This window comes from Thermobia domestica, chromosome 17, assembly GCF_964235325.1.
Source record: "Thermobia domestica chromosome 17, izTheDome1.hap1.1, whole genome shotgun sequence".
Taxonomy (NCBI): Eukaryota; Metazoa; Arthropoda; class Insecta; order Zygentoma; family Lepismatidae; genus Thermobia; species Thermobia domestica.
The window spans coordinates 106,538,875-106,827,232 of NC_137470.1; the positions used below are offsets into that span (position 1 = coordinate 106,538,875).

The 288,358-nt window shown below is 36.6% G+C and overlaps 1 protein-coding gene across 2 annotated transcripts; it reads right to left on the reverse strand.

The window, feature by feature from the left end:
• Positions 1–202,869: 202,869 nt before the first annotated feature.
• Positions 202,870–215,079, reverse strand: LOC145674637 (uncharacterized). 2 transcript variants are annotated; one of them, XM_081744854.1, is made up of 2 exons: positions 214,755–215,079; positions 202,870–203,223 (listed from the first exon to the last, which is right to left on the reverse strand). In XM_081744854.1, the coding sequence occupies exons 1-2, from the start codon at positions 214,956–214,958 to the stop codon at positions 203,209–203,211; spliced, it is 219 nt and encodes a 72-aa protein (XP_081600980.1). In that variant the 5' UTR covers positions 214,959–215,079; the 3' UTR covers positions 202,870–203,208. The 2 variants fall into 2 exon arrangements, with proteins under 2 accessions (XP_081600980.1, XP_081600979.1); XM_081744853.1 differs by lacking the exon at positions 202,870–203,223 and adding an exon at positions 207,675–207,901.
• Positions 215,080–288,358: the final 73,279 nt, after the last annotated feature.

Below are 288,358 nucleotides of genomic sequence, written 5' to 3' on the forward strand. Positions count from 1 at the left end.
ACAGCGTATCACTACAGAACTTTCTTTTATTTTTTTTCAAATGTGAGTATGTGAAGAATGAAGAAAATCAACGACACGCGTATGGATAGATATTTCGATGGATATATTAAGAAGATGTAAGAAGATTGAAATCAAGATCGCAAGAACCATGCTCCATCCTTTAGATGTCCAGTATTCGATGCCCGAAGAGGACAAGATTCAAGAAGAAAGAAGATGAAGATAAGAATAATTTATATGTTAGTTAGGGTTGTAGGTTATATGTGGTGAATAGTTCTCTCATAGGAATAGGAAGCAAATCGTTTGCTTGGCGATGCCTGAGATCGTTATGTATTGAGGCAGTACACGTCATTCGAATCGTAGTGTGAAGTATCTGTCTATTGGAAATGAAGTGACTGTGTATTTGATATAAGGAAGCATGAACTTTTGGAAACTTATTGAAGAAAACTTTGACTAGAAGTGTACATTCTCAGACACCTGTTGTAAATGCATATTTGTTAAATAAACTCGACTAGCTTCCTTCTTTCCTTTCCGCATACCTTCGAGCACAGCCTGATACTTCCCGATTAAGTCATCATTCTTGAGTTGGACAAAACTAGGAGGAACAGAACAACAAGGGGTATTCGACACGCGATCAAGAGAGGTGCAGGATCATCATAGAGAAGCGGATCCCACCATTGGAGAACCACCGACTCCACAAGACAAAGAGTACCATTCTGACGGTTCATCGCCGCAGACACCTTCAAGTTTGTCATCAGAGTAGTAGAATGAAGATGTAGAAGGACATTATCGTAAGACGCTTATCGACGCCCCTTGCAGACCAAAAGGATTAAGACTCAGATGTTGACTGTCACCAGCTAATCCAGACTTCTCCAGATATTCATCATTCCAGATGACCAGGACGACACCAGCTTCGTTGGATATGTCAGGCTAGTGCTCATTCCTATTCTTTAATTACAACCTTTCTCTTTCTCTCACCCTTTCCCCCAACTAGTCATTTTCTAAATTGGAAGCATTTGAATTTTATTTAAATTCAACCACAATTTTACAGTTAAGTACCGTGTTGTGCATCAGTTCCATCCCCATTTGATTGCATTTATTTATTTCATATTCTGAGCTATAACTGATGACACAGCACCGGCACAGTAGCTCCTTAATTAAGGTAAGCCTTAAAAAGTGTGTGAGCTGATGTGTTTCAAGTGTAGGTTATGTTTTATATAGCTTTGGTATTGAAGTTTAATAATAATAATAATAATAATAATTGTAATAATAATAAAATAATAATAAACAATTATTTTTTAAAACTAAGAACAATTATTATTATTATTATTATTGAAAACATACTTCAAGTTATTTTATTCTTAAGAAATGTGATACGTGAGGACTGGGGTTTCTGGTTTATGAAGAATGAAGTATGAAGGAAAGGTGATCAGCTTATTTTTTGGTATGGGACCAACCATTAAAGAAATCCTTAGAGGATGGAACTTAAACTACAAAGAAATATTCGGGCTACACTATTAGTTCTATAGTCAACAATGAAATTTAAAATTGAGAAAATGTAATGCTGTATTATGATAAAGCTTATATATTTTTAATTTGCCACAATAGATTTCGAGACTATTAATACGGAATCGAAGCAAAAAAGGAAGAAGAAGATGATGATGATGCAGATGAAAGTGAAATGTTAAAATACAGGGTTTTATCCAAAGTATGATTCACCCTATGGGTATCGAACCTATGGACAAATCCATAGAAAACACGTTTGTTACCAACTTAGCTACAAAGAAATATTCGGACTACACTATTAGTTCTACAGTGAACAACAAACATTTTAAATAAGTTTGTGTTCCATGCAAGAGATTTTATAAATGTAATTTCCACTTGTGAGTTGAAATACTCCGATAGAAACGAAACCAAGTGTACAACTTTCTCCCATTCTGCCAAATTTAACTTCACTCCAAACACAAGTTCTTTATCAATAGGTATCACTGATTGAAATGTGTCACTATCCAGTCCAATACAAATTAATTTTGTTTTCACTGCGCTAAGATCATATTCAAAATTTTACAAATACTCTTCCTTAGTATCTATAATTGATGAACAAACACTTAAACGACAAGTTTCTCTCTCTCGAAGATATTATGTTCAATTTTTTTTTAAAAAAAAAAAGTCGTGTTTCATGTTACACATAAATCAACACTGAAGTCCATGTGAGATAGAAACGTAGGCACGTCAATTATTTACTGACTTTATAAAGATCTACGACTCGGTTAGGAGGGAAACAACGTATAACACTCTTACAGAAATTTGGAATACCGAAAAGTTAGTTAAACTAATTAAAATATGATTAAATGATTCCCAAAGTAAGGTTCTAGTAATAAATTATTGTTCACGAACATTCACGTCGAGAATGACCTGAAACAAGCTGATGAGTTGTCGTCAATATAATTCAACTTTGTTCTGGAGTGCACTATAAAGAAAATCAAAGACAGCAATCAGGTCCTAGAGTTGAATAGTATTTACAAGGATACGGCGTATACTGATAATGTAAATATATAATAAGCGATGAAACAATAGTAGTTAGAACTGCAGAAATTTTAATTAAAGTTTCCAGGAATATTGAATTAGAAGTAAATAGAGAGTAAACGAAATACATGGAAGTTAGTCTGGATCGTAGTACAGTATTTTTTTTTCGGAAGTACCAAAAGAGAAAACCCACTGACACAATGTTGACCACCACAAAATTACTTGCCCCTGGGCTCGAATCATGCACCAAAGGTAAGCGCTCTTTCACTTAGCCGCCATTTCCCCGGTGACAGTTGAAGTCACTAAACATCAGAATTCACTTAATACACTGTTATAAGAGTTTAAAGTAAAATTATTCTATTTAACTTCTGCAGAAAAAAGTTTTGAATACAGAAAAAAATGAAATGAAAGCTTTGAGTTTTACGTCCCATGGTTATGCCGGTTAGGTTAAAGGAGACGGTGATGATGAGTAGTGGGTGAAATGGTGGAATAAATAAAGTGGGAGGAAACGGGAGAACCTCGAGAAAACCCCCCACACGGTGTTTGTCCACCACAAAGTTCACTTGGCGGGGGCTGGGATCGAACCCGGGACCCCAAGAACCAGAGGTGAAGGCTCTACCACTTTTTTAAAAAACTTCCTGACTATTTTTTTCTATTTTAACCACTTCTCAGGACTACTAGACACGACAGGGACACGAACACAGAAACATCGAGGACAGTTAAAATTCCACCCTTGCCCTTCAGAAGAACTCGAACCCTCAATGGGCTTCACCTCACAATCATCAGCCTAACGCCTCAGACCGCTCGGCTACACCCACCGGCTACCACTGAGCCACCGCGGCCTCCGTATTGAATACAGACACACCACTAGTTATTGCTATCTTCAGTGAAATAACTATATATGAATTTGTTTTCAAGATTCCTCCGTTTCCTAACACCTTCTTGTTTTCACAATAATCAACCACCTTATGATCACCGTTTCTCTTTGTTCGGTCGCAGGATAATCATGACTAGATTAATGCAAACTATTAACTTTTTTCCGTAAGGTTTCTTCCTGAGTATACTATGTAATATTAGTGTAATATTTGGTGTATGAGTACATGCTGAGCACATTTAGCATCACGTTGACTGAAGTCAAATATATTGTACGGAATATTCCTTCATACATTGTTTACAGAGATAACACCTTTGAAACCTTTTTTTTCCTTGTCCATATTAATGATATATTGATGAATAACAATATCGTGTCCGTGGGGTTTCTGGAGATACTCCTGTTTCTTTCGGCATTTTCTTTGTATTTCTTCAATTATTTTATAATCACTTACGTTTAGTCTAAAGGATTTGTCCTCTTCTTCTTCTATCACCCTTGCTTCTTGTACATCTTTCTTATCCCCCTTCTTATTCAGGTAAACACCCCTGTCCCATTTAAGATCTAATCTATCTTCCTCTTTCATTTTCCTCTGATTCTCCCTCTTTTGTGAGTGGATATGTACGCATCGTTGTTTCATTTACACAATTTGCTTTATCATTAACCAGCACAAAATTAAATGAGAATAGAGTAATACAATAGATGACTTCGGACTAGAAGTTAATCAGAAATACAATGATGGCGTTAAAGCAAAGATGGTTATACCGTTGGATTTATGGTAAAATTTGCGATTAATAAGGTGTCAATGTTATGCGTTTTGTTTAAAACTTTTGTCTGATTCAAAATGGCGGATTTGAACATGGCCGCCATCAAGGCAACTCTTACCATAGACCTAATATTTATACACTTTCTTTTTATTTAATTATTATCATTAACACAAAATTTACAAGGTGGGGTAAAGGACTAATACATATGCTGCAACAATATTTAATTTCCCTGTAACTTTTTACCAATTGCGCGTAAATCAAAATTAACGTCACCATTGTTCTTCTGATTAAATTTGAGCCTTAAATCATGTATCACATGACCCTATTCCCATTTTAAAAACTTAACCTTTATTCAAAATGGCGGATTTCAAGATGGCCGCCGTCACGTATACCCTTACTATATAACTTCCCCCTAGTCATAGTATGTACCCATATATTTGTTATTCACCTTTTGTCGTTACAAGAGGTCTTGCAGGGCTTTTACCTCCAACTGTATGAAGACTATTCTGTACTTCTATGTGATGTTCTGGTAGCTGTATCTCCTAAGCCCCTGGAGCTTCGCACCTACAACTTCACTGAAATACTGCCCACATTTAGCACTACTTTCTCATATGTGTCTCAGTCAGCAACTCGATTCACCCAAACGTAAGGTTTACTTGTCAGTTTACCTGTTGTCAGCACCTAATAATTAATGCTGGACAAGGCATTCATCATTGTGAAATGTTTCTTATTGCCTTGTTATCGTTTCATTTATTTTGAAAAGGTGCGGCTTAACCACAGCCAAAAAACAAACAATACAAAACAAAAAATCAAACGGAAAACAAAATAAACCCAAGTGGAAACAAAAGAAACAAACAAAGAAAAGAAAAAAGAAAATTCCTTGTATATTAAATGCTTCCTGTCAGTGCTCGACTCTAGTCCTTCGTCTTTCGTCGTTCTGTTCTTGTCTGTTTTGTCAATGTCTCGTCATTTGGCTTCTTCTTCTTTTCTTCTATTCTGGGCGTTATTCTTCAGCTGTATCTTAATGGTTTTCCCTGTATGTTTTATATTATTTATTGTTTCACTTCACTGGTTATTCACATGCAATGTTAACACTATTTCACTATTTACACGTCTTTCCACTTATATTGCTCCTTATATTTTTCACCTGTATGACTATTTTAAATTTTCTTTTATGCTCAAACTTTCAAAAATTACTTTCATTTACCACTACACAACACCACACTATAATATACTACACAACACTGCACTAAGAATTCATCCACTAAGCACACATATTTCAAACACTGTTATTACACTTATTTTTCCATTTGCTCGTGGTACTAGGCTGGTCCATTGAACGATAATTGGGGCCCAAGATTCACTCGTAGAACTTAGTGTGTCTCTTGGTCCGAAGTATCCCACCTTATCGTCATATATATGTTCTCAGCACAACCACCTGGAGACGTTCCCCTCACCATCACACAATTTGGCGTGTTTCTTTTATTAATCCTGTATAAATATTCCGCATACGGTCCATGTCCTGTGGTGTAGTGTACTATGCCAGAATTTACTTCTATATGTTTCATGTTCAACCTTTCACGTACGTTTGGAAATATGTCTCTGGTCCGTGTTTTGTTGTCTTTTTTCACCCACTTATTGTTCCAATTACTTATTATTATTTGTTCTAATTCTTCGTTGTTAGTCGGTATTAATGTGCTTAGTTTCTGCATCTCCTCTACTTTACCCCTTTTAAGGTAATAGGTCATTGCTCTCTGATTGACACAAAGGTTCGTCGGTTTTTGGCCTAATACTATACACAATGCCATATGCGATGTAGTACTAAAAGCTCCTATCATTCTTAACATTAAACTCCTCTGTGGTCTATTAATCTGTGCTTTCAATTTCCTATGCGCCCATACACTTGCTCCATAACACATAATCGCATTTAGTATCATTTCGTGATATAATTTCATTGTTTTTATAGGTAATCTATATTTATTTGTTGCCAGTGTTACTAATTTATTTATGATTTTCTGCCCTTTTTCAGTCACGTAATCTATATGCGAACTAAATGCCAATTTATCATCTATTTCTATCCCTAGATATTTAAATGTTTTGACTCTTTCTATTTTGTTTTCCTGTGTTTTTATTATTGGGTCTCTTTTTAATATTCATCAAAAGATCATATACTTCGTCTTCTTTGCTGACAATTTTAACTTATTTTTAGTGCACCAGCTCTGTAGCTTTGCTAATATTTAATTAATCCTTGAGTCTAGTTCACTTCTCGAATTTCCCGTCGTAATAACTGCTAAGTCGTCCGCAAAAGCTACTACCTTTTCTACATGATGCACTTTTTCCAGTTCTTCCAAACACGGTTGTATTTGAATATCCCACATTAGTGGTCCAAGAATGGACCCCTGTGGGCATCCTTTTTCTACCTTTATGTTTATATCTTTCCCCTCTGTTACTGTTCTTACTATCCTATCCGTAAGGTATTTCTTTATAATATTGATGATATATCCGGGAATTTTGATCTTTCTTAAGTTTTCAATTAACGATGGCCCCCACAGATTATCAAATGCTCTTTCAATGTCTATAAATATTGCCGCTGCATAACTCTTTTCTGCTTTACTCATTATTACCTGATTCACAAATGTATCTAGAGCATCTTCTGTGCATTTTCCTTTCCTAAATCCAAATTGTAGATTGTCGTTCCTTATGTCTCTCGCTTCTTTTATCCTTTCCGCTAATATCTTTTCATATATTTTGCTTATATTTCTTAGTAGACATATTGGCCTATAAGAACTAACTTCTGTATTATCTCTGTCTGTGCTTTTCAGTAATATGATTAATCTTGATTCCTTCCACGAGTCTGGAAATTTCTCTCTCTTGAGCAACAGGTTAAACAATCTTGTAAGATAAGGTATCCATATTTCCTTGTTCTTTGAGTAGACTTCATTTTTTATCCCATCCCATCCTGGAGCTTTAGCAGTTTTTAGTTTTCGTAATATGCCCTCAACTTCGTCATTTGTAACTTGTTTATAATTGGTTTCTAAGTTCCCCTCTTCGTGCTGCATACTTTTCCTTCTTAACTCATGATGTTCTTCTGTATCATTCTCCTCTTTATCTTTTGGAAAAAATTTCCTCATGAGTACTTCTGTTTCCTCTCTCGTTTGTGTAAATGTTTCATCTTCCTTTTCAACCGTGCACAGGACTAATGGATTAGTTTTTTGTGTTGCTAATCTATACGGTAGACCCCACGGATCTAATTCTATCTGTTGTTTGAGGAACTTTTCCCAAATATTTTTCTTTGCGGTAAGAATCGCATCTTCGTATTCTTTCTTCACTGTTCTATATTGCTCTAGTCTTCTTTCCCTAATCTCCTGACTAATTGCCATTTGATAGCTTTTCCTCTCGACTCTCACTCTTTTTCTTATTTTTTCCAAGTCCTTGTTCCAGAAATAACCATATCCTCTATTCCGTTGAATTAGTTTCGTTGATCTTTCTATTGCTTGCTTCGTAGCCGTTTCTATATTATCAATTATTTCATTTATTTCACTTTTTTCATCTATTTCCGGCAATTTCAGTTCCGTTTTAAATTTCTCCCAGTTTGTGTTTTTGTAATTATAATTTTTGAGTAGATCATTACTTCCTTTTTCTATATGAATGTTGAAAGTAATAGTCTCATGATCACTCATTGTCACTTTATCCTGGACCTCCCAATTTTTTATCCTATTGGTTAGTCTTCGTGTTGCTAAGGTTATATCAATATATGATTGTCCTCTAGGCCCTACAAATGTTGGTTTATTGCCAGTGTTAATAACATATAGCCCATTCTGTTCTATAAAATCTCCCATTTTTTGACACTTCATCAGTATGCGGTGATCCCCATAGTACCGATTCCGAATTTCAGTCTACTGTCAAGATTATGTTTTTATCAGAATTGTTCCATATTATTACGTTTAATTTATCCAGAAATGTTTCTATATTCATACTGTATTGAAAGTATGCGTTTATATTCCAAAAGGTAAATGTTCCATATGTTATTTCCCTTACTATTATCCAATTATCACTAAATTACGATATTTTCAGGATTTCAGAGTCGTTATTTAAAATTATCGTGGCTGTTTTCGGTTCTTCTCCTCCTACTATTATTTTCGCTGTATGTGGAAAACCCATGACCCTTCCTTTTACTCCATATGGTTCTTGTACATTTAGGATGTCTGTTTCATTTACTTCAACGAATCTTCTTAATTCCATTATTGCCGCTTTCGAATGTTGTGCATTATTTTGTGCCATTCTAATTACCTTTATTGGTTCAGGCATATTTCGTATTTACATACATATCCGATCCACTCTTCGTGCCATCAAGGTATACTCTTCCGTATGCATTTACCATTTGCTTGTATACATTATCAGTCCCCCAATAAATTCCTCTTCTTTCAGACGCTTCATCAACAAGGTCAACCAGTTCCCATCGCTCGCAGGTACGTCGTACACTTTTAACTCCATTCTATCTACTTGTTCTAAGATTGGATATGTTATCGTTCTGCCTTTCGGATGCATATCTTTTATTATTTGCCTGAGAGCTATTATTAATATGCTTCTATCCTGTAGTTTTGCAATTCTATACATGTGATTTATATTATTATATAATGGTCTTGGGTCTGGTAAAATAGGATCATTTTCTTCCTTAGTGGAATCTTCTTTATTTACCTGTATTGGTTCTTCTTTGGGTGGAAATAAGAATTTTCCTCCCCTTGTGTGAAGGATCTGTCTATACAGGTATGTTTTCTAGTTTTTTATCTTTTGATCTTGACTTCTTGTTTTTTATGCTATTCTCTAAAAGTTGATGTAATTCTCCTTTCTTATTATCTTCATTTTCCTCCCATGTTATTGTTTAAACACATTTATCTTTCATTGATTTCACTTCAATCCTTTTCCGTTGTAAAAATCTCTCTAGTCTTTCCTTATCTCTTTTAATTTTGCTTGGTGTTTTTTTTTTCTTCTTTTCATCAATTTACTCTCTTCTCTATCCATAATTTATTCTACTAATTATCTTTTCTCTTGCATACCTATACGAAACACATTCCTCTGAGTTTGGTGTTTGGCACACAAATATTTTTATCCTTTTCATCACACTCTTGGCTTCTATGTTGTAGTGTACCACAGTATCTCTTTCTTTCTCTTTCTTTACCTGAACAATATTTTGTCACATTACCATAATCTTGTCAAATGTAACATTTTGGAACGACTATAAAGTACTTAATTTTATTTGCCTCATAGTCGATATACACCTTTTCTTTATTGAGCAAAATATTCCTTATTCTAGGTGTGACTTCTATCACCAGATGACACCTATTTTGGTTCTTCTTTCCAGCTCTAAATCTTGGTTTTATTCCTCTTGCCTCTTGTTGCTCATCATCTTCGAAATTTTGCTCTAACATTGCATCAATGATCTCTTCATCTTTCATATCTGCCGGAATGCAATATATTATCATAAGTGGGTTTTTCATTTTATTTTCTTCGAATCTAAAGTCCCTTTTTATTTCGTCTTTTTCCTTAATTTTCCTTAGGTCTTCTTTTGTGGCTGTCTCCAGTACAACGATATCTTTCGTTGTCTTAACACCTGTGATTCTTAATTTCCTTTCTTTCTCCTTTCTTGGGTGAATAATGCTGGTTAGTCGTTGTGCTGTTTGTCTTGTGGATTCACCCTGGTTCTGTTTAAATATTAAAGCTGGTTTTGTTTTGGCTGATATCTCCATTATTGTTTTCTCTCTTTCTCTTGTTTTTCTTGTTCCTTTTTTAACAACATCTGTCCATTGCTGCGTTGTTTTTTCTTCCGTATCCATGTGTTCTACCTTAGTTTCTGTTATTTTTCTTCCTATTTCTTGAAGCTCACTGAACACTGTCTCGGCATCTACTCTCTGTCCTTCTCTATGATGTTCAAGTTGTTGGTGCCGGATATCTAGTCGTTTATCATGGCCTATTTCCTGTTGTCCTAGTACTATTTGGTTTTCTACTAAATCGTCCCTGGCCTTGTTATATTCTTTTTTTCTAAAAACTGCAATTCTTCTTTTAATTTCCTAATTTTCCTATGTTTATCCCGTATCTTGTTTTCTATTTCTTTGTTATGTTCACTTAACTCTTGTATTTCCTTTTAAATTCATGAGTATTGTCTATCCCTGTTCTGCTTAATTTCTATTTTCTCCCTTTTTAGTTCTTACATTTCTTTTTCTAATCTAGTATTTCACTGACGAAGTTCTTTCCTTTGTTTCCTTTCATCAATCTTTCCTCCTCTTGGTCCCGACATGATTTCCATTTCCATCATTAGTTTTTCTTTCATCACTTCTTCGTATTTTTGTTGTGTTTTAATGTTTTGTTCATTTAAGGCTTCTATTTTCCCTAATAAAATTGCTCTATCATTTACCCACACTAATACCAGCTTTTTTAGCTTTTCTAAGTGTCCTCTTCCTATTTTTTTCCAGTCTAGTAGTCCCTCGAGATATACCATTTCTTTGTCTGCTTGGGAGATGCTGCCGAAGCTGGCCTCTTCCTTTGTTTGTCTTTTTGATTGCTGTTGCATCTCCGGTGTAGATTCTTCCCTAGTTATTTTCCTCTGTTCCATCTCATCCATCCTTGTTAGCTTGACCGTTGGATTTGCGGGGGATTGGTCTCTTGTTGGTGTGCTAGGTGGTGTTCACAAAACTCTTTGCATTTTGTACTTTAATAAGTCTTGTTTATTTATTAATTAGTGTTTATAAACTGGCGCCATGATGCTGCACCAAGGACGGGCGCCAAGAACCGCAGTGAAGACCGTTAGGTGAAAGGGATGGGGAGAGGGCGGTCGGGGTCAAAGACCCCGCCAAGCGTCCATAGACGAAGACTCGGGGGAGGCAAAGAAAAATTTTCGGGGTGTGGGTGTCGAGGTCAATGATCTCGCCAAACGTCCGGAGACGAGGACTGGGGGACTGAAGAAAAAATTTTCGGGTTGTCGAGGTTAAAGACCTCGCCAAACGTCCGAAGACGAGGACTCCGGTGGGCTGAAGAAAATTTTTTTCGGGGGTCGAGGTCAATGACCGCCAAACGTCCGGAGACGAGGACTCAGGGGGTGTGAAGAAAAATTTTGGGAGGTCGAGGTCAATGACTTCGCCAAACGTCCGGAGACGAGGACTAAGGGGCTGAAGAAAAATTTTCGGGGGGGGTCGAGGTCAATGATCCCGCCAAACGTCCGGAGACGAGGACTCAGGGTGGAGGGCTGAAGAAAAATTTTCGGGAGTCAATGACCCCGCCAAATGTGCGGAGACGAGTACTTGGGGGGCATGGGGGGAGGGAGGTCTGCGGTCCATCCCAGGCACCCTACTCGCACGGCCACAGCACCATGGCCACCTAAAGTTCTTAGCCCTCCATTATTATATGCATATGCACCAAATTGATAGAGAAAAGTTCTAACTTTTTTTACCTTGCAGCCGCCACTGTCACTTTCAGTACACTTGCACTACCTGAGAGTTCATTTACTCCTGTTGCTCGAACAAACCTGGAAATGCTGCGCTTGTAGTTTTTACTTTTTAGAAAAATTTTCTTCCACGTTCATATATTCCTATGTATTATATGGACAATAATGCACACAGTTTTTTGGTTATATTTCTTGAACCACTGTATGGATTTACATCGGGTCTTTTTTTCCTTATTCTGTGAACATTCACAAGTATTTTGATATAACTCACTCCTCAGTACACCCAATTTAACAACTCAAAACACCACTTATTACGGAGCACTAACACACACGTTTACAGTATATGACACGTATTACCGACCATGTAGCGGACCGTCATCGTCGGGAAGGGGTTGGGGCTGAGAGGGCGGCTTCATAAGTCATTCCTTTTATCACCCTTCATCCTCATATCATTGCATGACCTCTCAGGCGCGAATACCGCTACCGGACTCGCAGGTGGTTGCTGGGAGTCGGGAAGAGGAAGGTCTAGTGGACGTCTTCCTCCACTTGGGGTGGACGTGCACCCACCCGGCCTAATGTTGTCCTCGTCCAGTGTTTGTATTGTACGGCGTGTTGAGTCTTGGAAAATATATATATATAAAAAACAAAAAATCAAAAAGAAAACAAAAAAACAAAACTAAAAGAATATAAAAAACAACAAAAATTAAAAATACAAGAAAAATCCGCACCCTTTTGTTTTGTTTTGTTCTTCCTGGGCTGGTAGGGGTCTATCCTTTTGTTTGTCAGGTTTCTTTTGTTTTGTTTCACTTCTTTTTCCGGGGTCACGCGTTTTTGTCGACGGGAATGGTTTTTCTTTGCATTTCCATTCCCCTTCACCGCGTCGGCCACACGCTGATCCTAAAGTGTTGGGCGTGCTGAAGGGATTGCCTGGGGGTAGCGTTAGTTCTCCCCATTAAAGCCCCGGTGTGACCTCACACCCTTTTTTCCTTCGTAAATGTTTATATAAAACCATACTTTTATGGGTAAAAACAGTTTAAAATCTGATCCGGGCTCTCCCTCATGGAAGAAGCACAAACAAACTGATACGGAGATAGTGGAAAAGACAAGTATCGTGACCCCTGTTGTCCGATATCTTGTAATCAAAGATAAAGATGTTGACAGTGCCACCTCTGAGGAAAATCGTCCGAGTGGTATTAAGGGATTATCCCCTTTTGTTATTAATAAAGTTATTAATTATCAAGCCGGACAGGTTAAAGATAACAAGAAATTGCGTATGGCACTTTATTGGTGGAAACCATGGACGAGAAACAAACGGCGAAGCTCATGAAATTGACTTCTATTGGACCAGTGAACGTGTCAGTAGAACCCCATCGTCTACTGAACGTTTCTAAAGGGGTGATATCGTGTTGGGATCTTCTCAATGCTACCGAGGAGAAGATTAAAGCTGAGTTGGCGGACCAACATGTAATAGATGTCGCTCGCATCAAAAGTAAGAAGTCAGGTGAACTCGTAGCTACCCAGTCACTGATTCTTACTTTCAGTTTGCCCACACTTCCGGATTACGTCAAGGCTGGCTTCTATCGTTTAAAAGTTCGGCCATATATACCTAGTCCCTTGCCCTGTTTCAAATGTCAACATTTTGGGCACACAAGCAGGTCGTGTAATGCGAGTGCTGCTGTTTGTGCAATTTGTGGCCAGGTTAGTCATGGCGCGGAACCCTGTACAGCGACCAAACCATTCTGCGTCAACTGCAAGGGTGAGCATTCCGCTTGGTCTCGCGACTGTCCCGCCTTTCAACGCGAGAAACGTATCCGAGAGCTCATGGTCGTTGAGAAGATTTCAGCTGCTAACGCTAAGCGTCGTTTAAAGGACAACATTCCTCCCTCGCTTTCTGTCCCATTTCCTCGAGTGGCAGCCGCTTCTCGGAAATCTGTAGCGACACAAACGTCTACCGTTTCCACCCAGATGGATACTGTCCCTGAGACCCGTGGTGACCCCAAGACCCCAGTCGCATCCACAAGCGAACTTTCTAACACCCAACTTGTTTCAGTTAGTGGTGGTCTTCGGCATACTCCAGCCCATCGCCGATCACCTTATATCGCCGGACTGATACTTAGCCAGCATATACGAAGGCTCAATGAGACGGTTCTCTCTCCTAAGAGACCGAAATCTACTCCATTTCGTAAGCCACCTGCAGTTTCTCTGAAATCTGACATGGTGGAGGACGAACTGATGGACTTTGAGTGGGCTGTTATTGGACCCGTGGTAAATTTCGCCTCAAACGTTGATCTTATCCAGTATGGCGCTTCTTCAGTGGAACCTCAATGGCTTCTCTAGTCACAATGAGGAATTGACCCAACTGATCACTGACCACTCGCCTGTACTTATCTGCTTGCAGGAAAGCCATTTTAAGCCTACCCAGTCCTTCCTTCTTTCTGGGTATACTATGTATCGATGTGATAAGCCAGACCCAGACCACGCTGCTGGCGGCGTGGCAGTCTGTGCCTCCGATTGTGTCCATTCTCAGCAAATTCCCATCGTATGCAGACTGCAAGCCGTTGCGGTGCGAGTATACTTTTCTCGCCCGCTTACAGTTTGTTCATTGTACGTTCGTCACTCAGAAGCCTTTACAACCGCCGATCTGCTTCAGCTCTTCCATCAGCTTGAGCCACCAGTCTTGCTTGTAGGAGACCTTAATGCCTATCACCGTCTGTGGGGTTCTGTCCCTACTGACGGTCGTGGCCGACAGGTCACCGAATTTCTTGAGGAGAGTGGCTTGCTTATCCTTAATGATGGCACTCCTACTTATTTTTCCACTTCCCATGATCTTGTATTGACCTCTCCATGTGCAGTGCTGGTCTCGACCCCATTTAAATGGAGAGTGCATCCTGATCTTTGTGGCAGTGATCACTTCCCGTTATTTGTTGAAGGTCTCCCTGTTACTCCTCCTTGTCCTTTCCGCCGCTTCAATCTGGCGTCAATGAGCTCAGTGAGTTTCATTGTCGTGATGATCTCCCTGTAGATGTTGTGGCAGAGGCTTCTGAGCAGACTGTTCTTGATGCTGCTCATGGTTCCATTCCAGAATGCGGTGGCGACGTTTCCCGCCGGCGTGTTCCATGGTGGTCTGCGGCAATCCGTGAGGCTTTGCTGGTTCGTCGGCAGGCTTTTGCCACTTTTAATCGTCATCCCACTGCCGACAATCTGCATTCTATGTGCTCGAGCTAGAAATCTTATCAAGCTTTGAAGCGCCAAAGCTGGATGAATTACGTTTCGTACATCAATAGTCGAACAGCTATGTCCACAGTGTGACGTCGAGTCCGCTCTCTTACTGGCCATACTCCTCCTGTTGATGTTCCTGCCTTGACAGTGAATGGTGTCTTAGTTACTCACCCTTCGAAGATAGCTAACACTTTGGGCCAGTAGTTTGCTTCTATCTCTGAGTCTGCACATTATCCTCCTGTGTTCATTCCCCTTAGGGCCCGTTTAGAGTGGGCACAGTTAAACTTCCGTACCGCCAACAGCGAAGATTACAATGCTCCTTTTACCCTTGTTAAATTCGATTCTGCTCTTCGTGAATCATCCAATATTGTTCCAGGGCTTGATAGTATACCCTACGAAATGTTGCGCAACCTCCCCCGCGATACACAGCTTGCTCTTTTGCAAGAGTATAATCGCCTCTGGGTCGAGGAATTTTTTCCACCGGGTTGGCGTGAGGCTCTCGTTCTTCCTATCTTGAAGCCAGGCAAAGTGGCAACTAGCCCCACGAGCTATAGACCCATTGCCCTCACGAGCTGTCTGTAAGCTGTTTGAACGGATGGTCAACAAGCGCCTGGTGTGGTATTTGGAATCCAATTCACTTCTGAGCAAGCTTCAAAGTGGATTTCGCCGTTTCCGATCCACAACAGACAATCTCGCTTATCTTGAGGGTCAAGTTCAAGACGCCTTTCTCAACGAGAACACCTTGTGGCTATATTTTTTTACTTAGAGAAGGCGTATGACACCACCTGACGTTACGGTATATGAATCATATGAAAAAACAATTATATGAATGGGGTCTTCGTGGGCATATGGCCAAATTTATCACGAACTTTCTTCACGAGCGACACATTAGAGTGCGTGTGGGATCTAGTCTCTCAGAGCGCTTTGTACAAGAAAATGGTGTTCCACAAGGCAGTGTCCTTAGTGTCACGTTGTTTGCTGTCATTGTCAACAGTGTTCTTTCACAGATCCAGGCTCCTGTGTCTGGTCTGCTTTACGTTGACGACCTCATCATTTTCTGTCCTTACCGCCACCTTCGTGGCATTATTCGACAGCTTCAACTGACTCTCAATCGTCTTGTTCGCTGGTCGAATGAGACTGGACTTCGCTTTTTCACCGAGAAATCCCAATGTGTTCACTTCTGCTGGCAGCGTACCTGCATTGTTGACCCGGACTTGTACCTCGATGGCACCCGATTGTCATTCGTTGATACAGTCCGTTTCTTGGGTCTCGTGTTTGACCGTCGCTTGTCATGGGCACCACATATTCGGAACCTTAAGTACTCTTGCCTTCGAGCTCTGAATCTCCTTCGAGTCCTTTCCCACCGCACGTGAGGTGCTGATCGTACTGTTCTGCTTCGTTTGTACTATACTCTAATTCGGTCTAAGTTTTACTATGGCTGTATTGTCTGTGGTTTTGCTCGTCCTTCTCTGTTACGCCAACTTGACACAGTGCATCACCTGGGTATTCGTATTGCTACTGGCGCCTACCGAACAAGTCCCGTCGAAAGCCTGTATACTGAAGCCAATGAACCTTCGTTAGCATATACTACTTCGCAGTAGACTACTTCTTAATTATTCTGCGCATGTGCGTTGTATTCCCGACCACTCGTGTAGACCATGTCTCCGTGGTGGTCGGATATACGAGCGTCCATGGTACTTTCGTGCGCGTGAGAGTTTCCTTGCCGACGATTTCATGTGGCTCTCTTTTTCGTTTGTTCAGTTTTGTGCTATTCCACCCTGACTCCTTCGTCCATCTCGCCATGATTTACGTTTGTCTCTGCATTCGAAAAAGGCTACTAGTTCCCAGGTGTACCAGCAGGAGTTTACCTCACTGTTGGATCAGTACGCGGATTTTAATGTGTTTTTTTTTTCAACGGTTCTAAGAATGAGGATTCTGTAGGCTGTGCCTTTGTCACCGACGATGGCAGCTCAGAATGCAATTTCCATCGCCTGTGTTCAGTGTTTACTTCTGAATTGACTGCAGTTAAGCTTGCCTTAGACCACGCTCTCACGCTTCACTCCGTCGTGTGCTTATTTGCACCGATTCTCAGAGCGTGATTTTGAGTCTACAGAATGTCTTCAGTATGTACTCTGTCGTGCAGGACATTCTTTTGATATGCCATGAATTGCAGCAACAGGATTGTGTCGTCGTTGTCTGCTGGGTGCCGGGTTACGTATTCATCCGAGGAAACGAACGTGATGACACAGCTGCCAAAAACGCCGCCTTGGCCGAGGTTTCACTGGAGCATAGCCTTCCTTGCTCCGATATTCAGCGCCATTTCTATTCTTTGTTGCTCTCTCACTGGCAAGCAGATTGGGACCAGGCTCTTGAGAATAAGTTACATGCAGTCAAGCCACTCGTAGGAGAATGGCGTACGTCCTCGTGCCTTCGTCGTCGAGATGAAGTGCTCCTGGCGCGTCTGCGTATCGGACACTCTCATCTGACGCATGGCTACTTGCTGCGGAGATTGAACCGTCCATACTGTGAGGAGTGTATAGTCCCGCTGAGTATTCAGCACATTCTTGTTGAATGTCCTGAATACTCAGCTCTCAGAGAACGTTTCGGATTGCCTTCTGTTCTTACGCGCGCTTTGGGGGACTCAAGTGATATAGTTCGCCTGGTACTTGACTTCGTTCAAGCTTGTGGGGTTGCTCACGTTCTCTGAGCTGTTTTAATGTGTGGTCGCTTTTTATTGCTGCTAAAATTTACTTTCCGTTTGCTTTTATTGTTTTCTATATATTGTTATTGTTATCTGTTTTAGACTATTTATTCTTTTATTTTCTTTTTCATTTTCTGTTTTTATTTAGCAGCACTTTTGTTTATTGCGCTCTAGTATTTTAACCTTTTCTCTTTACATCTTTTAGTCCAGAGCAACCGTGTAAATCGTGACGGGGACATATAGCCTTGATGCTGACGTCCCCATTAAACCCCCTATTCAATCAATCAATCTCTCACTGCGTTTTGGTATTTTGTCTATAAAAAAGTCTCCACTCGTAAATAAATTTGAACAAGTTCTCGTTCGTTGAGCTTTTATTTTTATTATCACATAGATGTGATCTGTAAAGAAAAAAATTAGCAAATGTTACTTTACATGATGAACATGAATTTATTTTACCTGAAAGAAATAAGTAATTATTAATCTTATCACACATATTATAAAAATATGAAAAACAGTTATTGATCTTTCTTATCCGATATGAAGATTTAAAACTTTCCTATTAGTAGATGATGGATGTCCTTTGACCAGATCCTTTTCTGGCAGGTTTTAAACGCAGAAAACATTGCTTAAATTTCTTCTTCTTCTTTTGCTTCGGGTAGTTTCATCGCCTCTTGAAGACATATCCTCTCTTAATGTATACTGTAATTAATGGAGAAATAAACGTTATTTTACATGATGAACATGAATTTGTTTTCTGAAAGAAAAATAAGGAATTATTTATCTTATCATATATTTTAAAGAAGAAACGGTTATTCCTTTCTTTATCCGAAAGAAAGATATAAAACTTGCCTATTCGTAGAAGACAGATGCGTTACAGTCTTTTAATCAGTTCATCCTCTGGAAGTTTTAAATGCAAGGTTTAAATGCAAATGCCTCAGAGTAAAACAAACAAAAGAGTCCCAATAAACATAGGGCGAAAATTCCATCGTTTACGTTTTGTAGACAGCCGAAAACATGTAAAAATGAATTATAAAGGTCCAAAACTATGGGACCTACTGTAGGAGGGTCAAGACTTTACTAAGGAACTAATACCTGCCCTATCCAAAAATGCGTGTTCCAGAATCCTGATTTGCTTCCACAACAATTTTTATAGAAGGAGTTTGACTATGTGCCTATTGTTGCATATCCAAATAAGCTGGGTTATTTGGGTACCTTTGATTTCCAGAGAGAGAGGACCGATCTCAAGACCAGCTGCCTGGGACACTTACGGTTATTACCCTTACCGAGGACATCGTCTCTCCATAGGGCATTGCGCAGAGTCTCTTCATCATCAGAAAGACATTATTCTTCATAAAAATTGTAGTCTCAAGCATCAGTTGATGCATAATGGTAAAATCCTCTAGAAGACAATAAACTTAGAGCGTTAGCGACTTCTTTCTTTGCCTTTAGTTTCTTGTACTTTCTCATCACTTTTCAGTTTACCTTCCGTCTTGATTTCTTGCTATTTATTTCTGCTATGTTAAGTGGTCCTGTATTTATTTCATGTCACCAGGTTCAATATTCTTGGTTTTCTGCGACATTGTCACAGCGTCGAGGACAGCGTCCTGCCAGTCGATGACCAACTTGCAAGAAGCCGTCGTTAGTGCACTTGCACTAAGCACACTTTGTGCCGTCATTGAGCTGAATTTTGATTTTTATAAGGAAAATACCACGGAGATAGGGCAACAACCAGTTGCACTCGAAAGCAAAAAAAAAAAAAAAACTTGTCATTTTAGAAAATCTTGGGAGTTCCAGTCAGACAGAGAAGAAGAGAGCGTCGCAGCTCACGTCGAAAATCATTCTGTCGTGAGGATAAGCCTTGTCTTATCACTCACAAACAGGACAACTTAACGTTAATATCTTACATATCTTAGAATCATAGCTAGCTCTACTTTCATCCCCATGCTTTATTAGTCGGTCATGTCTCTTAAATTAAAATTGTGTTAGTTTTATTCCAGTTAACCTTATTGATGGAGAACACATTGGTTTGTTAGATGTTCACAGTTAGCATGAGTAAGGTATTATCTGTCAGGAAAGTAAATGTACACCTATTTTTCGAGTCTGGCATTCCTGCGCTCCATCCGTGGAGAGTATGAGAATTAAATCAATCAAATGTTTACTGAGGGGCAAAAAGAAAAGTTTAATCTGAATAAGACACTGCATTGGGGCACAAGCTGTGAATACGAATAGTGCATAGTGTAAATAAAGGACGACACCGAAAGAGAAAGCCAGAAACAGCTGTTAAACTTAGAAAAAAGAGTAAAAATTGTCGAAGTGGGAACATAAAACATAAATACAACAAATACACCGACAACTAAACGTTCACCACGCCGTGATTTTGGTGTAGTGGTTAAGGTGCTGGCTTACAAATGCAAAGGTTGCCAGTTCGAATCTTCGGTGAGGATATTTTTAAAAATTTGGTTAATAATACATGGAGCTCGTGAGAGATGCTAAAAGAGGTCGTATTTAGTTTTTCGTAGCAATTATTATTGGTAATGTTTCGTACTTATAATACTTTTTGTCTTTGCGTATTGCTTTTATTCTTGTCTTAATTTTGAAAGAGAAGAAAATCCGAACAAACGCCACCAAAATTCCGCATATTTTGAATGTAAACGCCATTTGCAATTAGTAAAGAATAAAATTTGAACGTTCCAATGTAGCTGCAAAAAGTAAAAAGAAAAACATGGAAGTGGAGTGTTCGAATCCATACTCATGGTTATTAAAAATACAATTTCTACATGTCTTACACCTCCCGACCACGTTTCTACGTTAGCAAGTAAGAGGTTTCTGTTTAGGTTAGGCTGGTCAATAAGTTTTGCAAAGGGGCCCGGTTTAGCTCTGACGCACCACAGGTGCGAGAAGGGAGCAAAACAATTTTTCTCTCTTCCTCTGTGTGTCTATTTATCTATCTATCTGTATATATATAACGCTATTTGTGAATGCATTAACCACCATAATTTTCAGCGGATTGAGACGAAACTTGGCACAAACATCAATTGTTGGAATATCTTGATGAGTTCGTTAACCAGAATAATCAGATGAAAATGTTCAAAATGGTGGCCCTTCAAACTCTTAAAAACTTCCAAGGGAACCAAATTTTGCCCATAACTAGGTATTCAGAAGGTTTGAATAACTTTTCCTTTTTTACGGAAATATTTGTGTGCAGGGAATTGCAATATTGCACCCGATTAATCGCATAAAGAAGGTTCACGCCCTTTCGCTACGGTAGGCTTTTTATTGGCAGGAGGAGGGTTATTTTCCTTTCGGAACAAGATGATTATTAGTGATAATATGGAATTACACATTGAGAGTGAAGTAACTTGTGAAACGTGTTATTTGAAAGAATAATATAATAAATGTGCTTTCCTCTAACACAGAGAACTGTAAATCATGTATTTCGAGTTCGGGAGCCTGAATGGCGAGAAGTGTTATTTGATTAGCTTTTTAGTAACACATTGCATTGCAAATAAAGGTAGGCAATATTAGTGGTAAGTAAAACAATAATAATAATAATAATAATAATAATAATAATAATAATAATAATAATAATAATAATAATAATAATAATAGGTGTTGTTTGTGGCAAGGCAATATCTTTTTCAATTCTTCTTCAAACGAAATGATTGTAACGCCATATCTCCCTTACAAAGAAAATATTAGCAATTTATATCGAGAGAACGGGAAATTGTAGAGTGATGGGAGCAACGTTGGAAATTGTGCACTCATAGTACTCAGAAAAATAAGCGATTTCAATGCAAAATGAACGAAGAGTTATTGTCATGGGTAGTTATGGAGCCACGGCACAGCCCCTCTTTAGGCAAAATGTCGATAACTTATATCGAGAGAACAGGAGGCGTTAGTGAGATTTGACCAACGTTGGACACCGTGGACCCATAAGGCGCATCGAAAAAAATTAGGGGGGGGGGAGCCAGCATTACTTATTTCCACATAATAATATAAAATTATATTGTCGAAATACACACACGAGTTAGCTAGTAATATTTCATATTATTATTATTATTATTATTATTATTATTATTACTATTATTATGGACAGCGTCTTTTCATCACGTGTGCATGTTTGTCATGAAGCGAAAGAGAAGATCCATCATTCGTAGGAAGAATAAGCATAGTCAGTTACTTTAACTGTGAACGGCAGCGAAAAATAGGAGTTATTACCTGTAGCGAAAACAAACAATACTTTCTCTCAAATAGAAAAAAATCAAGCCGAGATAGATTCGAACTCGCATGGACGACGCGAAATGTCAGTGCTTTGTCCACTTTTTTTTTTAACTGACTCACCGAACGTGTTTCAGTAACTTACTTATTGATAATTTTACTTGCTTCACTCGTTTAACTTGCTTTTTCTAATAACTTATAACGACAGGGACACGAACACAGAAACATCAAGGACAGTTAAAAATCAAAGATTCTCTACCACCGGGAATCGAACCCGGGACACCATACACCAAAGGTGCACGTGCTAGCCACTAGACCAGCGAGGAGGGCACTGCTCACTCCCTGTGTCGTTAGGGATTACGACCACTGTATAGCCAACTATCACTTCTGTGGGTTGTATACTATGATCACATGTTTCTTCTTTGCTGGAAGAGTTAAACCTACATTCTATGTAATACATGAGGTATTTAGACCTACATGCTCTTCATATAATGTAATAAAAAAGTCATGCTGGGAAAAAGAAAAAGAGCATTCCTTGGACAAAACGGAAACTATGGACATCAGAAATATTTATCTAGGAGGCATGCACAGTAGTATATTTCAGAATAGTTACTGTTTAGTTCAGTAAACGCAGAAAGGGGTATAAAAAAGCAAATATGTCGCGTCAACGAAATTGACCAATGAAATCGAAATTGACAGAGACGGAAGCAGATGTGTAGTAATACAACAACTTGGTTAAATTGATAATTGGTTCTTTATTCTGTAGTAAATCGTATCAGAACTTTACGGGAGAGCAGAGAAAGACTTTCTAACGCTGTCATATAGAAAGCTTTAGTAACACGATCATATAGACACAAATGGATGTAACTGTGAGTACTACAACTTGGATTTAACGAAAGCCGTTTAGATTTTCAGTGGTTTGCAGGGTTGTATAAGACACAAAAAGATAAGACACAATACAATTCTTCATACCTCAGCTTGCAGTACCTAGATACGTGCAATTTCTGGATAGATACTGAAACTGCTGTCGGATTTTAATACATGACGTTTTGCAGGATACAAAATGCTTTGCATTACTTGTTTGTTTGTAGACAGCTACTAGCTCAGTGTTCTGAAAGGTTGTGTATAAACTAGGGATAGCCAATTCCGGAATTATTACTTTCCGGACTGCCGAAGGTAAAACCGGACACATTCCGGAATTCGGAAAATTCCGATTTTGTAATAATTCCGGAATTCCGAAAAATCCGGCATTTAGAAATTTCTGATTTTGTTAACATTCCGGAATTCGGAAAAATGCGATTTTTTTCGAAATCCGGAGTTTTCTCAATTCCGGAATTTTCTAAATTCCGGATTGTTTCCGAGTTCCGAAATTCTTCTGAATTCTGGAGTTTAACTGAATTCCATAATTTTCCGAAATCCGGAAAGTGAAAGTCCCGCTTCCGAAAAATGAATGTATTTTGGTTAATATGAATGGTGGCGGGAATAAGTCTTCGACCAGGTATTGGCGACTGCTTTGAAAGAAATGGGGTGTATTCAATTCAATTCAATCTGTCATATTTGTAGTTTCGTGTGGAGAAAAAACAAACTTGTGAATCAGCGGTTTAAGAACAACTCAAGTTATTAATGTAAACTTTTCCGACTTCATAAAAGAAATACGAAAGACATTTTGAATCGAAGAAATATAACATACAAGTTTGCAAGCGGAGACAAAGAAACCTAAGGTAACCAGACTAAAAACGAATCTTTTACCGCGTAGCGATCGCGATTCAGTGATCATTGTGCTTGTGCGAATGCACATTGTATTTTTTTTTTTTACTTTAAGATTTATGATGGCGATTGATCGGCGATAACATACGTTTTATTATATTCAGATATTTGAATACTAGGATGTTTCAATACTTGAACTATCAAATCTTCAGGAATAATAATAGTAATAATAATAATTATTATTATCTCGTAGAAGATTAAAAGCTAGGAGCTAATTATCGCTCAAGTCATACCATTACAAGCAGAAACGTGACATTTGGAATGAATATTTTGGTTTGGTTTAATGTTGCTCACAAGAAGAGGAGTTTCTCATCTCGTTTCTAAAACAAATAAAATAACATGAGAATTAACATTTTACATTCGAGACGGGTCAAAGCTAACTCAAAATTTTCGTCTCTCTTTGGAGATGAGAATTGAGACGAGACGAAAAGTATGGTAAACATTTCCCGTCTTGTCTCGATTCTCGAAATAGTGTATGTCCATTCTTTAAGTAACAATTACTCTGTAGACTGAATCACGTAGGCTATTTCGTTACATTATATTTCAGAGCTCATTGAATTATGCTCTGTGTAGGTATTTTGTAGCAAAGCTTTTATATTTAACTCTGCATATCCTAAAAATTAGTTTATTATATGCCTTACTGTTGCGTGAGATTCAGTTATATTTATTACAGTTATTTCCTTGAAACATACAGTAGAATACTTTCTACATGAAACTTCAATGGAACGTTGCAGTTTAAAATGTTGGTAGTGTCTTGAAGGTACGGAACCCTTTCCCAGAAATCTCTACTTTTAAGTAAGATTTGCCAAATTTCATTGGCAAGTTTAATACTTTTATTATTATTATTATTATTATTATTATTATTATTATTATTATTATTATTATTATTATTATTATTATTATTATTATTATTATTATTATATCAACACCGTGTATAATCTTTAAAAGATATACGGTTTGTATCTGAATAGTAAAAACTAATTGACTGTAGATCTGAGTCGTCGAGAAGTCTTCAGGAGGGAAGGACAGCGGTCACGCTCTGGGTTTCAGTTCCGAAGGGGCAAGTATTCGGGCTCGAGCCAAAAGTTGTTAAAAGTTATAAGCTTCAGCCAAATATGTTCAAAACAGCTGGGACCGGGTTTAGGCTTCTCAACGGCTCGAGCGGCTCGGCTTACAGCTCATTCACTTCGAACTGAACCGAGAAGCGAGCCTAGCCAACAGCTCACCCAACCGAGCCGATTTGAGCCATCGGCTTAGTTGAGCTGAATCGAAACGTGCCGATGGACTAGTTTCAACTTAGCTAGCTTGAACCGGTTCACATGAGCCGAGTCGAGGACCCATCTCAACCGAGAAAGCTCGAGCCATTGGCTCAATTGAGCTGAGTCGATGGCTCGTTCCAACTGAGCCGGCTCGGGTCATCGGCTCATCCCAACCGAGCCGACTCGAGCTGTTCGCTCAGTAGATACGAGCCGAGCCGGTTGATATCACTACCCAAGTTGGTCTTCTGCTTGGGCTCAAGAATTCGACAGTGAAGGTCTCAGCCTTGATTTTAAGAACTACCGTATATACTTATATTGGTGACTACGACATTTGAGGCTGTCTCGTAATAATAATAATAATAATAAAACTCTTGTCTTCTCGTTATCTAGACGAGACGAGATACACCAAAAATTGCCCCACGAGATGCACTAAAATTACGAGACCAGACGCAAACCTGTCGTGAGCAACACTAAAAGTATTCCACATTACTGCTTACTAGAGATGCAAAAAAGACGGCGTTTTTGAATCGATGGTTTTTTTCACATAAAATGCCGGCTTTTTTTGAAAAAAAAAAAACGAGAGTTTTGGAAATTTTGGCTTTTTTCATTTTCATGATTTTTCTATCTAAATAGCTTTCTTATAGTATATTCTATACTTAGATAAGAATTCCATGACCTAAATGCCATATTTCGCTCTAAAATTCACCATCAAGATGGATGGAGCACATGTTTTACGAATTAAAGCTAACATGAAGAATGTAGTATTTGAGGGCAATTTTAGAGGCTATTTAACTTTATTTTAACTTTTGAGTTATCGATATTTTTTCTTCTCGATATCATTTCAGTTTGTCGTCTGTTTCATTTCTAAGAGCTTAGTACTCTAGCTTCTAACGCAGAAGTTAAACTTACGTTTTTCTATATATCCGTCAAAGCGTACGTTTTTCAATATATCCGTCTAACCGTGCTTCCACATTTCTGTTATACTGTAGCTGTGCAACGATTTAGCAATAATTTTCCGGATACAACCTTGAATACTAATTTATACAAATAATCAGTAGCGGATTTAGAAACGTACTTTGGGACGGGTTTCTCTGATTGTTTCATTTTCTAAAATCTCCTAATTTTATTTGGGAGGAGCTTGAAGTTTATGAGTACAGGCATAACTAATAATGTATTTCGTTTCGTTTATATATTTAGCGATAATCTTCCGGATACAACCCTGAAGATCATTTTATACTGAGAATCAGTGGAGGATTTAGAAAAGTATTTTGGGAGGGTTTTTTTCTTACTAATGTTTAGTTTTTCTAAACATTCGTAATTTTTATTTGACGGCAGTTTAAAGTTTATGAGTAAAGGCATAACTAAAAGATATTTCGTTTGTTTTAGACATTCCGTAATTTTCGGGAACAGGCTTCAGTCCGAAAGACCGCCCCCCCTAACCCTCGCAAAACCGTCACTGCTGGTAATTAGTAATAATTACGATTTAAAAACAATAAGAAATGAAGTCAGCCAACTCACAGTACATGCACTATTTCTACTTCATAGATGGAATTAAGAAAAGTTTTGTCACAATGGTCGAATGATGAGTTGAATTCCGGACTTCTCGATAGAAGCGCAAAAGCTCCGGTCAATCATGTTTGTTGTGCAGTTGTATTTATCTTAACTTAAATATATTCCGTAGTCCTTTTTTGTGTGTGTTTTGGTGGGGTGGGGAGAGTTCTATAATGATATGAAGGGTGTGAGCCAAGAACATGGTAACTAACAAATTTTCAATTCCTGAGTTACGCAGCATCAGATAAGCAGCAACGCATAGCGCTTCGTTTAATCTCTCATGTATATACTTATGTGAAAAATCAGCTTTCCGACTTTCAAAATGGATTGTGCAGCAGAAAATTTCTAATTTCTTAAAATAGTAAAATTATGGGTTACCATGTTCTTATCTCACACCCTTCATGTTCAATCCCTCTTGTTAAAAATAGAGAAAACTTGAGGACTGAATAAACCGTGATGGTGCTTATATAAAACTGTAGAATTTCAAGAATATACAAAACCAAAAGCTCTAGGTGTGCAGCCTTTAAGTATATCATATAAATCTAAGTATTTTTCTTATGTTTTATTTTAATTTTATTTTGTTCCAAAAAGATGGTATGGAATATTTTGAAGTAAAAATACTACATAGAATTTTGCTACTTATTTGAGTATTTTTTAAAAGAAGTATTTACTTTTAGGGTTGGCTGGTTTACACCAGCTGTTTTTCTTCTTTTTTTAAATAAACAACTGGTTTAAACCGAAAAAAATAAAAGGTGCGAAAAATGCGAATCGTGTGAACTTCATGGTGATGTTTCCATACATCAAACCATCTGCATTAGTTTTATTTCCTTTTCACCTTTTAATCATGGTGTCCCATGTTCAACTCTCGGTCGAACCACAACCCTTCTTTCATGCGTAAACAAAGTAGCGGTTCGGATGTCACTTTAAGCGAAAGTCTTCTCCTTGATAACATCGGTATTACGTAAGGATGTTAAGCCTGAACATACGAAACGAAACTAAATTGTATATTTCTGCATGCCTGAATGGCTGTTGTTTTATAAAGAAGCCAAGGTTACTTAAATATACTGATATAAATTGACAAAATTTATCGATTGCCTACGTAGCTTCCAACATTAGCTTGGATTGTACTTTCAATGATATGTACGCACTAAATTTGTAATTTAATATCTCAGTTTTAGCGTACTGATTATGATACGTTGACCTTTCAATTTTACATGCAAAGCAATAACAGGATTTTTTCCGTTATTGTTTTACATTTAGAGTAATGACGGGATTTTCCCGATGGCTAGGGCGGGAGTTTCTCAATTTAAGAAATGTACTGACCGGACTTCTTTAAGCTTATGTGACATCTTCCAGCATAACCCCGTTGTTGCATAATAACACCAAGGCGAAACAAACTTATTTCTGTCAACATGTAATATAAATACATAAAGCAAAATATCTAAACCCAAAAAAACCTTGTTTAAACCAAACAAGCCTAGTTTAAACTCCCCCCAAAAAACGGGTTTTTGGCATTTTCAAAAACAACCATGGCTCTTGCCAACCCTGCTTACTTTTCTATGTAGGAGGTTAAAAAAAATCTTATTATATACATTGGTTAATCCTTTGGAATTCATAATGTAAATATGTTGAGAAGTAAAACTGTTTGAAACATCTTTTCGAAATTCATGGTTTATTTTCGAGGTTTTATATTATTATCGGCATCAACCACTAATTAAATGACTTTTTGTGTTGTAGAGAAGCGAAACAAAATCTGGTTTATCAATTTAAAGCACAAGTTTCAAAAAAGCCCAAAATTTCCGAAGCAAAAAAGCGAAGCAGAAAAAACCGAGTTTTTTTTAAAAAAAGCCGTTTTTTTTCGAGCCCTTGCATCTCTACTGCTCACATTTCTCATGGCTTTTGCTTTCCAGTCTAATCAGGCCATTATTTCAAAACGAGTTAAAACGAGCTGAACGAGCGAGCGAGCCATTATCAAACTCGACTCAACTCGAAACTCGCCCTCGAAAACAGCTTGACCTTGATCGCTACGCGGTAAACGATTCGTCTTTAGTCTGGTTAAGTTAGTTTTGTCTCCGCTTGCAAACTTGTATGTTATATTTCTTCGATTCAAAATGTCTTTCGTGTTTCTTTTATGATGTCGGCAAAGTTTACATTAATAACTTGAGTTTTTCTTAAGCCGTTGGTTCACAGGTTTGTTTCTTTTCCACACGAAACAACAAATATGACAGATTGAATTGAATTGAATACACACCATTTCTTCCAAAGCAGTCGCCATTGCCTGGTCAAAGACTTATTTCCGCCACGATTCATATTCACAAAAAATAAATTCATTTTTCGGAAGAGGAACTTTCACTTTCCGGATTTCGGAAAATTATGGAATTCAGTTAAACTCCAGAATTCAGAAGAATTCCGGAACTCGGAAACAATCCGGAATTTAGAAAATTCCGGAATTGAGAAAAACTCCGAATTTCGAAAAAAATCCGGATTGTTCCGAATTCCGGAATGTTAACGAAATCAGAAATTTCTAAATTCCGCATTTTTCCGAATTCCGGAATTATTACAAAATCGGAATTTTCCGAATTCCGAAATTTATCCGCTTTTATCTTCGGCAGTCCGGAAAGTAATAATTCCGGAATTGGCTATCTAGTTTATACACAACCTTTCAGAACACTAAGCTAGTAGCTGTCTACAAACAAACAAGTAATGCAAAGCATTTTGTATCCTGCAATACGTCATGTATTAAAATCGGACAGCAGTTTCAGTACATAACCATAAATTGCATGTATCTAGTTACTGGATCTGAGGTATGAAGAATTGTATTGTGTCTTATCTTTTTGTGTCTTATACAACCCTGCAAACCACTGAATATCTAAACGGCTTTCGTTAAATCCAAGTTGTAGTACTCACAGTTACATCCATTTGTGTCTGTATGATCGTGTTACTGAAGCTAACTATATGACAGCGTTAGTAAGTCTTTCTCTGCTCTCCCGTAAAGTTGTGATACGATTTACTACAGAATAAAGAACCAATTATCAATTTAACCAAGTTGTTGTATTACTACACATCTGCTTCCGTCTCTGTCAATTTCGATTTCATTGGTCGATTTCGTTGACGCGACATATTTGCTTTTTTATACCCCTTTCTTCGTTTACTGAACTAAAGAGTAACTATTCTGAAATATACTACTGCGCATGCCTCGTAGATAAATATTTCTGATGCCAATAGTTTCCGTTTTGTCCAAGGAATGTTTTTTCCTTATTCCCAGCATGACCCTTTTATTACATTATTTGAAGATCATGTAGGCCTAAATACCTCATGTATTACATAGAATGTAGGTTTAACTCTTCCAGCAAAGAAGAAACATGTGATCATAGTATACAACCCACAGAAGTGATAGCTGGCAATACAGTGGTAGTAATCCCTAACGACACAGGGAAAAAGCGGTGTCCTCCCCGCTGGTCTAGTGGCTAGCGCGTGCGCCGGATGTATGGTGTATGGTGTCCCGGGTTCGATTCCCGGAGGGGGAGCATCTCTGATTTTTTAACTGTCCTTGATGTTTCTGTGTTCGTGTCCCTGTCGTTATAAGTTATTAGAAAAAGCAAGTTAAACGAGTGAAGCAAGTAAAATTAGCAATAAGTAAGTTACAGAAACTATTTCGGTGAGTCAGTTAAAAAAAAGAAAAACTGGACAGATCACTGGCTTTTTGCGCCGTCCATGCGAGTTCGAATCTATCTCGGCTTGATTTTTTATCCATTTGAGAGAAAGTATTGTTTTTTTTCGCTACAGGTAGCCACTCTTTTCGTATTTTTCTCCGTCGTTCACAGTTAAAGTAACTGACTATTCTTATTTTTTCTACGAATGATGGATCTTCTCTTTGGCTTCATGTCAAACATGCACACGTAATGAAAAGACGCTGTTGATAATAATAATAATATGAAATATTACTAGCTAACTCGTGTGTGTTTTTCGACAATATAATTTTATATTATTATGTGGAAGTAAGTAAGCCTGGCTGGCGCCCGCCCCACTAATTTGTTTTTATGTGCCTTATGGGTCCACGGTGTCCAACGTTGGTCCCATCTCACTAACGCCTCCTGTTCTCTCGATATAAGTTATTGACATTTTGCCTAAAGAGGGCTCTGCCGTGGCCCCATGACTACCCATGACAATGACTCTTCGTTCATTTTGCATTGAAATCGCTTATTTTTCTGAGTACTATGAGTGCATACTGTCCAACGTTGCTCCCATCACTCTACAATTTCCCGTTCTCTCGATATAAATTGCTAATATTTTCTTTGTAAGGGAGATATGGCGTTACAATCATTTCGTTTGAAGAAGAATTGAAAAAGATATTGCCTTGCCACAAACAACACCTATTATTATTATTATTATTATTATTATTATTATTATTATTATTATTATTATTGTTGTTTTACTTACCACTAATGTTGCCTACCTTTATTTGCAATGCAATGTGTTACTAAAAAGCTAATCAAATAACACTTCTCGCCATTCAGCCTCCCGAACTCGAAATACATGGTTTACAGTTCTCTGTGTTAGAGGAAAGCACATTTATTATATTATTCTTTCAAATAACACGTTTCACAAGTTACTTCACTCTCAATGTGTAATTCCATATTATCACTAATAATCATCTTGTTCCGAAAGGAAAATAACCCTCCTCCTCCCAAAAAAAAAAGCCTACCGTAGCAAAAGGGCGTGAACCTGCTTTAGGCGATTAATTGGGTCCAATATTTCAATAAGTCCCTGCACACAAACATTTCAGTAAAAGAGGAAAAGTTATTCAAACTTTCTGAATACCTATTTATTTGCGAAATTTGGTTCCCTTGGAAGTTATTAAGAGTTTGAAGGGCCACCATTTTGAACATTTTCATCTGATTATTCTGGTTAACGAACTCAAGATATTTCAACAATTAATGTTTGTGCCAAGTTTCGTCTCAATCCGCTGAAAATTATGGTGGTTAATGCATTCACAAATAGCGTTATATATATACAGATAGATAGATAAATAGTCACACAGAGGAAGAGAGAAAAAGTGTTTTGCTCCCTTCTCGCACCTGTGGTGCGTCAGAGCTAAACCGGGCCCCTTTTCAAAACTTATTGACCAGCCTAACCTAAACAGAAACCTCTTACTTGCTAACGTAGAAACGTGGTCGGGAGGTGTAAGGCATGTAGAAATTGTGCTTTTAATAACCATGAGTATGGATTCGAACATTCCACTTCCATGTTTTTCTTTTTACTTTTTGCAGCTACATCGGAACGTTCAAATTGTATTCTTTACTAATTGTAAATGGCGTTTACATTCAAAATATGCGGAATTTTGGTGGCTTTTGTTCGGATTTTCTTCTCTTTCAAAATTAAGACAAGAATAAAAGCAATACGCAAAGACAAAAAGTATTATCAGTACTAAACATTACCAATAATAATTGCTACGAAAAACTAAATACGACCTCTTTTAGCATCTCTCACGAGCTGCATGTATTATTAACAAAATTTTTTGAAAATATCCTCACCGAAGAATCGAACTAGCGACCTTTGCATTTGTAAGCCAGCACCTTAACCACTACACCAAAATCACGGCGTGGTGAACGTTTAGTTGTCGGCGTATTTGTTGTACTTATGTTTTATGTTCCCACTTCGATAATTTTAACTCTTTTTTCTAAGTTTAACGGCTGTTTCTGGCTTTCTCTTTCGGTGTCGTCCTTTATTTACACTATGCACTATTCGTATTCACAGCTTGTGCCCCTCTGCAGTGTCTTATTCAGATTAAATTTTTCGTTTTGCCCCTCAGTAAACATTTGATTGATTTAATTCTCATACTCTCCACGGATGGAGCGCAGGAATGCCAGACTCAAAAAATAGGTGTACATTTACTTTCCTGACAGATAATACAAGTACGACATTCATCTTATACTTGAGTATAAAACCATTCGTGCTATTTCGGACTTGAACCCGTTATTTATGTACTGTTACATGGTCGTAGATGCTTTTGGTGAGATCTCTGTAGTACCTATTTGTTTATTTTATGTGTAGCGACACCACCCACCGAAACTTCCTCCACCCAACCACCCTCTTGGTTGTGTATATTGCATTTATGTACTTTAGTGTATAAGTACAAATTGGTTTATATATATAATTTAGTATGATTTTGCTTTCTTGTGTGTGTTACAATGGCCGAAGTTTCTCATTTCCCTGTGGTACGACGTAATGGTCATCCTGCTTTCTGTAGGTCCACAGTAAGATATTTTCGTTGGATCGTTCGATACATCCACGTTTTATTGAGCACAATGCCCACTATAACTATGTTGTTGAGGATTATTGATGGATACGTATTTACTTAATAGTCGCTATAACAAATGGTTTATGGTAGAATTTGTTAAGAAAGACTTTGACTCAGAGAGTTTATCACAGGTGGACATTAAAACAGATTTTTTGTCTTTGGTTTCACGTATATCGGCACACAGTTCTCTTTTTCAAACAGCTACCTTTTTTGCCATGAGAACTAAGAGTAATCGTTACACCGTCACAGCTTGTTTTCGGTATGGAGGAACACAGGACAGGTTGGATGAGCTACTACAGTTTTGGAATCATGGGTTCAAGTTCAGGCCACGTATCCATACAGCAGATTTACTTGGTTTTTTTACCCGATGTGGAAAGCTGGACTCTTTGCGTGGAAAGCTGGACTTTTTGCGGTGTCTCCGGAAACCTATCTGTTGGATCTCGCAGTCTTTGGAGACATGGTGAGAAAGAATAACATATGTTTTTTTTCTTCATAATAAAGCTGAAAGTTCTTTGTACATAAGTTATACCGAGCTGATATCATTCTTGGGGTAGGATATTGTATAATCATGATATATTTTATTTTTGCAACGTTTTAGTTTTTGAAGGTGAAGATTACTCGTTGAGAGTTTGTTTCCTGGCCACGGATGTGAGTCCGCTTTTCTTATCTTCATATTACATTACATATTGCACTTGGTTTCGCTCTTATGATACGTATTTATGTCTATATATTCAGTTGTTAATAAAGGAATGTTTTTATAACTAAATTAATTAAATGATGTTGGGATAAAATATTTGGAGAATATAATGATATCAGGTCTCGATTGCTACGGTTTAAAAAAGAGAAAGATGATGAGAGATTGGTTTCCATATTGGTATTCGTGACGATATTATCTTTAGAGTTATTATATTTAAGACATGTTGTTTGGTATGTTTTGATTTTCCAGATTGTTTCTTGTGAGCCGTAAGTAAGTGAAATTGCCTTACCTTTCAGTTTTAAAAAAAATCTGTAAAATCTCTTAAACATGATTCAAACAATAGTCGCCATATTTTATTATTTATCTAAATTTTATAATCATGACCTAAATATTTTTTTTTTTGAATTATCTAAGCCTTTTTATTTTTGAACTAATCAAGTTATTTATGGGGATAACTACTTCAGTATTTTTTGTCATTGTGGATGTGTGTTTGTGTTTATTATTATTATTATTATTATTATTATTATTATTATTATTATTTGTAGGGACAGGCTAGAGAGATGCCTTTGTCTCGGGAGATAGTTATGGCAGTAGCGTAGCAAATGACAGTCGGAGTACCGTTTAAGCTTTTGGGCCCGTTAGGGTTGCCGCTCCTTTTTTTTTTTTTTTTTTTTTAGAGTAAAGCATAACATATTGAAGATATTTTAAGGTACCAAGTCAGACGATATATATGAATACTTGTAAGTGAAGTGATATTTTGAAGTAAGAATAAACGTACACAGCTCTGGGAGCTTTTAATTGTGTCAATTTGTCCAAGGAAAGTCCTCATATTAAATGTTTTTTTTTTAAATTTATTATTTAGTCAGTTGATTATTTAAAAAGAAAAGGTCATATGTAGTAGTAATCTCTTGTGACCTCGATTGTTATGAAATTGTCCAAATTTTATATATTATTTTCTTTTCCATTACTTATTGTTATTTTCTAAGACACCTACATAAAGTTAATTTCCTTCACTAGATTTTGAAGCAAAGGAGTAGTTTTTCTTAATTTTGATTTAGATATTTTTGAATGATTCTCTACGAGTACAACGTTTAATATATGCATACATTTGTGTGGTAGCTTTTGAAAGAAGTAAAAGATATAGTTATCGAATTGTTTAGCATTCGCTACTGCTTCGTTTTATTGTTGTTAATGTTGTTTTAGTGATTTCAGGTAGGATTAGAAACCTGTATGCCACTTTTGAGTCATTAGATAACTCGGTACCTATTGTTTCTTGTTAGGGAACATAGGATTACGTACATGCTATTTCAGTTGTTGAGGACGTTACTAGGTAATGATTCATTTTTTTTCTAATTCAGTTTTATTACTCCCCGAATCCCTTTAGTTTGAAGCACTTATAATGAGTAGGAATGGTCATATCCACGAGTGGGTTGCGCGGATCCAAGCAGCTTAACAACCCATCCAGAAGAGATGCAGAGGGCAAATGACTGCATCTTTATAAATGCTTCAAGGATCCTCCAATATTCCCCTTTAGTTTTAATTCTTATTTTTTTTATTTGTTGTTTGTCTTTATCAAGTGTAGTATGCGTAGTTCATTGTTTTGATAGTCAAATATTTAGTTTCTTTGATTAAGATAAAACTATATGAAAATACTTATCCTTATCATTACGTTATTAATTTTAGTAATTTTTATATGTACTTACGGTTTTTTATTTCTTTCCAAGTTGAGATTTATCCATGCACTTCCACTGATCTCACAAGTAAAAGATGATTGACAGCTGATGCCCTCGTTGTCTCCTGTTGCCGGATGATCTGCCTCTTTGCTCCAGTAAGCAGTTTCTGCCATCTGTTGGACGACTTGAAGGACTATTTGTTACTTTTATGAGATCCTGGGTTGGATGCCAATGGACCACCACGACATTTTTTCCCCATCAAGATTTTTTTCAGATTACGTAAATGTGTCATCGCGAACCTCCTGACGGATGCTCGCCTCAGGACACATCTTTGTGGAGCTGCGGGATATTGCATATCCAAATAAGCTGGGTTATTTGGATACCTTTGATTGCCACAGAGAGAGGACCGATCTCAAGACCAGCTACCTGGGACACATACGGTTATTACCCTTACCGAGGACATCGTCTCTCCATAGGACTTTGTGCAGAATCTCTTCATCATCAGAAAGACATTATTCTTCATAAAAAATGTAGTCTCAAGCATCAGTTGATGCATAATTGTAAAATTCTTTAGAAAACAATAAACTTAGAGCGTCAGCGACTTCTTTCTTTGCTTTTAGTTTCTTGTACTTTCTCATCACTTTTCAGTTTACCTTCCGTCTTGATTTCTTGCTATTTATTTCTGCTATGTTAAGTGGTCCTGTATTTACTTCATGTCATCAGGTTCAATATTCTTGGTTTTCTGCGACATCGTCACAGCGTCGAGGACAGCGTCCTGCCAGTCGATGACCAACTTGGAAGAAGCCGTCGTTAATGCACTTGTACTAAGCCCACTTTGTGCCGTCATTGAGCGGAATTTGGATTTTCATGAGGAAAATACCACGGAGTGAGGGCAACAACCAGTTGCACTCGAAAGCAAAAAATAAATAAATAAATAAATAAATAAATTGTCATTTTAGAAAATCTTGGGAGATCCAGTCAGGCAGAGGAGAAGAGAGCGTCGCAGCTCACCTCGAAAGTCGTTCTGTCGTGAGGATAAGCCTTGTCTTATCACTCACAAACAGGACAACTTAACGTTAATATCTTACATATCTTAGACTCATGACTAGCTCTACTTTTATCCCCATGCTTTATTAGTCGGTCATGTCTCTTAAATTAAAATTGTGTCAGTTTTATTCCAGTTAACCTTATTGGTTGAGAACACATTGGTGTGTTAGATGCTCACAGTCAGCATGAGTAAAGTACAAGTACGGCATTCATCCCGTACTTCAGTATAAAAAACCTGCTTTTTCGAACTAGAATCCATTGTTCTGTACTGTTTCACTAGTTTATCATTTTTCTTTGAAGATCAACCTGACTGCAGCGAGTAGCTTGAACATGTTGAAAAACTAGCTGATGCCACAGTCGAATGAACACAGTTATTCCTCAACAGATTTCTGTTGAGCTTAGTACCAGAAAATGTGCGAGGGTATCTTATTTGAAATTTACGACAAGGATAATGTAACACGCAGAACAAGATGGCTCGTTAATATGGTGGTCACTCCAGTCTCCGAATTTCACCTTACGTAAGTTCTTTTCTTATGGAAATTTGTGGAGTATCGTGTTCATGTGTTTCCATTCTCTATTAATCTTCAAGATCTTAACAATGTATTACCCCTGCAAAGGCTCTGGTAGACAGTGATATGGTGGCATGTATAGGACGTAATGGATTATTTATAAGCTGTATGTATGTATAATGTATTGACGTATGTATGCTGTATTACGGAAGATGACCACGTGGAACATCTGTGAAATATTTAATGAACTTGATAAGATATTTGCATTTGAACACCATGCCATATCTTATTCATTGTGTTGTTTGTCTACTGTGATTTCTTGAAGGTTTGACTGACTTGGGCTAAGTAGGAATTTTGCAAACTGCAGGTAATGTCTTTTTGATATATATGCAGTGCATAAATAAATATTCCGTTTCTGTAGAATACAACCTATTAATTGTTTCTTGCAGCAAACGACATACTTCTTAAGAAGTTACAGTCATCATGTTGTTTCGTTCAGTTTGAAGTGATCTATTGATTAATGCGATTCCCAACCTTTTTCGACTGATGACACAATCTACTGAGTTCCGACGATGTCGCGATACACTTTCTGGATTATTTTATTAATATAAATTATAATAGTGTAAAAATATGCTTTTACAGAGTACCGACTCTTTGTACTATTGAGCATTGTAGGCTTTGCTAGAGTCCTTGACTGGTATAGCCTGTCTCAAAATTGATTTTAACTAATTATTAAATGGTTGTTGATTGGTAAATTTCAAAGTTTTACAACACATCCTACTACATGGCACGATACATTAGTGTACTGAGGCGCATCGGTTGGGAACTACTGGAGAAATTTGTGTCTCATTTCTGCACAATTTTATAGTTATTTTGGGGTCATTTCATTAACCATCCTGGGTATTGTTATCTTCCTAATGCCCTAATGAAATGATTCATTGGGGTATCAGTTTAATCTTAATAAGTGGCGTGGTTTTTCTAGAGCATGATTTTTTTTTCTAAAAAAGTTTGTCTCATAAACTTCGCATGAGAATTTACACTCACTCATAGCATTTTGTTCAGCTCATCAACATCTAGTAATTTGTATGTGTCTCGTCTTTAGACATTGTTTATTTCGTTAATTACAAAATGTAGAATTTACACGTATGTGCACAATCTGGTAGTTAACAGTACGTTTTGCTGCATGTATAGTATGTAAATAAATAATTTCTTCCAGCAAAATACAAATTGTTAATTGTTACTAGCAACGAGCAGGATACTTTGTAGTGCTACAAAAGTTCGTTTAATCGCTATTATTATTTCCTGATAAATTGCGTATGAGAATTTGTCTGCGAGCTTGTTCTTTTTTTAAACTCAACGAGATATCTTGGTTAAGATATGTCTGATTTTTTGATAATATTTTAGACAAGCATAATTCAAAATTTAAGAGTTAAAGATAATTGTAGGCTATATTTCATTAACCTCCTTCTGTATTGCCATCTTGCTAGTACCGTTATAAAGAACTAAATGATAGATTTCAGTACGAGTTTCACCTCAGTAAGTTACGTGGTTCTCCTACTCCATCAATTTTTAAATTTACAAGCAAATTCATTTTTCCCCATTTTCTCACAAACTACACATGAGCTTTTGTACTTCGCAGTATGTGTATTATTTTGTTCAGCATAACAAAATCTGTTGATTGGTATGTCTCGTCTTTGAACACTTTTGTTCGTTAAGCAATAACATTGTGAACTTTATTAACATAAATATTTCATGTATCAAAAAATTCATCACTGACTGAGCACCAACCGCACTATTACAAATGTCTGACTTGTCATAGAGCGTACTGGGTACCGTAGTGGTTAATCGCCTGCTAAGATTAAAAAAAAAAAGTTTGATTCTCGGTCCAATTGTACTTCTTTCATTCTTCAAACCGGGGTTGCTGACATGGTCGTGCAATACAGCTTGGTTGGAGTAGAGGTGATGTGGTGAGGAACGACCGACAAAGTAAGAGCTGATCTTGCGTAATGGCCTATGCACTAGCCAGCTTTTCCAGATTCAAAACCCAGTCGTGCTTGTGAGCTCATTTTAATAACAGATCCAGTCCAGAGCCCTGCAAACCGAGGCCCGAAGACGGCCCGGCCCGGCCCGGATGGATCTGAATTTTGTGCCCGGCTCGAGCCGGCCCGGCCCGAATTTCGAACCGGGCTCTAACCCGAACGCTATGAAAGACGGATCAGAAACTAATGTTGGCAGCCTGTGTTAATCGTAACGTGTTTGGGAAATTAACTCTTTATTCAGGAGTGTAAAGTACTGTACTTCTACTACTCTTATTATTAGTACTACTGCTACTGCTATTAATAATAATAATAATAATAGTACAATTACAACTATTACTATTACTACAACTGCTACGACTTTGCGTCAGAGTTGACATGTCTGGTGGTACATACTTTACAATCTAAGTACAGAAAAAATCGAAGAAATACAAGTTATTATGGCCAGTCTGCGTAGAATGCGAACAGATGCTTGACGAGGGGCAATGGTGGCTCAGTAGGTAAAGCATTCACGTCTTGTGCTAGAGGTCGTCGGATCGATCCCTCCTCGTGTTATGTGAGCTTTGTGGTGGACAAACACGGTGAGCGTGGGAGTTTTTGGATTAGCCCGTTTTCGTCCACTGTCTTCATTCCACCAATTCATCCATCATCCATACGTCTTGAGCCGGAGTTGCCTAAAGAACATATAAGAAAGTCAAGGCCTTGACCTACTAATTAGAATTTGTTCCGCTACCATTAGACCACGGAGGCCGAAACCATGAACTGGCGTGTTCATAAGATTAGCGCAATTTGTAGTAATGTTCAATTAGCACGGCAGATTCCAAATCATATTACATGTTCCTGTATTCTTTATAATTCGATGCTACAATAATAATAACAAAAAACAATGATCAAATATATCACCCAAACCCCGGGATCGATGAAGTGTTCCTGGAACGGTTCGTAACAAGAAAATAACAAGAGCTATATGACGGAATGCGAGACAGTAAACCAAAACAAAATCCACATATATCATTGTTGAACGAAAAATACCTCAAAAGTCCCCTGAATGAAAAATGTATAGATATCAGCTATCAAAAATGCCTCTTAATATCACATATAATAGAAGGGATAGTTGATATTAAGAAAATGAAAATATAAGGTTTCCTAAGAAACCAATAGTGCAAAATGAACATCGCTTTACTGTATGTCTTTGTACGCATCGATTAGCACGGAAACAGAGTCAACAGTCTCAGGCTTTAGAGCATTTCTCCTTTCCTGAGTACTAAAAGCTCTTTCAGTAGACGCACTAGAAGCAGGGATGACGAGATACTGACGCGCTAATTTACACAATTTTGGTAATGTTTGTTCTTGTTGCTTCCACCACTGCAGTATATCTAGTTCTCTTACACATGATGACATGTTGAGGTAGATGTCTACTTCATCATCAAGTTCACCAGAGACTGAATGTCTATCTTCCCAATCCATTAGTTTATTCTTCTTGGTAGGTGGTTCCAAGTTATGCCAAGTAGCCTAAAGGAGACGATGATGATGAGAAATAAATGAAATAGTGGAATAAATAAAGTGGAAGGAGACAGGAGAACTCCGCGAACCCCCCATACGGTATTTGTCCACCACAAAGTTCACTTGGCTAGAGCTAGGATCAAACCAGGGACCCCATACACCAGAGGTCCACCGTTCCAGGAACACCTAATCGACCCTGGCGATTTGGTGATTTATTTGATCATTATATTTTGTTATATTTGTAGCATAATACTATAAACAATACACGAACATGTAACACCATTCGATATTTCCCTTGCTAATTGAATATTACTACAAATTGCACTGATCTTATGAGCACGCCAGTTTATGGTTTTGGCCTCCGTGGTCCAATGGTAGTGTACCAAATTCTACTTACTAGGTCAAGTACTTGATTTTATCATACGTTCTTTAGGTAACTATGGCTCAGGCTGTATGGATGATGATGGGATGAATTGGTGGAAAGAAAACAGTGAGAGGAAGCGGGACCACCCCAGAAGCTCCCAAGCACACGGTGTTTGTCCACCACAAAGCTCACATAGCATGAGCAGGGACTGATCCGACGACCTCTAGCACCAGATGTGAGTGTTTTTTTTTCTACTGAACCACTGTTCTCCCTCATAGATCAGCATCGGTTCACATTCTACGCAGACCGGCCATAATAACTAGCATTTCTCCATTTTATTCTGTACTTCGTAGGTAAATTCGGTACCACCAGACATGTGAACTCTGACGCGAAGTCGTAGCACTTGTAGCAGTATTAGCAGTGGTCGTAGTAGCAATAGTAGAAGTAGTAATAGTAGTAGTAGAAGTAATAATAGTAATAGTATTAGCAGTACATCGCAGTCTTGAATAAAGAGTCAGTTTTCCAAACACATTACGATTAACATAGGCTGACAGTAAGACCGTACAAACACGGCAAAAATAGAGGTAGTGGAGGACATTAAAAAAACAAATAGGCTGACAGCATTAGTTTCCGAACCGTTTTTCAGAAGAGCCGGGCCGGCCTGGTTCGGCCCGAAATGTGCCCGGCCCTGTTAGGGCCCGGTCCAGTTTGATATTACTTGAAACGGGTCGGGCCGAACCGGGCGCGCCGGCCCGTGCAGGGCTCTGGTCCCGTCCTTCATAAACTTTACAGCAAGGACGCAAAACTCACAGTCACCCTTCAAATTTAATTGAATTTTAAATTAAGGCTCAGGCAGAGAAGTGTAGCAAATTAAGGCTCAGGCTCAGCCGTAAAATTTGGCTGTGTGCGGACCCACACACATTTTATTTATCAAAGCGTATTTTCTACAAAAACATTAGGTTAACGATATAGTTCTTCAATATATTCATCGGATTAGTACAAGATTAATCTTGTTATGTGTTTTCTTCGTAGAGCATATGGAAATCGTTATAAATACCATGTTTACAGCTCTTTATGAAAGAACGATTGAAGAGCTGAACGTGAAGCAGTGTTTTGTGTGGCGTGATATTTTCTCAATATTGTAACCGGAAGTGGTAGCAAATTTCTACCACTTTCCGTCATAGTAGCGAGATTAGAGTGAATATTAAATATATTCTTGGGACACTTCATTGATTGCAGAAAACAACTTCTATCTAATGACCGCTTTTACTCTATAGCGACCACCGTTAAAACTGGTACTGCTCGATTTTCGGGCACAAATTTGTGTCAGGGAGAAAGCGCTAGCATCCCGCTGTCAATACACAAACTGTGAACCATAAACGCTTTAACTCATTTTAGTAACATTTTAATAGCATCTATGTATCCTTAAATACAAGAAAAAAAATGCTGAAATCATTCACTTCCTTAGTGTTTGGGTAATCGTCGAATAAAAACGGCAAAAACTTAGCGACTTTCTAGAACATGAATTCTTATGAAGAAAGGAAGGAGGGAAAAAATCATACAATCAGACACTGTAAACTAAGAACAGCGGAAAAGGTTTTCTTTTAACTATTATTATTATTCATAATGAAAGCAGCCAACTTGATTCGAACCAGGATCAAAAATTGTAAATTCCAACAGAAGGAAAGAACTAAACACGCATGGCTTTCGAAACACACTATGAAAACTACCTTTCAGTTGTGTTGAAAGCGAGGGAACTCTAAATCCTCTTTGTTTTTTACGATTTTCTTTGCGTTAAAAAGCTTATGTGTTTTTTTTTTAAAATAAACAAAGTTTTCTGCATTTACCAAGTACTATTTTGCTCTAAAACGTTGCATTAAGTAATGAAATAGAATCAGAATGTTTCAAACAGCATACAACAACGTATTTGGGAAGGTTTTAGTACCCTTTTCTATCTTATGATCCCCTCTCATTACCTCGAGTGTGTTGTTGCCAAACTTATAATTTTAAGGAACTTAGAAAAATTGAGGCGTACAATTATATTTTGAAGAAGTATACGTTGATACAGTATAGTTGTGCGGAAACTTCTACAAAACGAAACAAAAGAACAACAACAAAGTTCAACTAATTGTTTCCGGGCTTTTGAAACATATAATTCAAGTACATACGAAAATATTAAGAATTCTGTTAATTAAAATGCTCTTTTTAAAAAATGACGTCACTTGCGATAAAATGATTATTACCTGCCCTGTTTAAGGTGTAAAGTTATCATTTTCATGCTTTATGTTCTTAAACAACTGCATACTGATGAAAACCATTTTTTTTTAAAAAAAGATAACAAAAGGAACATAACTATGGAACTGATTATGTGATTCCTGAAAAAGTCATGTTGGTAAAAGTTGAACTTCTATTTCTTGAAACTTAAGAAATAAAACTTAATAATGTTATAATTCTTACATACAAGAATTAACATATTAGGCAAGCATTTCTCCATTAGTTTGAATTGATATATGTATAAATTTGTTTTCTATCGATGTGACTTCCCTCAGGAGCCACCACTGGAGGATTGCAACTCGGAAAGAGCAACGCATGGTTAGTGGATTTTACGACATCGTTACAGAGTAGGAAGGAAGCGATGGGAGGCACACGTGTAAAATCATGCGCTCTGTACTGAAACAGTGCCGAAGAACAGTGTCATCGTGTCACTATCTATTAGGGATGACCAGAATCGGTTCCTAGTGGAACCGGTTATCGGCTCTGAACGTATCTGGTTCCGGGACTGGTTTTTCGGATCCAGGTCGAACCGGTTCTGGAACCGGGTTTTCGGATCCAGGTGTGGAACCGGAACTTTGTGGCCATCCCTACGCTAAACCCGACCTGCTGGCAGCTGTGAACAGTATGCTAGATGGTGGAAGCAACTGGCAGGCTCCCAGGCGGCGGCCACTTGTCTCATTTGGCTAAACAAACTGGGTAACTTGAAGATGAACTTTGTGCCTCCTTTTCGAGTCTTTGGTGCTTTCGGAAACAGGTCTGGAACCGGTTCTGAAAACCGGATCTCCAAGAGAACCGGTTCTGCCAGAACCGGAACTTTGTGACCATCCCTTACATCTATGCCTGGAATAATTATACTTTGTAGGTATACGGTTCCTTTAAGAAACAATGTTGACATGAAATTTGTAGTTTATTGTCCCACGTTTATGTACCGAGGCTAAGGGAGACGGTGATGATGATACTGAATAACGGAAGTGAAAGGAAACGAGATAAACCGAGCGTGAAAACCACACGGTTCCTTTAGAAAGGAACAATGAATATTCATATGGTGAACTGTGATCACTAATAAACCAAACGATATAAAATTAAGAGATTGTATCAAGAAATTACAGGAGTTGTTATGTAATAAGCCACAACAGAACCCTACACTTTGCCAAAGCATGACGATTTATGATGCATTAGTCTTTATATAACTGCAGAAAAGTACTACCGTCAAGCTTTATGAAACGATTATTTACAATAAACAAACGAAACAATATCCAACATGTTCCCAAAAATGCATCGTTTCATGGCTTCGGATATTACATTGTTCTTTTGTTATTCACCTTGGAGCGTTTAAATTCAACATTAGTGCAACACACTCATTTATGTGCATATTTGCTGTCGTGCATGCTCCCTATAGAAGCATCCCTCGCAGGCCCACCTGCTACGCCTCTGCGTTGACTTAGTTAGATTTAATTCGTGCTTTTTAGTGGCAACCTAGGACAGATTTGTTGATATTCCTTGCGCTGTAGTTTTTGCTGCCTGCACACAAGGCTCCCAGGACATAACATAACGTATCTCTGTAAAGTACCAAAGGGTGTGGAATTATATTTTCAAGCTATTCGTTAAGTGAAATATTATGACCCACGTCTGTGGAGTATATTCACGAAACATTCTTGAACCGCTGTTTTTTACACTATTTTATTTTACCTTGTATATGGAATAACATCCCCAATTCTTCGTGTTGGTGGTTTTACAGGGCCTGCACACTTATGTTACTCCCTCGAACTCAGGTAGCTTAATTACAAACACGCGTAGAGACTATGCAAGTATAGAACAATCATCCGATCCTTATCCTTAGTCATGATGATAATGAATTTACTGGTAGCGTTAACTACAGAACCAATCGAAGGGTACTCATTGCCTGAAATGGCAGATATATAAAGTAAATTTTGCAGGTCTTATGGTATCAACACGTCGAAGTAGCAACCTAATTTCTAGTAAAACTCCTCCATGATTTTCATCTTGTGCGGTCTTGTAAAGTGACGGAGGAGATTATTATTATAGCTAAATACTTTGTGTGTAAAACTTTCATAGACATACTAAGCATATATTGAGGTCATACAACGCTTAACACTGAAAAGTGCTTTGTGCAGTTTTGTTTATTTTTTTTTTAATTCTTTAATTTTAGCTAAGTTTGAAGTATGACTTATAAACGCAATAAACAACACGGCATGGGAATCTATCCCACAGATCTTCCGAACTGCTATGCATGATAATCGCTCTTGTAATCGTTTCTTCACGAATTTCGGCCACCTAGATTTCTGTTCTTTTGTATGTAGCCAATATTATGGTATCTTTGCAATGACTCATTGTCGTGAAAGAACACAAAATGTTATGCACTTGTTTAATATGAACTATGTAAAGTTAGCAACTTTCACTCTATCCAAACTGCCATCTGCTGTGCTGCCTGTTAGTTGCCAGTTGTGACTGATTGGACAATAATTAAAACAAATAATGGTGCATATTTCTTAACGTTTTTCATCTACGCTTGTTTTTAATTTTTTTCTTCATATTGCTTTTCTCTGTGACACTATAGTATAAAATTTAGATTCAACACATACTATACTACAAGTATGTGTGTGCTCCACCTGTATTACGGTATTGCGTTCCCAACACAGACAATTGAAGATCGCTGAAGAGCAGCCATACGAATTCGACTGGCTGCAGCAGCGATAGAGATTATTTACAGGAGGAGACCAACTTCAATCTAATTTCTCAGCCGACAGTTGGATAGCAACCTGACATCGACAATAGTTTCTTTTCGGCCAACGGTCTTGACCGTTGTGGACCACAAGTAAACGTCACGTTTGGGTGAATCGAGTTGCTACCCGAGACATTTGTTATAGAGTAGTACTAAGTGTGCTCAATATGTCAGGGAAGTTTTAGATGCAAAGCTCAAAGGTTTTAGGAGATACGGCCATTAGAAAGACACATGGAGGTACATGTTATAGCCGTAATACATAGTCCAAAACATGAGAGATGTCTTATACCTATTATTTCCTCGGAGTATGTTTAACAGAAGGGGTCCAGAAGCATGTAAAAAACACAAAATGTGGATGATGCAAGTACTTAGACTTAACATAACGTAACCAAATCTAACCTAAGCTAACCTGAACTAACCTAATATTAGTAGAAATATGCGAAATTCTATCCTTTCTTTTTTTGCAAATTATGCTGGATCCCTATACTAGCATAATATAATATAAACTAACCTAATGGGGACAGAAATTACCAAACTCGTAACATGTTTTTAGAAAAAAAAAATAGCTGGACCTCTTCTGCTAAACATAGGCCATTTCCTCTAAACTAGATCATGTTCGTTTTTCCTGCATATTTAAGTGAAGAAACACAAGAAAAAGTTGTTTCTCTTGCAAATTCGAAGTGGTTTTGTTATTGTACACGAAAGTTACCAATTACTACAATCAATATGCAGTTGAGTAAATAGTACATGCCTCGCACAAATACTGTATACACAGTGAGCACACCTGTCAAATGCAGTCAAGTCGCACTTGTAACGTTTGTCGTTCATAATTCCGTCCAAAGCAGTAATCGTAAGGAACGATCCTACTTTCAGGCTCCTAATTCAAGTATCCAGCCTTACGGAAAGAGAATCGGATCATGTTGCGAAACCAAGGAGCACTGAACTGGTAAATTAAGAACGATTGAAGTTGCACGAACCTGTCACGATGCCAGATATTCACTTTACTTCCTGTTATAACTGTATCAGTGACGAAACGAACAAAGGTTTTGTATGGACCAAAGAAGTGAACATCCAGATGCTGAATCATGAAACTACATCCACCAGGTATCAGCCGTTTGATCAATATAAAGCCTTCTGGCACACACTGTGACGAAATACTGTCGTGTTAGTTTGCAGACCATGAATCAAATAACAGGAGGGCTTTCTTCCAATCACTTGGAATGCTACTCCACATTACGTCCGAATAGAAAGTCTTAAGATCCTGCTTGTTCATATTCGCTGTTGTACCAGCAGATGAAATTAAGATTATATTAGCCGTATTTACTGCAGGGAACCTACCATTTCGTTCAACCACCAAAACATACATGGAACGCAGAACTTCTTCTTCCATGGACACAACCGGCATTATCATGTTGAAATGAGATGTTGCACTCATATATTCCACTGTACGTGGCCGCGGTGGCTCAGTGGCAGAGCGTTCACCTCTGTTGCATGAGGTCCATGGTTCGATCCTAGCTCGCGCCAAGTAAAATTTGTGATGGACAAACACAGTGTGCGTGGGTTTCCTCGGTGTTCTTCCGTTTCCTCCAACTTTCTTCATCCACCATTTTATTTATTCCTCATCATCACCGTCTCATTTAGCCTAACCGGCATAACAGTGAAATGTAAAACTCAAAGATTTCATTTATATCCCACCGTTGTTCTGATCTTCATTGATCCTTTCTCCATCAACGTCCGGTATGAATGCAATTCCTTCTCGAAGTAACTTTGATCCGCATTGAGGACATTGGCAGCTGGAATGCCATCAATGATCATAAGATCACGTATAGAAATAGATTAACATGTACTTCCATGTGACGTTCTAGTGGCTGTATCTCCTAAATCCTTTACATTTTGCACCTAAAACTTCCCTGTCATACTGAGCACACCTAGTACCATTCTATCACATACCGTATCTGCGCGAATATAGGCCGCAATTCGCAATTTTTTCCCCCAAATTTTGGCTTGAGAAATCATGGTGCGGCCTATAATCGAGATTTTCGCCCTCAGATCATAAATCGTCAATTTCAAAATGACATGTACACGTACCTTGTGGGTTGAAATGAACACCATTACAAGTTACTACAGTTAATTTTGTAAAGCAGCAAAGACTTAAAGGTGAAAATAGCAGAAAAACATTTTTTCGCAAAAATTGCCACCTTCATTGGGTACCGCTAACCCATACACTGACACAAAAAACACTTGTACACTTAATACCTTTATTAACAGGAATACGTATCTTTGTTATACATTATACATAATTTATACGGTATATTTATATACAGTAGCTTTTCTTGAAAAAAGAAAAGCTATTTTGTTTCGCAGTACTGTGTGAGCTTGTTTGTACCCACCCAATTCAAGCACAATTGCTTCCCACCATCTCAGCATCAACAGCTCCTGATTCTTCACCCTCCCTCGACGATCCAGAATGCCACTCAGAGTCACTATCACAAAGATGGTCATCTTCATGACTCACCCTTAGTTATGTGGGAGTTAAAGAAGGCGAGGGAGAGATGCATTTCAACATACTGTCTAATTAAACTTGCACGTAAATTTAGTGCTGCGGCCTATATTCGAGATTTCCTTTTTCTATAATATCGTGTCAAAAGTAGGTGCGGGTTATATTCGGGCAAATACTGTGTGTCTCGGGCAGCAACTCGATTCACCCAAACGTGACGTTTTCTTGTCAGTGCGGCATCTGTCCCACCGTAAAGACGCCACGGTCGGCTAGTCCGTCCATGGGCCGACAAGCGGCATATATAAGAATGGCAGCCTATTCCTCAAGAGGTGTATTACCTATACAAGCAACATATTCCGTCTATTTAGAGACGAATTATTCTTTCTATCTGCATGATTTACTATGACTTGTGCGAAATCAGGAGACAAGAGGAAAAAAGGAAACTGGCGAGTCTTTATTCTCAAGCTTTACAGGAAAGTAGTTTCAGACGAACATCTGATGTGTTTCTTCCCCTGTATCTGTTTCCTTTCTCGATTTTCTTTCACCGTTATCAGGAACTTGTTAAATCTTTCATCATTTTTTTAATGTATGTAAATCTACACTAGAAGTGTGTATTATGGGATTTTTACTTCAGAATGCGAAAAATTGGATTTCATACATCCTTTCTCTGGACTTTTCACCTGAGGAGCTTTGCGTTATTTTCTCTGTTCATCCTTGTTTAGTTTCGTTCTGCAGGAAGTGTTTTGTTTAAGAAAACTGCAAGTTAGTCATCTTTTAATACACACTAATATTTAAAAACGTCAATACTACATTTTAAACAAATTTTCATGATCTTAGCCAGTAATTTCGATACGTAGCTTTCAATGAAACTTAAAATGTTACACCTTCGTTTTAATGATTACTTCGGATGGCAAAAGAAACCAATGTGATAACCAAGCTCGGGAATCAAACTTGGAATCCATTCAGCACCCGTGCATTGAGAGCTTTGCTAATATCAACCTGAACGCATTCTAAGATATCTATATGGAGATGCTGTTTTCCCGCAATCTGTGAGGCGATTCCGCAGGAAAACTACTATATTAGAAATTATGGATTAAGCAATTATAGTAAAAACATACTAAGACGAATTATTACGCACATAACACGCACGGAGAAGATGGATTATGTTTATAAGACCTTAATTAATTTTGGCATCAATCAATCTTGGGCATGGCATTGAAAAGGCTTCCTCACTGTCAGACACAGTATCTTCTGTGCTCTGGGGCTTTCCTGTTTGCATCAGCACAACTTCTTTTTCCGTATTGACCCGTCTTTTTCACTAACTGGCTTTCATGTACTTCCGGTACATTGAACCAGATGAGGAAACAGTTGGCTGTGAGGGGGTAAAGGATAACGTAAAAAATAGAAGGGTTATGACAGTCATTCTACGAGAAATAACAATCAGAAATATATATATATATATATATATATATATAATATGATTTTAACCCATTACTTTCTGTGCACTCATTTTATTAGAACATTGAAGAAGACTTTACTTTTTGAACATATTTACAGGCTATTTTAACATCAGAGCATACAAATGTATGTGGCATTCACTTTTGTTCGCAGTAGCGTACTATACTGGAAAATTATCGAGCAGAGCAGTGGAAATATCCCTAGTCAACTTGAGTAGGCACAATATTATCAGTTCTTATTATCCTAAATCTTACTGCGAATGTTTCAGCCAACAGTTCACCACAAATCTTTATATTGGCAGACGAATTGCATCACTTTTAATTATGCGATACTGTAAAAATAAAAATAAATACGCACTTCCAGAAGCTTTTTAATATTTCTTGTGCCAATCTTCTATACGAACTTGTTTCCTGTAAAGTTACCAATTAATAATTAACAAACATTCACTTGAAATAAAACTGTGCGTTAAAAAAATTGCTTATCTTCAGACCGAGAGATCTTAAACCTGTGAACTTAAAAATTTAAGTTTTACCATTATTTTTAATCCTGAGAAAAATGTTACTTGAATTCTGTTCCTTAATTAAATAACACCATGTGCTGTACGGACGCTCGAATTAACACATCACTATTTACAATTTCATACTAATTTTCCCAAATTTTGAATTTGAGTTGAAGTTTATGTTCAAAACTTCTGCTCCGTGAATATGATGGATATGACCAGATGTACAAAAAATAATAGTTGCAATTCGTTGTAAGAATTGAACCTTCTTTGTTTTATAGGATTTTTTTCATATTTCTTCTGCTTCGTTTTGTTTCATAGCAACTTTAATTTTCTGAAAGGATCCGTCCTGAAGAAGGCAATAGCTACTTGCTGAAATGTTAAGGGTGATAGTTACGATCTGGGCGCTTTTCTTAAGTATTGCTTTTGGTTAGTATTCTGCGTATTTCTTCATATGTTTGTAACGTAATAAGAATGCTATCCTCGATGTAATTAAGACTGATATTAAGTAAGGATAAAACTGGCTTGTGATTTTAAATCAGTGTTGCGGATATTTCTTGGTAAAGGCGGATATTTCTTGGTAAAGGATCTGAATCTCGATCTTGGAATTAATTTATTTCATGTCGTGGCTTCTATGCAGTACATCGAAACCCTTCTCATTATTGATGCGTTGTCGTATTTAATGATTCATCATTTTGTAATGTTTAGGTCGAGGTATTTCTTTCTCGCACTATTTTTTATTTTCGTTTGAACTTACTGTATCGTCACTTTAATGTAAATGATACGACTATGAAACATCAAACGTGAGATTTCATTTCTTAAGTTCTTTCTTACAAGGACTAATTTATTCTGAGATTTTTTCAGTTCTTTTCTGGGCAGCTCAGCATTAAATATACGATTGTTATTCCACGGGTGGTGTTTCGACTTCATTTCCAGTCCTGGGAGTGAGCTTTTCGTTAATTTTTACAACAGAGAGTAACATGATGATACATACACAGACACAGAAGCACATGAAAAAGAAGTAACTTTTCCAATATACAAACCATGTGTTTGTACTTGCACTTTTACTTATCAGATTATGGCATAGACATATGATTTTCATGTGCCGTCCTTACCGTACCATCTGTATTTATACCATCTTTCTTCGGTAAACGTGATAATACAGTCTATATTCTCAAAGTAGACCGAGAAAACCTGTCACGTTTTCCTATACACTTTAATTTCTCAGCATCCCTGTCATTTAAAAAAAAAAAAAAAAAAAAAAACTTGTTTTTCTGCTTCCACTCTTAATATTCCACTACATAATGTTAGTCAGATAAATATAAGTGTTTGTGCAATTTCATTCTTGGACACGTTATCCTAAAGTGTTTGCAGATCATTTCCTGTTTGTTGGACTGAGATAGGAAACACCTTCAATTCTACTTACTTTCGAAAACCTGGGTTCGATTTCCGGCAGGAACTCATGTGGTTCAGATCCAGTGACGACGCCAGCTTAAAGTTCTTAGGGGGTCAAAGGAGGGGCAGATACATTTTGAGGGGGGCGGCTATTTGCCATACCAAAAATGTCATATTTATTACGCTTGACTTATTTTGAAGCCTAAACATAAATTGAATTACTTTTGCGTCTGCTACAAGTAACACATTCGTCTAGTACTATATTCTACGTTTCTCTCTCTCTCTCTCTCTCTATATATATATATATATATATATATATATATATATATATATATATATAGAGAGAGAGAGAGAGAGAGAGAGAGAGAGAGAGAGAGAGAGAGAAAGAATTTACGAGGAGCTGCTGAAAATGTTGTAGTCCAATCCAAGAGTGTAGGTACTAGGTAGAAAAATGACACCGTAGTTTAGAAAAACATCTCTGTATGTACAAATACAAATTTTCATACTAATAATGAAATTCTTATTGTTTCTCAGGCCTCTGAAATGACTATGTGTGCCCAAACAGATAATTTCAAGAACATCTAGATCCTAATTGTTATAACATTTTTGTTCCACCAAAGAAAGTCACCGAAGTAAATTAATTAGGAAATCAGTGAAACACCACGGGACTCTCCAACGTTATATGAAGTGGTGAAGAAGTAAGTGGCTTAGTATGAACGTGGCTATTTCTCAACAAATTATGCTTTATATCCAGGATGATTAAAAGCAATGACTCTTCCCGAAATCATGGATGCAATTTGTGACATTATTCTTGAAAATTCTTGCAGCTTTCAGCCAGTGGCGGATATAGCCCGAGGCCAACCAATTTTTGAGTGACAAAAGTAATTTAAGCTATTATTGATAACAGTTTTTAAAGTGTATAGTAAATTCGCGATATACTTATTAGGTCTGAGGTCTGCCTGCACCCCGCTTTCTCAGTTTTTGCCTTCTCAGCAAAACTTGTGTCAGAGATTCTGGGCATTCCTTTGTAACTCATCGGTAACATAATTCAGAATGGCTTGGGTATGCGCAAGTTCTCGACATAATGGGTCCCCAAAAAATCTGTCAGGAGAATAAAAAAGTGACGGCATTAAGAGAAGCCTTCTTCCAATTTGACCGTAATGCTGATAAATTTCGCTCACGAATAGTAACCATAGATGAAATATGGTTGTACCACTAGGATCCTGAATCGAAACAACAGTCAATGGAGTAGTAGCACTCATTTCTCCCTCGCCCCAAGAAGTTCAAGACACAGAAGTAGGTTGAGAAACTGTTTGCAACATTCTTCTGGGATAAGTATGGAGTGGTACTCATAGACTACTTCCGCAACGGTCAGATATTTAATCCAGAATCTCTACATTACTTACAAAACTGAAAGAAAAATTCAAAGTTCAACGCCGCGGGAAATAAGAAGAAAGGAATTATGTTCCTTCAGGAGAATATACCTGTCCATCAAGCCCTTGCAAACACAACTGACATTGCATAATCTAGGATTTCAATCTTCAATGTCTAGATCATAATTCTTATTCCGCAGATTTAGCTCCGTCTAACTATTACGTGTACTTATTTCCCAAACTTAAATAACATTTGAAAGGACGCCATTTTAGATCTGAAAGGGGGTAGTGCTACGAACAGTAGTGCTAGGAAATCTTCAGATTTTTTTTTAACTTCTCTGCAGAAACTAGAGCACTGTACAAGGTAGTATATTAACTCTCAGGGGAAGTGTAAAAGAAGTAAAACTTCACCATTCCACTTGCACTTTTTCTGGGTTGGGCTAGGAATTTTTCAGCAGTTCCTAGTCAATATGGTCAACGTCACGTCAGTACTTTGAAACAAAATAAGTAAGGGAGCACTAGTATAAACCAATCACTAACTAAAGGTCAGCACTCTGGCAATACGTTTTATTGGGAATCAATTTAATTCCATAAATTTATTATCATTACTTGCAGGAAGGGAAAACACAACTCTTTTTATCCCCTTCAAAAAATTAAGCCCTGGTAGTTGCAAAGTAAGCTGTTATAAGCACATCCTCTGAATACTGAAAGCCGAGAATAATGTTTCAGAAAAATGAAGTATAGAAACTTTAAATAAAACAAAATATGAAACTGAAAACTTCAAACCTGGATAAATACAAACAAGTTATGTAACTGGTTTTACCTTTCTTTTGTTTCCAATCGAAGTTGATCCAATGAGAAGAAAGCAAGTCGACCAATCTGTTTTCTAATTTAGAGCCTTTTGAGGTAAATTTTAGTTATACTTCTTTCTTATGATTTTTAATTATTGTGCCTAGTGAAATGAAATGAAATGAAATGAAATAAAGACATTTTCATTTCATTTCATTTCACTAGGCACAATAATTAAAAATCATAAGAAAGAAGTATAACTAAAATTTACCTCAAAAGGCGCTAAATTAGAAAACAGAAATATGCGTGCATACCCAGACGCAAAAAGAAGAAACCTTAAGGACTAATCTGCCACATAGTAAATGCATGGAAAGTAGACTACAATTTGACATCGAGATTGGTTATGATACTGATATAAAATACTACATATAGAATGTTTAAAGATTGTAGGAGTCTGGGGGGGCAGTCAGGGGGGCAGAAGTAGCTACTAGGGGGCGCTCGCCCCCTTGCCCCTCCTCTGGCGTCGTCACTGTTCGGATCCCACGTTAATCTGTAGATTCACATCTCATATCCTTGCTTCTGAAAGGGACGCTAAACTTTAAGTCAAATAAAAATCAAATCGTCTATAAATTTTGCTTCAGATAATGGGAAATCGTATTAAGGAGGAAATCCTAACTCACAAACAATTGAAGCAAGAGGGAAATGAAACAGGCAAAAACAATTGCTACATTTCGCTTTTATTATTGTGATTGATTTGTGAAAATTAAATGTATTATTGTGTTTATTGCAGCCAGGAATATATAGAGTTTTCTGTTTAAGTCATGTGCTTGCAACGGATATACAGAGTGGACGGAATTACCTCTTTGTTGAAAATTGCTTATAACTTCTTTACTACTTAACCAATTTTCATGAAACAGAATATTTTATTCCTTATAATAGTTGAATTGTTATGCATTGCTAAAACTCCATATAAGCACCACCATTATACACCAGTTTTCGTAAACGGTTGGGAATATTTGCGACAGACTTCTGCAGATACTACAGCGGTACGTATGTGAAAACTTAGCAAATTCATTCCTACAATTCATGAAGTTTTGTGCGATAAACTTCCTCTGTCGCCCACCTTCAGAGGGAGAAGTCACATGGCATTAGGTCAGGACTTCTTAGTGGCCATTCAAAGAAGACCACGACGTCCCAACCAGCGTCCTGGTAAATTCATATCGATCCACGCACAGACAGGACGTGCGAAATAAGGCGTAGTCCCATCTTGCATAAAGATTAGGTTGTTGTAATTGTCCTACGTGGATACAATACCCTTAACATAATATTCAGGCTTAGCGAAGTACCATTCTGCAATCATTGTGTCGCAAATGATGCATGGATTCATACTTTCGTGGACGTTAGGCTGTACAGTTGTGTGACCTTTGGGTAATACTTTTTCAGCAACCATCTTCGGATCCCCTGCTGTCCAATAATGACAAATATGCCGATCAACAAAACCTCCAACATGAAAGACGGCTTCATCTGACCACATGATATTACCGGAAAGATCGGACCAGTCTTCATACCAATATAGTATCCTCTTACACACTCCAACCGATAATCACAGTCTTCCGGCTATAATTTATCGTACTAATTTAATTTCCATACACGAAAATTCAACTCTTCCTTCAGAATAATTGGATTTTGTGTTTGATTAAACTAGCTTCGCGAGAACCCTGTCTGTGATTTTTGAGGACTTCGAGTGAATATTTCTCGATCCAGTTCCACATTTTCCTCCATCCTGGATGTTAAGGGGCGACTGAGTTTCCTAATACGTGCTACAGAATTTGTGTTCATTTGCTTTGAATAACAGTTTGTTGTGGTCTTTGTTTCTACAAATGTACGAGGTCCTTCCACACTTCCCCACCATCTCTGTACTTGTTCGACGACATACTTCGTACCGGGATACCAGCTTAGCCCACTCAAGCAAAGTTTGGCTTTGCGCCATGATCCACCACTGATACCTACAATGGCATAAATTGGCCATCGTGTAGTAAATTCTACCATCGTAAGGAACTAAATGCTTCTTATTTCATGAAAATCGGTTAAGTATTAAAAAGCTATAAACAATTTTAGATAGGAAGTTAATTTTCGCACCGAGATAGGGAGTCGGTAAGTGCATCCATTTGTAAGGATCATGCATTTCCGGTTACCAGTACGGAATTTGGTCTGACAAGGGCAGTGGCGGCGATTGAACGTTAAAAGTGGGGGGCAAGACTTGACGGAAAGTTGTATAACTAATAGGATACTATCTTTTTGGTTAAAATACCGTATATCGTATTTCATATTTTATTAAGTAAATTGACAAGACCAACGCAAGTAGATACTAGCCCTTTGTACTCTTAAACAACAAATGTGTAAGAAGAGATTTGATTCCTTGCTCACGAACATCTTAAAATTCAAAGCGGCTGATTACTATATTGAATCCTTGTAAGAAGTGAAAGTATGCTGGAATTCTTGTATTCCAATAGGTTAATTTTGGGGTTATTTTCCGTGGCAATTAAAACGCAATTTCTGCAGCTTTCTTAACTCTACGGGAGGATAACCATCACGTAATCACGCAACGGTGAATGTTATATGGCACCATTTTTTTCTATGAACCAGTAATACATACAAAAAGCTTACATTTCCAAATGAAACTATATACATTAATTGGTTACAAAAAAGTGGGGGGCAACTGCCCCCTTTTGTCCCCCCCCCCCTAATCGCCGCCCATGGACAAGGGAACATCTTATATTGATAATAGCATTTCGCGCTCAAAGAGTGCGAAATCAATAGAGGACTGAAAAAAAGGGAGAAATCCAAATTTATATGTGCGGACACCAAAAAACATAGGAGATACAAAGGAAAGAAGGAGTAATAATAATGTGCAAATAGCAATGTAAAATAGACATTGACATAGAAATACCTGCAAAAGGAGTAAAGTCATCAAAAGGACAGTTGCACAACAGTATCGCAAGCATTGTACCCACAGATGTGCTCAATATCGTCAGAGATAATGCAGTGTAGCCAACTGAGCACAAAATAAATTTTGTGCAATGACACGAGGCACAAATGATAACGTATATAAAATCTAATTATAAGAAGTAACATACCTGTGAATTCCGGATGGGCAGTGTTGCCAACCGGTGAAGATAGCCATGTATGAAGTCCAAAAGTATAACATCGCAGATGTAGAAGAGTACATACGGTACACGAGTCTAACTAGTGAAAACTAAAATACGAGGCCACTAATAAAAATAGAAGCACTGAAGTACTAAAATAACGGACGAAGCACAGTGTCGAAGCAGTGTTGCCAAAGTGGAAAATCAGAAAAGCATCAAAACACAGCACAAATGCCGAAATGTTGCATGCTCTTGGCGGGCTCACTTCTCTAGTTCACGCAATATTAAGCACCCTAAACCTTATTGGTAGTCACTATGTCAGTGTTGCTGTTGATAAAGCAATCCTCATGACGTTGGCCTCTATGGGGAGAGGGTCGCGTGAAAATAGTAATAAACTGACAGAAACTACATTTGTACCTACCAGGAGGGTATCCCTGATATTATGTAATAATCACAAGAAAAGGCGTAAAATATAGCACACGCAGTTTGCTTGTGGCACAAGCAAATTGTTTTATTGGAAACCGTTGACATGTAGTTTTGTAATGAGGGTGTGAGATAAGCAAAAACACTTTGTGCAATGTGCACACCTGACGAAGCTCACATTGGTACATCTTTCTTCCTGGCATTCGTCTGAAAGTGTGGCATCAAAACAGTATTCAATTTTTTGTCAGAAAGTACGCTGGCACTTCATCAGTATAACCACATCTAAAGAAGGCAAACTTGATCATGTCCCGAAACCTGTCGGCAGAAAACTGGTAATAAGCAAAGTATTGCACACGTAGAAAACTATCTCTTCTCCAAATGTCGAACTCACCACTAGGCAAAACACTGTCCATAATGAAGCGGACGAAGTTTTTGTACTAGCGAAAGAGCCCAACATAAAGGGGCTGTATGAGTCCGGTGCATTTCTCGGGAATTAATCTTCGCTCAAAGTCGATGCGGTCAGGAACTGTGTCCTGAACAAGCGTCACATCCTTATTTGTACTCCATGAGTCCACAAGCAGAAGAACACAACTGGTAGAAGTTCCTAGGTTTAATGGCCAAACCACTTGTGCCATGAACGTTTGAAGATCGCCTTTTTTCATGTTTGCAGTAGTTCCGGCGAACGATCTAATGTTTGGGGGATTAACAGCTTTAGTTCTAGGAAAGCGACCAGCGGGTTCCGCCACGAGTACATAGAGAGGAGAAAGAAGACTACTAGACATGGAAATCAACGGCATGATCATATAACAATGTGTAGTAGCGGCAAGAGACCCCACCTCAATATTTATTCGTTTAGCTCTTTTCACAGCAAGAGTCCAGTGGGAATGCAGCTCCTTTTCGAAGCGACTTTCGATTAAATACCTGTTCAAGAGTGTATTTTGATGCGATTACGATTCTCTTATCAGAAATAAAGTGACCTGCACTTTCCTTTATCTTATTCTCATCCAGGTGGTAACCTCTTCCAACTCGATGGGTAGCTTTCCGAATACCTATATTATATTTTCGCTTAAAATTATGTAACCACGTCCGTGAAGCTGTGAAATTGCAGGTGCCAATATGACCACTAAATTTCGGTTCAACCATCAATTGGTGTTTTATGTGTAATACCCACACGCGAAGAGTTCGGTCATGAACGATGGCGTTGCTAGCTCGGGTTTCTTCGAACAATTTCCAGACTTCCTCGGTGATACGTCTTATGAATATTCCTTTCCGACTCTTCTCAAATCTAGAAAGTTGGTGCGCGTAACGCAGACGTCTAAATTTGCTCTGAACCGTTGTGAATTTTAATCTGTTGGAAGTCCCGTCAATTGCCTTGTGACGTGGTGCTAATTTCATCTTGCCTTATTTTTTCTGTCTGGTCCAATACTTGTACGCATTCTCCAGATATTCAGTTGGAAGATTTATATGATGTTTCTTTGGAGGTGATGGCAGATAATCGGAACTGCTACTTGTCGGTGATTGTGGTGATGTGCTGGGTTTCTTCTGTGATTGGAAACTTGTTTGTGCCTCTTCAATGTCACTATCGATCATGTTCACTAAGATCGATTCCGAATCAAGGACGTCGAGTGTGCTGAATTCCTCCACACCGATGGCATTCCTCGTCAGTTGTGCTATTCCACCATGGCTGCTTCGTCTCCCACGCCATGAGTTACGTTTGTCTATGCATTCGAAACAGCAGACTAGTTCCCAGGTGTACCAGCAGGAGTTTGCCGCACTGTTAGATCAGTACCCCGATTTTAGTGTGTTCTTTACGGACGGTTCTAAAGATGGGGATTCTGTAGGCTGTGCCTTTCTCACCGACGAGGGCAGCTCAGAATTTCATTTGCATCGCCTTAGTTCCGTGTTCACTGCTGAATTGACTGCAATTAAGCTTGCCTTCGACCATGCTCTCACGCTTTCATTAGGTTGTGTGCTTGTTTGCATCGATTCTCAGAGCGTGGTTCTGGGTATACAGAATGCCTTCAGTATGCACTCTCTCGTGCAGGACATTCTTGTGAGATGCCATCAATTGCAGCAACAGGGTTGTGTTGTGGTTGTCTGCTGGGTGCCGGTCATGTCGGCATCTGGGGAAACGAACGTGCTGACACAGCTGCCAAGAACGCCGCCTTGGCCGGGGTTGCACTGGAGCCTAGCCTTCCTTGCTCCGATCTTCATTCCTATTTTCACATATTGATGCGCTCTCACTGGAAAGCCGATTGGGACCAGGCCATTGAGAATAAATTACACGCAGTCAAACCACTCCTAGGAGAGTGGCGTACATCCTTGTCCCATCGTCGTCGAGATGAAGTACTCCTGGCGCGTTTGCGTATCGGACACTCTCATCTGACGCAGAGCTACTTGCTGCGGAGGCTGAACCGTCCGTATTGTGAGGAGTGTATAGTCCCCCTGAGTATTCAGCACATTCTTGTGGACTGTCCTGAATACTCAGATCTTAGAGAACGTTAAGGACTTTCTTGTCTCCTTACCCGTACTTTGGGGGACGATAGAGATGTTGTTGGCCGGGTGCTTGAGTTCGTGCATGATATTGGCGTTGCTCACGTTCTCTGAGCTGTTTTTAGTTTGTTGTCATTGTTTTATTGCTGCTAAATTTTTATATTTTCTCACATGTTTTAAGTTTTTTTTTTTGTATATTGTTATTGTTATTCTTTTTATCTTATTTATTCTCTTATCTTCCACTTTTGCTTTTATCCTTCTATTCATTTAGCAGCACTCTCGTTCCTTTGCACTGTCTTCGTTTTAGCCTGTAACTCCTTTTTAATCTTACAGTCCTGAGCAACGTTTTTGATCGTGACGGGGACGTATAGCCTCGTTGCTGACGTCCCCATTAACCCCAATTCATTCATTCATTCATTGATTTCGAGCTCTCAATAAACAAGCACCACTCGGTAGGGTTATGTTCATGTCCTAAAGACTGAAATAAGCCATCTACATCTTTGCAATAAACAATGCCTCTATTTTCAACAAAATAGTCCTCAAAATTACTTTGTCGTTTTCTAAACAAACTTATTGTAACATTTTGAGCTAAGAGATTCCAACGTTGAAGCCTGGAGCCCAATAATTCCAATAAGTCTCGAATAAGATCGTTAAGCTCTTTTTGTGTGATCAAATGAGGTAACGTTAACTGAGTTGTAGAAGTCTGAAAATCTACATCTTCTCTGCTGCTTGGAACGTCTGAGGTATCTTCTTCCGAATCAATATTGTAGTGTTCTGGAGGTTTAGGTACTGGAAGATCTTCACTGTGGGGAATTGGTCAGATAGCTGACTTTAAATTAGGGTACTGAATCATGTTAACAAAAAATTGGCTACTTACCAATGAATACTCCCTTGAAAAATTTAAAGATTTTCACGTTTCGGAACTCTCAGCTGGTTCCATCCTCAGTGGCAAGGTTAAAAGGATTAAAACGGAAAGGAGAAAAAAGGATTAAAACCAGGAATACATACCACTATATAAAAGTAACGTACAAAAACGATCATAAGATGAACAGAATGATAAAGGAATGAACTGAATAAAAAAGAACGTGGTGTCTATGTTAGGCCACTTTTGCCAGATCCAAAGTATGCATCAAAGGTAGGTACCCAAGTTCGATCAATGTTGCCAGTATCAAGGTTCAATGCAGGTTTGTATATATGAATAAAGAACGATTCTTTAATTTCAGGTTGTTTTCTTGATTTTGCTGAACCTATTACCCTAACCTGCCTTATATTATGTGAATGTTGTTTTAGATGAAGCGCCAAACCCGATATGCCTTCTTCTTGTGACTTTTTTGATTGTCTAATATGTTCCTTCACACGCGTGTTAATATTACATTTAGTTTGGCCAATGTATGAGGAACCACATTCGCAATAAATGCTTTAAATAGCTGCCTTATTTAATGGATCGACAAAATAGCTTTTAAATCCAGTGAGATATTTTTTGTAAACTTTTGGGGAGAATACTTGAAGCAGATATCTTATGCTTTGCAAGAATACGTTGAATTTTTGTTGAAATATGTGGAAAATAAGGAATTCCAATCCAAGTTTTAGCTTCTTTGGAAGTTACCGTTTTGGGGACTTGCAGCGATCTACGTGTTTGATTCCCCACGTAACAGGAATACATACGCATCGCTGCATGTCCCCAAAACGATTTATGAACGGCGAACATGTTCTGCGTCACAAACCAGGTATCTGGGATGCTGTATAGTCAGACATGTTCATTGAGAATACGTTTATGCGTTATGGCCATGGACCAGGAGGAATAATCGAACTTAGACTAAATCCATCAGCAGTGAAGCGATGGGCTTTCAACCTTCACCCCTGCAGTCGTTTAGTAAAATACGTTTATGTCATGAGAGATGCTGGACGAGATATGGAAATAACTAAGCATAAGGATAATAACTACGAAATGCCATCTCGAGTAAAAGAAGTTGCTGCAGACCGAATTAAGTTAAAAGAAAAGCTATCTCATTATATAGATCCTCTGAAGACCAATGATAACCCAAAAACTATTGTGAATATTGTGACAGAGAAAACTTGTTCCCAGAAAGTGAATGTTGATAATGCTGTTGAGAATGATGAGAAGGCGTTGTGTTCTTACGAAGAAAAACTACCAACTGGTCTTCACGATCCAATCTGAACAACGGTTCGTAATGTTTCCTGCGATGACGTCAAAAGAACAGCTAGTATTGGTGTCATTGGCGCCAGCTGTTGTACAGGCGTGCAATGTGTCTCACATCTACAAGAGTTATTGATACTAAAGGAGTGATTTCATATGAGCGTGCCGCTGTCCCCACATCTTTGTTTGATGAATATTTGACTCCCAGGTTCTGCAAAAGTAAGTCAAAACTGAAACAAATATTACAGGTAGAGAAGTCTATGAGATTGTACAAGCACGAAGATGCTGTCATACTTGATGGTTGTGCTGTTTTGTGGGTGATCAACTCGCCATCTAACTTAACTGTTCTTGACTTCATAAAATTGTATCGGTCATATGTGCTTGAAAAATTGAACAAATGCAACGTGTACCAGATATTTGCAAATACAAGGAGTACAGCACCAAAGGAGGAATAAGAAGTGTCAGAACAGGATCAACATGTAGCAGGTATCATAAATTGTCTTTCAATACGTCCTTGCCCTCCCAACAAGTTGTGCTGAATGTTACGAAGAATAAGGTGCAACTTGTACAGCTGATTTGCAAGTATCTAATGACAGAAGGGTTGACATCAGATTCCGCCAAAAGCCTATTCATCACTGGACCAGAAAATGTTGCAACAGAAATACCTGCTGATTGTATCAAGGAACGTCCAGATATGAAAAACGCTCACGAAGAGGCTGATGTCATAATTATCACACAAGTAGGGTAGCCATTCAGCTGGACAGAAATTGTGCAATAAATGTAATTAGTGATGACACGGATGTTCTTGTCCTTCTGATGCACCACTGCCACACACAAAAACTTACTTGTAACATTTTTATGGAGGCAACTCAAAGTCAGAGAGGAGTTATTGACATTGGATTGTCTGTGTCCAAACACCGTGATATTGTTTCAAACTTACTAGCACTTCATTTTCTTTCTGGCTGCGATACAGTTCGTACTCTTTATGGCATTGGAAAGCAGAAGGCAATGAAAGTACTACAAAGTGGAAAGGAGCTTCAAAAGCTTGGAAATAAGACGTCACTACTTGAAGATGTGATTCAGGAGGCATCTGAGTTTATAGCTTCTTGCCATGGTAGTAGGATAACTGGCCCTACAATGTCTGATGTCAGAAGAGATGTCTGCCTGAAGAAATTGTCAGACTGCCGTACATATGCCGAAATTGAAGAGCTTGCCACCAACTACGGAGGCACTCTCTGAGAATGTAAAAAGAGCTCATTCCCAGGCTTGTATTTGGAAATAAGCAGATAAACCAGACCCACCAAACATGAATCCGACACATTTTGGGTAGTATCGTGATGAGCTGAACAAAACATTGCAACCAGTTACTGTACCACCGGAAACTGTGATGGCACCGAAAGACATCTTGAAGATGGTGATTTGCGGCTGTTCTTTTCAAAACATGTGTAAAGAACGTTGTGGCTGTGTGGCAAATCATAATAGCTGCACTGACTTCTGCAATTGTGAAGCCTATAAACGATGCCAGAATATCTTCACACGTCAAAATACTAGGAATCTAGAAGACGAAAACATGGATACTTCTTCTGACGAAGACTGACAAGTGACTGATCTGTGATATTTATTATTTTGTTGCGGAATAACATAGAAACATTGGCATTTTGTATTGTAAATGTACATATTTTGCATTAATGTGGCCAGCAACATAATTCTTGATTAAGAAAACGTCCATGATAAAAATATAAGAAAATCTTCAAACCTAAGCTTGTGTCGTTGCCTTTGCACACAGAAATGAATGGTTTTGTAAATAAATATAGAGAAGCCCAAAATGTGGAAAAAATGTTCTGGAGCGCAAACAAGGCGAGTTGCGGTGACGGAGAAAGCATCAACACCCAATCCAAAATTTCAGTGTATCAGATATTGTTCTAAGTATGTACACCTTGTCTCAAAAAGGTTGAGCGCATTCTTTACTGGTGTTTTGAGGCAATAATTTTCTAAGTCCAGCTTCGGGTATCTTCGGGAAAAAGTAAGCCAGGTTCGAACCTCCAAGCCAGCCTTTGCAATCGGGAAAAAGTTTGCAGATTTGTTTTTCTTCTTTTAAATATAGTAAGACTTGTTACCAAGTGTTTAAAAAAGCAACATTGATTGAAATACTTAATGATACAATATTTCGAAACCTTTTTTTTTTTTTTTTTAATGTCAGCACATGCTTGTTTGTCATTTAGCTCTCCATACGTAATGGAACATTTAAATACGTTAAAGAATCTTTCCATATGTAAAAGAATGCTCAAAGTTAAGAAATAGAACATAATTATCGCCTGAGTACTAAAATAAAAGTCAAAGTAGAACAGAAACAGCGTTTGTAATGGATATGAATGTCATAATTATCTTGAGATCCGTTATACATCGCTAGAAGCATAGTTTTAGAAGTCCTTGTGTTAGCTCATTGGTAAGCTGTCGGATTTCAAATCTTAAGGTTGAGAGTTCGAATCCCGTCTAGGTTAGTCCTTTTTTTTAAATTATATTTTCCGCAATGCATGAAAAATTATATAAAATAATTACATTAGAATACATAAGTTGTGCATATATAACATAATCATTGCAGAACATAGTAATTATTATGTTTAAAATATAACATCTGAGATAATTTTCACAGTAGGTCGGTATTATATATGAGGATGTAAATACAACTTAAGAAACTCGTTCAATAGCAATAAATAAGTTATGTAGTGTATTTATTTGCAGCTATTTGTCATATAGAGGGTAATTCTCAACATTCATAATACAGAATGTCATTTATGTTCTTGAAAAGTTATTCGATGCATAAACAGAGGGTATAAACAGAGAATCCAAAGTCGGAACGCTCACAAAAAAATTCATGAACCCCAAAGGTCACGTGAGCAGACTGGAATTGTCCTTATGAAGCATGCCACAGCAGAAAGTCTTTACATAGATTTTCAATTCAATTGCTGATATATGCTTTTGCAATGTGGAAGTGGTGATGCCTTCAGTCGCCCTCTCTCGCTCGCTCGCTCGCTCACTCTCTATTTATACAGAATATAAAAGTGGATTTATGTGTGTATTTCAACATAATTCTGATATATCTAGAGCAATTTTAACTATATTTCTTACAGTCTGGAAAAAGAGTACTGTCGGGATACATATCAAAAATGCTAGAAACGGGTCGATATTAGTATCGAATCCATAGTTTCGTGGTCGCTTAGGTGAATGGTTCTACTTTCAATTCAAGTCCAACTAAGCTCCCATTAGCACCCAGGGTGGTTACGTAGCGACATAAAGATATCGAAATCATTCGATATTAGAATCGAATCGTAAGTTTACAGCGCCGCTAACAGTGCAGCATTTCCCATTAGTCCACAATAGTCCACATTTCACATTAGTCCCATTGCCTAGAGGGCAACATATTTGCAGAGTGCAAAGTTTAAAACTTGAATAATATTTTATTTTTTCCGTATGAAAAAGTTATAAATCAAGAGCAAATATACTATTTCACATACAATCCTCTTTTACTATTCTAATATGTTTAATAATAGCGTAAGAAATCTAATAGTAATTCAGAACATGTTTCACAGTTGTTATTTTTTGTTACATAGTTGTAGCTGTAGCATGTAGTGAGTGGAATTTAACTGTAATAAATTCACTAATTAACCATATTCGAATTAAGTTTTATTTTTAAGTTCGGGATGAAGGGGCGGAGAAATATGTAGTTATTGGGGGCACCGAGCTTTTCTACATTTTACTTTCAATATCTCCATTTTTCTTTTGTCATTTGTTCCTAATAAAAACAGTTCAGTCACTTTTGGATTGTCATAGGATAGTAGGAGTTGGATTTTGGGATGCAGCCTGTGAGATTCTAGAGGAGCTAACTGCTTGAAAATGTATTTTTGAATCGTCTGTAACATATGAAATAAGGATATGTATCATAAAAAATTAAAAGTAACTATGTCTCCGTAATCATCACGGTCAAATTGCAAAGTCAAATAAATTGACGTTTGGTATATAATCAGGCTCCAATCCCAACTGGGAAGTTATCATACGCGTGTCACTTTCATTATAATACATATCCTTAGGGGGAGTAGAAGTCCGAATTTTTGCGAAAAATTGAGTTGAGTTTAGTTTAGCGTCCCTTTCAGCAGCGAGGCTATATGAGACGTGGACCTACTGATTAACGTGGAATCCGAACCACATGAGCGAAAAATTGAGTATCTCACAAGCCGTTCAACTGAGAGCTGAAATTCAGCATATAACTCTTTATTAAAAATAAAGAGAATATGTCCTGGCATTTTTTTAAATTATCTTTTATGAGCGGGGGGACGGGGGTGCATTTTCTATATATTGGAAATTGGTAGTGGGTTGATTTGTAAAAATAATCGAAAACGATTGATATTAGTTGAGAAACAAATTGAGTAATGCAAATTAAAGTTCTTTTTGAATTTTATACCCACTGCTTTCTATTTATAATTGCTGAAGCTGGTGTTTAATATATGGAGCGTTCCGAGCATAAGGCAATCAAGCCATAAAGTTAGAGAAAAATGGCCATAAAATTTGTATTCTAAACTTAATTACATGGGCATTTTCAATTAGTACGGCATGCTTAATTACATAGAAAATTAGTTTCTCTCTCTCTCTCTGTTTTTTTTTTTTTTACGTTGGTCTACTTTTCCTTGATTTGAAACTTTCAAATTTCACCCTATTTTCTACTGAAATGTGTCTGTAAGGCAACAAAGAAATAATTATATATGATAAATTTAAATTCATTTTAATTTGGAAGATGAGAAACACTTTGCCATTATATATCGTAAAGGTCAGACCCACCAGTATTGTAACAGAGAGGTGCTTGAGCCATTAACGGTAGAAATTCAAACTCCGATAAGTGATAATTTCACAGTCTTGTTATATTACAAGTGTAACCTCTTTAGCCAATGGAGAGGAGGACGTGGGCCATCGGTCAGAGTTGATGTCGATGGGTTTTGGTGGGTCGGAGTTGGTCACAATGGTTCAGAGTGGTTCATAGTTGGTGGTGGGTAAGAATGGATCACGATGGTTGATGGATCAGAGTGGGCCAATGGGGCATTTGGGTGGTGGGTCATAGTGGGTCATGGTGGGTCGTGGATCAAATTTTCATTGACCCACACCATCTCTGGTTAAAATTGTACTAAAGATAAGAGGCACCGAAGATGCATGTCGGCTATTATGCTCAAATTTTGCTCATGGATAGTACTCCACCAGGAAGCAATAAATCTGAAACGGTTCACGGTATCACCTTCTAGAACTCGAGATGTAGGGGTTTGTCTGATTGGCTAAATTAAGACGTCAATGATTTATCCTTCAACAACCAAGCTTTTTATGATCGTTTCCGTGGGGAAGTCAGAAGAACACGTGCCTAGTAATCGTAATATTGATAGTTTGCGTCCACCCCGGGTATTTGTTTTGTGTTTTTTGATTCACCTAAATATAAACAAATCACACATATAGGCATTTTGACATATTTTGGGAGAGTAATTTTGTGGTTCGTTGGCGTTTCATCGCGTCTCTGCTGCTGGTAGTAAAGTTTTCAAAATGTAACTTGGGCCACCACGGATCGTCGCTGCGGGGCCACCAATTTCTGGCGGGAGGTCAATAGTTGACCATCTGTAGTCCACCGACGCTTACAGCTTAGAGTAATGAACGATGTGTTTGCCTTGTAGAGTGCATGACTACCGACGTCGGCAGTCAACTAGCTTTTAGTATTCCTTTACTAACCATCTATTGTTCATGTTTGTACACGGTGTTGTCATAATAATAATAATAATAATAATAATAATAATAATAATAATAATAATTATTATTATTATTATTATTATTTGTAGTAATAGTAGTATAATTATTGATGATAGAATAATTATTGTCTATGTATTGTCCAGGTAGGACTACACATGGATGTTGCTCGTTTTGGTTCGACTTGACTCTAATCCGAGTCGAGTTGGAAGATATTTTTCGCGCCGAGTCCAAGAGTAGACCTCAAAGATGTCTGTTTCGAGTCAAGTCGAGTTTCAAAGAAAAGTCGTTCGTGCCCATTCCTACTAATGAGAGCTTAATCGGAGTTAAGCGAAATTGAAAGTCTCACTATTTATCTAAGCGACCCCGAAAACTATGAATCTAATATCGATCACTTTCTACCAATCTTTTATATGTATCCCCCTCCCATTCACCATAGGTAACCCGACAGCACTCTTTTCGAAACTATAAGAAATGTGGTTAAAATTACTCTAGGCCAGTGGTTCTCAATCTAATTCCTATCACGATCCCCTTTTATCACACGCTATTGCCAGCGACCCTTTTATAATTTGTTTTATAATAAGCTTGTGTGGGATTTTTAACATACCTATTTCTATAATAGTAGAATCCATTTTTTTGTTTATAGTGAACAGTGCCATGGAAAATCAGCGCCCAGGGCGAGAGTATAGTACGATGTCACCATATATATGAGTGACGTCGACAAACTAGCTACGAAGCGCCACCATGGTTGGCACGAAGCTCAATAACATTTTCAAAATAAACCCTACCTTTCCTTAATTTTGAGCACATTTTATTACGTTTTTCCTTCTATTTTACACATGTGCACATGCACTTTCCTAACATGAGTAACACACTTCCTCCGAAATGTGTGGCCCCTTTTTCCGGCGCCCGGCACTGACAGTGGATACAGTAACTGTAATATCTATATTCCCAACGACGAAGGTGCTGGTTCAAGATGGATGTTAAACTCCTTCATTGAAGAGGCCATTAACGTATCCGATCTAAGCCCACAACTTCTTGACCAAATAATAGAATGATCATGCGACAAGTCTTTGCAACTGGTTTTTTGTAACGAAGACTTGGACAAGTTCTGCCTGATGAGGAGAGAAGAAAACCTTGTCTGGGGATTGCTGCTTTAAAAGTAATAATTCCATTTGCTATATCGTACTTGTGCGAAAGTGTGTTTTTTATGGTAAACATTAAAACAAAGATAAGAAATCGCTTATCAGTTGAAAATGGCTTGATAATGTTCGTCATGAAGATTGAACCGGACATTGCTGAACTAGTGAAATTACACCATGCTTAGGTGTCTCATTAGGTTTTAATTTTAATTGTATTTCAATGTGCTGGTTTTGTTGCATGTGTATTTTTCTAGTATTTCTATATACAGTTCTCATTAGTTTTATATCATACCTCTTTGATTTAAATTCATTTTTAAACAACTCTACTAACTAACTAACTCTATGGCCTATGGAACACGGAGGTTCAATGCCGCGTTCACAAAAGCTCTACACTGACTTCTATCCTTAGCCAATTGGATCCAGTTTCTACTTTGTATTCGTATCTCAAGGAAAACCATCTTAATATTGTCCTCCCATCTACGCCTAGGTCTTCCTAATGGTCGTTTTCCGATTGGTCTTCCAGTCAAGATTTTGAAAGCGTTTCTACTTTCTTCCATTCTAGCTACATGACCTGCCCACCTAAGCCTTCTAGACTTGACGACCCTAACAATGTTGGGTAAATCGTATAAATTATGTAGTTCATCGTTATGAAGTTTCCGCCATTCCCCATTCCCGTTCCTCTTGGGTCCGAATATTCGTCTAAGGATCTTGTTCTCAAATACTTTCAGTCTATGTTCTTCCCTCAAAGTAAGCGACCATGTTTCGCAACCATACAGAACAACAGGCATGATTATCGTTTTGTATATTTTAAGCTTCAATTTTCTCGACAGAATTCGCGACGATAAGACTTTGAACCGAATAGTAACACGAATTCTACACCCTTTGAAAATGTTCAGTAGACTTATTTTTTATTGTTCTTTACAGTGTGTATAAAAAACAAAAGTATGCCTATCAGAACAAAATTAAAAATAATATTTAAAAATAATTTCTGGTATTAGATTCTAACTATATTTATCTCTTCCGCCTATCTTCGCGATCCCCTAGGAGCCGCGACAGCCAGGTTCAGAAACCCTGCCCTAGGCATACATTAGTTATGTTGGAACATACATACATACACTTTTATGTGTATAAATGCAGATAAGAAAGAGTTGAGAGAGAGCGATTAAGGAATTACCGCTCTCAATCTCTTCACTTTACTTTTGCGTTTCGCGAATTTCTTACGTGACAGTTTGGGGCTAGCTAGTTTTTTGTCTTGGACCACGATCCGATTTTCGATATGCTCTACCTAAATGCTGTAATGCGAATATTGAGAAGTTATCTGCGATGAAAGTAGCTGCAAATAAATACATTACATAACTTATTTATTGCTATTACACGATTTTTTAAATTTGTATTCAATATTCACACATAACACACCGACGTTCTGTCAATACCTCAGATGTTATATTTTAAAGATAAGAATTACTTATGTCGTGAAATGATATGAATATATATATTCAACTGATATATACAACTGATGATATGAATATATATATATTCAACTGATATATACAACTGATGAATTGTAATGTAACTATTTTACATAATTTTCATGCATTGAGGAAAGTAGAATATCATAAAAGAATTTCACCTGAACGGGTATCGAACTCACGATTTAAACGCTCGGTGGTGTACCACTGAGCTAACATGACCGCTTTTCGGAAGCTGCTTCTGAAATATAACTGAGCTCATACGTAAATGCTCTTTCCGTATGGAAATCACAATGACGAAACGAGAGTGTGAATACATAGTCTCGAAATTGTATCATTAAGTATTTCAATGTTACTTTTTTCTACACTTAATACCATTTCAACATGTCTTATTATATTTAACAGAAGGAAAAACATATCTGTACATCGTTTCCCGATTACTAAGGTTGGCTTTGGAGGTTCGAACCAGCAGCTTTAGTTTACTGTTTTCCGAAGATACCCGAAGTTGGACTTCGAAAGAGTTTGTCTCAAAACAGCTATCATCATATCGCTCAATCTGTTTGGTATATGGTATATGTTTTTATACGTGTAAAGTCAGTATAACAATTCATTCTTTAAACAGCTTTTCGTATGTATTAATATTCCTTTATAAAAACTGTTTTTGATATTATTATTACGGCACACCATTTTCAGATTTCTTTCGCGAGTCGTTGACCAAGTCGTTCCCCACCAGCGTTGCCAGACTCACAGCTCGGAATTATTCCAAAACCTGATCGAACTTATGCTAGATTCGGTCAAATTATGCTAGATCCTCATAATTACTAATTCAGGAGTTTAAAAAAAGGAAGTTGAGATACGATAACGTAACTTAAAATACACAGAGAGCAAGAATGCAATACTTCACGCACCAAAATTTTAACTCAGCTAAATTAATGCAGTCGTTGCCAGACTCAATGGCGTATATATCGTATAAATGAATGCAAAATTTTTGTTTACATATTTTGAAAGAAAATTACTTCGCAGCATAAGGGGAGTTGGGAATCGTCTGCTGGGGGGGGGGGCAGATTTTTGGTCGGTCTCGGAGCTGTCATTTCAGGAATAAATATGATCATGAAGTCAGAAATAAAGATGGTGAAGTTGTCAAAAAGTTGGGGGGAGAATGGCCCCCATAGCTCCGCCCATGCCTCGGAGTTAAAGGATTAGAAAACTCTGGGTGGAGCCACAAAAAAGCCCAAAGACGTTTCGAACTTACTTCGGAAAATAAGACTGCCTGTATGGTTTACCGACTGTATGAATCAATGGAAGAGGATACATTTCTGCCGTTCTTTTTCTTCCCACGACCAACTTCTTTCTCATCTCCAGGTTTTACGGCTTTCTGATAAACTTGCTGAAATTGCGCTAGATTTGGGCAGGATGCTAAAAGCAAGATGCTAGATGCTAGAGACATGCAAATTATGCTAGATCTAGCATCATTATGCTAGATCTGGCAACGCTGTTCCCCATAATAGGCGTGTCGTGCAAGTAACCAATCACACGTCAGGTACTAGCTTTTACCTACCTATTGCTTCCTTCTCACAACTCAGAACATTGGTAACTATGGATAGACGTACAGCAGTAATTACTTTATGGGAGTTGGAAGGTTATTCTGCAACTGCAGCTAGCAGGCGAGTAGGTGTCCCGGCCTCTACAGGAAGGCGATGGATTCGGAAATATGGTGCTACAGGTCAGACTGATAATTTACGATCTCCTGGTCGTCCGCATGTGTCAAACGAAGCCCAAGATGCGAGATTAGTAAACGAAGCCCGGTTAGACCCACCAAGGACGTCTAGACAGCTAAGGGAAGTTTCTCTCTTTCCTGGTAGAAAGCATACAGCTCTGCGAAGGCTTCGTCATGCTGGGTTACGTGTCCGTGTTGCTGCCGTGAAGGAAAAACTCTCAGACGACCACAAAATTTACCGTCTCGCGTTTGCACAGGCGAATGTGGGTCTCAATTGGGAAAACGTAGTTTTCTCAGATGAATCCATATTCACAACATCAAAGGAGGGACGCCGTTTTGTGTATCGTCCGAGAGGCACCCGATATGACCATGGATATGTGGCTGCTTGCAATCGCAGTGGCCATGTATATATTTTATGTTGGGGTTGGATTTCCAGTCGCGGAGCAGGACAGCTTCATAGAATTGAAGGACATCTGGACAATGCTCAGTACTTAGACATTATCAGTAATATCATGGTGCCATCTGTACGAGTATTTCAGCCTGATGGTGTAATTCAGTTCCAGCAATACCAGTCGCCAATACATACTTCCCGTGTGATTCAGGAATGGTTCGCAGGGCACCCTGAGATTGATTTAATCGACTGGCCGCTCGTGGAGCAGACCTCAATATCATGGAAAATATGTGGGCAGAAGTGAAGCGTACTCTAAGGAAAAGTTGGCCTGAGGCAGATCCACCAAGAACTCAGGATGACCTGTGGCATCTTGTTTCCGAATCATGGCTGGAGGTAGGGGAAGGAGATAGATTTGTCACCCATGTAATAGATTCCATGCCCAGAAGAATGGAGCGTGTAATAAATTCAGAAGGGTCTTGGACACAATATTAATGTCCCCGCCTTAACTCCCGAAAACAGCCCTTTTCAAGGCTACCTAAACGCTTCTGAAAATATTTCTAGAAGTAAACCACTCCTTGTATCCGATTTCTGCGCAATCCTACTAACAAAAGAATGATAATTAGCTGTAGGTTTTGAACTCAAGACCTCTTTATTGGCAAGTCCGTACTCTACCAGTGAGCTAACATGAACACGCAAACCCAACCTGAAGAAACACGACTTTCAATTTCTGGTATTCGATGACAATGATGCTCATATACTTGGCAAATGTTGTATTCAACTTGGAATATTCCGCAACACACACACACACACACACACACACATAAACAAAGCGAAAGAGAGAGAGAGAGAGATATGAATATACAAAAGCATATTCAACGTATTCGAATGAGACTCTAAGTAACGACATTCCGTTCTAAAGAGAGTTTGTGTTTCTTCCCGTGACGTTAAGGGGATCGGGAAAAGTTATGTGTCTTGAAGCAGGATACGACTTTGGATACTCTGTTTATACACTTTCTATATCCGTAGGAATATATTGTATTTCACGAATGTAAATGACATGCTGTAATGAGAATAATGAGAAGTTACATCTGTATGACAAATAGATTCAAATAAATACACTACATAACTTATTTATTGCTATTGAACGAGTTTCTTAAGTTGTATTTACATCCTCATATATAATACCGACCTACTGTGAAAATTATCTCAGATGTTATATTTTAAACATAATAATTACTATGTTCTGCAATGATTATGTTATATATACACAACTTATGTATTCTAATGTAATTATTTTATATAATTTTTCATGCATTGCGGAAAATATAATTTAAAAAAAGGACTAACCTAGACGGGATTCGAACTCTCAACCTTAAGATTTGAAATCCGACAGCTTACCAATGAGCTAACACAAGGACTTCTAAAACTATGCTTCTAGCGATGTATAACGGATCTCAAGATAATTATGACATTCATATCCATTACAAACGCTGTTTCTGTTCTACTTTGACTTTTATTTTAGTACTCAGGCGATAATTATGTTCTATTTCTTAACTTTGAGCATTCTTTTACATATGGAAAGATTCTTTAACGTATTTAAATGTTCCATTACGTATGGAGAGCTAAATGACAAACAAGCATGTGCTGACATTAAAAAAAAAAAAGGTTTCGAAATATTGTATCATTAAGTATTTCAATCAATGTTGCTTTTTTAAACACTTGGTAACAAGTCTTATTATATTTAAAAGAAGAAAAACAAATCTGCAAACTTTTTCCCGATTGCAAAGGCTGGCTTGGAGGTTCGAACCTGGCTTACTTTTTCCCGAAGATACCCGAAGCTGGACTTAGAAAATTTTTGCCTCAAAACACCAATAAAGAATGCGCTCAACCTTTTTGAGACAAGGTGTACCTAGCTCGAGGGTCGCGAATCTGAATATTCCATATGGAATATATTGATTTCTATCAATTTCATAAGATTTTTGAAGTAACTATTGAAATCTGCAGCCCAAAAAACATATAATACGATACCCATGTCGATACAATACTCCAAAAATATTCTTGTCAATTTTACTGCCGACATATTGGGTGCCATATTGAATATCTCGATTGGTATCAATTTCACAACTTCTTTGACATTATTCGAATCTGCAACCCAAAAAACATATAATTTGGTACCCATCTTTATAAAATATACAAAAATATTTCTATTAATTTTACAGCAGCCATTTTGAGTTACTCAAAACGCTTAAGGTGTACATTTGTACACCCATCAGATTGAGATTCAGCACCCTCAAATTAGGTAAAAGCCACCGAGAAACATTAGACATACTGAAATTTGTAGTTTCGATGGATTTCCTCCAGACTAATTCCTCATACATTGGCCAAGCTAAACGTAATATTAACACGCGTGTGAAGGAACATGTTAGACAATCAAAAAGTCAGAAGAAGAAGGCATGTCGGGTTTAGCGCTTCATCTAAAACAACATTCACATAATATAAAACAGGTTAAGGTAATAGGTTCAGCAAAATCAAGAAAACAACCTGAAATTAAAGAATCGTTCTTTATTCATAAATGCAGACCTGCATTGAACCTTGATACTGGCAACATTGATCGAACTTGGGTACCTACCTTTGATGCATACTTTGGATCTGGCAATAGTGGCCTAACATAGACACCACGTTCTTTTTTTTTTCAGTTCATTCCTTTTTCACTCTGCTCTGTTCATCTTATGATCTTTTTTGTACGTTACTTTTATATAGTGGTATGTATTCCTGGTTTTAATCCTTTTTCTCCTTTCCGTTTTAATCCTATTTACCTTGCCACTGAGGATGGAACCAACTGTGAGTTCCGAAACGTCAAAATCTTTAAATTTTTCAAGGAAGGATTCATTGGTAAGTAGCCAATTTTTTGTTAATTTTGAATATCCCCCATACGTCCATGTAATTATACTGAATCTTATGTTTAGATTTAGAGGAAAAAATTCTTTACATCAGTCAAACAAAAACAACAGTCAGTTACATGATCTTTTTTTTCGCGCCAAATCATAGGAAGAGAAAATTTCATAGAAATACGTTTTCTTTGTAGCCAGCTTCTCAAATTCCTGGAACACGTAGTGGAACATATGTGGGGCCCAAGACTTATCCTGATGTCCAACCCTGCAATCAAAGTACAGTTCATAACACTTTTTCACTGGAGGTGTATGGCTACTTTCTCAGTTTCCATACAAACATATTTTCATGTGAAGGACAAATTTCGTGTTGCACAGTGTTATTTTTGCTGCTAGGGGTTCATGGTTTGAATTCCAGCCATGCAATTTCTGATAAACATTATGTCCATGGGTTTTCTTAGGGTTTACCTGTTTTCCCCCACATTCCCATTATATAAATTATATCATCATAATTGATTTTGATTAGTCATCTGTTTTCTCTAACCTACGGATAATAATAGTGGAAAGCGAAATTAGAAATTCTAGTTCCTAATTTTTAAGATGTGTCAAGTTTTGCTTCCACATGAATGCAAATACATTATTCTATTTCATCTAGTAATATTTTGAAGTGTGATATGAGCTACTCGCCGCTGCATTCGAAATTTTAGAATATTCATCCCTTATATTCTTAAAGATTGTTAAACTATATGAAACAGATCAGTTTTCACAAACATCTTGTAAACCACGGGTTTACTCACAGCTCACCAGTCGGCCATGAACTGTAGATCCCTGTTATATATACTAATTGAATCTGTTGTTTGAGAAACCCGATTTGTCCATGAAACTCTATCTTCGGTATAATGGGAAAACGTGTCATGTCCTGAACAAATCGTTTTTTTCTTGGTTCCTTATATTTACGTAGTCTTTAGAGTCACTTTCTATCTACCGCATAAGTCAGTTTTCTGCTGAAATCACTTTACTCTTGCAGATGCTATTTTAACCATGAAATCAAATGCACTTTTCTAAAAAATAATTTCCGGTGTCAGATGTTGCTGTCGTGGGAAGGTCCCGTCCAATTCCCCCTCTAATGTCGTCACTGTTGTGTTGGTATTAAAGTAATATTGATGACACCAGTGGCATAGAGATTTTCTAGTTTACGGTACGTACTTTATGATATTACGTAAAATATATTTCAACATTTAATAGTACGTACTAGACCCGTACGCAAGGGGTGAGTTCTGGGTGTCCGCACCCCTTACTTTGAAAGCCAGAATTTCTTGTAAATTTAGTTCCATTTTAGGGGTGATTTTACCAATTTTAATGTAATCAATCCTCATATTGAATTTGAACCACCTGAAGAAAATTCTGCTTACGTGCCTGACACTTACATATGTTTACAAAGGTGGCGATTTGCTTTTAGAATTCAACGTTGGAGATCAGCGACATGAATCTTGATATGTGCAGCAAAGGAAGGTTTGAAAGATTGAAGCACACAACATGTTACATCTCATATAGCTTGTCGCTGTGTATGCCACCGGAGGCAACTAGTTTCTGACAGAGAAACAACTAACTTCTCGACTTAATCCTCTTGTACTTTGTCATAACGTCGCTCAAAGAGATTAACTTACGTTTATCAGTCTTCCAGTAGTTGATAGCCATTCATTTCTGTTCCAAATTCATTGATTTCTTCCTTTCCCCACAGGTCCCGGAATCTTCCATTTCATTGTCATACTTATATTCTAGTTCGTAAAGATCTCCAGAGTTTTGAATCGTGGATGGATTTTGGATATCATCAGCTCCACCAACATGAACTGTGGTATCTGCTTCAGATGGTGGCAGATACCCTTTCATACCTAAGCTATATAATGTCTTGGATGCGAGTTTCCCGCGTGTACATCATACTGGAAATATACGCCGACACTTGCCCTATACAATTAGATAGATTGATGTCCATATTCCCTTGTGTGCACTTTGTCCACTGGAAATGTATGTGTTGTGGGCCGAGTCCAGATTCATATTGAATGTAACAACATGCAAGTTTATGTTTTTCCTTGGTCTGAAATCACTGATCAAAGGCACTACTTCAAATAATGAAACAATTGGTATGGATGTAAACATAATAAGCAACTCTGTAACACCAGTTACCATGTATTGTTTCTAATGATCGCTATTATTTAATTTAGAAGTGTCCATTTCTAATAAACAGAAGTGAATTTTCATGTTATGAACGTTAATATCGTCATTCATATTTATATAATGGTATAAAGTGATTCTTACGATATAAGAATTATTGACACTTTATCAATTGTTAACCAAACACATGTAACATGATGAAACCTCTTGTGCCACACGATCAATGTATAACTTTTATGTATACATTAATATCTTCAGCCTTGTCATAGGTATACATCTTGCAGTATTCATATCAGAAGTAATTATTGTAAGTGTTGTTTTCCTTTTCCTCCACACTTTTGCACCTTTAATCACACGGTTGCCGATATAACAAATTACGGGTCTCTTTATTTTGTCTCTAGTGTCCACTGTATAAGTTTCATTAAAATCGGGGTATGTCGCCTGGGTACCTTCCCTTGCAAGATATGACACACAATATGTTTCTTGTGTAAAACAGACCACTTAGTTTAAACTTCAGTGACACGTTTGACCTGAATAAAATAAGGGATAATACGAAATGTTTACAATCAAATAGGTAACTGCACTGACTAACCAAACGAAATAATTTTACTGTATGAAGTAATATGTAGACTGAATATAAAATCTGTGCTAAGTGCCTAAAATGAAGAAGTTCAGCTAATGTAAAATGTGGCCTATGTTCCTAACATTATTCAGTGAAAAACTAGCTGTTTAGTATTCAATGTGGAAGTAGTTCAAATAATCCCCAGAAGAATGCGCGTGCCAATATGTTCAATCATTTCTGAAGTAACATCTGGGCTGTCTAGTCAATATTATCGTTTTGCATTTAGCGCGGATTTTACATTCAGTCTACATATGTGGTAAGAAAAAGGCAGCCAGGCACTTGCAAATTTCATCTTTTCATCTATACGCATGACATATTACACATTTACATATTTTGCAAGAGAATTATGGAACCTTCTTACTGTAAAAAGTATTGAATTTTATGCATACCACCATGCCACTATAGTATTATCAAGATTTTCGTAAAATGAAAATTAAGCGTCTTAATTTTCAAAATGATTGCACTGCCTCACGAAATGTAATCTCATGATAATAAATATACATAGTAAAATTAAAATTCCGCTATGTATTACTATAAAGATGGATATAAACCTAGTTAGAATATTACAAATTATTTAAACTTAATATGAAGAAGAAGAAGAAGAAACAGTTCATGATGCTGGCAACCCGGGATATTTTCCTGAACTTTCGCTTTATTGCTCATATCACACGTTTCTATAGTAGTATAGTCATAGAAGTTCACACAGTTAATACTGTAATTGTACAAACTTGTAGTATTGAAGTTAAAGCATCAAGTTGTAGCCTAATTCTTTCATTGGCCACTGAACCTTCAACAGAGAAAATACCCTTTTCTCAATAACCATGAAGCACTAAACAGGTAGAGCAACAAAGTAATCTCGTGCAGACAAATTGACGATGAAGAGCACGTTTTACTAATTTATGTAAGGCAGTAGTGTCAGCAATGCTTTGTAAGAGTAAAAGTATGAAGATTCCTTAAATATTTAAATACTTTTCATAAAGGACAACAGAGAGGCACATAATAGTTCACAATTAAACAGTTTCGAGTCAAAATAGCGTCCCGGAAGCTTTCCTCGGAATTCCTCAATACAGAGTAAAAAGCCAAGTCATTTAGTCACCCTACATGATAGTAATAAACAATAATGTTCTGTATATGTCAGACAACTTTCTCTTTTGCGTTAGTTCTGTCATATAATTTCTGACGTACATATCTATACATACACCCTGTTACTAAAATATTGACAACACATCTTAATGTCAAGATGCAAGTATATACTTACGGAACATTTTTATCCATAAATTGATCACACATGTTTTATCAGTTGTTCATTCAATATTAGAGGCTTTTACTTATTCTTCCTACTGTCGTTTCGTGAACTTATGTGCCGCTGCTTAGTGTAGTTGCAAATATTTTCCCTTTTCACACGAGAGGCTCCGGGTTTGATTCTCAATTGGAATGCTCGGTCAAAAAGGTTATTACAGTTTTTGAGGTTATTACAGTTTTTGAGGCAAGCCATCCCGAGTGCGGTTTTTCCTGGCTTTTTCATTCGCAAGAGGAAATTTCTGGATGGTACTTATATGTTACTTTCTTCGTTTCAAACTCCTTTCATTCTTTCTCTCCCGAAGCTGGATAGTATGCTCGGCGAGGAACATAATCAATTACAGGTGACGTTCTTAGGCCATAAATGCCGGTAATACCCAGAACATGTATAAATACGTAAATAATCGCATCATTTGTGTACCTTCTAGGTCATAAATAACGATATTTTTATAAATGTTAAAATACTCATTAATTTGAATTTTATTATATACAAACTGAAAAGGTAAAGTTTGAAAATGTATTATTTAATTTTGCATATACATTGAGTAAGTAAAGTCCACATACAATGTATTTTAATTATTTGCATAAAATAAGAATAATATGTCACTTTACATTTCGTTCTCAATGAGCCGTCAGTTTCTTGTAGTCTTGTTTGCATGACAGTGTTGCATTTAATACACAAACTATTGATTACTTAGAGTAAATTTAAAATATATGATACTAACCTGCATTATCCATTGTACCACATTTTTCAATAAATATTTGCTGTAAATTATCTTTCATACGGGTCACGACCGAATCACGAACCAATCATTAGTCTGGATTTAAAATTATATACAACTTGTAATAAAGAAAGTTATTTAGTAAAATCACGAACACAAACTAGGTAGTATAATCAGGAAGGACACAGACACGTGTGTGTTTGCGTTTGTGATTGTCAAACTAATGAAATCATCTTTAAAAAAATGCCTAATTAATTCGCAATTGCACTACGTTTATTAGAGCTGCACCTTGTCACTTACTAAGGCATGCAAGTTACGAATAATTTCCAGAATAACACTAGACCATTTTCCACACAATGCAATGCAGAGCTACATTGCTCCTAGCTTACTATTCTAAAACTAACCTAGATGTTCAATTTACATCATACGCAGAAAGGAATATTTTACAAAGGATTCTAGAATGTTTGATCATTGTATCATGTTGTCCTTGTTTTTAATAATCAGAAGTACTGAATTTTAAGTTAAATGTCATGTCCACACGATATTTTTTAATAGCACAGAACAGTCGATTTTTTGTGTGTGTGTGTGTGTTTCATACCTTTAATAACTTGTTGCTTTAATAAAGATCATCACAAAAATACACGCCCGCTATTGAGTCCTACATGTAGCTTGTGCTAACTCAATCCAGGTAATGAGTGTTCCTGTCCAAATCTTTAATTACATTATCTTCGTAACCTACCTTACCCTTCATAAATGGAACTCTCTACGGGTATTTTCTATGTAAACTAAGCATTCAGTTCCCTTAAGTTATGTTATACTACCCGTATGCTGTTTGGCGACTTCAACTTACTATTTGAGTTTTATGTCCCATACTTATGCCAGCTAGACTAAAGGAGGTTTACCTACTGTTGTGTCTCCAGAATGTGTAGATAAATTTTTACTTTCTATTGCTTGCTGATCAATTTCCCACCTCCCTTTCTTTCTTTTTGTTTTCTCCAATTTAAAAGAAAGTAACTCATGACATTATGATGTCTCTCAAAAGTATAAAATCAAAGGGATTACTTAAATTTGTCCTGTTTTCAGCATGAAGCAGGCTTGTAATTAGGGTAATCCTACCATGATCATACGAGCACTGATCCAATGCCAGTGTCCTTGGATTCATGTGACACAAATGATAATATATAAACTTCGTATGATTCCAAATTTTAGGAAAACCTGTCTATACAACATAATAGGAGTATGTGCACTAGAAAGATTATAAATACTTATGAAGTTTAAAACTAATTATTTGGATTACTTATGCATACGGAATTGGTCAAATCGACTTAAGTCAATTTTTTCTTATAACAAGATGGATGAGTCAGTAATGCTCATTTTGATGTTAGAAAATTCAACTAGAACAGTTCATTTAGTTTGCCTTCTTAAAGTTAACTTATATAATGTGCTTACATTTTGTATATTATATACGTGAACGCTACAATTCCTTATTTTGATTTTTCTTCCTTACTTACACAGAAGTTTATTTCGGTATACGTATCAAACACACATAAGGAAGTATCACAGACAAAAACACACATATGCTAATATACTGAGTGCAATGGCAATTTTCTATTCATATGTATACACAAGAAATGACCATTAGAAAGTGCCATTTTGAGTACAGCTTACTATGATTATGTAGTGTTACTATCGTAAGTGCACGAATAATGACTTACTAGAATTAGTACATTCAATTCAGGTTTGGGCCCCTTTCAGCAACGAGGCTATATGAGATGTGAACCTACAGTTTAAAATCGAAAACGCGTATATGCTAACCATATAACCACAAGAGAGCTTCAATACGTTCTGAGTTATTCATAAGTAATAAGTACTTTACTGAGCAAGGTTAAACCAAGGATTAAGCAAGTAATACGACTCAATGTGAATCTCGATAGTACGATCAATGCTCTCTTATCGCTTATGGAACCTCTGCATCAAAAGAGCGCGCACTACTATGTAGTTCAACGAAGAGGGTCAAAGTGAGTGTAGAAAATCTAAGTGGGTGAGTGTAGATTGATATGTTATTTAAAATGAAGCCAGTCACATATTAAAAAACTTATTCACCGAAACAAATATAAGATAGCTATGGTTAATTACAGAAAACAGCTAAAGCCAATACATTCCACACACGCAATTTTAGTTCACTACGATTTCAATGTATGTAACTACACATATGAATACTGTGTACAGGTAACATAACATTTGTGAACACTTTACTCATTTCTAGCTGAACTATATTTTTAACGAAGTCGTTCTAATTAACTGTAAATGTACTATTACTTGACATAAACTGTGTACTACTTGGTGAACTTTTGCTCGCAGATAAATTAGAAGACAAGAGCATTTTCTTAATATTGATTTAAAGTAGAGTAAGTTATTAAGATTGAATTTATGTTTATGTTTTGTATATCTATATCTACATAAATACACTCAAATAATATTTATATAAACTTCTCTCAGCACTCAGTAAGTAACGTTACTCTGTTAACACTTTCCTTAAATTAAAACATCAAGTACTTTAAATAAGAAAGCGGGAAATCTATACAAAACACTTATGATTTAGTTGATTGCGTTATGCAAAATAGTTAAATTTGTGAAACAAGCACCAATCTCTGCTCTCACTCCTTAATTCTACTATACAAGCTAATAACATTAGTAGTAGTTGTTCTCATTTAGTAGACCTTTTGACCCAAATTTTGACAGTCTATTTAATGGTATACAAATGTATTTGTAGCGTATAACTTACGCAGTTGGCACACAACACCAATAAATACATACATAAACGAACTCATTATGTTATATCAAAACTTTAGAAACATGGTATTCATCAAATAGCTATACATCACAGATTTTAATAATTTATTAGTAATTTTATATTTAGCAATTATTATAAGAATTATCATAAAATATATTGAATATTATAGTATTAACAACAACAATGAAAAATAATATATACACTTATATATATTGTTATTAGGTATAAAATATACAAATGATAAACACATTTAAACACTAATAATATTAACTTTTTCGTATACATTTCAGCGACTCCTTGAGTCATCCTCGGTATATGTCCGCTAAGGAATTTTTCCTTTGATTTGGGGATTCACATTTGGTGGTTCTCAACAGTATTTATATGGTAGATGTCGTTTTGAAGTTTAGTTTAAATGGCGAGATTGTACTTTACAGAATTGTCAGCATCACTTAGTTCTAGAGAAAGAAAAGACAAAAGTCATTATCAGCAATTGATATATAGACTATAACATGAACTAAAGAGATTGTTAACAAGAAAGAAATGTATAACTTAAAAAGCAGAAGACAAAACTTACGCTTAGAAGTCTCATTTTGGCACTGTACAGCAATACCAGCCCTACTATGACTTCTCTTCCTAGTTTGGGGAAAAGTGCAACTCTTCTTGAATATTCCAAAGTGAAAGATTTATACTTATTTTCTAAAATATTATACGCTCTCAGTTTTATTCGAAATTTTATTTTGAATTTAATACAGGAAAACAATTACTAAAAGGCATTGCTAGGTCAATTGCTGAATAATTTTATTATTTCTCGCAAATCGATGTCCTTCCATCTCGCAAACTGAAGTGTTTCTAGTCCTACATGAAGGGTATACCGTTCACATCAGATATGAGTAATTAATACGACACATAAACGAGTATTAACAAATGTCTCAGTCATATAGTTTAAATAATGTAAGATAAAAATCATGCTATCTAATTTACCTTTCTTTCTTGTCTTATATCCCTTCTTTGCAATGGGACTGAGTACTAAGGGAACGGTTGTCGAAACCTTGAGCTCTATGGATAACGTTAATTTTAATGAAAGTGAAACTAGAAGAATGTCGCGCCCGTCCATGCCTACCTCCACACATGTCCATTGACCTTAATATGTACAAGTTTGTTGTAAAAATAAATGCATTATGAACAGTGATTTTTAGATTATAAAGCATGCAGTGAGAAAAAATGGTCATTCCATAGAGAGCATTCCAAACGGTAAATCTCAAATCGTGCGTACTGCCTGGAATAGGGACCTTGTTACTGCCTAAACATTTTTTATGGAACTTGGAGTAACGTTCGTCCAACAGGGAATATTTATTTAAATGCAGCCAATAAAGTATTCTACGATTACTAATATCACAAACGCTTACTTGCACCAATATGTTTGAAACGTTTTGCATTTATTACCATTTGAATTATTGTTTGTGAAAGGTTAATCTGAATTTAGCGCAGGGCACCCGTGTTGGATTCCCACGGAGCTCATGTGTTTCGGATCCCACATTAGTCTGTAGATCCACGTCTCATATAGCATCGCTGCTGAAAGGGTCATTAAACTCAACTAAATCAAATCAAATCATAAATGAAAGATTAATCGGAAAAATGATCTGGTCCCGCGCCCTATCGTAAGTTCTAAAACCGTTCATTTATATTTTAAAAGTGATTACGTCTATCCAAGGATTAAATCACATGCACAATTTTGTCTGTAACCCAGAAGCAAATGAAATAAATTAATTAATTAAATGAACTAAATTAAAATGATACAACTGAGAAGAGCATTGTTTACAGATTATCTGCTGTCTGTTCAATAAATTCGTTACAAACTTAGAGATAGATAAATGAGGTTTTGCTCACAATTACACTACCTAAGATAGCAGTTCCTTTACTACTTAAATAAGTTAAGAAAGCTTCAAACTAATACATTTGATCGTCACCTTACATGTTTACATTATATGTTTAATATAGGAAAATTGTCAGCTGAACTTTTTATTTACCCATTATTAAACCATTAAACCTAAACTCTTTGCTGCTGCTACTTACGAAATTCTATAACAGAACAACTGGCTTTTAGATACGTGAGTTGTAATCACAACATAGTTTCTTAACTTTCTCTTTCACGTTTCAACGACTTCTTGCAGTCATCCTCGGTACATGTTCCCTGAGGAATTTTTAGATTCATATGACTGTTGTTGATAAACATGTTTAACTCCTTCGGATTTTCTTCTGCAAAATTTCTCGAAGAAGATGCTGAAGAGATCAGTGAAATTTACAAACATAGTATCTAAAGCAGTCTGCTCTGGTTTTCTAAAATAGAGTTTATAAGATTTTAATTCAAGTATATTCCCAATTGTATAACAATGATCGGAAAATACTTTGATTGTAACGAACTGAACCCAGAGTCGTGCGCACTGACCAGTGGAATACATATGACAACGAGTTGTCTGAATATCGATAAAGATATGGGTAATTTAAGAAAGTTTAGACAGTGTTATTTCATGGTATTATAAAAATACCTATAGTAATATTCAGTTCATAATAATTTACTTCATTCACATTAACATTATAGTGTACTTAAGTACTATGTAAGAAATGTCCGTTTTTCTCACCGGAAAAATACGTTTATGGAAAATGAACTTTAACGAGATCGAAAGTTTGACTATTCGTCTCAGCAATATAGAAAACTGGATTCGAAATTAATGTAAGCTGTTTTAGGTTACTTTTACATATCATGTCTTCCTACTAGAAGGGATATTAAAAAGGAATAACGTGAACTTATTCATGTCAGAAGTCATGACAATTTTGGTTTCGACACCAATATAGGTAATTTTATTATTATTTTTAAACGTTCTCTATTTTCCACACCCCTTTGGGACTCTAGGATGCCTTACTCCCACTGGGGGCTGAACTTGAAATTAAAAAACATCGGAACTTAGAAACCTTTAAAACTGTGCATTCAACACTAATATTGGCCGTATTGAGGTTACTTTCACATGTCACCCCGCTCCCTAACCTAGAGTTTTAAATATGGCTAAACATGGACTTAAATTTACTATTTCTCTCACCGGCCACGGAAACTGGATTCGACAACAATATCGGTCGTTTTCGGTCATTTGTACATTTCAACCTATCCTACTCCCCTAAAAGCACTCTGAGGGACGCTGATCTTAAACTTTATCTGGACTGTCACCAATTACTTGGCGACCTTTGAAAGCTATTGATTCGACACTAATATCGATCATTATCAATTAATTTACACGTCACCGTTCTCCCCCCTTTCACATAGAGATTCTGAACTTGAACTTAAATTTCGTTGCGAGTGCCGCAATTCGTATCAGCGATTTCAGAAACTTTGAATTGTACAGTAATACTGCTAATTTTTAATCATTTTTGTATGTCACCGCCTCTTACTCCCCTTTTACTGTGCTAGGAACTCTTAATTCTACTGAAGGCTGAAGTTGGGCTTAAAGGACATCGGAATTGTCCCCAATCAACTTAACGACCCTTAAAAGTGTGAATTCCACAATAATATTGGTTGTTTTAGATTGTTTTTACAAGTCACTAATTCTCTCATCCTATAGGTGTTAATTAGGGCTAACCTTGGACTTTTAAACAGCATCGGGATGTCACATTCATCTCAGCAACCCCAAATACCATGGATTCGACATTGATATTGGTCATTTCCGATATCTCATCACCACTCTAACTCCCTCCATAGATGTGCTAGAGATGCCTTACCCGCGGATTACTCTTTTCGAGACTGTTAGTAATATGAGTACCAAGTTTGTTAAAATTGCTTCAGGTGTTTTACAGTTATGTGGAACACACACACACACACACACACATATATATATATATATATATATATATATATATATATATATATATATATATATATATATATATATAATTAAAATTTGCATTAAGATTGCACAAGTAACCGCAATTATTATTTCTATTTGTTTACTTATATTTCTCTCATTATCATTCCCCTGTTTCACATCAACACCGCCGTGGACATTGTAAGGAAATACTCTCCTCCACCACGATAGCAATTGCAAATAACGAAAAGGAAATTGAAATTTGAAGGAGGTTCCAGCCACACACATATTGAATGACGTATTCTGATGAATAGCATATCCACCAACGTTCAATGTAACGCTGTCTGTGCTCTGGACAGGTAAAGGGTAAAATCCCAGCTTCACACGCAATGATTGCTGATTAGAGTACACTGACTGGGACTGAATAGATTCCTTCATGGGAGAGGGTTGAACACATTTGAATGGTTCAGATCCGTGAACTTTAAATCCGTGTTTCTTTTAGCCTTGGTCGTGAAAACAAAAGCAAGAGTATATATATTTTTTTTAAAAAAAGTGACAAATACAATTGACAATAACAGACGCGTCTTTGATCTCTCACATTTATCACATTTACTGTAACTTTAGTCCTATCTAACGGTTCTTTCTACTTTACAGATTTTTATTTGATTTGCTCCCGAAGAAATCAATCAGAAAACCACTATATATATGGTAGAAGAGTATCTGAACTCACCCGATCTAGATGAAACTTCGCACGGTGGTTGGCCATACCTCGCTGCTCATGTTTATTAAATGCTGTAGTGTCGACCTTTCGTTCTTAAGCTACATGATCAATTTCATAAATCAATTCATTGAACACAAATACATTATAGGCTTCGGTTAGGTAAAGTTCATTTTGGCATTAATATAAATCTAGTTTAATGATTACGGGAAATATATATTTTTTATGACTATGAGTAATATTTGTGTCTCACGTTTTTCACTCAGAATTTTTGTCTATAGCCGTGCGCAGAGTGTTATGATTATTGTCGTTCAAATGCATTTCGTTAACATGTAACTTAAGTGTTAAACCTAAAGAAAATGATAATAACAAGAATCAGAAAATTAAGCTAATTCCAATGTATTTACCCTCCAATACATTGAATTGTGTTAGTCTCATTGAATAAACTGTAGTCTAAGCTTATATGAGCAACATTATGTAGATAATTTGTACATCATGAAAAAGATTATCGTACAAATTTATAAACCAAAACTTTTTTTTGCGGATAATACACATTTTGTCAGGATAAATCGTAGTCTATCCAATTCATAGTTGGATCCAAGAAGGGTAAAAGCTTTTTGGTCCCTTAGGGGCACAGGCACCAATGTTATAAAAGCCTGCTGAAGGAGAAAACTGAACCACTACACCCCTGATCGTCTACCCAGGAGTCCATACTGGATTAGATTCTGAGCTTCACATGTAATATATTAATATTTCGGAACTAAGATATATAAATACAGTAGTATAGACATGCAATTGAAAAAAATATTTTACGACCAAGTTTCTACCAAGTGAGTACCTGCTATCAAAAATATATTATTTTGTACTTAAAAATGTGGATTATGTACGAGAAGTACATGTATACAGTGAAACCTCTTAATAACGGACAACAACGCGACATAAATTTTAGTCTGTAAATGAAAAAAGGGCCTATGTTTAGCAGAAGGGGTCCAGCTCTTTTCTCTATTTTTTTTTTTTTTTTTTTACAATTTTGATAATTTCTGTTAACATTTGGTTAGGTAGTTTAGTTTGGGTTAGGTTAGTTTAGCTTATGTTATATTAGTGTAGAGGTCCTGCATAATTTTGCAAAAAAAAAATGATAGAATATCGCTTATTTCTACTAATATTAGGTTAGTTCATGTTAGCTTAGGTTAGTTTGTTAGGTTAGGTTAGATTTGGTTACGTTATGTTACGTCTAATTACTTGCATCATTCATTTCTCCTGTAAATTTTGTTTTTTACGTGCTTCTGGACCCCTTGTACTAAACATACTCCGAAAAGAGTCTATCAGAGAGAAGTTGTGTAACTTTAGATTGCTCACAGCTCATGTGGTGCCTGAATTCAGCAAACAATAACTGAACTAGTTGTTAATGTAAATGTAATCCTATATCTAAACAGGGGCGTCATTTAGGGGGTAGGTAGGGGCATGTGTCCCTCCCCTGAGTTTGAGATTTATATAGATTTTATCAATAGAATAGTAGTAAGTCAGTGAAAAACGCGAAATTTTACATCTATTAAGGGGTCTTGCCCCCTCAAGCCAAATCTGAAATGACGTTACTGTATCTAAATCCTCCAAATATTAAACAAATTACTGGAATGAATGATCTCCACTTCTGTTAAAAAAAGCAAAAGTCTAGCAGGGAGACTAGTTTGTGTTGTAGCAATAATATATATTGCATGTGGTGTAATTCTCTTCAGTATATGTTATAAATGTGTTAAAATCTTAATTAACGTAGTGGCTATATATAGAAGTAAAAATAAGTCAATGGAAAAATGCAACATTATTACTAAAGAACGAAAATTAATTGTGGCAAAGGAAAGAGTAATTTGAAGTGCGGGTTACGACTCTTCTGTGATGATTCACGAAGTCATTCACTTATTACAAATACATGTTTTTCCTCAGGAATGTTTTATTTATTGTATAATATTACCGGTTTATTTTCAAAATGCAGATAGTACTTTCTTGGGTTAGAAATGTATAAACTGAGAACAATCTCTGTTAAGAAGATATTGCTAAAACGTTAGGGTGAAATGAGGACTGCCATGTTCGTAAAAGAAGGAGTTCTGTCCCATATAAATACATTTTTTTAACGGGACATATAACTCAGTGCTTAGTATGGAGGTGTCCGTTGAGAGAGGTTTCACTGCATTACTTATGCATTTAAGTTAGTAAGGGTCATCAACCTTACCAAATTACACTAGGTCAGGACATGTCTTCACACATTCGAGATATAAATCCTCCAGATACCGTTGATAATCGTCTATTTCTTTAATAGTAGCCTCCATCTCCTGAAACTTTTCATAATAAATATGAAACTTTAAATATGACTCCTTTGCTTCTACCAAGTCAAGCGCGAAATGGAGTCGCATTGAAATATCACTTGCTTTTCGAAAATACCCCGTTTTCCTTTGAATAACACATTTTTTCAGATCATTCAACTCTCTTTTCTTTCCCTCATATTCGTCAATGTAACTTTTAATGATTTTCTCCAAAGGTTTCATAATGCAAACTTCCTTTTACGAATAGTCAAACCTAAGAGTAAAACTCGCTTTCTATAAGCGCTCAGGACTAAGCAAGACACAGCATATTAACTAGTACTTACCCAAAAATTTATCACTTTTCGCCAACCAAACTTTGGATTTAATGGGAGTCGTTTTGAAGCGCGATTAGAGCCATACTAAAGAGTTCGACTAACATAAAGGCGGATTTTCATGCCCGCGTTAGAACGGAAGCATCACATGTAGCGTATTCACCGTAAATTATTTTCGTTTTCATACATCCGTGCGTTTATTGCGCCAAATTACTACTCCCTAGCTAATGCGCATGCGTAAAATAGGAAGTTTGCGACTTCCGCCATGTTAGTCAGTGAATACAATAGTGTACGCGCGCTACTTCCGTCAGAATTGAACAAATTTCTACTCTGACGCGAGTGTAGCGCGCCATCTCCGATGCGTGATTTCATTGGCTGTTTAGCACAATCGCTCGCAACTCACGGAGGTAAAGGACACATGAAAATCCGCCTTAAGTCTCCTGCAGTAGTCAGTATTTTAGTTGATGCTAATCATACGGTCGAAACGACTCTCCATAAGGCGGAATAACTTGGACGTGGTATTTAGTTTTATTCCATATTTCCTAAACTTACGTTCATCATGAAAATTTTGCATTTCCACAGTTCGAGTTTGTTATTTCATAAACCCAATAGTTTTAAATCCCAATATCAAAATTGATTTCACTTTTGAAATATGGTTTGCATTCATTCGGGCAAATTACTCTAAGATGATGTTTGAAAAATAAAAGCTTCTTTCCACAGGCTATAATTAGCATTTTCTTCTTACAAATAATTTGCTCATTAAATAATGCATGTACTAGGTTTGACATACATTTTTAAATTGATTAAAAGAACCGTGCAGGTTTCGTTTTGGCGCACCGTTCAAAACAATTGTTCAAAAATTAGTTCTCTTTCACTAATTTCCTTCCCATTGTTTTCAAAATGATTTGCGCAGGGTGACATGTAAACACATCACGTGGCATAGATAAAATTCAAGGTGGTTATCAGAAGTACTTGCTAGAAAACTACAATTATTTTTCGATTTGTGTATAAATACAGCGTTGGGATGTATGCACAAAATATACCGTGCAAAAACGACAGAACGACCTGTGCTAGGTGGTAACAACAGCAAGAATCCTATCTAACAAAGTCAGGTGGGGCGAAGCTGGAGGGCTGAGCATTAGCAAGGGGGTGAGTTCGAAGTGAGCAGGCGTGTCAGCGAAGGCGGATATAAGCGTAAGCAAGGGTAGTGCAAAGTATTGAACTTTACCTGTAAATCTTACAAAATGTGGTACGCTGAATGTAAACCAGCACCAAAATACTTTTTTACTTTTAATTAAAAACCATCTAAACCATATTTTTTCTATTGGATACTATTACTTAACACAAGTAAAATGAGGTTGCGAATTACCGAGGGTAATTTTTCAATCACATTTTGTTCCCCCCGAAGAAATCAACTGAAGTATCCCCGCCGGGGATGTTCGCTTCTCCCCACAAACTATGCTTCGTAAGACACCAAATTTCACTAATTTTTTACATTTCTTGTAAGTTTAATCCGCTAGCTGTATTTCGAAATGAGCGATGTAAACTATTCAGTTTTGGTCATTTCTAATTTCCCCACTATTTTCACCGTTGTTTAGTTGAACTATATTACTATTACTACAGTTGTTACTTGCAACCGTATCCTCGTACCCTTCAGTTCTTTGTCGTATGTAAATTTGAATGTACTAATTGTGCATAACAACGATCACATATGGACTTATAAATGCTCTTAGCGGTAGGCCATGAAGAAGTAAACAAATAAGGCGTTATTCAGAGAGAATTCGTTAATCGAAGGTAAGCCACAGACTAGTTAGTAAGGATTCTTAAACTTTACTAAGGAAGGTGCACTTTTTTGTATTCAGAGTCTACTTTGAGTACAACTAAAATGATGATTTGGGTATGATTAACTTATAGAACCCCAATGCATCGGTGAGTAAAGTAAATGTGCCAACTATGGAAAAGTAGATGAGGGCATGCGTAGTCTGTAAAAATGAAAATACATGAATTACGAAATACGAAATGTTGTGTCGCACTATAAACCGTGGGTAAAATATTAGTCTCTGCTCTAGATTAATTAGTCACATGTGATTAACTTTGTCCTATACTACGTCCTAATCAGAGACTCTGAATACAATTTTGACAACCATCCGTTAGTCAACCCCGTAGTATGGTGTTAAGCAGACGTCAAAACGACTCTGCATAAAGCCCATAGCTTCTTTCACCATACTTGCCGAAGTTTGGACATGTCATATTCATCCTCTACATTTGTATCGATTATCATCTTAATTTAATTTTTGTTATATTTAATTTTCCACTGTGTTTTTTGTTAGCACTTAGTCCTAATTCCCTTGTGGTTTGCGTCAAGTTGCGTTTAATTTGTGGTAATTGGCATGGTAATTATAATAGCTATCCGCTATTTTTGTGTTGCGTTGCGATACATTAATTTTAGGCACACCGATATGGAATGTACCCGTATACCACAATTAACTTGTTCAGGCAATTCAGAGTCATATTTCTTTGCCGTTTTTCTTTGTTAAAAAAATCAGCGAACAGCTGTTTCTAAAAAATGGTTCTTGGTCAGGTGAAAAAAGGCTATGATTATCAAGCCCTTATGAAGGACCCTGATTAACTAGCTGTTTGCATAATATCCAATAAATAGAACAAGTGGAGCTAATAGAATATAAGTGGACTATTATTGTCTGGACATCACTACCTTTTACAGTTTACGGAAATAACTTTTGAAACTGTACTCAAAATCTGGGTTATATATTCTCTCGTGGCTATATATTAACGTATACGCTGGGGATGCGTTCGTAGTGAACAGACACGTTACTGAAATTGATCAAGCGCATAATTGAAGATTTGTTTAAGCCTTCGGCTACCAGGTGCGTACATTGGACCCATACGGATTTTTTAAATCTGTAATTATAATGATACTGTGCGTTTCCAGATATTGATATTCTTTGACTTTTTCGTGTTTGCATTCTTGTTTTAAATTACATAAGTATTATTTTATTTTTGTAACTCATGTGATAGGTTTAATAATTTAAAGCATTAAGTCCCAAGCGGGTCCATTGGACCCAGACCTTTATTGAGTGCAAACATATTTTTGAAACATCAGCTTCGGTTGAAATTGTGCATTGTAGATGGCAACATTAGCATTTTAATAATCTCCTAGCTATCATGATGAAGCTAGAAATAAATATGAGGGCTGGAAAGAAGACATAGCAACATTGTTTTATTCCTACGCAAGGAGTTTTGTTCGTGATGCTGTTGGCAACACCTGTAGAGGGTGTGTGGAGCTATACAACGCGGGTTGCAGCGCTAGTGTTGGTGCTTCGGTGATAGTAGTGGAGTGTGTTGAATGTAGGTTGTCAAATCACACCGCTCTAAAGGCGGTGTTTTCCAAGTTGGAACAACGTGGGTCATAAAAATCAAAGTGGCCCGTCGAAAAAACACAAATGAATGTCATTCTTTATTACGTGAAGAGTGGGGTAATGTTGCATGCAGTGTCGGGCTGCGATACTTTGAGTTGCAGCATTTCGTGCAGGATGAGATATAGTGTGCAACGGGAACCAAGCGGAGGTCGACATAGGATCGGAAACAGTCATTGAATTGATTCAATCTTTGCTGCATGTGAACAGGAGGTGGACTGGCAGGTAATCGGCTAATGAGATAGGAACATCCAACACTACAGTATTCAATTTGTTCCACAATGTTCTTGGTTACCGTAAAATTGCATTCCGGTGGGCACCGCATCACCTTAAAAGCGTTCTTAAATGGCACAGATACTCCTCGCCGGTGATCATTTGGCACATTACAGACGATGTAGTAACGTGTTCCGGGACAGGACTGTCGCACTTTGTGAAATTTGGGTGCGCTCGTATGAGTCAGAACTTAAGCTCCAATTCAATGAATGGTGCCACCCGGGTCTAGGAAAATTCGGTGTAGGAAAATTCGGTGTAAGAAAATTCGGTGTAAGAAAACTCGGTGTAGGAAAATTCGGTGTACAGAAAATTCGGTGTACGGAAAACTCGGTGTGGGGAAATTTTGGTGTACGGTAGATTCGGTGTAATACATATTGAATATTACTACTTACAATAATTTACGACATTTCATATTGTGAAAACGAAAACCATATAATGTAACGAATAAAATGTTATTACCTATTTCAAGAAAAGCAAATTTATTTTTCTGCCTTGAGTCCAATACCTCTTGCATGTCTTTTGCGGGGTATTACTATAAACTACTTTTCATCACACAATGAAGCTGACACTTTTTGTCAGAAATAAAACAATTACAACTATAAGTTCAGAGAATAGTTATAGGAACAACTAAAAACACCTTTCCTATATAGTACATCATAGAACATATACAAGGTGATTCTTTTAAAACTCACGGATTTCATTTGGGGGTCTAGATTTTCTAACTGAAGTCCGATTTTCATGCGGTTTGTGGCAAATGATCAAGGAAGGTTGGAAGATTTATGGAACTATGCTTACGGTTTACATTCATTTGGGGTAATATAGGCCGCGCCTCTAGAAAAGCAGCAAATATTCGCCACTGTACCGAATTGGAATTAGGTGAGGTGCGGTATGGAGATTTGAGTTTCTTCGTTAGATGGTAACCTCGCGACGGTCAATAAGAAACAGGAAACTGGGCCTTCGTATTGAGAATTATGCTGTGCTACTGTACCAATATGATCAGGACGCAGTTACAATAATGTACTCTTTGGAGCAACGTGATTTTATCGTTAAAAAGATTTTAGAGGCCGGGATCTGTTGTTGCTACGCAAAGGGTAGCTACACGCAACTTTGCCTCACGTTCTGCCCCAAACAGGAACATAATATGGTCGCTAGTGAATAAATTGCAGGAAACAGGATCTCTTCTGAGTAAGGCAGGGAAGCATCGGACACCGCTGGCGGATGTTGTTGGACATAAAACTTAAAGATTTCATTTCATTTCACTAACACTTAATTTGTATTCTCACTAACACTTAATTTGTATTCTTCAATTTCGCTTCAAATATCCAATATCTCATTCGAACTGTAACGTACAATGGCGAATATTTGCTGTTTTTCTTGCGGCCTGCTCGATATTACCCCGGATGAATTTAAACCAGTAAACATAGTCCCATAAACCTCCCATTCTCCCTTGATAATTTGCAACAAACCGCATGAAAACCGGACTTTAGTTGGAAATTCTAGAGCCCAATGAATCCGGGAGTATCACTCTGCATATACATATGTAAGATGCAAAAATATATTGATCAAAAAAGTCTTAGTGGAAAGGGCAATATAAAGCAGGATGGTTTTATCATATAATATTTGTACAAATAGTTTAATTCTCCTCCAATCAGACACTTTAGTTTGTTTGCCTTAAGGTAAACAAGTACTGCAACCCTATTGACTCCTTATTGACTTCTCCTCCAATCAGGCGTAGATACTTTAGTTGAGGAATTTATTTTTACACCTTTGAGTAACATAAATAAACTATGTCGTTTTTGAAGAATTTAAATTTAAATATTTATTTATAAAATATACATAAAATCGTCAGAACATTTTTGAAAAATCTACAATTTTCAACTTTACCCGTCTAGTAACCTACTTTTTTTTTTTTTTTTTTGAAATATAAAATTCTAGGAGACATCCGCGAAAACAGCATAAAAACTTAAGTTTTAAATGAAATGTCGATTGGTATCGATGATCGCTTCGCTAAATCACACAAACGGACATCAATAAACAAATTTCTCGTCATGTAAGTGCCATGAAATGCTAAAATCTGTCGAAATCTAGAATTCAAATTATTTCACGATCACAATTTTTCAAAATTTGGTATAGCAGACAGTAAAAGTACGTTCTACACAAAGTTTGAACTTAAAACTAATACGCTCATTTATCCTCAAAGTTAAGTTTTTAATAAATACTACTGTCTACTACAACGAATCTTTCTTTACACCGAACATTCCCCACACCGAGTTTTCCGTACACCGAATTTTCTGTACACCGAATTTTCCTACACCGAGTTTTCTTACACCGAATTTTCGTACACCGAAATTTCCTACACCGAATTTTCCTGCTCCCGGTGCCACCCATCATCACCCCGACCCAAGAAGCTGAGTCAGTATGAAAGGAATTGTAACCTAGGTGGAATATGAAGGTAATAGTGATAGTGGCATATGACGTACGTGGTGTCATGGAGCGTACTACCAGGGGTTTCTGGAACTTCTTCGTCCTGCACTGCGCAGGAAACTTCCCAACTTCATAAAGGATCCACCCATTATTTTGCATGACAATGTCCGTGGCCACAACGCAGTTCCTGCGAGAACTGTGTTTGAACGATGGGGGTGGGAGCTACTAAACCACACACCCTATTCATCGGACATGCGCCTATGTGATTTTTGTTTGTTCCCTAAAATGAAAAAAAAAACACTGCGAGTTTGTGAAAACTTTGGGAAATGTTATATAATTTTATTTTTTGTTACATAGGAGTACATTTCTAATGTATACATTTCAATATTATTTATCTTAGTATGTGTAACTTCATAAATAAAAATATACTTTATTTTCCTTAAAGATAGAAAAACACTAAGCGTAAGTGTATTTCACTGATGCTCTAGTTCATAGAAGTTGCTACCCTCTTCAAAAAGGAGTACATATTTGTTAAAAAAAAAAACAAAAAAACAACAAACAAAAAAAAAAAAAAAAACAGAAACATCACCGTGGGTCCATAGGACCCGGTTGGTATTGAAGGTATACAATTTTGTCTGTAATTCCAGGGTTAAGAATTTGTTAATACGACTGGTTCTCTGTGTCATTGTCTGTGTCTGTATAAGCACTTCAACTGGAGCGGGCATTTTAAAGTCAACCCTTCCTTTTTCCATCTGTTTTTTCGCTGTAGAGTTTGCTGTCCACACCAATAATGCTGTCTGGAAAACTTCAATGTAATGTTTATACCTCATTTCATAACGTAGCACAAAGTGAATCAACTCAGCTGTAACCTAACAGTAATAAGTGTTTACTTCCTGAGCTCCGTCTCGGAATCGATATTAAAAAAAAAAAAAAAAAAAAAAAAAGAGAGAGAGAGAGAGAGAGCGTAGCATTAGCGGGAAGTATAAGTGCAAGCTCGAAATCTGAATTTTGAATTCTTAAATAGTTGGCCCTGATGCCAGAAATCACGACCAGCAACAATCCATTTCTCGTAAAATAGGCTAATACGTAGATTTTTTTTTTTTAAAAAAAAAGTAAGTTCAGCTTAATTGATAATTTTAGTGGTTTTCATAATACTGAAGTAGATTTTCTTTTGCAAGGCTGATTTCAGTGTGAGAGGGAAAATTAACATATGCTTGTGATCAGTGTCGGATCCAAGATATGATCAAGGGAGGGGCTAAACCATAGTTTGCAGCTTCATCCAGTGTAAAGCAGGATTGAAGCCCATTTTATCCAATGTATACCTTATCGTCAAGGGGCGAGCGCTATAGCCTTTATAGTCACACTTGGATCCGCGCATGCTTGTGATCAAAACAATTTCTCTGGCCGAATTATTAAGTAAATAAACCTTAGAGAGCTACGGACACAAGAGCGAGTACAACACTTAAACACGTTCAGAAACGTTAGGTGTAGTGTCTGCATTTCAGACAACATATACATGGTTATTTACCGTAGATTTATTGAATTAATAAATTTCTTATTTATTACAGACGTCATATCATATTTATGTGTGTGTTGGGGGGCGGGTGCTTAAGGCATTATTGTCTCATTTTGAATTATTGCACCTTCAGACTCTACGCCCTGTTGGTCTAATTTTATCACACCAATATAAATAATCTAATTCGCACACTGAGTAAAATTACATTTAAGTTTCTGTTCTGGTGTCATTTCAGTGTTGTCAAGAAAATACGAAAACGTGAGTTTTAAAATAGGTTGATATATAGGTTTATCAACTTTTCTGGTATTAAAAGATTGTATAAGATATTCTACAGTTATTTTCCTGGCACATGTCTGTAGTATGTGCTTGGTGCCAGCAAACACTGACGGCGCGAGCTGAAATCGAACCAAGGACCCCCAAGCACTGAGCGACCGTGTCGACCTAAGTGAATGATAATAGAATAAAAAGTAGAACGTATCATGTCTTCGTATCTATCTGTCTGTCTGTAGTATGTGCTCGGGGGCCAGCAAACATTGACGGCGCGAGCTGAAATCGAACCAAGGACCCCCAAGCACTGAGCCACCGTGTTTCCCTAAGTGAATGATAATATAATAAAATGTAGAACGTATCATGTCTTCCTATCTATCTGTCTGTCTTTAGTATGTGCTCGGGGATCAGCAAACATTGACGGCGTGAGCTGAGATAGAATCAAGGACCCCTAAGCACTGAGCCACCGCGTCCCCCTAAGTGAATGATAATAGAATAAAATGTAGAACGTATCATGTATTCCTATCTATGTGTCTATCTGTGGTATGTGCTCGGGGTCAGCAAACATTGATGGCACGAGCTGAGATCGAACCAAGTACCCCCAAGCACTGAGCCACCGTATCCCCCTAAGTGAATGATAATAGAATAAAATGTAGAACGTATCATGTCTTCCTATCTATGTGTCTATCTGTAGTATGTGCTCGGGGTCAGCAAACATTGATGGCGCGACCTGAGATCGAAAAGCGTATATCTGTTTGTCTGTCTGCGATCTGGGTGGTCAGACAAAGGAGCCGAAAAGTTACCAAAATTTGGTAATGATCTCAGACTAAGAGGAAGCGTTTTGGGGGTGGTAAACTCGAGTTTATGTTGCTTTTAAAGTTATCTCAACCCTCATGAGGTAAGGAACACCACACTAATAGGGGGTGGGTTATTGATACATGTAAAAATAATTTAAAACGCTACATATTAGTGTCAAATCCATAGCTTTGAGGGGCCCATTGTGTTCAGTAATGAAACTTCGATTTCATTAACACAACATCTAAGGGGGTTGAAGTAAGGTGGGTCCTCCGGGGGGTGATATCGAGACTCGTAAAAATAATTCAAAAATATCGAGACTCGATATTAATGTCAAATCCATAGTTTTCGGGTCCACTCTGTTCAATGATGATAGTCCAAACTCATTAGCAAACCATCTAAGGGGGTTGGAGTTGGGGGGCCCCCAGGGGTGATATCGAGGCACGTAAAACAAATTAAAATTATCGATATTAGTGTCAAATTAATAGTTTACGGAGCCGCTGCGTTCAATGATGATACTCCGAACTCATTAGTACACCAGCTAAGGGGGTTGGAGTTTGGAGTCCCCAGGGGTGATACCGAAACACGTAAAATAATTTTAAATGATCAAAATTATTGTCACATTCATAGTTTTGGGGGCCGCTGTGTTCAATGATGATACTCTAAACTCATTGGCACACCATCTAAGGGGTTGGACGGCCCTCTAAATTGAATTTCCGTATTTGCTACGGAATAAAAATATCATACTGAGCTAAGTGATAGTTTTCGCAATCATTCAGACATCATACCCTCGTAAGAGAGAGAGAGAGAGAGATGGAATCTTTCAGTTTACGTCCCACAAATATGCTCCTTACCCTGTAAAACGGACGATATTAGTGTCAAATACATATTTTTCGTGGTCCCTGTAACTCTGAAAGAATACATATAAAATTCACGTACAGAACGTTTGTACAATTAGACAACACACTTGAAGCAAACTGTGAACATACATTTGTTTCACTTCCATGGAATACGAAAAAAAAGTTGACAAACATTTTAACTACTTAAAAGGCATGCTATTTGTTTCCTTGAAATTTCTGTCTTTCCGTATAACGTATTGAAATCTATGTGTATATATACTGTTTATATTTATTTGGAATATGATTATAAGTAACGAGATGCATTTCTTTTTTCTTTTAGGTTGAATACAAAAAAAAAACAAAGATACGTGTATATTCGTTATCCTTATCCTTATCCTTACTTATACTCTTTTTTGAAATATATATATATATATATATATATATATATATATATATATTCCGTTTTACATAATACACTCATATTCTGTATAAATAGTTACATATCCATATATATAGGAAAATATCTTTTTCAATTACTTATATACATCTAGGGGGAATAAAATGGAAAACAAGTGTACACAAGAATTATTAAAAGAGATTACCATCTTTATTAAGGACATAGAAGAAGTTTTTGTTAATGTCATGAAAATATGTTATTTCGATATTAGTTTTAAAAGTACACATTGAAAATTTCCAAAGGAAGCTTGAGTCTCGGAGCCAAGGTCATACCCATGTAATCGACACTTATGGTGTACGGTATTACCGATGTTCAATACTACATTTCTTTTTAGTTTTAGAAGAACACCACTAATATGCTTTGAAATGAAATGAAGTATCTAGTTTAAGGTCCCATGATTGTGCACCAAGGCTAAGGAAGACAGTGATGATGAGAAATGACTAAAATGCTGGAGTAAAAAAGTAAGAGGAAACGTCCAAATCCCGAGAAAACCCACGCACACGCTGTTTGTCCATGAAAAAAGCTCACATGGTGCGAGATGACACATGTGTGGCTTGAAAACGAGTAATATCCACAGAAAACGCGAACAACTAATTCAGAAAACGACATACTGTTGCTATAAGCTGCAGGAACAGATCGACTCACACGGATTGCATAAACTACTGGGAACTAGTGATGTGAGGTGGAAAATTTTCCGGAAAAATTTCCGCTATATTTTTCCGTTCTAAAAATATCAGTAATCAAGTAACAATTCCTCAGCAATCATAAAATTGGTTGAATTCATGTACATAAATGTTAAAAAGTGAAAGATCGTTTAATGAATCTGAAAATTTTCAGGGCTCAGACAATTTTCAGTACTATGAAGGAACAAGTTAAACAATTTTTCATGAATAGAAATATTTTCTGTCTTATATGAAAAAATTGAAGAACTTTTTATGAGTCGGAAAATTTTCATAATTTTGAAGCAAAAAGTAAAACAACTTTTTGTGAATCGGAAAGTTTTATTGCTCATAGAAACAAGTGAAAGGAATTTTCATAGATCGGAAAATTTTCATCATGATGTAGAAACAAATGGAAAAAACATCCCATTCTATTATTTAAAATTTCAATTTATCAAAAGTCGTGAATATTTTCCGATTCATAAAAACGTACACCACTTATTCCTACATCGTTGTTTAGCCGTAAAATTTATTGGTAATATATATTATCTTAAAAAGTTTCATGAAGTGAAAATCTAACGATTCTTCATTTCAAGAATGTTTCTAAAACTTCAATGCGTTCTTCCCTCAGAATCCACCTTTGATCTTACAATATTAGATTTCATCAGTTTAATACGCATAAGACGGTTTTCTCGTAGCTTTACTACTTGATAGATTTACATATTGCAACATTTATAAATAAGTAGATATAATATAAAGAGCATACTGGAAATTTTTGACTATCCAAAATTCGAGTTTAAGTAACTCATGAAAGCAAATACTGACCATTTTCTGGAAATAAACATTTATTTATTCATATATTCATTCAGAAGAGAAAGTGAAAAAATATAACTAATAAGGAAGCTGATTTGTGTAGTTGTTCTTCCAATAAAATAATAAAAGAAACATAAAAAGCAGCACTATTAGCGCTGCGTTCTAAAAGCAAGGAATTTCATTTAAATTTACAAAATAAAAAACATATTTCTTATATATATATATATATATATATATATATATATATATATATATATATATATATATATAAAATATATATATATATATATATATATATATATATATATATATATATATATATATATATATATATAGTGCCTGTACTTGTTCTATAGAATCGTCATTATTCCTAATACATTTTTATACATAATAATGGTAGTTTTACAATACAAATATCTGCTCCAAGATGTTGATTATACAAAATTCGAATATTGATATTATGACTTACGAGTGTTAAAAACAATAAAATCATTTTCTGAAGATTATTTTCTGTTACAGAAACAATCTTCATAAGGAACTTTTATGTAGTTATTTCATTACATAGGCAGGCCTACATGTGAAAAAGTGGTGGAATTTTCTGTTTCTGAAATTGATAAATTCACAAAGGTTTCTTTTCAAGTTCTTGTTACATTTTAAACATTGGAATGCAATAATTGTTCTCTACGAACTCGATGTATGTTTTCTGCACTTTACACACACACACATACACACAGAGAGAGAAAGAGAGAGAGAGAGAGAAACAGTATATTTTTACTTCCCAACTTGAAATATTAGAAAATTTTCTGGTTTCCGAAAGCTAATTGGAAAATGATAATTTGTTGCTGTCTAACTTTCCGCTACAGGAATTGAATTTTATAGCTGAATGTTCTGTGAAATAGAGTGGAAAATTTTCCACCTAACATCACTATATATAATATCCAAAATTGTCCGGAGTATGAAAAGTTTTTTCACTTGTTTCTACATCGTGATGAAGATTTTCCGATTCATGAAAATTTCTTTAATTTGTTTCTACAGAGCAATAATACTTTCCGATTTGCAGAAAGTAGTTTTACTTTTTGCTTCAAAAATGATGAACATTTGCCGACTCATGAAAAGTTCTTCAATTTTTCCATACACGACAGAAAATATTTCGATTCATGAAAAATTGTTTCACTTGTTCATACATAGTACTGCAAATTGTCTGAGCCATGAAAATTTTCAGATTCTTAAACGATCTTTCTCTTTTTAACATTTCTATACATGCTTTCGATCAATGTTATGAATACTGAGGAATTGTTACTTGATCACGGATATTTGCCAAGAACGGAAAATTTTCCGGAAAAATATAGAAGAAAATTTTCCACCTCACGTCACGGTTAAACAACGATGTAGGAATAAGTGGAGTATGTTTTTATGAATCAGAAAATTTTCCGTTTCAAAATTTTCATCACTGCTGGGAACACATTCACTCCTGCAGTATTTTTACTGAAGCCAAGAAATCCATCTTCTTTTTTACATTATATATAAAAAATTCAAGTAGTGCCGGTATTTGTGCAAGACTCTTGCGCAAGAGTCATATGCATGCAAGACTCTTGCGGTCATCACTACTTATTCTTCCGTTTCGCAACTTCTGTTTGAATCCGATTCCCTGTGGTGATGCTACATGACCTTTAGATTGATTAATATAGCTATATTAATCATTGTAGGGGAAGCAGTGACTCAATGGTATAGCGCTCACCTTTGGCGCGTGATTCCTGGTACAATCTCAGCATGCACCAAATGGGATTGAGCAAACACCATATGCGTGGGATTCGAAATTAATATCCGTCGTTTTGTTTTATTTTTATATGTCTCCTTGATCTCCATCTATTAGGATGTTATTCCTTATCCGATTGTAACGAAATTTAAAAATAAAGGTGAAGTTGTGTTTTACCATTGAGCTCGGCGACCCGAAATCTATGGAATTGACATTAATATCGGTCATTTTGCATTATTTTTACGTGTCTCAGTATCCTCGCCCCGATGGCCACCTCTGATCCGCAGCCAAATGTGGTAAATGCGTTCGGAGTTTCACTATTGACTTCAACGACCACGAAAACCATGGATTTGACAGTAATATCGATCCTTTTGGATTCTTTTTTAAATGTATCGCTATTCTCAGCCCTCGTTGACCCTCACCCAAGGCCGTAGCCGATGTGGTGAATGCGATCGGAGTTTCACCACTGATCTCAGCAACACACTTTGTCTTGGTCTGTGGTCTGGACCAAGGTATCTGTGACCCAATTTTTGGTAATTCTAGGTGCACTCGTTCCCCAGGCCCCACATACATTATATTTACTTTAATTATATTGCATAAGTAAAGGAGTATGGTTGTTCAATATCAGAGCATTAATCTTTGATGCATGAGGTCTCAGCAGAAATCGCTGTACGTGACCTTTTTCTAGGTTCTCAATGACGGTTCTGAAGGGAAGACAATAATTAAAAAAAATCTTTTAGTCTGAAAAGGAGACGTCGAAATAAAATCACTTTCATCATTCAATTGTGTCATTCAACAGAAAAACTTATCTTAATGAGTATTATCTGAATTTCTGTTGATATAATATCTCCAAGCCCCACAGAGGCAAACAGACAGACATACTCTTTATTTTATTTATATTACATAAGTAAAGGGGCACGATTGTTCGAGCATTCATCTTTTGTACGTGAGATCCTAGGAGCAAACACTGTATGCGAGGACTTCCTCTAGTTTTCAGTGACGGATCTGAAGGGAAGTCAATAATATAGAAAATCTGTTAGGCTAAAAAGGAGATATCGAAATAAATTCACTTTCATCATCACTCAATTGTATCATGAAACAAACTTATCACAATTTCTGTTTATATAATATCTGCATGCCTCGTTATTCTCAACACTCCACCACCACCGCAGTCCGTAGTCGATACAGTGAATGCGATCGTAATTTCACCACTGATCTCAGCAACACACTTTTTCTGCACCAAGGTATCCGTGACCAAATTTTGGTAATTTCGCTTCACTCGCCTGGTCCCCTTAGATCTATCACTTTACAAACAGATACACAGACATACTGTTTTATTTCTTTATATTACATAAGTAAAATGACACAGTTGTTTGCGCATTCATCTTTGGTACGTGAGATCCCAGCAACAAACACTGTATGCGTGGACTTCCTCTAGGTTCTCAGTGACGCCTCTCAAGGGAAATCAATAATATAAAAAAAACTGTCAGGTTAAAAGGAGCCCTGGAAATAAAATTACTTTCATTGCTCAATTGTATCATGCAACAGACAAACTTATGTCAATGAGTATTATTAGAATTTCTGTTCATATAATAAAATAAATGAAATCTTTAGAGATAAGCTTTTAGCTTAATAAGATCTATCGTTTGATATTATCAAAGCTGAAACACACACACACACTTCTTCATTCATATTATAGTAGCAATTTTTTATTAGCATTTAGGGACTAGTCATCTCTCTTCACCTGCAGACATCTTAGTGTCATTATAACACGTTTCGCACGAAAGCTAAGAGCGAGTTGCATTATCAATGAAATATTAAACGGCAGAACTCAGACAGACACTAACTAATCTTGTATTCCTGGAACTATGTGTGTGCCTTTTTTTAACGTTAGAATTCAATGTCATTACCAAGTAGGAGAAAACTATAGGTAATACACTTTACTCCTTGCAGTCTAGAGCTCCTTCGTAGCTAGGTGAAGACGTTTTCAATGTTTCGGGCATAAACGTGGGACGTAAAACTTAAAGCAATATTATCCTTATTTATTTACTATTAGTAATAGCATGTTTTTTCACTGTATGCATACCTATTTTAATAAACAGCATGCGATCAGACGTCCAAACACATCCACTTCTATTGCATACACAGGGAGGCAAACAAACTGTATCAACTATCAATCACAATTAATCTTATCCATTTCTATACAAGATTCAATCACACACACAAACACACACTCAAATCACGTGAGCCAATACATAACACGAAAACGTGACTTAGACCAAAAATGTAATAGCAACATTCAGGGGAACTTGATTCGATGAGATTTCACATATTACGCTATGGCAAATAGCAAATAGTCACTTTCACTTGAAACAAAACGAAGGCTGAATTCGACGGTGTCTGATACATACATAATCTGACACAGTACTTCAAAAAAAAAATGACTTTGAAAAAATGTCCTAGCAATATCGCATTTTCCTATGGGGAACTTCGTTTGATGAATATCCCATCCTCAGATCATAACCACATCTTCAAGATGCTCAATACCGACATCATATACTAGCACGTGGAAGCCAAGACCAAATTTCGAAGATGTTTGAACTTAAGCGTACAACGCTATACCACGTAACAAGTAACCTGTGCTGTATCCCCTTAGCAACTCACACTCTACCGGTAATTTCTACATACATACAACGCAAAGTGATTTCGTGGTTACCCAAGCCCAAATTCGACCCAGCAATTGATCATTTTAAGCAAATAGTCATAATAGGATATTCCCATCTATCAACTATCCAGCCAGTGCCCAGGCAACGTTTCCAGGGGGAAAATTTTCTCACGGGACGTAGTCGATTACTCCTACTCTGGCAGTGTCGGCCGGTGGATTATTGTTTCAGGTGTTGCAGTACGAACGATCGGAGACATAAGATATAAAGTAGACTCATTGACTAATTAGCATTACTTTAGATGCAAATGCTATGTGACATGTGAAATTAAATAAAATTCTGTTTTTAAAAAAAAATAATAAAATGCAGAACATTTTATCCGATTAATCACCTTGCACACGATGCACACATACACTAGCACACGATATATAGAACAAAAGAACCCATATACACAAATACACGATTGTATACGAAGATGATAATTGAATGCACACGAATATAAACAAGTAAACTGAATCTGAAAGTCACTTCCACGCACAAAGAAATGAAAGACTAAAATAGATTTTTCCTTCTGAAAACATGTGTTTACTAGCGGCAACATTAAAATGTTAAGATCTGTTGTGTCAGGGAAACCGTCCCCCCACTGTTGCTAAAAGGACCTTTACGATTCCATCCTTGCTGGTGACCGCAATAACTATGTGACGTAGATTCAATTCTTCAAAACAAATCTTCACATGTTTCTAAGCTGTCAATTTGTTTCTAGTTTTGTAAGCACTTTAGAATGCAACCGGTGGAAGGATACCTCCGACCAGGGTACGCACTAAGTACTCTGAGTGGGCCTTGGACCTGAAACATAGGTTATTGGGAGAAAATCTATTGCAACCACGAGAACATTCAATAAACGAAGACTCAAGGGACAGTCAAGAGAAATGTGGTATGGATTAGTGTAGACTAGTGTAGTTTAGTATATTTTGGTGAATGTGGCTTAAGTGTCAAGTTAGTGTTCTTAGTACTTTTAGTGTGTAAAATGGGCAAAATTAAATAAAACACACAGGGAAAAACCAGTCTATAAATAGTGAAAGAATTAAATATGATCACAGGAGAGGAACCTGAAATAGCAGGTAAAAACCAAGCTCATACAGGGAAAACCTGAAGATAGCAAAATAAATAAAATAATATAGTAAAAAAACACTAAATAAACATCCGATCTAAAAATAAATAAAATATAAAGAAACAATAAATAAATGAAGCATAAGAAAATTTAAAAATTAAAATATAATAATTATAGAAATAATAAACACTTCTGACCAGAGTATATACACTTGTTTATTAAAAACTAAATTCCAGTGTTTTACTGGAATTTAGTTTTTAATAAACAAGTGTATATACTCTGGTCAGAAGTGTTTATTATTTCTTTAGTGAGTTCCAGAGTCGTGATGGATAGAGTTGCATAATAATTATAGACGATAAATATGGACTCAACCAAGCTTAGTAAAGGAACAAAGCACAAATAACTTCAATAATAATAACAACAACAACAATAATAACATATATACATAAATATACCAAAACTAGAAGTAGCTAGATAGTTAGAAGTAACTAACTAAATATTAATAGGATCAGAATTGAATAAATAGAATAGTAAACAGAGGTAGGAAATGATAGGGTAGATTAGAAAGAATTTAGATTACTTTGATTTGATTAGCAAACAATTAGTATTAGAATATGTTAGTGTCAAGATCAATGGTTATAGTACTTTCGAAATTGTTAAAGTCAATAGTTGAGTCTTTTATGTATAGTTTTTTAATTCATTATTTGTTTTGTTTCGTTCTTATATTTTTGTTTCTTGTTTGTACTTTCCTTTCCCTCCTTTCATCCAAATCTCCTTTCACCTATTCCCAAATACAAAACAAAATAAATTAAAGAAATAAAAGGCAATGATGTTAACCCGTGCCGGTTTTAATTTTCAGATACCGGTTTTGAAAGACGGGCCTGAGCATAAGCAAAAAAAAAAAAAAACTTTAAAATGCAATATTGTCCCCCACCCCCCAAAATGCAACTTCTTGCTATGTTTTGTCGGTTTTGCTTTATGTAGGTCAATATTGAAATCGGAAAGGTTAGTGGAGTTCTCTCACTTCCGGTTTATAGAGAAAGAGTAAAAGATAAAGATGAAAGTTATATTTCTTCGACAGTTTATGGATTGCCGGAACCCGATTCTTGGTATCTTAACTTTTATGCTCCACATTGATCAACGTAAAATGCGTGGAGCAACCTGAGAAGATTTCAAAGGTCTTGAAAATAAACAGTCGATTAAGTGTATTGGCTAATAATAAATGTTCAAGAAACCATTCATCTGGACCGCTACAATCTCTTTGAGACTCCACTGCGTTCATAACGTGAATGAAAAGGATCTCACCAGATGTCGCTATTATGTAAACTTCGTTGTCAGTAATTATTGAATAGCTCATCCATAAACATAACATAAAATTTTAAAAGTATGCTAGAAACAAATGTATAAGTATTACTACTTCAGTGTTTTGTGATACCCATATCGTGGTGAAGACATTCCACGCCATATGTTCAAATACTTCTGAAAATATTTGGAACATTGTACATATTTATTACAGCTCGGGTCAACGCTCTCAACATCACCATTAAGGCCAGATATCACGTAAAAAAATGTCAGACCAATTTTTTGAGAGCGTGCTCTAATTTTGCACGCTTAATGAACTAAACCAACATTCAAGTTCTATGTTATGCATAACATAGAATGACGTTTTATTTTCGGGTAGAGAGGTGGAGAGGAATTTATAAATAAAAAAAAAACATGCGTCATTAAACTTGTTAAACAATCAGTGCAATGTTCGCATAATCAGGATACCCTCACCAAAGGTTTGGCATATCTTCCACCCAACTTGACCCCAGTTTGAACTCGTACAGCATACACACCCGTATGACGTTCTGTGGAGGTCCCATTTTCACTCTGTCCTTACGAAGTTCACGTGGTAGCTGAACTGCAACAGCCAGGTATTATGTTGGATTAACCCACACCAACAACTGACCTTCCCTTTATCTCCACTTGCATTCAACTCACGGTGTGAGGGCCAATTGAACACGTACCTCCCCAAAAAACGACAGAACTTTCTTTGTTTCCTTAATACTTAATATGTACGTATATATATGTATATATACGTATGCAACTAATACATATCAATATATATATTAGGGTAGGCTGAATTTCAACTTTTTTAGAAAATCTATTTAGCGAAGCGGTTAAATGGCGTCTTTTAGTTGGCAAAGTGTGCCAGGGTTTTTTCAGAATTTTTAGTCAACGCCTTCAAGTGCCGCATCGAGGTTTTATGGAAAATCTATGCAATCTGCACTACGCTTACAATATTTCACGTTTTTGGCTGTGTAAAACACATATATTCTGTTTTTCGTCTTTTTTTTTTAGATTAACCCTTGTGGAAAGCTTGAACTATACCTAATTCACCTCTTCAAAGCTCACTTATGTGCAGTTCCTTGCTTAAATTGGGCAAATTTGAACGTTTAAAGCAAGAATATTGCGTTTTTGTTTGTACGTAAAAAAAAAAAAAAGATTTATTTTGTTTAGCCTAAGAGTAGAGTTTATTTACTTATTTATTTATCTTTTTCTGTAATGCCATTCATTATCAACATTCACGATAATTTATTCTTTGTCCAAAATAACCCAGAACTCACCACGAGGAGGTGACTGCGCTTCGAGTTCCACCCACTTTTAGTTCCGCCCTAACGCCCTGTCTAATTTTCTGCCATGGCCTTAGTTGCTTGCGTCCTCACTTACTTGCTTTACTCTTCTAGTCTTTTTATTTTTCTCGATCCGAGTGTTGTTACTTCCTTCTTAGAAATCAAGACACAGCGTATTAATCCGTCGCGACTTGCTGGCCCGCACACGGATTGAGAAGCTTGCATCACCAAACGCACCATTCGCTCTGCTGCTGTGTATGGCACGGAAATGCAGTTACTTCTTCTCTGGACAGTTTCACTAATCGCTAGTGCAGCAATTCAAGATGCAGGAAACATTTAAACGGAGCGCAAAAATCTTGTTATTGATAAAAAATAAGATTAGGGGAAAAAGAAAATTCAGAGCAGCTGTTAAGGAAGTAACTACATAACCGGAAAATCTGTTAGAAGTGTCTTTTTTGATGGAAGAAAAGACTAGAACATAACGGAAGCGAAAAAGTAAAACATTGGTATTGACTGCAGTATAGAAGAAGAACACTTAACAATATTGGAAGAACAGGAATTTAAACTAAGTCATTGATTCAAAACTGACGTACAAAATTGAATATATTAAGGCCTGTTTTGGAGGAAAATTTATTTTACTTAAACTTCTTGTAAATTGTTCTTTTACATAGCTAAATCAAAAGGTTATTACTTACAAAATTAATGAACGTTTAAATATGCTGAAGACCATAATGGCGACTTAGCAATTCAGTCAGTCAACCAACTTGAGGATACTAATAATATGCGACACTAATATGAGGATACTAATCATATGCGACATCATATTACTTAGCGCAGCTTAACTTTCTGTATAAGGTCCCAAGTTTATGCCATTTAGGCTAAGGGGGACAGTGATTAAGGCAAATGACTGATGATAGAAGAATTAATGGGATGAGAATGTGAGAGAAAGCGAGAGTACCCGACAACTCCATCTACACGATGTTATCCACCACAAATTTACTGCAACGGGAATCGTATCAGGGACTCCACTCACCAGAGGTAAGCGCTCTACCACTGAGCAACCGTGCCCTGGCAGTTTAACTTTAAGAAGGCATAACCACACAATTTGCCTATTATAATTCAATCAAAATCTTTTGCTTTTTGTAGAATGCTTCAGAATAACTGAATACAGATTTATGATATATTGCAAAATGATATGTCTGAAAAGCGATTATTCTCGGAAAAATACGTTCAAACATCTGCATTGTTGTTACTAGAAACTATCATTTCATCTATTTGAACAGAATGAGATTGGAAACTCACACGGACTTTTGTCCGTATAGAGGAGGCATGTCAGCGACAGTGTGTATGCGCGTAAAAGAAGACAAGGGAGAGAAAGAAGCACCATCCTGCGTTACGTGGTCATTACGATGTAACATATTTTTGGAGTTCAGGATAAGCAAACGTGGGACTGTGTCCGTAGAAAACAAACCCGTTACCACGTGAAACTAAAACCAAAATGCTTATTTTCGCTTTGTGTTGACGCAAACCGTTACAAAATGAGAGGGTCCAGGTATAAGTACGAGGGTTATTTCAAAAGTCTTGCACACAACCGGTGCACGACCGTTTGAGTGATTTGGTCCAGTTCACTTTTAGGTTAGTTGTGGGGTAGAGTTTAGGTTTGACGATTGTTTCTGTGCTTTCTGGTTTGCGTAGCTGTGTTGTGAGAAATTCAATGGTGAACCTGACTGAGGTTGGGTTACACATGATGATAAGCGTTCCTATATCAAAATCGAAACTCTATGTGGAAAGAATCCAACTGAAAGTTACAATGTTTTGCGGGAAGTGTGTGGAAATAGTGAAGTGGATCATAGCACTGCATTACGGTGCTCAGCTAGTTTTCGTGAAGGTCGTGTAAGCACTGCGGACACCCCAAGAAGTGAAAGACCATCAACTGCAACAGACTACATCTCTGAGATTATTGTGAATGACATTTTGAGAGAGGATCGACGAAAACAAGTAAGAAAATTGCATATGAGGCCAAAATGTCAGTCATTTCAGTTTAAATAATCATTACTGTGAAGATGAAGATGAGATGGCTTCTGCATGATCTGAGTAAAGAGCAGAAAGTATGTCGCAAAAGAATCGCAGAAAAATTGCTTCAACGTTATCAAACAGATGGAAATCAGTTTTTACAAAGAACTGTTGCAATTGATGAAACTTGGATAAGAGAGTTTGAATCAGAACTGAAGTTTCAGTCGTCACAATAAAACAGTTCAGACTCTTCACGCCCGAAAAAATTCCGCCGGCAACAATCAAAGGTTTAACTCACTATGATACGAATAGAGAGATGGCTACAATAGAGTGCCACAGGGTACGTCTCTACAAGGCGTATACTACAAGTTGTTTCCGCAAAATTTTTGCGCTCGAAAATTCGTGAAATAAATCCTGACATGCTTGCAGCTTGTCCTCATTCTGAACGATAATGCAAGGTCGCATACTGCTCTTGATGTAAGGGTGACACTTAACAAGTATGAATGGGAAATACTTGTCTTCCCAACATAGTCCTGATTTGAGCCCACCAGACTTTGATTTGTTCACAAATTAAAACAACCACTCTGTGGAAAACGTTTTGATTCGATTGAAGAAACTTTCAGTGAGGTGACCCAAGTGATCAAACACATCAACAATGAAGGTGACCTATCAAGAATACAGAATTTACAAAATGTTGGGAAGCTGTCATAAACAAGTATGGAGATTGTATTGGAGGCCTGTAAAGGTATTTTGTACAATAAATTATTTAATTCCATAATATCTTTCAGTATGCAGGACTTTTGAAATCACTGTCGTACAATATATTGCAGAAAAATATTCCGAAGAGTTGCTAGGACATAATACAGGGTGTCTGAAAGAGAACTCCCTAGAGTTAAGTATAAATTTAATTGGGAAATGAATGAAAGCTTACATCAATGAGTACATATCATGAAAGAGAATTCCTTCAAGTTTTGTTTAATGTTGGTAGACTTCAACGTAGCATCCATTTGTGGCCCTGCACACGTCGAGACGATATTTCACTTCTCGCCACGTATTCACAAACATTTCAGGTGTAACTGTTCCAACCGCCACGACGATTCTTTCCCGTAAATGATTGATGCTCTGATTTTTACTGTACACAATGTTTTTTATGTGGCCTCAAAAGAAAAAAGTCCAGTGGGGTTAAGTACACATTGTTGCTGAGTTGCTCTGCACTGCACTCCTGCCTGGACAGCATTGGTGCCCTCTCAAGGTCAAGCAGACTTGCCAACTACAGGGGAGTCAAACTTGGAGAATTGATGAATTAAACACCACAAACTAGAATAGTGTATGTCACTTTGTACAGATTCTAGGACACATTAAAAATAGGGAGTTCTTTTTCAAACACACTGTATTGTAAGTAACGGTACATCTAAACACAAAATGCAAACATTATAAACTATTGGTATCATAACAAATAACAGCCTATGTGCCATGCTAAATAACAGTTTATGAGTCTAATTTTGTAATAATGTTCGTAAAATTTGCGGATCGCAAACGAACGTAAGTAATGAATATATTGCATAACAAGTATCGCAAAAAATCCAAACTTTACATTTCGTTAACACAATCCATTGCAGAATGAAGCAGTATAAAAACATTTTAAGATATTCGTTAATCACGACCCAGCTGCTGCATATGTAAAAGAAAACTTGAACCTGTGATTTTTGTGATAATAATGCACAATTCACATATTTTTACGTTTGGTGAAGTATCATAAAAGGAGTATACTTTGCTAAAATAATCAAAACCAACCTACCTATCCTAACTCATATTTTACGTTCAAGTGCAAAAGGAAAGAAAAAAACACGTAACGTTCAAGTAATATTTTAGTGAACCCAATCAACACTATATTACAGAAGTTAAACATATCACGCATTGTTGTACGTGAGCCTGTGTATAGTACATTATGTCAGTCTTACTACTTGCATTTTGGTCAATTTATTTACCTTGAATTTATAATAAATATGGCGCTGGTATACTTTTGACGCATCAAATTTTGAAAGATTTACAGGTAAAATTCCGTACTTCGCATGAAAAGACAATTACAAACAACAAATTTCTGCAAATACAAAGTAATACATCTGTACTTATGCTTGCAAGTATAGGTTACTAGTGTAAAATCCTTGCAAGTACGTTACTAAGGATAAAATAAGTGAGTTCATATAAATGATGGTTGTATTAGTAGAACCGTAGCTAGAGATTTCGGCGCCCCGGGCGAAGTAGAATTCGGCGCCCCTCTACACTCACCTTACCAACTTTTTTTACATGTAAGAGAAGCAGCTTTTGTTGTTATGCTAAATTTTTATCAAGCTTCTGGGACAGACCATTGCAACAGCGAAAAGCGATCATTACGTACCCTTTTACAAATAAAAGCTGCATTCAAGATGCTTATTTTGTACTTTCTGGTTAACTTGACAAAACTACTTCTGGTTGTATACAAATCCATTTGCATACAACAGTTATGAAAAGAGCATGGAGCCAATTCTCCTACGCGAAAGAAACCGTGTTAGACATTTAGTTGGTGGACGCGAGTGGTGGCTTTGGAAATATCCGAATTCCCTGGGCATAGCAGTAATGTCAGAAATTGAGCTCAAGCCCAGAGCAGTGGCGTAGGGAAGGGGGGGGCCCGGAGGGGCCGGGCCCCCCCAAAGAGGTCCGACAATGTACTTTGGTACTTTGATGTTTGTAATTTTTTATATATTTTTATGTTTATATATTTTCTTCTTTGTAATTTTTCTATATGTACCTATAACAGCACTTGGGCCCCCCCCAAACACACATCCTGGCTACGCTACTGGCCCAGAGGCCTCAGAAATGGCCAGGTTTTGGGCTCGGGTTTCTTCTATTCGACTATTAAACATTAAGTTATTGGACGGAGTTAGTAGTATTGGAAAGGTCTTGGTCCCTTGAGCATAGTGGTAATATCAAAATTCTAATCCGGACCTCGAATCCATAAAGATAGGGTCCTGAGATTTTGGGCTCACGTTCATTCTATTCGACTAAAAACCGTGGGATTTTTACACGCGCCTGGTGCCGATGGGAAGGTCTGGATTTCATCAGCACATTGGTGATGTCAGAAATGGAACCCGAAGCCCGAGAAATGAGGTTCTGAAAGTTTGGATTCGGGTCCATTCTATTTGCCTATTAAACATGGAGTTGTTGGAGGAGGGTAGTAGCGTTGGAAAAGTTTTTGTCCCTTGAACATAGTTGTGACGTCAGAAATCGGACCCTGGTCTCGAAGCCTCAGAAATGGCATCTATAAGTTTTGAGCCAGGGTCCCTTCTATTCCTCATTTAAACATGGAGTTGATGGACACGGGTGGTGGCATTGGAAAGTTCCTAGACGTCTGTGTACAGTGAAACATCAGAATTCGGGCCCTGGTCTCAAAGCTTCGGAAGTGGGGTTCCGAAATTTTGGATTTGGTTCATTCTACGTGAAGTTGTTGGACGAGAATGGTAAAGTAGAAAGGTCTGGGTCTTCTGGGCACTGCCGTGATGTCAGAAACCGGGAATCGGACCCTGAAGCCTCAAAAATGGGGTCCCGAAGTCTTTGGCTCGGGTTCCTTTTATTTGCCTATTAAACACGGAATTGTAGGATGAAAGTGGTAGCGTTGGAAGTCTCTGTCCCTTGAACACAACGTTGATGAGAAATTAGTTCCTACCCCCATCTTTTTATTTGTGTCGTAAACCTTTTGCATAATTTGATCTCAATACCTGATAGTGCAAGATAAAACCATATTAATAGCCGAATTGATTATTTTATCTCTCGGAATTAAGTATTGAGATTGAGGCATTGCAAAGGATTACAACACAATCCAAACTTCGGGACCCGGACCTGATTTCTGACATCACCGCACTGCTCAAGGGACCAAGACCTTTCCAACGCAACCACCTGCATCCAAAATCACATTGTTTAATAGCCGAATGTAAGAGACCCGAAAGCAATATTTAGGGACCTCATTTCCGGGACCTTGAATCCAGGGCCCGATTTCTGTAATTACCTTTGACAGACGACCCGAACTTTTCCAACGCCATCACCCTCGTACAACAATTCAGTTTAATAGGCGTATAGAAGGGGCTCATGCCCAAAACATCGGGACCCCATTTCTGGGACCTCGTGGTAGGGACCCGGTTCCTGTCCACCATTATGTTGAGGGGAACCGGATCTTTCCAACATCACCATCTGCATGCAACAACTCCATGCTTAAACGAGAAATATAGTGAACTCGAGCCTCACATTTCGGAATCTCATTTCTGGGGCTTCGAGGCCAGGGCCCAATTTCTGACATTACCGCTTTCGTTAAACGACCCCAACCTTTCAAACGCCAACACCCTAGTACAACACCATGTTAAATAGGCAAATAAAAGAGGCCCGAACCAAAACTTTTGGGACCTCATTTCCTGGGCATCAGGTCCCGGAGCTTTCCAACACCACAATCTGTATCCAATAACTCCATGCTTAAAAGAAAAATAGAATAGAGCCGAGCTCAAAATTTCGGGACACCATTTTCGGTCCTTTGAGACAAGGGTCCAATTTCTGACATTACCACTGTGCTCAGACGACCCAAACCTTTCCAACTTCAACACTCACTTTCAATTCCATGTTTAATAGGAGTAAAGAGAACCCGTGCCCAAAACTTTGGGACCCCATTTTTCTGGAGCCTTATGGCTGGGTCCCGGTTTCTGATATCACCACTGAGCTCAGGAAACCCGGACTTTTCCAACGCCACCATCGGCATTCACTAACTTCATGTCTAACACGGCTTCCCTATTGTAGAGGATTTTAATTTAATTGCTCTTTACAACTCTCCAGGCTCTTTACAACTATTTACGTTTCAAACTATCCATAAGAAATGAAATTTCAATACATTAGAAACTATGTTCTTTTAAAATGTTCAAAATGGGTGACAGCATTGCTTTCTAGTAATAATTGTAAACTTTCGTAATTTTATTCTCTATTTGAATAGTATTTTAATTTCGAATCTTTTAAGGTAAAACATATTTTTTTGTGAAATGTAACGGAATACATACGGATATATAATGTGTGTATATTTTGTATGTATGTGGATAAGTAAAAATATCACACAACTACATACATATGCAGAAAAAATATCGATGGAGAAATGATTCCAATAAAAACATTCACATTGGAAGGAATTCGTATATCAATTGAACTTTTAAAAATAACGGGTAGTGATTAGTCTTTGGAAAAGACAAAATCGTTGGTTAAGTTCTGACTTCTCAAGCCTCTACTACACAACTTCTTCAAGTTCGAAAATATTATTATTCTTGTTTACTTTCATTTTAGCATTCCCGCGCAAACAGCAGCTTGCATGTTCCCTTCACTCCTCTACCTTTCATACCTTCATTCTCACCATCGTGATTAACCCGATTGGGTAGAAAGGCGTGATTAACTAAGCAAATTCATCACCATCAAAACACATTTCAGAATTTGACCGTTTGACTTTGAAAATTCTCCTGCGTAATCTGTAAGACATTACTCGGAACCTTGATATTACATCGTCATTAATAAATCATATATAATGGCTTTCTTTAATAAATGAAAAGCTTGTGATTGTTATTGAAACGTTTGAGTTGCGAGCGGAACGAGCAAATTTTTAACAAATCCATTTCTTTGCTAACCGACAATATTGATTTAATAGGCCGAAAGAACTTTTATGGGGCGCCACGTCTTTCAACAATTTTCCTTTCTTCTTGCTCGTTCGGCGCCTTCTTGCTATCAGCGCCCGGGGAGAGCGCCCCGCTGGCCCATCTCTAGCTACGGCTCTGTGTATTAGAAACTATATTCCACCGGTGCTGTATTTGTGCATAGTGTACAGAAGTTGTATTTTATGTTTACAAGTGGAACGCTATATGTATGAAACCGTGACAAGTATTATTGAAACTCATATCTGCCAAAATCTACTCGTTTTCACTATCCTCATTTTTGCATATACCAACCTTCGTTGACGCACCTGCTCCATTTCGGACGCACCCCGTCGCTAGAGTCCGAACTCCAGCTCTGCCCTGCCGTGACTCGGTTAGGCTAGTTTTAGACGAAAGCGTTTATCGTAGCATTTCTCGTAGCAGATGTGCTGCCAAAAATGTCATATAATATTCTATAACATCAAAAGTATATTGTGCTTTTACACGGTAGCATTTTGACAAGCATTTTGTCGTGACATAGCAAACAAATCACTGCAGAAGAGCGCAATTATGGCTTCAAAACTAAAAAGAGATATTTCAGTCACTATTTCTTCTAAAGCCCTTTTTTGCATATGCTTATTATGATACAAAGGACTTTTAGCGGTGCAGTCATACTATACAGATCCATAGATTTTAAAATTTACAGAAGAAATTTCTAATATTTTAATAGAGTAGTGTATAAGTAATGGAAATATGGTGTGCACTTACATTTGAGATGCGTATTTACGTGGAAATATAGAAATTAAAGTCGAACCTAAAATGCACGTAATCTTCAATAAGCTGCCATAAAATTTTGGAAAGTCTGTAATTTCCCCATTTTTGTATCGAGAACAGAATCCAACCAACCCCTTCGGAACTTCTAACCTGTTCCCAAAGTACTACTACTGCCCGTTCCTACTCCTCCACCTACTACTGCTACTACTCTTACTATTACTATACCTACTCCTACTGTTACTATTCCTAAGTACTCCTACTTCTACTCTTACTACTACTTACACCTGTTACTCCTCCTACTACTACTACTTACATCTACTACTACTACTACTACTTACTCCTCCTCCTACTACTACTTATACTATGGATCCGTATAGTAAAACTACACGTTGCCAGCTGTCTTGAAGAAGACCTGTCAAAGGGAATCTGCACCGGAGAACGTAAGAGTACACCTCAAAAATGATTGCTGAAGGTACAATAAATGAAACGAGAAAGTATTTTTTAATGAATTTCTGTGTGGATCCGTATAGTGAATCTGCCCGCTTTTAACTTTGTACAAAGAAGGATCTTCCTCATATTTTTTTTTAATCAACACAATAATAGTACTCCTACTCCAACTCATTTTTCTTTACTACAACTCAATTTCCCAACAAAACAAAGAGCATGGATATTTGACATAAAATCTTTCGCTTCATTTTAACACACCACGTCGCTGCTATCGGAGCAGAAATGCTGGGAAAAATGCTACGAAATAGAGCAGGTCCTATCGACAAGAAATGTCATAGGGCATGGGAAATGCTATAGCATTTGCTACTTTACACGGTAGGATATCGATAATACGATTTTTGCTACGAGAAATGCTACGATAAATGCTTAGCCTCTAAAACTAGCCTTAGATAGCACTCGTGCTTTTTAGTTTCCGACTAGCATAGGTTGTTCCTTGATTTTTGCATTGCAGTTTTTATGCATACATCCGGACGCTGTATTTACATGCAAATCCTAGAATTTTACTTTTTCAACAATTGATTATGAATAATTTATGATAGTCCCCTTGAAATTTAGCTATTCAATTTGAGATGTTTTCATGTCGGCCAACTCAAATCATTAAATAAACAATAAGAAGAAATTTGTGAAATAATTATAATTTTTGAACAATTATTTCGAGTGGTGCGGCAAATGTAAACCTGAACGACAAATATTCCTAAAAATGTGCTTAAAACATTATGTTGAGCTTCACATGAAAGGCAGTAGCGCGTTTCAAACTTATTCGATGAATTGTAACTACACATTCAATAAATGAGCTGACTAATACAGAAGATAACGTGCAGTTTGACAAGCTGGCTTCAAAGTAGAAATTTAAAAATACACGAATTTTATTTTATGGTACATACAATTATGTATTTACAGAAAAATGCCTCTTTCATTGGTGCATGTAGGCTACAACTCATACAGCTAACCCTGGCAGAGATTTATAACATGATAGCAAAATAATAATAAATAAAAAATACTCACTTAGGGCCAATGATTTTAAAATTTAAAGTTCCTTAGTGAGAGTTCATCTGTACTAAGAATACCACACAAGGTAATTTGTTTCGTGACCTAATGGGTAATGGGAAAGACTTGGCGAACTATTCCGATATGGTTTGCGTCAACGCAAAGCAATATTTACGATTTTGTTATTGATCATCGGCATAGCAGTTATAATGACTGCTTGCATTTCTTCTATGTACAATTTCTTGAACATTGCTTCCGAATGATCCCCTTAGGCATATGTTAGCAAACGAAGGAAGTTGGTAATTATCTTGGTTACACCCAATTGGCTACACCCACCAGCTACAACACAGCCAAAAAAAATGTGCTTGGAAACCATCCTTTGTATTGCTTCAATTGCAAAAAAGTGTTACTTATTTCATTCATTCGTGTTTAAAAAAGAAATGGTAACAAGTCGGTAATATTTACAGATAATATTGAAATGTTTCGAAATTACTCCCCTAAAGTTGCACCAGAATAAGTATATTCACCGCATAAAATAGCTATTACGTAGCTCTCCTAAACGTATTTCTACCATCTTGTTGAATTCGTATTACTAACTCAAGAACAATTTATATCCACATTAAGTTTAATTAGTCAATTTAAGAACTCAAATGGGTTTCATTTTACTGTATGTCCATTCATTAATGTTTTAATAATTTCTTCACGATTTCTCCAACGCTGAGGGAAAAAGGGGAATTTTGAAACAGCGTTACCATCTTGTACAGCACAAAATTCTCAACTTTTACAAAGTACCGAATATCTCGGTAAGTACTTGACTTATCGATCTCAAATAAACTTGACAATGCTCCTCATGACATGCTGATTTGCTCTATGAATTTTAAACCATACTGTACTAGGGACCTCTTCCAAGTTATTGCACTATTTCCAAACTCAACTTTTCTCTCTTCTCTTGTGGCAACACTGTTTAACTGATCCTTCTAAAGTTGAAGTCATCTTAAAGAGTTCTTCCCAGTATTTCATTGTTGGATTCTTCTAATGTGTACAAATAGTACTACTTCATGCCTTGTGTGTGTTAAAAGCGTTTAAATTTGACACATGTTTAACGTTATTTCTAAAAAAGTATGCAACACTGATCTGCGAGTGTCATCTCTTTCGTCTTTGTTTTTATTGATGAATAGAACTATGAAATTAAATTTAGGTCATTTTATTTCAAAATCAAAACTTTATAATGGGTTGGCAACACTGTTCACCTGGTGATGTTACCCAATACATGAATAGATGCCCCCCTTCCTGTAGTTTCTTTGTGCGAAGCTTCGCTTCTCTCTCTCTCTCTTTGTTCGTCTGTTATAAAGGTGGGACATTATAAATAGTGCACCCGGTATATATATATATATACTGGCATGTATTACTCGCTTCGCTGGGTTCAATTGAAAAGTTAAATGCTCAACTCCGTATCTCAAGTGTTTAGTTCCCGTGGAATATGATGGCATCGATTTAAACAGCATCGGAAAGATCATTGATCATCTAGGCGACCCCGAAAACCATGAATTCGACACTGATATTGGTCATTTTTGATCATTTATATATATGCACATATATATTTACCCCTCCCCTATGTTGCGGGTCATGGCATCGGAACTGTCACCGTTCATCTCAGTGACCCCAAGAAATGTGGATTCACCACTAATATCAGTCGTTTTCTATCATTTTTAAATATCTATTCCTCCCTCTCCCCCAAGTTGCGGGGTTGAATTTGAATTTAAATGGGATCGAAAGTATCACTGTTTATCTCAGCGACCCAAAACTATAAATTCGACATTGAGAGTGTTCATTTCCGATCATTTTTATTTATCTCTTTCTTCCCCTCCCCCTAGTGGCGGGGTTGATTTTAGATTTAAACCGGATCCAAAATGTCACTGTTCATCTGAATCCGGAAACTTTGGATTCAACACTAATATCGGTCACTCTTTATCATTTTTAAATTTCTCTCCCCTTCCCCCTGCTCTACGTTGCACCTTCAAAGTGAATACCCTAAAGTAATCCCAGCCCTAAAATCGTGTATGTTGACAATTTGATTGAGATTAGGGATGTGCACGAGTCGAGACACACTTTGTAAAATTCGAGACGAGTCAAGACAAACTTATTTCTCGACTCGAATTTTCGAGTCGAGTCGAGACAGCTCGTAAAAATCCCGATTCGACTCGAATGTCTCGAAAATCTTTTTATAATTTTTAATATTATTTTGAAGAAAGTACTCACTCAGAAACACTCGGCACGAGAATTTCGGAAACTGCAGGACTTGTCAGGTGTTCGAGGAGTAGTGTGGTGAGTGTCTTCAAAAAGTGTCGAAACCAAGGGGAAACGACGTCCAAACGTCGAGGTGTTGGGCGCCCCCCACCTCATTACATATGTCGGACGTCGTAGGCTGGGCAGACTGGTAAAGCAGGACAGCAGCGAACTGCGTCGGAACTAACATCAAAGTTTAATGCTGGGCAAAGTACAAGTGTGTCTGAACTAGTGTTGTAAAATTTACGGAAATTTTAAACCAGTTGGTAGAAGAAACCTTTTTTTGATTTCTTTCCGGAAAAATTGTTAAAATTGAAAAAATAAAAAAAAGTTTGTATTAGATTAATTTTACTAGTAATAATATATTTTTTTTCAAACGCATGAAAACTATAAGTTCAAAAATTTCAATATTGTGAATATTAAAAAATAGCACTCGAAAATCAAACTATTCCATTTAATATCTATATATTAAAATACTAGATTTATGCGTATATGGTTGTCCCCATAGAAAAGTTTATATGTTTGTCTCCAGTCCTTTCGGCAATGAGATCTTGAACCCACAAGTGCTAGAAACGTGCCTTTTTCATTGGTCGATTCCAAATTTTGTGTAAATTGTCCAGTTCTAATTAATATCTTTTAAAAAAGAATGGCAATTAGTACTTTATTACGTTCTTGGTGCTACACTGGAAGTACTGAAATTTTTGAAAAAAGTAAAGCATCATACCCTACGAGTTATATATTCCAACATCATATAGTTGTATGTAGGGGTTGTATATCTCTCAGGTGTTTGTTTCATGGCCAAATGATAAGAAAACGAAGGATAACAATTTTTCCAGTCTAAGATGAATCTTCATTGTTTGGAGAGTTTATTTATTTATTTATTTATTTTTGCCCAGTGAACTCCGTATATCACTGACATAATTAATTGTGTGTGTAACTTATTTACTTATTACATAATGGATGCAAAAAGAAAGAAAACACTGGTCATATATGAATTAGAAATTCCAACCACAAGTTGGCTCAAATCTTGAAAAAAGGGGCGAGATATTGAAAAAAATATCGAAAATATCCCCTTTATGATACCCCTTGCCGATTTTTATGAAGACGTCCTTCACTTGTGTCTGTAAAGGGACATGTACAATAAAGTGCATCGAATTTCCACTTTTTTTTTAAATCAGCTTACCCTTAGTGAAATTTTTTTGCGAAACGGTCTCCATATGTCATATAGAAAATCGCACGCCGATTAGTTAATTTCTTTAGGTACCACTAACCGCCTAAAGTTTCAAAAATTTGTAAAAAAAATACATTTTTTAAAAACAAATTATACATATTTACTTTTACGAAAACATTTTATCCTTAGTAGTTATTTTCGGCAGAAATGCACATATTTTAGGTGAAAAAATTTCAGCTTGATCAGTCAAGTCCTTCAGGTGCCACCAGCGTCTTAAAATTTGGACGAAACGCCCCCAAAATATATTTTATTCAGTGTTTTGTAAAAAAAATCGAGTTTTCGTCTCTTAAAAACAGCTAATTAGGTAAGAAATGGGGCAATCAAGGTAAAAAAAAGACTTTATAGTAGAATGAATGTTATCAAATAAGACACATACCAGTGGTTGTCCAGCTTATGTTCGTAGCGCGAAAAATAAATGATTATTTTTGTAGATAAAACTCCTTTCGATAAAACACCTGCACTAAATAGAATGAAGTTGCCCAAGAGCGAGTTTGTCTTAAAATTAAAAGTGGAGTAGCATCGAGAGAAAAGAAAAAAAGTGACTCATTGTTAGTGTGTCTGCAGATGAGATTAGAAGTAATTTTGCGTTGCTTTCTAGACAGAAACATTGGTGTTTGATGTGGAAACTGTTTACGTTGCTGATTGTGTTTAAGTGAAAATACGTGTGCATTTGTGCGCGTTTTTGAAGGATTGCGTCCTACTTGTGCTTATCGGCAGTCACTGAATGTGTCAGTTCGTCATTCCAATGGTGCGGCAAGTTTGTTGAGGTCTTGCGTTGACAAAAGTGTCTAACTGTTCAAAATTGGTTTCGGTGAATAAACTATCAAGTGTCCGTAAAGATGTCACCTAAAAGGAAGTCACGTTTGAATGTAAGGAGCTTTGTCCATAATGTCATTTGACCCCCTGCAGAATTCACTTTTAGTCAGCTTCCAACAATCGCTGATATTCTTAAGCAATTATTAGGGAAAGGAGAGAACACGAAATGGGATACAGCATCTCAGATGGACCCCTCTACTAAAGCGCTAGCTCATTCTGTAGCAATGAAAGTAATTCAAATTTGGGAAAATGTATCAATCAGGGGTGCAGCTATTTTGAGCGAGAAACGGGTTATAGCGTTAATTTTACATTATACATATCACAAAAAGGTCCGTCAGCTGCAAAAGTTCATGGACAAACCCGTTTCCTTTGCTTCCAAAGTTACAGAATTCCAGACGTTCGCCAGCAAAACTTCTTGTAAATACATCGACCCGGTTGCTTGCACTTGTGCGAGAAAGAAGAAAGTGCCTAAATTGTAGGTTTCATTTTTAATTGACCAGAGAACCACCCGACAAATGGGTATGACAGGACTTGATAGAAAGGAGACACAGAAACATGTCAAACATTTATTGCGAAAAAATCGAGGTCAGAAAAATCAACCAAAGCCCAATGAAATTAGTAGTTCCGGAAGACAAAACGATAGTGTCCCTTTACAAAATGAACGGGAGAAGAGTCAGATTCCACTGTCAAGTTTCTTCCTGCGCTTAAAAGAAAGAAGACTAGCCCTTCTAAACAAATGAAAGTTAGGTTGCCGACATTCTCCAATGCAGTATATAGATGTAATATATCAGACCGCAAGGCCGCAATTATTGCTTCGTCGCTTTTGGTAGATATCGGACTGGTTACCCCAATTCATAAGCAGAAGGTGATCGACAAAAGCAAGATTCGGAGAGAGAAGAAATCCTTAGGAAACGCCATTGTTGAAGAAGCGAGTGCATCACTTCAATCGACCAAAGTAAAAGCGTTATACTTCGACGGAAGAAACAATCAGACTCTCACCGTTGAGACTAAAGACGGCATCAACCACCGAATAATGAAAAAAGATCACTACGTACTGCTACAGGAGCCAGGATCGAACTGTCTTGGCCACGTCTCTCCTTCATCTGGAAGAGAAGAGAGCATACGGGTTGCCATTACAAAGTTATTTGTTCATCAAAATATCCCCCTGTCAGATCTGGTTGTTTTGGGTTGCCACGGTTCTGCTACCAACACTGGTCAAAAGAATGGTGCGATGGCACATATTGAAGTCTTCCTGAACAAACCCCTTCAGAGAATCGTCTGTGTGATGCACACGAATGAGCTCCCATTTCGACATTTGATTGAATTCATAGACGGCAAGTCTACTAGATCAAATACATTTAGAGGACCAATAGGATCAGTGCTTCCAACCTGCGAAGACTTGCCACTCCAGAGTTTTCAACCCGTTCGAGTAGACGGGAACTCAACTTCACTGAGGATTCATTAAGCACGGATCAAAAATATTTGCTGAATATCTGCCAAGCGGTTTCTTCAGGAGAATGCCCCGTTGGGTTAGCTCACATGAAGCCTGGTAAAATTCATCAAGCCAGATGGCTACCTACAGCAAATAGAGTCTTACGTCTGTACGTAGGAACAAAAGAACGCACTAATGAACTTAAAACTATCGTCCAATACATCATGATGGTCTACGCGCCACTCTGGTTTGCTGTGATCCGTAATCCATCGTGTGCAGAAGGAGCTCGTCATTTGTGGCAACTTATCACGACTTCTCGCCACATGGAAGCGAAATACAGGAAAATTCATCCAGTGATCCGTAGAAATGTGTGGTACGGCCATCCTGAGAACCTACTTCTATTAATCTTGACTGACCAAGATGCTTAAGTACGAGAGCTTGGCTAGAGGCGAGTCCTAAAAGCAAGACAAACGACCCAACCTGGTGATCGGGTACCGGTACGAGAATTCGTCATCCCTGAAATCAACTTAGAAGCGACAAATTATGTTGATATGATTAATTGGTCAGCATGCACGTTCATGGAGCCACCACTGACAAAACACTTGACCCTGCAGAAGCTAAGAGAAAATGTAAAGACGGCTCCAATGGCTGATGAATCTAATACATCCTTACCCTGTCACACTCGCGCTGTAGAAAGAATGGTGAAGTTGGTGACAAGCGGCATCAGCGGTATGTGGGCAAGAAGCATGGCATAGATTTGTCCTAGCAACACTACAGTAAAAAAACATACCAGGATTTAATACAAAAAACAATTTGAGGTAAAAGAGTAATGATATGAACTTGGGCTACCATATGCAATATTAGTATATAAGGGTGGGCGAAACTCGAACTGCAGCCAACTCCTCATGGTGAGTTCTGGGTTATTTCCATCATTAATGTTTGGAAATAAGCAAAGAGCTGCAGATGTAAAACAAAATCTTTCTTATTTAATCTACAATCCAAAAGTAGGGACACAATTGTCCATATTTTAAGCCACTGGTGGCACCTGAATGACTTGACTCATCAAGCTGAAATTTTTTACACGTAAAATATAGACATTTTACAGAAACAAAACCACATAGGATAATCATTTTTCATAAAAGTACATATTTTACATTTTTTTTAAATAACATTTATTCTTTAGGCGGCCGTTGGTGGCACCTAAAGATATTGACCAATCGACTTGCAATTTTTTACACGTTATATGGATCCCATTTCGCAAAAAAATATCACTAAGGGTAAGTTGATTTTAAAAAAAGTGGAAATTCGATGCACCCTAATGTACAGATATGAGGAATGACAAGGAGATTCATGCTCATATATGAATGATGAGTTGCGCAAAGAGCGCAGGTTCAGCTAGTTGAAAATTAATAGTCTGCGCTTATTTCTCTTATGTCGTTTATTCGTGGATGTGCATTAATTACAGAACTTTTACAGTTACATACAACATGAAGTGTTTCTATTGTATCAAATAGGTCTCTTGAGTGAAACTGAGTTCTTAATATGCTCTTTGATCTGGTGAAGTTTTTGTTAATTTTAACCAAGTTACTTCTTAAGAGAAAGAGCAGTATTCAAATTTCACTAATACTCATGCACTAAAACATACTCGTATAATTACTATTATTTAATATTTTAATATAGAAACTTATACAAACTTTAGGTACAAAATCCTGTCACACGTTTTCTAGTGCGACAGATTATCTACTACAATCAAAATCAAAGTGACTGTGTTTGTAACTTAATAGCTCTTGAATCATCAGACCAACCTCGAAAAAATTTTCAACATAGATGAGTTTCGGGATGGTTGGTTTTTATCATTTCACTTTGAAGGTGCAACTTGAGGGAAAGGGAGAGGGGAAAATGACAGATATTAGTGTCGAATCCAATAATTTTCGGGGTCGCTGAAATGAACAATGACACTTCCAATGCCGTTTAAATCAAAATTCAGCCCCGCAACTTGAGGGAAGGGAGAGGATATATATATATATATATATATATATATATATATATATATATATATATATCGATTTTTCTGGTGGTACGCAACGGTAAGGCATACCGGCACCTTTTAATGCTAGCGGAATATTTTCTTTCCTGTCTTAAAAATGGGTTGACAAGAAACTTTAAAAAATACTAAATAGTGAATGTATAGGTTTATTGAAAATCAGTTTTTTTCGCTTTCCCTTTATCTTTCTGGAGAAAGAGCTGTGAATCTTTGTTCCTTCTTGAAGCCAGTCAATAGTATTCATGGATCTTTCGCTCGCTGGTATGTCCTCACGCTTCCCTTTGTTAATTCCTTTTTCGCACGGTAATATAAACCATAAAGGCTCTGAACCGACGATATTTTTTTTCTGAAAAGACTGACATCTCACAACAAAATAATTCCAACAAATTTGTCTGTCGCTAATTCAATGGCCATTAGAGATGGAAAGTTGTGGGTTGAATCCCTGAGATAAATAAAGCAATAAGGAAAAAGTGGTCGCTGAGCAAAATTCAGACTCTCTCTCTCTCTCTCTCTCTCTCTCTCTCTCTCTTTCACACATACACACATATTATATATAAAATTTCCATTCAATTGTCTACACAAGCCAGCTACGAGTCTTTTGTTTTAGCCACGGGTGCAATCCAAACTACTCTTTCCTCCTGCTAATTTTACATAGCCTACCGAAGGACCACGCAGATATTATCGAAACTATTGTTCTATTGTCTCTTTGTATGCTTTGGCAGAAATTTCTTTAGATATCGAAGAACGCTCAATTTTGTTACTTGGTGACACGTTGGGAAAAGCAATTTAGTAAACAAAGATTTCTGTGTAAAATCTTATTTTTTTTTTCGCATTGAGAAGCAACTTATCTCGTCGCGCTCTCGAGTTTGTGCTCAATTCAAAAGATTGAAGTTCTGACCACAGCGGCTCAAGAGATCCTGCATTTTGCAAGCGGCTTCGGTTTCGGGAAGACTAAAACGCCGTAAGATGGATTTTCAGCAATGAAGTATCTTTCATTTAGTTGGTTGTGTGATTTGCAATGTGGTTTGGCAGACAAGAAAGCTGTAAATATTTTTGAATTATGAAAATTTTAATTGAATCTTAAACGTACGCATAAGTATGTAGTGTATAGAGGTACGTTGAGTAGTTATCTCCAGATATGAAAAAAATATAGTCGCTTTTTTAAAATTGCCAATGACCATGTGAGTGCTATGATGCTGTCTGGAATAGGCTATAGAACGAAAATTGACAGGTACGTACGCAGGGAGTGGGATTTGAGGGTCCGGACCCCCCGAAATCCTGATATTTGTGCAAATTTAGTCTAATTCTAGGGGCAAGTTTACAAATTTTATCATAATTTACCCGCAAATTGGATTTGAACCTCCCCAAATACGTTTGACTCTTCCGAAATAAATAGGAGGTGCGGTGGCTTAGTGGTACAGCGTTCAACTCCGGTGCTTGAGGTCTCTGGTTCGGTCCCAGATCGCGCTGTGTGAACTTTGTGGTGGGCAAATACTGTGCTAGTTGTTTTTTTCGGGGTTCTCCTGTTTCCTCCCACTTTTTCATTCCACCGTTTCATTCATTTCTCATTATCACCTTCTCCTCTAGCCTAACTGGCATAAACGTAGGACGTAAAACAAAGATTTCATTTCATTTTTCCTTCCAAAAAAATTCCTGGGACGTACTCATATTTTAATTCTTTTATAAAAATGCTGTTCTACTCAAAAGTGTAGGGTTTAAAGTCTGAACCTTGGGAGCTAATTGTGCTATATATTGTGCTCATTATTATTATTATTATTATTATTATTATTATTATTATTATTATTATTATTATTATTATTATTATTATTATTATTATTATTATTATTATTATTATTAAGTTGAAAGGCATGCAACAAACTTTTCAATATTTTAATCGTTATGAACGTGCGGTCCAGCGTACCGGCAAATTTATTTTAAAAAAGCACTATATATAACTAAAAAGCTAACTAACTCTATGGCCCATGGAACCCGGAGGTTCAATGCCGCGTTCACAAAAGCTCTCCACTGACTTCTATCCTTAGCTAACTGCATCCAGTTTCTACTCTGTATTCCAATCTCTGCGAGATCCATCTTAATATTGTCCTCCCACCTGCGCCTGGGTCTTCCTAATGGTCGTTTTCCAATTGGTCCTCCAGTCAAGACTTTGAAAGCGTCTCTACTAAAAAAGCACTATATATATATATATATATATATATAGATAGATAGATAGATAGATAGATAGATAGATAGATAGATAGATAGACAGATATAGCTATATACATGATCGAAAATTGCCGTCGAATCCATACTTTTCGGGGTCCCTGAGATGAACAAAAAATGCCGTTTTAATCCACAAATTCACTCCCATTTGTACTCCTGAGGGGGGACAGGAACATGTAAAAGTAATTGCAAATTACCGACATTCGTGTCGATTTCTTAGTTTTGGGACTTGATAAGTTCATTGGTGACAGTTTTGGTGCCCTTTATATCCAAATTGAAACGTATTCTCCCTGTACAAGCTATTCGGCTAGTCTGTAATAATAACGAACGGAAGTTTCACATATTCAACCCTTTAATATATTTCTCGCTGATTAAATTTACTCACTTGTCCGGTATATGTGCGTATGTGTAAATAATATCATATCCCTTTTTGAGTTAATCGAAAAACATACAAATGATAAAGTGGGAGGATTTTACCAGAAATCAGAAAACTAAAATGTGAACTTAAAACCTGGTGCTTTAAGTTTTTTTTTTTAGCAAAATACATTGTATAATGCTGCAAACATGTTACAGCAAGTAAAATTACTAGCATCAGACGAAGAAATAATTTTTAAATCATATTGTCCGGGTTTTGCTAATATTTCCGAACACACTATTTTTTTATTAATGGGTTCATTTTTTTTTAATTTTACCGACCTTGATAAAATTTTCAACATAGATGAGGTTTGGGATGGATTTTATCATTTCACTTTAAATTGCAACTTGAGGGAGGGGGAGAAGTGAAAATGACAGATATTAGTATCGAATTCATAGTTTTCGGGGTAGCTGAAATGAACAGTGACACTTCTGGTCGTTTAAATCCAAATTCAGTCCCATTAGTACCCTAAGGGGGGATGACAGTTTTGTTGCCCTTTGTGTTCAAAATGAAACCTATTCTCCCCGTGCGAAGAAGGGGTATTCTGCTAGTCTGTAATAATTACGAACGGAAGTTTCACATACTCGACGTTTTAACATATTTCTCGCTGCTCAAATTTCTCACGTGTGCGGTATATGTGTGTATGTGTAAATAAGATCCTCTCTTTTTTTGAGTTATTCGAAAAATATAAAAATAATAAAGTGGGATTTTACCAGAAATCAGAAAACTAATAAGTAGAATTAAAACAGGGAAATACATTGTATATACAGCAGGACGTCGATAATCCGAACGTCAAAAATCCGAACGCGGTTCCTAGAAGCTTTCTTAACGCTAGCGATAAATAAACAATAGTGTTTCCGTCGACGTTGTGTGAAGTCAGTGTTTTTACAAAAGTACATTCATATGTAATTGACATACACATTTTTATTTTTATTTTCTCTTAGGCCTATAAGTTTTAAGTGTAACGTACAAGATCAGTGTAATTTAGTGTACGAGCAGGTTCTTCAGAAACATTAAATGTAAGTAGCCTTACGTACGGCATTGTAGTTACTGTATGTACTGAATAACCACTGTATCGATAGAAGAACATACCGTACAGTATATGTAAGCCTAAATTGCATTTTCTTGGTGATTTTCGAAAATCCGAACAATTTGAAAATCCGAACTACCTGTGGTCCCAATTAGTTCGGATTTTCGACTTCCTACCGTATATGCTGCAGACATGTTACAGCAAGTAAGATTACTAGCATCAGGCCAAGAAATAGTTTATAAACTATATTTTCTTGTTATTGCCAATATTTCCGAACAAATGAAACCAGTAATGGCCATCGTAAACTAACAACATGAACTACTGAAGACAAGATGCTAACACTGAAACCTCTCGTGGGTATATGGTTGGCACACTTGCCTTTCACACATGAGACCCGGGTTTCGATTTCACCATAAGCTGTAGGTCTACGTTTCACATAGTCTCGCTGCTAAAAGGGATACTAAACTACAATCCAATCAAAAATTATAAAGATCGTCGCACTTTAAATTCTTATTCCTGAAACTACCTTGCACTTTGAATTTACTCAATATTGACACAATGTATCGAGTACGTAATTAGTAGATCTAATACGAAGGGTAAGGGTAAAAAAGAAGGAATGTCAGGAAATTGGATTTTCGTGAAATCTACGTTTTAATATTGAAACCGCGTACAAAGTGAATAGGTTTAGTCAAATCATTCGCCCCTTTTTACATGGACATTTCTACGTCTACGTATGCATGACATATAAAGTCAAATATTACCAAGGGTCAATAGATAGGAAAAAGCACCCGATAAAGCACATACATGGACATTCCTTGTTTTGTCCCCTTCCCTTTCATATAATCCAGTAAAAAAGACACATCCATTGTTGACACAACAACGGAAAGCACCGTCATGAGTTGACAACCTATCCCTTATGAACAAAAGAGTGCACAATGGACAGATGAAGCATGACGTATTTCCGCCAGTATTTTTTGTTCATTTGTTTCCGCTGGGTTCCGAAGTTATGAGCTGCATATAAAACTTGCAATAATTGTGTTTTAAATAGACTTATAACTATTATAATGAAAGAGAGAATTGGAATTTTTGTTGAAATTTCTGAAAGAATGAACTTCAAAGAACAAATGGATCAAGGATGAGGGATGAAAGGAATCATATTTACATGAAAATAAAGTGAAACATACACCAGCCTATTTTTTCTGTACGTAGCAGACATGTTTGGAAGCGAAAATGAGAGTTTTACATTCTTGCACTTCGGTTGAGAGTCGAGCCGAGCCAAGTCTCTGCGTGGCCGACATCAAATTTGGTTCAGATCCGGCCAGTAATTACTCAAGTATGAAGTACCACATGCAAGACAAGCCGAACCTCTTGGTAGCCAAGCTCGACCATCAGATACAGCGATCTTTATTCCAATATGGCGACAAACCAGAAATGTCAGGGAATTTGAGAAATCCTGAAAAAGTCAAGGAATGTCGATTAATAAAAATAAGTTTTTAAAAACATTTAAAAAATAAAACTTAAGACTATTTCATATGTTGTTGAGTGATTTTTGTTTAAAAAAATATTTTTTATTTTGCAACTTCAGACTTAGAAACTTATGTGTGTTTTCCACTAAGGAAGTGTAATAAACTTATGCGCTGCATCTATGCGCATTATCTTTTGCTTTTCGATTGTACAATGGAATATACATTCATATTAGTGAATCGTCCACAAAATGCAATTGGGTCAATAGTGCAGTGGTTAAAATCCAGTTTCGACGTACCCATAATTCCAACCTCTTTTCCATTTTTGTTCACAGTAATTTCTATTTTATCGGTGTTTCCGGTCCTACATTAAGTGAAGGTGCTTCATAGAAATGAAAGGATTTTGAAATACATTTACTCATATTTGAGTTTACGTGCTTTCATTGTAATGTGTTTTAATCCGCAAAGAGGTTATTGATGTGGTTGCGAGTTTAGGAAAAGTGCTGATAAAGTTGCACTCAGCGTATGCATTAGGTCAATACCCAGTGGTTAGCCGGACTAATTTCATCGGACACTTGATCCTTAAATATGGAATACTTAAATAAATACCAAAGTGTATTTTTTACTTTGTGGTTATAATAAAATATTTATTAATTTTTATACACTTCTACGTACGTATTTAGTCATTCTCCATCAATAGTTATACACATAGGTGGACACTCTCATGAGGTCACCCCTCAACCTCATACCCTCAAACTCAGTGCGTGAGTGTGAGGCGAGTGAAGTAGAGGGATTTGATGTGGCGTGAGAATGAATGAGGTTGAGGTGTACTGAGGGCTGTGGGGGTGACGTTGAGAGGCCGTGAGAGTGACGACGAGTGAGATTGAGGGGTGGTGAGGGGCCATGAGGGTGTGGGCCAGTGAGGTTAGGGTCCGTGAGGGTGAGTGAGATTGAGGACCAATTTTTGACTTGAGGTTGAGTGAGATTCAGAAAAAGTATCCACATATTGTTATACATTTGTAATGATTTATTAATCATGATGCGTGTCATTAGATAGTTTCTTGTCATTTAAAAATTATCCTGGCCTTAAAAATTATTCAATAGTTTGCGAATAACATTTGTGGTGCAGAAGTTTAATTAAAGTTTCGTTCTCTCCATTTTTAATAGTTCTTTGAGCGAAATTTGTGTATGTATTTTTACTGTCAATACGAAATGTTCAAATATTTATAGAACAATATTATTTCAGAGAAGACGTCTCAAAAATATTTTGTAACTGGAATGCAACCTTTGAGAGGGGGCATAAAAACAGTTCTGGGGATTGAAGAGTGTATCACCATGGGGACACTTATACTAGCATCCCTCTCCAGAAAATACATAACAAAAACTGGATTATTTTTATTGAAGCGGACGTTAAGTTGACCGTACATGCGGCTTGTTTGTCGCCTAGGGACTAGCAATTGGGTCGATAGCCAATAGGATTGCGCGAATATCCCTCCGTGTATGAGACCATTTCGAACATATTGTATGCAATCGCGTCATCACCTAGTGATGAATGAAATTGCCTACAATCTGGTCGAAACGGCTTCATACACGGGGATATTCGTGCCATCTTATTGCCTATCTACCTAATAGCTAGTCGCTAGGCGACAAATTCGCCGCATGTGTGGTCACATTTAGCGAAAATTCTATTATTCTATTCGATTGGTATTTGAGTGTCTGTCTGTTTGTTTCACGACAACTCTCATAAAACTTATCCGATTTGGATGAAACTTGATATGTGCCTTCGTTCCTCTTGCAGAAATAACCCTGTTGTTTGGGGTCTCATTTCATTGAGTAAAATTGGCAAAACACACCCATGCTGCGAGTTTGCATATATACACTCAAGAAAATTTTCCAGTATAAACCATGTAAAAAAATTCAATTGTAAAAATCACAAGGAATTTAAATTACTTTATTAAAAAAGTATTCATGTACATTAAATACTCATTATGAAACTATTATTATATACTTTATCACTCTGTTTACAGATTTTAATGCTTGTTAAGATATTCCTATTTATTTAATTTTCTTTTTGTAAATTATTACTTATGAATGAGTTACAAAATATGTTTTACGGGCACCATTTAATTAGATTCACAAAATTGTTTAACATTATTATAACTCATTACTTATATGATATGAAACAAACAGTGTACATATTGTTGTATTATTGTGTCAGGCTCAGAACAGTCTGTAACATTTTCCTCATCGTCATCACTTTTCCTCATCGTGAGTTCACAAATCTCAATGAACAAACGAGGAGTGATGGTTTGGTGTGGCATAACTACTACTGAGGTGATAAGATCTTTCTTTTTTGATGAAAATGTTACAACGGCATCATTCCAGAAACTACTAAGAGAGAAGATATTTGCCGAACTTCATCGTTTAAATTTAGTTTAAAGTGATGAATTACGGTTCATGCAAGATGGAGCACCACCGCATAGCTAAAATACAACTATACATCTTTCGAAAGAGAAGTTTGGGGAACGACATATTTCTATGGAATCAAGTGTGAAATGTCCACTAAGAAGTCCAGATCTTATTCCATGTGATTTTCTCTTGTGGGGATTTCTAAAGCAAATTGTCTATGGAACCATGGAACATTGTAGATGACCTGAAACAAAGAATTGTCCAGAGTGTACTTTATGTCTTGCTCGTTTAGGAGGGCATGCTGAATAAAAGTAAGTACAATTTATTTATCTTACGCTTAGGATAATGATATCTTTAAACAATTCATGACAATGTAGCCAAAAAGTGTTGTTTTTGAGAAGGAATGATATGTTTTGTTGAGTTTATAGTGTAGATTTACTTAACTTCCAGCAATTGATTCTTATTCCTCGCGAGGCATTTGTTTTTACTACAACTGTGTCCCTAATATACGATTTCTTCGCATGTTTACTTGTGCAGTACATAGAAGTATGTTATTTTATAGGAAGTGGGATCATACGGTTACTGTGTAAGAATCAGGAAAAATATACTTTTTTTTTTTTTAAGAATAAAGAAAACAATATTGAAACATTAAAGTTCACCTACTAGACTTTTAATATTTAAAATGTTACTCCACATTCAGAGTTTTTCCATGGTTTCTCCAACATTTTCCATTGTCATTTTGTGTTCTATTTCGAGTTATTTTGGTGTAAGTGTGCAAAAACTACATTGGTGACTTGTATATTTGATTTTGTGGTATAAGAAGAGTTCTAATTGATTTTGTTTCTAAAACAAATGCAAAAATTATTCGATTATATTCCAGTGACGCATTAAAATGAAGCTATATGCTTAGTCTGTTACACTGACATAAGATATTAATTTACATTATTTCCGAGATTTAAAAAAAATCAAAACATTTTTCTACAATAATGACAAGTTAGACATTAATTATAAGACATATTTACTTTCTTCCTGTATGTTCCTCCGAAGGATCTTTATCGTGAATTTTTATGTAACATTTGGAAGGGAGGCTGTAGCCCGGTATAAGTCATTGGGACATGCAAGGAGCATCGGAATATTAATTATGTGACATTTGTGATTAATCTGACGCTCACTGACATTTCCAGACTAAAATTTGAAATTTTTTAAAGGTTCACCATCAATGCTTCTCCCCACGTCCTCTCCTAAGGCGGTGCGTTACCAGAATAACATTTTGGATTTGTAAACCGCGTACCTTTTTACTACAATAACGACAAATTTCATATTAATTGACAAAAAAAAAAAAAAAAAAAAAAACTTCTTCCCGTATGTTCCTGCTAAGCATATTTATGATGAATTTTTAATGTGAGTTTTGGAAGGGGTGCTGTAACCCATGTTGGTCACTGGCAAATGCAATTTTTATATGTATAAGAAATTTGTATATAGTAATTGATATTTCATACAGAGAGTTGATGTGCCTTCCACTATTTACTAATTTATAAATATTACAAAATGTACTAATTACTAATGCGGATCTAGGATTTTCAATTTTTTAACCAATTTATTTCTCGTCGGCCATCTTTCCTAAACTGTAACTAGAATTAGTGAGACTTAAATGAAAACTTGACCAACTTCCCAGTAAATTAACTTTATCACTTTCAAGTTCGACTAATTTTATAGTTGGTAAGACAGTATTAAGCTATCGAATTCGTGCTGTGCTTAAAAAAAATAGAAGTGTTTTTTTCAAATTTCTAATTGTTTTGATTATAATAAATAATTCACTATCATGCATGAAATTTATGACTTATATGTAAAACTGTTTCTGATGCTATTTTTCCTCCTGAATTCAAATACGTAATCCATTTTCCCTAGCACATCAGTTTTTTTTTTTTTTTTTTTTTTTTTTTTTTACAATTTGGAAAAACATGTTGACTGATGAATAAATAAAAAGTACTGTTTGGTGTATACGATACATACATCTCGCAACCGCGCAAAATGTGGCAACGCCGAGACGTCAGATGGAAACAATGAAGCAGACAGTTATAAGTCGAGTGTGGAAGTGTTGTCTGTTCTGCAGCTGTTTAGGTTTTTGCTTTGCAGTTGTTAGAAAAGAACACGTTTTCATCATGGCGAATCAAGGTTGTGTAAATCACACAGATTCATTTTGTTATATTTGTGACAGGTTTGTTCTTGAAAAACAGCGACAGAAGATAAGTAAAGTTGTGAAAGTTGCATACCGGACGTACTTTAGTATGGATATTGGTGACCAGGACAAGAGTTTCGCGCCTCACATTGGTGTCACTCTTATGTTGGGGGATTACAACTATGGACGAAATATGTTAAGAAATATATCCCGTTCGCCACACCTATGGCTTGGAGACGACAGAACTTGTGAAAATTAAAGGACACACTACAAAATCTAGGAAAAAATAGTGTATCTCAACCTTTCGTCAACAGTTTGACCTGTTCCACATGACGAGCATTTACCCATCCCTGTTCCACTGACAAATGTGACAGTAGCTCCGACTTGGAAGACGATCAAACATCATCCGATGTTTATGTACCTGTAGGGACCACTGAAAACAGTCATTAGTTTACACAGACTGAACTCAAAACTTTAGTCAGGAACCTTAATTTAACGAATGGAAAGGCACATTTCTTGGCTCTACTCAGAAGTGAAAGAACTTACCCGCGCCGAGAACAAATTTTGCATGGTACAGGCATCGTATACAGGATCTCTTGCCCTTCTTTTTAGTGTCAGACTGTATAGGGTAGTGTTCAAACTTAAATGGTTTCATGGATCACCTTGGAATAGAATACAATGCTGCTGATTGCAGATCGTTTATAGATTTCTATAATACAAGTCTAAAAGGAATTCTTCACAACGGAAACACATTTCCTTCTATCCCTGTGTACAATCAGTAATAATGAAGGAAAACTGAGAGTATGCAGTGTTTGTTGAAGAATATAAAATATGGTCAGCACAAATGGCTTTTGTGTGGTAATTTCAAGGTTATTGGTCTATTGCTTGGGCTACTGACTGGTTACACAAAAATGCCTTACTTCCTATGTGAATGGAACAGCAGAGCAAAATCCCTTCACTTGGAGCAACAGCTGTGGCCAACCAGACCTACATTCATCCCTGGTGAGAGAAATATTCTTGATGCACCATTAGTGGAACCTTCTAGTGTCTTAGTTCTGTCTTGACACATGAAGTTGGGGCTTATGAAACAATTCGTGAATGCTTTGGACAAAAATGGTACATGTTTCAAATACATTAGTGACAACTTTCCAAAATTAACATAGGAGAAACTGAAGGAAGGATTATTTACAGGGCCAGAGATACAGAAGTTGATGATGGATTCAGGTTTTAAGAATACGATGAGGAAGTTAATTGCTTGCGTGGACAAGTTTTAAAAGTGTAGTCAATAGCTTCCTAGACTGAGAACTACGAAGAGCTGGTTAATTATATGTTACTACACTTCCGACGATTCGGGATGTAACATGAGTGTAAAGTTACACTTTCTGTATACTCACTTGAGCTACTTCTAAGTAATTTGGGACATTTCGTTGAGGAACAAGGGGAGAGATTCCACCAGACAATTAAATTTATGGAGAAAAGGTATCAGAGAAGGTGGAATATTAGCATGGTTTCTGATTGTTGTTGGCTTCTGTAAAGAGAGTGAAGTTTTGCTTGCGTTCTTTTGTTCCTGAACTAGCTTCATTTATTGATTTGTGTTTTGTTTGTATGTTTGAGTAGACATTGTTATTGCTTGTATAAGTGTTACAAACTACGGAACTACTTTCATTTATGCAGGTGTGTTAAATGTATATTTGCTACTATAGTAATTACCAAGTATTCTAACGCATTTGATATAGTACGTGTATAAGTATTACTACTGCTACTATAAATACTACAAACAACACCAATGGCGATTAAAACATTGCAGATGTATGTTTAGATATTTAACATAAAAATACAAATATCCGTGAGTAAAAATGAAGTATTGGTAAGTAAAGGTTTCCACTTTTGTTTATACAATAAATATGTGTATGTAGATTTCAACGCTTATATGTCTAATTTAGCTGTAGATTAAACAATTAATGTGCTACAGAAAAAAATATATTTTGGAAATCTATGCAAATTTCAGATTTCAAATCACCCTAAACATTTTATCTATCTCGAGTTTAAAATTTTCTATATATTTTTTAAAATAAACAAATTAATTATTTGGACTTTTTTCTGAAGAAACCTGATGTGCTAACGTAAAACGAAGTTCATTTTCGTTAATCAGCATCCTCAAATTATATAAAAAGAAAAAAGTCAAAGTCATCAGAAACTTTATCTCAAAATGTTGGATTGTGTTATTTAATAATATTGTTCTGTATGCTGGAATATGAAACGAATATAATATTCCAGCGTTTGTATATTTAAAAATTAGGCTAGCTTTATATATTTCAGATAATAACGTACATCCTTCTAAGGAATTATTCAGACATTGTGATTGAGACGTAATAGAGAAAGGATTATGTCTCAATTACATTGTGAGGATTTCCACTCACATAATCCCGTTTCTACATTATGAAACTTTCCATTTGACAAATAAACTATTGTTGGTAAGTCACAATGAAACTTTTCGTTGCCAAATACAGAACCCCAACATTTCACTTACTACATTTTTGATATACTAAATGAATAGATACTTGGTGTTCGTAATAATAAATCTAAATTATTTGATTCCAAATAGAAGCATATTAGATAATTTATAAAAAAGACAAAAATTATTAACATGAATGATTCTTTCTGTTACTTTCTTTTTTAATTGGTAAAGCAGAAATTTGAAGTAAGCAGTTCTAAGCATCGCTTTATTGTTTACTTATGTCGCTAATCTCATGGATTTCTAATCATATTAATCGAAATTTTCCACCTTAAAGACTCCTGATTACTACTCTGGTTTTGTTTCCAACTTCTGTTAACCCAGCACAGAAGAATCACATGTGGTGGTAAAACGCAAGTAAGCCAAATGTGTTCATTGGAAGCCTCATCTTTCCATCGGAAAAGACAGATTCTTGTGTTTAGTCATTGTGAAGTTGCGAGCTTGGAAACAGCGTCTGCAATCGAATTTTCATAATCAGACAGTTCAGAAACCATATTTTATCCCTTTCACGAGCCACGTGATTTACGCTTTCGTCAAGGTCGTCTTTCTCCAAAGATATCCACCTTTAGCTACTCTCGTTGTGTACGTCGGTAAGTCTTTCTCTAAACTCTGTAGCACTTGAACACATAGCAATCCTTTAAAGTTCCAATCATAATCCTTAATAATTATAACAGTAAATTGCGGCTATATTAGACCCCTTCGCCTGGGGAAATCGAATTATGTAATGTAGTTCACACTTGGCGGGGGCTTCGATTGCACTTAGTACGATTTCATGCTTGATACTCCACAAAGATTGAACACTAGAGTCTGTCTTTTGGTATAGGGGATGTGCGACCACCAGTGAACATATTTGTCTAATCCGCGTTTCGCCATCTCACATGGTTCTCCTCTAGTATTAAAAGATGTGGAAATAACGATTCCTGTATATATTATTATTTATTACTAGCAGATTGTCGGTAAACAAATATACATTGCGACAAAACAATCAGTAGTAAATCACGTCATTGACATTTATTTATTTATTTGGTGTACGACATCATGAAATATAAGAAATGTTGTCAAATGGATGTCAACAAAATGTTACCCAACATTTTTTGTAAATATATGTGGAATCGCGCCTATACATTATGTATTCAAAATGTTGACCATTACGTCGCATATATTCTTCATAGTGCTCATGTAGATTAATGAACATATTAGTGAACACGGGTTGCTGGAACGACAAAACAAGTGACGGAATCTTCTCTCTTAACTCTGGTATAGTGGTAGGGGGTTGTCTGTTCGAAAAATTGCTTCCTTCAGCATTCTCCATATGTAGGCATTTGGAGTCGTGAGGTCAGGGAAGTGGGAAATCCGTTTCACGGCAAATCAAGGGATGTCCAAACTCTCATGAGCAGAAGAGAAAGTGACTCACTTGTAATGTGGGCAGTAGCTCTGTCTTGCTACATCCATTGTTGTTGTAAGAACAGATTTTTGGTGCGGTAAAAACCGCGCAAGAATGGGTCAATAATCAACTGTCGAAAGACGTAGCGATCAAGGCACACATAGCTTTCATTACTGAACCATATGTTGCTATTTAAATCATCTTCATATGCCATAGCTCCAGAGCAATAGAGTGGACGTGCGAGTTCATCTCCTGCAGTGAGACGCTGCCCCACACCATATGAGTGGAAATGGTGCTTGACAATAAACCCGTTCTCCTCTGTTATAACATTATCTTCCCGCCCATTGCACACTGCTAGTCCACACACAACTGAATAAACATTTGCTGCTTATAGCTCATACCACATTGCACCTGCGCGCTATTCGTACACGAATTTAAGTACTGTTTGTTTTGCCGCATACTGTATTTTATCAATATTATTTCTTTTAACTGATTACTTTCATTTATGTTTCCGTGTATATTTCTTGGCATATCTGGTAAATTTTAACCTTTGAGCACGAATTTAGAAATTGAAGTGAAAATTTTGTATTTTAATATGTCAATAATATTTTAGTATTCTGTACAGAATAATAGACAATAGAGAATTACAAATACCACTAATTGTAGAGGAATTGTCCATTTCACTTAACATTTTCATTAAATATAGAAATTTTAGTTAAATAACCCTTCAATTATAAACAAATATTGATAAAATCTGCTATGTATGTTTCATTTGCCAGTTTTAGTAAAGTTTTCGTTTTATGCACGGAATCTTCTATTACCCAATGTACCATTAAGCCTCTACTAGGGACATGATGTGATGTTTGGGTTATACGAGTACACTCTCTTAATTCTTTTATCACACTGCCTTGTGCAATTTGTGAAGTCCCCATCAAACATGGATTGCAATCTATACAATTTCTTTTCTCAATAACTTTGATCAATTTGGGGACAGTTTCATGTAAGGTAGAGGATATTATGTTATCTTTAAAGTATAAAAATATAGATTCTAATATATAGAGCCATTCACTTACATTCAGATGTTAATGGCAAAATAAATTGTTTACGTAGTAATACTTGCAACTAAATGTACGAAATACAATAAATGTTTTGAGAATTCAGGATTAATTCTTTGGGAGTAGACCGTGAATACTGTTCAGGTGTAAGACTTATCCACTGCATGTATTTCAACGACTTCAGTTTCTTTTTCTTCGCTTCATTAAATATAATTTTATAATTTCTTTTTCAGGTTACCGATTTAAAGTTAGGAGTAACTTCCAGCTTTCATTCACACAATGGACTTCAAAATAATGCCAGCATCTGTGTTCATTATACCAATACCTCTTTTTTATATATATTCAACTGGATACAGATCTCTCAAGTCCTTAACCAGAGCGTGTCTATAGCAGGACTATTTTATTATAAAATCGGATTGTTTTAACCTATCGCGACAGTGAAACGAAAAGTGATTTAACATATTTATTTGATCCGATATAATTCATAAGAAGTAGTGAGACAATTGTCTAAATTCAATTATTGTGTGCTTTTATAATTTTTCTCAAATGTGCTGTGTACTCAACAAGTGTTCGCTAAATATATGACTTTCTTTTGTAATTTTTATTTAAGCAATTGTTCGGTAACAGATAGGAATACAGTTTGAATAATACACTAATCGGGACAAAGAATTAAAAACTGATTTGACATTTTTATGTAATCTGATGTGATAAATCATAGAAGGCAGTAGACAATCGTTTAAATTTGATTATTGTGTGTTGTTTTTATAACTTCTTAAGACTTTCTTAGTTGTAAACATTTTCTCAAATATGCTGTGCATGTAGGAAGTGTTCTGTAAATGTGTGATCTTCTTTTGTAATAGTTGGCTAAGAAATTGTTCGGTGAAAGGTAGCAATACAGCTACAAAATGACAGCAACACATGTAGTAATATGCATGCACTGTCAGCATTATGAAGCCATTAGAAATGTTATGTTCTTTCTGAAGGCACATTGCAAGAAGTTGTAATTAAGATATCATATTAATGTATAGAGTCACAAAATGAGTTATTTTAATTGCATTACTCTGTTGAGTGTTAAATGACCTTGCGGACTTTAGCTTTAGTTATTTATAGTTTTAAGTTGTGACATAAATTTTAATATATAACCTAGCAGTGTTTTTAGTTTATATTAAGCTAACTCGGGCTTTTGTATGGCGTTAAAAGAAATGTCGACGTAGTCAATAGCAAGGCCTACATCTTTCTTTATGCCACTGGTTCTCCAGGTTGGGGGTTGTGCCGGGCCGATCCCCCGGTATTTGAAACCTGCGATTGAGCGTAGTTTAACAATAAGCCTCGGATGTGGACTGGTCTACGTAGACGACAACCTCGCTATAGATTTGTTTCTGCTCAATTGATTTGTATTTGGATGACATTTGGAGCCGGCGTCATGGAACAGAGAAGTAAAGCGCATGCGCACACAGCAGGACTGGATGGAGTGATGCTCTGAAAGGAAATGCTGGTAGTCTGCGGTACGGAAATCTCCAATTAACCATTGATTCCTCTCCTCACACGGTAGGACATGGACCCTCTCAACAGTACCCATCAGTCGGTCGTGCAAGTGGCTCTGCCTCCTCGTCACTTCGACTTGGAGTCATAGCTGACAAGGATCACGCAGGTATGACTTGTCAGCCTCGTTGGCCACTTCGAACCAAGACGGGGAACAACAGGGGATTTTGGGCTTTCTTCAATTATAGATCAGCATCAAACACCGAAAACAGATACTGGCCCGATGCATAGCAATGAGGAAAAGCTTGGTCTTGCACCAAGATACTTGATTGTCAAAGACAAATCTACTGACACAGCTGGAGCACTTATCAAACTATCACCATTTATTGTGCATCGACAATTACATCATATTGCCACAAGTAGCTTTGCGCCTGGACATATAAAAAAACTGAAAAATGGCACATTACTGGTTCAAACTGTTTCCGACAAACAATCTCACCTGCTATTATCTTGTGCTCATTTAGGCTTTGTCCCTGTTGTAGTTGAAGCCCATCGTCAACTTAATACCAGCAAGGGTTTTTTTCACGTGTTTCTACTTTAAAGGTCTACAAGGGGTGGAAATATGTGAAGAACTTCAGGACAGCCATGTCATTGCTGTGCATCGAATCACAACCAAGAATGGTACATTGCAGCCAACGGACTCTTACATCCTTACCTTTGATTTGCCTATTCTTCCGACGCATTTGAACGTCGCTTACCATCACTTAAAATTCCGACCTTGCGTTCCATTACCATTACGATGTTTTATCTGTCAGTGTTTTGGCCACTTAGCCCCACCCTGTAATCTTTTGCCATCTGTGGCAAACCAGCTCATGGTCAAGCTCCATGTATGGCACCAACTACGTGCATTAACTATAAAGATGGCCATTCAGCTTGGTCACGTGATTGTTCTAAATTTCTGGCCGAGAAGAAGATACATGAACGTATGGTCCTTGAGAAGATCTTAACTGCTGAGGCTAAACAACAACTTCAACCGAAAGTTTCTTCCCAAGATAACTAGGTCTCAAGGTATTCAAATAGTAGATACTGCCGCTTGATGTTCCCAGCGTACTCGTCTCCTTCAAGGAGTCCCATGCTACTGTTTCCTTTGTCAAATCGGGAATCTCCCGCTCGAAGCACAGGTCTCCTTCAGCTTCACAGCCTACGCTTACACTGGATGATCCTTCCTCTCCTCGACTAGTTAAGCAAATCCCTGCCTCTCAGCCACCTGCCTGTCCGGCTGCTGGCTCGACCTCGACTGCCCCTCTTTCCTCGATAGACGAGTTTTTAAAGCAGTCAAACAGCCAGCTTCCTATCAAACAACTGTCTAAAAATCAACTTAGAAAACAGCTTCAGGCTCAGGCTCAGTCTTGCAAGGCTGCCACCATATCTTTCGCAGCTAGTTTTCCTGACCAGCAAAAGAAGAAATTTGCACGCACCCAGTCTTCTAGACCACCTGGGGTAAAGAAACAGAAACATTCATCACGCAGTCCCTCTAGTGATGACGAGTCTCTCATGAATGATATGGTGGAGGAGGAACTTCATAATTTTATTCTTGTGGAAGGCCGTCAAAAAGGAAAGCGCAGCACTTCACTTCTTGTTCTCGACGCTCGCTGAATATGTTTCTCATTCAATGGAATATGATTGGCTATTGCACCACTATGAAGAATTTAAGCAAATATTGATATCGTTTTATCCTACCATCTTCTGTCTTCAGGAAACTCATTTTACTGCTACCAGCAATTTGGTTCTCTCTTTCTATATCGTCATGATCAGCTTACGGTCGTGCAGCAGGCGATGTTCAATTGGTGTGTCTGATGCCAACCGCTCTGCTCTCTTACACGTGACAGTGATTTGCAGCTTATAGCTGTTCGTGTCTTTCTGAGGCCACCTGTTACCATTTGCTGTGCCTACCTTACTCCCCATGACGTCTTTACTGCTGCAGATCTTGAAGTGATTGCCGTCAGCTGCCATCCACATTCCTGTTCTTGGGTGATTTTAATTCTTACTGTACACTGTGGGGCTCTCCTCATAACGAGCCTCGAGGTCACGAGTTTGCAGCTTTCCTTGACAACACTAACTTATTGATCCTAAACGATGGCAGTCCTACTCATTTTACTACTGCTACTGGTACCTACTCTCATTTGGACCTCTCCGTTTGTAGTCCACAATTTGGTCTCCACTTAACGTGGCGAGTGCCTTTTGCCATTCGTGCTACAGATCTTGCGGCGACTCTTGGATTGGACGTCCCTGAAATTTGTCCATTGGTCTTCTTGACCATTCGTCCGTTGACTTTTCTTCCACCAGTCATCAGCTTTCATCTCGCGCAGTTTAAGAAGTCTGTGACCAGTAGTCAAGAATTTTTTCAGGAGTTCTCATCTTTTCTTCATCAGTACCGCACCTACACTGTCTTCTACTCAGATGGTTCGAAGCATACGGACTCTTTTGGTGGTGCTTTCGTCACGGATTATCATAGCGCTGGTTTCAAGCCCCATCCTAATTCTACAGTCTTCACTGCTGAATTGGTTGCTATTTTGCTGACTCTGCATTATATTCGTCGACTCCATCTCCGATATGTTCTCCTCTGCTCTGATTCCAGCAGTGTTTTATGTAGCCTCAATGATATGTCAACTGTGCACCCAATTGTTTAGAAATTCTACTTTCCTGCCATTCCTTACGTGTAGCGGGCTGTGACATACCATTCTATTGAGTCCCTGAGCATGTTGGTATCCCAGGAAACGAGCGTGCTGCCTATAAAGCTGCCCTTACAGGATCTGACTATCTGTTACCGCTCCCCAGCTCAAATCTTCGTCCTGTAATCGATTGTCGTTTCCTTCAGCGCTGGCAGACAGACTTTAACCAGCACTTGCGTAGTAAACTGCACGCTGTCAAGCCTCGACTTGATGTTTGGGCCACGAATTCTCGTCCTTCACGGCTAGAACAACGATTGGCACGTTTCCGTTTCGGGTATAACCATCTGAACCATGGCTACCTGTTGCGTAGGCAGAATCCGCCTTCCTGCACCCTCTGTGATGCATTACTCACTATCCGCCATCTTCTCGTGGAGTATCTTCCTCCTGCTCCTGGGCAAACCCGCCTTGGACTATCAGTTAATATTCCTACTTTGCTTGGAGACGATGCCCAGATGATTCTGAAAGTTTTCTCCTTGTAGTATTCTAAGTTCCTGAGTGCTTTGTGAGTGCATTTCTCACATTTATTTTAATTAATTTATTTATCATTTTATCTCGTGCTTCTCTGTTCTCATGGTGGTGGTATGCTTGTCATAGCATTTCTTTCCTTTTATTTTCTTTTCTGCACAGTCATATCCAGTACTAATTACGGGCTGCCCCACGTGTGTTAACCTATTGCCGTGCTGTGCCGGCAGAGAAGATTAACATGTCTTTGTGTACCAACCAGCCCTTGTGTGTGTGTATCGAGTTTGCACATTCTTAAATGCTATGACATTGTCATTCGTAAGTGAACTGATGCCTTTGATTATGATATAAACCTTGCTTTTAATTTATTTATATTATTTTGTGGATACTTTGCTGTTATCATTTGTTATTTCCTACTTTTTAATGTCACAGAAGGGTGCAAAAGACCTCACTGTCGACGCACCCTGCCAAACTATTTCAACGAATCAATCTTTCCTTATTATTAGACGTAGAGTTCTCATTAAACGAAGTACTTCATATACGTGTTTCCTTCATTTTTCTTTTTTAATTCGTTCTGTCTGTACTTGAAGATCATACGAAGTTTCTTTGTTATTAATTTGAGTGTCATAGTTATGTACGCGAGCGGGACGTACTTCACAACTATCAGTTGTATTTAAACACTTAGAAACTGTTTCATTCTAACTGTAGAGAGATGCATTGGGATAGTAAGTATGACAGAATGTGAACACAATTTAGAAACCACTATTTATTGTATTCAATAAGTACAAGATGCAATCTGTCAATAATTTAGAATAAAGTAAATCAAAAATGGTTAACTGGCAGACTTCAGTCTAGTTTGAGAGTCAAGGAAGTGACATCAAGTTTTAGATACATATGGCAAATATATACCCATGCAGAAAAACGTGATAAATTTCTGCAATATACGTCATGTCCCAAGACTGTTTTGGACTTTGAGTTACAATGTTAATTTTCAATATACACCCATATGTGCACTTGGCACTACAACTGCGTACGCTTGTATACTCCAAGTATTTTCAGTTTTTTTTTTTTTTTTTTTTTTTTTTTTTTTAGTCATGTTTAAGGTCTGGTGAACATTTAACTTTCTTCTGACATTGTATTACCATTGGGTTTCTTCCATACCACATATTGTCAATTGTAATTTTCCATTGAATCTTTTTCTTCGTTGACATAATAACTAACATTAGGCAGACCAAATGAAGGAACATAAGTATTTACAACTGGTAAGCTCACAATGAGGAGGAGAGACCTGCCGTAGAAGCTTTTTCCGAATAATATTGCAACAGAATCACAATGATTAGCTATATCCTGTCATAATAAAGTTAAAAGTATATTAATGAATGTACGGCTGTTACATAAGGTTCTCACATTTCTCGAATAGCGTTAATGCATACATACAGGGTGTATACATATATAATGTGTGTGTGTTACCAGTACTGTATTGTGTATATATGTGTGTGTATACTATATGCATATCTGTATTGATAGACTACGCTACGCTCAGGATATTTTGTATGTTGATATTTATTGTAGATTTTCCTGATAAGTTTTATTGTTTTGTTTGAAAAATGTAGAGCTGAAATATCTACTTTGTTTCAAAAAAATTCTAAATAAAATAACATTTAACTTTTGACATCGGTGTCTCATTAGTGAATTTTATTTTTTTTTTATCTTAACGTTTGTTCTTTTCTATTTCTGCCTGTTCAGATACAATAATATGTTTGATAGTAAAAATCTGTTGATGATATCTTATTACTGAATCTTTGACTACGCTTCTCATGTCCTGCTGATGCGCATATATTATGCACACTACCACACAGCCACTCACAATATCACAATGCCAACACATTTGGAAAGGCTTTCTTCCAGAAAAAAAAAAATGTCCCACGGGGCTAAATCGAATTATGAGCTGTTGCATTGGGACTTTGCTTTGCAATATACTGCAATATCTTGGACAGCTCAAATTCGAAAAATATGGGTTTTATTCGGAAACAATTTTCATTATTAGTTGTGTTGATGAATTGGAAAGAAATTTAGCAACTCAATTTATTGAAAATAACGAAAATTTTCTTACTATTTATTATTTTATATTTTGCGATGAACAAATTCAGTTTAAACTCATTGTGAATAGAATTTGAATAACGCGAGTTTGCATAATAAAGAACATATAACTGCCTTTCCCAAGTATTTATTATGCATATCCATTTTGATCGTTGGAGGTCCTAGCATTTGATATGCACAGGGTACTGTTTTGTGCGTCACCCTATATTTACAGTATACTGCATATATTTCCCACATGAGTAGTAAGTAATCTAAACGTATGCAATATCTCTGTAAACGGACACCTCATATTTATGGACAGATACTTATGTCTCATATGTGTCCATTACTCAGAGGTTTCGCTGTTATTACATTGAGAGAAGTCGGAATGTGATTTCCAACGGACGCATGGATAATAATAATCATCGCACAAAAAGAAACATACATAGAAATCAAAATAAGCGATTTTATCAGTTTTAAAAAGACAAAAAGGAATGATAGCAGTTACTTCGCTGCATATATTCATACTATAGAACATTTCCTTCGAAAAGAAATCTTCACACTGAACAAACAATTTAATGTAACTAAATAGATTCAATAGATAAGAGTTCGCATAACTTGGGTCTATTTTGCGATCATGTATAAATTTATTTCGAAATTTATGTATCTTGGATCGTACCTAGAGGAGGATAGTGGATTGCATACAGACATACAACACAATACAATCTCACCGGTTAAACTTGAGAAGGATGAGAGGGACTTTGCGACTAGTTAAAGGCCGTATATAAAAAACTGTAATAAGACCGTCAATGGTGTGCAGAAGTGAAATGTGGACAATCACAAGGGCCTAAGAAAAGCAGATGGAAATGGCGGAGATGACTAGATGGATGTTTGGTATGACTGGGAAGGATATAATAATGAACAATTATCTAAGAGGCATTGTGAAGATGGGACCCTTGAGTAAAAAAAAAAAAGACTAAGAATGGAGACAGATGGCTTGGACATGTCGAACGAAGACACGACGACTATGTTCAAAAATAATTGGAAAGCTGGAGATAAGTGTTGGAATTGAAGAGTGGCACAAAGTGCTTATTTATCTAGCACTGACCGTTGCTAAGTAAAGAGGCATTAGTATGTAAAAATAAAAAAATGTTACGATTAAGTTAAGAAGATTGATTGATTCGTAATCAAGATTTCAGGGATTTGCACGAAATGGAGTAAATGAGATTGAGTTGGTGAGCTAGACTGCAATAGTGAGTTTTGTGCTATATATAGTTAGGAAAGAAGAGTCAAGTCCAGGCATAGATTGATAATAAGAGTAGTAATCGCATGACTTGAGGCAAATTTTTCCGCCCCCTGGAGCGTGGCGCCCGCCGCCGCCGCCAAAATTTTGCGCCCCGGGCGCCCGGCGACCATTTTTGGGGTTACATGTTATGACGTCATAGGGTCACGTGATGTTAGGCCATGCCTTTTTTGGGTTACGTGATGTTAGGCTCTGGAGCATGGAGCCCGCCGCCGCCGCCAAAATTTTGCGCCCCGGGCGCCCGGAGCCCATTTTTGGGGTTACATGTTATGACGTCATAGGGTCACGTGATGTTAGGCCATGCCTTTTTTGGGTTACGTGATGTTAGGCCACGCCTTTATGGGTTACGTGGTGTTAGGCCACGCCTTTATGGGGTAGTTTTACGAGGGGGGTTGATTTTGTTTTCTTTTACGGCATAAAATTTTTGGAGATCGTTACTTTTTAATGGAATATAGGTGTATGTATAGTTTACTTTGCGGTATATAATTTCAATTTAGCGCCCCTAGGCCACACCCCCGTTCGCCTTTATGGGGTAGGTTGTTGATTTTGTTCCCTTTACGGTATAAAATTTGGAGATTGTTACCTTATGATGGAGTACAGGTGTATGTATAGCTTATTTTGTGTTACTTGATTTTAACTTTTGCGCCCCTGGAGTGTGACGCCACTGAAATTTTGCGCCCCGGCCCCTTTAGTTTACATAGTTTACGATCTGCCTTTATGGGGCAGTTTCACGTCTGAGTTTATTTGTTTCTTTTTATGGTTATAAATTTGAAGAATGTTATTTCCTTTTTTACCTTATAGGATGTATATATATATAGCTTACCTTATTTTTGTTCCCTTTGATACACCCATGCGCACATCTTAGCATTACGTCATGGGGTCACGTGATGTTAGGCTTTATGGGTAGACCTACCGAAGGGGTGCAGGGGTACATAGGACCACCCCCTTAAATTTTGGAAATTGCCAAATCTAAAAATTTGGTGTGGTAGCCTAGGACCACAGTATGTACCTCTACTAGTATTGGGTGTCTATGTCGTTCCCTTTCATGGGTAAAAAATTGCCAAAAATTCAAATTCGGGGGTTTTTTGACCTAATTTATCCTCTTGGATGAGGTGTTATTATCCCCCCTTTGATGAGGTGTTATTACCCTATGTGGATATATGTGCATATACAGGGTCAATTACCTTTCATAAGACATGGGTATATTTGTGCACCCCTTTAAAAATTTGGGAGGAGTACCTTGGCCCACCCCTTAAATTTTGGAAATCGTCCAATTTAAACATTTGGTATAATAGTATAAAACCCTAATATAGATCACTATAAATTTGGGTGGTCTACCTCGTTCCCTTTTAGGGGTATAAAATTGCCAAAATATAAACGTAAGCAATACGTTGTATCACGTGTTTGGTTTTTTGACCTAATTTATTCCAATGGATGAGGTCCTATTACCTTATATGGTTATATGGTCATGTATAGGGGTCCATCCCCTATTATAAGACATAGGTACATTTGTGCACCCCCGGGAATGATACCTTGGCCCACCCCTTAAGTTTTAGAAATTGCCAAATTTAAACATTTGGTATCATAGTACTGGACCCTAATATATATTACTACAAATTTGGGTGGTCCACCTCGTTCCCTTTTAGGGGCCATTTTGTTCCGCTTTAGGGGTGAACATGGATACAGTGGTCCACCTCGTTCCCTTTTAGGGGGCATTTTTGTTCCGCTTTAGGGGTGAACATGGATACCTTGGAATCGTCCCGAGTTTGATTCTTGGAAATGTTGAATTTAACGACCCCGCGGAAACGGTGAGAAATGATAGGACGAAACATGAACTTACTTGACTGAGGATTGAAGCAGGGACCTCATACAGTAGAGACAATCGCTAAGCGACCGTACACGTGTGTTGATTACTATGCAATGGTCCCGAGTTTGATTCTTGGTGCTAATGTTAGAAAAATTTAACGTCCCACTTGAAACGATGATGAGAAATGAGAAAACATCATAAACTTACTTGCTTGCGGCTTGAAGCAGAGACCTCAAACATCAGATATAAGAGCTGAGTTACCATACTCCATTGAGAAGTTCAGTTTGTTGATTACTATGTAATGGTTCCGAGTTCGATTTTTTGTATTAGTTTCAGGAAATGTTGAGTTTAACGTCCCCTTGAAACGATGATGAAAAATGATAGGAGGAAACATGAACTTACTTCGTTGTGGATTGAAGCAGGAACCTCACTCGTTAGAGACAAGCGGTGAGCCGCCGTACTCCATTCAGTGCGAACAGTTTCGCGTATGAAAAGAAGACGAACAGATTATGTTACATTACACATTTCAGTGCGAGCAGTTTATACTAGGTTTATGTTTCATATAGAAAGATAGAAGATCTGTGTTGTCATCTTTTTACTTCGTGTGCGACTTTGACCTTGAAGAAAACCTTGTTGACTCAGTGCTAAGCATTGACGTATACACACAATCTTATTGTTTAGTTGGCTGTATTTAGAGATGAATCAGACATTTAAGGTTGTTGGTTCGAATCTAGTTGTGTTCGCTGTAACTCAGTGCCTGAGCGATACTTACCGAAATTTTTCCAGTGTTGCCAACACTATCAGAATGAATCGATTCATTTAGTCGGAGCAGTTTCGTGACGAAAACTGATTTTTGTTCTGCACACAAAAATTTTTTCTGAAACAGAATTTTGTTTGTACATAAAAATTTTTTCTGAAACAGAATTTTGTTTGTACATAAAAATTTTTCTGAAACAGTTTTTGTTTTGTACACACAAAAAAAAATTTCTGAAACAGAATTTTGTTTTCGTACACAAAAAATTTTTCTGAAAACATTTTTTTTTCGTACACAAAAATTTTCTGAATCAGTTTTTTTTCGTACACAAAAAATTTTCTGAAACAAAAATTTAGTTTGATTTTTTTTCCGCAAAACATTGATTTATTTTATCGGTAAACTGATTCAGAAAAAAGAAATTGAAATCGCAGTACAGGAAAAGAATTTGATTTTAGGATGTGAAATAAAACACAGAATCATGTTTTTGTACATTTATTTTTAGCAAGTGACATAGAATACAGAATTTCTTTTTCTTCAAAGGAAGACGTGTTCGTGATGGGTACAAATTCTGTAAAGAGAAAATAAAACATATGAATGTACATGGTAATATTTATTTTGTTTCCTGTAAAAGAAGAAAAACAGATTATTAACATCGAACTAAATGATCAAGAGAGAGAGTGAGGTGAGAAAAGAAACGCAAATGTGACGTACCTGAATTCCTTTTTTTTTTCTCCACTGGTTTTCTGCAAGGTGATGTCATCTGAGTTTGTCTCCGTTCGTGCATCGTTGAAGCATGTCCCGTGTTGATTCTTTGCCCCTTCTTTGGGAGGTGATGTTGGTGGGATTAGGGAAAAATATGGCTGTTATTCTGTTCTGGCTTTTTTATACCCATAGGGCAATGTTTCGTATGTGTCTGGTATTAATCGGCGTTTTTTATAGTTGAAACTGTACTTCTTTTCTTCAGGTTTTGTGACAAGATGATGATCGTGGGTTCTGTAAATTTTGTGCGGCGTGCTAATGGAGATTTTTTCACTCGATTGATTTATGATCATTTGCTCCAGACTATTAAAATTTAGCTTTTGACTTGCAGTATAATTGAGTTTAAACCCACGAATTTTGCATACATAACTGGTTGATTTCGTGTCGGGGTTGTAGATTTCCAAGGCGTACTGTTTTGGGCCACCAGACACGAATTTTTTAATGTATGCTTTTGGTCCAATTGATTCCAGTTCATTTGACATTGAACCAAGAAATACTTCTGGTTCTATTGTGGGCTGTGATGGTCGCTGCGTGAATATTACGGAATCTGTATCGAAATACAGTACTCTTTCTTGCAGCAATTCTAAATATTTGTAAAGTTCCAGACGAGCTTGACACGTTGTAAAAGCTCCAAGGACAACATTAGCATTGTGATTTTGTACTGGAACATCATCTTCATACTGCCAATAAAGGTATAACATCGAATCGTTAACAGGTAAAATTTGGTTGACTTTTATATCTGGAGCAGTTAATTTCTGATACAGTTCTTTGGGGTCGTTAATGATGGTCGTTTGGCTGAAATTGTCTCTTATAGCGAGTCGTCCCCAGAAGGCATTCAAACAGAGTTTTGCAAGACTACGACGTGCTGAATTTGAAATTATATTTGCTGCATCCAAAGTTATGCCTTCACGTTGTTGTACCACTTGAATATACTGCTGCTTTTCTTCTTCGGTGACGCAATTGGCAGGCCAACCAGAAGCTTCCAGCTTCGATTTCAAAAATGTGTTAATGTATTCGCTGAATAATCCGCCAGTCTTGGTTTCTGGATCATATACAGTGATGTCGTAATCCCAAATTTCGTAAATTTCAATGACTTGATACCCAAGTTCAATGGCTTTTTGAATTTCATAGGACACCCACGTTCCTGTTAGACTTCGTTTACTGTCCGAATGTGTACATTCAGAATCTTGATTTAATGCTGTGGCACAGGCAGCACAAAGTGGAAACAACAACTTCTTATTTGAGCGAAATGGCAGCACTGGATGAAACACATTTCTGCTAGGCAAAATCTTCAACTTGACTAATCCGTTGACATCTTGAATGTCGGGCATTTTTGGATCTCCCTGTAGATATATTCGTGGATGCCCTATTGGATACCGTCCACATTTATTCACATAAGGATACAGGGAAACGATATCCAAGAATTTTATTTCTTCGCCTTCATTTTCATTTGCGACGTGATACAATTTAATGGCATTTACACGGCCACCATAGAAGCTGTCTCTTGGATTTAATGGTGTCTTATTCATATAAGGATGTGTGCTTAAAGAAGAGGCCAATGCTGGATTGGATTTTAACACTTGACGAAATTCACATTCCCACATTTCATGTACTTTATATCCCATGGATCGTAATAACTTCATTTTACGCTGTGTTCTCTCGTAGCGATAGTTCATCGTTTCTTCGGAGTTCTCATAAATGGGTTGATCACGGCCTGTAGGGACACATAGAGGACAGCCATGGAATCTACAGCCATCAAATTCATACACGTGTTCCTCTTTAGTGTCGGGATCTTTGTAGTAACCGTCCAGATGAAAACCAGCAACATAAACTTCTTTACCTTTGGCCGCATGCAGAATTGAATGGCCCTCTTTTTCTTCCATGTAGGCAAGCCACTGCAAAGCAATCCGTAACTGATTGCTTCTGTGACGGTATCCTCGTGCAGGAAGAATGCTAATAGTATTGGGTTTTAAGAAATTTCGTCGAAATACTAAATTGCACGCACTCGCCAAAGTGATAGCCTCCAGGAAAGGATTAACGTGAGTTTCTTGTTCAAAAGTGGTCATGAAAGATATAAATGCCATTCGAAGTACGTTGACGTCCTGAACACAATAGTTCACCAATTCTTTTTGGAAAATAAACGTATCGTTCTTGTGTTCGTTGTACCATGTCATGAATTTCTCTCGTTCATCCACTTTCATTTCATCTGCACCATAATAATGGATGTCCGGTAATTTTCCCACATACGTTTGATTTGCAGCAGTATTAAAAAAGTGTGGAAAATATCCTTTGGTCGCTGGTAAATGAAATGCCTTGGATAATTTACTTAAAGCCATTGGCATGAAATTTAAAGAGTCAATAAACGATAAGTGATTCACTTTCATGCTTAAAATTTTTGCTCCGTTCAAGATCAAAGTAGGTTTCAATTCATGTTCTTCCACTAAAGATTTAAGAATAAAATGACCATCATATCCCTTACAATTATGTGCCAAAGATACAATAAGTTTGATGTTGGGTCGTGGTTGACGTAAATACGCAAGAAAGGCATTGATCGGATCATCTTGAAAAATATGTTCCCGCTGTCCACAAACTTCACACGGATGATGTATATCTTCATCTTGAACACAGTTGTAACATACTTGTTGGGCCACCAGTAAATTGGGCTTATGAATGAATGTGTCTTCATCAAAGAAAGTATCCTGTGTGGCTTCGATATCATAGAAGACAATCATAGCCTTCTTGGCATGTAACACTGATGGAACTCCAGGTTTTAATTGAGTCGTATCAGGCTTCATGTAGCATTGGTGGGTAGACGTAACGTGTTTATGACATACATTACAAAAATAATCTGTACAATCATGTTTTCTTTCCCCTGTATGGACAAACGAATAAATGCGTAGACATTTGGCACACTGTTTCACCATCTTGCATATTGGCTGGCCCTTATGATATGGTAGAGTCAGATGATTTGTATAGCATGTTTCACCAAAAAATTCACGATTGCATTCTGGACACTGTTTCTTCGTATTGGTCTTACTGCATGGCGGTTTCTGCAAACATTTCTCACACATGGCCGAACAGTTCTTGACGTGTGCATTACGATGATCATATTTTTTTGTGGCATGCAGCACAGTAATAGTTGGTAGAAAAAACAGACGTTAATGACGTGATGATGTCATAATGAGAATTGATGCACATTAAATTGATTGAAATCTTGTCTTCGCCACCCGGCCCTTCATACAGAATATCTTCTCCGGTAAAGCTGGTGTATACGGTAAGTTTATAATTTGTCAAGTAGCGTTGCAATTGTCGCAATTCTTCCACAGATCCCCCATGATCTAAATTCACTGAGGATCGAGACAAAAGTTCATGTACGTCTGGAATAACAACAAACTTGAGCTGTTTGCGATATTGATTGTACAGTTTCTGATTTGTATCTTTATATTTCTTTAGGCCAATAGCAATCACAATTGCATAAGCCAAGCAATTCTTGTCGGTGTTTTTTACTCGTAGAATGCCTTTCTTGCATTTTAATAATTCGTCGTTTGATAAAAGACCTCGACGCACCAATCCAAATCCACGGGGCACATCCACATGATGAAAATGTACAATGAACGGTTCGTTCATGAGAAAACTATCGTTACTTTGAAGGATGCGATCAAAGGAAGCCCATAAAGTTTCCTTTGTCAGATTACTTGCACGCCGAAAAGATAAATAAAACGGTTTGTTCTTCTCATCATGAGATAAAATCGATAATCCAACCATCGATAATTCGTCGACATTTTCCAATAAGTAATCCAACATCTGTTGAAAAGAAGTCTGAACCCATTCAACAATATGTGTGTCACTAGTCGGAGCATTAATTTGAATTTCCAGCATTCGTCCTTCAAGATTAAAACGCCGAAAATGTCTATTGATTTCTCGCAAGACAGTAAAGCCAGAAGTAGCCATATTCAAATAGGAAAAAGGTAAGGTAAGCAAAAAAGGAATAGGCAAAGAAAACAAATATCTAAAACGAAAAAAAAGCACGAATTAAAATTGAATTCAGAAAATCGCTAACATGTTTAACTGTATCAAAATGACTACACGATCAATCCTAAAAGAATTATCATATCTCAAATAGTTTTACTGTTAAAAATTTTTATTGTCGTCATACTGGAAATCAAACCCGGGACCAACATGTAACTGACCTAACTTTCTGTAGTGATAAAAAGAATGAATGAAATTGTTTTTCTAACTGTGTTAAGAGAATCATTGTAGTAAGCATTTTTTCCTCTGACACTGAACTTTAAAACGTATGACGAACATGAAACGAAAACAAAATCTCATGCGCTTGCTTTTCTCGAGCTAAGGCAAGAAAGACTCGAATTCGTTTCTCGGCGGGAGATCAGATCCCACATTAAATTGTAGGTCCACGTCTCACTGTTAAAAGGCACGTTGTAGGGAACAAAATCGTGCGCAGTTTCTTTGTTTATGTTAATGGTAACTTTCAGAAACTGAGCTAAGTGGTTAGCGTTACGCACCTCTGGCCCGGGTTCAACACCCAGTATGCGCTCAGATTCAACATTAAGCTGTATTCCTAGCCCCCCACTACTGAAGGGACGCTAAACCAAAATCAACAAATTTCTCGTGCTTACTTCTAATGTGTGGGATGTGGCCCGGGTTCAACTGCTCCAGATAAAGTTTAAAGCAACAACAGAGATTTTTGCCATTAAGCAAAATGTTGACGTTTTCTAGTTCACTAAGAAATACCGATTCATCAGTTATTTCAATCTTGGGGTACGTATATGTCCGAGTTAGCTTTCATAGTCAAGTGTACAATTGCATCTCTTGTGGCAATTAAGACTGATTTATCCGTACCCATTTTAGGTAGAGACTGGTTAGATATTTTTACTCTCATGTGGAGGCAAGAAAACTTGGATAATTTTTTGAAGATTGAAACTATAGCACCGTTGGTTTATGAAAGTAACGAAGCACAGTATTATAAACAACAGATTCTAGCACAGTTTGATGCTATATTTTGGGATAATATTGATCAACCAGTGAAAGGATATAAAATAAATATTCCAATGAAGCTGGAGAACATTCCTATTTTTAGAAAAGCCTATGACATACCCTACGCTTTATTAGTTGAGGTTAAACAAAAAGTAGATAAATATGCACTTTGAGTATCTGGAAAATGGTTGAATTTTCAGATTGGGCCACACCCATGATAGTCGTTCGAAAGAATGGGGATGTTCGGCTCTGCTCTGATTTTAAACAGACGCTTAATCGATATACAGAAAAAATGTACATATCCGATTTCGAAAATTAGTGATATTCTTAATAAAATTGGGGGAGCTAACTATTTTGTCGTATTAGACCTCAGTAACGCGTATCTACAGTTATAGGTCGATGAAAACTCAGCTAGGTATTTGATAATCAACATCCCATGGGGGCCTTTCCAACAGTGAAGATTACCCTTTAGACTAGATTGCTCGCCCCAAATTTTTCAACGGTTTATGGACCAAATACAACAGAATTGTCAAGGGACTTCCACGTATCTATACGACATATTAATCTGGGGTAACTCATTGGAGGAATGTTTTAATAGAACTGTGAAGGTATTGGAAAAGTTTAAGGCATACAATGTAAAGCTCAGAAAAGATAAGAGTACATTCTTCAAGACCAAAATCAGGTATTTAGGATATGATTTCGAGGGGGATAATATTTTGCCGGCCAAACCCAAATAAGAGCCGATACTTACTGCACAACCGCCAAAATGTGTTCAAGAGTTGCAATCATTTCTGGGAATGGTAAACTTTTTACCATAGAAATTTACCTGCTTTGTCAATGAAAATTCCCAATTTGAATCAATTATTACATAAGGGTGTGCGATGGAATTAGGATAAAAAACATCAAATCGAATTTGATTTAGTAAAAAAGAACAGAAGCACAAGTTCTCCACCCCTTTGACGAAAAGGAAGAGATTCTGATTATGGCTGATGCTTCTCCATACGGTGTGGGAGCCGTGCTATTTAATAGTAATAAAAATAAATTACAGACTGTCGAATGTGCGTCAGCAACTCTTTAAATCGGAGCGGAATTACTCACAATTTGAAAGAGAGGCTTTGGCCGTTGTTTTTACGATAAAGAAGTTCCATAAATACATTTACGGCAGATTCTTTAAAATTATAACAGACTCTCAGCAGGTTCGCTGGATTTTTGGAGTAATTGCGCTACCTTTCACTATTACTCCACACTTATTTAGATGGTATTTGCTGCTAACAAATTATAATTTTCAAATTATATTTCACAAGGATGTAACAGTTGCGGATTTTTAAATCAAGATTTCCTTTGAATACATCTACACAAGACGAAGAGATGTCGCAACACTATATGAGTCAGCTACAAACGTTTCTCTTAACAGAACAGGAAATTGTACAGGGAAGGCAGCAAGACAAGTGCATGCAAACCATTCTAAACTGTACAAGGAATGATTAGCCTAAGAAACTACCTAACACTCTGGATGATAAATAACATAAACTGTTTTTCAAACATCGCTACAATTTGGAAATTCAAAAGAATCTATCATATTTGCAAGGAAAAGTAATCGTACCTAGCAAACTACGATATACTTATTTAAATAGGTTGGGGGTGGAAAAATTATAAATACATCAAAAAGGCAAGTATGGTGGCCAGACTTCATTTCGGATATCCACAATTTTGTTAAAATGTATCATTTTTTGTCAATTGATGACCAACGTTCCGTTCAAAAGAAAGTATAATAGCTAACCATCGACTAAAAAACCGTGACAGAGAGTGCAGAGAGTGCTAGATCATTTTTCAATCTTTAGATTTGTAGTGTTACTATTATCGGATGTATTTTCCAAATGGATCAAGGTGTGGGTTGTGAATAGTACCAATTTTCAGGAAACTGTGGAGAAATTAGAGGAGGCTTTTCAATTATTGGGTTCTGCAGATACTCTGGTTACAGATAATGGACCACCGTTCACATCCATAAATTTTAAGAGGTTTTGTGAACAAAGAGGTATTTATTTGCTTCACACACCGCCTTACCACCCACAAAGTAACGGAACAGCAGAAAGAGCAGTACAATCAATTAAAAAAAAATTGAAAGTAAAATTTATGCAAGCAAACTACAAGGTGAGCAAAAGGATATTTGAATCATGGATTGATCATATCAATTACGTATATTTATTTACGAATTCCAAGTTTTCAAACAAGACACCGGAAAAAAAATTATTAGCCTCCAAACCTCGTTCTTGGTTTATTATTCCACGTATTAAGCTGGATAAGACACAAAATGAGACGGAGAAGATTAATGGACAAACCATATGGGCTAAAAATCATCAAATTTCCATACTGAAGTTTATTAGAGGAGTATTACTAAGTAAAGTGGAAAATAACACATAAAGTATTGGTGAATGGTTTCACTCGTCTGTATCATACTCATCAAGTTAAATTTGGCATTTACCTGAAAAACCAGAAGAAATACAAGGAAAGTCCAAGCGAAAGTATGAGAACTGACCTGTTGAGGCTAGAGGGCACTCCAATATATCCGACTTCCTGGCGACAATATAGTTCTCAATCAGTTTCACTAGGAGAAACACGAGACAATGAAGTGCTAGAAAATATCATAAGATCGACAAGGATAAAGAGACCTCTAGTTCGATGGGGATACACGTAAAAAGAAAGTCATATTTTTTTTCGTAAAGGGGAGAGTTGTGTTGGTATTGAAGAGTGGCACAAAGTGCTTATTAATATAGCACTGACCGTTGCTAAGTAAAGAGGCGTTAGTATGTAAAAATAAAAAAAAGAAGATTTGTTACAATTAAGTTAAGAAGATTGATTGATTCGTAATCAAGATTTCAGGGATTTGTACGAAATGGAGTAAATGAGATTGAGTTGGTGAGCTAGAGTGCAATAATGAGTTTTGTGCTATATATAGTTAGGAAAGAAGAGTCAAGTCCAGGCATAGATTGATAATAAGCAATCCAGTAAGATATGTTTGTTTAATGTTTACTTGGACTCTGAGTTACATAGTTACACACGTTCTTGTGGGAAAGACAAATAAAATAATTTGATTAACAATAAGAAGCAAAGGGAAGAGAGGGAGACCGAAGATGAGACAGAAGAACAAGGTATAAGATGATTGGAGAAAGATGAGATGGGAAATAGAGGAGGAAAAGAATTAAAGAGGCGAACGTTGACCTCATTTAAAGGTAGAGGCACAGAGTTTCACTTTCGCTCGTTGTTCTAACTTCCTGTCCATAATGAAATCGCAGACATGGTAACGCACGTGGTCAGAATAGCACCAGTTATAGAGCTCTTATGAAAATTGGTACTCTCTGTGCCTAAGCGTGCAACCTTGCGCCACCATCTGTTAGCGAGTTACAGAACTAGTCTCGAAACTTCTTGATTTAACCTCGTAAATTGTGAGGTTAATGATGTAAGTATGAAGTCCATATCCATAATGAATGAATATATATTTTGTGTCAACTTGGGCTACACATATGAATTGCAGTAATATTCCACTAAGTGACAGTAATAACAATATCAATTCCACAACACAGTACCCTACAGTACTTAGTGTATACTTAACAGCATTCGTTATCGTTTATGTGATATCAAATTGATTTACATTAAAACTAAGAGCATTTTTGAAAGTAGCAACTCATTATCTACATTTTTAGACTTCCAAACTCTATATATAATGTAAGAAGTCTTATAGTCTAGGTATATCCGTCTTACCTGCCAAGTGTCGTAACGTAAACTAGAAGATAGATAGACGTACGTACGGGCCGTACGTAGTGGTAGGAAAGAATTCAGGATTGACTACGTACGGGCCGTACCAGTAGTCGAAGTGAAACGGTATGCGGTAGTATGCCAAAGCACCTCTGTTTTTTTTCAGTGATGAAGACATATCGTATCTGGTTTCTCAGGGGTCAAGACATACCGTGACTGGAAAGTGGATGCTAATATACCTTTAGTAAATCCAGTACTTTTTTATGCACAGTAATTGACGAATAACCTTGCACGTCAAAATTTTATTTCTTAAGTAGAAATAATTTCTGAGTTGGCAATACCACATTCTTGTTTTCTTTTTCCTACCTTTCGTTTTGAGGAAGAGGTGTCTACAAAGAAGTTCAAGCCTTGCTCCTACGCAAGAACTTGTGTTGGTTGCAAATAAGGGTCACATGACAGGAGTCATGGGCCCAATCCAAACAAAAGCTATGTATTGAGGCGACTCGCTTAAAATGAAATCGGTAAGTATAGTTATGACTTCGCGGTGACTTCTTTTAATATTACAATAATAAAGAACTCATAACTGAGTCCAATATTTACGAGGAATAAAAACTATAGTTTACGCAATCAAACAATCTGTTGTTTTGATTAAGTGTTCGGTTATTATGTGATGTGTCAGGAAGATTAAATTGATGGATCTTAATTATATACTTTCATTAAAACTTATTTTTGCATCTTTCTAATAATTGAATAACATTGTAATTGCGCGTGCGGTGATTATCTGTGAGCGTGGAGTTCATCCCTGAGATCTTTGTGGCGATTGCTTTTATTTCAATTTGATATTGTTAGTTAATGGAACTTAAATAATTTTAATATGGAAAAGTTTTTAGTAAAATAAAATAGCAAACAACTCCAGATGACGACAGTGAACGGAAAGGTGAAGATAAGCAAAATACTACGAATAGCTCCAACTCTCTTATATGCTTTCTCCATAATTTAATTTATCAGTCAGGAAGTTAATTCCCAGGGCATGAGTTTTGCTACATTTTCTGATTATCTAACTAAAGCACAGTGGGAGACCAAATTTAAATAACATACGTTGTGACATACAATAATGGTGGATTTTGGGTGTAATTAAATCTGAAAGAGCTAGAATTTTAAATGCATGGTGTACGTCAACAGTAAAAACAAACACACACACAAAAAAAGCGATGCTCAAAAGCGTCAGGCTATCCGAAGTATATCTTTAGTAACAAAATCTATATCTCATATGCAGTGTCTTAAAATTGTTCAAGAGTCCAGTAAAAATCGAATGTTTCATGTAACTGCTACACAAGAGTCTGTACATGAAGAAACCACACGCAGTTTTTTTTTTAGAATGGTATATAATTTGGCCAAACTAGGTAGACATTTTACACAAGGGCGTCATTTAGAGGGGCAGGAGAGGGCAATTGCCTCCCAAGAGTTTGAGTATTACATATACTTTAATCGATTGTCTACTAATATACTAGTACAAAACGCAGTCTTATGTCGGTGGTGCTCTTGCTCCCCCCGAAACGAAGTCCGAAAAGGCGCCCCTGGTTTTACAAACTTGCCTTCATGGATAGATACTCAGAAAGCCAATGGTGTTGATATAGGCCATATTTTGCATTCTGATCATTCCGCAGCTGATATATCTATGTACTCCCATGCGCAAAAAATATTGCGCGTATACTGTAACTCACAATTTTTCGCAATTATTCCATTTTCCATATGTTTATTGGTAAAATTCAATTATTAGTACGTGGAGATAATAGAAAGCAATCCATCTAAGGAGATATTTCCAAAAAATATAATAAAATAATAAAAATATAAGCAAAAAACAAAATTATGTTCGGTTTTGTGTATACTGGCAATAATGTTTTCGAGGGAATTTTTGGAGTAGCACAGCACGATTGCAGAGGGAATAACAAGATTAGTACGAGAACAGCTGAATCAAGGAACTGGAAGTTGGAGCAACATATTGCATTTATTGGCTTAAATCTAGGGTGTAAATTGTCTGCCAAATATAAATTAGCTTCTGTAAGCAAGATGTTATACGGAAAATATAAACAAAGAGAAAAACTGTTGTCTTAAGTTTGGAAGTGACTTGCACTATAGCCATGAGCATTTATTTCTTAAGAAAAAGATAAGTAACAAAAGGAAATTTGTGTGGTCAAGTGGGTAGAGTAACGGACTAGTAATTCTTATATTGTTTTGACACCAGATCGAATCCCATCCGGTCCTGTTCAGTTTTTTTTTCTTTACAAAACATTGTAGAAAGTGTATAATTTTTATGTTAATAAAACTGAAACAATACAATTAGGAAATAACTTTTTGTTTCCTCTGATGACGTATTTATTTAGAATTAGTGTACTATTAGTAATACCGATTGCTTTCAGTTTATGGTGTTGTATAGCTTCCTTTATCATCCTCTTTTCTTGAAAAAAAAAATTTCTCCAATAAAGTATGAAAAATATATATCTTAGTATCAAACATGATTTATCGTGATGAAATAAACAAGTTTCCCGTTATTAAAAAATAAAACTATAGATAATCATTGAATTTGGTCTTTAGGTTTTTATTATGCTATATATATTCTTTATAAGACTATACTTTATAAGGCAAGATGAGCGATCATACCCTCAAATTTAGCTAGTGAGTGAAAGATGTTTTCGGCACAAATATTTTACAGGTTTAGGTGCATGAAACACCAATACGCCATGGTCTTGACCTTCGTTTTTTTCACATTATTATCCGACATATCATAGCAGGTAAAAAGCAGCATCAATCGGCAAGAAGAACTGCAAGTTGTGGTCTTAGTCTGTTTCTGATGCTCCGGACTCGATCGCCTAGCACGCTCGTCTATACCTTGACTCATACGTCTATCATTCAGTGCAGGCACATATCCAGCTTTTCTTTTCGGAGGGGACCCGACACGAACCCTCGTAAGCACGTAATTCTAATGTTTCCAAAATATCAATAATAATAATAATAATAATAATAATAATAATAATAATAATAATAATAATAATAATAATAATAATAATAATAATAATAATAATGCAAAAGTTCTGTATTTCTCTTAAACGTTTCTTACTTCTCATTTATGAACCGGTCAAACTTAATTCTAACTCACACGAAATCAAAAAATATTTTCTAGAGACATGTAAGGAAAACTGTTTGCTACGTATATCACATAAAAAAAATAGCAAATGGCAATGAGTGTATCGTTCTAATACAGTAATGTTATAAACAGACCGGAAACGAAATTGTAATCCCATTTAAAAGTGTTCTTTAATTCCACCTGGTATCAATGGCATTACGGTATATTCTTACAAGTAACACTTCCCAAGTGTAACACTCCGATTTTGATAAAATTTGACAGGCAGATACTACACATAAAATAAACGAATACATGTTTTTTTTATTTTCTGCGGAAAAACTGTTTTACGGGGGCAAAAGCACTCACCCAAAATTTTGAAAGTTGACGCCCGAAAGACAAAAACAAGTGGACCAAAGTGTACGAAATTGTGCACAGATATGGCAGACGTAAAATGAAGGAATACGTGTTTTGTATTTTCCTGGAAAAAACGGTTAGGTGGGACGCAGACCCCTCCAAACCTTTGATCATGAAATATCAAAAGTGCTAGTAACAATATGTCTGATGTGTGTAAAGGACGAAGAATTCCGATGACACTTTGTGTATGGACAATACGCAAAAACTAAACGAATGCCTGTTTTAAGGGACAAAATCCCCCATCCAAAATGATGAAAGTTGACGCCCGAAAGGCAAGAAGAAGTGAACCGAAATGAATGAAATTGTGCACAGATATTGTAGACGAAAAATGAGGGAATATGGGTTCCGTATTTTCCTGAAAAAAAAAAAAACGTTTCGGTGGGACACAGACCCCTCCAAAACTTTGATCGTGAAATATCAAAAGTGCTAATAACAGTATGTAAGAAGTGCTTAAAGGACATGAAGAATTGGGACGACACATTGTGTAGGGACAATACGCAAAAAAAAAAAAAAAACGGGTTTATTTTCTGCGAAAAATTGGTTTTAGGGGGCAGAATTCCCCACCCAAAATTTTGAAATCGTGCACAGATATTCTAGACGTAAATTGAGGTAATTGTGTTTCGTATTTTCCTGAAAAAAAGCGATTGAGTGGGGCACGGACCTTCTAAGCTGTTGATTAGGAAATATCAAAAGTGCAAATAAGTATGTATACGTCAGAAGTTCCTAAAGAGTATGGAGAATTGCAACGAAACTTCGTATAGGGACAATTTGCAAAACAATGAATGGAATGCATTTTAATTTGTATGAAAAAACAGTGTTGGGGCCTAGAGCCCCTCCAAAAAAAGTTAATATTACCGTAAAAGTGCAGGAAGGAGTGGACCGAAGCAAATGAAATTGTGTGTAGATATTGTATAGACTGTATGTAAAATAAGGACTTTCGTGTTTTAAAGATGTCCCTATCAATTTTGGCACATCAACAGCAAACAGGAAATTAATCGGCACGTGTTTTTGTTTATGCGGAAAAACATTGTAAGGGTTAAAGTTGTCTCGTAAAATACTACAAAATACGCTATACTGTTTGTGCTTGTTGTTGATCTGCCAAATTTGAAGAAATCTGATGGAGACACTTGTGAAACACGAGAGGCTTTATTTTTCATATCCAATATCTACAGACAATTTCATTCGCTTCGGTCCAATCCTTCCGACACTCAACGCCTCGGTCCACTCAAAAGGTTTTTCTCTCTTTTCAGGAAAATACGAAGCACGTATTTCCTCATCTTACCTCTACAACATTTGTGAACAATTTCATTCAGTTCGGTACATTTTTTCTTCCCTTTCTTGCGTCAAATTTCAAAATTCATGCCGGGGACCTTTTGTCCTCTAAAACCGTTTTTTCGCAGGAAATAAAAAAGCCGAATTTGTTTATTTTTTGCATATTGTCCTAACACAAAGTTTTGTTCCAATTCTTCATGTAAATTTAGGCACTTCTGACATACTGTTATTAGCACTTTTGATATTTCATGATCAAAGGTTTGGAGGGATCTGTGCCCCACCTAACCATTTTTTCCAGGAAAATACAAAACACGTATTCTCTAATTTTATGTCCGCAATATCTGTTCACGATTTCGTTCACTTTGGTCCACTTGTTTTTGCCTTTCGAGCGTCAACTTTCAAATTTTGGGTGAGGACTTTTGCCCCCTAAAACCCTTTTTTCAGCAAAAAAAATAAAAAAGCACTTATTTGTTTACTTTATGTATAGTATCTACCTGCCAAATTTTATCAAAATCGGAGTGTTACACTTGGGAAGTGTTACTTGTTAGAATTATAACAACAACGCATTGTCCACAGTTTGGACACTGACTCAAAGTAATCTGACATAAATAAAAAAAAAAAAAAACTCAAAAGGGAAAAAGTAGGTTTATTAAAAAGTGCTTGAGGTTTGGTAAGGGACAGCTTCCAGGACCTCACGCTGGATACGTCAGTGAGTCAATGCATTATATTTGTTTCTTGCAAAGATGATAATTAGATGCGTAATGTGTAAAATTATATCATAGTTTGACTTTTTATAGGTCTTTCCTTAACACATCCATATTATCCGGCGTTCTGCCTGCCTGTTTTATGTCGGATAAGCGAAACTCTACTGTATTTTCAGATAGCATATACACAGGAGCTAGAGGTCTGCACGGGCCGGAATTTTTAGAACGGACCCGGCCCGTCCCCTTTAATTTATAATCTATAGGCATTAGCGGATTAAGGGCGGAGCCAATGGAGCCCAGGGCCCCCAGCTCAGGGGGCCCTTTAAAATCCCTCTGTTTAATACTTACGCTCGCGGTATCGCTAGATTTAAGTCTTTGCATCAGCAGCATTTACCTGTTAATAATGAATGAAATTATTTAATTGTTAATAACGAATTTAACTAAACTAATTATTGTAAACTTGAAGCACATTCAAATATTGCAGCATAGTTCTCGGTAGTTCCATAAGTAATTTCAGAGACCACGGTGTTTCAGTGGTAGAGCGTTCACCTTTGGTGCATGGAGTCTTTGGTTCAATCTATGCTCGCGCCAAGTGAACCTTGTGCTGGACAAACACTGTGTGTGTGGGTTTTCTCGAGGTTCTCCCGTTTTATCCCACTTTTTTCATTCCACCATTTCATTCATTTCTTATCATCACTGTCTCCTTTAGCCTATCCGGCATAATCGTGGGACGTAAAACTTAAAAATTTCATTTCAAATCATTTCAATCAAAAAACAGTTGCAGGAAGTATGTAATTTCGAATAAAACAAACTACTATATACAATTCTGAGTATATTATTCTTTTATGAAATTCTCGCGAACCTTATTTCTAAATTGAAGGGTAAGAAGACTAAATGCATTCTCTTATTATTATAGACCCATTTCAATTGAAGCAGTTGGAATAGTTGAAAAAAAAAAAAAACATACCCTATATTCCAGTGTGCCACAATCGGTATAACGCGCCACACTGGTGTGTCCAGCAAAGTGAACAGTGTGACGCAAACTTTTTCTTATTATTTGCAAGAATATTTGTCGAGTTCCTGTTATTTATTATTATTATTATTATTATTATTATTATTATTATTATTATTATTATTATTATTATTATTATTATTATTATTATTAACGATTTTTCAATGGATCAGCTGTCTGTATACGGTTAAGCAACCACAAGTATCACATTGAAGGAATGAGTGTAATTATTTACTTTAATAGTAATACAAAAGTCTATTTGCTTGTATATTCTACCGGTAATAACTGCATCCGTCTAGAAAGCTAGGACTAACAACAAAGGGATACCAAGTTGTGACCACACACCGCCCCAAATCGTGGGTGCCACAAGTTCTCTTCTACGCCTTAGAACAATAAGGGCTGTAGCGTTCAGGGAGAGAGGAAAACAACTTAATTCCATTGCAGTTATATGCTTATTAAATGTTAACTTATATTTATAAATTATGTAAGTGATCGTATCGTTCTCTCTTTATTATTATTATTATTATTATTATTATTATTATTATTATTATTATCATTATTATTATTAATAATAATAATAATAATAATTCTTATTATTATACATTTCTTAATACGTTGATTGCCATGTGTATGGAATTCCATACACACGGCTGTCCTGTACAGTAGAGCGTCATTATTTTCCATACGCAAACAAAGTAGATATTCCAAGTTTGTTGTGTTCGTTCTATAGGTGTGTATGTAATTAGATACATATGGCGTAGAAATCAAAATTTAATGTCCATGCCACGTATATGAAAAAACATACACAAAGACATTTATGAATAAAGACATTGAGTTTGAGTTTAACGTCTCGTTCAGCAACGAAGCTATATGAGACGTCGGCCTACTGATTAACGTGGACTCCGAACCACGTGAGCTCTCGCCGGGAATCGAAGCTGGGTCTTCCACACCAAATGCGCGTACGCTAACCACTAAGGAGCTTATGAACAGAGACATTTATGAGCTAAAACAAAGGCGAAAACAAAGATGTGTGATGTGATTTTGAGTTTATCGTCCCGTTCAGCAGCAAGGCTATATGAGACGTGGACCTACTGATTAACGTGAAATCCGAACCACATGAGCTCCCGCCGGACGAAAACAAAGACCTTTGGAATTGACAATTGTTTGGGCATTCCAGTCGAACCTACCTAATATTAACAACGTTTCTACGATAATTTCGTAACATTGTATTATTTCTTTTGTTGATTAGCTTGGTTAGGCTTATTTAAACACTTTCTTCTTTGCACCGACGTGTCACATCTCTTGGATGAAGATACACTAGCTCTCACTGGAAATCTAATCCAGAACCAATGCACTTGAACCATTTGATCACAACAAGGCACATTTAAAAAGAAGGTTCGATTTTGTTCGGAAAATTGTGATTAGGTGTAACATTTAAAAATATATTTAAGAAAGGGTACGGAGTAAACGCACTGTACTTTCTCGCTCGAATATTTTCCACTGACTGATGTTAGGCTGCAACTGTTATTGATACATTTATTTGGGAAATTGCGAATACAATAATGTTTTGGAAAACTTTGCTAGAAGAAACTTCAGGCCCAAAAGTAAAGTACCCATTGGTCATATTTCCGTTAGAAATAACTTGATCCATATATTAGAATTATAAAGGATATAATTGTATGTGAACTATAAGCAAAAGCGTCTGAGTAATTTCTGAGAAAATTATGCAAAAAGTCACCCCCAAGAATAAATTATCCCTTGTGGATCTTTTCAGTATAAACGAGCTATGCTATATTGTTAGTGTTTTCATAAAACATTTATTTATGAAATACGAACACAATCACCTGAGTCGTTCTTGAGAAAATCGCAGGGTAAAACTTACTGTCAAAAGTAATATACCATTTCTAGATTTTCCGGATGAGGGAATTATACCATATAGCTAGGTTATTTATGTAATACGTATTTATAAAATATGAACAACAAACATCTCCTGAGTTGTTTTTAGGAAGGTCATCGGGAAAAGCTTACCCCCAAAGGTAAACTCTTCTATCTGTAATTTTGACAGTATATCAAGTAATTTTTAAGCAAGTCGTCGGGAAAAATTTCACTATCAAAGTAAACTATCTCTTTTGGATTTTTCTTTTCGGAACAAGCGAGTTATACCATATTGTAAGATTATTACAGAAAATATTTTTACTGAAATTAGAACAAATTTCAGTAATAACTGAGACAATTGTCCAAAAAAAATCAACCCTTGAGAAAACCACTTCTTCTGTATGTTATCGGAATAAACTATTTATGCTCTATGTTAGTTTATTAATGAAATATTTTTTTACGAAATATGAACAAAATTGCCTGAGGCGTTAATGGGAAAACCATCGGGGGAAAGCTCACCCTAAGATTAAGCTACTCCTTCCAACGAGTTGACATATTGTTAGGTAATTAATGATACGTTTATTTATGAAATGTGGTTGAGAAAATTGTGCAAAAAGAACGCATACCATACAGTAAATTACATCATATATATTTTTTCAGAAAAATTATTCATATGTGGTGGAGATTTGTTAATAAAATATATATTTATCAAAAGTAAATAAAATCGTCACAGCTTTTTTTTATTTCAGAAAATAGAATTATTTTAAATTTTAATCCTTCAGTAAATTACCCTTGCTTTTAAGTGTCGAAGGACATAAAATTCGAAAGATATTATGTTACTAAAACGTTATGTCTAGAATTCGGTGCAGATACGTTGAACAGTATGGCCTCTATTTGAGTGCGTGTAAAAGCGTGACGAACCGAGAGACAAATAGATGGACAGACATCGAAAAATCATTTTTTTCGCTATGTAGGAGCCATGTAACTTGAATTTATTGAAATCTGGTATTCGGTTTTTATAACTATCACCACACTTTCCTTTTCGTCGCTCGAATGTGAAAACGAATAGGCCTACACCGACACGTAATGTGATAATTCGTAATCCCAAAAATTTAATTTGTTATGTTTAATGTGTGGTTACTCTAAAAAAAAAAAAAAAAAAAAAAAGCTTATGCATGTTACATAATTTTATTATCAGTTTTTCACGCTACTGTATAATTCGGTACGATTATAGGTAATATTCATGGCATCTTTTGGAAGCATTCGCGTTCCTCACAAAGAGAGCTGTAAAATTTAGTTTTGTTTAAAGAAAGCACTATTGATTTTTTTTCACACAGACTTGCATTTCTTGCACTTGTGGATATGAAACAAAAGGAGAGAGAGAGTCAATACTTTAAAAAGAAACACACACACAGAAACACTAGAACAGTTTTTTTCTTCATGACAACGAGCTATCGCTGTGACTGTGTTCCTCACGCTGTGTGTAAAGCTGCAGGTGGCTCTTGTTTTGTTTTTTCCTGTTCCTGACTCACAGACACTCGCAGTGAGTTGAAGCTGAGCTGTGTAAAAACGGAGAGGAAACGGTTAAGCATACCATACCATAAACTAAAAACAATCGCTATTAGTAATAAATAGTAAGCTAATTCTGAATAAATACGTCATCAGGAAAACAAAAAGTTATTTCATTATTATATTATTTCGTTTCTTATTAATTAAAAATTATACACTTTCTACAATGTTTTGTAAAGAAAAAAAAATTGAACAGGACCGGATGGGATTCGATCTGGTGTCAAAACAGTATAAAAATTACTAGTTCGTCACTCTACTCACTTGACCACACAGATTTTCTTTTCTTGCCTATCTTTTTCTTAAGAAATAAATGCCCATGGCTATAGAGCAAGTCACTTCCAAACTTAAGACAACAGTTTTTCTCTTTGTTTATATTTTCCGTATAACATCTTGCTTACAGAAGCTAATTTATATTTGGCAGACAATTTACACCCTAGATTTAAGCCAATAAATGCAAAATGTTGCTCCAACTTCCAGTTCCTTGATTCAGCTGTTCTCCTACTAATCTTGTTATTCCCTCTGCAATCGTGCTGTGCTACTCCAAAAATTCCCTCGAAAACATTATTGCCAGTATACACAAAACCGAACATAATTTTGTTTTTTGCTTACATTTTTATTATTTTATTATATTTTTTGGAAATATCTCCTTAGATGGATTGCTTTCTATTATCTCCACGTACTAATAACTGAATTTTACCAATGAACATATGGAAAATGGAATAATTGCGAAAAATTGTGAGTTACAGTATACGCGCAATATTTTTTGCGCATGGGAGTACATTGCTGAGGAAATGCGTGAAACTTTGACCAAGTGCTTTATGGATAATAATCTAAAAATCGGAGTTATGGTTAATGAGTTCACTACACTTAGCCATAAGTAAGCACTTGTCGTTTTTGGAGGTCTCCTTCTTCTGATTCAGTTGATGAAGTAAGTAGTTTCTTTTTCTATTTGCTCAAGCTGCCCAATACTGCAACAGAGTATATTTATGGTAGTTTAAAATTTGTTGTGCCTAAATATTTATCATAAAACTTTATCAGAACCAATTTCATATCATTTGCTTGTGGTAGTGCATGTAATATGTCGAGCAGGGTTTATGGATTGGCTACGAAATTACAGGAAGTGTTTCGAGAACTCAGCGTGGCACTGTGCTAACAACCATCTCGCACTTACAGTGAGAGACGTTATTGCTAAAATGTCTAAGATTATCCAAATGAATATTTTTTTACAAACTATGCTTTATAGCATATAATGCGTCACCTAAAAATAAAAATCAATTACATCAATGTGCTTCTAATCTAGGTATAATTATCCAAATTATTGGTGGAATTCTTGGTATAAGGTGGGTTGCATCAAGTTTTTGTTCGATTAAAACTGTGTGGGCTGACTTCCCCGCTCTCGTACGACTTTTCCAAGATGATTCTGCCAGAGAGTCCAAAGAAAGAAATCGACTCAAGAGCTTGTTGGACAAGATAACAAATGTAAATTTTGTTCTAAATAAGGGTTTGATGATGGATGCACTGAGCGAACTTGAAGAGTTATCCCTTCAGCTGCAAAGAAAGGATAACTATTATTCAACCTCACAGGCTCGTAAAGCAACACAAGGAGTCCAGTGTAAAATACTTTTAAAATATGACCCAGGTAGAGTGTAGATAACAACCGGAAAAACGTTTTACTCCTATCTAGAATTAGAAATTAAAAAATGCTTACAACTAAACGTAATCAAATCTGCACCATTTACTTCACTTCATGATGAGTTACTATTGAACTTAGAAATTTTAGATACAAAGAAGGTCTGATTCTGTGAACAGAGATGTTTGCTTTGGCGATGGGAAAATTAGATTTCTTTCTCAATGGATTCGAGAACAATTGTTAACAGCGTTTAGTCAGTGTGTGAGTGACGGCATTGTTGCAGATGACTAAAACAGCTTATGAAAGCAGTACACACTATAATCATATCAACAGCCGAATGTGAAAGATCACTTAGTGTTATTAACAACGTATTGTCAGCTGTAAGAAATCAACTTAAAGTGCATTCTTCAAACTAGTTGGTCCTCTGGTGTTCAGTTTAAGCCAGAAAAAAATGTGAAATCCTGGTTTGAAAAGGGACGTAGAGGCGCAGATGCCAACAACATGACACGGAGCTAAAGCAACATTCAACCTCACCGAATTGTAACCGTATGCTAGGGTATAGAATACCATAGAGGATTTTTTTACCTCTGTGCTGGCAACTCCGGCTGTAGTGGGTCAACATGACTCTTGTTTTAGTACAAAATACTTGCAATGTTTTCCACGGCGTCGATCAGTTTGTTCGTTTCCTAAATTGTGCTAAGCCTGGGATACAAAATATCATAAGCAGCGCCGTAACTTATCAACGAACTTAAAAAGTTCGTTACTGAATTCTCTATGTCTGTGTGTCTGTCTGTCCGTCTGTCTGGTATTTGCGATTTTTTTCAACTTTGAACCCTGCATTCAATAGAGCATCAAAAACTATCAGAGAAAGTGATTAAATTTTTCGCGTCACTCTTACCGTTCCCGAGATATTGTTCCAAAAATGGTCAATTTCCAGATATTTAAGGAACCATATATTGAGAACCGTACGTCATAGAGAGATCATATTGGTGTTGATCAATATCTAAAAGGACGGTAAATATTTTGGTAGGAAATAGTAACCGGTGACCAATGTCCAACTGGCCATAGGTTTGGCCGGCCAATGACCACCAATTAATATCGGTACCAAAATGTTTACCATCCTCTGAGGTATTGATTAACACCAGTGTCATATCTCCGTGGTTTACCGTTTCCGTGATTTTCCCCCAAAATGGCCAATTTCAAGATATTTAAGGAGCCATAGCTCGGGAACCATAAGTTTTAGAGAGATGATATTGATGTTGATCAATACTAAGAGGATGGAAAATATTTTGGTTCCAAATAGTAACTGGTGGCCACTGTCCAACTGGCCACTGGTTTGGTCAATGGCCAGTGACCACTAATTATTATCGATACCAAAATGTTTAACATCCTCTTAGATATTGATTAACACCAATATCGTCTCTCTACCGTTCCTGTGATATTGACCAAAAATGGCCAATTTCAAGATATTTAAGCAGCCATAGCTCGGGAACCATAAGTTGCAGAGAGATGATATTGATGTTGATAAATACCTAAGAGAATGGTACCGGTGGACACTGTCAAACTTGTCACTGATTTGGCCAGTGGCCAGTTGGATAGTGACCATCAATTCACATCGTTACGAAAATGTTTAACATTCTACTAGGGATTGATTAACACAATTATCATCATTCTATGACTTACCGTTCCCGTGATATTGGCCAAAAGATTCCGATTTCGGGAGATTTAAGGAGCCATATCTCGGGAACCGTAAGTCCCACAGAGATAATATTGGTGTTGATCAATACCTAAGAGGATGGTGAACATCTTGATACCAATTAGTAACCGGTGGCTACTGACTAACTGTCTACTGGCCAACTGGCCACCGTTCCCAAGATATTGTCTAATAAAGTTCGAGTTGGTAGATATTTATGTAGGCATATTTCGAGAACTGTAGTCATAGAGAGATGATATTTTGCTAATTTTTGCGAGAAAGAGAAGGTGCGGATAAAAATATTTACTTTTACATCTAGGAACAATGACAGTTATCCATCCCGCTCCATCTCTCCATTCTTTTTGGCAATGATCTTGGAGCATTTTCAACTGTTTTTTTTTCTGGGAGGGGCAAGCTTCAATATCAGTATTTGAGCCCCCTAGAAAGAGTTGTTTTTTTCTAATACTTGGGCCTCCTCTTACCATCTTTGTCTTTTTCTTTATGGGTTCCCCGGAGACTGTGGGCCCTCCCGCACGGCAAGGTCTGCGGGGCCGTTGGTTACGCCCCTGCGTTCGTTCCATACATGACAAATTAATAAAGGGGACAATATTCACAAATCTCAAAGTCACACGAATAAATATTATTTCTAGGGCCTCTAATAGTAGACGATTTTTTTACTGAAATGGGCCAACGACTCATGTTTGTTTTATTTATCTTTTGTGTGTTGTTTTGTTTATGTAATGCAGTAAACCTGTTTGATGCTTTATTTATAATTTCATGTTCGTATCGTATATGGAGTAAGAAAATTTTGTCTTAAAATGGGTCTCCCTCGAATGGCTGCGAGCTTCTCTGGGGGTACAGTGGCCCCCCTGCCCCTAACAAGTTACGGCCCTGACCCCAAGTATCTGGTTCCATAACAACTTGTTGTTTCGTCTCTCTTAATGAAATATACGTGTGAAAAAAGGAAATAAAGAAAGTGTTTAATTTGCGTGGAGATGGAGTGTACTATTACGGTACATAACCATTACTTGTAGCGTGTCGAAACAGGGCCAAAAGGTTGATAAATATTGGCGAATAGAGCAACTCGGTAAAACGTAAGTGAGTGTTCCATCTCTTGCAACTGCAAGATTAGAATATTATGAAATACATGTTAGAAATAAATAATTGAATAGAGAATGTTACATTTTGAAAATGGTATTAGCTATAATGAGAAATAGTGGTTGATAGGTATAATGCAACTTATTGAATATTAGATCTGATGTCACGCATTAAAGATCCACTATTTGTGTAAGTTCTTCGCCCACACCCACGAACTGTCTCCCTTCTTAACTTATCCACCAGTCTCTCGAGCAATTCCTCTCCAATGATTTTGTTCTTGATTCGTGTCTGTGATGTCACTTAGGAAGGTTCGGAAGATCTCCGCGAGTGGCCAAATTTACCGTAGAATATTACAAAACTCGAAATCAACTTGCCCTCTGTGTCCTGCCAATGCTAAGTCCACATGTTTATCCTCTAGAGTCCTGGTCCACATTCTTTTTGTAACTATTGCTTGAAATGTGATGAGCGTTGATGCCATCTAATGAACAAGATTAGTAATAAACACAGATGGGAGGTACGCAAACGTTACAAAGCAGTTTCTACTACGATGCAAGCCTCAGAATAGAAGCAAAAATAAATAAATATATCAAAATAAAATAAAAAAATAAAAATAAAAACTACAGGTGCACATGTGGGAACCTATGGACTGAAGAGGTTAATACAGAAAAAAAGGACACGCTATAGGCTTCTTCAAGGTGTCAGGAAATTACCATATCACAAGAACTGGAAAATAATTTCAAGCTCAACAAATCTCACAAGCTTGATCTTAGGACACCTTATAGAATTGTAGAGGTGGCCCTTTAGAATGCACTGACCTGACCATTGGAGAGGGCAAAGTTAATCTAATAATCGAAATTAATGCAAGAAATCTCAATTTCTCGAAGCACGAAAACGAAGAAATGAATAGTTCTAAATTAGGAAAGCAAAGGTTAATTTTGAATATTGAGAATAGATGCGGTCTAAGGTTTATTCTGTAAATTGCGATTAATCATTTTTTTTTTAAAAAATTCAATGACAACAGAATAATTAAGTTGTGAATGCTTGGCTAACAAAAGTAAAGAAAGTTGTTTGTTCCTGTCGTTATGTCATGTAATGATATTTCTCCAATGACGATGATCTTCAAGGTAGACGTTCCAATGTTAAAACAGCTTGGCTTCTATGTACAGCTGAGCTCACAATGATACATATTAAAGATGGAATATTTTAAATTTGCATTTCTTGGATTCGGGGCCCGAGGGGCTATTCATACAACATCCTATTTCTTCAGAGAAAGCTGGACAACCGAGAAGACAAGATAATTGACAATTGCGTTGTTTAATTTGCCCGAGGATCTGCAAAGTTGGATAAAATGAAAGAAACTAAATTTTCCAGAAGTCAAAAGACTCAAAAATCAGAAAATAATTCTACATATCTGAGAAATCGAGAAATGATCTCGGAGGGAAACACCCAAGGAGCTCAGATGCTGGTACGTCACAGTAACACCAATATACGGCACAATAATGCACTAAATAGGCACACGGTGGTCCATAAACAGCAATCAGTAAACGTCCCTCCACACAGGTAGTACTGGGATCAGAAATAACCACAGTTTAGTTTTAAATGAAGTGAAGTGGTGAACGTAAAGTTTTCAATTATGAAGAAAAATCACTGAACTTTAAAGAGGCTGAGGCCAGCACAAATAATAATAATAATAATAATAATAATAATAATAATAATAATAATAATAATAATAATAATAATAATAGTAGTAGTAGTAGTAAAGGTGATCACTAAAACTGATTATCACTCACGGCTTCCAAAATAAAGTTGTACACTAAAATTGTTTATTAACTAATCCAAATACTGTTGCCCTGGAAAGGTTTTGTCCGTTATGTCTTAGTCATAGCCGTAGCTAGGGGACGAGGGAAGCGGGACGATCAACCTAGGCGCTGATAGCAAGGGGACGCCGAACGAGCAAGTAGAAAGGAAGAGTGTTGGAAATGAGTAAATGACGCGTCGGCCCCCAAAGGTATCGGCGCCCTATTAAATCTATGTTTCTTGGTTTCCAAACAAATGCATTTGCTAAAAATTTTCTTTCTTGCTCCGCTCGCAACCCAAACGTTTCAATAAGAGTCACAACAAGGTTGTACTTTCACTTACAAGGAGCGTATGCAAACCGTAACAGTTAGATATCTATGAAAATTGATACCCTGACTAATTGTGGATCGGTAATCATCGTAGCGATAGTCACTCGGTGCGGAAATGTTTTGTTTACCCGCTACAAATAATACATATACCACGCAGTGACCGGGTGAGGCTATGCCGAGTTATACCCCAAAAACGTCGGGAAAAGGCAGAAAATGAAAACTGTGTGCAGGTAATCTAATACCTGCAGTAGGGGGACACATGGCCAAGAACACGGCAGTAGAGACACACAAGCAGTGTTTCCATCATAACATAAACTTATAGTTTTTTTTAAAAAAAAAATAGAACACATACCATTTATGGCATTAAAACAAATGGCATAAAACGTAAAAGACAGTAAGCAAAAGTTGGGTTACCAGTGTTGCCAAATAGGGGAGATATGAGGCTCTAAATTTGAGAAATTATGGGGTCCGCACAGAGAAACGAACAAATAAACAACAAGAAGAAGACTGCATAAATCGAACAAATGTACAGTAGGGAGTAAACCACAGCATGCACACTGTCTAGTGACTAACAGGCTTGATACAGGATTCACCCAAAAAAGAGCACATGTTAGAGAGTAGCCGTTGTAAGAAGAAGTCCTATGTGACATAATGCGGGAATGTGAACAGGAAGCCCTCCATGTAGCGCAACAATTCCAATGACATTTCTGAGGAATCGATATGTTGAGCCGTTTCCCAGAGCTATGAAACGAACTGTCTTGGGGCTGCAACACTGTATAAAATCCTGCATGCGTTCCGAACCACAGAAAAGACGACGCAACGCCTGAAAAGGTTACAGAAAAGCTGTTGCACGAAAGGTGCCAAACCTGTGACAAGAAAGCACATCAGACTCGATTCGCAAACATTAATGACCTGTGATAGGTGTCAGTGAAAAGTGTAGGAAACGTTAACATGTGAGACAACGATTAAGACAAAATACACTGCATTCAAGTTAATAGTAATATACAGGAGCAAAATATATTAACATAACACACCAATACACACAACAGAAAAACATAGATAGTGTGGCCAAATATGTACATTTCTCGCCCTAGCCGCACACTCGATGTGAAGCATCAGACCCGTTAGTCACTGGATGGTATTCATGCTGTGGTCTACTTCCTACTGTACATTTGTTATTACTGCAGTCTTCTTGTTGTTGTATATTTGTTCGTTTCACTGTGCGGACCCCATAATTTCTCAATTTTAGAGCCTCGTATCTCCCTTATCTGGCAACATTGGTAACCCACTTTTTGCTTATTTTCTTTTACGTTCTATGCCAATTGTTTTAATGCCATAAAATGGTATATGTTGTATTTAAAAAAAACTATAGGTTTATGTTGAGATGGCAACACTGCTTGTGTGACACTACTGCTGTGTTCTTGGCCATATGTCCCCCTACTGTAGGTATTAGATTACCTGCACACAGTTTTCATTTTCTGCCTTTTCCCGGCGTTTTTGGGGTATAACTCGGCATAGCCTCACTCGGTCACTGTGTGGTATATGTATTATTCGTAGCGGGTAAACAAGTCATTTCCGCACCCGAGTGACTATCGTCACGAAGATTAGCTACCCACAATTAGTTAGGGTACCAATTTCCATAAATAACTAGCTGTCACGGTTCGCATACGTCCTTTGTGAGAGAAACTTATTATATATGATTTCTTAATGACGATATGATTTACAAGGTGCCGAGTAATGACTTATAGTATATGCAAAGCGTTTTCAAAGTCAGAAACGGTCAAAGTCTGATATACGTGTTCGGCATTTCGATGGTGATGAATTTACTTAGTTAATCACGCTTTTTTACACAATCGGATTAATCACGACAGTGAGAATGAAGGTATGAAAATGGTGCTGTTGTTTGCACGGGAATATTAAAAATGATGGTAGACAAGGGGAATAGCATTTTCGAACTTAGAACAGTTGTAGAATAGGGGTTATTGGATCAGGGCTTAACCCAATGAATTTTGTCTTTTTTTAATGCCATTAGCAGTTTCTTTTTATCTCATTGCCATATGAAATGCTTCCAATTTGAATTATTTTATTGGGATAATACTGTATCGCCAGGCTATACATATATATATATATATATAGTCGAGAGTTCCCGATGTTGCACCGGGTTCTAAATCGCACCACCCCTAGTTTAAAAAGAACCGTAGTACTAGCAAGCCATCTGCTAGTTAAATTAAGTACTTAAGCATATTTCCGTAATTACAGAGTAAAATGACGACGTTTAGTAACTTCTGTGTGTGTGCAGTTGCAGTACAATATAATTGTAGTACTTCTTACTAATTTTCGGGGTAGTTCACAGTAGAATGGGGATTAAGGTAAGAGAATTAGCTCATGTTTCAATAAGTAGTGATAAACAAAATATCATTAATATTATAGTGACAAACTCAAGTTATTCTTTTTTTAATTTGTGAGACTGTAAAGAATATTTTTTTTTTAAATGGTGTAGTTTCCCAAATCGCACTACTACAATGTGTCCGAAATCTCACCATGTCTCCCGTGATGAATTGTTTTTCCTGGTTTCTTTCTCTTTACAACTCACACAAGGTGGCCACATGTAAATATGGAAAATGGTCTCCAGAGTCTATGAATCCTGTTTTGAAAAAAATATATAGAAAATAAAGTGACGCTGCCCAGACCAATACCAGGAATAGAACTACCAACATGCAACTACAAAGAACAGAAGTACTCTCCTCAAGTCCTTGCAAAAAAAAAAAAAAAAAAAAAAATCTTGAAAAATAACGGCAAAGGCAATCAAGAATATCCAAACATGTGGAGAGACCTAATCTTTCTGAATCGCCAGCTAGGTCTGCATGTGCTTCAGGAAACCTTAATACCAAAAAGTGTATTAGAAACGTAGATACATCCAAATCACGATGCTCCGAGCTACATATTCGCAGTGTTCCAAATGTGGCTTTTGAAATCAATGAGCAAGATTGGTTTTGCTTCCTTTGTCAACAAAATTTAGTCGAAGATATGGTACAGAGTGTTTTGTGCAAAGTCAGGATACATTAGTCTTGTGCGGGTGTATCAGGAGATGAACGTGCATTCCAATGTGATTGTTGTGCACATAAGGTGTAGCTGTCTGTTTTCCATAAATACAGATTCATAGGCTTATGGACAATATTGCTTATTGGATCAACAATATGGATATTTTTCTTTAATGATATGTTCTTCCTCGTATTAATAACACTGAGATGATAAAAGAATGTGATATATCATAGAGAAATTGATTTGTTTTACTTGGTGGTTTCATTTCTACTTAGCTTATTTCTAAGATGTTATTTCTGTGCTAGGTTATTTACATTGAAGTTTTTTTCTCTTTAAAGGTGTATTATACCTCATCTTAATATTACGTAAATAAAATAATGCAAAATTAAATGGAAATGATAATTTGTTTTACCCATATGCATTACTGTAAAATTTGCATATGTTCAAATGGCGGTGTGATTTTGGCTTCTCATAGTGCGATTTGGGAAACTTGTTGCGTAAATCGCACCAATCGCAGGCTTCTAAAATATCATCATTTTTATTATGATAATGATAAGATATCGTTCTGAAATCACTGTAAAAGGATTGGAAAACTATAAAGTTCAATACGATCAAAAAATCATTTTAAATTTCTTCAAAAGTTTCGAATTAAAACCATTTATATAAAAAGTGATGCGATTTTGGCTACTCTCCCATATATATATATATATATATATATATATATATATATATATATATATATATATATATATATATATATATATATATATATATATATATATATATATATAGGGTGTTTCAAAACAGCACCGACAACGTTTGGGAGGTGATTCCTGACACCGGGATAAGACAAAAAGTATAGACCAACCAGGGTGCACAAATGCTTCCTTTCAGAGTTATAGGCTGTCGGAAACATGAAAAAAAAAAAAAGAATTTTAAAGGTTCATAGCTCCATAACTATGGGACGTACCATAGTTGGGTCAAAACTTTGCCTAGGAACTAGTATGTGCACTACCCAAAAACACATGTTTCAGAATCCTAAGGTACTCACGAAACATTTTTTATAGAGGGAGTTTGGCTACAAGCATATCATTTGAAGTAGTCGTCAACTACCTCTATGAAAATTGTTGTGGAGGTACCAAAGAATTCTGAAACTTCAATATTTGAATAGAATACATACTAGTTTCTAAGTGAAGTATTGACCCGACTACGAGGCCTCATAGTTTTGGAGCTATGGACATTTAAAGTTCATTTTTTTATGTTTTCGGCAGCCAATAACTCCGAAAGGAAGCATTTAACACCCAGGTTGGACTATACATTTTGTCTTATCTTGGTGTCACGAATCACCTGAGATACGTTATCGGTGTTGTGTACATAACTAGTTGTGTTATATGTTTACATACAAAACATAGGCTATACACACTCAGAACTTTCATTTATTAAGAATTTAAGCAATTTCTATAATTTCAAACATATGTAGTAACCAAACTAAAGTTTGGATTTTAAATATACGGTGAGTCAAAAAGGACTTTACAACTTTGATAACATAGCAAATTCTATTGAAATAACTTACAGAATGAATATAGGTGTCACTTTGTAGCAAAACACTTCAAGTTTGACTCGCGTAGTACCGTAGTACCACATTCCGTCACCGTGAGTACCACCGTAGTGTATTCTCAAAATAGCGACTTTCACTGGTGCGGAGCGGGCTCGGTGTGTGTTGATATTTCATGAAACGAACTCCATAATAGCTGTTCAGCGTAGATTTCAGACGGAACAAGGTAAGGAACCCTCAAACATGCGTACAGTTTACAGTTGGCACAAAAATTTTGTTGTGACTGGTTGTTCTGTTCGTCATGTGAAATTACCAGGTTGTTCGCCCGTTGCTGCTGCTGTTGAGCAGGTTAGGGAAAGCTTTGTCTGTAGTCCCAAAAATCAACGCGGGTTGCGTCCTGCAAGACAGGCATTCCACAAAAGACAGTTTGGCGAGTACTACGTAAACGTTAACTGTTGAAACCATACATATTTACAATGGTGCAACAAATTACTGACCTACACAAGGTTACGCATGGAGTATTCTGTGTAGAAACGTTGGGTCGGGTAAAGGAAGACGAGACATTCTTCAGCGATGAGAGTACATTTCATATCAGTGGCATGGTGAACACCCATAACTGCAGAATCTGGGGCAGCGAAAACCCGCGTCCAACTATTGAACATGTCCTTGACAGTCCAAAGGTAAATGCGTTTATTGGCCTTAGCAAATTTAAAGTGTATAGTCCTTTGTTCTTCATGGAGAACTCTATCACTAGTATCATGTATCTTGATATGTTGGATTTTTTAAATTCTGCAGATAGATGAAGACGAACAACAAGACGTGACCTATTACTATCAGCAAGATCGCCTCACCACCCCAGGTCGTTGGATTGACGTGCAGGTCCAATTCCATGGACACCTCGCTTCACAAACTTGTCACCTATGGATTTTTTTCTGTGGAGTTATGTTAAAGATCGAGTGTATGTTCCGCCCGAGCAGCTGAAACGAGTGTCGGAAGAAATTGAGTTTCAGTGGTATGTATGTCACATCACCAACACAGTCACATAGACCCATAATGGGATTTTGATGTTAAACTTGAAATTGTTCCCTACAAATTGACACCTCTATCGTTTCTGTAAGTAATCTAAAAAAATCTATACACTTTCAAAGTTGTAAAGCCCTGTTTCATTCACCATGTACAAAAATTAAACTATTCTTCACATCCATCGATCAATATTCAGAAATTCGCAAAGAAGGCTCCTTCTGAATTTCCGTTACATTTTAAAAATATTTTATACCGAAAAAAGAATAGAAATTAAAATTTCATTTTGTGTGGTAACATACAGAATAAATAAAAAATACAATTATTATTGGAAATGTATGCTGTTATTCATTTCAAACTTTTTAAATATTGTAAATAGTTGTAAATTTCCATAACTTTTCTTCAAGTGGATTTGTATACAACCAAATATAGTTCTGTCAAATTTAACAAAAAGTCCAAAATAACCCTCTTGAAAACAGTTCTTATTTGTAAAAGAATACATAATGATCATTTTTGGATGTTGCAATGGTTTGTCCAAGCAGCTTGATAAAAATTTAGCGTGGCGTAACATCAAAATTTGCTTCTCTTATATGTCAAAAGGAAGAAGGAAACGCGTGGAAGGTGAGTGTAGGAGCGCCAAATTCTGATTCGCCCAGGGCGCCGAAATTTCTAGCCACGGCTTTGGTCTTAGTTGCAATTATAAGCAAAGGGATAATAAATTGTATTTGTGCTATCTTATAACTCAATGAAAAATTAGAAATTCAAAGATAGTTCGAACATCCACATAAAGGCTATAAATACCATATAAAAATGGCAAACCACTAACAACAAATAACGTACGGTAATGTACGAAGAACGATACATAATTACCCAATGGCAGGCTCAAAGGCGAACCCATGTCTCAAAATTACAAAACTTGATAAGGTACCACTAAGCACAAGTTACCCGGGTCATAACCAATGACGTCTATGGAAATAAACACTGCATGTAAACAAACAAAATAGAAGAGGGCACTAAACTCTTATATCAGGTAACAAACCTGTTCGTAGGGCCAAACTACAATCCACTACGAAAAAATGCACAACCAAAATATGTTAACACAAAACAAAAAGGGCACCTAGAAAAAATATTACTGAAGACAGAGTAATAACGAAATCAAATACTGAAAAAAGAGTAGCACAAGATGTCAAAATTACAAATTATGAAAACCCAAAATAGAATGGAATGACAATAAACGATTTAAACTAAAACCTTTTACCTATATACTGAAATGTAGAAGAAAACAATTACGAAACGAAATATCGTAACCAATTACAAACCACTAAAAACTATTCCTAAAAATATTCTTAGGAGGTAGGGAAGTTTTAATCTAACCCAAAGATTAAAGATTCGACATCACGGAGGAGTTCTAAGGGTAATAATTTCTTGAAAATGAAAGAGAACTACTTCACATTTTCTCAATGTAGGAAAAAAGACTTTGGAGAAAGTTAAGCTCAGAACCAGCGCTTCCTTCTCGCTAGGTTGATATAATTACTTTCAGAGCAAAAGCCAAACACCAAAATAGGCCTGATGTAAATGAAATTATATGAGAATAAGGAAAATTTTCATAGATATAAAAAAGTACACAATATACAGAAAGAAATCAGCTTATCAGTACACAAAATAGTCGTTGAGAAAAATTGTCATGAAAGTTAAGTACATTACTAAATTTCAAAATAGTTAACTTTTGAAAAGTGACTAGATTCAAAGTGTTAGGAATTCAAAATTGAATAAAAATTGAATTAAAGTTATAAACATCAAAACTAATTACAAAAAGTTAAAAAAAAAGTTCCAAAGGCTTTCAAAGTGTAATTGCAAAAATAAAATGCAAATAAAACTTTAATGAAATAGTATCAATTTTGAAATTTTGATGTTTATCTAAGACAGTTTCTTTTAATTTAGAAATCAAATGAAAATAAACGAACAAATGCAGTGCGTGAATATAAATGCAATCCATTAAAGAAAACATAGTTTGAATAGTAACGAAGTAAAACTCATAAAACAGACAATAAAAATATATATTTATCAATGTAAATAAACACATGATTAAGTTAGTCAGTCACATCCTGGAAAATATGTCAAAATCAGAATAACATTGAAGCTTCAAAATTTTATTTTCTATATTCTTAACCCCCCCCCCAAAAAAAATCATCTATGATTTGCCTGTTCACAATTGGGTCAATCCATGCAAACTGATCGAGAAAAATGAAAAATTGCCGCCCGACCATCTCCAAAAAATCTAATTTTTTCATGAATGTTTATCCTGTATCACGGTACTTAAAAACCACAATTAATTATTTTTTTTACAACATCTCATGGCGACGCAACGGCTGCCGCTATTTTGCGTTTTTTCGATTTTAGGCGTTTGCGTTGTTTTGAATATTTCAGCATGTATTTGTTCTACCAAATTGAAAATTTCTGGACGTTTCCAACACGTGCAGAGTTAAAACTTTGATCTGTGAACACTTATTCCTAAAACCACTTAAAGGGGTGGAATCAGGGTCTGCAGTAACAACATTTTTGGACATTAAGGACATGTTTGGGAACAGGAAAAAATGACGTAGAGGTTTGAATTTGTGTGTAGTTTGGGGTCATAAGTTTATACACAAACATTTACAGACCTGTGGCTGCTCTCAAATGCATGAAACAAATCGTAAATTTGGGGAAATATGTCAAATTAGCATATTTCACTGTCCAATATCTCCAAAGGGTCTCGATAAAAAAATCTGAAAATTTGAGAATAGTTGGTCTTTTAGTATACCATAGCACACAAGTAGTTATGTTTGCACAATGTAAACAAAGCAAAGCCAACAATGTCGAATAACTGTTTTCTTAATTAGTTAAAAGGCTAGAGACATGTGAAATTTTCTGATTTTAATTTTAACATGTAAATGTATGTCATGATTTCTAAAAGTTCTTTTTCCTGGAAAGGGTGAATGACATTTTGTAACTCTTGATGGTTGTTGTGTCCACGTAGGCGCATGGTCCACGCAGTATGATGGTCACCAATGGTTAACAGGACCCGTCGAATGGCCCCTGTAGGATGCATAGCCCCTGTATTGATCAGGACACCTCCAATGGTTCCCTCGAACATTGCTGTGTGAGTATATAAAGATAATGGTCCTATGGACCTTCTATAGTCTCTGTAAAAAAGGTCCGTATAACCCCTGTAAAATGTTCCCTATGTAGTGACCATGGCCTATACCCAGGACCCCTTCAATGGTTCCCTCGAACACTATGTGTAAGGGTAGCAAAAAGCTCCAATGGATTTCCTATAGCCCCTGTAAAGAATGGTCTTTGCTTATGAAATGGCTCGTATTATTTAGAATAATACACGGTTTTTTTTTAAAAATGGCACTCTGTGCTGGACCCCTCCTTAATTATTTGTTTTTTAATGTGATACGAAGGTCATCCACATAACGTACAACAGATATGCTGTGAACATATTAATTATTTATTTTATCGTAGTTACTCGTCGAACAATCACTGATTGTGATCATATTATTTTTCCCAAATCGTATCTTACACATACTCAGTATACGTGTTGGTTCGTATGCCTGGCATACTTGATGTAAAAAATGTTTCGAAGTACTAAGAGATGGGAGGAAATAAACTTTATTCATGCGGGACACATTGTGGATTTTCCGTCTGAAAAACGTCGTGTAGGAAGTACGTATACTTGTGTATATACAGAGTAAGGTCTTCTTATGTACTTCATGGCCGAGGTCTGGATACTGACTGAGGTTTTCGCGCGCTTTTGGAACCCGGATGGAAAGCTTGTGGTGTAGGGTATTGACCTTATTACTACTTGACATTATAGAAACTCGCTGACGCATTACTAATTAACTTTGGCTTCGCGGTGAGTAGAGATCAGAGAAAATCGCCAACTAATAAAAAAAAAGAATTTTGGAACCTGGATTGATAGGCGGAAGTGAAAGCTGGTTGGATAGATTATTGACCTTACTGCTACATAAGATCAGAGAAAGTTGCTGATTCATTAACAAACAAGTAGGTAAACATCAGAGAATACCTACAACATGATAGAAAAGAACTTTGATACTACATTTGGTAGTTATCAGAGAATACTGACGAAGAATAAAATCAAATTTATCATTACAGAATATCAACAATGCAGTACCACTTGATTTACGTATGTACTCGTGAAGTTAATCACCACTTTATTTACGTATGCTCTCGCGAAGTGAATCACCATTGTTATTACATTGTGGATGCAAGTGTGATTTCGTTCATGGAAATTTTGTTAAAGACAGTATTGCTAAGTGGAAACCAAAGGACGTTTTATTTTGTCTCGCCTGTAGCTTAAATGAATGCAATCAATTTGAACACAAATGTTTATTTCTAAATCAATACAGACATGAAACAGAAACGTGGTGTATCATGGCTAAAGACAGTATGAGAAACGCATTATACGAAACATATGTAAAATGCCATTTTAATAAGAAAAATCAGGACACTTTTAACGTTGAAAATTATAATTTATTAAGAAACCGTGATTATTTAAGAGACTTAGTTGACATCCTAATTGGCAAAGGATAAAACATATTGATGTGTAATTTACGATTTTGTGTATATAATATAATATTGTAACTATTTTTTTATTTGCTTTGTATATACATATTATTTTTATACTTGTGTGTGTGTGTATGTATTTTGTTTGTGCACTTGTATTATTGTTTGTTATATACAGATAAATATACAGATGGTGATCAGAAAAATGGAAACACCTGTAGTTCGCAACACGTCAGATGTATGGGTTGGCAGTGGTGTCGTGGCGCCCGCAGCGCCGGACCGCTGATGGTGGTGTGTTAGGTCGGTCTCCATACTACGTCAGCCGCAGTGGAACAGCAGTGTCCAGTGGCTGCAGCAGACGGAAGTAGTGTAAAATGGGAGACCTCACAGATTTTCAAAGAGGGCAAATTATGTGGAGTGAGTGTGACAGCAGTGGCTATTGTGTTAAGTATGTCCCGTGGGACAGTGTCGAAGGTGATGACGGCCTACACAACACACGGGAAAACCACATCGGGGAAGCGGAACCGTGGGCGGAAGAAAATCATGAGTGACAGGTCACGCCGGGTATTAAAGCGCATTGTCACGCAGAACCGTCGTGCCACTGCGGAGCAAGTGACGGAGGAACTCAATCAGCAACTCCTCCACCCTGTTTCGACAATCACAGTCCGCCGCGAATTACATGACATGAACTTACAGGGTCGTGTTGCATGGGCCAAACCGCTCATCAGGGACCGTAACGCTTTCGCACGCCGCAAATGGTGCCGCGACCATGCAACTTGGACAATTGAGGACTGAAAACGTGTGATATGGTCGGATGAGTCATCCTTCATTTATTCCCAACCACGGGCCGTGTTTATGTGTGGAGAACACCCAAAGTAGCTTATGATCTGCAGTGTCTCCGCCCAATTGTGAAACATGGCGGCGGCTCGGTGATGCTGTGGGCCGCCATATCATGGTTTTCATTGGGTCCTGTGGTCACACTTAGCGGACAAATCACTGCCAACGATTATGTCGCAATTTTAGGAAACCACTTGCATCTTATGGTCCGGATGTTGTTCCCGGACAATGACGCCATCTTCCAGAATGATAATGCACCCATTCACACAGCTGACGTTGTTGCAGCGTGGTTTGAGGAACATCGGGATGAAGTTTAACACCTCCCCTGGCCCGCCCAATCCCCAGATCTCAACATAATTGAACATCTGTGGTCCGTCTTCGAAACACAACTCCGGCGACGATTTCCACCTCCATCCTCTTTCACAGAACTGACCGATGTCCTGCACGAGTAATGGTGTAGAATTCCACTTGCTACCATACACGACCTCTATGCCTCCATCCCACGTCGCATCAAGGCTGTTCTGAAGGCTAAAGGTGGCCCGACACCATATTAATCTGGTAAGTTGCAATTTCGTTAAGGTGTTTCCATTTTTCTGATCACCATGTGTATAAAGGAATTTTATTTTTTGGTTTTTATTCAATAATAATAATAAAAACTTTTCCTGTATATAGAAAAGGTAACATTGATATTTTACAATTTTAATTTATACGCTTCCTTATTGGCCCATAAGTACACTTACAGTGTGATTATTTTATTCGTTTGCTGTGCAATTTTTGTTGAATCGTTTTATATAGAAACTCAATGTTAAAATTGATTGCGAGAATATTAAAAGTGTTGTAGAAACTCTGCTTCCTTTCTTAACACTCGCAGAGTGTGATCCATTAAAGAATTGTTACACAAATTCGTTTGGAAATTTATTTTTACTATCACTACTACTTTGTATTATTAAAAAGTTTGATGAGTCTTGAAAATTTTTAATTGTTATTTGACTGGTCACACTACAGTCAGTTGACAACGAAGTTCTTGCAGACCTGAGTGAATAAATAAAATTAAGAAAAACTATTTGATTGATTACACTACAATCAATTGACAAAAGGTCTCTCAGAACTGAATGAATAAAATTGTGAAATATATGAGTGATCTGCTAAGAAAAAAAATGTTGGATTAATCACACAACTTAAAGTTTTGTTGTACGAAGTCATTCTTCATAGAACTTTTTCAAATTTGATACTGTAAATAGTATTCATACATAAGAAATTTTAGAGAAAATAAAGCCATATAAGTAAATAATAATAATAAAATCAAGAAATATATAAAGTAATAAAACTTTTATTTTGAAATTTCAATAGCATATTCCTTAAAATTTGTTTAATACATTCAATATTTGCAATATTACATGTGCAATTACATATTGTCAGTTTAATGTCCATAGTATTTTACCTCTTGTTTTTGTTAACTTACACACATTGGTTTCTAATTGATTTACAGAGGAGTTTTTATTCTTCAGAAAGTTTATAAAAATTGTTTATAAAAATATTTATTTTCTAAAAATTGTTTAACAAGAAGTTCACTTTCTCATTAGGACTACATTCACACTTTATTTCATTGAATATTAGAATATCATTAGAAATTGTATTTTCATTTACTACCTCCCCTTCAAATGGTATTTCATATGAATATCTGAAATTTTGTCTAAACACTATATCTTCCAGCAATTCTTGTGTCTGATATATTATCCTACATGTCTCATCTTCTTCAGGAATATCACGATCATTTGAATGAACAAGAATAATTTTGTTTTTCAAGTTGAAAACGTTTTTCACGTGGTGAAATATACTTGAAGTCTGTACATTTACTTTGGGACAAGGTAAAATTAGATTGAATCTTACGTTTCCTTTGCTTATTATGAGAAGATGATGATGATATATGTAAAGCAGTATTTATTTTGCGTTTCGCATTCGCTGAAACACCTGGCTTTTGATTGTAAATCTTAACAGTGTGTAAACCACTTTATAGCAGTACCACAACCACACCCAAATCTTGATTTATAGTCAGAAAACTTGCGCAGAAAATTGCGCGTTAAGATATTTAATTCAACGCGGACGTCATTTGTTTTTTCATTGATTACGATAACGTAAGAAACATATTAACCTTATGCAGATTTTTTTTCTGTCAGGAGAAAGGTATTTGTTCTGTATTGATGTGATAAATTACTATTTACAGGTTATGAATATTGTCTTAGAAAAAACAATAAGACTACACAAACTAAGGAAAACATTTCAATACTTTACTCGGGGATATATACATGTAATAGTAGACTTGTATTTGTGTTATACAGTGAAGCTTTTATTTGTCACCACACATTTGCAGACACTGTAATGGTTTCCTCTGGTTCTCCCGTTTCCTCCCACTTTCTTCATTCCACCATTTCATTCATTACTCATCATCACCGTCTTCTTTAGCCTAACCGGCATAACTGTGGGACGCAAAATTCAAATATTTCATTTCATTTTCATTTTTTAATATACACGTATTCCGCTCGTGAGCTGCACAGAGCACTAAAGACTGGATATAAAATACACAGAATAAAATAAATTAGGTAATTCGAACTACTCGATTCTGAAGAGTGAAAATTTAGATAGTAGTTTTCCACAACTATTTGAGTTTCTTTTTTTTTTTTTTTTTTTTTTTTAATGAAGCAGAAGGTGTCTGGTTTTTCTCGTATTATATCAAACTAAAGTAAACGAAAAATAATAATAGATTGAAGAGTATCTTAATCAGGACGGCATATAGCTAAATCAAAACCATGACCATAGACAAGCTATTCCTCAATTCGCTCTACGGCACATGGAAATAAAAGAACAGGCAATCGCTAATTGTTGGCACACCGGAAAAAAATTGCATTATCTACCGGCACCACAATACGAGGTGCAAAACGTATCGCCCGTTGGAGATAAACACCTTATTCTTACGCATCATAATACGGAGAATAAGAATAAACCTTGGAAATTTTCAAACATTATTCTTGCGGCGTTCATTACGTCATGGGCGCGGTTAAAATTGTATGACATGATGACAAGTGCAGGGCGTGATTAGGTGTTTTATTGTGATACAGATAGCATCATGTTCGTACAACGCCATGATGAGAAATCTCCACATACATTAGGTCCCTACTTAGGTGAACTAAGCGACGAAGTAAAAGATGGGTGGGAAATAGACAAATTGGTAGGATTGGGGCCGAAAAATTATAGCTATCGGATGAAATAAATTGGGATGGGTAAAGTAGAGTATATATACAAAATCAGGGGTATTGCTCTAAATAATAGTACACGAAAAGAAATAAATTTTGAATATTTTTATGATTTAGTCCGCGGAAAAATTGAAAAGAAGGAATTAAACATACCAGGGAAGACAGTATGTAATACTAAGTTTACCATTGCGTCCAGATCCGAGACAAACACACATTGACAAGTTAATAACAAAAGACAATGAGTTTTGACAACTATATGATATCATTAGGTAAGACAATTAAATTTATATGATGAGATCGTAGCGAAAGCACTAGTTGAACCCAGCATCATCAAGTTTTCTGCAAGTTTCTAAGATAATGGTTAACACTTTAATTTCGAATAGTAGATACACAATTCTGAGAATACACACACACACACACACACACACATATATATATATATATATATATATATATATATATTATGTGAACGGTTCAATCGCATATTATGTGAACAGTTCAAACGCATATTATGTGAATAGTTGAAACCCATTTTATGTAGACCCATTACATTAACGGCTAAACACATTCGTTGGGTTTACTAATGAGAGCTCAAACTCATCGATAAACATACCAATATACATGACATTGTGTCCAAAGAAAATATTGAAACCAAAGGTCCTCTTCCTGTGTGACCTCAATTGAAATGAAAAATGTGAGAATCGAACTCAAAGGCATTCTTCATAACAGTAGAAAACATACTTATTAGTAATATTTAGAGCACACAATGTAAATATTCGCAAGGGGAAAAAGTAACGTGTGTACTCCTACTAGAACTAAGTAAGTAAATACATTAATCTTACTATTTATTGACAACAGAGTGCCATCCCACCGAACAAAGATGTATACTAGTACATCTCAAAGAGCAATGTTCTTGAAACGGAAATGGCTAAACATTGTCATAAACAAATATATGAATTAAACAAGGCGTAACAAATAACCACTGACGCAGATGTAAACATCTGAAAGCTGTACGACTGCAATATTGATGTGAAAAATTTCAGCAATACCTGGTACCAAACTACCAAAATCTCATACACGAGCGAACTAGTCTGAACTGAGAATGCTAACTACAAATTAATTAGGGGTATCACAACTCCGATAAGTAATCAGAACTGATGTAAGGATTGTAAGATGGTCAGTAAAATACTTGGAATAGGCTTAACAAGATAATCGTAATCTTGTCCTGTGATTTTCATTACTTACATATTTGAAGACAATATTATTATTAATACTATTTATTCACCACCTCATTTAAAATATATAAACATTTATTCATGGTTCACTAATATATTGATTGTTATTCGATCATTGTCTTAGGAAGACTCAATCTTTTATATGTACAATATTTACATGTCCTCCTCCTTTTTATTAAGAGCCATCCAGTGTTTTACAGTGTACACAATTCATTTTAGACAGCTATAACCGCAAAAATCACTTGTTATCAGTTAGAAAATGAAATGAAATCTTTGAGTTTTAAGTCCCACGGTTATGCCGGTTAGGCTAGAGGAGACGGTGATTATGAGAAATTAACGAAATGGTGGAATGGAGAAAGTGGGAGGAAACGGGAGAACCCCGAGGAAACTCTGCACACGGTGTGTGTCCACCACAAAGTTCACTTCGCGGGAGCAGGGTTTGAACCCGGAACCCCAAGCACCAGAGGTGAACGCTCTACCACTGAGCCACCGTGGCCCCCTGTTATCAGTTAGAATAAAAATATTAATAAAAATAGTCACTTCTTCGAAATGTACCCACCCCCTCCTATCCAGAAGAAGAAGAAATGTTTATTAATATTAATCCACTGCACAGCACTGCACACTAAACTTTTAAGAGTTATAACAGTAAGAATCACTTGCTAACAGTTTTACGATGTCAAACACTATAACCATTGAAACATAGTTCTGTCAATCGTACACACACTTAATACTTTTCAGCACTTTGAGTTTTACTTATAAACAATATATTCAAGTAAAAACCTTTTAATATCCTTTTCTAAGAATATTTTTATCAGTTCTTTAGTAAAATCGTTGTTATTAGTCGCCTGTTCATAAATATTGAAAAAAATGTTGTAGTTTCGTAAACGTCTTACCATGCGTCTTTTGATATTCTCATAAAATTATGTCTTGAACATCAATATTTCTGACCATCAATAGAATTATACTTTGTTGATTTTCACCAAATCTTTCTTATAACAACAGAATAACTAACTGTATGGATCCCGGAAGTTCATTGTAGCCTTTACAAAAAACTAAAATAAGCTTTCGTTGGATCTAGTTTATACTATATATTCCTACTTCTGCAAGATTAATCTTAATATTGTTATCCCTGATCTTCCTAATGGTTATTCAAGAGTTTGAAAGGCGTTTGTACTTTCTCCCATTTTGAGCACATAATCGGACCGACTTACTTTCCTAATTTGAAATCCTAACCCTGTTTGATGAGTGATTTGAATTTATCATTATAAAAATTTCAGTCATTCCTCCTACATCCGTCTTGTGAGTCTATGTTCTCCTTGTTTCAAAGTAAACAGCTAATGTTTCACAAGCATATAGAAACAGGTATGATTATCATTTTACATATTTAAAGCTTCAACCTTTTGAAAATTTACGACATCGTTGTATTCCGAACTGCCTTGCTTTTGGTTAACATTTAATTTTTCGTGAACGAGTTTTAAGTTTTCCTAATAGTCATTTTTCTTACTTTCAGCATAGCTAACTCTTTTTGGTAATCATTTTTCTAATTTTGACTATTACACATTTTAAGAAATATAATAATAATAATGTTTACTGGTATGTCTTAGTCGAGCTTTATGGTTTCACTGTGTATGATGATACTGATCATAGGTTCACATCAACTATTTATGGCTTTGGTAAAACCATTTGTCAAGTTCAAATCAATTACAGTTTCTAAATTTCCAATATTGTCTAACATTTATTCATAACTTATTTCATCATTATATCAGAATGCCTAATATATGCTTAAATTGAAAAATCCAGAATTAATTCCGGATAGGGGCAGTTTATGAAAAACAGAAAAGTGTACTTTTCCCATCTTCTTTTATCTTGCTTGTTAGTGCCTATACTTCTGATTTACACATTATGACTGGTCTTGTAGTTTCGGCATTTCTAGATACGTATTTCAGCTTCAGTAAGTTTGTTAATGAGTGTTATCCTTTGTTTGTTGTCCTTATTTTTGCTTTTATTTCTGTTTTGAATTTTTGAATTCATCTACTCTTTTTTAAAATTTTTATTATAATTACTATGACGTGATTCAGATATGAATTGATAAGTAATTGTACGATCATTATAAAGAAGAAGACCATTTTTTCAACATAAACAAATCATTACAGAATATATATTTTAGTAACAAAGATGCTTTACATGTTATATTACACTGTTTGTGGACTTTTCGTGATCTAATAACTTTCATATGAAATTAAAAAAAGAAAAAATCAGACCATACATTTTCCACATAAATTTAACAATCTATACAGGATGAAAACATATCTATAAAGGTTAAAGACACATTGTGGTACATCGCTTAACTCTGTTGCGTGTGGCCCTTGGTTCGATCCCTGCCCAGTGATATCGTGTGTGTGGGATTTGTCTGGGTTCCAACAATTTTTTTCATTTTTAAACTGAACTTTTTAAAGTAATGTAATTAAATAAACGGACGGGCATTACCGTTAATGTTAAGCTGAAAGATTAGTGATAAAAAGGAGCAAGAATATTGTCGCCAAGTTGGTAAGAAGAGAACATGTATATTATATATTCGATGGCGACATACATGTGAATATTTCCACGTATTTGTTCTACTATGTATTAAATTGCATGTTGTTACATATTAAGGCTTAATACATACAAGTATTGTCCCGATACAGAAGATAGTTGCCTTATCGATGATGCAAAGAAGATTTTTAAATGTATTATTTCAATAAAAATAGTATTGATCTCTGAGAAAAATTAAGATTTGCACGTTTTTTCAATGAGTGCTTAATTTATGTCTCGAAACGGTTCCCAGCAGTGGAAACTAGACGATTGTTACAATTAACATGAATGTTTTCAACTACCATGTATTCTTCCACAGAATACAGAGTAGTCTAAAAGTTTTATAAAGTGTTTTTGTACCTTTTTTTAAAAAAAAGACTTTGCTTTGTCCTCACACATTTCTTATATTCTTTATACTAGATTAAATGTTTTTATTAAACATTTAATTCTCTTTGTCTCTTCAGGATACACATTTGAATCTACATCTACCTAAACTGAAATTTTAATTGTATTCAAAAATGTATTTCATTCAATGTAGGTACTATTATTTGTAAAACTTCTAAAAATGTTGGTCAAACAAAAATGCTATTTTCCGAAATGTACTTCAAACTCTCCAGTGGTTTTTCCGTTATCTTGTAACAGATGAGGTCTTTATTTTAATGAGTTTCGATTACCAATACTCTATGCATTACTATAGCTATAGATAAATTTATCCCATAGTAGTATGAAACATACCTATACTTGAAAACTCAAGTTGGTTGTATGCTCTTCACTTACTTTGAGGGCTCTAATCAAAAATTCTATTATGTGATGCTACTTTATATAATATGTACTAAGTTTTCAAGAATATACCTTACTATTTCTGCTTGACGGGGCCTTCAGTTGTTATCAGCAGATTTCTGAGGTTGACTATTTATGATTTTGTTCGTACACACATTAACACGCTTCTTCATAGTTGTTAGTCTGTTGTAAACATTTATATATACAGGGTGTTTCAAAAAGACACGGCAAAAATTCAGGGGCAGATTCCTTACGGGTAGACAAGTAAAAATGTTCATATGAACATATGTCCGGAAATGCATCGTTACAGAGCTATAGCCACTGACACTACCTGACGGTGTGAAATAGTCACCTTCTGCCCGGAACTGTTTCCCGACGTGTGAAATAGTCACCAGAGTGTTGTGTGTGAAAGAATATACAACATAGGTTCGAACGAAATTAATTAAGCCGATTACGCGTTGAATGGTACAAGAATCAGAAAAAACACGCGCAAATAATGCATAATAATTGGTACTTGTAATGTCCATATTGGAAAGTGCAACACTAATACAAATGGCAGTGAGAAAAACGCACCCAAAAATGCAATTACACATGCTCATCAGGCATAAGAAAATACCATACCGAAAGCATCGTGCAGGAGCTACAACCCAAGGAATGAAGGAGGGAAATGTTGAACGCAAGATGTCTCGCGAGTAGATGTGGAGGAGTACCATGGCTGACAACAAGAATCATTGCTGATGAACAGCATTTCTAATTAGATTAGTTACAAGTTAAAACATAGCGTTTGCCGAAATGTGCATGAAGCTTTGGACGCACTCTCAGGTCTAGGAGGCCATTGCAACATTAACATCTCGAAGGTATTTAAGACAGAAAAGTTACTGTAATTGGAGCTGGGTACAATGTGAGCTGAAGTGACAGTAGTGCTGTGAAACAGAAGTGTACATTCAAAGTAAGCAAATTGTGCTGTGGAATAGACGACGTGGTGAGAATTGACTGCAGTTAGTGGTGTGGAACAGAAACGGGAAAAATGACTACAACTTGTGCTTTGGAAGACGGGAATACGTGTTTGTGGAGCAAGTGTATGTACGTATCAATAGACAGTGGTGTTTAGGACAGAAGTGAAACATGTACACGAATGCAGAATTAGCAGATATGCATTTCACATATGGATTGGCCGATGGAAATTCACTAGAAGCACGGCGTCTGTACCAGGAGAGATACCCCGGACGTCACATTCCAGACAGAAAAACATTTGAATCCCTCCATCGCCGCCTGCGTGAGTATGGAAGTTTTGCGCCCCATGCTGCTGGAAACAGTGGCAGACCAAGAGCTATGACCCCCGAGGTAGAAGAGCAGATAGTGGATGCTTTTCGACACAATCCGGAGGACAGCACACGAGGAGTAGGTATGAGACTGCATGTACCTCACGCACAGATATGGCGTGTTTGTCGGCGAGCGAACCTGTATCCGTATCACCTTCAGCGAGTGCAGGCTTTGTCGCCAGCCGATCATCAGCCGAGAGTGCGCTTTTGCCAATGGTACCGCGAGCAGTGTGCCGTCAATCCAAACTTCGCATCTGCAATAGTGTTTACAGATGAGGCGCAGTTCACACGTGACGGCATCTTCAATTTCTATAATGCACATGTTTGGTCGCCAGATAATCCTCATGCGATCAGTCAAAGAAGACATCAACAACAGTTTGCTCTAAATGTGTGGTGTGGTATTGTCGGCGACACTTTCCTAGGTCCATACATACTCCCACCGAGACTGACCGGAAACAACTATCGAGACTTCTTGGAAACCCACATTCCAGATGTACTGGATACTGTACCCCAGGCTCTGCGTCCAATTTTACATTTTATGCATGACGGTGCGCCCGCGCATTTCAGTATTACAGCCCGGCACTATCTAAATGCCGTATTCCCTGGCAGATGGATAGGGCGTGGAGGACCAGTTGCTTGGCCTCCACGCTCACCAGATCTAAATCCATTGGACTATTACCTGTGGGGACATTTAAAGTTGTTGGTCTACGCATCTGCTGTGGATACTGAGGAGACGCTTCGTATTCGTATCGAAGCAGCTTGCCAGCGACTACGGAACACCCCTGGTATTTGGGCACGCGTTCGTTCATCTATGCGGGCTGCAGCTTGCATTCGGGCAGAAGGAGGACATTTTCAGCACTTACTGTAAGGTACTACAGTATCGATTTTGTGGCGCTGGTGATGCACACAATTTACTGTTTGTGGTTGTAACTCTTGTTTGATGATGGTTCTTTGGACTTTATGACGTTTTGCTTTTCTCACTGCCATTTGTATTAGACTTGCACTTTCCAATACGGACATTAAAAGTACCAATTATTATGCATTATTTGCGAGTGTTTTTTCTGATTCTTGTACCATTCAACGCGCAATCGGCTTAATTAATTTCGTTCGAACCTGTGTTGCATATTCTTTCACACACGACACTCTGGTAATACGTCGGGAAACAGTTCCGGACAGAAGGTGACTATTTCACACCGTCAGGTGGTGTCAGTTGCTATAGCTCTGTAACGATGCATTTCCGGACATATGTTCATATGAACATTTTTACTTGTCTACCCGTAAGGAATCTGCCCCTGAATTTTTGCCGTGTCTTTTTAAAACACCCTGTATGTATTTAGCAAAAGTAGAAGCCTTTAAGAGAAAGGAAATATTATTTTCTGGAACTTTGAATAAAGAGTTGAGAAAACGAATATTTGCATGCATTCTGACTGAAACATTAAAATTGAAAAAAGCGAATTGCAAGATTTGAAATGTTGATATGAGGAAGAATAGGAAAACAAAGAGATTATGTCACACATGGTGGTTAAGAAATGAACAATTTTACATATTATTACTAAGACGAATAAGAAAACTGGTTGTGACATTAATTAAGAAGAAGCTGTATTATGAGGGAAGGTCAGGAAAGAAAGGTAGGAGGCAAAGGAGCTGTTTAATAGTGTTAAAACCAAGAAGCTGCCTTTGCCATGGAAGATTTCAGTTGTCTACAAATAATAATGGCAAAATACCGATAATGATCACTATATATGTGTTTGTATTACATGTTTACAACGTTTTACTAATATAAATATATAAAATCTCATAAAGATGTTTTTAAGCATCAAAAATAATAAGTGTATTCTACACAAACCTAGGTATAATTTACTCGAATGTATATACAAGCGAAACGTTCCTCTCTCTATTACCCTAGTGGTTATCGCGTTTGATTTTAATACCATTGGAAAAAGCATTAGGATGTTTGGATTGACGAACAATGTCTTGTAAGCTTATGCAAAATATATCCACGGTGTTGAAATCATTGGTTCGTATTATTCCTCACGAGGAAATGTAATTCTGAAAATATCCTCGGTCTTGAAAAGGGACGTTAAATGAATACAATCAACAAGTTGTCATTGAAGATTTCTATTTTAAACTATACATCTTTGTAACTATACGAATGGTGACTCAATGGTAAAGTGCTCACTTCTTGTTTGGAATGCTATTCATTTGTAAGCATTACCCAGCTGTCTTAGCTTAAATATCATAATCATACGGTTCCATACATCGTCAAAGTTCTTCCATAGCTATGCAGTTAGCGTACGTGTTTTAAGCATAAAAACCCATCCCAGTTTCCCGGAAAAGCTTAGAATCCACTTTAGGGCCACGGCACACGTAGCTGCTAAAATTATGAAAATCATGTTAAACTTTTAAAGAAAACACAAAATTAATCTATTAGCACCCAGGTCCTTAGTATGAAAACACAATTCCAACGGTTCAAATCTTACATTAAGCTGTAGGTTCACGTGTCACATAGCCTCGTTGCTGAACACCATCATCAACACTACTATTGAGTATCTTAACCGAAGTTTTTCTCACTCCTACCACCCAAATATTATGTCAAATAAATATCTACTATGTAGTTTAATCTAGTTTATCTAATAAAATAAGACTGTTTTCAGCTTATGTACAACCGGTCACAAGTTCAAAAAAACATGCCAAGTTTTCGTAAGTTAAATGTTAGATGGGACTTAACATACAACTTATAGCTTACTTTACTTCCTTCCTTTTTCCGTGAACATATTTCAAACTACCTGTTTAAGTATAGTTCACCTTACATGGTTGGGATCCAAGGTTCAATCGTTGACCAAATAAGATTGTGGTAAACAATATCGTGCTCGTGGATTTTTTCTTGGGATTCTCCCTCTCCTCACAATTTCTTCATACACTTTTCAACCTTAATATAGCTTTGGTGCATAATCGTAGGATAATAAAGTAAATATTTCATTTCATTTCAATACACAGTCAACGGAAATCGATTCCGAAACTTCAAAACTATAGAAGATAGCTAATTGTTCAATCAACTATTGAAGAACCTGATCTCAGATTTCAATGTTGGTGGAGTGGTGCTCAGTTGTAATTTTCTCCGCTGCTTGGAGTCCCTGGTTCGATCCCAGCTCGCACCAAGTGAACTCTGTGGTGGACAAACTCTGTTTGCATGAGTTTTTTCCCACTTTTTATATACTTTTATAAAGCGAAATTCATTCATATCTCATAATCACTGTCTCCTTTAGCCTAACCAGGACGTAAATTCAAGGATTTCATTTTACTTTACCACCATCACTAAACAACCAGCATTAAGTTGAATTTATATCATTACTTGAAAACCCTGATAAGTACTACTTCAATTCTCATTGTAGATATGTTTCATATAGCCTTTGATTTTTTAAAAATTATAGTTTGTTTTATACTGCTGAATCGTGTAAGACCTGTACAACAAGCAAAATAAAAAAATAATACGAAGTTCTTTCATGGCTAACTGTTTAGTGCTCATGCGTTTGGCTAAGTGGTTAGTGCACCAACCTTTGGCATTGGAGACCGGGGATTGGATTCCAGGTGAAAGGTTATATGTCTCGGATTAATCCTTACGAGTAATGTTACTGTGAGAATTTAGACGAAACTAGACCCTCGATGCTGAAAAGGGATAATAAACTCAAAATTTATCCGTCAATCAAACTTACCATAATTTTTCAAGTAAGAGTACACTTTGTAGTATATGAAAGAAAACTATATGTATCATCACACAATATTTAACACTATTATCAAAATACCTCAGCACTGTTAAGTAACTCAATCAAAGTAACAAAAGCTGAATAATGATGTTACTTTAGGTTTTAAAAAGAGGTATAAAATTCATAGAAAGAAAAAAAATCATATTTTCTCTTTACCCAATACCAACACACATTTATTTACAATATATATATATATATATATATATATATATATATATATATATATATATATATATATATATATATATATATATATTTACAAGTATTTACACCCCACAATTACATATTCTCCTCCCATTCATCTTCAGACCCCACATCCACATTTCTCTTTTCTTCTTCTTATTTTCCTTCCGGCACTTTACACTCCCTCCCCTCTAAGTCCCATTTGATCCCCAAAATTGTTTCTGGCTTACATTCTGTTGTGTTTTTTAGTCTATACACTGCTAATAATGTTTCATTAATGCATTCTTCGCATGAATGCCACATCTGTTTTTCCTTATTTAGAGGGCATACTGATGACAAATAATAAGATTTTCTATGCCCTCTGTTTTGTATTTTTTGTGCACAATAATCAAGCGTAGTCACTGGATTTGCACAAGTCTTTTCTTACATCTTTCTTTAAAGCAGTTGCTTAATTATTTTCTGCACTCTTCTGAAATAGTTTTTTCCCTGTTATTCTCCATCTTTCTAAAACGAAAAATAAAAAGCGTTATTAGTACAACATATTTTCCACATGATAGTTATAAGTTGTAAGTTACAAGTTACAATTTTTGTTTTTAATATGCACAATATGGTACCAAAAATACTTCTGTTATTCTAACCACGTAGAGTATCAGTTTCTTTAGCTTGCAATACATATATACAGCTCTGAGCTAAACTGTCATAAAAAGGTTTACTAGTATGCTGGACGTTGGTTTTATTCTGTGTTGAAGTTCTTGTGGTTCGGATTCAACCTTAATCTGTGGGTTCACGTCTCATATAGCCTTGCTGGTAAACTTAAAATCAATCAACAATATTCTTAACACAATTCAGACTTCTCCATTGGTAAGCAATTAGCGTACATGTCTTTGCTATCGGAGTTCCGAGTTCGTTTCCCAATGGGCGTTTATATGTTCCAAATATTACGTTAATAGGATCATGTCTCATATACCCTCGTTGCTAAACGGAGCGTTATACTGAAATCAAAGCTAATAGACGTCGGTCCTGCAACTTGCATGCCTGCCGCTAGTAAATGTTGCGATGTGTAGAATTGTTGTGTTTTATATATTTTTTTAATAACTGCATAAAATATGAAGTGTAGTCAGCCAATTCGTGGCTAAGCGGTTAGCGTGCGCTCCTTTTGCGTTAAAGATCCAACTTCAATTCCCAGCTGATGCTCAATTGGATCGGACTTTGCTCTAATCAGTAGGTACCGTCTTATATAGCCTCGCTACTAAACATTACGTCATATTAAAAATTGGTTTCAAGGCAATCTTAGCTAAACTTATATTATTGGTACCGTCATGTTGTATACGACCTTGCTGTTGAACTGAAAACCAGATCCAAAGCAATCTTAGCTAAATTTATATTACTGATAGCACCATGTTATATAGCATCGCCGTTAAAGCTTACATTAAACTCAAAATTAGCTTAGAAGGGCGCGGTGGCTCAGTGGTAGAGCGTTCACCTCTGGTGTGTAGAGTACCTGGTTCGATTCCTTGCCAAATAACTTTATGGTAGACAACGTCGTACCTGTGGATGTTCTTGTAGTACTCCCGTTTCGCACTTACATCCTCATTCACTTCTTTCAATCACCCATCTTCCTTAACCTAGCCGACATAAACGTGGGACGTAAAACTTAAAAGATTTCATTTGATTTTCAAATTAGCTTACTCCTAAAATGTTTCCCGGTTGTGAAACTCCTATAATCATTGCTATATCAATGATACTCAAACATGTTTATGCTTGTTTTAACTGTCAACTCATGCAGGACACTGTTGTCCTTTCGTTTGATCTACATTCTCAAGTCAGTGAATAATTACTCGCAGTAAACACTGTGTGCTTAATGTAAACGTCATTACTTAACACTTTGACCCCTTCTGCTCAAAAACACGAAACGCGCTTTGTTGAGTGTTATGATATACTAAACGACTAACTACTCCCAAAATTTCAGATTTTTTAATCCTGGCCCATTGGATATATTGGACAGTGAAATATGCTAATTTAACATAATTCCCCAAATTTACGATTTTTTCCAGACCTTTGGGAGCAGCTACAGGTCTATAAATTTTTGTGTATTAACTAATGACATCGGAGTACGTGCGCACATAAATTCAGACCTCTACGTCAGTTGTTTCGTCTTCCAAACATGTCTTCAATGTCCAAAAATTTTGCTACTGCAGACCTTGATTTGACCCCCTTCAGGTGGTTTTAGGAAAAAATGATAATAGATCAAAGTTTTTGCTCTGCACGAGTTGGAGACGTCCAGCAATTTTCAATTTAGTAGGACAAATACATGCTGAGATATTCAAAACAACGTAAACGCTTAAAATAAAAATGGCGCCATCCCCTGGGTCGCAATGGGATGTAAAAATTAATTAATTGTGGTTTTGAAGTACCCTGATATAGGATAAATATTCATGAAAAAATTAGATTTTTTGGAGATGATCGGGCGGCACATGCTTGATCACTTCTAATGGATTGACCCAATTAAAAATTATTGTGGAATATTATACGGTCAAGTAGAGGTCAGAGGTAATTTTGCTCAACAAAACATAAATATATTAAAGTCAAAACCGAGACAAAAGTTAAAAAAAAGAGTAAAATCACAACAAACAAATAGCTGGGATGTCTTTAACCATACTAAATATTAATCTAGCTAAAATAGACAATAAGATACAAATGGTACATAACAAGTAAATATTCATGCATGAGGAAAGAAAATCAATGAAAATTGACCTCAAGAACATTATTTAAAAATTGTGACAAATTCGAAATATCATGGAGAGTATCACCTTAAAAGAAAATTGTAATGTAAATTACTCGATTTTTTAAATATGCATATCCTTGCGCATTGCCTAATATTTCTCGAAGCACAGAACACAAAATATATTTCACCAAGTGTGGGCTTTCCTTTAGCTACTTGTTGAAGCTCCATAATGTCGAAGCATTAATCTTAATATCAGGGTTGGAAAAAAGTTTTTTTTTTTGAAAAAAAGAAAAGGAACAAAACATGTGTTTGAAACATGAAAAAGATGTTTAAAATGTTTTAAACATTTTTTAAACTCACATAAAAAACATGTTTTAAACATTTCGAACAGTTTAAAATATATTAAACATATATAAACATATATTTCAAAATCGTGTAGTAACTTATTTGTTAAGATTTCTTGCCTTTTACTAGCAACCAGTGATGTTATTCTAATTTTTTAACAACCGGTTATATATATATATATATATATATATATATATATATATATATATATATATATATATAGAGAGAGAGAGAGAGAGAGAGAGAGAGAGAGAGTAGATGGATAAGTAGATAAATAGATATAACTCTCTTAGGAAACAACCCGTACAAGATAGACAAAAAGAACTTTTTTACTGGATACCACAAGTGACAAGAAGTGACCTACACAGCATTCTAATACAAGGTGGTGTGACGAAATTAAGTACTACTGCAAATATCTAGGAAACATGTTACCCAACATAGATGGTTGTCAAAAAGTATTGGAAAGACCTTAATATAGCAATGGATCAGCAAATGTTGATAATACACTGTTAAAAATACTTACTTAAAAATGAGTAAAATTGACTCAAATTTGAGAACATTGTGTTCTCAGAATAGCTCCGAATACATTGTTCTCAAAAGTGAGAAAGTGTGGGTGTTCAAAACATAAGAACAATATGTACTCAAATTTGAGTAAATTTTACTCACTTTTGAGTAAAAATTCTCTTAAAAGCGAGATAAAATATTCTTAAATAAAATGAGAAACTGCTATTTCTCAAAAATAACGAGAACATATTTTCTCAAAAAATGAGAAAGTTAACCGTAAAATGAGATGAATGTAATCAACATTGAGAAACTCTTTGTTCAAAAACTAGTAATGCTCTCCTCACAATTGAGAACATGTATACTCAAAAGTGAGTAGAAAAGTATTCGAAATGCTCAGATAGCCGCAAAATTGAGAAACACACGTTCTCAAAAATTGAGAATATTTCCTCTCAAATTTAAGAAAAACTCTTCTCAAAAATGAGAAGGGTTTTTTTTAAAAAAATGAGTAAAAAAGTACTCAAAAATGAGATTTTATTAGTATTCAAAAATGAGAAAAAAGTACTTATTCTGCTGCCTTGCTGGCACAGGGAAGGTTTCCTGGAACTAGAAAGGTAGATTACTCTCACACTGCACTGGATAATTTATAGTAAGTACGCCTTCTACACATTAATATTGAAGTTAAAACATTTTCCTCTTAAAAGTTGGAAAATAGAAATCAGTTTTTGAAAAAATACGAGTACTTCAAAAATTACTTCTATTTCCCAGCTTTGAAGATGAAAATGTCTAACATCAATATTAATATGTAGAAGGCGTACTTACTATAAATTGTTTAGTGCAGTGTGAAATTCATCTACCTTTGTAATTTTGGGGAAGTTTCCCTGTGCCAACAAGGCAGCAGAATAGATACTCCCCTTCCTATTTTTGAATACTAATATAATCTAATTGTTAAAGTACTTTTTTACTCAATTTTGAATCTGCAAGGTTACATTTTTATGCTGATACCTGTTGTTTGCATAAATAGCATAGATGAGAATTTTAATTTAATCAACACACAAGCTCCTTGTAACTTAAACTTTTCGTGATGTTGGTTTGCGTAGTTTTAAACAAGTAAGCCTGATATGGTGGACAAATTTTATGTGCACTGGTTTTCTCGATGTATTCTCGTTTCCTCCTACTTTCTTCATTGCATCACTTCATTATCATTGCCTTCTCCTTTAGCCTTGAAACATAATCATGCGACGTTACACACACACACACACACACACACACATATATATATATATATATATATATATATATATATATATATATATATATATATATATATATATATATATATATATTAGTTTCATTTTGATTAAAGGAAAATATGTTTGTACATTCTATTTTTTATTTGTCAAATAATAAACTCTAAGTCTATACATGAGCACAATTTTTATAACAACTTAGATAAGACAATGAGGATACATGAACCCTCTGAATATGCCTATAAAGTACTATGACAGATGTATGCATTCGTTGGAAAACAGTCTGTGTCGACTGCCAATGGACACGAGATCCTCCCAGAAGTTTTTCATTTGCTATAAATGTGTCTATGTCTTCATCTCCCTGGAAACAAAGAGATTGTGTAATTAGTGACAATAGAAATAAAAATAAAATGAAATACTTATAAATCTTATTCGTGTATGGCGATATCTCGAATAATATTAGTGTTGCTACGTTCTAATTTGAATTAGTATCAATTGAAATACGATAATATAGACTCTGGTAAAGACAGTAAAGAGAATTACGCAATATTTCTTCAATTAATATTGAAACCAGAAGTTGTAGTAGATCTACCATTTAGTGTTTTAGCAGAGTGATTAGAGTGGAAATGGAATATATTCTAGGGACGCTTAATCGATTAAAAAATATACAATGTGAGATTACTGTCTATGCTCTATAGTGATCAACGTTAACCGGAAATGGTTTATTTCTATCACTACAAGTAGGTGGATCACATCCATTAACGAACTCCTCCGAGATAATTATCTAGCTGTTGATTGCAGAAAACAATTTTAAAATTATCTTTTGTTGAAGAGTTATTGAGCGGTGTAACGGACGTACTAAGCCAGAGGTGTTTACCCTTGCGAGGATGGCCCTCTCGAGGGCATCCTCACCCTCAAATTCTCTCTCAACCATAATGACGCGAGGGCGATGACAAGCTTGGACAGCGAGGGCGAGGGCCAACTGTCACTGTCAGGGCTAGAGCGAGGACAAATTCCCAACACGAAGGCGAGAGCGATGGTCAACTCTCTTCGAAGGTGAGGGCGAGGGCCAATTCACTGTGAGAATGAAGGTGAGTGAGGTCGGAGTAAAATGAACACCTATGGTACTAACATTACAATATTATATATATATATCCCACTTGCGTGATCCTAATAAACATCAAATGAAAGACTTGAGGCCTGACTCGTCTATGGCGATCTTTATAATAATAGTAGGGTTGTCACGTTCTGGAAGGATTAATATCAATTGAAATAAGATTATAAAAATAAGGAAATTGAAAGGTAACCAAAAACATTTCGATCTGTTTCATGTATGCAAGACAAGGAAACAAAAAACCTGAAAGTTAGTCATTTCTGCTTATGTGTGACGAAAAAAAAAACATAAGTGGCGTCTTTTAGCGGAGCTTCCTGAATCAATGCTTGTTCTGCAACACTTAATACATCGAACAGTTTTAAGAAAGGCTATGAGTCACCAACATAAGTAAAATCCTCTGATCAGGAATAAAAAAAGGAAAGAAAGAAACAATGAATCACACCACAAATTCTAAGTTATATAAAATTTCACCGTTATTCGATTTCTACTTTTTTAGCAATTGTTAAACAAATTACTAGAATGCTTTGAGAACAGTAGCGTAACTAAGAATGCATGCCCCCCTCCATCCGCGAAAATGTCAAAAGGGCTCTTCCTGTTTCTACGTTCATGGCACACGTACAATTTATACTGTAGTAGAGTTATTTTTCCATCTAGTCAGACACTACTTGCTAATATACAAAAATTGCACATTATTATTATTATTATTATTAAGCAATTACATGGGACTAAAAAGTTTCTTAAAAGAAATAATTTCTAGGAATTAGGAATTAGATTTCTGGGCTGTCGGCATCTAAGGCCACGTTAGCCCATCCCGTATGAAGGATGACGTCCCTGAGCGAGCCCACTGTACGATGAAAGGGAAGGAAGAAAGGATTGGGAAAGGAAGGAAGCAGCCTGGGACCATTATATTAGGTACCTCCATCCCGGCATTTGAATGGTATGAATGAACGAAACCCAAGAAAGACTTCACTCAAGATGGCAGGTCTGAAAAAGCTGTTACACTCTTTCGGCCGAGTGTCCCCACCAGGAGTCGAACCTGGGACCGCTCACCTCAAAGGCAAGAGCAGAAATAATTTCTTCCTAACGTTCACATTACAACTAACATATGAAAACTCGTCAAAACTTGTGGAACTTGCTCACATATTTCTAAACCGGCGTATTTTTTTTTTCCGGAGAGTAATTCGCTGACTACTTTCTCAATACCAACGTGGTGCCATTCTTCGCTTTCAGTGCTCAGGATTGGCAAAGGGCTCAACCAATGCCGTAACTTTTGCGGGGGAATGGGGAAACTGCCCTCCCAATTAAGCCCCCAGTTGTTTGATAGGATTCATTTGATTAAAACTTTGTTGCTTTGTATGATGTGATATGAACAGGAACTTATAAATAAAGCTTGGAATAGGTTTACCACATAACAGGAAAAAAAAAATGAAACGAAAATGTGTTCCTAGCCTCATTCAGTAAAATGTGTCCTATTAGAGCCCCAGACAAAATATATATTTAGTAAGGCTTTCAACATATTGTCTCATTTAGTTAACTTGTGAAGCACCGTACGATTTTCAAAAGCATTGCAAATAATTTAAGATGTTTCTGCTGCCCCACTATCTGAACGAAATACATTCCTTTAAGATGTAGCATTATGTAATCTGGATCTTAGTTTAGTAAACCATCAACTGGCGCCCCAAGAAGTATCGAACACGTTTAGTAAGGATTTCACTTCAAATGCCATCATTATTCTAGGGGGCCTCAACTTGACATATTTTAGGAGGTCTAATTAATGTTTGTTCTTCCAAGAAAAAGCCCAAGTTACGGGGTTAAGCTCAATTTCATCTTCGACCTTGTTCTACGAATATAAAGTTTGATGGCTTTTAGTGTACTGAATGATCGCTCAGGATTGGCTTCGTCAGAGGCACAGTGAGATACAGTTGCAAAGAAGTACACAAATCCAGAACACTACTAACATAGGAAGTTATCTACGACTAAATAATTGGCTAATTAATTCCAAGTTAAAATTTCACTAAATTGTTTCTTCACTACTCATCGGAAACTTGTTAGTTGTTGCAACAAAAGGCGATACATTTTCCGAGTAGAATTCACTAAATCTATTATAGCTGGTTCCGTGATTTCTTTTTCCTCTAAGTAGAGTACTCTTGCAGTAATATGAAACCTGCAAAGTGCTTTTAAATGGAGTTGAATTTCAGTTTAGCGTCCCTTTCAGCAGCGAGGCTATGTGAGACGTGGACCTACTGATTAACGTGGAATCCGAACCACATTAGCTCCCGCCGGGAATCGAACCCGGGTCTCCCGCGCCAGGAGCGCGTACGCTAACCGCTTAGCCACGGAGAAACTCTGCAAAGTGCTTTTAACATCCAAACATTATAAAGTTATACTCCGAAACTTAAATACCGGGAGCCTGTTAGTTACGCCACTGCTTGAGAATACAGATTCTTTATTCATAGAAAGGAAACTTAATGACTACATATCAGGGTTGGCTGGTTTAAACCATTGTTTAAACCAATGTTTAAAGCAGCTGTTTTTTTTTTTCAAAAAAACAACTGGTTTAAACCAAATAACGAAAATGTTCGTAAAAGTGTAAGTGTTTGTAAAATCTTGATGAACACACATTTGTGGGTTATCACGTTTCACTCCCGTATATTATTCGTATTATATTCAGACCTAAATTCCCCATTCATTACTCAAAAAGATTATACTACAAAAGCAACTTTTTTTTATGTAAGTTTATAAATGTTTGTTTTGTGATTTTTTTTGTAGTTATTATTGTTATGTAATTGCAATCAAAGAAACATTCTAAATATTGTTTTGTTTACTATTGATATATAGGTGGGCCAATATAATTAAAAAAAAACAGTGATTGTATCACTTGTAAAACTCAGCTCTATTATTACTCGAAAGATCATGAATGGGAATATGATAAATGGTATTCTGAATGCATTTTTAAACATTTCTCATAATTTGGCTGGAAGTATAATCCACTGATTCTCAGAAGTGAAGTTATATTTGTCAGGTAATGAATCACGTCGTGGGCTGGGTGGAAACGTTTAAGGAGCTAGATCTAATCCGCGGGCCATGCTTTGCCCATCACTGTCTTAAGACGTGAAGATAATAAGCCAAAGATGTGCAATTTTGAGTTCATGAACGTTTATTTAAAAGGTATTACGTGTTTCAAAATACTGACTTATTTTTACTTTTCAAAGTAAAGCATATAAAAGCTACTATTTGCTGTGATTGAATTATAACAATAAAACAATGTTTGTGAATAGACACTATAAAAAGATAATGTAAAGAAAGAAAGAAAAAAAAACAAATGGGTGCTTTGCCAGAAGTAGGGTTGTGTTGATGACAAATAGACTCTTGTGTACATATTTATACATGTAACCTGAAATATGAAATAGGAGTAGAATAGTACATAGTAGTCATAAGTATTGAATCTTGTCAAGGCAGATTCTTAATTGTAGATTCCATTACAGGGAAAACGAAGGTAGTGGTTGAATATATATATATATATATATATATATATATATATATATATATATATATATATATATATATATATATATAAGCTTGAAAAAAGCTGTATCCCTTAAACAACGTGCTTTTCTTTCATGTGTACGCAGGGGGAATGAAGAAGTGGGAGGAAAAAGGAGAACTCCGAGAAAACCCACGCACACGGTGTTTGTCTACTACAAAGTTCACTTGGCGGAAGTTGGGATCGAACGAAGAACACTATGCACCACCTCGGCCCTTGGTAAGACGGATTCAAAAGCACTGTACTGTCAGATTCATATCCTGACTGAAATGTACTAGTATAAAGTCCCAGCATTGTACGGACAAGACATTAACCAGGTTGAACTGCACCAAGCCAAAGAATCTAACCAGACGGTAAAGGGAGACAGTGATGGATGAGACGTATGAATAATAATACAAAAATAGGTACAATGCAGGAATTGACATGAAACTCGAAAAAACTAACCTTCTGTGCAACTCGCATACCTTCATTTTCAGGCTCCCACACTTCCCAATGAGTAACAAAACCAACACCCGTGTTAAACAATAAGTAATTCAGCTGAAACAGCCACCGTAGTGTTCGTAGTTTGAGGGAAAGTTCCCTACTCTAGGGAAATTTCATAGGTAAATTTAGCAAAAAGGAAAAAAGGGAATTTTTCGATAAAACGTGAAAAATTCAGGGGAATTCTCTAGTTGACTGATTAACGAACATCACTACTTAAATTGTTCTTTGTTATTCAGAAATAAACCAATACAATTGCAAATGTTTGTGTGTGCTGCAAGTAGCATAATTTGCACCCATTGTTAGCTAGTGGGGTGCACGGTGGCTCAGTGGGGAGCGCTTACCTCAGGTGCATGGTTTCCTTGGTACGATTTTCACCCAAGCAAGCTTGTGATAAGCAACATTGTGTTCGTGGATTTTGTCGAGGTACTCCCGTTTCCTCCCACTTTCTCATTCTTCCATCATCATTCACTTGCTTTATTCATCGTCTCCCTTAACCTAAAGGCATAATCATGGGATGTTAAACTGAAAGATTTCACTATATTTCATTTTGTTGGCTGTGTGTATACTTTTGCAAAAAAAAAAAAAAAAAAAAAAAAAAAGTAAACGTAAAAATAGAAGGAAAAAGTAAATGAATAAAACAAATGTGGTTGGTAGCAGAAGCGTCATTTCAGATTTTGCTTGTGGGAGGGAAAGACCCCTTGATATAAGAAAATTTTGCGTTTTTCACTGACTACTATTCTACTCAAAAAATCTATATAAATCTCAATCTTAGGGGGTGCAATTATCCCTCCCTTCCCCCTAAATGACGCCACTGGTGGTAGTTCCCTTAATAAATTAAAATAGCTAAATTAAAATTATTACATAACTTCTGTCATAAGTATTGGACACTCAACAAACAACGGAAAATTTGATAAAGTGAAAAGTTTGTGTCAGTCGAGGGAAATTTTCTTAAAGAAACTTACGAACAGTGCCACCAGGTTCGTCCTGCACTGACTCGGTTAGATAGCATTCATGCTTTTATTGCCACCTAGCACAAGTTTGTTCGTGTTTATGCCATACGTCCACACTGTATTTACATCGAGCCCTTCTGAAGTTAATCTGTATGTAGTACTGGAGCTTGTTATTTAGTGCTGCTAAAAAAGAAGAAAAAAAAACTTTAACCCAACCTGAGAATGTAAAAAATGTGTCAAAACTTGATAGAACAGTCTGCTCGAGTAATGCCTGTGGTTTGTTTTTACATTGTAGCTTTTATGCAACAGATACGGAATCCGTATTTATATGGCAATCGTAAAGGAATTGCAATTTTTCAACTAATACTTCTGGTGGTCCCTTGAAATTTTATCTGTGCAAGTGAGCAGGCCGGTAGCCAGCCCAAAAATGTAGGGGGGGGGAATCCAACCATATTATAGTTCATTTGCAAACCTACCGTGAACATTTTAGGCAGGCAGTAAAAATTTAGGAGCCCGACCCCCTAGACCCCCGCGTGGATACGGGCCTGCAAGTGAGGGCAAGGTTCTAGATTACTTGTCCCCCTTCCCATTGAGCAATAATAAAGACAGAAAACAAGTGCCCTGCGGGGCTCTAAACCGCCTTCACTAGCTAACGCTCGCTCGGCAATACTGTGTAGATTAAATGTATAAAGTTTAGTAGAGAAAGAAACCAACCCAGCTACTAACCTACATGGGGGACCAGTAATCTAGAACCTTTCCGCAAGGGAGTTTCTTCATGTCACCCGCCACAAATCTTTTAGGGGACAATAAGAAGGAAATTATTAAAAGAATTGTATTTTAACAACAGTTATTTAGAGTGCAGCGCCAAAAGTAAACCTGCACGCCCCAATTCACCAAAAAAAAAAAAAAAAGTAAACCATTTACTGAATATATTGGAAAGTCGCATATCATTAACACAACAACTTTTCCGGGCATTCTATCTGGGAACCAGTACCTTGAAGCATTACTCATGATTTTCGAAGGAAAATAATGGATTGTCGTGATTAACCGTCAATCGATTATCGCACACAAGCAATGTTGCATTCACACTTAAAACTAAATTCATGTTGCTAGCAGTACTTACCTGCGAAATCCTCTTTCTTCTTGTCTTATAACATATTGTTAATAAATAAACAACACTGTTTTGAATGATCTCCATGTTGGCTTCTAACTTTCTCTTTATCCATCCGCTAAGTAGTTCCTCCATCAGCCAGAATGAGAACATATAGTTCAGGATTATAAAGGACTTTTGTGCTCTTATGTTAGCTTGTTCGTACTTGTTTTCCATAGTCTTGCATTTGCAAACTGTCTTTTATATCTCACGATATTCAATGATATATTTATATCATAAAACAATATTTTTTAAGACTACATTATTACTCGTTTTTGAGAACCAGTCTCTGACTCAAATATGCAACTAAATTTCCTCATTCTCATTTTTTGAGTTATTTTCTCCTCAAAATTGAGACTAATTTACTCAATTTTTTTTGAGTAGTAAAATGTATTCATTTTTGAATAAATCATTTTTAACAGTGTATGTATGCGTTTCAAATATGCGTAAATCACTCTGATCACTACACTCATGTGATCTCAGTTTTCTTTCTTGATATCTGAGCATTTGAGATTAAGAAATAAACCTCTTATACTTTGTTCTACGGAATTAGTCTGTCAGATTCAGCAAAATTTAACATCACTTAAAGGGAGTAGCTGAAACATACTTTAACTTGTTCCGTATAGTGCCAACAGTGGAAAAAGGCATGTTGCCCATCCTGGAAGAGTAGCTTTCTTAAAATGGCGGACAAAAACAAACTGGTGGCTTAAATTCTTAAAACCGTCGTAACTGTCCCAATTAACAACACCCATTTTATTAATTTGTTGTTTCTATTCCATGGTTTTTGATCGAGGAATCTATTAGTGCATTGTAAAAAATGGTTCAAATATGTTTTAGGATCATTACGTAATAATTTGAAAGCGGAAAGTAAAAAATAATAACTGATTACATGATGGTGTTATAATAACTGATTTCGAGAATTAAATTCCATGATATTAACAGATATTTCTCCCCAGATTCAAGATGGAAGCATGATGGAGGTGCATTATCTGTTTAGCATCTGCTACTAACCTCACTGAAACAAACGATGTGATAGCTGCCTTGGACATGGGCGCCCGAAAAGAGGGGAATGGTGGGGCCCGAGCCCCTTCTGGCTCACGAAAATTTATTAAATTTCTTAAGATTTTCTTAATACAAATAAAAAATGCCATACGTAATATAGCAACTAGAGATTTGAGCCTCCCGTAGAAAATTTTCTTCTGCTGTCCATGCTGGAAGAGACTGAAATATGCTGCAAAAACCCGAGTAAATCACCATATTGAATAAATGAGCTCAGCGATGATTGTGCCAGTAGTACACACATTAGATACCACCAAGAATGCTAGCAGGACTTTACACATAAACAAAAGTATCAAAAAATACAAGAAAGAAATATTCGATCACAAGATGTGGGACCACGTCGCAAGACAAGTAGGTATCACCAAATATCCTGCCAAAAGTATGTGCATTCTGTGAGAGAACAAAGTATGTTAAAGGTGCAAAAACACGTGAACCACTGTCTGACGGTTGTGATATGAGAGCTAATAACACAGTTCGCTCAGCAGCAAATGAAAATTGTAGGTTGCAGACTGAACAAATAGAATTAACTATAAAAATACAGTATTAGGTTACTACTAAGGACCTAGTGTCAAGTGAAGCTAAGTATCATTTCACATGTTACAGAAATTTTGTTAGGATAATACACAAACGGAATGACTCACAGCCAAGCATTGAATATTTGGAAATGAATTGTGAAAATATTTCATTTCTTGAAGTTTTTAAAAGTTAGTAGAACAAAGTCAAGAATCCTCGAGTTATTCTTTTTACACAGTTTGTCAAAGTTATGGAAGAAGAAGAAGAGAAAAATAAAGTTTCTTGAGAAGAAGTAATTTTATGAGGCAAATATCATTACACAACAAGAACTTAGTATATGTTAGTACTGAACATAGAAGAACATTAGTGTACCAAGTTTCGTTAAACATTGAAGTTAAAATTAGCTATAGAAAATGATAAACGGCAACAGGAATTGCAGCATTTACACAACATGCAAGGAGAATATATAACATTGCATCTTGTAGCTCTAACTCTAAGAAAAGACAATTCAAATGTTAGTGAGGAGCTACCATGGCCACCAACAGAAGACGACTTGCATCCTGAATGTATTTCTCTATATGTACTACCAAGATTAGATACATTTGTTACAATTGTAATCAGTAGCTCATCTAATTCCACACAATGCAGTGCAATGGTTTTGCCTTTAAAGAATTCTTTGGCCCAGGAACTGTATATAATGATTCTCGAGGTGAAATTAAACCTACCTAAAAGTGTTTTACTCTCGTCTGTAGTAAACACTCAGTGTAACAACACAGTTGTACGGCTCCTGAATAGTCATGGTCATGGTATTAGCTATGATATCATTGAAAAACTAGAAACATAATATGCACTAAATGTTATATATCAACAAAAACAAGGACATGTAGCACTTCCTGATAAATTTCTAGTGTAAATGAATCCAGAGAGAGATGTTACGCTACTGACTGAAGATAACAGTGACAATTTAGAACAAACATTAACAGATGGTGGCACATCATATCGTGTAAATTCAATAATCGCTATGCTGAAGGCAAAAATAAACAAACTGGTGAATCACTGCTGAAGGCAAAAATAATAGTCTTGTCTTCAGAACCTGGTACTTCATTAACTACTGCCACATAACTACACAGCTATCTAATACTCCAATAGAACTCCCTCAAAAACGGCCAAAGAAATCATTACCTGAAGACTTGATGACGAGAAAAATGCCAGAATACTAGCGTGGACAGCTGCTTCCACCTGGTGTATTGACACACATTCAAAATTTAGAGAATTCTACAAGCTACAAAGCAGTTTCAGCTCTGCAGAGGGTACAGTACATGTTATGGTTTACCAGCCTTGCCTGTCTCCTGGTACAGGCTGGACATGGTTCTTCATCACATTACGGGATGTATTTGTCATAAAAACAAAAATTGGTTTTCTAGGTACTGTTGATTTGCCAGCCACTGACATAAGAACAGCCTTTGATGTTTTGATATTGCAGAGGATGTGCAATAAAAGAGCAGATGAATTTATGTTGTGATCTGTGTTTTCGATAAATAATTTTATTGCAAACCATGTGAGGTGTACTGGAAACACAAGGACAAGTTCAGGAATATATTGTTGATGACGAGAGGATTCCACCTACTGATGATGCTGTTAGGCATAACTGGTCGTAGGTTGGAAGCAGCTGGTTTAAAAGATCTAATTGTCAACAGTGGAATTGTGATGGAATGGTCAGTTTAGAATGCACTAAGCGGAAAAGACTACAATTGAGGTATTCGAATGCATAAAGCAGTATCAGGTATTAGGTTTCTTGCCGATACAGGAATTCCAGGAATCATCACTCATTTCACAACAGCCTTTATTACAGCAACAATTTATGACACTCCTTGAAGAATTTCAAACGAACATCTGCCAGACTACATATGAATCGCTGCAGCATAACATAATCACAGTAGATGGGATGAAAACCCTACTGGAGTTCATTAGGAACTTAGAAATAGGTGATAGCGATTAAGCCAAGTTTTGGATGAGCTACCTCAATCCTATGGAGTTGGCATTTAACATTATAAATTATTCATTGTAGTTTTGGAAAATTCAAGATCGCTAATAAAATTCCTACTGATCGAGCAGTATATATATTTTAAGAGTATATACCTAAGTTACATGGACCGAAACTGTAACACAAATATACAGGATGTTTCACAACAACACCGACAACGTTTGGGAGGTGATTCCTGACACCAAGACAGAAAGTATAGACCAACCTGAGTGCTAAAATGCTTATTTTCGGAGTTATAGGCTGCCGAAAAGATGAAGAAATGAACTTTAAAGATCCATAAGCCCAAAACTATGGGACCTACCGTAGTCCCGTCAGGACATTATTTAGGAACTGGTATGTACCCTATCCAAGTATCTATGGAAGGAATGCTATGGTGCTTCCACATCAATTTTTATGGAGGTAGTTGGTGGGTACTTCAAATTATATGCCCGGATCCAAACTCCCTCTATACAAATTGTTGTGTGACTATCTTAGGATTTTGTAACATGTATTTTTTGGATAGTGCACATATTATTTCCTAAGTGAAGTCTTGACCCGATTACGGTACGTCTCATAGTTTGGAGCTATTGATATTTAAAGTTCATTTTTTCATGTTTTCTGAAAGCAGGCATTTGTGCACCAAGGTTGGTCTATGCTTTTGTCTTATCTTGGTGTCAGGAATCACCTTCCAAACGTTGTAGTTGTTGTTTTGAAACACCCAGTATATAATCTTTATATATATTGAACATTTTTGTACTGACCAAAGCTATATATATATATATATATATATATATATATATATATATATATATATATATATATATATATATATACCGCTTTGGTCAGTTGGAGTTTTATTAACGTTATATTTGCAAGTGAAAGTGGAGATTGGAATTTATATTAGAAGAGACATTTACACCAGACTCAGCTTAGCGCGTTAAAACTGCATTTAATATGTTATTTTGCATTCCTGATTATACTAAAATAAAGGTGCTACTAATGTGGTACACATTATTTGTAAAATACTATATTCGGAGATTCCAGACTATATCTACATCAAGCATATTAGCTATGTTAAGAACGTTATCTAATTTACACACAATTCCGCAATATGTAAGAGAATTAAATAAACGTATATTTTTGAATTCAATTTATTGTTTTATCTATTGTGTTTTAGTACATTTTGTGTACTTTACATACAATAAAGCCAGTTTATGCATTTTGTAATCAAAATTTATATTCCTTAAACCCGAAAACCATGTATTTGAATCTCAAAACTTTTAAAAAACATGTTATTTGATAGAATTATGATGGTTTTAAGAATTTGATGCCACCATTTTGTTTTTGGCCGCCATATTGGGAAAGCTACCGATTCATTGTGGGCAACACGCATTTTTTCACTGCTGAGACTATGTTGAACGATTTTATACTGGTTACAGCTCCTCCCTCTTTGTGATGTTATTTTCTCATTTCTGGTGGTCTAACTGACGGACTAAATCATTTGTTTAACCCTTTAGCTGTGAGATTTTTAAAAACAAAGACAGTTAAACTAAAATTTACTGTTAAACTAAACTATAATAACTAAAATTTAAAAACGTACGGTTCTGCGAACTCGAAATATTTAGCAACCGGTTCTATCGAACCGGTTGGAACCGACTAAATAGCACCACTGCTTGCAATCGACATTTTCATTTATTTTATCCTAGTTAAGACTACACTGTGTTGGGTACAGAATATTTCAGTATAGATTAGTAATTCTCAATTTATTTCATATCACGACCCTTTTTTGTATTACACCGTCTTGCCAGTAACTCTCATAAGTACTTACTTGGTTGTAATAAGTTTTTAGGTAGATTTTAAAATCTACCTACTATGGAGATTTCACACAGCCTATCGATATACATAGTGAAATTAAATTCCTCAGCACCCTTGTGTGTTGAGAACGAGTTGAGGGAGGATGATGAAATTTGAAAGTTGTCTGGTACATCAGATGGTGCGATGGCAAGTATCATTGCGGCCATCTTTCAGTGCAATTCGAAATTTTAAATGCAAAGGGTGTCAGTTTACATGTTTTAAGGCTAGAATTTTACCAGAAATACACTTGTGCGGTTATTTAGCCCTAAGACAAGTCATTTTGGGGTTACTGTTTATGAACGTTTCCTAGTTATGCCCTTAGGGGCTAAACTCATGTTTCGTGGAGGCGGGTGAGATTTTAGTTGCAAAATTTGATTAGTATTTCAGAACACTGATGCTAATAAAATTATTTTAAAATAATAAATTTTCGAAAAGTAATATCTGAAACACAGTTCACGTTGTAGAATATTTAGAATATTTTCTGCAAGCCTATGTAATTGGTTGCTTTTTTTCAAGTCAATAATTTATTGAAGAAAAGTAATATTTGGGGCGTTCAGAGCACAATGGATCCAAGTCCATTTTCAATGAGGTCCAGTTTTGCCCAGCAAATGGATTCTATTTCAAAACGTAATATTTTCGCAATCAAGAGTCCGAAATAAATGAAACTAAATCCACGTGAAAGCGCGTGGGATAGTTTCATATGACTAGCACTAGACGGGGTAGTCAATGGGGGCAAGAGGGCAGCCTACCATGAATCTCACACTTTGGGGACAGTAAGGCAGTTTTGGAAACATTTTGAAAAGCAAAGTCCAACAGAACAAATTTGGTGTCCTTACACTGAATAAATACTGATGAAATATAGATTATCAAAACTGCAAAGTTGCTTAGGCTCAATTTTAAGAATTTTAAGTAGACCCAAAACTCGAAAGTAGTAAAAGCTTTGGAATCCTAGACCAAAAAAGTATACAAGAGAGAAATTTAGGCCTACAGTTCCTTACGGTCAATAGTAAGATGATCAAAGTCGTGTTTGTTCGGTATAAGGACTTCATTCTTTTCTGTGGACTTTGCTCAGGAAATCTGCATTACGCTCCCAACATCTAAAATAGAGGGTAGGGGGCGGACGACCTGTAAACGGACGCCCCTTTCCAACCGGCAATCATATAAAACTCCAGATTGCACCTTGTCACGTAGTTGGATCAAAAGATCCAATATATTTCAGACAGAAATTTTCTTGAGGCCTATGTCTGGAGAACTACATATATGAATTCACTCAGCATGATGTGCTTATTCCGAAAAATAAATACAAAAACTCGATTTACAGTGCATTCAAAAATACTGTGGCACCTGATCCAAAAAAAAAAAAATCCAATATATATTTCATTCAATCAAACATTTTTTTATACGCCCTATATCTCGAGAACTACATATAGTGCAGCCAAACCAAAACTACCTCTTAACTCAGTATGATGTCCTTATTCCGTAAAAAATACAAAATCTCGATTTAGGGGTCATTAAAATCTTTTGTGGCCCCTGATCCAAAAATCCAATATATTTCATTCAATCAACGTTTTCTTGTACGTCTTATATCTGAAGAACTACATATAGCTTATCCAAATCAAAACTACCACTTAGTATGATGTGCGTATTCCCTAAAAAAAATTACGAAATTTCGATTTAGAGGCCATCCAAAATTTTTATGGACCCTGATCCAAAAAATGCAATGTTTTTTATTCAATTACAATTTTTTGTACGCCTTATATCTCGATGACTACATACACTGTAGCCAAAGCAAAACTATCACTTAACTCAATATAGTGTGCTTATTCCGCAAAAAAAAAGAAAAAGAAAAAAGAAAAAGAAAAAAAGAAAAAATGAAATCTCGATTTACGGTCCATTCAAAAATTGTGTGGCCCCTGATCCAAAAAATCCAATATATTTTATTCAATCAAGTATTTTCTTTTACCCACTATATCTCGAGAACAGAGATGGAGTGGGTCAGTGGGTCATTGGGTCGTGGGTCAACAGCATGTGACCCACTGTGACGCACCACCCACCGTGACCCACTGCAACCCACCACCCACCGTGACCCACTGCTACCCACCACCCACCGTGACCCACTGCGACCCACCACCCACCATGACCCACTACTATCCACCGACTCAGTATGATCTACCGACCCTCTCTGCTCACTGCATTGTAGACAATATCTTCTGAAGACTGGCAAATTTGTCTTCGTTTTACTTCCAAGACCTTCATTTCCCTTCCTTCTCCACTTGTTTCTGTCTACTTACCTGAAGTGAGTATATCTAACCAAGTGAAAAAAGAACTTCAGGCACTTTTGGATATTGATATTTTTAATTGTAATAATAGCAATAGGACTTATACTATTACGTGGCTTTCGAGATCTGTGAGTTTTTAGAGGAGCTAACTACTGGAAAAAATACATTTTTGAATCGCTGTAATATATAAATTATTATATAAAAAAAATGAATGTAACTATGTGTGCCTGATCTTCACGGTCAAATTGCAAAGTCAAATGAAATTACGTTTGGTAGATAGTTAGGCCTTAATCCAAACTGGGATGTTATATTGCTTTCATTATAATGCATAATATCCTAAGAAGGTAGAGGAGATCCGAATTTTTGCGTAAAAAAATGAGTATCTCGCAAGCCTTTAAACTTACGGAGCTGAAATGCAGTGTATTGACACTTTATTGAAAATAAACAGAATGTGTCCTAGCATTTTTTTAAATTCTCCTTTATGTGGGGGGTGGGCACTTTCTATACATGGAAAATTGGTAGTGAGTTGGTTTGTAAAACTGATCGAAAACGATCGATGTTATTTAAGAAAAAAAAATCAGAAACAAAAAATACAGTGCTTGGCTTCACATATCCATTGCTTTCTACTATAATAATTGCTGAAGCTTATGTTTATTATATGGAGCGCTTACAGCACAAGGCAATCAACGCAAAAACTCGTGACTAAAATAGGCATAAAATTTGTACTGTGAGCTTAATTACACGGATATTTTAAGTTTGGATTTACGCATAATTACATGGAAAATTTTACACTTTTTTCCCTTTACGTTGGTCTACTTACCTTGATTTGGAACTTTCAAATATCATCCTTTTTTCCACTGAAAAGTATTGATAATTCAACAAGGAAATAATTATACTATGATAATTTAATTTAAATTCATCGTAATTTGGCACATAGCAAAGAGTAGTGTAGTATTTGAAGGGGGAGCAGGGAAATTTCCATTCACCTCTGAACACTTTCCAGGAACCTCGTTCTGTTTCGCTTTCTAGACGAAGGAGGGAACTTGGTCATGGCATCAAACCTTCAAGTGTAATTACAAAAATTAAATATATAAACAAATAAGAAATCATCAGTTTATCAGACTTTAATTGATAATTTATTCACAAGATTCCCTATCAAAGGCGTGGTAGATGAAGTTTCTGTTCTCCATGAGTCGACGTTGCCAGCTGACATGATCGATATGGAAAAGATGTTGTACGGTGATAGAGAGATGATACTTCTTGCTGAGTATTTCAAAACTGACCAAGAAAAATCGTTATCAGACTTAAGTCTAACAAGCAGATTGTCGATGAGGAGTTGCAGAAATCGGGTAGAAGTATTATAAATTTCCACGTCAGAGTGCGAACGGGGATTTCCCCTTATGAATTTACAGATGACTGATATTAGAAATAGACTAAGTGCTCAAATATTGTCTAACTTGTTATTCATCAATGTTAATGGTCCACCGCTAGACAAGCTCAAAGTAGATGAGCTAGTTATTTCTTGGCTGAAGTATGGACATCATTCCGCTGCGGATGATTTACCACGAAAAAGTTACCGACAGGAAACAAATCCGATTTCAGATTTGTTTTAAGGTGGAAAATTACGAGTTATAGAAAATGTATACTTGTATTACTAATGGCTTATTTGTGTTTTTCAAATTTGTACCTACTTTTTTAGTAAGTCTCTGCTTTGCTTTAGATAAACTACTTTGAATAAATATTCATAATAATTGCAATTATGCATACTTGTAACTTAAATTTAACCTGGCGTTTTAGTAATTACACAAATTACAATTATGAGCATACTTTATGGAGATGCTCTGACATAGGGTACCCGAGCACCTTTATACACTTTGAAAAACTGATTTTTCAAGTCTTTTGTGAGAAAAATACTGTGAACTGAAAAAACAAAACCTTTTCCATATTGTACAGGGGTATTTTCCTGTGAATAGAAGTTTCTTTTGTACTTTTCTCTAGTGGAAGGCACACACTAATCCCCCCCCCTCGAACTGTTTCAAGTTCCTAACTCACAAACACTTTACCATTTTATATCATAAAGGTCAGATCCACTGTTATTGTAACAGAGTGGTGCTTGAGCCATTGACTAGAAATTCAAACTCCGATTAGTGACAATTTCACAGTCTTGTTTTATTACAAGTTTAAACTCTTTAGTCAGTACAGTCACAGTGGATGAGAGTGGGTCACGGTGGGTGGTGGGTCACAGTGAGTCACGGTGAGTGGTGGGTCATGGTGGTTGGTAGGTCAGAGTGGGTCATGGTGGGTCAGTGAGTCGTGGGTCACGGTGGATGGTGGGTCAGTGGGTCGTGGGTCAAGTTTTCATTGTATCCAATGAAAGTGTAGTGGATCCAAACCAAAACTACCACTTAACTCAGTTTGATGTGCTTATTCCGTAGAATATACGGAAACTCGATTTATCTAGAGGTCATTTAAAAATTCTGTGGCTCCTGACCCAACATCTAATTATTGCCCAAGATCGCAATTTTTTAATCCATTTTTTGATCATTCCTAAAATTCTTGTTTTTCTTTCTTTCATTTCGAATTCTTTTTTTCTCTAAAGTATATATGTATGGAAACTGAGAACCAATATGTACTGTGTCAACGAATGCCTGCTATATTTCAGAATCACATTTAGCAAAGAACCCTTTCTTTTTTGTTTTCTGGATACAACACAAAATCTTGTTTGCATGGTAATTCTTTTATTTATTTTTTAATATCAGTTCTATAAATAATCTAACCTTCGACTACGACACTTTCTCGCAAGTTAACTGATAAGCATTTAAACAATACAAGAAACGTTAAAAACAAGGGAAAAAAAGAGGCAAAATAAATTGTAGATCACCACATTGACCTGCTGTAGCCACAAGAAATCAAAACATTCACAAGAGAAGAAAATAGTCTTTCGAATGAGGAGCACTCAGGTCCGTAGGCCAGTCTGATTTCTTAGGGAGGAGGAAGTGAATACTGAGGGAACAATGATCAAATCATGACACAGCACCATAAAATTGCATACTTATTTATTATTTACAGAATCTGTAACAGCTATAGTTTCTTTTCTACATAATATCCTGTATTGACAATATTACAGTACACAAATTCAAGATTAAGAACATTGATCATTAGCATACAAAGATAAAAAAAACTGCGATGCAATACAATTGGGGTGCTTGGGGCAATATAGTGCTATGGTAAACGTAGATGAGGAACGTCATTGTATGTCGCTTTTACACTAAACGAAAGCTAATCTACATGTTAGAGTGAGTACATGTCCCATTAATCAGGATTGTTCCATTTGCAGAAAACAAAATATTTAGGGATGCGCACGAGACAAGATTTGTGGCTGTCTCGACTCAAAAATGTGGGTGTCTCGACTCGAAAATATATATTTTTCTATTGGAAGAGCCGTGTCTCGACTCGAATTTTGCCAAGAAAATCCTGTCTCGACTCGTCTCGCGCTCATCTCTAAAATATTATAAACAGAATATTTTGACATAGACTTTTTGTCTCAACAAAACACTCCAATTAACTTTTATTGTATAATGGCATCATTATGTGTTCATTAAAATTGATTTATTATGTATCTAGCTAAAAAAAAAAAAAAAACTATTTTCCTTCACATTCTCATTTTGTAGCAGGCCAACTTGTTTGTTTGTTAAAATTTAGCATATTTTTTTCAGTACCGAGGCTATAAAAAACGTGAAGCTTGCAGTTTAAAGTGGAATACGAACCACCACATTGCTCTCGATTTCAAGAATTCCACTGGTATCAAACCCCGAGATCACATTCAAACAAGCGCGCTCTATTCACTAGACCAGCGGTAGGGGCTATTTTGTAGTATTGTTTAACAAATTATTGATTTCTCATAAGCATTTACTGCAGCTTTTTGTTTGTATTAACTTCTAAGAATGATGAGATAAAAATACTGAGACCAAAGCACTTGCATTTATTAATAGAAAAAGTTAAAAGAGAATATTATTATATATGTTTAATCGAGCGTAATTTTTTGTTTCATTTTTGTGTGCTTAATACGAGCTCTTTGCGAGGTACTTTGTTTCACATTAATTAAAATTGTAGTATTTATATTTTAAACATTATAACAAAATTATGTTACAGCATCTTTAGATTATATCAATACAAAATAGAAGTATATGTTTTATTGATCGTTTGTACTCATTTTTCTACCTTCCAAAATAAGAGAGACATTACAGTTTATTTATAATCACAACTAACGTTGTGAACTATGGTACTGTTGTTTGGAAGTGCACTTGGTAATCTTGGATGCTTGTCTTCAGGGCCGGCCTTAGGTGATGCGGGGCCCGATTGGGAACATTTTGCGGGGCCCCTGGTTTAAAACTAACTTGCACCAAGGTTTGTAGAACCTATATATAGAGTGTATCATTAATGATGGATCAAACTTCAAGGAATGATGGAGAATTACAAAATAAAAGTGATTTAAGATAAGAAGTTGTTATCTAAAAATGCGTCAGTTCTGAGCTATAGCCCACCGAAGATGTGCCAAAATAGAAGAAAATTAAGAAAACTAGAGAACGAGTTGTCGGAGGAAGATCAGGTCAAAGGAAATAGTACATTATTTGACCTGGAGATTCGATTCATGTACAAATCAATGAGAAACAGTGATGGCGCGAAGGGAGCTCATATGACAGTACTTGTTGGGATTGGAAACATTGGCTAAGGCGTACCGGAAGGATGGAAAAGGATGTAGAAAGCAATTCGAGAGACGGATCCTTATTTCGGAAATGCAGCAATCAAGAGCATTAGCCCGCCGAAACTGGGATTGACTAATACAAACAAGCGAGAACGAGAGAACAAATTGCCGGAGATATATCGGTCAAGCTAAATAGTGCATTATTGGACCTGGAGATTCGATTCAGGTACAAATCGATGAGGAACAGTGGCGGCGTAAGTGTATGTTCACACGAAGTGGACGCCGGAGTTAAATATCCGACGTGGAAACTGAGTTCTAATTCTCGTACGTAGAACCATTTGAAATATCGGGAGCGAATAACATAAATACAGGATAAAATCATGCTGCGATATTCTTCACAGATGAAGCCTGTTTCACGAGAGAGGGTGTATTCAATAGCCGGAATAGTCATGTGTTGGCCGACGAAAATCCCCATGGTACCATTGTGCTGGACATCAACAGAGATTTGGGCTAGATACCTGGGCAGGCATCGTAAGTAACAAGCTTATAGGACCATCTCTTACTACCTCGCTTAACTTCGCCATTGTACGCATTGACCGTGCAAGAAACACTCCCTGAATTATTAGAAGATGTACCTCTTAATGTTCGTCAACGTATGTGCGTTCAGCATGACGGGGCACCAGCACACTTTGAAGTAGCTGCTCGCCAGTGACTTGACTATTCCTTCCCGCATAGGTGGATCGGAAGGGGAGATCCTATTTCCTGGCCGGCATGATCCCCTGATTTCAATCCAATTGATATCTTCTTTTGGGGTTATGTAAAATCTCTCGACTACGACACACCTGTACAGAACGCAGAAACCCTCCTTGCACAAACCTCGCTGCCTGTGATATTAGCACGAAGCCAGGCATTTTCGAGAAGATGGGACAAAACTTATTACGGTGATACCTTGTCTGCATCGAAACCAGCGCACGCCATTTTGAGCACCTGCTGTGAATGTAAGTACATTTGCTCTTTTTACCAGTATAATTTTCAGTCTTGTCTAGCCTTAGTATGTGTCGTCCTCCATTACCATACACGCAATGTACGATTGTTGCACACGACCTCATACGTCACTCCGTTGTCTTTTATTATGTACATATTTCTTGCTCCAAGCATCCTGCTTCCTAGGATCGCACTCAACCTTCGGTGATATCCGGGCTTTGAGATCCCACATTTTGCCACAATTTATACAGCTTTCGTGACGCCGGTAGATCTCATCCTGCTTTGTTATGTCCTGTTGAATCACTGTCAATTCTCCCTAGCTCCTTTCCCAACGCTCCGAAAGTAATACAGTATATTCCTGTGATTCATCTCTTGCGCCGCCATAGCTCCTCATCGATTTGTACATGAATAGAATCTCCAGGTCAAATAATGCACTATTTCCTTTGACCCGACCTTTCTCCGACAATTCGTTCTCTACGTCTATTCATTTTTATTCTATTTTAGTATAGAATAAAATATTCTATTCTATTCTGTTTTAGTATTTATATTCTATTCTATTTTCTATTTTAGTATATTTTCGGCGGGGCATAGGTCTAGTTCAGAACTGACGCATTTTCGGATAACAACTTCTTACTTTAAATCAATTCTTTTGTCATTCTCCATCAGTCCTTGAAGTTCGACCCATCATTAATGATACTCTCTCTCTCTCTCTCTCTACATATATATATATATATATATATATATATATATATATATATATATATATATATATATATATATATATATATAGATAGATAGATAGATAGATAGATAGATAGATAGATATATTGTCCCCTCCCTGTTGTTCTAGTGGTTATACCCATTTCCGTTTATGACGTTTTTTCATCTGCAAAATGTTCTGGTGAAAACGCTAACCTAATCATTGCTTATAGCAGCTAGTGTTTTTAAGAGAAATAACTCAAATAGAAATGCAGACTTTGATTGATTTTTTTAAACGTATTTCACCATTGTGCCTTACAATTTTTCAAGAGAGTTCTGTACCAGTATTTCATGGCTTTCTTCTCTTACAAGTAAATCTTTCGATGACGAAATCTAGTTTCTTGACCAAACTTGGCGGAGAAGTGTGAAATATCAAGAAACGCGCGTAAGCAAAATTTAAAATGCTTCCGTGCAAAAAGACAGCCGCAGTGGCCAAAAAGCTGATTGATCAGAATAAGCCATAACAATGTGTTTCAGGTTTGAAAATTTCATTTTATTTTTAAAATAGGTTAAAGGGATGAAAAACAAAAGCACATTAACTGACATCGGGAGGAAGTAGACATCTATGTGTGGGTATTCTTATCATGGCCGCCATCTTGAAGTTAGCCATCTTGTATCTCACTCGACTTTTTTAAATAGGAAGGGGGTCATGTAATATATCAAGTTGGGCTAGAATTTTATGAGAAATACAATGGTGTAGCCTATGTATCCATAAGCTTGTATTTATAAGACATATTGAAATGGACATTGATATGAAATCGTTGGTTCAAAGATTTCTTAACAGCTGTATCTTTTTGAAAACAATCAAGTCAGGAAAACGTAATGTATGCTAGTGAGAACATAGTAGGTAAATATCTATGTACTTATGAAAGGCTTGAAATCATTATGGACTGGAGACAAAATGAAATGGTGATGAAAGAATCGCAAACCTTAAGGAACGGATGGAAGATGGATGACATACTTTTCATTGGATTATTCGAATTAGAAGATAAATCTTCATAAGCAGCCACCTATTCAGTACGCACTAGTATACATTCGTTTTCCTGACTTGATTTAAAAATACATCCAAGGGATTTTTCGCAGAGAGAGCAAAGTTTGTCCTCTGGTTTTAAGTTTTTAATATAGCTATAAAGGGAAAGGATATGCAATGAAGTCGCACTGTGGCTGATTTATTTGATACCATCTCGGTATTCACGGTGATATCATATAACATAATTAGTAAGAACGCCATCAGCTTTTATTTAGTGCGGTAGGGTGTGCACCCAGAATAATGATGCATATTTTTACACAAACTCAATGAAAACGTTTTTTTTTTTTTTTTTTACGCCGAGTATTGTGTGTGTGTGTGTGTGTAAAGCCAAGTTGTTACTTTACAAGAATCTTGTAGCTGTCATAAAAAATGTTGCAACCGTACAATATTTCTCCATGTAAACATAGTCTTAAAAGGGACATACAACATTTTTTCATCTTACAAGGGGTCAAACCACGTGAAACGTTCTGGGTCGTCTTGCTTGCTACCTTCTATTGCCCTCTCGCTGACATAAATTTAAAACAGTTTCGCCGCTTTCGAAACAACGGATTCTTTTTGAGACGGGGAGGGGAAGCGCGCCAAAATACACGCTTTTAATGAGGACGTTTACTATTTGTCCACTAGAGTGCAGTGCTGCATGAGTGGAGCTATCTTTCTTGCTTTCAGAAAGTTGTAATGTGTAAACAGTAAATAAAAAGATGGGTTGCAATATTTTTTTTTAAAATGAGAGATACAAGATTCTTGTAAAGTGGCAACCTACAGTAAGAAAATTTGGTGAGTGTTAGGGGTGTTGGGGTGAGCAGAATAGGCTACTCCCTGGGCATAATATTAATTTTTACAACAGAAGTCTACTCCAGCATTAAATTCAGAAAATATTTGCTTATGCCCGGAAACTTAATACAAACTACTCATTTACTAGTTAGGGAGAGGTCATGCTCTCCCTTGTGGAATCCACGGATGTAGTACCTGTATTGCAATATGTTGTGTGTACTTACCAACCGAGAGTAGGAAAGCCATCTTATCGGTACCATATCCACTTGGCCGGGGCCCCCGCGAGCAGAATTGCATGTATTAATTACACGTATTAGGAGCAACATTTAGTCATTGGGACCTCAACACACTTGTTTGCTCTGGGGCCTAATGTGCTGTTAAAACGGCACTGGATAGTAGATTAGATTGCACTAGCGCGGGGTCCAATTGGGAGCAATCGGTCCAATCGGCTTAAGACCGGCCCTGCTTGTCTTGGTGCAATAACATGGCATGGTTTCAAATTCTTGAAAGGGGTAAAGGCAGCAGATGATGTTTGGTGCATCTAGCAAACAAACATATAATGTTGCACATAAATGGGTAGAATACGCAAAGTTGAATTTAAATTGGTAAATACAATAGCAAGCATTTCACTGTTATTGTGTCAGTTTGAAAATTCTCTTCAGCGTGCTTTTAGAGGTCCCAAAAATAATTTAGAAGGGTCTGTGCCACCTCTAGCCCCTCCCTGGCTACGGGCCTGGAAGCACTTTTTGACCATTTTCTTTCTCTGGCAGATTTTGTTTTACAAAAATATATAAAATAAAAATAAACATATGTTTAAAACAAATGAAATCTTTGAGTTTTACGTCCCACGGTTATGCCGGTTAGGCTAAAGGAGACGGTGATGATGAGTAATGAATGAAATGGTGGAATGAAGAAAGTGGGAGGAAACGGGAGAACCCCGAGAAAACCCACGCACACGGTGTTTGTCCACCACAAGGTTCACTTGGCGGGGGCTGGGATTGAACCCGGGACCCCAAGCACCAGAGGTGAACGCTCTACCACTGAGCCACCGCTGCCCCCATGTTTAAAACAAGTCTTAAAAATACACATGTATGAAACAAAATGTTTAAAATATATATAAAATTTGTTTTAAGCAAAATCAATTGTTTAAAAGAAGTTTTAAATATTTTATTTTAAACAAAACAACTGTCCTTAATATTCTACACAGTTAAGGTACTTTCTTATTCCTGAGTCATAGCTTACTATATTTGAAACAGTGTATTTTACTTCAAGTTGTCTTACTGGAATACAGTGTCTGCATTTTCTTGTTCTCTTACTATCTGTGTGAAACCAATATCCCTTCAAGATCAGGAATGTGCAATACTAGCAAATAAGGTGGTAAACCTATTGCCAAATAACTCAAAACACCAACAATGCACACAAACTAAGGCTAGCAGAAAAAAAAGTACTTAAATAAAATTACATAAACAATTAACACAGCATGGAATGGACTTACTCGACTGTACAATGTCAACGAGAAATCAGAAGTACCCTTGGACCCCTGTACACAAAAAGGACAGTTCTAACATAAACATCTTAATGGATCAGAGCCCTACACACAGAAACAACACGACAACAATGTTACTTAAGGGTATATCGTCAACAACGAAATCCCTTGACAAAAAGGTCATAAGGAGAGAGGAATATAGCAGGGGAAGGCTTTATTTCTCAAAAGAAACAAGAGATCAAAACAAATCGTCCATTTTAAAAAATCTAACGAAACAAAATGTTCGTCGCCATGTTAAATTGTAACGAGGCTTAAAAGATGCAGAAGCGAAGAAATTACGACGCAAGAAGCGAGGACAGTACGTGACTTTTTCACACTCAACACATGGCAAGAAGAACAAGAATTTGCTGACTTATAACGAAGATAACTTGTACAACCAACATGAGTTGTCTTCACTTACTTACAAATCACTATACTACATGAAGATTTAAGATCTTCAGACCTTAATAATCTTTTAAATAATTTCTTAACTTGATTAGCATAGAATGGGAACAATTCAAAGAATTACCAATATCATTCAAATACATAATAAATAATAATTTATGATCCAAATGATAAGAGGCAAACCAAAGTAGTAAAGCCTTAAGAATATATATATATATATATATATATATATATATATATATATATATATAGGGTGTCCCATAAGTCTGTTTACATACGCCATCTCGGTAATTATTCAAGATACGAAAAAATGATAAGAGAGCAATGTTGTTGGGAAGTATGTGCTTTTTTATTTAAAAGGTTGGAATTTCCCGAATTGGACCAACCGTTTGGGCTCTACACTAGTATAGTGCCCAATGGTAAAGAAAAATGCACCGTTACCACGTCTTTATTGGACAACAATAATGGTTTTGAGTATCCTGGACCAAGGAGAATACAAGGGACGGCCGCAATGGAGCACATGTAGAAGGATCACACTCAACGTCAATCCAAGGTAGTGGCGTTGCAATCAGATGGAGAGGGGGCAGGTACCAAAAAGAAATTGAATTGAATTTATTCACGGCAAACTGGTATTAATTGCTTAATGATGTCAAAGAGATAAGAAAAGGACAATTGAGTAAAATTAGATAGGGTATAAGTGCCAAAACTCAAAAACCAGAGAAAAGTCGATAAACATGAGTTATTGCAATATAAGCTAAACGGGAACTACGACTGTGTGAGTGCTTTAAAACAGAAGCAACAACTTTTAAGTTATAAAATCCTTACAAATGTGTTCAGCTTGGTACTAAGAGAACTTTGAACGATACAATTCAATTCTACCTATTGCAGCACTTAGATCTTGACTCATTATTCAATTATTTCGTCTAGAAAGAGAAGCGCCAGTATCGTCACGTTTGTAGACGAATTCAAACAAGATAGGTTAGCTATCTCGTATTTAGCCGTTGATGTAGGGGTAGTATGCTTGCCTGCCACACGGCATTTGGATAGGTCGAACTTGGCATGAAACCTTTTTCAACGAGCCATACTGACTAAGGTTTCTCCTCGTTTATCTCAGTCACCCCGGGTGTGTGTTCCCTTCTCTCAAGCCAGGAGGACTTCCTTTTCCAGCCCTAGACTGGCCTAAAGGGTCTATCTGAGTTTGAACTAGAGGCCCGATCTCCCTTTGTGTGATTTCCTTGAACAAATACATAGATAAAGATTCGCGACTGGTTAGTATCATTATTCATTTGCAGGTCTAGTGTCGTGTATGAGTTTTCGAAACGAGTCGAGACACGAGAATGTTCTGGTCTCGTGAGCAACAATACTTCTGTGATTTATTTATGTGTTCAAGGAAATGACACAATGAGAAATCGGGCCTCCAGTCCGAGGTCACATCAGCCTTTTAGGTGAGTCTAGTACTGGAGAAGAGAGAAGGAACTGTACCGGCATGCCCCCGGGGGACGGAAGAAAACCAGGAAAAACCTTAGTAAGATGTTAAGTTGAAGCAGGTTTCGTGCTAATATTTAGCCTACCCAAATGCCGTGTGGCAGGCAGGCACGCTACCCCTACACCAGCGGCTGTGTATGAGATAACTAATCAGTCTTGTTTTGACTTGTCTGCAAACTGGCGCTTCTGTTTCTAGACGACACAGCAGTTTAATAGCGAGACAGGATCTAAGTGCCGCAATAAGTAGTACCAAGCAGAATACATTTGTAACGATTTTATAGCTTCAAAAGTTGTTTCTTTTCTTTTAAAGCACTCGCATGGTCATAGTTCCCGTTTAACTTGTATTGCAATAACTCATGTTTATCGACTTTTCTCTGGTTTTTGAGTTTTGGCACTTATACCCTATCTAATTTTATGCGATTGTTCTTTTTTCTTATCCCTTTGACATCACTAAGCAATTAATACCAGTTTGCCGTGAATAAATCCAATTCAATTTCTTTTTGGTACATGCCCCTTCCCCTTCTGATTGCAACGCCAGTACCTTGGATTGACGTTGAGTGTGATCCTTCTTCATGTGCTTCATTGTGGCCGTCCCTTGTATTCTCCTTGGTCCAGGATACTCGAAACCACACGTACTTACCATTATTGTTGTCCAATAAAGACGTGGTAACGGTGCATTTTTCTTTACCATTGGGCACTATACTAGTGTAGAGCCCAAACGGTTGGTCCAATTCGGGAAATTCCAACCTTTTAAATAAAGAACACATACTTCCCAACAACATTGCTCTCTTATCATTTTTTCGTATCTTGAATAGTTACCGAGATGGCCTATGTAAATAGACTTACGGGACACCATGTATTCACTCGCGTATATACAGAAAAGTTGAGTAAGAACAGTTTTTGTTCAGGAGAGGTAAAGGCGCAAGAGATGCAATTGGATTGTCAAAAGTAATCGGTGAAAGGTCTATGAAAAAAGGAATGGGATGTATGTGATATTTATTTGCATGTCCTACGAACTAAAACAACAGTAAATGTCTATGTTACACGTAACATAGGACACAGTTTTATATCCGGGGGGAGGGGGGGGCAAAGAAGAATATACATAACAAAACGTGTCTCACTGAAGATCCTAGTTTCAATTGTTAATGAATCAACAATCATTCGTAGTGTACCTACAAATGCAGGGTAGAATACCTATGATGATGATTATATATTTAGCCTGTGTAAAACTGCTGTTAAGTAGCAAATTGTATATGGTTGTTTTTTGTCTCATATTAACAGTGATACATACTTACTTAAGTTGAGTTTATTTTGAGTTTAACACCCCTTTCAGCAGCAAGGCTATATGAGACGCGACCTACTGATTAATGTGGAATCCGAACCACATGAGCTCCCACCGGAAATCGAATCCGGGTCTCCCACTTCAAAGGCGCGTACGCTAACCGCTTAGCCATGAAGGAGCTCAACACGCATACTTCTGACAGTACACACATATCCCTAAAATAACGCACATACCAATAGTAATTATAGCTAGGTACACTCATGTCCAAAATTATTGTCGCATGTCTATAAATATGTTGTAGGAATATAATTTGATAACGAATTCACCTGGTATTTCTTATAATGTTAGTATGTGTATAATCGGCAAAAAAAAGTATCCTATGTGGTAAATTTCATGTCAAAAAAGCAGTAAATAAGAACAACAAAACGAAAATAAATCTCTCTTGTCCATTTAGCAACATTTTATTTTACTCATTCCAACTTTCGTATTTATAATTCTTTTCCTATGAAATTTATCACAAATATACATTTCCCGATTATACACATAGTACCAGTATTAAAAGCTCCGTGCAAATTCATTATGAAATTATATTCTTACAAGAATACAGTTATAGATATGCGACAATCATTTTGGACATGAGTGTACATTATGAATGATTCTTCATTCATTAAGATTTGAAACTAGGGCATTTAATGAGGCATACTTTGTTATTTATAGATTCCTCTCTCTCTCCTCTCCATAGTAAATAAATCTTCATTCTATGTTACGCGTTACATAGAAGTTTAATACTAGAATAGTTCATTTGGCGTGCAAAATTAAAGCACGCTCTACAAAAATTGTTGACTCCTTTTCTGGCAAGTAACCTTAATGATCATGTTGAGAGCGACGACTATCTGTAATAATACTTACAATGTTTCAAATATTCTTGTGAGTATTCGAACACACAGCGTGAAGTTCCTTCATCGCGTTGTGGATGTATTAAATCACTGAAATATTAATACTTATACATTTGTTTCGAATATACTCGTAAAACATTATTTTATGTTTACGAATGAAACGTTCATGTACTACCGAGAATAAAACTAACATACTAGCGACACCTAGTGGTAACCTTTTCAGGCACGTTATGAACGCAACAGAATCTGAAACAGATCCAGATGAATAATTTCTTGAGCTTCTTTATTATTATTATTATTATTATTATTATTATTATTATTATTATTATTATTATTATTATTATTATTATTATTATTATTATTATTATTCAAAAGTTCGAAGTAGCCAATATACTTAATAAACTATCAGCTTTAAAATGAGTTAGAAATGTTCTCAAGTTACTTCACGCATTTTACGTTGATTATTGTAGAGCAAAAACGTTAGCAGATACCATACTGAGAAAAAAAAAAAGACTAGGATTTCCGTATGGATACATCGTATTTACGTGGGTGCTCCTTAAGTAATGTAATTTCATGTATAAAAGTACAGCAGGTGGGAACACCATGCCAAGTCTGGAGTTCGGCGTTGAACTACACTCGCTGTGATTGGATAATTTTATTCACATGATTGATTTCGTGTTAAGAACTATTACTCTCGTAAGGTAGGGAGTCACAGATTTAGAAAGAACCAAAAGGGGACAGTCGTAGGAAGGTGGTAACAATATTATATACGTAAGTTACCACCGTCGGAATGAGTATAGCGTTAATTCTAGATTTGAAATGGTGGTCCTACAATACAAAATTTTCGCTGGACGGTGGTGTAGATCGTACTACTGATGAAACAACATTACTTAATGTGGTGACGCGCGTAACCTGGTAAAAACAGCATTTACATGCCGACTGGATTATGCATTTTTCTCCGTGCAGGAACCGGTTTCCCGCAATCGATTAACTGTTCCATAAATTCATTTCATATTCATCCTTAACTCACTCTCCCTGAACCGGAAGTGACAGAAATCCACTACAACTTCCGGTTTCAATATTGCTCTTCATAGTGGAAAAGTTATAAGAGATAGTGATAAGTGTTCTTTATATGGGGGTCGGTTTACCATTCTAAGAATAGATACAATCTTCCTGTTTGGCTATCGGCCGTCTATTGAATCCTCTAGTGGCATAAATCATCCACTCCTGGTGTTAACTGTGATCACCATAGGGTAAAGACGGTAATAGATAGCAAGAAACGGTTTTCTAAATCAATTAAGTATTCTGAGTATATATTGTATCTCAACCCTAATCTTTCTGATAAAGTTGGAACTGATAGAGATCTTCAGCTACTTCCGGTTTCAATATTAATTATGAGGCCATGAGGCCATATAAACAAAAGTTCTCCATGTGGCGTACATGACACACTGCTACTTGTTTTATGTTACGCTTGGATTAGGAGTTTAGGATTAGGACCAGTGTTCGAAGTGGAAGAAAAGCAGAGGCATCATATTTTACCACAATTTTGACTCAACATACCGGCTATCTAAATGTTGAAATACAGTGAAAGTATGTTGCCTAAAAAATTGCATATCTGTTTACAGTTAGGGATGCATTCGAGTCGAGTCGAGTCGAGATTTAAGTCTGTCTCGACTCGTCTCGAGAAAATGTTGTCTCGACTCGTGTCTCGACTCGAAAATATGTTTCTGTCTCGACTCGTGTCTCGACTCGACAGTCTCTGTTTCGACTCGACTCGAATTCGAGTCGAGACGTCTCGAAATTCGAGTCGAGACAAAATGTACGAGTTAAAATATACGCACACATCAGCCAGACCATCCTGACTACCTACCTAATTGTCAGTATGTCGACTTTTGGCATGGATAAAAACGGCGACACGTCTTGGCATACACGCAATGATCCTTGATAGGTCGCTGGAGAGAGCTGGTACCACATGTGCTCACTCAGTCACCTAATTCCCGTAAATTCCGGAAAGGGGGGCGATGTGTTCTGACGTCACGTTCAATCACATCCCACAAGGGACATCACTCAAATATCCGGCTCCAATTTCAATGAAACTTTTTTTGCTGATAGAAGGCATGTATGCATCATTACTTGTGATGACAAATTTTTGCCATGGTGCATGTTTTCTATTTTTTTAAATAACTTTTAAGAGTTGTGATGTGGTTATTAAAGATTACCACAGAAGTCCCTTACTACCCTTTGTAAACGGAGCGTTAATGAAGAAAAGTGAAGAAAAACCATGTGGATACATATAAGTCCTGGGGGGAAGTCGTATGGTAGATATGACCTTAATGGCAGCCATCTTGAAATCCGCCATTTTGAATTAAGGTCAAGTTTTCAAAATAGGAATAGGGTAATATGATACATAATTTCGGGCTAGAATTTAATTAGAAAAATAATGGTGAGATTAGTTTTAAGATACACCCATTTGGGGGAAAGTTACCGGCATATTAATTGTTTTTACTTACTGTGTGCGTAAGACCCTTCTTACTTTCGTCTCAAGACCTGTAAATCGATCGCAACGGCAGAGCCCGGTTTCGCACTAGTGTTTAGAAATCTTTAAACTCACTTGAGGCAATATTTGTGGATTATTGTATTGTATTTTGCCTTTAATTAAATTTGAGCCCACTTCATGATCTTGTGTAAAGCATCATTTAAAGAGAATTTCTGTTTTTATGGAGAACGTAAGCATAGCAATTATAAAAGGTGAGTAAGGTGCGTATGTATTTATAAGAAAGTTTATTTTACGAGTCTTTTGTGGTTCCGCCAACCTATTCTTTAGTTGTTTTTTTTTAAATACTCATATCTCATAAATAAAAGAGCTATTATAAAATCTCTTACCACTATTCTTTAATACTTATAAAATTTTATTTATTGTAAAAGCACTGGCGAGATATTTCTTATCGCCCACTAAAATTATGGTGGAGCTCCTTCGTGGCTAACGGTTAGCATACTTGCCTTTGGCGTGGGAAACCTGGGCTTGATTCCCGGTGGGAGTTCATGAGGTTCGGATTCCACGTTAATCAGTAGGTCCACGTCTCACATAGCCTCGCTGCTGAACGGGACGTTAAAATCAGAATCAATTCAACTCAAAATTAGGGTTTTGACTTTATTATGATGTCATTAGTTTAAACGCCCAACTGCCCAGTAATTATAAACATTGACTACATTATAAAATTGTAATTTGTGACGACTAAAATATCAGAAATTAAAGATTATTCTTTGGGTTTTGGAACATTTTGAAAAACGTGAAAAACTGGTACTGCACCGATACAACACACCTTTTGGATTTGTCATTGTGTAAAGTGATACAAACTAAAGAAGAATTACAACTTTATGAAATTGTATTAGGACTTATTATTTAGAAATAAACACCAAATAAGTGTAATAGTTCATATCCGTATCAAATACCAAGTTTATGATGAATCAACTACACAAAGTAGGATCCAAAAACGCTCATTGCAATTTGTTCCATCCTTCAGTCGAACCAGGAACTGAAACATAAAGAGTGACATTTTCTTTTTAAAGATACTTTGTCCAGCTAAGTATTGTGAAGGTTTATGTCAGTAGAAGGAATTGCATTCCATTATACAAGCGCAAATTCACAACTTTATGTACACATTACTAAATATCGAACACCCTTGTCCATATGATTAGCGTACGCGTCTTTGGTGCGGGAGACCTAGGTTCGATTTCCGATGGGAACTCCTGTGGTTCTGAACCCACGTTAATTTGTAAGTTCATGTCTCATATAGCCTTGATGCTGAAAGGGACACTAAACTCTAATCTAATACTAAATACAAATATTTAAAGAAAAATGATGACGCACCAAGATGACGTGAATTTGGCTATCAAATCCATTTTGTGTTTTCAGTTATTTTCTAGTAGTATTTTTTCTAGGCATCCTTTCAAAAGACAGTGATGCAAATTTCGTAACTGCGAATTCCTGTTAGAAGCCATGAAATTATCCGATTAGATGCAAAATTTCCCGTCCACTAAAATAGATACCGTAAATTTACAATATCTAACAATAAATAATTTTGAAAGATATCGCATTCAAGGGGGAAAAAATGAAGTGAACTCTTTGAGTTTTACGTCCCACGGTTATGCCGGTTAGGCTAAAGGAGAGGGGTGATGATGAAAAATTAGTGAAATCGTGGAATGAAGAAAGTGGGAGGAACGGAAGAACCCCGAGGAAACCCACGCACACGGTGTTTGTCCACCACAAAGTTCACTTTGTACGAGCTGGGATCGAACCAGGGTCCCCAAGCACCAGAGGTGAACGATCTACCACTGAGCCACCGCGGCCCCGCTTTAGAGGGGCCATGACGTATAGTTGAACTCATTCTCGTAGTATGAAAGGCATTATTTATAATTGTGCATGATAGGATCACAAACAAAATTTAAAAATATTATGTGCACTTTCTTTTAACAAACATTATATTGTCTTTTATGGTGTGGAAGGGAATGTTATGTTCGAAAAAAAAGTCCTTAACACGATTCTTGTTGCTACACACTGCATGTTTCTAGCCACAGAAAAGATGCAGCGATAGGTAGGCTATTTTTCAATTGCTTTACATTAGCTTGATGTTTCAAGTCTTTTGTGTGTTTCTGAAGTTCACTTTTACCACAAAAGAGCTCAATATTAACATGTCTTACATAGCTTTGGTTCGATTCTCAACACGGACTGCAACTACCCGTTAAATTGTGCATCCGAAAGGCACTCTTTGTTAAACCTCGCTTATCACCGCTTATCTTAATAATATATATAACTTCACCTCGAAGCAAATGTTGAATTTCTCTCTTTCCTCCTAACACAAAACAAAACTAACCACAGCTGTGACACGAAGGAGCTATTTCAAAAAGAAACAAGCTGTGCTTCATAGAGATGTGTACCAAATGATAGAAGTATAAAGTATTGTTTTCTTTCCTGTTTATTGATATCAGTTGGTGTTCTTAATGAGTTTACTCATTAGTTTAGAAAGAGTATATATGGAATTTGGACATATGTTGTACGTATTCTCCTGAGAAATTGATGAGACCAGAAAAATATAAGGACAGATGGAATAGGTTTAAGCGCATCTACGTGACTTTATCAAATATTTATTCTCCATAATGGTACCACGCGGAAAACTTGGTATAGGCCTACTTTTATCTTTGCCTCCCTCTGTTAGCTGTTTTGTATCATATATATCGGATAGTTTTGATATTTCTTCTGATCATTAAAACAACAATGGTACCTGTGTGCGTGCAGAAATGCAAAAGCACAAGGTAACTTCCTATTTGTTTTGGAAACAACAAACCCATTTCACGTGTGAGAGAGAAATTGAGCACAGCGAGATCGGGTATTTACTCACGGTCAGTTCGCAGCAGGAGTCCATGGTAAAAATTTGGCTATCTCGAAAACACTCGCAAAACCTTACAAATACAAAAGACTGCGCTTCAAAGAAAGTTTAGACACAGATGTTTCAATTTTCTTTTAGCATCGTTCTTCAGCAAAAGAGTCGGTTCATTGTATTCGAAAAAGAGAAGGGAGAAAGGGTGAATTTATATTTTATGTGGGGGGTAACGTTGTAAGTAGTATAAACAATACATACCGCTTCCGACTCTGTACGCATACACTAGCCGCGGAGTTCACACACACACAGAGAATCAGAGTCCTCACACACCAAGGGTGAGAGCTGTGCCACTGAGTCACAGCGGCCACGGGGCTAGGTCGAGTCCACTTTACGTTCATAGTTTCTTAGTACATAAATGTTACGATTATGAAATAGATTTTCCTTAATGAGCTGCATAAAAACAAAAGCTTTCGAAATGCATTAAACAATTAGCTCGATTTGAGTGTGAACTTAAAGTTATATCAGAGTGTAAATACGGATACGCACCAAAGCTCGAAAACTTAATACACTATTTCTCCTATATAGTCAGCATGTATCAAGCAATCATTCAGCTTTCATTTGAGAGGATGGAAATCGAAGGCCCCTGAACAACTATGTTACTAATGTGCGGAATGTATTTATCTTACAGTGAACTGCTTTGATGCCAAGTGGCCTAACTCCAAAATTGAAATTTTCCAGGAGTGAAAGTTGAAGTTCAATATCTCATGAACAATCCATATTTCTTTTATGTTGGGAACCAAAACCATAACTACTGTATGTAGTTCATTGTTTTATAACTTAGTGTTTACAAAAATCCTTTTAAAAAATACCTATTCATAGAAGTGGATGGTACTTATCTGTACTAGTTCTTGGCATCCAAGCAGTCCATTTATTGTAATACTAGCTTAATATACCCATTCTTCGCATGGGGGCTGTATTTGGAAGTCAACACCTGTGGAAGTATCACCATTCATTTCAGTGACCGCGAAAACTAAGGATTTGACACTAGTATCAATCAATATGGGCTATTTATACATGTCTCGGTATTTCTCACCCGCTGACACCCGGCCCGCATACAGTAGTAGCTGAATTTGCAAGTCATCGCTGATGGAAGTTTCACCATTGATCTCAGCGACCGTGAAAACTATGGATTTGACACTAATGTCGATCAATTTGGATTACTTTTACTACATGTCTCGCTAAACGCCCCCCTGAGACCCCCTGGTTCCAATTTTGACAAAAACGCTTCGCCTTAGACTGGGACCTGGACCAAGGTATCCGTGACCAAAATTTGGTAACTCTCGGTCAACTTGTCTGGTAACCAGGTCGGTCCCAGTAAACGTCCCCCCCGAGACCCCCCTGGTTCGAAATTATATATAAAAAAAAACGCTTCGTCTTGATCTGGGGCCTGGACTAAGGTACCCGTGACCAAATTTTGGGAACTCTCGGTCCACTCGTCTGGTCCCCAGGTCGCACAGACAGACAGACAAACACACAAACAAACTCTTTATTTTATTTATATTAGATAAGATATACTATGTAAAATAGTCTCGTATCATAATATGTGATGTACAACAAATGTTACATTATATATTATCCGTAGCTCGTGATATGCTGCAACATATTAAAGCCTCAGAATAGTTGGGCAAGCGAATAATCCAGAAGTTACGTAACCCTATTGCGTTTATGGGAACGAAAACACAATAATTATAACTATGCTAAATTACTATAGACTACCAACTGCTCATTCAGAGAATTTATGAAGTTCACTCTATCGCAATAGTTTTATACAAACTAGATTTAGACTACGGATAATAGTTTTATACAAACTAGATAATCAATTATTATTATTATTATATTTACAGTACAACCAAATACAACGACATTAACTATTAGCTCTAATTAACTGAATTGAGCTGAAAATTAAATCTTGATCTTTAAAGATTAACTATTAATTTTATGCGTTCTGTACCTTTCTAAAGGAATAAAAGCTGGAATTGGTTTCAAGGCTGTTTCTGAGTGAATACTTTCTTCAAAATAATATTAAAAATTATAGAAAGATTTTCGAGACATTGGAGTCGAGTCGAGATTTTTAAGAGCCGTCTCGACTCGACTCGTGTCTCGACTCGAAAATTCGAGTCGAGAAGTACGTTTGTCTCGACTCGTCTCGAATTTTACAAAGTGTGTCTCGACTCGAATCTCGACTCGAATTCGAGTCGAGTCGAGTCGAGATTCGAGACATGTCTCGACTCGAGCGCATCCCTAGTTTACAGAAAAACTGAAAGTCACTGAAGAACTTCTCTTTAGTTGTAAATGAGACGAAGGGGGCATGGATAAACTTTGATTCCCCGCCAACATTTTCTAAAAAAAAGAAAAAAAGAAAATCCCCTTATATTGTATTATAGAGCATTATACACGAAGATGCTCAAGAACCGAGTTTCTATATTAATAATTTCCTGCGGGAAAACTCCCGAATCCCTCACTCGACTGAGAGGTATTCCAAACTCCCGGAAGATCCGTTCTCCACAGCAGACAACTCGTAAATCCGCCCATGCTCAAAACACGACATTTATATACATTAAGACAAGAAGATATGCACACATATAAGAAAGTAACAATTCGATATGGCACATCAAAATATACACTAGATGAACTTCTTTGAAGACACCTCGTTTGAAAAAAACAAAAGTACGGAAAAGATAACAAAAATGATGTTGTCAACTTGCAAATTATTTCTAAGTAACAAAATCTTTTTACGTACAAAGTTATTCATCAATTATTGAGTATAAAAATTGATTTATTAAAGGTATTTAGCATCTATTCTCCAGTGACGGTATGTGTTGATCAGTGAAAAACCAGAGGCGGTATGCCTTCATCATTGAAAAGCAAGATGCGGTATGGCATACCACCGCATACCGTCTCACTTCGACCACTGATTAAGATTATGAACTAGATTTATGGGCTTTGGAGATCTATGGCCACGATAGCCCATCACGTATGAGGGATGCCGTCCTTCGGCGATCAGACTATCTGGAGAATTGGGAAAGAATAAAGGAATGGGCCAAGAAAGAAAGCGGACTGGGACTATTATGTTAGGCGTTTGCCTTGTGTGAACGATGAAAACCCAAGAAAGCCTTAGTCAAAATGGCTGACCTGGAAAAGTTGTTATACTTTTTACAACCAAGTGTCACCTTCCAGGAATAGAGGTCTGGACCGGTTGCACGGATTAGGAGTCTAATGTTAGTTCTGTTCATTTGGGTGAAAACAAAGAACCTACACTGAAAAATTGATCTGAACTTTATTCAATTCAATGAGGTATAATGTGAGAGTGATGTCTATTTGTAATAAATAAATAGACTGCTCTAAATATTTTCGTGAGTATGTGAGATTATGGCGTGAATTATTTTCCGTGAGACGTGGCTATCATCAAATACTGAAGAAGTAATAGTTATAAATTCTTTTCTAATATAGTTCTAAAATATCATTTAATGCTTACAGCTGGAACTTTCCTGAGATTTTTCGCTTCGTAGTGAAATAGATGGTGCTTTTTCCGATAGCATTTTTAACACGTCATATATTCACAGATTGTTAGATACAAATTATAGTAATCTAGATGGCTCATTCATTGTCTTTTTTCTCAATTACTTTAATTGTAGCTGTCGCTATACGCATAAAACCGAGAGGTTTAAAAGTACTTCGAAATATTACCGAATTATTTATCATATTTAAACGGCATAATGACAATTTCGAAATCTGACAAATGCAATCAACTAAAAGTGTCAAAATATTGAGATAACATGACTAAAATTATTATTATTATTATTATTATTATTATTATTATTATTATTATTATTATTATTATTATTATTATTATTATTATTATTATACTTACAAACCATGCGTAAGTGTTGGATGTCTTATGGAACACCTATCCGTCCGTCCGTATGCCTGTCAAAAGATATCAGAGCATAAACCCCAAGATATACCAAACAGCGGTATCTCTTCAATCAATTCGGGGCCCCAAGAATAGGTTCTATGTCTTCCATTAAAAATTATTTAAGCAGGAAATGATTGAATTTAGCCATTTTCGATTTAATTTTTTATCACTGTATAACAAAACTGGTAACACACATCGACCAATGGTTTTCTGAAATCGATTTACCATCTCAAGGGAACGTATTGCCATCATTCTCAACAGTTTGCCGAAAACGGAAGTGGTTGAAATTTACTAATACTTCCCGTTTCAAAATTGTTTTCTATAGAACATATACAATAAATTACATCGAAATACATTTTCTCCAATCGACCCAGCGTTTTAAGTAACATTCCTTTAACACCCACAATATTAGGGGAACCGGAAGTAGTTATAATTTATTAGTAGTCATGGTTTCACTATTGATTTGAATAGAACAAAATCGGTGAGTTACATCAAGAAGTTGTTTTTTGCAATCGATTCAGTATCCTAAGGATACGTACCATCTCCTCCGAAAAACCTATATTCAAATCGGAAATGGTAGAAATTAGTTACTTCCGATTTTAATCTTGATCGTGAAAGAACAAAAACGCTAACAGATAGGTACAAGCGTTTTCTTTGCAATAGATCCAGCGTCTCAAGAGAACACATTATCACCACCTGCAGAACTTTACTAGAACCGGAAGTGGTTGAAATTCACTTCTATTGCCGGCCTCAACCCCGATTTTCATAGTGCTAAAATGGTAAGGAATGTTGAGAAGAGGTTTTTGACACAGATTCAGCGTTCCAAGAATGAGTTTCGTCTCGACATTTATATATATATTGAAACAGAAACTGGTGAAAATCCATTTTTTTTATTACGGGACTGGTTACACAATAGATAACAGTTATCGACAAGCGATTTTTTTAAAAATACAGATTCAGTACCAAAACTGCGTTTTGCCTTTGATTTTATTCTTCTATTGCAACCAAAAGTGACATACATCATTTATAACTTCTGGTTTTAATGTTAATACCTATAGAAAAAAAAAACTATAAGAGGTAGCAAGTAATGGCTTTTCGATATCAAATCAGCGTCCGAACAACATGTCCTCTCTTTGATCTTATTAATCTATTGTAACCACTAGATATTGATGTAAAACTTCAAGTTTGAGCATTGAATTCGAAAAGTTTGGATGTCAACTGTAGTTTCAGAATGTGAAACAAAACTCAGTTTTTATTATTATATAGACATAACAATGTTAGTGATTAAATACCGATTTCTCTCGCACTTTTTCCTAGTCTGAGACTGGCAAAATAGTTGGAACCCCGACTTGATACTCAAATCTTTATGCATTTCTAAAACTAGTTTTGATCTTCATTTTGTAGTATTTTTTTTTATCTTTTAACATTTGCTTATCTATAAGTGTTATTACATACCATATACTGTATGAGCGCGAGGTTTCAGCAATATCATGCATGATCAATTTCACAGGAGAGTGAGCTAAATCCAGATTCTGAGCATCAACCGCTGCTCTCAGTTATTTTCAGGGATAAATAGCATTTCGCACTTCTGAACAATTTCAGTACTCTCATCTGTCTCTCAAGCATATACTGACTACCTGTGTATGTATAATTTATTTCCTTTGACCCATTTTAGGATAAGTTTCATTCTTATAAACACCATCTGTATGATTTCTACTTCCGAATTGAGGCAGAAAATCAAGTCTTAGAGTTTCATATGGGGTTTACCGTGAAGTTCATTTATCTTATTATTATATCTTCTACCGAATTATTAGTCACATGTCTCCATTGGTAGCAGGTCTATGTATCCACCGGAATGTCTCCTTCTTCCAGCCACTGTTATGAAAAATAATTCAAGGATCCTTCTAATGTCCCATTAGCAGAACCTTCACAGTTGATGATTAACCTCCGTTACCTTGGCCATCCATTCCGGAAATGCATTCGTTTCATCCTTGGTGCTCACGAAGTAAGCATGAATAGCAAGCACGTAGCTGGAAGGGGTAGAGCGGGCATTGTTAGTCGAAATTAGTTTTTGTTCCCTCTTGAACAGAACGTTGTAGAACATTCTCAAATTAAAGAAAAGTTAGCTTAGTGCATTTTGCAATGTTATTTATAAAATTCAATTTAACGCGTTTTACTCATTTCTGGTGTAATGATAGGATTCATCAAATATTTCTCATTAGTCTTAGGTTCTCTCATGGGGACACGGTGGCTCGGTGGAAATGCGCTTACCTCTGACGCGTGGGATTCCTGGTTCGATCTCCCACCAAATAAAATTGTGGTGGACAACATCGTGTCCGTGGGTTTTCTCGGGGTACTTCCGTTTCCTTGCATAATATTGTTATACTATTTTTTCCAACATGATTCGCTTGCTTTAACCATCCATTTGCTTTAGGCTAAAGGTCATAATCGTGGGACGTTAAACTGAAATACTTCATTTCATTACATTTACCTTTTTTTATTCTAAGAATTTCAAATTCAAGTACCTTTTTATTCCATCATCTCAAGCATCAAATGCTAGGGAACAAAAACACTTGCAATGCATAGTTGCGTAGAAGTAACAGGGACAATAATTTCTAAATCAGACCCGTAGTTACGAAGTGGCCAGGTAGGCTTAGTAGCCTCTGAGTCCAACTTTAGGAACCATTGCGGCTACCTTCAGCAACCTGAAAATTTCAGTTGTTTGCTTTAACAAATATACGGTATATTTAAAAAAAAGTAAGCAGACATGAATGTAAGGTGGAAATGGTCTACAGTTGTTAAAAATTGCATAAAAAATAAACAGTTTTATTTGGGTGCTCCTTGATGTGTGTCATTGTCCCTTCAGCATTGATTTCTGCTCCATTCTAAGAAATGGGGCTGGTTATGGGCCTATGAATAATATGTACTTGGGTAAATTATTTACTGTAGCTCTCAAATGCGTTGCGAACCGTTTGATGATCCTATTGGCCGCCGATTTATGATTTCTTGAATATGCAGTCATTTGATGTTGTAAACACAACACACAAAAAATTGCCGTCTCAAAATCTTCTCAACAATTTATTAACTGGTCATATTGCCTCACGTAATTTTCTTACTCTACGATCTGCGACTTTTTTTAGCTTCAGTACCAAATATTAGGCCTAATCCTAAATTTCGTAGAACTTTATAAGTTGATGGTCTCCATGGTCATAACTCCATATTTTTCAAATGACCTTCAAAAGAAACTGATCAGAATTGTCTCTTGTTTTCATATAATCGAAATTGTCATATATTTATTTAAAGAACTTTGCATCAATGGTGCTATTCAGTGGCGTCGGAAGTATTTTTCAGCTGGGGGAAAACTCCTGTCTTGGAAATAAACACGGGAGTGTAACATAGATAAGATAATACGAATATATGTTCGTCATGTAACAATAATTTGATTTTTGGATAATAATAATAATAATAATAATAATAATAATAATAATAATAATAATAATAATAATAATAATACAGCTGTAAACAGTTTCGTGAAAGTGAAATTTCCATTTATGAGAAGCGTCTTGGTTTACATCTTTAGATTAATTAATCTAGTGTCCGTTTCGTGCTGGATTTGGTCTTATGCAGAAATTTTCAAGCACTGAAATCACAGTTAAAAACATATAAAATTGTAAGAATTGTACTGCTTGCAATGTTTGTAAGTATAATTTTTACCATTTTATATACCGATACATACTTTTAACTGTATTGAAAATGACCACGCGGCCACTATTAAAGAATCTTAAAGCTACTTAAATCACTTCGAAACGAGGAAATTAAAATTATATTTTAAAAAATCCAGTTCTCGTGTTGCAGTACACTGTAATATTAGAAATTCCTATTTAGAACTAAAACCTTTTTAGTACTTTGTAGTAGAAAGTAACTTGATCATTACAAAACAGGCTACATAATCAAGTAAAAAATAAGAAAATATATTTTTTTTCTACTTACGTGCCAGAAATGGAAAAATGGAATTTTCAGTAAAGATTTCATGAAATGTATATAGAAAATTCAATTACACTAATAATCCAGAGTTATTTGAATTTTTTACTACACTTACTTCAGTATATCCAGTTTGTTATTACATTCACCTCTCCTCCAAATGTCATTATATTCACTTCACTTCACACTAATAAAGTACTACACAATTAATAAGGAATAATTCAAATTTATATTGAATTTTAGGTGTTATTTTGTAATGTAAAGAATTGGTTATATAACGCTTAACATTTTCCCTTACTTGATTATAAATTTATTTCTTTTGAAAATTGACCAAAAGTGGCTTTCCTTTCGCTTGTCTTTGGTATGAATTGTCTTGAAAGGGCGTTTAAATCACACATTGAAATGTGGTCGTTATGCACATACAACAGCAGATGAGACAATCTTTTCTACGTCATGGAAGTCCTCAAATATATCTTTAGACGACGCAGAGAGCTGAATGATCTTTTGCAAGATGCTGAAGAAGCTGGCAAAGTGAGAACGAGAGTCTCTAGGCGAACAATTTGGTCGAGAAAGCTGCGAACAGTCCGGGTTTCAGGACTAATAGTTTTTAATATGTTGGTGGTCGTCATCGAAGTAGGTGGAAGCAGTGAGAGCTGAACGCATAACCTATACAGGTTAAAATCCGACGCATGAACTCCAAATTCCTGCCTCAAATAATCTCTTGAGAGGTGCTCACAACATACAACATCTTCACAAAGCATCTTCTTGAGTTATATGAGTTGTTTGAGGCCTGGATGATTGAAACGACGCTGTACTTCATTCAACAAATAGTCAATGATTTCGATGTACTTTTTCGAAGAATTGATACAGGTTCTAGGGTAGCTGCTATTGAAGGATTATTAGTCTGCTCCAACCTAATTGGTATTCTCTTTGATCCTGATGAAGTGGGCAAATTTAAGTGTAGTCTGTGTGTTTTTTTCCTTTGCTTCCTTATAGATGTTTTCAAATGCACTGTTCGTTCGTAGGTTTCTCATAATATCCTTTAGAATCGCTGTTGGCTTTTTAGCTCTAGAAGCAGAAGCTTCAGAATTTTGAAGAACTTTTGCCAGTTGTTCGCAAGGTACAAAAGCACATATACTGACTATCAGAAGAAAATATCATTCCGAATTTGTTCATTCTTTTCAAATACCCTTTTAGTATTACTTCTTGACCATCATCTGGACCACTTGTGTCACTGATGATTTTTATCAACGTGATTTGAATTTGTTTGTAGTAAATTGAAATCTGATTAGAGATTTACGTCTAGCACAGCAGCGAGTAGAACAAAGAGGCAGCTAATGTTTAGGATGACTTTCGTTGTTAGTTTTACAGGATTCAAGAAAGATGTCGGCCTTTGTTATCTCTCGTTTTGCAGAATCCAGGTTGATGACAAACATCTTTCACTATGGCCGGTACGTCACTCAAAGATTAACATTTTCGTGCTACTTCCTGAAATGAAAGATCTAATTCATGATTACTGCAATGAATGTATACAGCTTTCGGATGTTGAGTCAAAACTATCTTCTGCACACCATTCACTCATCCTGACATATTAGCTGCACCATCTTAACACTGGCCGCGGATATTTTCTGTATTCAGGTTAAGTCTCGTTAGAATATCTTTGATCGCGAATTCTAATGTTTCCGATTTTGTGCCATGTGGGGTAATCATTCCCATAAATATTTTTTGGGGGGTTTGACGAGTCAGAGTCACCACAGTTCACACAGAGACAACTGATCTTTCTTTGAAATATCAGTCGTGGAGTCGGCTATGATTGCATAAAATTGAGACTCTTTAACTTCTGCTACCAAGTCTGTCTGTATTGCATACGTCATAATCTTCAAAATTTCATTCTTTCAATCAGCACTAAGTCAGTTATCCTGTCGATTAATCCATTGGCTGAGAACAGGCCCATCCATTTTTCTTTCATCCAGGAGCAACATCAAATTACCCGTACTATGCAAATGTCCACTGATTGCTTGACCACTGTGAGCTAAATATCTAAGACTACTGATTATTACAATCAGCGGCTGTCTTCCTTATTCTTGTTGTTTACGAAATTGGTCGGAAAGTAGAGCTGAAATAGGTGTTCTGTTTCTGCACTCATATCTTAAACGAACGGAACGACAATTATTAATCCTACCTCATACATTTTTACTCCTCACTATAAAACTTACTGCACTCTGCATATTGTTTTCAAGAATATTAACTTCATTTTATAGAAAATGTATTTAAATGTCCTATTACTTATTTTAACGGTTATATTTTTTAAACTTTAAAATCTCGCTCAACGACTCGTTTCACATTGCAGATTTACGATTACTTAAACACCATTTTTTTAAAATACAGCGTTTGAGAATGTAGACCAATGGAAATAAAGAGAATTTTCAATTCGTTTTCTTAAATCTTTGTCTAACATGGGGTCAGAAAAAGCGCCCGGTCCCATGTCTCCAAGAGAAAGTTGAATCTGGAATAGATTTTTTTCACATTATCATAGAAAGCAAAATTTAGTTCATGTAACCACTGTTGTGTGATGTTTTTAGTCTGAAAGTGAGGAGGCAAAACGAGTATCTTGCCCCCACTAAAGGTTTTAAGGGGACAGCTGCCCCTTGACCCCGGTTCCGGCGCCCCTGGTGCTATTATATTTAAATGGTTCATAACAATAGTCCCTGAAGTGAAGGCAAAAGGTGTCAAGGATTCTGCAACAAATGTTTCCTTTATTTAGGAGCCAATATGAAACTCTATAAAATAAAATCCTCAGCAGTTGTGCAAGAAGTCCGTCTCAGGTATCCTCACATGTGTTTGTTGGTGCTTTTCTTTCAGAACTAAAGTGTAATCCTTGAGTTTTGGTTTTTACCACAATCTGCAGTTTTAATGACTAATTTCTCCATTTCCTTTCAATCCCTTTTGTTTCTTTTCTTTAAAAATGATGCATATTATAAAGGAATGATTAATTTCCAGTTGCAAATGCAGTACGGCTACTAGCAAGAGCTGTGTTTTCAATACATCACAATCTGATAATTTATTTTTGTATTTACTCAAATTACTTTCAGATATACTCTAGGCAGCTACTTTCTTTTGCAATCACAAAAGATCGTACAACAATAATGTAACATGAGGAAAGAAGGAAAAATGAGTCGAGGATGATGTATATTCGCAGGCACCATTGATGAAACTAAGGGAGATGAACTTCATCAGGACTAAGGCTTATCATCCGCCGTATTCTAATCCATGATATTTCCACTGGAAATCTAGGTCGCCTGCCATTGGGATGTGTTTGCTTAGTTGAGATTTTCTAACTGAGACGGCTGTTGATTTGTTTCTTTAAAACCAGTCCTGTTTGAAAAGTTTTAGTCCAGGGGCGTCGTTTCAGACTTCGCTTGAGGGGGGCAAGAGAACCACCGACATAAGACTTTTATGTTTTGTACTAGTATATTAGCAGACAATTGAAGAAAGTATATGTATTCCTCAAACTCTTGAGGGGGGCAATTACCCCATCCTGCCCCCTCAAATGACGCCACAGTATTAGTCACCCATCTCTCTATGTGCTATAGTCTTCATCCAATTTTTGAATAGATGAGAGAAGGGCAAGTCGGATAACAAAAATGCCAGTTACGTTGGAGTACTATGATTGTTGCTCCACGCATACCATTAAAGACACACTTTTTACATCACATTCCGTCTTATTAATATTACATGAATACTTAGTACAGACATGTAATTTATAAATATTTGTTAATATTGTAACATACGTTTAAACGATATTACACGAAAAGGAAGTCAAAAAGAATAAAAGGGCAGAATGAATTTAATAATATCTGATTTAGTTGCAGGAAATATGAAAAATGTTAATCAGGAGTTCTCAACTTTTGAACTGACGTACTGCCGTTACGGATCACCCTTAGCGCCTCGCGATCATTTTTAACTAAGTCTAAAAGAGTCAAAATATATAGTTTCTAGTTCTTGAAAATGTCCTTGATCGATGACTGTTTCTTCTTGACACAGTCGCGTATTTATGAAAGCGTTACAAGTTTAGTAGATCGTTCACAAACATTTCTAATTTTATTACGGAGTTTTCTCTCTCTCTCTCTCTCTCTCTTTTTTTTTTTTTTGTCTCTAATTAGGCCGGATGGTATAGACTCTACTGTACTCGACTTTTGGAAATAACGCAAACAGCAGTCTTTGTGGAATAATTTATTAATAGAACCAGTGGCGGCTCGTTTCTGAACCCAGCATGATATGCGCAAACTGAAGTAGCAATTGCTTTGAAGCTATCTGGGTACAATATTCTGATGGACTGTCGGATATCCCCGTGTCCTATTTGCTTGGTTTGCACAAAATTAATATAGGAATTCGGGAACTTTTATTTTGACACATATCAGTGATAATAACATATGCTTTGGCTCCGTGTGGCATAGTCGCTAATGGGGCGTTTACACTTAGTCGATTTGCGTTCAATTCAGTTGAATTGACGTCACTTTCAACTTAATCGACCGTGTAAACGGGACTTCAACTTAATCGCTTGTTGATCGAAGGCGACTAATCGACTGGCAACTGAATTAAAAGACGTTCTATTTTCTGTGGTTGAAATAATTGAACACATCCATCAATCTGATTCGGCCTAGTTTCTTCGATTTAGTGGCAAATGCAGCGAGTCGATTTAGTCGTGCGACTAAATCGACTAAATGTAAACGCCCCATAACACTCTCGTCTTTGGTGCGAGCGGTCCCGGGTTCGATTCCCGGTAGGGACACTCGGTGGAAAAAGTGTAACGCTTTTTCAGGCCAGCCATTTTCAGTGAGGTTTTTCCTGAGTTTCCCTCATTCACACTAGGGAAATTCCGGGGTGGTATCTAATATACAGGTCCCAGGCCGCTTCCTTCCTTCCCTTTTCTTGGATAGTGTGCTCGCCGAGAGATGTCACTCTCATACGCGACGGACTAAATGGCCATAGATGCCGACAGCTCAGAAATTTAATATACTGATAGTGCATAATCTAAAATATACTGTTGTATCCCTTGTTAATATTGTCTAATAGCTTATGTTTAGCAGATTGTAGAAATATATGTCATAGGAAATATATCTGTGTATTCATCTATTTTCATGCCTGAGAGGGTAGGAAGCCAAAATATTATACAATTTTCCAAACTCTAATGAAGCGTAACTTTAAATTCGGTCGCATAGGACCCAAAACCAATTGAAACATTAATTAAAGTGAGATATAGATTATGGTAATGTAAGTGAACATACAATAGAAGGTTGGTTCTAAAAATTCTGTCGTAGTGACTTACTCTTGGAAGATAAGGAAGATCACTAATGTCGTTCGGTTGTTGGACACTACAAATTGAAGCTGATCCCTGAAGTAGTTCTGCGGAAAACAACACGAGAAGTTGCAAACAAATTAGACGTTGATCATTCGATTGTAGTGTGGCATTTTGAGAAACTAGAAAAGGTGAAAAGATGAATGAATTGACCAAGACCAAAGAAATAGATAATTTACATCTGCTTTACATTGCTGCTACTTATGAACGACGAAAGCGATACATTTTTCGAACATATTCACAAAGGTAAGGAAACCTAAACATTGTACGGTAAGCGACATCTATCCATGTTTGTAGTTATATGACTAGTCAACCTTCACCTCGGTGTTGTCTAAATTCAGCATATATCAATCGATACAACAAGCCACAGCTAGGCTTGAACAATGCAATGCATATGCAATGCATACGCATGCTACTTGACTCATAACAGGTCAAGTACTCAGACCTATACTACTTGACTCGTGTTTTAATACCATCTATAAACTGTAGCCTCTTTCGCCGCTCCCTGTTTCTGCTGCTACCATAAGTACTAGCACATTCTTCATGACGCAGTTCCTTTCAAGGTAATGTTCCACCAGTTTCTTTTCCTCGTTCCTATTACACATAAAAGTGTTCTTTTTTCTACTGTTTCTAACACTTTCTCATTTGTTTCCCGTTTGATCCAGCTAATTCGCTACATTCTTGACCAAACACACATTTTCTAAAGTGGAAAATGCTCCCTAAATACCTAAGCTCACTATTTTCAGCAGATGCAGAAATTGGGTACCATTCTACAGTATATACATGAATATTATATATGTCGATTACAGGAAACAGCTTCTTGCTATCTATTACCATATTTACTGTACAGTTATTAACGTTAAAACCGGAAATGGTTGATTTGTACCACTTCCGGTTTGAATATTACATTCAACAGGGAACTGGATTTTTAATTATTGACTGTGTGCATCCTGGAAAAAATTGATGGTAATCCATCAAATAGTTCTTGAGACTGTTTCCCTGACGGACTGACGGACAGAATGAATATATGGCTATAGAGTTTTGGTAAACTAAACTCATTAATGAGTGATGATGGAACAAATACAAGAAAGGAAACCAAGAGTGCCACCGGGAAAATTTTCGAACACAAAATTAGCTATCGAAAACCCACATGTCCTGGGTTAGAATACCATAGATGAAAACTCTACCACTGAGTCATCAATCAACCGCATATTAGTTTTATTAATTGTTATATTAATATAAATTAATGAACGCCTGCTCATTTTAATTATTGAACAATTACATTGTATACTTCGTAGTCAAAAATTATAAATTTGTATTTACTGTACATAGGTACGTTGACAATAAGCTAATGTTATCAGAATGATTGTTGAGATTTCTTTTTCATCACTTCATTTCGTCCGGTTAAAAAGTAGTTTGCAGTGCTGTGGAGCAGCTGCAGGTGGAAACACGATAATGTTTGTGACATACCGGCGACTTTTTTTGTGTGTGAAAATAACACCTTCCTCATAAAGCAGTAAATAACTGCAGTAACAATTCTGTACCAAAGTGATAAGACATTTCCAACTACAAGAAACTAATACAAGTTACAGTATATATTCATTATGGAGTATTTTTTTATTATTTTAACAGCTACTAGCTAGGGATGGCCAATTCTAGAATATTCTACTTTACGGAAAGTAAAATCGAAAAAAAATTCTGATTTAAAAAAAAAAGTCCGATTTCGGAAAAATTCCGGATTAAGGATTTTTTTCCGAAATCCGGAATTTTTCTGAATTTCAGAATTTCTTTTCCGAAATCCGCAAAGTGAAATTGCCGATTCCGGAAAATTTTAGCCATCCCTAATATGTGTTTCAGCATGAGTCTGGAACACTTGGAACAATTTTAGGCAAATATCCTACACATATTACATACAGTCTGGAAAAGAGAGTACTGTTGGGAAAAGTCCCCTTAGCCACTAATGTCAAAAGGCTCGGCTCGAGCCCTGAGCCAACACCTCAGCTCAAGCTCTGGCTCGGATCATCTCGATTGCAATGGACCATTGGCTCAGTTCGGCTCGGCTCTTGTGAGCCATCAGTTCGAGCCGGCTCGAGTGTGATGAGTCATCGTTTCGAGCCGGCTCGAGTGTGATGAGCCACCGGCTCGGTTCTTCTCGGCTCAGGAGAGCCATCGGCTCGAACGGCAAGGTTGGAGTGAGCCATTGGCTCGGCTCGGTTCGGCCCAACTAAGCCAAGAGGTCGAACCTCCTCGGCTGGGTGAGCTGTTGGCACGGCTCACTTCTCGATTCGGCTCGGTGGTGTCTGAGCCGTGAGCCTAGCCGTTCGAGCCGTTGACAACACTCTCCGTAGCCCGAAACCCAAGAATTCGGCCCGCACATGTTTGGGTCAGGTCCCTTCTATTCGATATCAAATATCTTGCGCGTATTTTAAATTCGGAAGAAATTGGTAAGGAAGTTATTGAACGATTCTTAACAATGACGACGCCAGTTTTAATTTCTTGGGTGTGAAGAAATAAGCGAGACAGACTTATTTTGTATACGAAAAGGAAAATTTTATATTACTTTACCTGTATTACAATGCAATATATCTGCGGGGGCAGTCATTGTCACCTGGAGCGGACACTCGTACTCCTATTCCTCTGCTGTTGTCACTGATTCTTAATTTCGACAAAATTCAGGAATTCGCAAACATATTAGGGCATGAAAAGTGGAAGGACATTGTGAACGAAATTTCTACTAGGAAAACTTTATAAGAGTAAGACGGAAAAGAGAGACAATTGACAAACATAAATATAGTTGAGTTCACTTTGAGTTTAACGTCCCTTTCAGCAGCGAGGCTATATGAGACGGGACCTACTGCTTAACGTGGAATGTGAACCATATGAGCTTCCGCTGGGAATCGAACACGGGCCTTCCACGTTAAAGTCGCATACGCTAGCCGCTTTAGCATGAAGGAGCTCTGTAATAAACATAGTTAAAAGGTCGTATGATAGGAAGCTTAATAGTGAATTAGTTTAGTAAACGCACTAAGCGCCTATTCTAGTATTACAGAAAAGAAAAAAATTAAGATAAGAGAGAAATTAAAGTAGTGGATTGTTCGTAAAATACAAGGCATTTTTAATAATTACATTTTCAAAAGCTGCACTCTCCTACGCAGCATAGATATTTCAGTATTTTCCATAAATGATAAGTCATACAATCAAAGAATATGTCTATCGGAGCGATAGTTCCTCTTCCGATGGTTTATTCTGCGCTGAGAGAAACTAGATCAACCAAATATATGTATCTCTTCTTTTTATGAATTCTAACAAAGTTCTTCTAACCTGAACAATAGTACGATTTTTGTTCGTTTATGTAATGTACCTCATTCAAGTCAATTCTCTTCAATCTACTTTTGATCAAATACCCGAAAAATAATTAAGTTTTTGGGGGGTCAACCTTGCTCCGCCCCTACACCACATCAAATTGTACATTAATGGAATTTACGACTAAAAATAATGGACTTTTCCCTTTACCCGACTTCTATCCGACATTTTGTTCTCGAGCTATGGCTGTTTTTGCATTTTCCCGACAATTTTTTGTCTGGCCATAGCGCCGATAGCAAGCATATATGCACCCAGGTTGATCTTTACTTTTTGTCTTATCTTGGTGTCAGGAACCACCTCCTAAACATTGTCTGTGTTGTTTTGAAACACAGTATATAGCACTTCTCAGCTTGTACGATTTTCAATGAATCAATTGGCATCCCAAATAACCTTATGAGTACAATCTGCACCCCGAAAACCGTCTCTGGGCAGCCTCTCATCTACCTTGGTAACTTGTAACCTTGATCTCACCCTCAGGTAATGTTAGGAATTAGATTTCTCGACTTCGACATCTATGGCCGTATTCATTCGTCACGCGTGAGATACGACGTCCCTCGATTATTACACTACCTGTTAAATTGAGGAGGGAGGATGAAGCGGCCTTGGACCGTTATGTTAAGTACAATCCCGACATTTACCTGATATGAATGAGGAAAACCTAGGGAAATCTCTCTCAAGATGGTTGGCCTGAAAAATTTTTGAACTCTTTCGACCGAGTATCCCCACTGGGAGTCGAACCCAAGACTACTAGCACAAAAAGATTCTCGTTCTTACGTGATGAAGATGAGAGGTAATATCTGTTTTCGTTATCAGGGCGATTTTTTTTTTGTAAATATTATCTATTTCGATTTGATTTATAATTTACAGCAGTTGTGGATTCTGTCTTTTTGACGAAACACGAAAAGGAGAATGCTATCATTTATTGAAGAACAAGCATTTATTAAGAATGGAAGAAATACTTCTGAGGAAGTTCTGAGGAAAGCACTTTGCAGCACTTATATTGAATTCACATACTGCGTTCAAGGATGTAATTAAATCTAGTATTTCACAATGTGTTTGTCAGTTAGTTAGTTATGATATTTTCTGCATCGTCATTTTCTTTCAGCTGAGTTATCACTGTTAGCAGAAAAGAGAGAAAGAAGGGGGCAGCTTGCAAGATCGTTTTCTGCTGACAATGTTTCTTACTTCCGTTGCCACGAAACGCTAGCCAACAGAAATTTGCTTACCTTGTTGAACAGCGTTTGCAACCACTGAATATGTTTTAGGCCCAATGCATTGGATTAGGTTTGAATTTAGCGTCTCTTTCAGCAGTGAGGCTATATGAAACACGGAACTACAGCTTAACGTGGCATTCTAACCACGTGACTCTCGCCGAGAACCGAACCTTGGTCTTCCATGTCAAAGTCTCCACACAGCCACGAGGGAGCTCTGTAGATCCAAAGTGTAGGACATGTAATTTCGTACAACAGGATCACGTTCTTATAACGAATGATAAATGTGCATTTGAACAAATAAGCAAATTATGAGAGCTGTGATGGACGCTAATAGAAATTGCAACACTTCAGTTTAATCAAATTGCAAAGGAAGATTAGGGTAAAATCGAACTATCGAAACTTCCTGACATTACAGGCCATGAAGGACTATGAACACCATACTTCTTTTCAGTTGTGATATGTGTGGTCAGCACATTGGCTTTCTAGACCAAAGTATGCTATTTGTTAATTGCGGTTACTCCTGAATTTCCTTTCGATGCTTGGGGCCGCGGTGGCTCAGTGGTAGAGCGTTCACCTCTGGTGCTTGGGGTCCCGGGTTCGATCCCAGCCCACGCCAAGTGAACTTTGTGGTGGACAAACACCGTGTGCGTGGGTTTTCTCGGGGTTCTCCCGTTTCCTCCCACTTTCTTCATTCCACCATTTCATTCATTACTCATCATCACCGTCTCCTTTAGCCTAACCGGCATAACCGTGGGACGTAAAACTCAAAGATTTCATTTCATTTTTTTCCTTTCGATGCTCGGTGGTTTAATTGGAAATCGAACTCGGGACTACAGAAACTCTCCAGTTTTACAGGAGCATAAGAAGATAAAACAGCATAAAGATTAATCACTATATGGGTTAGGACAATAGAGTTTAATCGCCGCAGAAACAAACATCATTTTGATCATATGTTAATATTTCTAATTCAGTCGTGATTACTATTTCCTCACTCCCTAAATAACTAGGATTATATTATCTTCCCCTCTTCCTAGCCTACTTAAAGGTCTGTTTTCTTCAGGTTGCCATTTTAGATTTGTCGATCACATTATCTATATGGTACTCGGAATCTAGTAAATATTGTGAACTTCCGTATTCTATAATTTTCTACTTCAACCAATTCTCTGTTTTGTTAACTCGTGGGGTTGAGAAATGATACCCAGCAAAAAGGAACAAACAGGATAAAATATAGTTTAGAAAGTGTCCTGAATATCTTTCCATGCGAGGTTTGGGAGAAATTGAGGTAAGCAGTCAAGCATTTTGTCGTCTCGAACCAAGGTTATACAATATCAATATATTTTTGTTTTTAAATATTATATATTTAATTTTGTTTATAAATATTACATATTTAATTTTGTTTTCACGATAAGGAAAATGAAAAAGCAATAACTCACAACCCATGGTATGGAGGAATAACTGATCACCTACTAGAACAATTGATATATATATATATATATATATATATATATATATATATATATATATATATATATATATATATATATATATATATATATAATAGCGTCAATTACCCGCTTCGATGGGTTAAAATAAGAAAAAATAGAAATATGTTCCCTTAGTGATTCACTTTTTTACGGGGGAGGGGGCGGTGGCTCAGTGGAAGAGCGTTCACCTCCGGTGCTTGGGGCCCCTGGTTCGATTCCAGCTCGCGCCGTGTGGACCTTGTGGTGGACAAACATCGTGCACGTGGGTTTTCTCGGGGTTCTCCCGTTTCCTCCCACTTTCTTCAAACCAACATTTCACTCATCTCTCATCATCACCGTCTCCTTTAGCCTAACCGTCATAACCGTGGGACGTAAAACTTAAAGATTTCATTTCATTTTCACTTTTTTACGGGTCTGACTACATCGAGGCAGTCGACGGAGAAAAAATATTCATTGGAGAGAGTAAAAATAATCACTAAAGACAGATGAGGGAGTATAAAATATTAACTCCAGGGCGTCGAGGGAGTAAAAATATTCACTCGAGGGAGTAAACATAATCACTCGAGGGAGTCGAGGGAGTAAAAATATTCATTTGAGGGAGTCGAGGGAGTAAAAGTATTCACTCGAGGGACTCAAGGGAGTAAAAATAATCACTTGAGGGAGTCGATGGGGTAAAAATATTCACTGCAGAGAGCGAGGGAGTAAAAATATTCACTTCAGGAAGTCGAAGTAGTAAAAATAATCACTCGAGGGAGTCAAAGGAGTAAAAATATTCACTCGAGGGAGTAAAAATAATCACTCGACGGAGTAAAAACATTCACTCGAGGGAGTCGAGGGATTAAAAATAATCACTCGACTTAGTCGAGGGAGTAAAAATATTCCTTTGAGGGAGTCGAGGGAAGAAAGATATTCACTCGAGGGAGTCAAGGGAGTAAAATAATCATTCCAGAGAATCGAGGGATTAAAAACATTCACTTGAGGGAGTCGAGGGAGTAAAAATATTCATTTGAGGGAGTCAAGGGAGTAAAAATATTCATTTGAGGGAGTCGAGGGAGTAAAAATATTCACTCCAGAGACTGAAGGGAGTAAAAATAATCACTTGAGGGAGTCGATGGAGTAAAAATATTCACTGGAGGGAGCGAGGAAGTAAAAATATTCACTTCAGGGAGTCGAACGAGTAAAAATAATCACTCGAGGGAGTCGAAGGAGTAAAAATATTCACTCGAGGAAGTAAAAATAATCACTCGACGGAGTAAAAATATTCACTCGAGGGAGTCGAGGGATTAAAAATAATCACTCGACTTAGTCGAAGGAGTAAAAATATTCCTTTGAGGGAGTCGATGGAAGAAAAATATTTACTCGAGGGAGTCAATGGAATAAAATAATTATTCAAGAGAATCGAGGGATTAAAAACATGCACTTGAGAAAGTCGAGGGAGTAAAAATATTCATTTGAGGGAGTCGAGGGAGTAAAAATATTCAGTCGAGAGACTCAAGGGAGTTGATGGAGTAAAAACATTCACTGGAGGGAGCGAGGAAGTAAAAATATTCACTTCAGGGAGTCGAACGAGTAAAATAATCACCCGAGGGAGTCGAAGGAGTAAAAATATTCACACGAGGGAGTAAAAATAATCACTCGACGGAGTAAAAATATTCACTCGAGGGAGTAAAAATAATCACTCGACGGAGTAAAAATATTCACTCGAGGGGGTCGAGGGATTAAAAATAATCACTCGACTTAGTCGAAGGAGTAAAATATTCCTTTGAGGGAGTCGAGGGAAGAAAAATATTCACTCGAGGGAGTCAAGGGAGTAAAAATATGCACTTGAGGGAGTCGAGGGAGTAAAAATATTCACTCGAGGGAATCGAGGAGTAAAAATAATCACTCGAGGGAGTCGATGGAATAAAAATATTCACTCGAGGGAGTAAAAATAATCACTCTAGGGAGTTGATGGAGTAAAAATATTCACTCGAGGGACTCAAGAGAGTAAAAATAATCACTCGAGGGAGTCAAGGGAGTAAAAATAATCAATCGAGGGAGTAAAAATATTCACTCGAGGGAGTTGAGGGAGTAAAAATATTCACTCGAGGGAGTGGAGAAATTAAAAATAATCACTCGAGGGATTCAAGGGAGTAAAATAATCACTTGAGGGAGTCGATGAAGTAAAACTATTCACTGAAGGGAGCAAGGGAGTAAAAATATTTACTCGGTAGAGTCGAGGGAATAAAAATATTCACTCGACGGAGTGGAGGGAGTAAAAATATTCACTCAAGGGAGTCGAAAAAGTAAAAGTAATCACTCAAAGGTGTAAAAATGTTCATTCGAGGGAGTCAAGGGTGTAAAAATGGTCACTCGAGTTAGTCGAGTGAGTAAAAATATTCACTCGAAAGACTAAAAACATTCACTCGAGCAAGTAAAAATAATCACTCGAGTTAGTCGAGGGAGTAAAAATCTTCTCTCAAGGGACTAAAAACATTCACTCGACTGAGTAAAAATAATCACTCGAGGTAGTCGAAGTAGTAAAAATATTCACTTCGAGAGAGTCTATGGAGTAAAGTATTCACTTGACAGAGTCGGGAGAGTAAAAATATTTACTCGAGGGAGTAAAAATAATCACTCGACTGAGTCGAGGGAGTAAAAATATTCACTCGCGTTAGTCGAAGGAGAAAATATATTCACTCGAGGGAGCAAAGGAGTGAAAATATTCACTCGGGGGAATCTAGGAATAAGAATATTCACTCGAGGGAGTGTAGAGAGCAAAAATATTCACTCGAGGTAGTTGAGGAAATGAAGATTTTCATTCGAGGGAGTCTAAGGGGTGTAGTTTCTCACATGTGATCTCCTATCAGTTTATTCATTCGTTCCAATGATATGATATTGGCTTAATTATTTCCTTCTGTTCCCTTAAACAATCAAATCATTTTTCTTAAGTAACTGGTGTTGAACGCATGTATGGATGGCGAACAACTCAATTTTTTTTTACCCAGATAGCAGTATTCAATTGTGGCATCTTTTTGCTTTTTAAACATATCTCATTTACTTCAGACACGGTGCGAGTATCTGTATTTAAACTTACTAACTGGAAGACCCGTCTGATGTCCGCACCATGAAATTTTAGTTGAAATATTGGGTAAAAATGTGCGGACATCACACGGGTGTATACTGTGATCAGAATACAGTACATAAGATGTATCCATTATTATTGTTTATGTATAGTTCACGTTCATGATTTGTTTATGTTCATTATTGCTTGCGTATACTGATTATTTCCTTCTAGTGTATAAAAACTTGTTAAAAATTATAAAATATGTATATGTACAGTGAAATACTTGTAGTCAGATAAACCGAACCTTTACTAAGTCAACGTATTTAATTAAAATTTGTGTATTACAGCTTTTCTACATAAATTAATTCTATTACCTGTATAGTTTGTAACGCAAACGACTAAAATGTGCTAAATATGTAAGCCATAAGAGGAGCAATGTATAAGTGTCGTTATATATAGCATGATGAAAAGAAGAAATTTTTATAAATCGAGATGATTTTGTTGAGCAAACATTAATACTAACTCTACATTACAGTTTTTTTTTTTATAATAATGAAAATTTAGCTTTCATGTATATTTTTTTATCATAAATACACATTCATTTGTACGAATATAACCATAAAATATACCACCTCGACTAACTCGCTTAAGATGATAGATTTATGTAATATATAAAAAAGAAGAACAGATAAAATTAAAATATAATTATTCAGACTTATAGAAAGACAAGTAAATCAAACGTTGAGTTGAGTTGAATTTCAGTTTAGCGTCCCTTTCAGCAGCGAAGCTATATGAGACGTGGACCTACTGATTAACGTGGAATACGAACCACATGAGCTCCCTGCGGGAATCGAACCCGGGTCTCCCGCGCCAAAGGCGCGTACGCTAACCGCTTAGCCACGGATGAGCTCTAAATCAAAAGTTATCCATGTGACTCTTCTAATGATGGTTGTACGAGAGAATAGCAAATTGTCTAGAATATTACAAACTTGATAGAAATCACTTGATTACTGTTAGTAATTATGTGCTAGTACAAATTCAAGAATAGAGAAGTAAAATATGGCAAAAATAAACAAAGCTTAGAAGATAAATTCGAAACTTTGTATTTTAAAAAATAAGAACTTACCATGATTGTAAATGAAGAGGGTAGTACCTTTTCTATATTGGATCAAAAAGTATATTTTAATAATCAAAAACAAATTAACATTGGTGGAATAAGACGGTCCTCAAACCACATGAAGCTTAATGGAGATTAGGCCTATACTAATTTATTTGGATCTGTCGTACAAATATTTTCAAAACCAATATAGAGACTACATATTCCCTCGGCTCCCCCGAGTGATTATTTTTACTCATTCGACTCCCTCGAGTGATTCTTTTACTCCCTATACGCACTCGAGTAAATATTTTTACTTCCTTGACTCCCGCAAGTGAATATTTTGACCCCCTCGAGTGATTATTTTCACTCCCTCGTCTCCCTTGAGTGAATATTTTACTACCTTGACTCTCTCGAGTGAATATTTTTACTTTCTCCATTCCCTCGACTGATTACACAGGCCTACAGAAAAAAATTTTTCTTGGTGCCTAAAATTTTAGAGCTGATTTTAACTATGTGTGGGGCGCTGAATCCAATAATGTAAGCAGTTTTTTTCTATCAGCTCTACTTTGGTAGATACAGGCTACTGTACCAGTAGTGTTATTTACGTTACAATGTATGTGGAAGAAATATTACAATCCAAAATAAATATGTAAATTATAAATGATGTAACCACTATTTCTGCATGCTTCTTGCAATAGTATACAAAATAAGCAAAAGAAATACAAATATTCTCGTAATAACAAGTTTGAATATGATCTTATAAACTCTGCAACTCAAATAAATCCTACTGTGCTCTATAGAGATTTCTATTTGGAAGAACGGCGCTCTTTTCTCATTAGTGCTGCTATCTGTCGGTACTAAACGGAAACTAGTCATATAGTAGTTCCAGGAACGTCCACTAGATTGCATTGGTATTCTACTTGGCTAGTGGATCGTAGTTGTTGTCTTGCAGGTGGAGTGACATGTTGGAACATGTGAGTTTTGTTCTGAAATCATAACTTGTATCGCGTATACTAAGGCTTTATATTTAACATCCGTGTTAGTGGCCTGAACATAAAATGAGTTCAAGTCGAAGAAGTTGTGTTAACCATCCTGATGTGTTTTGCTACATATGTGGTGAGTACACATTTAAAGACAATAGAAAACATATCAGTGACTTTGTAAAAAAAAGCATATCATGCATATTTTGGTGTACGCCTAGGGGACCAAGATAAAACGTGGGCTCCACATATTGTGTGTAAAATGTGTACTGAACACTTGCGACAGTGGACAACTGGAAAAAGAAAAAGTCTTAAGTTTGGTGTTCCAATGGTTTGGAGGGAACCCACAAACCATGTTGATGACTGTTATTTCTGCCTGGTAAATGTTACGGGCATGAATAGAAATAACCGGAACAAGTGGACATATCCTGATCTGCCTTCAGCAAGACGTCCAGTTGTTCATTCCGATGAAATACCAATCCCAACGTTTCACCACTTGCCAGAGCTTTGTGAGACTGAAAACGAACGTAGTGAACATTCTTGTGACGTGGATGATGGAAGTGACAGTGATTATGAGGGAATGTCAACAATTCCTCAACAGTTTAATCAAGATGAGCTAAATGATCTAGTTAGGGACCTTAATCTTTCAAAAGAATCGTCTGAATTACTTGCTTCCAGATTGAAGGAGAAAAACGTACTAGAACAAGGAACTAAAATCACATTCTACCGAACAAGGGAAAAGGAGTTTTTACCATTTTTCACTGAAGACACAAATCTCGTATTCTGTCACGATGTTAGAGGTCTCCTAGAACACATGGGTCTTCCAGAATACAATCCAGATGATTGGCGCCTGTTTATTGATAGCTCCAAGCGAAGTTTAAAATGCGTCCTTCTACACAATGGCAATAAATATGGCTCAATTCCAATCGCTCATTCAACACGACTGAAAGAAGAATATGAAGCAATTGCTTTGGTTATGGAAAAAATTAAATATCAGGACCATCAGTGGGTGATTTGTGTGGATTTAAAGATGGTGAACTTTCTTCTTGGACAGCAAAGTGGCTACACAAAATATCCTTGTTTTCTATGTCTGTGGGATAGCAGAGACAAAGCAAACCATTGGTCAAAAAAAGAGTGGCCGCAGAGAGACGACATGGTTGTTGGTAAGAAAAATATTATTAACATGCCTATTGTTGAGTGTGACAAAATCATTTTGCCACCTCTACATCTCAAGCTCGGTTTGATGAAGCAGTTTGTAAAGGCGCTAAATAAGGACGGGCCGTGCTTTGCTTACATGGGAAACAAGCTACCTCAGATCAGCACAGAAAAATTAAAAGCTGGAATATTTGATGGTCCCCAAATAAGACAACTAATGAAAGATCCGGCTTTCGTGGAGTCCATGAATGAGACTGAACGTAGAGCTTGGACCTCATTTGTAGAAGTTATCAAGAATTTCCTTGGCAATAATAAAGCTGATAACTATGTTGAGCTAGTGAACCAGATGCTTAATGCATTCCAAAAACTTGGATGTAATATGAGTATCAAAATTCATTACCTGCACAGCCATTTGGACCGTTTCCCAGACAACGTAGGCAGTCTGAGTGAAGAACAAGGTGAAAGATTTCAGCAAGATATTAAAACAATGGAGGACCGCTACCAAGGAAGATGGGATGCCCATATGATGGCAGATTACTGCTGGAACCTAAAAAGAGACTGTGCAAAGAAACATTCAAGGATGTCACGAAAACGAAGCTTCCGAAGTGTTGAATTGATCGTTTTGAACAAATTATTTGATTTTTTATTCATAAAAACTATTATAAAATGTAGTTACAGAGTTATTATGTACTTGATGTTTGTGTTTATATGGTTTTCATTATTTTCAAAGTGTTCCAAATAACAGATTTAAATGTCATAGTTTTCTTTTCACTTACAGTAAAACAGCACCTATGCAATCTTCAACGTTGCAATTCCTATATCTCAAAAACTAAAGCTGTTAGGGGAAAACTAACGCCATATTTGGATTCAGCGTCCCAATTCTACTTCAAATCAGCTAAGAAACACCCGGCACCAAAACCACTGTAAGCCAGTGTTATTTTTACTCCCTCTACTCCCGCAAATGAATATTTTTATTCCCTCGACTTCCTCGACTGAATATTTTTACTTCCTCGACTCCCTCGAGTGATTATTTTTATTCCCTCGAGTGAATATTTTTACTCCCTCGACTTCCTCATGTGATTATTTTTACTCCCTCTAGTGAATATCTTTACTCCCTCGAGTCCTTTGAGTGATTATTTTTACTCCCTCTTGTGATATTTTTACTCCTCGAGTGAATATATTTTCTCCCTCAACTCCCTCGAGTGATTATTTTCACTCTCTTGAGTGAATATTTTTACTTCCGCGACTCCCTCGATGAAGTCATTCCCCCTTTTTGCTATTCCTGAAGCGCTGTCTGATATTGGTCACTTTCGATGATTTTTAAATTTCTCCCGTTTGACTCGTCTAAGCTGCACTGTCGCAGTGAAACGGTAAAAAACATCCTAGGCTCAAACTTCATGTTGAAAATTCGATCGGGATCGGTCGGGGGTTCAAGAGGTACGAAGTCACAAACCTAGTGACTTTCATTCATCCACCTCCCCACGCCCACACACATATGTATGTATGTGTATGTGTATGTTCCGCCATAAATCTGGGATGTCTAGAGAAATTTTACCTAAACTTGTTACACATATTACTTACAATCCGAGAAGGAGTACTGTGGACAAGGGTTTCCCTAGCACACTTAGATGGAAAGGAAGGATTGACGTGTAAAATGATGGAAAACGACCAATATTAGTATCCATAGTTTTCGGAGTGATTGAGATGAATAGTGACGCCTATAGTGCTCTTTAAGTCCAAACTTATCTTCCTATTGTCACCCTGGGGGTTGGGGCGGAATGAGTAACAGCTAAAAATAATCGAAAACAACCGTGTTGCTGAAATGAACTTTAACGATATCAGGAGTGTAACTGTTCAAGTTCAGTCTTCATCGGCATGGGGGATGAAAAAAAAAAATAAAAATAAAATATCTAAAATCACCGAGATGGATGTCGAATCTATAGTTTTTGGAGTCCCCACATTTATAGGCTATATTTGAATGTATATGTATGCATGTATATTCCAGCGTAACTCTGGAACATTTGGAGTAATTTCAACCAAACATGGTCGAGATGTGACTTACAACCTGGAGAAAATTAAGGTGTGAGAGTAAGACATCCAAAGTGGTGGGACTTCCATGGATGTAGCATGTACTGAAGTCAAAAAACGACCGTTATTGGAATACGTTTGTTTCTTCTTTGCATGCTTCCCGTCTAAAGGATGGATCTGTCTTATCACGCCACGATTAAGTTGCGAGTTACAATACGCTAGAAAACAGCAAAACACAATACCACTCACTAATCACTGTAAGAGACTTGTTCTTGTGTTGCAACTAAGCACTTCATATACCCGCCAAAAAGCAGTAACGACATTTGATGAGCTGGCTGACAACTAACGCCATCTACACAACAAAGCAAATAAGACATCTGTTGGATTAAAACGTTCATGTTAGTGCTAGCAGAAAATATTTTAAAAGCCAACCAAGTTCACTTGTGGAATGTGTGCCAAGATAAAACAAGCGTACTTTAGTGTGCAGCCCATAGTTTCAGGAGTCCCTGAAATGAATAGTGACGCTGTCAATGCCATTTATTTCCAAGTTCATTCCCACCGGCAGAGAAGGGAGGAGTGAGAAATAAAATGTCAAAAATGACTGACATTACTGTCAATTTCATAGTTACTCATAATTTTCGGGGTCGGGGAAAGGCTTCCCTATTTGAAATGAATCGTGCATCATATTAACATGCACCATAAGCTGTTATTTTCAAAATTATATAAATTTGACTAAAGGCTGTATTCTAAAGAGGTCGGTGTTTCGAAATTTATGTCGAAAGTAGAGTATTTTCTATATGTTTATTATTACACTTTCATTGAAATATGTATCCTAAGGGGAAGGGATTCAAATGTATTTAATATACATATTTTTCCCGTACGAAGAACGGGCATTTCACATAGTTAATATATAATGTTTGAATTTAAAAGAAGTATACCTCTCTCTTTCACCATATATTGTATAAGGTTCATTGACAGAAGTACATAAGTTTTAAATAGTGGTTAATTTATTAATGTTTTTGCTGCATAGCTATAAACCTTAATAATAAAAAATACTTCCGTACATTTTACCAGCAGTCTCCCTTGGTATACTGGTTAGCTTGTGTACTTTTGGTATACATGGATTCGGCTTTGATTCCCAGTAGGATACCATTAAATGATTTGATTGCAATACGGTGGTTAGGATTCCACCTTAAATACTAAGAGCACGTTTCATGTAACATCGACGCTAAAAAGGGATACTGCACTTCCACATATTTTGTCAGTAGCCTTGGACGGAATTAAAAATATAGGGCTATATATGTTGAGTTTTAGGTTTACACATTAAGCTATACATGCATGGGAAGTCTACGGAATGGCTTTTTTTTCGTCTGGCTGTCGACAAATATCAGAAAGCAAAAACGGAAAGAAATAGCGAGATACACTTTTTCGTATATGGGTTAAATGTGCCAGGAATGTGTTCCATAGGTAACTAGAAGTATGGGTCTCTTGCTTTCACTTTCAGTTTGGGATTCGCATACAATAACATCCGGTTCTTATTAATCAGTTCCGTATTGACATTTTGAGATTCATTTTTTCGTAAATCAAATTATATTAAATTGTGTACCGCAACCTGCTTAAAAAATAAACAAACAAAGAAAAAAAACATCGTCAATCTATTGGTGGATGAAGGTCACTCTAAGAGGGGTTAGAACGCTTACCATTAGTGTGTGGAGACCCTGGTTAGATCTCTGGCCAAATAAGTTTTTGGTCGATAACATCGTGTCCGTATGTTTCTTCTGTGTATTTTTCTTCCCACTTTCTCAATCCACCAATTCTTCAATCATTAATTACTTGCTTTAATCATTGTCTCCGTCACTCTGGGGGGCAAATAATTTGGCGTTAAACTTACAGATATTTCATTTTCATTTCTCCAAGAGGTCTATGGTGACTTAGTGATAGACCACTCCGGCGCGTACACTAGTAGCAGAGACAACTAGCAAACTGCTTGCTGTAAGCTTGAATTGCAAATCGGTCAAACTTGCATCCAATTTGATTAGAAAACGTGCAAGCATGCCACAAGCTGTATTCCAGTTACGAAGTTACATGGAGCAACCTTGCATTCAGTGTTCCATTCAAGCTTGACGCAAGCGTTTTACAAGTCAAATCTATAGCCAATAAAAGGACAGTGAGTTATGGCGCTCTGCGAAGGGTCTAAAGCATCGTTGCAAGTACAACAAAAGGCAGATTGTATGAAAGAATGCATTTCAAGTGCAAGTGTGGAAAGCGGAAAACTAAGCACGCGCCAACTGGTCGAAAGCTTTCTTGCTACTAGGGTAGGGCCCCTGGTTATATCTCAGCTCCCACCAAGTAAGTTTTGTGGTGGACAAACACCGTCTCCATGGTTTTACTCAGGGTTCCCCCGTTTCCTACCACTTTCGCCATTTCATTAATTCCAACCATTTCATCATCACCGTTTTCCAGGTTACCCTGCAATGAACCTTGATTTCCTCATACTATCTTGTGAGAACGTTTCCTAACTCTTAGTAACCACTCAAGAATTACTTTCGTCCATCGAGCATCATATTAATTTACAAAGTAGCCTATTATTTTATAAATGAAATAATATTCAGCAGTACTTACTCGGATATGAAAGATAGCAGTACTAAAAACGTAGGGATAACATATAAAGGTTATTTTATATGTTTTATTAAGAGAAATGCACAGTAAGTATGTCGTTGCACACTGCAATGGATATCAAAGCCCCAAACATATTCATACGCAGTGGCTGTTGTACTTTTAAAAATTTATTACTTAACTGGCAATTATTGTTATTTGTATGTTACTGTAGTTTGGAAAACTATTGAAGATTCTTAATATGAAACGTAACTTAATTATTTACTTTCCAACGACAGTAGAAAAGAAGGGTAGTGAAAAACAAAATCAAATCGACCTTTTCAACGGATGCATAAGTTTCATTATACTGTTCAATGTATCCGGATCAAGTGCTGACTTGGTTTTAATGAGATTTCCAATTTGAATTTTCTTCCACTCCCCCCCCCCCCAGAGTAACAATGATTTACTCAAGGGTAAAAATTTAAAAAAAAAAAAAATGGGAATTACCCCTAAATTGTTCTGACGGTTTGGTTTATACATAAAAAATAAACATGATTAACAACTCTATTATATACGTTTAAAAAAAATCAAACATGGCCGTTTACTCTTGGCGGTGTGTCCCTTTTGGAAGGATTTTCTCAAAAGTGAGTTAAGCGATTTGTTTTATATTTCATAACCGCAAGAGATTGTTTAGTGTTGGGGTGACTATTTTCTCCATTCAGTATCTTTCAGAAACATCTTGGTATATTTTTAATAACAAGACTACTTTAAAGTAATAATTCACGCGATTTTGCTCATATTTCGTAAATGAAATGAAATTTTTTAGTTTTAACTTCCACGGTTATGCCGGCTAGGCTAAAGGAAACGGTGATGATGAGAAATGAGTGAAATGGTGGAATGAAGAAAGTGGGAGGAAACAGGAAAACCCCAAGGAAACCCATGCACACCGTATATTTCGTAAATGGACATTACATTAAAAACCTTAAATATGGCAAAATTATCTGTATATACTCGTATAAACGAGCAATTCTGATTAACTGACTGATCAGTGTCTTTGAAATTTGGACAGCATGTAGGACTTGATTTGATTTGATTTTGATTTTCGATTTAGCCCCCTTTCAGCAGCGAGGCTAAATAAGACGTGGGCCTACAGCTTAACGTTGGATTCGAACCCGGGTCTCCCAACGTAGGATTTATACCGCAAGATACCACCAAGAACATATTTTTGGAAATTCGATGTAAAATGGGGAGGGGAATGGGGATCGCAACTATTAGAATAAGATATTGATATCTCTGAATCCCTTAATATTTTCATTTTAGAATAATTAAACGTGTGTATCATTGTTCTTAGACGTTTGAGTTAGAATAGAAGAATGGGTGTGGATGGTTCAGTAAGATGACCATAAGGGGCGTACGAGACTTCCAGTTTGGAATAATTCTATAGCAAATGTTCAGAAGGAAGAACACTAAATATTGAACGCATTTATAATGTAGAATATTTATTATTTCTTTTTAGTCCACAAGGGATAGCCTACTGTTAAGGGTGTTTCCTTTTTCTTTTCAATCATTTTCTCAAATATGACTGAGGCGATTTTGTTCATATATCACAACTGAATATTTCATTAACCCCCAACAATGTAGCGTAAGACATTTCTCGATTAAAAAAAAATGAAAATATGTATTTTATTCTTGGAGGGTGAGTTTTCTAGAAAATTTCTTCAAAAACTGCTATTTTAGTTGGCACGACAAATAAAAATTTCCTCACCGTGCTTGCTATACAGTATAAGACATTCTTATACGGTAGTTTATGGGCATGGTGGGTCAGTGATAGGACTTTACTTCGTAACGACTTGCATGAACGCTCCACAAAATTTCAGTTTTTTTTTTTAGCTATAACTGGCATTTCAGTTAAAATGACTTTTTGCATTCTTTTGCGTTGCGTCACTGTACACAGAATTTTGCGAAGACTGGTACGGAACATGGTCTTAAATCGTATTATGCTGCACTTATTACTGAAACATTATTTGTGAAAACGAATAACAATTATAAGATGTTATTGGAAAACTCTGTCTGAAGAAATTTGACCCCAATTGTAAGTTACCCCTTATGATTCTTTTTTTTTCATGGTAAGTGGCTTTTGCCATATATTAGTCATAAATGATATATTTGTTTACGAAATATATGAACAAAATCGCGTAAGTCATTTCTGATAAAAGTTGTTCCAAAATAATTAACCACCATGAGTAAACTACTAGTTGTGGACTTTTCAGGCCATGTTAATTACCCATAGAGTTAGAATTATTAATGAACATTTATTTATAAATATGAACAAAATCGTCTCACTAATTCATGAGAAAAACGTCCGAAAATTAATTCACTTTCAGGAGCAAACTTTTCTTTATGGATTCTTTCATTGTAAATAAATTATGCCAAATTATCAGGTTATTACTCAAGTATTTATTTATGAAATATGATGAGAAAATTACCAGAAATAACTTATCAACAGGTGCAAACTACACCTTCTGGATTTTTCCAGGGGAGGAACTTATATTATTATTATCATTATTATTATTATTATTATTATTATTATTATTATTATTATTATTATTATTATTATTATTATTATTTAATTCTTCGGTAAACTAACATTATTTTTGAGGACAGAAATAAAATTTAAAGCTTCCTTGCAAAATCTCACGAAAACTTTAATTTTAGTCTCGATACATTCAATGGTATTGTCTCTATGTGACTGTGTATGTAGCAGGTATTCAGGATGAACGAACGGATCAGCAGATAAAACAGAAAATAAATCCATGATCGCATCCAGCTTGATTGGACAACGCGCAAGCATTCTGCAAGCTGGATTCCAGTAACGAAGTCACATGGGAGCAGCCTTGCATTCAGTGTTCCATTCAAGCTTGAAGCAAGCGTTTTTAATTCTAGTCAATAGTCAATGAACGGCCAATGATGCTATGACGCTCTGCGAAGAGTCTAAAGCATTGTTTGCAAGTACAACAAAAGACAGATTGTATGAGAGCATGCATTGAAAGCGCAAGCGTAGAAAGCCAAAAGCCAAGCACTCACCAACTGGCAAAAAAACTTTCTTGCTATTACGATATTTGTTTAAAAATCGTCTCTCCTCCTCCTCTGTTCATCCAAACTTTTGGAGTGGAGTTGACGAAATATATTCAATGAAGAAAGTATTGTTTAGTTTGTGTATCATGAGGTCCATATGTATAGAACAAAGTGCTTCTTATTTAAGACCAACAACGCTAGAGGAAACAAGAGATCTGTGGTACCCCCATGACATTGTCTTTCCCCCGACTGATCCCTGACATGTTGTTTCGTAATGTAAGTCAAGTAACATAATACTACTATCTTCGGTATACAAGAATAAAATAAAATTAAAGTTGCCCATCCCACACAAACGAATTCAAGCTCGCGTCGACACTGTTTCCAACGCTTCGAAGGCAATATCTACTAATTGTAATTTGTTTTATTCTCTCTCTCTTTCTTTTTGGGTAAAATTTTTTAAGTAATGATAGTAGCTAACATGTTTCTATCCTTAGCCACAGGTCCCAAATTTAGTGCGTGTGCACCTAATAGTTTAAGAAAGATAAGTAATTAATTATAACATCTGACATGTTAATTTGTCACAGCAACCACCATCTCCTAAATCTCTGAAATAAGAACGCGATTTTTATGTTTCGTGCATTAAAGAGTCCCATACATCAGCTTTCGATCCTTTCTGAGTACAAGTTCAAAAGAACCAGGTGTCCTGTCTAAGAATATGCCTTCCATTTTCATTACATCTACCATATAGTATCCACACAAGTGAATAACATACTCCAACCCCCATATAGGCTACCACATTTCTTATCTTTATGTCGAATGATTGGAAAGTAGCATGGAATAATAAGATAACGTTTTACGCAATTTGTCATTTCCATGTAATCAACACGACAGGTGGCCATATTCCCATGGTCATGATCATCATTATCATCACAGGTATTCTGCAATTAATGGCAGGACACTTGCTGCAACTGAGAAGCTTCCATGCTCCACGGTCTTCCGCTAACCTCTTTGTCTTTACTGTCTTAATATCCTACATTAATTATAGTTTCCTTCGCTCTCTCCCTGCCTTTCTTGCCACCATATCCTCTAGAAAGTCCCTGATGATACAGTTCATTCTTAGCCAATGTTCCAACCAGTTTCTCTTCCTCTTCTTAATATATATATATATATATATATATATATATATATATATATATATATATATATATATATATATATATATATATGGCCGGATCCAGTATTGTCTGATGTGACGTGCACCAATAACTACCAAAATAACCAATCACACTGAAACTCTTCAAAGTATTCTTTACCCTTGACAACACTGATGCATAGAACGAAGGACAGTATTTTAAAGAGGGTCGGAAGTGTTATGCTGGAAAAAATGTTCTCTCCTCCTGGGTTCGGTTTTCTTTCCTACTTGACAAATGTTATATTGTTTTGTTTGGTGAATCCTTTTCCTTCAACTTGTAGAAAATCGACTTAAACTGTTCCTTTTGCAATGCCTGGCTTTTAAGCCCCAAGCGGAAACATGATGGCATAAATTTTCGGAAAGGGTTGCTGTTTTCACTGCTAGCTTCTCATTTTAGATAGTCTATATTTACAACGAAGGGGGGTGGTGGTGGTGCACGTGCATCCTTGCACCCCCTAAATCCGGCCCTACCGGTATTGGTTTCCCGTCTATAATTTTCATGGTCACTGAGTCGAACAGTGACATTTCCGATGCCGTTTAAATCCAAATTCTCCCCCATTAGTACCCCTAAGCGGAGATGGTGACATGTAAAACTAATTGAAAATGACCGATATTAGTGTCAAATTCATACTTCTTGTCTAAGTTGATTGATGGCGGTTTTGGCGCCCTTGATATCCATAACGTAATGTATTCTCCCACTACGGAGAACGGACATTCTGCTAGTAATATCTATTTTTTTCTTTTCTCCCCTACCATTTCTAAGATCCTGTCATTCGTTTTCAGCTACATCAAGCTAATTTTATCCACTCCTCTCCACGCCTACATTTCGAAAGCACCCACTCGTTTTTTCACCATTTTTGCGCAATGTACATGTTTTTGACCCATACAATACACGGAAATGAGACACCCCCTAACTCTTCTTATGAAATGCCACTCCAGAAAGCAAGACCTGATCTTAGACTTCGTCAATGGTCTCACACTAGGGGTGTTCGATAAGGCTGAGGACCTATCGAACTTCGGGACTGAAAATTTATCGAAGTTTCGGGTATTATCGAAGTTTCGGGTATTATCGACATTTCGAGTATTATCGAAGTTTCGGGTATTATCGAAATTTCGAGTATTATAGAAGTTTCGGGTATTATCGAAATTTCGAGTATTATCGAAGTTTCGGGTATTATCGGAATTTCGAGTATTATCGAAGTTTCGGGTATTATCGAAATTTCAAGTATTATCGAAGTTTCGGGTATTATCGGAATTTCGAGTATTATCGAAGTTTCGGGTATTATCGACATTTCGAGTATTATCGAAGTTTTGGGTATTATCGAAATTTCGAGTATTATTGAAGTTTCGGATATTATCAAAAGTGGCGATGGACAGTTCGGTTCCTTCACCTCTCCAATGATTCCTTCTTGCAGCCAAACTAGTCAAACAACATTTTTCATCTGATAAGTTTTTGCAAAGTTGTATTTGTGAGGAGAAAGGAAAGCGTGCAGAAAGGGATTGCTTTTTCGCTCCCCCCCCCACACACACAGAAAGCGTTCATATTTTCCCTGAATTTTATCTCTTGTTTGTTATTTGCTAACAGCTAGTGTATTAGTGTTGCCAGAGATACGGTCTTAAGCGTACAAATAAGGTAATTTGCTCTTCATATGATATAGTATATACCCAACACCTCAACCATATTAATCACGCACGGTGTTGCTAAAATGTTATAGCAAAATTTTATTTTTAAGCCAAATGTGTTATCTTCTGTCATGTTTGCTTTCTCTTAATGGCCACTAGTTCACACATTGCTGCAATCAGATATAATGATGCTTTGGGCGCAAACTCCCCCTTTAGCCTTTCAGTAAAATAAATGTTAGTCAAATCAGCGGTGATTTCAGGGGTTGTTCAGGAGGAATATTTCCCCACAAACATATCTCTGATCATGTTCACCGTGGTTTACCAGTATTTTTGCTACTTTCACCCTCCGTGTATTCAAAATCTCCCGGGGTAGGATTACCATAATTTCTGGATATTTTTAAGAATGATGTGTGTGTTTATTGAGAAGTTAAGAAAAGTCTAATCTTAACTTCCTAAAATGCTTATGCTCATTTTCTATACTTAAAATATATTTTTTATATTATTGTCTTAATTATTTTCCTGAGTAAAGTATTCTTGCGAAGAACACCTTATCGTTATTGATTTTTTCATAAATATCAGCACAAGACAGAATTGCAAGCCAAGCACTTGACCAAACACAGCGAAATTTCCCAGTCTTCCATTTTCCCTAAAATTTCGGGCATTAGTTAATCCCAGACAATTTTCCGGGTCGGGCTTGAATCTAGGACGTATGATAAGACTACGCGGGGGAAACCTTGAAATCATCACTAAGTTTAATGAAGGTGAAAAACGGAAATAAATCTATTTCCTCGACAGTGAATATACAGTGTAGCATATGTTCTATACAGTTGGTTTGTACATTATAATGAATCCACACACTAGCGGATCCAGAAGCGTCGTTTGGTGGAGGCAAATTGCTTCCTGGACGAATAATGTAGGTTTTAAAAACGTAAGAGTTTTGCATCAATTTAGAATAACGTGGTGCATTATTTTATATAGAGTGTTTCAAAACAACACCGCCAACGTTTGGGTTGCCACATTACCTAATTTTAGCGGATACCACCAGATTTTCAGGTCTTATATTCGTCCCCCGCTTAATCATCTCTTAATCACGAAAAAACACCCGCTTTTTTGGATTAGAGAAAAATCTAAGACGACTTTGCTGATAAAGTATTGTTATATTGAACGTAAACCGCTACATTTCTGTGTCAATCTCAATCGCGAATGGACAGATGACAGAAACAAAATGAACGCAAAAACTGTCAAATTATTACTACGGGTTTTGTACAATATGAAAGACGTATCATGCGTAGAATTTTATGATAAGATTTTATGCCATCGAGATTTTTTAAAGGAAGTTAAAGGGAATGAAAAATGTAAAAAAAAAAATAAAATAAATAAATGGCATAATCATACACATTTTGGTTCAACCCATGAATACTAATGTATGATCTCATGGGTGCGTATTTCTTTGATAACATTCTGTCCAGTTCAAATGAACACGTCTATGTTGTTACGTGCCGTTTTATCCAGTGTAAAGCAGAATTGAAGCCCATTTTATCCAGTGTAAACCTGAGCGTCAAGGGGGGGGCTATAGCTTCTTAGCCCCCCCTTGGATCCGCCCTTGTGTTCAACTAGTCTTTATATATTCAGAAATGATTGCAAATTGAACCTAGAGATCCTTAGCATATTGTTTAGATTAGTTTCATTATTAGTATTTTTTGTTTTAAAATGTTTATACTGTATTTCATATACTGTGAAACTATGGTATTTTCGTATGTTAGTATGACTTCAAGTAGAAATCTTTGAATATGATAAGAAATTTTATAAGAGATGGACCAAGACTCTTAAATATGTTTTAGCTTTCTTACGATAAAAGTTTAGAAATTATTTTGTATTCCTTAGAGAGAAAACCGTATGAACAACATCTGCCATATATCGCTTGCTTTTTTTTTGGAAAACTTGTCTTACAGAAATCCTTATTAGAGATATTTTACTGTAATACTTATTTAATACTTACTTTACAATTCGAGACTCACATTTGTTGAACTTAATAAAACATTAAAGGCAAAAACTAAATTTTCTTTACTATAGTTTTGTTAGAAAAGTACATTGGAAGTGTCGAAATCACTAAAAAAAATGGTCAGAAGGATTGTCAGTATTTCTAATACACAAATTCACATCAGTACTTACGGTTTAGAATCCCCCGCTTTTCTAATTTCAAAATATGGCAACCCTATCCTGAGACCAAGATAAAACAAAAAGTATAGACCAACCTGGGTGCACAAATGCTTCCTTTTGGAGTTATAGGATGCCAAAGACATGAATAAATGAACTTTATAGGTCTATAGCTCCAATACTATAGGATCTACCGTAGTCCGGTCAAGATTTTATTTAGGAACTAGTATGTGCCCTATCCAAATATCCAAGTTTCAGAATGATCCGAATATCCCACATGATCTTTTGTCTGACATTTTCACTACAGTAACTTAAACACACTTTCCAGCACCGTTTCAGCTTGAATTAGCAGTATAACCTTGTTTCCCATAGAAAAATCTGATTACAACCGAAGTGCAATGTAATCGCAATCGATTTCAAAGACATTGGCTTCTTGTTTCGGAAAAGAAAGAAACAGTGATAAGTAGTCTATTGTGTGCAGGACACGACAGGAGAGATAGGGTTTAATATTTCTTTCAACAACTGCAAAGCAAGTAACTGCACGACCATCTTTCTTTGAAAGTCTGTTTGCAACAATATACGAAGCAGCTGAGAGAACTCCTGAGGAAATAATGCTTTATATTTTTCCTTAAGAAGTGATCGGAAGTTATTTTAATTTGATATGGAAATTGAATCAGACCCATTGAAATGTAAGTCAGAGCATGTATGTTTTCCTACCCTTTCCCCTTCATCCCTTTTGTCCCTCCCTAATTCGATCCCCGACAAAGTAAGTTTGTGGTGGACAACATCGTGTCCGTGGGTTTTCTCGGCGTACTCCCGTTTCCTTCCACATTCCCATTCCACCAATTATTCTATCATCATTCACTTGCCTTAATCATACTTCTCTCTTAGCTTAACAGACATAATAGTAGGTCATTAAACTGGAAGATTTCAATTCATTTCATTTTCCTTTAGTCTTCGTTCTGTCATATGTAAAGTTCTCCCTTGTGCATAGCACCATGCCATGAGGGCATGTAGGGAGTGTGCCCTTAGTCGTAGATGAATGTGGTGTTGTCGGCACCACGTTTCGACCGCATCCCCCCTCCCAGGTACGCATTGAATCTGAGGTTGGTAATGCCCAGAGCCGCACGGCATCTTATGCACAAAATCAAATATCGTAAAGTAACCAAGAGCAACAGATACCTGACATATGCATTTAGACCAATCCTCTTTAGAATCGGACAATTCATTCGAAAGTTATCGTAGCTTTCACACGTCTACGCCCAAAGTAAGAACAAATACTTCAATTCGGGAAAAATCCCCTTGTAGTATGGCAACCAAAACAATAGGTGTCTGGTGAAAGCAAACGAGAGCATTTTAAAATGAGTTCCATCAAAATCGGACAATCCGTTCGAAAGTTATCGTCGGATGCCACATACAAACAGACAGACAGGACGGCTTCGCACCCAAAATTCTAAAGGTTTGTTTCACGACAATCTCAAATACTCGAAGGCATTCGAGCGCCGGAAAGTAAATTTTCGAAACGGAAGTTTGATAAGTCTTCAGTCTTATCGAATTTCCTTACTTCTACCTATATTAGTAGCTGTCTCTATACAGAACTTTAAATTAAACCTTCGAAATCATATGTAAAATTATTTTTCTGCCTGCTCCGTTATTGGCGCAGTCGGCAAAGTGACTATTAGTAGACTAATGATGTCTTGGATTCCAATTCCATTCAGGTGATGCATGTTTTCTCTTCCTCTTTCTCTCTTCAGACAGACTGCTTAAACCTTATACAGATCTGTGGGGGGAAAAAACTTTTTCTTCACTTCATTGCTAAGGGAAGAAGTTTTAATATGAACACCCCGCATATATGTAATACATATTATATACAACTATGATAACCTCGAATGCATTGTTTCTTCCGAACACTCCGATAACCCCGAACTTTCCAAAATATTCAAGCGACTCGACAAATGCGATCATATTGATATATTTCTGTATTTGCTGCTTAAAAAAAAAAAAATTCGAGACTCTCGAAGAGTTCGAGTGTCTCGAAGTTGTCTAATGTTTTTTACATTTCGAGTGCCTCGAACACTTCGAGAGTCCCGAACATTTCAGGAGTCCCGATCATTTCGGGAGTCTCGATCATTTCGGGAGTCTCGATCATTTCGGGAGTCCCGATCATTTCGAGAGTCCCGATCATTTCGAGAGTCCCGAACATTTCGAGAGTCTCGAACATTTCGGGAGTCTCGATCATTTCGAGAGTCTCGAACATTTCGGGAGTCTCGAAAGTTCGATAATTCGATAAAATTAAAATTCTTTATCGATGAAACGGTTTTGAAATTTTATCGAATTGTTATCGATTACTCGATTATCGGAACAGCCCTATCTCACACACGCACCATGACGACTGGCGATCACCCAAACTTGTCCTTCTTCTTTAAATTATACGAATACCAACAAGCAATATTTTCCCCTTCAAAATATAATACAATCCTTTGTTTGTTTCTGGGTTTCGGTGGCTCAGTGGTAGAGCGTTCACTTCAGGTATGAGGTCCCTGGTTCGATTGCAATTCGCGCAAAGTGGACTTTGTGGTGGACAAACACCGTATATGTGGGTTTTCTCCGGGTTATCCCGTTGCCTCCCACTATCTTCATTCCACCATTGCATTCGTTTCTCATCGTTACCGTTTCCTTTAGCTTAGCCGGCATAAATGTGGGACGTAAAACTTAAACATTTCATTTCATTTCATTTGTTTGTTTTGGTTTTTATTTTTCCTTTCAGTAAGTACGACAGAAATTTTTACTTGGGGGAGTGTTAAAAATAAGAAGGGGGTGCTCTCAGAATAGTGATATACATTTTTAAACAAACTCAAAAAAAAAAAAAACAAAAAAAACAGTATATTTTGTTACGCAACTATTAACAAGAGCAACTGGTTCCATGTCCCCCCTTCCCTCGCAGCTTTCAATATGAAGCTCAATCTGCTAGAAAAAAAAAAAAAACTTACACTTTGTAATAGATTAATTTCTGTACATTGGATCTCTCATAACACCACACTACACATATTTATGGCATTGAAGAATGATCAAGTTTCTCCTCTTATGAAGGTGTTCACTATTGAGAGATGCCTGTTCAGAGAGGTTTCACTCGATTAGGAATTAACCACCACTATTTTACCCAGTAATTACATATGAATTGATGACATACCAATTATTGTAATTATTTTGCAAAATTCTGCCATTATTTCAATTTATTCACCCCCAGCAAGTTTTAGTGGGTGATTCTTTTCCAAAATGTTAATTGGGAAAAATTTCCTTCATCCCATGCTGAAATCACATTCGTTTAGTAATTAATACTGTACATAATTGCAATTTTATTATTTTAATATTTTAACAATGTTGTTAACGTTAATTGTTGTAATATTATTCGATCTCTTAATCTCCGCTCCTGCCAAGGGCGCCGATTTCACTGTAAATTTGGGGGGGGGGAGGCATTCAGATGCGGACGCCATATATATGAGGATTTTAAAACAAATTGCATTCAAATTATGCATAATATTGTATATTCACAAATGCAATGAGGGGGCCCATATGAGCTTTGGGTGGCCAAGGACCCCCTGGTCCCCCCACAATCGGCGACCTTGGCTCCTGCCCCTTCGTGGCTACGTTATTGGCTCTGAATATCTTTCATAAGAAAATTATTCATTGATTTAATTGTTTTCCAGAAATCCAGTTTTTCAATTTATAAACATTTTGTATCTTTCCGTGTTGTCTTTTCTAGTGTAATTTTAATAATCTGCTCAATGAATTTACGTGAATAAAAATATACTTTAAAAAAAAATAAGCTAGCGACAAAGGCGTTCCTGTATAACACTATACTCAGTCTAAAATATATATATAATTCTTACCTCGATCGATCTCTTCATTTCTAAAAACCTTTTGACTACACCCTTCTAATGTCCGGCCGTTGGTACACCACTTGCAGAGTAGCACTTTCCAACTGAATCTGGTATAGGCTTATTAGACCCTACTATATTGTCACATTTTTCCTTATTGAGGAGGAGGTAGGTGAATGACCACTCAAGACTGTGAATTTCAGTCATCTACATCTGTGCATCAATTTCTTTTCTCGGAAACGACCGCGGAGCCCAGGAGGGTAGCCCAGGAGCGGGTATGTTTTGTCACTCGTTTTGATCGAAACACCGCCCGAAACAGTGAGGTCATGTGTTTCTCGAAGCCGTATATGAGAACGAGATCGCTTCATATTTTGAAGTGAAATAAATAAATAAGAATATTGCCCTCTTTCCTAAACGCTAAACCTTTTTTAACTTGATGAAATAAATAACCTATATGATACTGATTGATACAATTGAATTTAGGGGAGTATTCCTTTTCCACACAGGGGTGTGTGTAAACAATTTGGGATGTTGTTAGGGGGTGTTGGAGTGTAGATTACTACCCGGTTCCTTTATATATGGAGGGTTGAATGTGAGAGTCCCCTGAGGACCAAACTATACATTTCTAGGATAGGTTCACAAACTGCCACTTTACCCAAGAAAAATTTAACCTTTCAGAAATAAGACGCGGGTCCAAGGGGAGGGCTATAGGGGCAACAGCCTTCCCCGTTTGACGCTCAGGTATACTGGTTAAAATGAGCTTCAATCCTACTTTATTTACACTGAATAAAGCGGCAAACTATGGTTTAGCCCCTCCCTTCATCATATCCTGGATGTGCGGCTGTCGGGAAATATGGCTATGTCAGTGCTAGGAAGGTGGTTATTTCTTTAATATGTTATTGAGTTTAACGTTCCACGATTACGCACTAAGGCTAAGGTGTTGTGATTAAATCATTGACAATGGCGGAATGAATTAAGTGGGGAAACAGGAGAACCACGAGAAAACCCACACACACTATGTTTGTCCACCACAAAGTTCATTTGACTCGGGCTGGAATCGATACAGTTATCACACACACCAGAGAAGGAAGCTCCACCACTGAGCCACCGCGGAACCACGTGGTGATTTATTCTTAAGCTCTCAAAAGTATGAATGTTGAACATAGGCTACTCTTATACTCAATTCTTCATATCGAATCATATTTATTTATTTATTTATTGCTTGGGGGCATAATGCCTAATCACGATGAAACATGGCTAAGTAGCAACATAATGTCCGTGGGCTTTCTCAGGATAATACCGTTTCCTCCCAAATCCGCATTTTTCCACTTCTTCCATCATCACTCACTTGCTTTAATCATCGTCTCCCTTAGCCTAAAGGGCATAATCATATGACTTAAAGATTCACTTTTATTTTCAATTTCATTTATTTATTGCTTCTTTCTTGTAACTCTCGATGATTTTTTAAAACAATTCTATACCGATTTAAGATTCAGGTAGTGGATTTCTTTGCTCTTTTTCCAAGATGCACTACATTTTCTATACATTATATTTCTTTAAGAAAGCAAACAACTACGCATCATAAGACAGTTTGGAATAATTTTGTTTCCAAATAGTTTTTCCACCTACCAGAATCACCCGTGAAAATATTAAGTTCATCCATCTGTTTATTTTGAGAATTTGAACACAAATATTCACTGGCGGATCTAGAAGTTAAAATATGGAAAGGGGGCAGCCAGAACCCAGACTATGATAGATGTATCATGAGTTTACTATAAATTTTCAAAAATAAATAAATATTAGCTTAAATTATCTTTGTCACTCAAAAAAAAAAAAAAAAAAAAAAAAAAAACTGGGGAACGGCTCCGGGCTAAACCTGCCACTGAAAATATTCAAAATTTTGTATATTTTCCTATCACGTTACAGAACGGAATGTATAGATAGCTTAAACACATTAGATAGAAGAACTCAGAGGGGCCGCTGGGGAAGAAAGAGGAGCAAAATATTGTTCGCGGTAAGACTTCTTTTATTTATGTATTATTATATTTAAAATAAGTAACTTTGGAACGTGAATGAATATTTTCTTTTAACATATACCACTATATTGAATTTCGGAATCTTTTTTAAATCTTAGATAGGGTGGTGTGTTATGTATGATTGATATATGATGGGCGGCGTAGTATCACAAAGTTTGGAAGTTCCTTGCGATAACCAACTACGACAACTCAGTTCTCTTTCTACAGGAACCTTTTTCCACTCATTTATTCGGGTCCTACAACATTTGTGGCTCCCTCGTTTATGATTCTATGAATGTTTAAGCGGAAATCATTTTCTCTTATTTGGCTATCGACGTATATTGTTCGTAAAATTTCACTCGTGAAATGAACTTGCAGTAAAGTTTAGTGATAATTTTGTACACTTTGCAACACTATTTCCGTAAATCAGTTAAGTGCGGAAGGATACTAAAAGACGGAGAAGTAAAAATTACATCATATACTCGAAATTTAGGAAACGAGTGTCCACGTGAATCTTTTATAGGTTAATTCCTGAGAAGGGATAAATTAAACTCAATTTTCTGCGTAGTAAGGGCGTCGATGTGAATTAAGTGCGATCCTATTTACATGTAGCGGATGTGTAAAAATGATGTAGTGAACAAGTTATGCCGTTTCGCATCATCTAGATATTTTGCATTCGTTTCCTGTGCTGTGAAGGATCAACGAGCAACGCAGTGACAACGGTGAAGATGCTTCTTCGTTCTGCTGAGTGAGGATATTTTTTTATTATTTTCTTCTAAGTACTTAGTACATGTGTAGTGATAGTGCCTTGTATAGTATCCTTTGGTTGATGTTTCTGCTTATAAATTGTTTGAAATGCATGTCAAGGTGCAATATAGTACAAAGAGAAACAACAGTACAGCTAGTTCCGTCCTATGTATAGAGCAAGTGGGCCAAGGCCCCATGCACAAGGTGACCAGACGTCCCATTTTGCCGGGACAGTCCCTTATTTTCAACCGTTGTCCCGTTTTTTTCTGATTTTCAAACGGGCCACCTAAATGTCCCGTTTTTAAGCAAACATGACCCAGGTGTTCCGTAATTATTATTCAAAATATAAATGGTCAATGCTAATTCTACACTCCTCCATACCAACATCATTGTGAAGGTTCAGCCGTGCCTAGACCTTCTGAATATTCAAATGAGAATAGAGTGTTCTGTGGTTCAAGTGGGAATTGAGTGGGGATTCTGAGTGTTGAAGTTGTTAAAAGTATTGTTGGGTAGTACTTAAGTTAGAAACGCTGTGTTATAATTCTTACTTGTGTATTTTGTAAATTGAAAACACTGCTGAGTCCCAAAATGCAATGTGAAAGTCATCCCCCCTGTCGCCGATTCGTATGCGTCCCGTTTTTGAAAGTAAAATTCTGGTCACCTTGCCCATGCACCACGCGTAAGGAGAGTTAAATTCTTCAGGAAAAGCAATAAGTTCAGTGTTTTTTTACTAGGACTTATGATAGGCCATTATTTTGTAAGATATTTTTAGGACTAGATAGTATTAATGTTACAAGGTGCACTCACAGCATCACTAACTCCAACATTAGAAATTACTCTTTGTTGTATATCGTTGATAACAATAAATAAATAAATAAATAAATAAATAAACTTGACAAAATGTTTGTGCTAGGGATCAAATTCTTACCTACATCATTGGTCCCACAATTTACTTTCGCCCCAGGTCTCACAAACGGCTAAACGGTCTTGACTGTACGCAATGATAATCGCGTACGCAGGCACGCAACCAGGGAGGGGGGCACGAAGATGCGGCCTTTTCCACTTTAATTATGTCGAATAATACTACAAAACTAAGGCGCATAGTAAACTTTATGTTGTTGCTCCTAAAATTGTTTGCATCAATCGAATGTAGGGACTATTTTTTTCCGGTCATGACGGGAAGTCCGGTGAAACAAAATATATTGTCTAAGTTTCTCAACGTTCGTGAACAGTGTCTTTGTTTGGAACTGCAATGCACAAGAGAGTACTGGAGCTTTGTGGTAGAGTCTAATCTCTGGTTCGAGGGATTTTTGGTTCGATTCCACGCCAAGTATTGGACATAATCATCATCTCAAATTTTGTCGGGTTCTCGTTTCTCCCCACTCTCTCATTTCATCAATATTTCATTACCGTCCACCTTTATTATTATTATTATTATTATTATTATTATTATTATTATTATTATTATTATAGAAAAAAATATGTGGCCCCTGCTGACTTTACGTAATAAATTTCTATCAAAGTACAGTAGGAAAGTTAAGGGAATATGTTTAATATTTTTTGTCATATTTTATTTTATAATGATTGTATCTTCATGATTCTTTTTAGAAAACCAGTTGAGATTTTGATCAGATTGGAGGCCCCTATCCATCTGGAGGC

Excerpts from the sequence above, each read along its gene's own strand:
- LOC145674637 (XM_081744853.1), bottom strand. The coding sequence starts at position 214,958 with ATGGAAAACAAGTACGAACAAGCTAACATAAGAGCACAAAAGTCCTTT. Across the intron at positions 207,902-214,754 it reads GAAGAAAGAGGATTTCGCAG|GGAGATGAAGACATAGACAC; the intron begins GTAAGTACTGCT and ends CTTTGTTTCCAG.